The following is a 288,358-nucleotide window of genomic DNA, read 5'->3' as shown; positions in this document are numbered from 1 at the left end:
AACGAGAACAAGGGACCCCAGAGTTGTTCCTTTTCATCTATGCTGAGCACAGCCACAGTAGGATTTGCGCATCAGAGCACCCAATGCTGGCTAAGGACACAGGCTTCTCCCACAGCTAGTACATTTCTCCAAGCTTCCCACCACCCCTCTACTCACCTACAGGCTCCCTTGCCATGTATCTCCTTTCCACCTGCTCCCTTACACTCACCTGTTGCTTGGTAGGATGAAATCACTGGTGCATCAGTCAGTTGTTGCCATTATAAAGATACAGGATATCGGGGGTTTCCACCAAGGAACAGTCCATCATCACTCCTCTGCTAGGACAGAATTGCTCCTCTTGGGACTGGAGAGACTTTCTGCTTATGTACAGAGCACAGGAAAGAGTGGGGTCCACTACCACCTGCTGTGATGGGTGCTGCAGTAGACAAAGGGCACCAGAAGGATCCATCTGGATCATCAATCTAAGCTGACAGCCATCACCCACAGTCTCTGTAGGTTCCTTTCATCCATATATTTCTCAGGAGGGAAAGTGGCAAAGGAGAGACGATATCTCCAGGAGTGCTCCAACTTCCCTAGTACTACCACATCTCCAGAGAAGCCAGGAGCTTTAACCCAGAAGGTGTAGGAAGGAGAAGGAAGCACTGTGGTAAGATGAGGCAGTCTTGAATATACTGGAGAAGAAATTAAGGAGAGGGAAATTTTAAGTACATTCCCTTTCATTTGTTTAAAAACTAAAGTGGTATCTGAAATTGTAGCTCTTCAGCTGAAAGCCAAAAACATTGACATTCCCTTGTGTTTCAAGGAGCAAAGTAATGAAGCCCATTTCCAGCTTTGGGTACAGATGTTTCTGACTGAACACAAGAAAGGTGAAGCTCTGTAATCAGGAGGGATTTAGCTCCATAAACATCTTTATCTGGGAACCACCATGTCTCAGACGCTCAAAATGTGAAAGCACTAGGGCAGAGCAGGAAGGCACTGTACACATCTCTTACACTGGTGCCCTGTGCCCATCCTATCCTGTGCTGGCAGCAGCTCCTCTAGACTTCAGATCCCATTTGCACAGTGAAAACACCAGCAAAACCAGCTACCAATGTTGGCTATTCATGCTGCGCATAAGCACCATCTCCTCCTGCACTTCCCTGAGACATACAAACTCACAGCACTTGCAGTGCTGCAGGCGACACCTTCTGATTTTTAAGAAAAGCCAGTTGCTAAAATGAGGTGTGTCCAGGCAGCAGTGGGTGAAGGTCTACTTGTGCCAAGGCCTGCTGTTGTATGTCAAGACATTCCTACTCATATCCCAGCAGAGGGGCCCCACAAACCATGCAGCTCAATGCTACTGTCACAGCTAAACGAGGGGAGAAGAGACACTCTTGAACCAAGCAGAGGGATCAGCATAGACACAGCTGCATCCTATGTGTATATTGTACCCTCCTCCCACAGTGAGTGCCCTCTACTGCTGCCCTCGTTGGTTTTCCCATCTCTACCTACAGCATCCAGCCCCTGCAGAGCTCAAGGCAAGGAGGGCTGCCTCCCAAACAGAAGAGATTTCATCTGGCTTGGGGCCTGAAGGCAAAACTGCTCAGCCCTGGAGACAAGATGAAACAAGGCCCCACACTTCCCCTTCCACGTTCCTGAAGGCCTCTTCTCCACTGGTGACTCCTCTCTAGGCTGAGGGGAAAGCCCTGCAGCCCCCAGTTTCCTCACCAGCTGGGTCCTTGCCTCCAAGACAGGAGTACATGGCTCCCTACTCTCCTCCCCCCCATCTGCCTTTTAACAATGATGGAAGCTGCTGTCAGCGTGCAGCGACAGTAATAAACACTCTTCTTAATAACACAGGGTGTCCCTCTTATTAAAATGAATAGACTTCGGCAGTGAAGCCAGGCTGCCTGCCTTGCAGCGTGGTGTGGACAGCAACCCTCGAGCAGAGCAGTTTATCTATCTGCTGTACAGCAGCTTTGGCTGCAGGACATTGCTGTTTACAGCACTGTGTTGTACCCTGAGGCAGAGGCACAGGTACATGGACAGACTGAGGTGCCTACCGACACATGAGCACACACAGAAATACAGGACTGTGTGCCTGCAAACACATACAGGAATCTCCAAGATGTAATCTGCATGCAGAGACATAGCAGAGTTAAATGTATCCACAGCCAAGCTTTTGGCCATCCTAAATCCCACTGAAAACAGCAGCAGCAGCTGGTGTCACCCCGATTTTCTTATGCATAACAGGTATATTAATGCACACATGTGCATAAAGCCCACTGCACTGAAAGCAGGTAAAGGAAGGCAAATACTTGGCCTGTGGGTGAGAATCTCTTCCTCCACCAGCTCACAATGTATCTGCTCAATTTTCCTGCTCTCTGGTCGATGGGAGGTCACAGGATAAATGTATTTCAGGTTTTACATACCAGCAAAACATGTTGAAAAGAGCTGATGTGGCATTCCTTGTGTCCACCTTTTCTGGGTTTTGGATCTCAGTTAATGTATTGGTTTCTCCTCCATGGGAAAGCTGTCCATTTCCCAAGCACCAAATTCAGAGTATTTCTGTACCCCAACCACTGACTTTCATTCTGCATGCTGCAGCCAGACACCAAGTTTGGGGTGGAGAAGGAAACCAACTGGCATGATGCTTGCCAGTGGTTTTGGAGGTTTGTTTGGATTGGCTATTACACGGTAACCATTATGCATGCTTCCTGGCCCAGGAAGCCAAAACATCCCCACCTTTGCTGATCTAGTGTATTTTCTCAGCCTTTACTAAGCTGGCTGGTTCTGCAAATGCACCCAGCACTGACCTGAGGCTGGATGTATGTGAAAGAAAACTTTCCTCCTTTGGAGCTCCCTCAAACGGAGATTATCCAAGGGAAAAATCTATCAGAAAGACAAATGACAGTAGCACATCCCAACATCCCCTCTGCTGCTATGTCAAAGCTGCCCTCTGGGCTGCAGAGGCCCAGAAAGACCAAATCTAGTCCACTGCATCTCACCCTTCCAGGAGCAAGCACAGAGAAGCAGTTCTCAGCCATTGCATCATTCTCTGCACCTTCATTAAAGTGCATTAAGGCAGGTTTCTGCATCACTGTCATCAGGAAGCCCCAGACAGCTCACACCCTAACAGGACTCCAGCACTCAGGACCACCTAACTCCATCTCACCTTGCAGTGCTCCTTGCAGAAGAGCTCACAGCAGTCAGTAAAGCTAGCAGGAAGCTAGTTTTATTGACAAATTTAGCAAATTTAGCAATGGTGTAGAATAAACCAAATTTGAATGACGTGTAGCCAGGAAGAGCAGTTGACAGGACCTCACCATGAAGAGCCAGACTGAAGTACATCTGCCTTTATTATCTGTGGAGACTGGCACCTGTTAGCTATTCTTAGAAAATATTCCTGGCATGGGATATTATAACTTCATTGGTTTTGCTGGTGTTTAGTACAGCAAGAGAGACTTAGAGCAGTGGAGCAAATAGGAGAAAAGATGAAAGAATGGGTACATGAATCGCTCTTTTTCAGCCAGTGACTTCTTGGTCTCAGAAGTCAAATGCATCACAAGAAAGCTGCAGGCATGCTGTTTATTCATATTTTCCAGTCACTCATATGCCACATCCTGAATTGTTAGTCTTTCTGCTCAGGGAAAGGCTAGCAATGATATATCAGGGGAAGCAGTTGATGAATGCAAAAGTAGAAAAGGATCTAACCTGAAAGGCTTCCAAAAGGTCAGTATTACCCCACAATCAGTATCTCTAGCTATGTGCAAACTGACTACAACACCTCTGTCAACAGTACTTTTACCTTCTCAGGCCCTGGCAGGGAAGCTCCGAAGACCACTGCCCACCAATAAGACTAGATTTCCAGACACACACTGCTTACCTCGCTGAATCACTGCCACCAAGGGCTGCAGGTCAGGTTAGGGGTTGCCAGCAAGGCTGCTAGCCTGGGCTTTCAGAGTTGCAAGCCTGTGTCAGCAGAAAATACCTCAGCAACTGGGACAGCAATAACAGCTATCTGAAGGACAGCCTAGTTTTGCAGTCTACTTCATCCTATTAGTGCCCATCCTATCAGTGCCTTACTTAATAAGCACAAACATTTCACTCCTCACCTTAAAAAACAGAACCAAACCATTAGAAGACAAGAAAATAAAGGAGAACATTGCACAGGAAGCTGAGCATAGGAGTTGGGCAGAGCTAGGAGAAGTTGCAGCACAACCTTCACCCCTGCTACTGGTAATTTTATGCAGGGGATATGCAAGCTCAACATAGCAGCAGGGCTGAGATGGAAGCTGCATGAAGTCCGCTTACGCACTCCCAAGGCTGCTTCTGGCAGAATACAGAAGCTGGATAACTCCTGCCCTGGACAAAACCACCCTACAGGACCACTCCTGAGGCCAGAGGCTGCTGGAGAGGTCCTGACACTGACACACAGCCTGCACAGCAGTGATGGCTGCTGCACGCCACGACATATTGAGAAGAAAACACAGTATAGAAACAAACTTTCCTTCTCCTGTTGAGAAAGCAGTTGAAGCTTCATTCACTGCAGCACTAGGACCAGACACTCATGTCAAAGGGAAGTACTGGTGTCTGGAGTCACCAGGCTGTAGCTCAGTGCCTGTTACCAAACAGCACACAGACAATGCAACAGGGGAAGAAGCTGCAGTGTCCCGAGTGAAGAGTTTCTCATCAACGTGGATACCCCAGCTCCTGAGCAAGTGTTGTGGTTCAGTTAACCTGCAGAGGAAGATTTTGCTTGAGGATGTGGTTCATCATTATTACATTGAAGTGAGACATGGGAGTGTGGGTGACCAATCGTCAAAAAAAACTTAGCACCATTCTCCTCTTTCGGCTGGTGTCAGCTCCAAAGCAGCATCAAGATTTTGCTGGTGCTGCTCTTTGCTGGGATGCTGGAGGACTTTGAGCACCCATTAAGCACACAGGAGTTGCAGAGGCATGAGCACAGAAGGGCAAGCTGAGAACCATGGCAAACAGCCTGGCCAGAGGAAGAGGAGTCAGGAGAGGACCAGTTCCTAACCAACTCCTAGAAAGCTCAGACTATGGTTCTGGCAAATCACTTTCAGAACAGGTGCCTGCACGGGCTGAGTGAGGGCAAAGGGCTGTTGATGCCAACCCGCTGCAGAGCCCTGCAGTGCTGAGCAAGGTGTGGGGGGAGATGGGGGCTTGGGAGAGCTGAGCAGCGGAAGGTAGATCCCAGACAGAGACACTTTCAAGCAGTTGACATCCAGAGAAACTGAGCCAGGAGAATTCATCCCCATGACTTCGCTGGCTCTACAAGGCCGTGACATGTCAAGAAGGAGATGAAGAAATTATTCTGAGCAAGTGTATTTTTTTCCTATTGCTCTGCAGACAAGCACATACAGATAAAGAGAGACCTCTAGTGATGCTGGAGGGACTCTGCTTGTCCTCCCCCTCCAAGCATCCCTCACAGTGAGAAACAAATGTCTCGATTGCTCTGACTGGTGCGGTAATTGCCTTCCTCCTGAGCGAGAGAAAAACAAGAGATCACAAACCTATCTGCTTATCTGTGCAGGGGTGGTGCTCATAACGGAGGAATTAGTACACTAAACTGGGGGTGGGGGTAGGTGGTCAGAAAAACTAACAAAAATGGAATGGGCTCAGGTCTTTCCCACACCCTGCCCAAGCTCCAGCATCGTCCTGGGATCAGGCATACAATTCAGCAGGAAGGTGGGAAGTTGACAGTGCTGGGAAATGATACACAATTTGGCTCTAATTTGAAACGTGCTGAAGTTTGCATCCAGGCAGAGCAGGACTTCAGCAGCTGCCATCTCAGTGCGGTAATAGACAAGAGCAAGGAACAGCAGGTTCCTGGCTAGCCTTGGCCATGCCAGGAGACACCCTACCCCCTTGCACAACCCTGACAGTTGCAGCATCTTGTACTCAGGTGTGGGACAGAAGACTATTTTAACTTGTTGAATTCAGCTTCAAAGCCCCAATGGCCAGTTGTGGACAGAAAGGATGATGGGCTGTGCATAAGGGCATATTCATGCCACACATCCCATGTCCAGCACAGAGAAAAGGCAAGCAAACAACACTGTTCACCTTCCCAACTCTCTGCACTGCATAGCCAAGAGTTCAAGTCTACTCAGACACACAACTACTACATTAAACCTTCCAGGTATGAAAGGGGGTTGAGGGAAACCATGAGGAGAAACAAATGCTAGGGGCAGACTTGGCTGTGGCAGAGGCACAGTAATTGTGCTGTGCGATGTCAAAAAAGCAAACAAATACACCTGTCCTATTGCTCCCAAACCCAGGACAAGAAAAGGTAAGGGCTCCTGCCAGCCAAAAAGGCCTTTCTTGCCTGCTCCTGCCACCTTCTCTGCAGCTCTGAGATGCGATTACTCAATTAGCGGCTCCCATAGTACCTTCCTCCCACTCAGTGGTCTCCCCTGTTGCCCAGCCAGCACATAAATCGAAAGGGAGCAGCTCTTTCCCTGGTCTTCCTTTTTCTTATGCTAGCCCAAGCCTCTGTGACCTCCTATTAGGAGAGGGGGAAGTCATATTTTGCTGGAATGTTTTATTTTCTCTGCTGCATGAAGAATAATTGTAGAGGGGAGGGAGAGCACAACCACAAGAAAGCATGTGCACTGCCAGCCAGGCCGATGTCCTTGTCCTGCAAGGTTATGGATCCATTTTAGCTCAAATAATAATAAAAAAAAGCCTCATAGAGGCAAGGGATTCATAAAACAAAACATGAGCTGGGCATTCGACAGCAGCTGCCCATGGAGTGAGAAGCACATTCAAGTTTGGAGGTAAGCAAGCTCTCTGTACCCTGCCAGCAGCTTGGAGATTTCAGGGAGCTGGCGTGGTTTGTAGTAGTGTGTGTCTGCATGTGCACTCATGTATGCAGAGATAGCTGGCACAACCCCGCTTTCCCTTTCCCTGCACACTTCATTGATGTTACTTCAGTTACTCAGTGCAGCAGAACTCGGGCATTTAGATCATTGTCTGGCCCAAACTGGAGCAAGTGTGTAGTGAGTGGCCTGTGTAGTGATCTCCCCATCTGCCCTGCTGCATCCCAGCACATTTCCAGGCATAACAGAATTGCAGCTTTATAACAGCTGCATGGGATGCTTGCACTGAGCATTTCTCTTCCCTGTTTAGAGGACAAACATTATGAAGCACAGAACAACAAAACATCTTACACCTGAGACAGAAGAGCCTCCCCTGCAAGAATTCAGGAAACTTTGGGGATGTGCAAGTGTTGTTCTGATGAAATCCCAGCGAGCATATGAATATTTTCCAAGTGATAAATAAAGCCCTGAGGAACAAACTCAAGACTTTCTGGGGGGGGGGAAAAACCAACAATGGTACACCTCATTTTGCTTCATATATAGAGAGCATTAATAACAATTATTCCTTTCTTGTAACAGGCATACATGATGCTTTCCTGACTGCAGAGGACATCTCACTCATTTCTAGTGCATCAGGACAGGCAATTAGATCAAATGCAAAGGTTAAGACTACCTGGTACTTTAGAGGAATCAATTGTTTAACAAATCATGGGTTATCAAAACAAAACAAAAAAAAAAAAAGCAGCATTGAATATGCTGGAAATGCAGCCAGTGTTGTTGAAAGATAAGATCTGTTTCTTCCTGGTAGGTGTTCTTATATTAAAAGTCCTGCAGTCAACTAGGGAAGCTGAAGGGAGTATCTGAGCAGTCAGGGGGATTTCTGAGTTTTCTGCTCAAGTGCAAAAGATTAGACCACTGAGCAACATCCACATCAGCCTAGACTGTAAGTGGCTGTGCCCATCACCCCTCCAAGCTCAGCATCTCCAGGATAGAGGTAACAAACTGAAAAAGCAAAAAGGAATGGAAACTGAGGACAATTCAGAAATGCTTTTCCGAAAGAAAACCAGACATCCCAGTGGAGAAGATACCATCCCATACTAGTAAGTTCTGAGCAAACGTGTGAGAAAAGAAGACATCATTACCTGGAATTCCAGAAAAAAAATTCATCCTCTTGAAGAGGCTGCTGATGAAGCTGAGCCATGATGAGGCAGAGGTGTCAGTGAAGTCCTGGCATAGGATTAGAAGAGGAAGAATCTTGGCATAGCTGAGGAACAGCACTGGGAGACCAGGATGTGGCCTCTTCGAAATGCTGCTTGATGTGTTTGTCAGTGATAAAGGGTGAGCAGAGCAGTGGTAAGATTTGTGGGTAAACCAGTAAACCAGCTGTATTAGCAAATCCAGACCAGAGAAGCAGAGAGCTTCAGAGAGATGTCTGACAGCAGGCACACACAATGCCAGTGGATGCAAGGCAGCATACATTCTGTTGCTTATCTTCATCAGACCACTTGCAGTTGGAAGTTCGGGTCATGGAGCAGTGATGACAGACTGCTCCTTTGGGAGGGTGAACTAGGGGTTGAGGGTGATCCCACCCCAGGCAGTGCCCTCACTGACCAAGGCACAGTCCTGTAGCACCTGAGCAAAGCAAGCAGAGGAGAGTGCTGGTAACAGCCACAGCCACAGCCACAGACAAGGCAAAGTAACGAACCAGGGCTCATCCAGGGAATCCCATCAGGAGCAGCAAGAGATGGGGAGCTGCAACATCAGTCTGAGAACCACCCAGGAGATGAGACCACAGAGACAGGCAGATTTACAACACATTTTAGGCAGGGAATGAGTGGCCAAGGCTGAGCCTAAATGGAGGCCTAAGGAGAGGGTGTGAGCCCAGGTGAGACCTCTCAAGGGCAATTAAGGTCCATTGGGGTCATCAGGACCCTGATAATTGCTTAATGTACAGACTCCATTCACATGGGGTAGGATCAACCATATAAGCAATTGCCTTTCTGCACTAGTTGGCCCTTAGTGACAGCCTTCCGCATGCGCTCCTGTAACATCTGTCTGCCTTCCCTCATGATAGGGAACATGTGTTCACATGCCTCAGGAAAGGATTTAGCACCACCCAAGCAACAGCCCTGGGGGGGGGGGGAAGGCAACTGTACACACACCATAAAAATAAAAGTACAAACCAATTCCCTCAAACCGCATTAAAAATAACACAAATGCATTTCCACTTCTGAAGAATAAGACAAAGGGCATATAATAGGAATACCTCTTAATGTAGTGCATAACTGCCTGTGGGTGTTGCTGATGGTGTGTGGAGGATGTAAGCCCAGATGAGGCTCAGACACTTGGGTGCTTTAGGGGAATACCCAAAGTTACAGCAGGCAGGATTTTGAAGATAACATGTAATTTGGGAAACTTCTTGGCTGAGGGACAAAACCAGTACTTACTGGGTGTCTGAGTCCCTCATTGTCCATTACAGCATTTCTTGGCCTCTTTTTCCTAAAATTTCAATTCTGGCCACCCTGAGTACTGGGAAGGCAAGTCAATTCTCTCTGCCTGGGTAATTCCCATGTTAAGGGAGTGCTTTTTGTCTCCTCAGAGCTCCAAAAGGTGCCACAGGATCAAACAATAAAGTTTATTTTCTGCCCTGAGCTGTGCAAAAAAGAGAGAGCATGAAATCAGGCAGGAAGCCGGGAACAATGATCAGCAGAGAGGGAAAAGGCTGCACAGGGGCTCGTAAATGTAATGTTTTGCTGTTACTTTGGAATGGCAAAGACATGTCCTTGTAGGAGTAAAACTGTACAGATTGCTTTATTATTTTCAGTCCAATGAAATTAGCTGGAGTGGAGGGAGAAGTGGAGGAAACAGTAGGGAGAAGCAGCAGGTGTGGAGGGTAGGTATCATGAGGGTGCCCTGTGTGTGGAGCTGTACACACCCAGCCCCAAACCTTCCAAGCCTCCCCAGCCTTCCAAGATGATGCCTCAGAAGCATAGTGTGACTGGGTGAATTCAGGGTCTGTCCCTGCAGCCACGCAGGCCCAGCTGGCACATGGATAGTGAGCCAGCAGCAGGGTCCCTCCAGCTTACTGCAGGAGGCTGTGGGGAGCCTCCAACACCTGCTGCTGCTCTGTGAAGCACTGGGACCCCACAGAACCAAATGCCGCTCCCTGCCCCTTACCTGGTCTGTGGTGCACCCTGCTCCCCTTCTTGGCATGGAGAGCAATGAGAGCCTGTGCTCATCCCATCCATGCACCCCATGGGCTCTGAAGGAAGCAGCACAGCGACTGCAATGCCCATAGGCACATTGGTCACTTACTCCTCTTCTCCATTTAGTAATTTATTTATTTGATGTGGAAGCCTTTGCGTGCTCCCCCCACCCCTCGTCTCCTTTCACCATCTGTCCGTTCGTTGGGAAATCTGTTCCAGCTGACCTCAAGCCGACCAGTGCTTCCCTCTTCCCTCCATCCTGCCATGGGCTCCTCCAGACGTCCCCAGCTCAGCGCAGGGGCTTTTAGCTGACTATGCAAATGTCACCCAGCCAGCTGGTGTCTGCCTCCCAGAAACACATGTTCAAAAGCCCCCTGGACAGCCAGGGGGGAAAAGGGGGCAAGTCCCTATGCCCCAGCCCAGGGGCTGCTCAGAGAAAGTTACTTAGCCAGGAATTATTCAACGAACAGATGGGAGGAGGGAAGCAAGGCCGGGGAACAGAGAAAATAAGAGTGAAGTGCATCTGTGTGAGTGTGTGCAGGTGTGGGTCTATGGGCATCTCCGGTGAATGTGTGGGAAGTGTGAATGAAATCACTGTGCCCAGAAAAGCTGTGGATGCTCCATCCCTGGAAGTGTTCAAGGCCAGACTGGGTGGGGCTTTGAGTAACCTGGTCTAGTGAAAGGTGTTGGAAGGGAGGTTGGAACTAAATCTTTAAGGTCTCTTCCAAGTCAAACCATTCTGTGATTCTATGATTATATGATTCTGTGATGGGTAGAGGTGAAAGGGGTGTGTGAGAGAGATGTACAGATCAGGGGAAGATGTTGCTCATAGTTTCATGGCCTTCTCTTCCTAATGACATCTTCTGCAGCATGGAAAAGGAGCTCTAATAGCACAGCATAAAGGAGACACAGATATCAGAGGGCCAAACAGCAGGCCCATAGAAACAGCCCCCAGGAGAGCTACTAAAGCAAGGCAAGGCCAGGATGGCTCATTTCAATTCTTCTTCAACAGCGCTCTCTTCTCTCCATCACCTAACATCTGACTATCCACCTAAGAGCTCTAGGCCTCTATGGAGGAAGAGGGTGGAGATGCTGAAACTGGAGCTGAGGATTTGGGGAGAGATTCAGGACTCTCTGCAGAGAGCAGAGGAGCATTGCCACAGTACCTCACCAGGGCTGATAAACCACTGCATGATGTAAAGCCCAGCCAGAAAACCATGCATACACAGCAGCCCAGCTCACCTGGGTATCTTTGCAGGACACAAGCTGTGACACAGTCATACCCTGAACTGCTTGCAAGGAACAGGATTAATGTGATGATGCCTGCTAGGTCTTCGCCATGCATAAGGTGAGAGGAAAGCTTGGAGAGAAAGGGCAAAGCATCCACAGTGCCTTTTATGAACCTCCTGAGACAATTACAGACTTCCTCAACAGCTCTGCTGCTGCATCCAAAGGTTAATGCATCCTCAGTTTGTCAGGCAGAAAGGAAAGGTTGGATATCTGCATGTAATTATACAGGGCTTGGACACTCTCCATGAAGTTAAGATTAACTCCTTTTCTTTACCTCTTTCAGATGCTCTCCCTCATCTGACTTCAGGTGTGTGGGTTTTAAGTTCTGGGTATTTACTGATAACATTCGAGCAGGGGGATGCTAAATCACATATCAGTGCCTTCTCCAGGCTAAAGAGAAATCAGGATATTGGCTCTAAAAATTTAACCAGATTCTTCCTTGTAATAGCAATAAAACTGGAAGAAGCCAAGGTACCTCTCTCCTCAACCTACATTTCTCCTGTCACAACCGCAGCTCTGGCCCTCTGATAAGGACCCCTTGGGCTCCCTGGGAGAAGGCAGGATGGCAGCTCCAGATGTAGCTGACAGATGATGCTCTTCCTGGCCATAGGCAAGAACTGTGAAATGGTGAGCTGCCAGAAGCAGCTTAAGGAAGAAATGCAGAGCGTGTGTGCAAGGGAAACTGGGAGGTTACAGCATCAATACAGAGCATAGGGGAACTGCTGGACATTGGAGATGTCTCCTTTGTATCCTGACCACAGGTGACAATGAAGCCTGTCCCTGAGCCAAGCCTAATGGCAGAGAAAAAATACACTGTGTGAAAAAACCCGGTCAGTGACGGGCTCCTTTCCATAGAGATTAACAGGACACCAATGAAAGTAATCAGGGCTGAGTTTGCTCTCCAAAATGTACTTGAAGTCTGGAGTAAAGAGACACAGTATTCAAGGATGGAATGGACAGGTCGTGCTCGTATCTGCGTTCATCTTGTCTGGATTTGGAGTGGCTTCAAGGATGTCACTGGCTTTTAGAAAGACCAAAGTACAATATGTGAATGGATACTGCCATACCTTAGGTATGTGTTTGATGTGTCTGGGTTTGGCATAAGAGACAAAAGTGGTGGGTTTTTTACTGAAGAAGAAATCTGGGTTATTTTTGCACTAGGGCGAGGCTCAACAGAGGCAAAGCGAGAAGGAACCACACAAGGCATGTCAGCAGCCTACATGAGCACCGAACCAGATCTTCTTCTTTCACATACACTGGATGCTGTGTCATAGATCATGGTCATCCCTGAAATTACGGGGGAGGCACCTGACAAGCGTAGCTCCTTCAGGATCAGGGGCTTAGGCTAAGGGGAACAAGGCAGCGCTGTAGCAGCTGATGCAGCCTTTGGAGCAGAGACTTGTTAGTGCATGCTTTGGGCATTGTAAGACCAGCTGAATGTCCCTGCACAGTTTGAGGCTGAGAGAGCTCTTCATCACCAGCCATCACAAGGCAAGAAGGAAACCACAGGGCTGCATCTACATTAGTGAATTTACCAGGGCATGGGCACTAGCACTGGCACGCTTTGCACACCGGCAGGCTCCCGGCGGCGTGCTGATCTCCACCATTTAGAGGCCCCCAGGCACTGCCTCGGTTTGATTCGGAGGAGGGGAACCACAGGCAACACATTGTTCTCCATAAGCAGAACAGAGGAGGCCTCGTTGTGCTGTGGTGGAAGAGGTTTGGGACATTTCAGCATAAGCTATGCCCTACAGCTTGAGTTTAAATATACTTGCATAGGCATAACCACAGAAGCCTGTCAAAGGATACCAGAGGGAGCCCGTTTAAAAGAGCAACTCAGAAACTGTGAATCAGGAGAGTGCCCCCCACTGCTCATTGCTCAGCCAGACCCACTGAGCAAGAGCCAGCACCTGGGCCCATAAATCCTCAGCCTAACTGTAAACCCGGAACTTGAGCATCCAGTTTAAGGCGGACCCAGGGAGCCGTTCTCTCCTCCCGGCTGCCCGCGTGCGGTACTGGCCCGGCCTCACAAGCAGCCCCAGCCGCTGCGCAAGGCAGCCGGCAGCCCTCCCACCACCCACCACGCCACCGCCGAGCGGGTGCGGGGTCCCACCAGGCTCTTCGGGAAGGCTGCGAGGCAGCGCGCAAGGAGGGGGAGCGGGGCTGTGTCTCATGTCTCCTCTCCCTTTGTGTGTACCTCCTGGTACGATTATTAAACGCAAATTACAAAAGATGTGACCCAAATGATCTTTATTTCTTCTTTCGCCGAGCGGTGCCTGCAGGTCCTGATTCTGAATTCCGTTTCAATTACAGATGCCATTTTAACACAAAGTGGCTTCTGTCTGCAATTACCGGCACTGACGGCGGCACAGAGGCAGCTCTGGTGGCAGAACACAAAAAGCCTGGCATCTTCTGCCTGTTTAGAAACTTTCATTTGCTGTGATTAAAGGCAGAAGACACAGGAGTTGTCTGTCTGCACAAGTGCACTGTACGCACATGCTCCTTCCCGGTACAATCCCTGAGCAACCAGCCCTCAGCACTCACCTCCACAAATCACTCAGGAGGACTTTAACTGATGTTCCAGCTGATATTATGCAGACAGACTGACAAGAGTTAACCCCATCATGCCCTGGCTTAGCAAGGAAACTCTGCTGGTAAAGCTGAGCAGCCTGAATTGCAGAGCAGACACAGTCGTACAGGCTTGGGTGCAGGCTGATACAAAGATGAGCGTTTTCCTTTTACATTGGCAAGCTAAAGCACTACCCTCTCTTCACCCGCAGCTGAAATGCAGCCTCCTGCATACGAGCATGGAAGTGCTACATACAGTACTGCCACAAATTAACACAGGGAGAGGTTATGAGGAATCCCAGAGCCAAATGAAGCTGGTAACAGGAGATGCACACATCTGCTGGCATTGGCAATTACCTAAGACAAGTGGGGTTAAGACCTGAAATCCGTGGGGCATGGACCCAGCTTTGCATCTTGTTGCAAAACCAGCAGTTCCATGCGCACAGCATCCTCTGGTTCTCAAGAAAAATTCACAGTGACTGTGGTTTGACAGCTAAAGTCAAACAATAGAATTCAAAGAGTACATTTCCGTGCAGCGGCTGCATGTCGCTCCCTGTGGCTGTATCCAAGAGCCGCTGCTCTGCCTTGAGCTTGGGCACTGCCTGCGTGCTGCCCCACTGACAGCCACACACACCCCCAGGACAAGGGAGGCAGACACTGCCTCTCTTTCGCCCCATCATGAAGCTAGATTTTGCTGCTCCTTCTTAAGTATACACTGCTGTGCCTCTTTGTCCTTCAGCCTCCTCCACAAGTTTATCTTGCTTGTGCATAAGCTTCAAGATTATTCTCATCTTCCAGACCCTTTCCTTCCTTTCTGTCCAGCCTCCACCAATAACTCCTGCTCTCCCCCTCCCTCATTCCCTTTTCCCACACCATCCATAATGTACCAACCATTTTCCATGTGCTCTTTAATGTCACTGCTCTCAACAGTTTCCACAGAGCCAGGAAGAAGCTGATGGCAGGTGCTGCCAGCTGGTGAGGGCTGTTGTTCACATTTATTTTGTTGCCCAGTTTTCTTCTCCTTGTCTGTTCCCTGATGTGTGGTTTATTTTTCCAGTGTGGTGGATTATTTCTCACTCCTGCATGTTTGCTGGAATGCAAGTGCACAACATTGAGCGCATGTGAGCACTACAGCAACACATGCAGTGCAGTGTGCAGCCAGGGCAGCCCTGGCAGGGCCAAACCCCTACGGCAGGCAGATGCTGTGTCCCAGGGAAGACTGTGCTGCGGCTCAGCAGTAAGGGGTAGGTGGCTGACATGCCTTGGCTGGATTGGTGTGGGCACAGGGAACAATGGCCATGGAGGCCCCGGCTCTGTCCCTTGGGAACAGCCCTCAAGAAGACACTGTCCTCCTTCCCCTTTAAAGCCCTTCCAGAGCTTGCATGGATGGAACAAGTGCTGATACTCTTGACCACAAAATATGACTTAAATAGGTGGTTTGTAGGTCAGGAAGGCGGTTCGCACCCCCTTGCTGCACAATCCCCATTTTCCAACAAGTCCCTCAGGGCCCTTTGGGGCCTGAATCATAGAATTGTTTAGGCTGAAAAAGACCTTTAAGATCATCAAGTCCAACCGTTACCCTAGGACTGCCAAGTCCACCATTAAACAATGTCACTAAGAGCCTCATCTAAACATTTTTTGAACACTCCCAGGGATGGTGATTTCACCACTACCATGGGCAGCCTGTGCCGATGCCTGACAACCCTTTCGGTGAAGAAATTTTTCCCAATATCCAGTCTAAACCATCCCTGGCACAGCTTGAGGCCATTCTCTGTTGCCCTATTGCTTGTTACTTAGAAGAGAGCAGCCAGGTCTTCTCTCCATCCTCCTTTCAGGTAGCTGTAGAGAGCGATAAGGCCCCCTCTGAGCCTTCTCTTCTCCAGACTAAACAACCCCAGATACCCTCAGCTGCTCCTCACTGAACTTGTGCTCCTTCACCAGCTTTGTTGCCCTTCTCTGGACTGCATGGCCCTACCAGGGAGAGAACCAGGGACATTAAATCTCACAACCCAAAATGACAGCACTTGAAAGGTTTCTGCCCAACAGTGTCTGGTATCCAAACTCTGTGGGTTTTCCCCATCTCACCCTGTGGCAGGGCAGCAGGTTTCACATGGGCCCAGCCAGGACGCCGGTGCAGGATGAAGAGGGGGCAATTTACAGCAGTGGTTATTGAGCGGTGTGTGAGCCATTTGTCACGCTGAGCCCTGGCACCTTGTTCTACCTGTGTTGTGTGTGTTTTATTGGTGTTGAGCAGAGGGAGGCCAGAGCAGAGGGGAGTCTGGGAGGAGAGGCACTCAAGTGAAAAATGAACCGAGCCAAACAGGATTGAGAAAGAGAGAGAGAGACATTCAGGGGAAGGGGGTGAAGGGGCCAGATTATAAAACACAAGACAAATGTCCCCACTGGCAGCAGGGTTAGGGAGCGAGAGGGAAGAAATGGGAGGAGTGGGGGGGAACAGGGGAGGCAAAAGAAAGAGAGAATAAAGGCACTGCCTTGTGGCCAGCACTATCCTAATGGGATCAGGGATGCACATGTAGTCAGAAATATAATTCTCAGTTTAACAAAGCAAGGGGGGGGAGGGGAGCAGAGGAAAGCTACAGATCCAAATGGAAAGTGCCCCAGGGTGTCCAATCTGCTGGGTTTAAAAAAAACCACATCATTTTGCCTCACCCCCCTTTCTCCCCCACTGGGAGTTGGCTCCTTCCCCGTCCCCCCAGCCACCACCACCAAAAGCAGTGGGACTGGGAAGAGAGCAGAAGGTCTGTTTAGAATTTCACATCCCTTCCATCCTCCTCCCTCAGTGCTAAACTTTCAAGACAAAAATCATAAAACGAGGTGCTTTGTTGGTGAGGCAGATTCAGAGATCTTCCTGTTAGGAACAAGAAAGGGAAGAGAGTGACAGAGAGTGAGACAGAGAGATAGCTAGATGGAGGGCTGGCTTTGTGCTTGCAACAAGCCACTAAAGGTGCATTTTTAATTAAATTTATACAAAATGTGTCAGTTTTATCTCTATGTTTCAAACCTGACTCTTCTCTATCAAAGTAAAGTATTGATCTTCACTGCCCCGAAGCTACCTGACTGAATTAAACAGAATAAATAGAAGAAGGACTGAAAGGGCTTAGAAACAACTGCAGAGAGGGGAATGTTTAATGGCTCCACAGTCATTTGCTGCAATTAAAAAACAAAACCATTTAGAGGGGCTGTTAACACCTTGAAGTCTGAAAATCCTCACTTCAAAAAAGCCCCAACACAGCTTCCAGGCAAAACATTTTAATTGCCATAAATACTTCCAAATTCAGCCATGGATGGTGCATGTGCACATCATACAGACAGACAAACAGATACCTGGGCCCAACAGAGCAGAACTCACTCAGCTGGTGAGACACAGGTATAGTCTACATGGCACAGGGCACCTCCAGACAAGGCAAGGCATGTATCCATGTGACCCAGACACATATACACTTAAGCAAAATAAAAAAGTGAGAAGTGAAGGATGGATGTTTTAGGCCCACAGACATATTCCAGGTCTATCTTCCCAATGTGACGTTGCCTGTACTGAACATTATTCTCCAAACTGGGCATACTCAATTGTCATGAGTCTCTTAGGCATTTTACAAAGCTCTCTCTGTGCCTGTCTTATGTCACAAGAAGCATCACAGATCTGGTGCTGCAACCAGTCCCATTCAATTAAGAACTAGGTGTGTTGGGGCTGGGGTAGACAAAAGCACACAGACAGGGCCCCCAGTTTCCTTAAAGGCTCCTGACCACCACGTGACATAAAACAGAAAAAAAACCCCAGAGTTTCCTGGTTAATTTTAAGGGAATGTGGCACTGTGTGACCTACCAAAGCCTGTCTGAACGGCCTTAGCATCTTTCAGCATGGAAAGGATCTCCCATCCTTATTTTCTAGTCCTTTTCTGCTGAGCTCAGCAGAAGAGTTGATTCTGGGCACTCTAGAGAGAGACATCAGGAGGCTGAAGCGCCCTGCTGGCTTCTGACTTTCAGGGTTCACACTGGAAATAGTTTGGCACATTCACAACTCATCCCTTTCTCTGGGTAATTCTGGGATGAGTGGTGCAGCCTTATGGTAGGAAGCCATTTTTGCAGGAGATGATTACAGTTTCCTACCTCAGTGGGGGTACTACCAGGTGGGCATTGTGCTGTGCCAGTCCTAGGGAAGGTGTTTGTACAGAGACTATGAAGTTTTACTTTGTGGTTTTGAAAATACAGAAGGAGCTCTATAGCCTGAAAACAGCTTTTGGTTGAACTTCAAAATAAGCAAATATACTGCCCTTGTGCTTTATTTCAGTTAGTGAAGTAATGTGCCTGCAGCACTGGATGGATGCTTGGAGGTGCTGGACTCTGTTCCTAGCTGTGTCACAGTCTTACCATGGGACCCTACATAAGTTGCATTATCAGCCCATGACTCTGGTCTGTTTGTATGAAATGAAGAGCATCCAACCACCTTCCCACAGGGACATACAGAATCTTAAGTCTTGGGTACCATGGGTTTGAGAGCCATGGAAGTGAGTAAGAGTATCTCTATGGGGCATAGATCAGTACAGATGGACAATACCAGAGATGGCTTTAAAAGAGCTAGCTCAGATCCTTGAAGAAGAGGCACAGCACTCAGCTGGGCAAATCCAGGCTGCTTTTCATCCCTCTAAGTGAGCTCAGGTATAGCTACAATAGCCTGAACTATAATCACCCATTTATCTAGCAGGTTGATTCACCAAGCCATGCACCCATCTGTACACATAACCCCACAGCCCACAGGGAGCCACAAGCTTAACTTCAGTGTGGCTTTGGAGCTTGAAGTACTGAGAAGGTTGCTTGACTTGGACCAAATCCTTTGGAAATTTCCCAAGGCACTTTTCTGGCTTTGCGGGTAGTTCTGCTGACTGGGGTAATGATCAAAGCGAGACTTCAGGCTATCACATGGACTGAGAGTCCATCTTTTTTGGCTGATTCAAAATGTCCCACACCACCAAAAACAGTGTCCCTCATCATTTCAGGGCCAAAAGCCACCCTGAGAATCTTCCTTATTTGGATCTGAAGTGGGGATGATTTTTGCTGAAGGAGCAGGGTCAGATAATAAAAGCTCTGACCAGTTATTACTGTGTCAGTTTAAGCAAGTGAACCCTGCATTTTCTCATCTTTCAAACATTTTGTTCAACATTAAGTAATGATGAAAGATTCTCTGTGAACAGCAGGACATTTCAAATGGAAGCAATAGCATAAATGCCACCATGCACAATTCTTGCCTGTGATTGTTACAGGATCACATGCTTTTAGAGAATCTGCTATGCCATGTGCATGAGTTTGTATTGCGGCAACTTCCTCACCAACATCTGAACTGCAGGCTGACGTTCATCCCAGTCAGCTGAAATGCTCAAAAGCAACAGAAGTGCAGGGACAGAAGCCAGCATGGCTCTGCTTGACAGGATTTCAGAGCTACACTCTCACTTGAGCATCAGGAACTTCTGCCCTATACCCTTCCTGGGCTCACAGCCTCTCAGGGGTGAAACAACCCTACAAATCTGAGCCAGTTGCCATATTCTGTAGCAGAGGGTACATACGCATTCAGTCAACGCTGCAACTTGTGCATCTGAAATGAACCGTTTGGGAACCAAAGAATATGCATTTTTAGCGCTAAGGTTGAATACTCCTGCTGCTTATGGCCAAGCTCCTGCTGCTGCACTTCAGAGCATTTTGCTTTGTTACGGACCCCTGACTACTACTCTCTAAGCATTTCAGCCCACACTCCAGTCACTTCACAGATTGCAATGAATGCAGATTTGAGTTTATGGGTTCATAAAAGTGTGAATTAGCACAACAATTTTCCCCCAGCCTGTTTGCACAGCCCTTCGTCAAGTGACCTGTCCCTTCAGACAACACAAATATTTCAGCTCAAGCAAACAGCCCAGCAAGGCATTTTTAAGAGACTGGAATGAAATCTGTGGCCCCAGGAAGCAATGCCTCCGGGAGCACAAAGCAGAAGCATCACTGTGAAGCCCAGTACTTGCATCTACTGGCAACATTATAAAGCACTGAGAAGTAAAATCCTTTAGCCCTTGTAAGAACTACAGTGAGCCCAGCAGCCCAGACAGTGCCAGTTGTACAGGCTCTTAGCCTGGCATTGCTATTGCCACTCATGCTAAGCAGAGAGGAGTGAGCAGACCTCCCCTGCCTGGCTTGCATTGGTGCAGTGGTGCCTCTCACTTGCAGTACAGACATAGCAGCACTAAACCAGTCCACTCAATCAGACACAGACCCCAAAAATGAGCACCTCATAGTGCCCCGGTGCTGTGCTTGTCCGCACACATGTGCCTTGATCGCTTCCAGCCTCTATCTACTCTGACATCCCGTATCTTCAGGTTGTGGAAAACACTGTCACCCAGTAATCTGCCCCTTTTCCTGCTCTGTGCATATCACTGGCGTGATCAGGCCTATCTCTGCATGGAGGAGGGACTGGCTGACCAAATTTCTTTAATTAAAAGAAAAAGGATCAGGTTTATTCCAGATAAGCAGGCAGGATTAAAACAGACAGAAAGAATAGACAAGGGGCAGCTGTCAGCACTCCAGCTGATCCAGTGTGATTATTAATAATGATAAGCAGGAGAAGAGGGCTAATAAAAGGATAATGAAGTGGTCCTGAAAGTGACAGGAGATAGAGCCCGATAAGAGGGCCCATGGCCCAGAGCTACTCTGGCCCCAATGAGGTTGGTGGGGAGCAGCCTGCTGGGGCAGACTCAGATAGCAGGGAACTAAGAGGAAAGGTTTCATCTCCCCAGGGTCCATAGCAGAGAGATTAATGGGCTCAGAAGCTCTGGATGTCCATGTCACGCAGCATTCATGACTGACTCAATCAGGATTCAAGAAGGAGAAAATGGATGACCCAGGGAATTACAGGCCAGTCAGTCTCACCTCTGTGCCTGGCAAAATCTTGGAGCAGATTCTCCTGGAAGGCATGCTAAGGCACAAGAAAAACAACAAAGTGCTTGGTGACAGCCAGCATGGCTTCACTAAGGGGAAATCCTGCCTGACCAATTTGGTGGCCTTCTATGATGGGGCTACGGAACTGATGGACAGGGGTAGAGCAGCTGATGTCATCTACCTGGAATTGTGCAAAGCATTCAACACTGTCCCACACGACATCCTTGTCTCTAAATTGGAGAGACATCAATGTGATGGATGGCCCACTTGGTGGATAAAGAACTGGCTGGATGGCCGCACACAAAGAGTTGTGGTCAATGGCTCAATGTCCAGCTGGAGACCAGTAACGAGCGGTGTCCCTCAGGGATCAGTGTTGGGACCGGTCTTGTTTAACATCTTCGTCACTGACATGGACAGTGGGATTGAGTGCACCCTCAGCAAGTTTGCTGATGACACCAAGCTGTGTGGTTCGGTTGATACGCTGGAGGGAAGGAATGCCATCCAGAGGGACCTTGACATGCCTGTGAGGTGAGCTGATGCCAACCTCATGAAGTTTAACCATGCCAAGTGCAAGGCCCTACACCTGGGTCAGAGCAATCCCAGGCACAGCTACAGTTTGGGCAGAGAAGAGATTCAGAGCAGCCCTGCAGAGAAAGACTTGGGGCTGCTGGTCAATGACAAAATGAACATGAGCAGGCTTTAGTGTGCACTCGCAGCCCAGAAAGCCAACTGTATCCTGGGCTGCATCAAAAGGAGCACGACCAGCAGGTCAAAGGAGGTGATCCTGCCCCTCTACTCTGCTCTCGTGAGACCTCACTTGGAGTATTGTGTGCAGTTCTGGTGTCCCCAACATAAAAGGGACATGGAACTGTTGAAACAAGTCCAGAGAAGGGCCACGACAATGATCAGGGGACTGGGGCACCTCCTGTATGAAGATAGGCTGAGAAAGTTGGGGCTGTTCAGCCTGGAGAAGAGAAGGCTGCGTGGAGACCTCATAGCAGCCTTCCAGTATCTGAAGGGGGGGTACAGGGATGCTGGGGAGGGACTCTTCATTAGGGACTGTAGTGACAGGACAAGGGGTAACGGGCTAAAACTTAAACAGGGGAAGTTTAGATTGGATATAAGGAGGAAGTTATTTACTGTGAGGGCGGTGAGGCACTGGAATGGGTTGCCCAGGGAAGTTGTGAATGCTCCATCCCTGGCGGTGTTCAAGGCCAGGTTGGACGGAGCCTTGGGTGACATGGTTTAGTGTGAGGTGTCCCTGCCCACGGCAAGGGGGGTTGGAACTAGATGATCTTAACGTCCTTTCCAACCCTAACTATTCTACGATTCTAGGATGCTTCCCAGGCTGTGGCTGCAGGGAGTGCAGGTCTTCCCCCCAGGTAAAGCATGGCCATAGGAGTACTGGTCTCACCAGGGCAGCTGATCGTGCATCCATCATGGTGCCCCACAGCTGGGACCCTGTCTTGGCCCTCACTCAGCTCTGCGCAGTCCCAGCAAAGTCCAGGACTGGAATGACACATTTTAAAAGAAAGCACAAGAGAGAGAAGCTGCTGATGTGTGGGGACAGCTTCTGGGAGAGCACAGAAGCAGCATGAAGCATCTCTGCCCTATCTGGGAATCACCCACTGCTGTGGTTTCTCCTGGGTCTGTCAGCTCTTTAGGACATGAAAATATCCCATACCCTAGGCAGTTGTTCAAAAAGGTGGAAGGGTGCGGGTGAAGAAAGAGCAGCCAGTGAAGGACTGACTCTGGGTGCCCTTTCCCAAGGGAAAGCTCACATGCAGAATGTGAGGCACAGGCAAAGACAGCTTCAGCCTGGAAACAACACACTGCACCCACCTGTACTAGCTGGATACAGCTCCTAGCTGTGGTGCAGGTCAGTCAAGGGGAAATAAGGCGTGGAAAGTTATTTCCCGGGAGCCATTAAACAGAGAATTAAATCCCACCTAACAGCAAATTCAACCTCTCTCTTCTCTGTCAAGGAGAGGATCAAATCATCTGTAGAGATGCAGTGGAAAAGAAGGAAGGAGACTGAGGAGTCAGATCCTCACAGCAAGCCACAGAACAAGTCAGAGGGATGGAGGAGACTCTGTCAGGGAATGCTGTGGGAGGAATTAAGGCTGCCTGGGACAAACTGGATTAGTTTCTATTCAAATTTGTCTCTTTTCTATCCAAACATCCCCTTTTCCTTCTCAAGTCTAGAGCAATACTCCTTCAGGAGAAAGACCCTGGCCAGGCTGTGAGGTCCCACCGGGGTGGTAGGGGGGCAGCTGGGTGTATGCCCAGCCAGAGCAGCCACATTTTCCTCACTCTTGGCCATGGGCAGGCAGCAAGCAAGGCCTGACCAAAAGAGTAGTGGGGAATATAGGCTCTGGCAAACGCTGCCTGGAACCATGCTCCTGCCAACCTGGGTCACTGCAGCAGATGCTAGGAGCATATGCCATGAATTAATTCCACTTTCCCTGAAACACTCAGGCGAGAGGAATGGTGGTACCTTTCCAACTTATTTACATAGGAGCTCCTCCCCACCTCCGTCACTTTGTCACACTTAATAAAACAGCCAGCCAGGATCCCTCTAAGAGGCGCTTCAATGGAAAGTTGCTGGGTCTGGCCTTTTTTCAGCTTTCATTTTCTAAATTTTTTTTCCAGTGCTGCATATGCTGTCTCAGCCTCAATATTCCTCCTCCACCAACAAACTGCACTCTGGTAAGGCATCTCTACCAAGAAAGTCTATAAAGATTGTATCAATTATTATCAGCAAACCCAGAAAGTCCTAAAACTGATAGGACCTAGAACTAATTTTTCCTTTCTGCCCTTTTACTTCATCTATGATGAGGCTTGCCATTTGCCCAGTATACTGAGGCATTGAGCCTGCAAGAGGCTACCTGCAGGTTGATACTTACAGCCACCCAGAATGCCAGCAAATCCCTAGGCAGACACCCCAGATCAGCTCACTGAGCTAAACATGCTGTTGACAACACACATCTCGACAGGTTTGCAGCTCTCCCTCAGCACTGTATGAACAAAGCAGAACAAAGAGTAAGCAGGATGCAAGACTCTACACTGAACTGCTATCTTTAAATTGAAGATGGGAACTGCTCACCAGATATATGAAAGCCATGTTTGAATCAGGAACTTGAGGTTACTTGTTTCTAACGCTGATTTTGCCACAGATTCGTTGTGTGGCTCCAGGTGCACCACTACACCTTGCTTTATCACACTGTGATACAGGTCTGTGGAGATCAACAGGGAATTACTGCTATATTCCTTGGCTAGGCACAGCCCGGAGGGCTGATGTGAGCTCTTAGGAACCAGGCACACTGTTCTGAAAACTGTCTCACTTCCCACCTCGCTTGACAATCAACCAGAGCTACACCTTTTCAGGATACAAGAAAAAACGTATACCTGCCCTTTCTTCCTTTGCACGTTCTTTACATGAGACTTTTCAGAAATGCAGGTTCCTGAGGCAGCTTTGTCACAGTTAATACATACTGGTGTATCACCATGTGCCAAGAGCTGGATGGGGCACACAAAAGCACCTCATGGGCTTTTTTTAGCAAGAACAGTAACAGGAGCAGGCTCTTCTCTGCCAGCATCAGGACTTGAGAGAGGAAAAGCAACAGGTTTCAGCCACCTTCCCAGCACTGAAACCAAAACATGAGTGTGGAAGGAAGGTAGGCGGGAACAGCTTGCTGGATGAAGGCCACCTCCTCCAGCTGGGGAAGGAACTGAAAAGACATGGAAGCAAGTCTCAGTCTATTAAGTTTATTGAAGGAAATTAAAGGGACAACTTGATCACAGTGCACATAAATACTGAAGCAGGGAGAAAGTATCTGACAGCACTGCTTAACTGGGTAAAAGCATAAGCATGCTCAGGGAACAGAATATGAAACTGAAAAACTGTGTCTAGAAATAAAGCAGATTTTGAACCATAAGGGCAATTTGCTATTAGAAAAACTAACCAGGCAAGACTTTCAAATATACTATCTGCCTTTCTAAAAGAAAGGCAAAGCTCAGCCACATCTCACTGGACCTTGCCATGGCCTGTATTACAGCAGGCTGGGCTAAATGATCAAATCCTCCTCTTTCTGCCTTAAATTAAATGAGGCTGTGATTTTTTTCAAGCCCAACTCTTAAACTCTGCCAAGGTATCCACTGGGCTCCCAAGGTCCCAGTGTGAGCACAGGCCTGTCCCAGACACACCTGCCTCCCACCCCAGAGCATCTCTGCCCAGGGCCGCAAGCCAGATGAGGGGAGCCAATAGCATCCATTATTTTTTTCCTCCCAGACTGAGTCGTTGGATTTGTCTGATTTACTAAACTATTATAGTTTGATGCATTTATTGTTTTTCCTGCAATGTAGGAAGCATTTGAAATTCTCTTTGAACCACAGGTGTCACAGAAACATAGACTAGCTCAGCTGGGAAGTTTTCTCTTCATACCAAAACAGCTTTCTTTGCTCAGAGAAAGACTTCAGGATTATTCTCCATACACTGGCCTCCCAAGCCTCTGTCTCACCTAGTTTTCTAGTTATAGGGGAGTTTTCTTGGTTGTAAAAAACAGCTTGCCTCTCCTTGAGACAGATGAGCCCCCCCATATTTTGGTGGCCCCAGACTGGTACCCAACTGCTTCTCTCATTGATAGAATTGTTTGGCATATCAACTCTGGATCTGAAATTTTGCAGAGTACTGAATTCACAGTGAGTTATTTGACCTGTCCTGTTGTCAGTGCAAGAGTGGGAATGCAATGCCCTCTTACACCAAATGAGTTAAGAAAAGCAGTACAGCAAGCCTTCCTCCCAGCACCTGCACTGCCCCCTAGATGAATACAGCAAGATTCTCTAACAGGACAAGGCTTTGAAGGACACCGGCTTAGAAGTAATGTTCCTGTTTCCTTCGAATAATGACCAAGGTTCTTTGGGGGCAAGGTATTAACAGCTAAATGGGTTTTTCTTTAGATGACAATAAGAGTGGCTTACTTGGCTCTAAAGAGACACCCACCAGGGAGTTACCTTGTTTCAGAGCAGCAAGCTCCATTCTTTCACATGCACGGAATAAACAGTGTTTTCATTAGAAACTACCTATTGCCTGAAGCTATCTCCATTCAGGCTGTGATCTCATCTGACTGCAAAAGCTAAGTGGGGTTAGGCCTGGTCAGAATTTAGCTGGGAAACCTTAAGCGAAAAAAAGAGGTGCTGTAAAAAGTGGTGTTGCTGCTTCCTCTGAGTCAATACAGAGGTAATATTCCAGGAGAGAGGTTAAACTAGCAGGGGATGGCTGGAGGCTGCTGCATGAAATGTAAAATGGATAATCTGGCATTAACTTGTGGCATCTGTTGTGATGAAGATGGTAATCTTCATGTCCTAGGCAAACAAATCCTATTAGCCTAAACTTCTCTGATAGCCATCACTGAAAACCACACTCCATTGTAAGATGGTCCACCACAGAGAAGCTGCATTTTGGCAGAGGAAAGATTGCCCATTGCAGCTACCTGTAAAGGTGCTAGTGAGATAGAAGTAACTGTTCCAAAGTAAATGTTTTATTGTATTTAGAATTATTCATCTCTTTTGAGAACAAAGATTATTATTACAAAATACCCAAAACTTCTCCTAACCTTTCCTATAAAAAAGTCCTATTTATTTTCATGTCTCAAATCAATTCTCAAATACAAACAAATGAATAGAAAATTGAAATGCTAAACTATTTACAGGAGATACAAGTATGAGTTGTCTGGTGTGCCAGCGCTCTAGGGCAGACTGAGGTGGTCCTCTCTCTCAGACTGTCCCAGATCCCACTCTGTCACTAGTTCTGAGGACACCTCTGTGAAGAGATGGTCCCAATCCCAGCTGACATCCTACCAAAAAAAAAAAAGACAAGCATGCTGAAATGGGTGCACACACAGTTGCATTCAGGCTGTTCTGCTTTAAAACATCCCTCTGCCCACACTCCAAATGCTTTCTGACTTTGTCGCTCTGTAGAACCACATGGTGGCTACCCAAAGACAAAACACAACAGAGCACTGTTTCTTCATGGATCTGTGACAGTGCTAGGCCATTCACATTTTCCTTTACTAGTTCTTTCATCCTGATGAGGACCAATTACAGTAATACATTAATCTCACACAGAGAAAGCTCTACCTATCTTTAAAATAACATTCAGGGTAAATCAAACCTCCATCAGCTTGGACAAACTCCTCCTTGCCTCTCTCCTCTACTGACAAATGCTTACTTATCAAGTACAGTCTGAGACATATAAGAAGCTTTTGCCTTCTGGTGGTCCCACAAAAAACTCACCTCTCGCAGTTCATGCTCTGGAGCCAAAACTTTGGTGAGAAGCTTCAGGTCAACCTCTCCATCCTATGAACACACACACAGAGTCACAGTTTTACAGAGAGGAAGTGGACACCGCCATTTCATGAGGTAGGGCCTGCTACAGATAGGCACATATGCCTCATACCAGACATATGCTTTGTCCAGGACAATAGCAGGAGCCTCCAGATCTGTGTCTAAGCAGCAGATACCATAGCTACACTATTTACAGACATAAACAAGCATGAAAGCCACACTGTAGAGAGGAACAGACTTGCAGGCAGACTGCAACTTGTTTGGATGATAGAGCTGTGTATTTTGTGCTGCTGAGTAACATTGTGGAGGATGATGTGAGTCTGGAAGGAGAGGGAGTCACTCCGGTCACCCCACAGCAACATCCACTTACCAAAGTTTGAAAGGCAGCATACTTCATTAGATCTTTGTCCAGGTCATGGTAGGTCAGCACTCGGTTCACCTGCACACTGAAACCAGAAAGGGTCAAAGTACAAGCCTGGGTAAGTGTGGAAGCATGTTTGAGGAGAAGGGTGGCAAGGACAGTAGTCTGGTGACACCAATCACAACTGTCCACATCTCCCATGTGGACTCTTGAGAGGGATATCCCCAGACAGAAGCAAATCGCACTCAGCAAACAGTCACTGGAAAATCTGTATGCTAGGTTGTGCACATGCATGAAAACAGAATGTGGAGCAACCATGGTCTCCCTCAGAGAAGCCAGCATGCTGGAGAGAAGATCCACAGGGCCAGAAAGAATACAGGAATGTAATGAACATTCAAACAGCCCCAGCGCTGTACCAAAGCAGGCTACAGAATAGTAGGGACTTTGTGATTTCCATGTCTGAGCTGAGCCACAGCTATCAAATACAATTTCCTAAAATGCAGTCTTCAAAGAGAAACATGGTGTAGGGGGTAATATACTGTCATGACACACTTTACACGATGCAATTCTATAGAAAAGACCTATGTTAATTTACGTTTGTGTTTGTTTATGAAGTCTTTTCTACTGCAGGGAGACCGTGGATACAGGAGGAACAGATGGGATTATAAAAGAAGAGAGAAAACAAAGAAATGAACTCTGGTGAGACACAAAGTAATTTCAAATTTACTATATAAAGTGTCATTTACTTTTGTTAACAGGTATTGTATTACAACAGCTACTCCATACTGTGAGAGAGACACTTGTGGTCAGGAGTGAGGTATCCCACCCCTCCAAATAATGGTCAACAGAAACCCCAGTCTGTGATCTTGTCAATAGGCCCAAGGGAGAAGAGAGGACTTTCTTGGAATGTTTAAGATAAAACACCCAAATTTTTTATTTCAGTTATTTAAAACTTACTGGTCTCCCGTGAGCTAACCCCAGGACTACTCTGATAACACCTTCAAACAATAGGATTGTACTTTGCAAATTAACTAGGTACTTGAGTAAGAAGATATCCTGTGGAGGGCAGAGCAGCCTACAACAATGCATTATCAAAATGTATGTGACAATGCATGTGTACTGGAGGCATTCCAGATTATACAGGCAACCTTAAATCAAGAAGTGCCTAATTTTTGAGAATTTGACTTTGCACATCAAATATGTTACTCTAGTGTAGGGTTGTCTGGTTTTTTTTTATATAGAGACAGAAGATTCAGTAATTGCTTCCTCTATGTAATCAGAAACAAGAAGTTTGCCCTGTTGAGCTTGGAGCCCCACTGCCACAATACACAGCACCAAATCCTGCTGCATGGCACTGCTGCTGACATCCAGAGAGCATGAGATAAAAAGGAGTTTAATTTCACCAGCCATTTCGCATTGCTGATGAGAGGCTCAAGAGCACCTGACAGTGCTCTTACCTGGGGGGAGCTGCCACTTGCATGGCCAGATCTTCCTCCTGGACTTCCTCCAAGTCAGGGATCACAGGAATGTCTGCAACAAGAGAAAGCAGCAGCAGTAAGTGGGGAGTGTTGTGCTCTCCTCTCACTAGAGACAAAGTTTCCTTTGCTTCACAGATATGAAACAGCCTGTTTCTTATTTGAGGAAAACACAAGAGAGTTATTTAGCAATGACGGGAAATACATCGTTTAATATTAAACAAAGCAATAAAGCTTTGAAGCTTGGGGTCAAAAGAAATCTTGCAAGAGAAGCAGATTTGGGCTGGGTAGGACCCCACAGGCTACAGACCATGCATGTGAACACAACCTTGAAGCTGAAAGGAGCCAGCTGCGCTAAACCCTGCTACCTATTTGCCATCATCCTAACAATGGCAAGAATTTGCCTCTTGTAAGGTGTGTTACCATTTGCTCAGCTGCCAATCGCTTAGGCTGTGTTAGAAATAAAACGTGGGGCAGAAACTGAGACAAGCCATGTAAAACTATGAGCTGAGGGAGCCGCTAGCGGGGCCTCAGGCTGTGCAGAGGCCTGTGACCTCCCTGATAGCTGGAGAAGGAAATGCTGGTGGTCTAGTAGATACAAAGGCTAAGGGAGATGCATCTGGTTGTAATGTCATAAACCTTTTCATGATTTCTAGTGTGACCCTGGAAATGGCTGATGTCTGGGTCACTGAGTGTGACCCAGCACAAGGAACACAGCTGCTCCACCTAGGACAGACGCTAGAGACAAAGGCATGGAGACAAGGAAGAATTGGGTGCACACAGAATCCTGCTAAAGGAGCAAGGTTCTGACCACACATCATGCTTTTTGATTTGACAAAGTGTTAAAATAGAGATGGAGAGAGGAAGAGGAGGAAAAGTAACCAGAGGTGCAAAGCAAGGAGAGAGCAGCTTTAAACAGTCAAGGCCACAAGGGCTCTCCAGAGACCCTGAGCCCTCAGGCTGCGGAGAAGCTGGTGGCTCGGCTCTGGGAAGAGGTATCACTTGCACAGCGTGCAGGCAGAGCTGGCCTCTTTGGCGTTGGGGCGAGCAGGCTGCTCCCAGCAATGTCGGCAGCGTGGCCATGCTACTGCTGTCCAGCAGCAGGTGGTTGGGTCTGGCTTTGCCCTGCTTTACAGCCCAGGCTGAGATGAATATTCAGGAGCTGGAGACCCTTTCCCACCTATGGTGCTCAGAGCTCTGGGCAGGGTCTTCCTGAGAAGCCCCTTGTCCGGCCACCTGACAGAGCTCCACAGGCTCCTGGCTGCCCTCGCCTGCTGACCGTCTGCTGCGCACCTCCCTGGCTCACTGGCCGGCGGGCGGGAGGCAGCTCTGGCCCAGCTGCGGTGGGGCACGGGTCAGGCCGGGCCCTGGCGCAGTGGCTGTTTGAAGCTGGCCACACAGTGGGATTTCTCGCTAATTGGCTGCCTGGCGGAAGGCCGAGCAGGACAGGGGCTGTCGCGAGAGCCTGGCCGCAGCACAAGGCAGTGACAGCTTGGCCAGCCTCAGCAGAGCTGAGCCTTCTAGCCCCCCAGCCACCCAAGGAGCAGGCGCCTGCAGAGAAGCTCTCCAACTACAGCGAACTTCCCAAAGACATTTAAAGGGAAACTGCAGCAACAGGCCCCAGGCCCGAGGAAGTCTCTGCAAGAAATTCCTCAACAGTGCGCCACTGGGCATCCAGGGCAGATCTCTTCCTCTTTCTGCTTGTAGGGACAATACACACCAGAAACCGCTATCCCGCCGGCTCTACCCTGCAGGGCTCCCAGATCTTGCTAAAATCTGTAGCAAAGTGCAATTACTGGACAAAAGCATCTCCACGGACAGGCAGGCTGACCTGTGGAGGCACCCGGTAAAACCTGCTCAGTGATAATGTGGGAGAGAAACCCTGTGTATAAGCAACATAGACCAAGCAGGGAACAGAGTGGTGAGACTGGTCCAAGGGGAGGAATGAAGCGCTGTGCAGAGGTGCCCTGTTAAGTCCAGGCAAACAAGCATGGCAATGAGACACAGCTTAATCTCGCCTGAGCTAATTTATCCTTTTCAGCAGAACACTATGAATGGTGCTCATCAAACAACTGCCTGGGAACAGAGCTACCCTCGCCAATGCAGCAGCATACCCTGTAGCAGGAGAAGGTCAGATCCTTATCCCCTTTTGACAGCAGAAATGTGGAAGATGTTTGCAGCAAACTGACTTTCTTCAATCAGTGTTCGTTTTAGGAGCATTTCTGATGTCTGCTTTTCCCAGTTCCCTTTGGCTTTTGTTGATCTTTTATGCACAGGAAAAAATTGTAAACTCAGGGCCAGCATCAGTGATGGAATGTTCCATTAAGCAGATTCCTGAAGACCCCTGCATTCTCCAGTGCTGATTTTATCTCACTGTCACTGAATTCCACGGAGAGATTCCCAAACCCCTTGCAGAGCACTGCCTCTACTCTCTGTTAGCAAAATCCAGGCAATTGCGTAGAAATTCTTTCCAAAAGAAATTCAAGGCTCCAATATTTTATAGACACTTTGAAAATATTTAAGACAGAAGAGCTGGAAACACTCTGGGGGCTCCTGCCAGCCCCTCCAACAAAGGCCAGAGCATGCTTGTTCTTACTGCAAACTGTGGATGATTTGTCCATTTCCAGGCAGAAGCAATGCCCTTTAGGACTGGCAGAGACTGACAAGAAACAGAACAAAAATGTAGCAAATTATAAGAAAATATCAGCTCCCCAGGCTAACTGCTATCAGTGGCAAATCAGCCCTGAAATATTTGGGTCTTTATTTCACTTGTTACTCATAATTTCCTCTTCCCTCTGCCAATTCCCATGGTGTCACCTCTCCACAAAACCTCTCCCATCTCCCTCTATAGTTTGCAAGTGCCTCAGTTCTCACTTTATCACCAAGGACCCAACCTCTCCCCTCACTCAGTCTCCGGCCCCCTAATTGTTTTTGTTGCTCTTTTTGGGACTCACATATTTTTTTCCAGTAAGCTCTGGTAACACAGCCAAGTCACGGCACTATGTCAGTTGCAAGGAGAGGAAGCACACAAGCTATTGGGCTGCAGCAGTGTAGGCATATGCTCTACTTTTCATATTGCTGTTAGCTGCAGTGTGACTATTTACATATAGCATTAGTACATGCAGATATGTTCACAGGACCACGTCCTCCCAATCTCACACTGCAGCTTTTTCCACCAACAAGGTTATGTGACAAACCCCCACTCTGTGTGCTTTGCTCTGTGACCCACATTTTATTTTCTCCCTCCTGTTCAGCTTAGGGGCTTCAGATCATTTTCCAGAAGCCTGTTTTTTTGGTGCAGAATCATGACACATACTTTACTGTCCAGGCTTTCATGCCAAAATTCAGTGCCCATGTAAGTAAACCTTAGAAATGACTGCACAATGTACCTACATGCTAAGGAGCTGCCAGTGTGCAATAGGAAAACATACCAGGTTACTGCAATTAAGTGAACGAATGGCCTGTGCAGTACAAAGAGAAAATGTTTTGCAGCTGAGAAGATGTAGCTTCAAAACCTGGAAACAAAAAAATTATTCTCTGCAGTCTAGTTACAGGTTGGGGGTAGTGGTGTCATAACTCAGCTGCAATTTGGAGGAGAAAGGACCTTCCATATTGTCTCCAATATCAACAGATTTTAATCAAAACTGTAGACAAATCTCAGAAGCAACATGAAAATCTTACAGCTTCAGCTCTTCTACTTTCACATCCATTCCTGCAGACTTTGAAATCAGAACAAACTGGCATGATACTAATAGTAAGAAACATGAAAATAAAAGTTGACTTACTGGTAAAAAATATTTAAAAGGAGAACAAATTTGAGTACAAACCATCTTACCAAGCCTGGTCTTCCACCTGGCCTCTGAACACTGTACTGTTACCTATGCCACCTCCCTCAACCAATCTCCCCCAGACAGAACTCATCTGAATCTCCATTTCATATGGCAGGTAACATTCCCAGAGTGAGTGCTCCTAAAAATGACACTCACTTTCCCCCTAAGAGTGAGTATTCTGCTTCGACTTTCAGCTGAAGTGAGGGGAGAATATACAGAGACACATGGCAGGTAGTGTTTTACAAGCAGAAGATAGGAGTGTATGCAACAGAAGATGGAAAGGGGAACACAAAAACTCTGCATGCAGTGACCTTAAAGAAGAATGCATGAGGCTTCCCTTTATGGATCAAAATGATTGGGAACAGAGCAATACAAAGCCTTTCCCCATGGATATCTCAACCCATTAAGAAATAAGATATTTGCTCTAGAAAATGCTCATGGTAGAGATGTGAATGAAATTATGAGTGAGCACCGAAGGCCAGGTGACAAATGGGAGCTCCCCACCATCTCTGAAATGATGGTGAACAAGAGTGAACAAAGAACGAAACCAAAATGAGTATGTCCATGCAGAATGTGTACCCCATGCAGTGGGGTAAGAGACACTGGTACTAAATGTTGGCTAACAAGGGAGTTATAATAAACTGCACCAAACTGATTGCCTCAGAACATCTAAGTCTCATCGTATAACTCAGAATACAAATTTTAATACAATAGCTGGACTGAGCTAGGTCTTACACAAGATAAGTCATGGCAAAACACCAACAGCCTAAGGCAGAACTGTGTTGATGGTAGGAGGAAAAGGTGAAGGGAAAGACTGAGGATGACCCATCCTACACACAGGTAGCCAAACAATAAGCAAGGGACACTGGCTTTTTAAGTCACAGACAAAAGAGGGCTTTATGTGTTCATATTAGAGTACATGCAATAACCATCACCATTTTTACCTCTTAGCAAGTAACTTACTGACAGCTGAGGAAGACAACACAGAAAGCAATAAACAACAGGAGGTAGAAGAACCTGCACCACCTTAATACCCCAATGCTCCTGCAAGTTGGTGAGTTACACTTTCCCTTCCAGGCAGAGCTGATTTTTTCTTTAGTAGCAATATCTGCAGGCTGGGTCCCTTAAAATCCTGCAAGCTTCCCATAAGTTCTGGTCCTAGCCCCAAAGTCCTATGTTCTCCCTTAGATACAAGACAGCACATAAGTGGTGACAGACAGAATCTCTTCCAGGTCAGGCCTGCAGTTAGTCAGCAGTATGGCTGCTACTTTCTCCCTGAGCTGCTAATTTAAGTTTCCTGAGTCAACACCTTGCCATCCAAAAAAAGCCCCCATCTCACATAGTCTGATTTGCTTCCCTCAGCTGGGTGAGTATTTGAAAGGCCAGTTCAGTGGACACTCTTGCAGTGGGGAATGTGCTGCCCTTCCTGTCCATACACCATTCTATCCAAAGAACACAAAGAGGGTAGTGGCTTCTGGAGCTGACAGTCCCCTGCCACTAAGCAGGCACAGGAATGAAACTTTAGTTTAAGTTGCTTGCTCATAAAATGTAAAACTTGAATCATTACAATATTTCTGCTGCTGCAAAACTTTGTTTTACTGAATGCTGTTACCTTCTGCATCACATCTGGGGAATTTTAAACAGGCAAATGGAAGAAGATCTGATTGAAGATGAAGTTAAGTGAAAGAAATTGGTCTCATTTAGCACATGACAGGATTCATCTGTGTTCCCAAGTCCACTGAGGTAGTATCATGGGCGTTTCATATTCATGAGCTGCTGCGACACTGTGTCCCCTCATTTACAAAGCACCGTGTTCAGCAAATTCTGTCCCTGTGGACACTCCGTGCATTTCATGGTCTTGTCAGAGAGACATCAAACACTTCAGTAACCAAATACCAGAAAATGGCTTTAATTAGTGCATGTCAATGCAATAAATAATTTTTCTCTCTAAGTGGAAAAATGAAAAATTGAAAAAAAAAAAGAAAAGAAAAAAGTGGAAAGCAACAGGCCAAATAAATCTTCAAAAAATGTAAGGAACAAGGGACACAGATAGCTTCTGCTGAACACACAAACAAGCTTGAAGCATCTTGGAAGTTGTCTCAGGAGAGCAGCAGGCAAACGGAGAGGATAAAGAACACTCCTTTGGATGCTTGGATATTAATTTCATAGGAATGTCTCCCTGACTGAAATTGCCCAATATGGAACAACGTATTCAACGTATGAACTCCCTGATCAGTCAGCAGGGAGATGAAAACGAGTGAAAAGCAGGCAGTACCACAGCTACTAGAGCACTGCCTTGATAGCTGAGACAAGCAGATGACAACCCGAGTGTCCCGTGTACCAGAGCGCCCTTTTGAGAAGAGAATGGTAACAGTACAACCTGGCCAAGCTGATGGGAAAAGTCACGCAGTGAGCGCGTGCCAGAGGATTCACAGGATCTAGTGGAGGTCATGCAGCAGATTCAGTACTGACTCTCCAGTCTTGCATTAAAAGATTATGCATTTGCCTTGCTTCAGACAAAATACTTTTTTCCTTCAGCCACCAAGCTCTGATGATACTGTCAGCTAGACAGATGAGTGGCTGGGTGGTCCATCTGAGACTCTATTGCTTCAGTAGTGTTGTGCCTTCACAGACTGCATGGCATGGCATGGCATGGCATAGCTTCTTCCTCACCTGGGAGAATGCTGGGGACAGGCATCAGGCATATTTGCTGATTCCCAAGGCTGTTATTGGCACAAAGCCCCTGCTCAGTTTCAAGCCCTGGGAGGTGTGAAGAGAGAGACAGGGCATGGAATAGCCCTGATCAGATGAGTTGCTGGGCTCAGTGCTGGATTATATTATGCAAGAAGTAAGAGCAGACACTGATGGCTGAAAGTGGAATCCCTTAATGCCTAAGCATGTTCACCAGCAGCAGAAGACAGAAGAGACTGGAAGCCAGACTCAGGACCCACTACATTCCTGAGGCTATCAGCATTTAGAGTTGTAACATGCCTCCTAGCCTTACTAGCACTATGCCTGCCCTCCTTTCCAGTAACATCTGCTTTCCTCTTTTCAAAGGCTGTTGTTCCCTGTTCCTTTGCAGCATTCTCCTGCTGAAACATACTCAGGAGGTAGTGGGGCAGCAGATGAGAAGGCATGAAATGCCCAGGGAGGGTCTGGTGAACTCAGAAACACAAAAACCTCCTCAGCAATTCTGGAGATGAGTGATTTTGCATTAGAGCATTACTGTGGCAGGAAAAGCAGCTTCTCAGGATGCTCCTGCGGAAGTATGTTCAGGAGCAGGAGTGTCTGATTCTATTTCATCCTCTTCATGTTACGCTGGAAAAACAAGACAAACTACATTTCTTTAATGCTAAACCTTAGGTTTTTTTATTTTTCTTATATATATTTATTAAAAAATGCCTCTTTGATCAGCAGCACCCATGACACTTCCACATCCAGCGACTTCTCAGAACCCTCCCTCTCCGCACACAAGGCCACCACTGCTGACAGCCAGCTGGGTTTGATCAGAGCCACTCAGAATCAGATTTTCATAAGACAGATGAGGAATCTTACTGCTGCCCTCTCTCGTATCAGATGAGAAACTGAGGAGGAGGGGGGACAGGTCCTGAGGGAATGACACTACAATCAAGGGCTATGCAGTCCTCTCTCTGTCCCTCCACTGCTGCAATTTTCAAAGGACTTTGCCTCAGGCAGTTTTAAATGATGGTGTCTCAATTCTGTAATCATCTTTCAAGAGCTTTTTCTTAAAGGGTATTTTAGGTAAACCTAGTCCGTCAACTACACTTACAGACTCAGGAATCACAGCCCCAATAAGACTGTGTATCTATCACATCACACAATTTAGTGATGGAAGATGCTTACCCAGATCATCATTTTCAGCCCCCAAAAATCTGTGTGTGCCCTTTTGCAATTAAGCTACCCACTGCCCTGGCCACTGGTCTGCTGCTTCAAACAGGACTTCAGACGTATCTCTTGGGACACATTTCCTTCTCTCTTCCCACCCCCCACCCCCCCCCACCTCACCCCCCCCCCCCTTCCCCCATAGCTGTCAGGAGGAAGCTCTCCTTCAACATCAGAGGCTGTAGATCACAATGCCAGCAGTTACTGGAGGAGTTCAAACTGGCGAGGACCAACAGCTCAGTGGAAGCCATCCAGTTGGACTGAGTCTGCCCTTCACTGACCTTGCAGAGAGCTTTCAGGAGCCACCAAGGGGAGAACTGTAGTGTGCTGACAGACCCACACACAGTCACAGTGAAGAATCCCAGAAACTTAGCAGTCACTTTTACTCTCTGCCCCTTCAGCCCATTCACACCACTTCCAAAACACCGTATTTTTCACTCCATCTCTATTTCAGGGATGCTCAGAACTTTTCATCCATTTAGCTCAGCCAATGCAGCTGTCCACCCCTTCAAGTGCACCAGCACTTGGTGTGTTCTGTAAAAACAGCAGCTCACTAGATGAAGTAACTGGCATTCTGGCATCAGGAATGGTAGAGACACCAATAACCCACTCTGTGCTCTATTCTCAGCTCTGTTCAGAGCAATTTCATCACTGGTGTGTATTTGCATGCAGCTCAAGAGATATTTTATGACTGTGAATTCCAAGTGCCAGATATCCTGTACAGGCTGTCTTCCACCTGACAGACAGATGTAACTCCCCATAAAGATGTGGGGATCATGGCATACACCCACTTCCTCCTCTGTTGTGCACAGAGGCTGGACTCCCATGCTCTTCAAATGCAAAGGAGCTGCTGGCACCCACCAGAAGGGTAAGAAGTCCTTCTAGAGGTTTGACATTGTAAAGAGATGACCCTAATCATCAGCTCTGCCTCCTTGAGGAGGCTTCCCAGCAGGCAGGAAGGGGTTTTGCCTTGAGGGCACAGATCTAGTGACTGTCTCCTGGCAGCTTTCCTCACCTGCAGGTCAGGTGTGTATTGTCTGTGAAGCATAGTCAGGCTTTCATTTCAATCAGCTGTCTCATTCAAACCCACTATATACTTTAAAATAACAAGCCGTTGCTCCTGCAGACAGAGAATCACACATCACATTCCAGTCCTCCAAGAAAAGCCCGGTTCTAGGAGCTATGAATCCCAAGTGTAACAGAGAGAAGGGGGGAAGGGACTTCTGAAGATGGAGGAACAGTCTATGGGGGAACAATAGCTGGGAGAGAGATGACAACTTTAGCTAACAAACCCACATAGAGTGCTGAGGTAAAAAATCAAAGGGCAATGTAGTGAGAAGACAGGCATCTGGGGGAGTGCAATTCAGCAGTGCAGAACTGGTGGACAAGAAAGGAACAACAAAGAAACTTCTAGCCAAAACGACAAAGCAGTTCTCTGATTTGGGGGGAAAGAAAATGCCAGTATTTCTCACCCCAATAGGAAACAACCCTTTATAGCTGCATGCCAGAAAGTGACACACAAGCAGAATGAAGCCAAATAAAATACCCAAGCAAAGTCAAAGCAGACTCTACTGCCCTGCTGGAAAAAGGACCAAACGGAGAAGAAAGCCCTTCAACGTGAACTTGATTGTTCTGTCTTCCCTCCCACCTCATGGCAAAGAATAGTCTGCACCCAGGAGAAGCTCTTGGCTGCTACAGAAAAGGAAGCAGTACCCTGCAGATAACACTTTTTAAATGCCACTGATAGTCTCCCATCTCTCACCTCATGCAGTTTCCCTACCATACAGAGCTTAGTCACTACTGCCCATTTTTCCCTGTTGACATGGACAGAAAATTGAGCAATTACCATTGAACTCCTCTCTCTCAGATTGCCCAGATTGCTACATACACAGCATTAAGCCCCCAATTGCTTCTGGCCAAAAGTGACTCAACTAGGCCTGTCCTTTAGGAATTAAACACTTTTGTGTTGCTTGTGAAGGTTTATTATTCCTCAAGTTTGATGCATTAAATCCTGCTAAAGCAGGTTTTCCACCATGCAGAGGACGTGGGGCCCCCCATGACAAGCTTCAGCTGGACACACATCCACCTAGCAAAGGTGTGTTACCCATTTGCTGTGTCTGCATTACTAGCACATACTGTGTGCGTTCAGAAGAATGGGCACTGAGCTCACAACAGGTGCTGTAGGAAACCCCAATATCCATCAACTAGACATTACAGAGCTGTTTCTGGAGAGACACTGCACTTTTTCAAAACAGTCTTTCCAGCCTGGAGTTTTACAGGAGCAAATGGTTCTTTCAGTCAAATCCAAGTCTTTGCTTTCCTGTAACTCAAAACTGGCTCCTCTTTGAAATGGTTCTCTTGCCCTTGACCAGCCTTTATGAAAAAGAAATACGGATTAGAGAAAATGAATTCTGAGCATGATATGAGCCAACATACCTCACTGCTAGGATTTCAGTGGTTTGTATTGTGCAGGATGGATAACTTGCACCTTCTGGGTTTCCCTATGCAACTGCAAGGAATGGCTGAAACTGCAGAGAGCTCCATGTAAGTCCCCACTTACAATTTCCCATATTACTTCAGTCTTTCCACACAGCATGAGAAGTAACTGTCCTCTCCCAAACTCCCCAGAGTCAGATGCCATTTCATCCACAGGGTAAATGGCCAGGAGCACTGACAGAATTCTACTTTCATTTTTGAAAACTTAAGGCATATCAAGCCCCAAAATCTCATTTGGGTGTACAACCTTCCCTCCATTCTCCACATGCCCAACTGGGCTCTTTCTACACCCCCTGCTTTTGTAACACACTCTTTTCTGGACTGCCAATTCTGAGCATCTGGGTGCTGGGGACGTATAAATGATCACAGCTGAGCACATTTCAAATACACAAGAATAACTTTTTAAGGGCGTATAGTTTTGTCCTTCATTCTTCTAGTGAAAAGGTTGGATGGGGGACAAACAATGTTAATGGAATGGTACAGCTCAGCTTTCTAATAGGTTAAAGGAAGGCGATCCAAATGTATTGGTTGACAGCAGCAATCATTACGCAACTGTGCCCGTTCATATTAAGGTGTACAAGCTAACACATTATGCAGCACAAAATAACCGTGACCCATCCTTGGGGATCCATACACCAATGTCTTGATTTTTGTATGCTTAGAATCTCAGCTTTACTGTTACAGTTACGGACACAAGCTCAAGTGCAGTTCTGTGCGAAGGGGAGGCCGATACAGCTCAACATACTGCACAGCCACAGCATTCTACTCCCTTCCTTCTACACTGCACAGTTATTGTATCATAGAATCATAGAACAGTTAAAGTTGGAAAGGACCTTAAGATCATCTAGCTCCAACCCCCCCTGCCATGGGGGTATCTCTCTGCTTATTTTAAAAAGTAATTTTATTCAGGTTCTGGAGTATATTTATATGTCACTCTTCTTCACTGCAATTGCTGAACACACATGGAAAACTCCTCTCCCAGAACAGCTTGCTTGATGTCCCCACAGAAACAGGATGACAAGCATGCAGTGCACTGATCCATTTACAGATTTTCTGTATGAAAATTAGATCCACAACCCAGTGTATGTGACTGTACCAGAAACTGCCTGGGTAGGAATCATGATCAGATTAGTGCAATCTTTCTTCTAACACAGAGATTTAATCCAAAACTGAATTCTGGTTTGCAACAATCTGAATTCAACTGTTAACCTTAGGTTAGGCACAGATAAGTAAGTGAAGCTTACTAGGACTTGCCATGTCTTCATACCACATTCTGCATCAATTCTATTCTATAATTATTACCCAAGGTCTTGGAGCACTGAAAGTCACATGCTGCAAACACGTGGCAAGCATTTTTATGCTTGGTTAGCAAAGACAGTTATTATACTCTGAATACAAGACCAAGGTTCAACAAGAAGGACAGCACATATGAAAACAAAGAGCTGTTCAGAACAGACTATCAGGCTCAGTGACACACACTGAAATTTAAGAAGCCCAAGAAACTTCCCAAGGGAAAAATTAAGTCTATTCTGAAGATGCCAATGCTATAAAGGTGCCACTTCTGGCAGTCATTTGGTCATATGTTGCAATGCTTAATCTGTCTAGAAGACCCAAATAATGGGTCTTCATTTAACCTCATTAACCATACTGATGTCTAATCCTTTGTGACTCCTGTTAATTCTTCTAATGCTTGACGATATTTCACAGATGCAACTTTTTGTATTAGCCCTTGAAAGCTGAGGTAGTTCCTAGAGACGTTAATGAAATTCTATGCTCCCTACAGTTCTCTAGTGCTTGTCTTGAAATCCATACTGTGGATTTTTCCTAAGATTTCTCCTGGGTCATCCAGTTTGAGAAGAGCAGGTGATATACACTATGAGGAAAACTAGTGCTAAATCAGGAGCCCAGTAGATTTCACAGCAGCCTGTACGGGGATCTGATGGGATTACCCACCAGTGCCTATGTTTAGCTTATGATCTTAGATCTTAGATCTTAGGTTACAGCAAGAGGATTTTTTAAATTAAGAATTCCCTCACGACAGAGACCCCAGGAGAGTGGTGCAGGCACTTGTCCTGATGGGAACAAGACAAGGATGTTACCATAAAATCGTAAGAAAGACTTTAATTAGAGAGTAGTATTACCTAAACTAGGAGACAGCAGCGATTTCTTCCCTGTTCTTAACCTTTTCTTGCACTTTTAGTTCTCTTTTTGCCCCAGTCCACTATCCTCCATGTGGGGGTAATCACAGAGAAAAGTATGCCCTTGACACTTTCTTCCCAAAGGTGCTTTATCATTGTGTTAACGAAGAGCCAGAGTTAGACTACAGGTTCACTCCTCATCCTCCTCTCAATCCCCTTTGCTCTCTCCCTCATTCAGCAGCTGGGGAGACAAGCAGCTCCTGCATTTGTTTAGCCCCAGGGTGGTTCATTTCCTTGCAATTTCTTGCAAGATGCCTTTGCTCACTTACTGGAGAACCCCCAGATATGCATGCAGGAAGTTCTTGCAGTAGTTGATACCTCACCTCCTCCATCATCTGATGCCTCCAGGCTCTGCTGTCTGAGACGATGGCTGCAGCAAAACACAAGGAAGAATGAATTTCAATTGCAAGTGCAGAAAAACATCTTCTTGTGTCCCCTTTCTCCCCACAAGCTTCATGGCCTATTAAGAGGAGAGTCCCCAGATACATTTAGCCTGCAGACTGACCTTCCTCCATACCCCTCAGTTTAGAGTGCTTAAGCAAGATGCCTTGAACCTAGGACAAACTCCTAGGCTGCAGACAGTAGGGCCTGGGGTGCATCTGGGAGGGAAGTGGATGTTTTCTACTTTTCCTTCTTTCTGTCATATGGGAGTAACAGAGCTAACACCTACTCCCTGTCTACGGAACTATAGAATGACAAGCCCTGTCCCACTGCAGGACACATGACATAAGTTCATTTCAGGCTCTACACCCTTTCCAAGTTCCAGATCTTGGTGTCGCATGTCCCTTCTTCATGAGATCAGATTAAAAGATGTGGAAGAAGTATCAGCAATAATAGGAACTTACTCTTCTACTTCTTCTGCATGTTTTCTTCCTGACCTGCAAGATAAAGAAAGGCTTATGCTTATAAAAGGCTAGAGAGAATTTTAAAACTGCACCTTTCTCTGTATCACTGTTATTCTGCAGAACAGTTCCTACAGCAGGTCTGATATAACACATCACAATTTGAGTTCTGAGTGACCATTAAACCAGTGATTCAAAAGTCTCTGAGTGCATCAGGATGAAGTAGAACCATTTGGGTCCAAAAAAGACAGCCTTGCTCAGATATAGCAAGAGCCATATTCCCTGTTTTTTTAGTTTCTCAGATACTTTTTCATCCACTCTGTCATTAGCCACAGGTAAAAGTTGCCTTACCTGGGTAGACAGGTCGGCACATCAAGGAGTGAAGAGTATGCTATGCTTTGTCTACCTACCCCGAAGAGATCAACAGGTCCTTCCTCCCTCTGGTCACGCATGAAGATTATCTGGCTGCCTTTGTAGGTTAGGAGCCCCACCTGAGCTGGCCAAGTTCAGGTCAGATATTCGGTCACTGCAGTAAATCAGGGTTGATCTGGCTGAGTTAACACGAGTTCATAATAATAATGCAGGGGGGATGCACTGGCAAATAGCAGCTCCCTTGCTCTCCACCCCAGCAAACCCAGAAGTAATTCAGTCCCGATTAGGGATGCTTGTTCAATATTCAAAATGTAAAACATGGAGGTTGCTGAACCAGCACTTTGAAAAGTTAATTAAATGCCAGGTTTCTTTTTAGCAGCTACTCCATCACTCGCTGATTGCTTTGGCCATTTTGCAATGAAGTTTCATCTCTATGCACTGAGAATAAATATTCTCCCCTCCCTTTAAGTCAGAGTGCCATGACAAAGAATACATGGGGCTCTCCCCTACCAAATGCACTGTCCCAGGACACACCAAGATATAAGAGAAGTTGCTTCACTGCCTTGCACTGCTCCTTTCAAAGCACTTTCAAGAGATGGTACAGGCCTCTCCTCATCTGCTCTCTGTTCTAGTGTTATGGTCCTCATCTAGCTCTCCTGTGAATGATCTACTCTTCTAAGAGCAACAGGCCGAGCACAGAGGATGTCTAGCTATGAGAAGAAGCAAGCCTCTTGTCTCCACTGCTTTCCCTGGAGCTTGCAGTCTGTGAGAAGATAAAAACTACCTTGAAACAGTGATGTGAGCCCAATAATATCCCCTGCTATAATCAGAACTGCAGCTGTGTAGGTGACATCTGCATCTAGGCTTTCAGCTGTATCTGCTCCCTTCTGTTCACCAGAAGAAACAGAAGAGCAATGGAGCGGGGGAATTTAGGGAAGAGCTCTTCGAATGAGGAGCAACCGTCCAGCTCCATCCTTCTCCTCAATGTTAGTGCAAAGCACTTTTTGTGAACCCCGATACTATGGAGAAAGAAAAGGATCGTTTTAGAGAGCCTACCACAAGCTGTCACCAGAATTCAGAATCTGAGAAGACAGAGATGGAAAGATGATGCAAGATTTATCCTATTTTATTCCTCCCTTCTGCCTTCACAGAACTGCTTCACACACCTGTCTTCAGAGCCTTGCCCTCACTGAGCCCAAACATCCCAAACTTGCACAGTGAGATGATTTCCTGGAGGTTCCATCTAACCTTTTCTTAGCTTGTTTCCATTACTTTTGATAATTGTCTATCCCCAAATAACACTCTATTCCTCAGTACTCACACTCCTCACATCTCTGCTCATCTCCTGTCCCAAGGCATGAGTGAAACACTCCACATGTTTGAACTTCCCAGGAGAGGGAAGGTCACTCCTGCTATCCCTGTAAGCAATTTGTTTCTTTTTTCTGAGCTCCTTGTCATGACAGATATCCAGGTGGCCCACAGGGAAGGCAGTCATGCGTTAGTCCTAGAGGCAGAGACTACTTCTCTTGCGTTCTGAGACATGAGCTTTCCCAACTTCTCCTCATTAGGTTATTATGAAATAACTGCACTATATGGAAAAAAAGAGTAATTTGGGGAACAAATTCATAAACCAGGAGGGCAGAATAGTACTGACCCCTTTAAACCCATAGCCCCAGTGTTAGGATGCTCTCCTGTCAAACAAGAGAGTTCCCTCCTCTCTCTAGGGCAAGCTAAAGCTCCACGGTCAGCCTTGCCAGGAGAACACCCTATTCCCTATGCCACAGGATCCAAAGATGGCAGTGGGTGATGGAAGTCTCTCATGCTGACAGTGCTGTGGTTTATACAGAGCATTTAAATGCCAACAGCACTGGAGCAAGAGCAAGAAATTACTGTTCTGTTTTGGTGAGACATCTGCTTCCAGTCACCTGTACTAGATACGTTTGTTAATACACAGAATCATAGAATAGTTAGGGTGGAAAGGACCTTAAGATCATCTACTTAAGATCAACCCCTCTGCCATGGGCAGGGACACCTCACACTAAACCATGTCACCCAAGACTCTGTCCAACCTGGCCTTGAACACTGCCACAGATGGAGCATTCACAACTTCCCTGGGCAACCCATTCCAGTGCCTCACCACCCTAACAGGAAAGAATTTCTTCCTTATATCCAATCTAAACTTCCCCTGTTTAAGTTTTAATCTGTTACCCCTTGTCCTATCCCTACAGTCCCTAATGAAGAGTCCCTCCCCAGCATCCCTATAGGCCCCCTTCAGATACTGGAAGGCTGCTATGAGGTCTCCACGCAGCCTTCTCTTCTCCAGACTGAACAGCCCCAACTTTCTCAGCCTATCTTCATATGGGAGGTGCTTTCCAGTGCCCTGATCATCCTCATGGCCCCTCTGGACTTGTTCCAACAGTTCCATGTCCTTTTTATGTTGAGGACACCAGAACTGCACACAATACTCCATGTGAGGTCTCACAAGAGCAGAGTAGAGGGGCAGGATCACCTCCTTCGACCTGCTGGTCACGCTCCTTTTGATGCAGCACAGGTTACGGTTGGCTTTCTGGGCTGCGAGCGCACACTCAAGCCAGCTCACGTTAAGTTTGATTTGGAATAGCATTAGTTGATGAAACTGGTATTTCAAACCAGTTGATAAGCTCACAGGTAGAGAACTTTCCTGTAAATATAGCATGAGACTTCCAGAGTTCAGGAAGGGATTGCATGTTTTGCACTCTCTGTGACCTTAATGATTGAGCTGTTAGGTAAAGAAGATACCAATTGGCCTACTATTTCCTTTCTTTTTTTTTTATAAGGCTTCCTTTCATTTTGTTTGATGGCAAATTACTTTTTCATTCTTTGTTTCAGATTGGGAAAAAAAAAAATCACAAAATATTTTTGTTTGTTCCTGACTAATCTTTTGCCTTTTTGGCCCAATTGCATTACCTAAATTTACCTAACAAAGTGGCCTTGAGACAAAAGACAAGCTTTACCTTGTGTCCTAAGGTTAAGAATCTTCAAGGCACTAGGGAAGTCTGCAAAAGGTGTCCTACCTCCAACCCTGTCCATTCCATAATATTCTATCAATGTATCTATAAATCCTATACACAGAGATACTATTCCTGCAGAACCAGTCACCTGCTTGCCTCTGCTCTCCAGGTGCTATGGGAAGCCCTGCAGGCATTCCTCAGGAAGTTACAGCATTGCTTTAAGCATCCTGGAGACTGTTTCCCGAGAACCGTCTCGTCTCAGCTTACCAATGCCAATGGCAACATGTTGAGACCAACATTTCAACCTTCAGGAATATTAGACCTGGGTACACAGCACCCTTTTCACTCACCACTTGGGCACAGCTCTTTCTAGTGGTGAGTGAAGGCAGGCATGGAAAAAAACAGACCGTAAACTCAAGCCAGCATAAACAGATTTCCTTCTCTTTTCTTATGTTCTCAGCAACAAGAAGTGCACTGTCCTAGCTTGTCTGCTCCAGCAGGAGGGACAGCCCATGGAGGGCAGCAACAAGTGCCTATAAAATCAGCACTCCAGTAAGGGCAAACAAAACAACTCTGGGAGCAGAGCTCAGAAATGTATTCAATCTGATGTATTATATATCAGCCACCCCCAATTTTTGTGAAACAGTGATACCTCTGTTTCTTTTATTTCCTCTGATAAGCCCATTGCATCTGGAAGGCCAAAGAATATGGACTGGCCCCATCACCTGGACAGTTCCATTTGAATTCCGTTTCACTGCGAGGTTGTCCATGCTCTCAAACATAACCAAAATATTCCCTCCGGCTTTGGCCAGCTGCTGACCCCCTGTTTCAGGATGTTGAATAGCTGAGAAACTGGGCAGAAGACCATAACAGACCCCATGCAACCCCATGTTTTGTAACTCCTAGCACAGAATACCTATTTCTCTCCTACCTGTGTCCCCTGAGGCAGAGGATCTAGATCCGATCTCACTCAGTTCTGGACAGCAGGAATCCTCTCTTCACATTAATGAGAAGGGGTTAAATCTCAAACCCAAGGCTTTGCCCCCCCCCCCCCCCCCAATGCTCAGCTGAGCTGTCTTGGAGCTGCCTCCAACTTCTAAGCTGAAGGGTGAAAGGCAGTTCTAATGTAGACATCATTTCTGTTAAACTGTTTCTTTCTCATTTAATGGACTACCACGGAGATCTAAATGGAGATAAAGTAGCAGGGCTCAGAGAACAGCCAGGATGCTATCTTTATGCAGCATGACAATGTGAAGTGGTTAATTAGACACCGTTAACCTATTTTAGCAGGGGACATAACTGGGATGAATGGGGGGAAATGTCCTTGAAATCTTTTAATGTCCAGAGCTCATGAGAGCTCTACACACGCTTGAATCGTGCACGGAGCCACAGCCGGGTGCCAGAAGGCTAGCGCGCAAGAGGTTCTCTCCCGCACACCCAGGGAGGTGTAAGTGCGGCCAACGCAGCTAGGAGTAAAGAAGGCAGTTACGGGGGCTTAAGAGGAACACTGAGGCGGCTGGACAGGCGTGTCCGAGCTAGCGTGGCGGGGCGGCAGCCGAGGCCGAGAGTGGGCTGGGAGCTAGGGCAGCCTCTCGCCAGGCCCGGCTGCCCCTGCCCGGACGGGGAGCGCTGCGCTGGTGCCGCTTCGTTCTCGCCGGCCCTCCCGCCCCGCCACCGCGGGGGCCGCTGCTGCCGAGCCAGCGCTGCTCGGGGTCCCGAGACGGCCGCCCTCCCCGGCAGCCGCCCGCCGACGCCGCCGCATCGCCGGGCAGCGGCCGCCCTCTGCCGAGCCTTGGCGGCGTGGCGCCAGGCCCGGGCTCCCCGCGGAGGCTGCGGTCCTCCGTCCCCCGGAGGCTGGAAGAAGCCGAGCGCTGAAGCGGCTACGTGACTTCGTAAGCGGTCACACGTGCGAACGGCGGGGGGTGCGGCTGCCCCCGGGATGGTGGGACCCACAGCGGGAGCCGCGCGTCGAGATCCGCGGGAGTTCTCGGTACTTCACAGGGCCCTGGCAGCGGGGGGAAGGATTTCATCTGCCTGCGTGTTAGCGTATTTCCTGGCATGTCTCAACCGCTTCTCTTTATGAATCACGTGGAACCAGAAAGCTTCAAGCTGTCCCCCTGCTAAAAGAATTAAATGGAAAAAAGGGGAACGTCCTGATGCATAGAGATACATTTTGTTTTGAGGGAGCGGGGCAATCAAATGGAGATAGATCACTGGCCAGCATTCTGCCTCTGCACTTCCATCCAAAACCGTTCCCACCTCAGTGCCCAACAGCGGGCTCAGCCCACAGAGAGGCATGAAGCCTTTTGCCTCCAGGGCATAGACTGTGATTCAGGTCTAGGCCTGAAGGAGGATGGGGGAAAAAAAGATTAAAAAGGACACTGTAGTCTCTTGCTCAAGTATTTTTTTAGTGCCCATCACCACAGTGAGTGGGTGGTGAGCTACGAGTCACATCTTGTTCAACAGCGTAAGATACAACTAAGTTACACATCCAATGCGATGCACAAGTGCTAACTGATCAGTTCTCCCAGCTCTCCAAGTGCGGGTCATGGTCACTGCTTGTTTGCAGAGGCACAGGGAGAGAAAAACATTCCTCAAAGCTGTACGTAAAACAGAACTGTAGTCCATGCTGGAAAGCACTACCACAAGGTTTTCTTCTCAGCTATTCCACCACACCTTCCTTGGGGCTCCAATCAGTTGTTTCATTTTCCACCCCCTCTCCCTGCACTGTGGCAGCCTGGAAAAGCCAGATTTGCCTTGATTAAATCGGGATGTTCAATCTTCACATCTCCTAAAACAAGGGCAAGTTTTGCCATTGATTTCAGCAGAGCAAGGACTACTATAAACCTTTATTTCTGTCGCAGGATGTCACCTCACACTCACCCACTTCCCAAGCCCTGGGGCACACAGCCTTCTGTATCTCCACAACAGTTTTGGGCAGACATACATTTTTTTAAACTAATGGTCCCATCATATGCTTTCTGCCCCTCACAGAATCCCTGGGCTGCCTGGACCACATGTTGAACACACTGCCCTAGAACATGGCACTGGAGTGAGCAGGATGCAGTGATGAGCAAGCATGCTCTGGGGGAAGGGATCTGACAGACACCGTGCTAGCTGGCTCCAGCTAAAATGGGCTTGTGAGGCACCAATCAGTCTCTAGCAGAAGTGTTGTTTCTCCTCGTGTCCTAATACATGGGCTTGCTTAACAGGAACAACAAAGGAGGAGAGCTCTGGCAAGCAAGACTTCAGGAACTGGCACAAAAGAACAAGCTGACAGAGTTCACAGGGTCACTGAACCTCAGCCTACTCACTGCATCATCCTGTACCAGATGTTCCCAGGGTTCCCCCACTCGCTCACCAGTAGACAGCTGACCAGCAGAGCTGCTCAGAGCTCCCACTGAAAAAACACCACCACTCAATACAAATTCCTGCTGTGTGGGAAAACAGTGCTGCAGTTTCTAGAGGTATCCACCACACATCTTCGGTCCCTGAGAACAGGGGCTCCTAATCACGCAATCATGTCTTCAGTCTCCAGTAAGCACCAGGGCCAACTCTCACACCAAATGGCTCTTGAGATTACAGAAGCATTTCAGTTTCCATTTAAGGGGAAAGCACACTTCTCTGATCCTCATGGTTATGTGGAAGAACTGACTGCTGAAGGAGACAGACCTCGAGTGCACGGGAAAAGTATCTAAGGTTGGTTGTTTTTTTCCAATCCCACAATAGAGGCTGGGGGATGAAGGGACTGATAGTACCACTGAAGAGAAGGACTTGGGGGTGCTGGTGGATGAAAGATTGTGCATGAGTTGGCAGTGTGTGCTCATAGCCCAGAGGACCAGCCGTATCCTGGGCTGCATTCAAAGGAGTGTGGCCAGCAGGTTGAGAAAGGTGATTCTGCCCCCCTGCTCTGGTGAGGCCCCACCTGGAGTACAGCATCCAGATCTGGAGTCCTCAGAACAGGAAAGACATGGACCTTTTGGAGCAGCTCCAGAGGAGGGCCACAAAAATGATCAGAGGGATGGAGCACTTCTCCTTTGAGGAGAGGCTGAGAGAGTTGGGATTGTTCAGCCTGGGGAAGAGAAGACTCTGGGGAGACTTTATTGTGGCCTTTCAGTACTTAGAAGGGGCCTATAAGAAAGATAGGGAGAGACTTTTTAGCAGGGTTAAAAAGAGGGGAGATTCAGGCTGGACATGAGGAAGAAATTCTTTACAGTGAGGGTGGTAAAATACTGGAACAGGTTGCTTGTGAAGACGTTGAATGGAGACATTCATGGCCAGGCTGTGGTTCCGAGCAACCTGATCCAGTTGAAGAAGTCCCTACTCATTGCAGGGAGGTTGGACTAGATGACCTTTGAAGGTCCCTTCCAACCCAAACTATTCCATGATTCTATGATAACAGAGAACAAACTCATGATTCTGAAGTACCAGGCCAAAGACCTTTTACTTGTGGTTGGCTTCACTGAAAACATTTAAATGAAAAACACTAGAAAGAAGGAGGTGTTTATTACTGAACAGCACCTTGTGCTGCCATCTGAGAGCTTCTGAAAGAAGATATTTTAAGAACCTGGATTAAGGACTTCACAATAGTAGAGGGGTTATATGGGAAGGGGGACTGGGGGATGGGGAAATAGGGCCAAGCAAGTAGATCAGGTCATCTTAGGTCTCTTTCCACAGGTAAACTGCATTAAGCTAGACTTCACAGCCAATTTAGAGGTGACCTACAAAGGCCAGACAAGTTTTTAGCTGTGGCTTTGACAGATACAAAGGGGTTGCAAAGTTGCATGTGTTCTTCAAGAGACTTTTTCTTTTTTAAATAAGAAATATTTGGGACAGCAAGGATCATATCTCCCCCGAATTTGCTGATAAATTCCTTGGAAATGGGGAGAACTAAGGAACAAAGATGTTTTTTTTCTCCATCATAAAAATCAAAGAGACTTTACCCTGTGCACAATCTGCCACCTCAGCAGCTTACATAGATTATCAAAAATGTCACGCTACTGTTCCATTTTTGTCCTGCAGGCTTCATTTTCTAACGGAGCAAGAGGCTACAGCCCTACCAGTTCTTCCGTTGCCGAGTCTTTCAGGAAAAAGAAGTCAAAGAAAACTCCAGCAGCAGAGAATAAACAAACAAAAATTTAGCATGAAAAAAAAAAGGCAAGAAAAAAAGCAGAAACCCCAGCTCTTTTACCAGGCTCCTCTGGGCACTGCAAAGACACTGGAATGGACACAACTCTAGCATCTTCCCTTTGCAGGAAACCCTGCAAGTCACACTAAGGAGGATTAAAAGGAAAAAAAATCCCCCGTCACAGCCATGGTACTGTGGGATTCTCAGGTGACTCTTCTGTCTTTTAGGGACTTTCCTTCTCCTGCCAGTTATCTTTACTGAGTCTAAACAGAAACACCAAGGAGAGCTCACCCTAGCAATGACACAGAGGGACAAGAGCCTGTTAGCATTCCTGGAACATCCAGCCTATTAAATAAAAAAAAAAAAAAAAAAAAGGAAAAAAGAAAAGGTGGGGGGAGAGAGAGGAAAAATCCACCCTGGGCCTGCACATTGCAGCTCACCACCATCTTGATGTCCTTGATGCGTGCCGATGGCATGGAGGCGGCTGGCACCAGATCAGCCCAAGAGAAGGAATGAGAGGCCAACGGAGATTTATGTGAGGAGAGTGAGATGGACAAGGTAAAATTGTCAGGAGGAGTTGTTAGAAAGTAAAATATATTGTGACAATTCCACTCCTGCCGTTCATCAATAAACTGACAGATCATTTAGTGTCAATTAGGAGTGATAGATGGACAAGTCCCCATGATCCTGGGCCAAAATTAATGGCTGGGAGGGAGAGGGTGATTGAAAATGACGGCTGACATTGAGAGGAAAGTCCTGAAGGTCCCCAAGGGGCCATTACTTGCCTCATTCCCTTGCAGATCAATGCAGGGACAAACCCAAAAACAGACACTTCAAGACAAAACTTAATCAGACTTCCTTTTCTTTCTTCTCCATCTAAGTTGTGCCCCCTCACTTGGCAGCCTTGATCCTTTGTGCCTATGTTCTTCCCATCACTAAGGACATCCATAGATGTCCTCAGTGAGGCTGCTGTCTTCCCTACAGTGAAGAGCCTGGCTCTGCCCCTAACATGGCAGTGTCACAGGGAAGCCCAGCCTGAGATTTAACTCAACACCGCTGGACTGGGAGTAGAGGACAGAAACAATGACAAAAGCTTCCCCTACCATGTCAGACAGAGAAACTCGTGAGCACTTTACTACTCCCACTTGCAAAACAGGGATGGCTAGAGGTTCTATAAACCAGGCACTCTCAAGGGTCATTTCATATAGCTACAACAAAGGATAGTTTAAACCCATATTTTTGAAACAGGAGGTTTTTAACTTTACTTACCTCTAGAGACCTTGAATCATAAAACTGCTTAATCTCTTAAATAACTTTCCTCCATCTCGAGGGTGCAGTCTCACCATTGCCCACCCTCCAGAGCCCTAAATGATACCTACATGGAGACTGGGTTACCCTGCTCTGAAGGTCACCCCAACCACATTCACTTCCTTCCTACAGGCCCTTAATATTTGTCTTCTTGTTAAATGCATTCCTGAATACCATACCACCACTTCTGTCCCAAAATCTTCAGCATGGTCATTTTTCTAAATAAGTCTTGATCATAATTGATTCGGAGAAAACTCCAGGAACATGGAGTTTTGAACTCCCTTGTCTCATTACAACTCTGTATGACCTACCAGTCAGAAAGGAGAAATTTCAGTTGTAGCTGGAGCACTTGTTGCTAAACTGCCACAATCCCTGTAGAGAAAGGAGGTACACATGCAGGCAGTGGGACTTCCTACTGAAAGCAGCACTTGCATTTGCTTGTAGGGCCACCTGAAATAAGCTGTATTTATTCCACACCAATCCTAGCTGCTGCCTGCAGAACTGTATGAATTTTAAGGGGCTGACTGCAAGACCAAAGGGGTAAAGGACCCAAGTGAACTGGAAGTGTCCTGAGAAGGAAAGAAATAAAGACACTAATAGGGAAGAAAATGGCAGTAATGCTACAGAGAAAGTCAGATAGATAAGATCAGCAGAGGCTGGAATTAAATGGATCCTGGAAGTACCTCTCCTTTGTCAAATCCTTACCAGTAGGCAAAACTTTTTCCTTTCCTGGCAGGTGCTTTGTATTTCTTCTTTCTGACACGTGAGATAACCTGACAATAAACCTCTGCTTTGCTTGTCACAAGTGTCAAAACTGATGACATTAAGAACATCAGCACAGCGTCCAGAATGGCACTTGGGCTCCATCCAGTGGTTAGAGAACTGCTTCTGTAGCAAACCCAGCTGTAATTACTATTATTTCTATAATCTCATCAGGGTACCAGGCCCCAAGTGGCTGTCTAGGTTCTTGGCTGGTCCCCTTTCCTCTAATACTGGGGCTGGAATATTGCTGGGACTACCTCTTTTCATACAGACTGATTCTCCTCTTTGAATACAAATTTAAATAAATACAGTAGAGTCCGGTGCAGAGGGCCCCACCAGTAAGGGAAAACAACTTCTGTCACTATTCTGCACCATTTATTTGCTGATTGCAGAGGACCAGTCTGAGGGTTTGCTCAGACACTTCCTGCAGTCCTCTTCATTATCCAGATTTACAAAATGGGACTCCTAGCAATGACAGCTATTCTACAGAGGTACCAGAAGAGCAAAGTAATCTTTCCATGCTCAACTTCTGAAAACTTATCACTAAAGGCAGCATTTTATTAATTTTCTGGAATGTAAATACCTGACAGTTGCAAGTGCTATGGGAACTCATGATAAAATAGTGCATCTTACTTGCACACCATCTGTGCAATTTAATTTCAAAACTAACTGCAGGTTGGAAAACTTTAAGGGCACTTCTCCTCTTCCTGTCTTGCAACAGTCCGAGAAAGCAGTAGTCTGATGGAAGGAACCAGCAAGATGGTGAGAGTATTTGCAGGATTACCTAGGTATGACAAGAGCTGGGCAGGGAAGGGACTAAGAAGGAGCAGCAAAGATTGAAAAACAGAAAAACAGGTTGCAAATTAAATTTTACTCTAATATGTGCCAAATGGAAACAAAAAGAACATTTTCAAATGATGTCACATTGGTAAGACTCTGAAGTAGAAATATAGTATAAAATAGTTTAAGTATCTGTAGCCTCTCTGCACAGCGTAAGGAATAGAATTTACAATTTTTACATTGTCCATTTTGAAAAAAGAAATGACTTAAAGCAGTACAATTCCCAAGTGTAGGCTCAGTTACACTGGCATAAAACTTCTTATACCTACATCAGATACACCAATAGAAGCATGTTATTCTAACTACATCTACAATTAGTGAAATTGAAGCAAGTTAACTTGATGGGCTTCCAAGCTGAGTCAAACTGGTTGAAAAGCTGTGGGGAGACAGAGCCTGAGAAAACAGAAACAACAAAGCTACAGCAACATTGGTATGACATCAGCCGATGACTCAGACTTTTCACATGAAGGCTTTACTCCGGGATATGTCACAAAGACAGCCTTACAGGCCAGCATCTCACTTTTATAAAGGAGACAAGGAGAGAGATCACCCTGGGGAGAATACACAGCTGAAGGAAAGAAAAGACAGGGGAACTAGTTGTACAAAATCCTTGTACCTCACATGACCAAAGGAAGTCAGAACAAACCTCTCCTTCATAAAATCTATTCAATAAAAGTCCTTAACACAAATTAAAACTAGTACTGCCAGATACAACATGGGTATCATATGCATGACTGAGCAAGGGGCAAATCTTCAACTCATGTATCATTGTGCAGGGTCTCACAGATAGAAAGGTCTGCAGCCTTCTATTTCCTGTTCTGCTTCTTCAACTGAATTGAATCCAACCTCACAGGAGCATTTACTCCATACACCTGCTGTATCTGTAAACCATGCAACTGGGACAGTGGACAAGCACCACTGATAGCTACTGCTCTAAATATATCACATGAGGTTCATATCAAACAATGGAAAACATCTCAAAGTAGCACATGTCACACTGCTGTTGCATTAGGAACCTGCACACTGTCCTCCAGGGCACATCAGGCACTGCCCTCCAGGCCCTTAATAACCGTATTACCTCCAATCCAGACCTTCACCTAGCCAACAATTACAACAATTATTTTTCCTAAACAATGTCATTCACCCTTGTTCTCTGCTGTCACATTTCCATAAAGCTTCTGCTTGCTCCTGCAAAGAACCAGGATCACTGGTGGCATTTTTATTATAACCCTGAGGTGGGCGCATCTTTGCAATGGTAACTTCTAGCTTCAGCCAGCCTATGCAAAGTAATACCATTATCAGAGTTAAGCTAGAGAGGAGCAGAAGGAGTTCAGATCGAGACCTTAATTCCTTTACTCCAGTCTTCGCATTTTCAGCCGATTTATTCTTCAGAGACAGAATGATAATTTTCCCAGAAAGGTACTGTTTTCCAGAAAGGCTGCCCCAGAATATAGAACACCCTTCTCACCCCCTCTGGATGTCCTCTCCCATTCTCAGGGTTCCAGGAAAGAAAATACAAATTTTTTCCATAAATCAGTGCCTCCAAAGTATATGTCAGGCATATACACTCTTATTATAGGCCTTAATGTACACAAGCAATCTCACACCACTCTGTCACTGAGCCCTTCAGCTCTGCGAATAAGAAATACAACACCAGCACAACTTTATAGCTTGAAAAATAGCAAATAGTTTGAAACCAAGTCATCTCCCAGTCTGAACTGTCCTTCAGTTTTCACACCCATTCTATTACCACATACATATATTTCCTTTCCCTTAGGTGTCCTTCATAAGCACCAGGATTCTCAATCTACACTCTACAATTTGTACACTTTTTTCTTCCTATCTCTTATCGTTGACCATTTCCATCCATTTCCATTATACCATAACCCCATACACACACAAACATCGACAAATTTCACCTTTACTGTCAAGGCTGATCATTGAATCCTGAACTGTTCATTGCATTCTTGTCAGTGGGGCACTGTCATGTGTCACTCTCCTGGAAAGGGCACAACCAGTCAAATCCCCCCTCCCCGCTCCTACATTTAACATGCTTATTATGTTCTTGACTCCTTTCAGTTACTATACCGGGTAAGGAATACACTGCCTCTGGCAGACAGTGACATGTACACAGTGACCCAGCCAGGCCAATTTATAAAGAGCATTAGCCAGCAGAACCAAGAAAGAGCAGTACCTCAAACGGTCTGAAGGAGAGACACATGCCACCTACAACATCCAGAAAAACTGTTCCAATGCCTGTAACAGCAAATCCCAACTAGTGATGTTCACTTAATCCTTGCCTAAGCCCCTCTTAGTAAGGAAAAACATGAGGACTTACTTGGTAGTTGCCAGTACAGCATCATCTGCCCAGCCTCCTTGCCGGCGTGGGGGTTTAGGTGGTGGACCCTTTAAAAGAGAGAAGAGACACATCAGAGCCAGCTCCAGTGTAGGCAAAGTGAAGCCGACTGAGACACCAGGTCCACATATATTAATGTAAAACTTTACCAAATAATGGCTGGAGAGGTAGTGTTTAAAATGCTGTCTATTCATAAAATAAAAGGAAGACAAGTATTACAGAACAGGGGTGTAGGTGTCCAGGTAAACAGAAGATATACTACTCTAATCAGTATCTTGACAAGTTTCTCATCTATGTATCTTTAACTTGTCCAGAACACACAGTACAGCAGCAGACTGATCCACAGATGAGGTGTTCTACTGGCTAAATATGGCTACTAAGAACTGCTGCCCACATTTCAGTGGGAGGTATCACGTTACACCTTTCCTAGGGTCAGCACATTTTAGACATCTTTAATTTAGACTGGGAATTGTTCCTAAAAAGTGTCTGCTTTTGTCCACTGCCTAGAAGAAGAGGATAGCTGAAGTGCAGATACAGCCAGCCATACCAAATACCTCTAAGTTAGTTGAGAGGAAACCCAGCACTGCCACCACTGAAATGCTAAAGGGGAAGTTCATCTGGAGCTTAAAGGCACTCCCTGCTATTATCTTGCATTGTCTCGTGTGACACTCTGCCGTGTGGCAAGCCTGGGGGTTACGATGGGAATTTTCAAAGAACAGGGCTATGAATTCCCACCGTGTGGGAGCAGCCTATTCCTTCTGCAGTTCTGGGCTCTGTTCCTCCTGCCTGAAGCACCTCATCCAGCAGTGCCTTCAGTGCTTTGCACAACAGGCAGTGGTGAAAGGAGGCATGGTGAATCCAATGGATGAATTTCTGTTTATACAGCTCCCAGTTGTGGTGCCCATTGTGGCAAGATGGGTTGCAGGGGCGTGTGAAGGGAGCATCATGGGAAAGGATGATGCGTAAAAGATGTCCCGAAACAGAGAAAAAATGATAACTGAAAAGGAGTCTAAGTTGGAGCAATGATGGGGGGACAGTGGCTCCCACAGCTTTTATTAAGGGAATGAACTGGGTCACTCCTGAGGATTTTTGACTTGACAGACAGGACCTTGCATGTATGGTGGGGTCAACCCTGAGACAAAGCCAAATTACCCCTTGCCACAAATGAGGAAGGAGTTGAGCTAACCCCTGATGGTAGGGGTCTCCCGTGTTTATTTCTTGAAGCAGAAGCATTGTTTGCAAGTGTGGGAAATGAAGAGACCCTGCCAGGGGCAGCCACTGCCTGCTGCAGGGACGGGGCATGACCCTGCATAGCTCCCTGACAGGAGCAAAAATAGTCATCCTCCAAAAATAAACAGGGAGCAGGAATGAGGCAGGAGCTGCAGTCCCAAAATACCAGCTTTCTTCAGCAAAGGGAGCACAGGAGGGCAGAGGGACAGGCAGGGAGCGTGAAACACAGGAAACAGCCTCCTTATATGGGCTCATCCGCAGGGGACAGAGCTCAGTCGACTGGAATGACCATGTCACAGAATTTGAAGACTTCAGGGGCCCAATTGAATGGAGTTTTCTGATCTTTAAATGATTCCCCCAGATTCTTAAGATGCCAAACCAGAGAAGAGACTACAGTGCCAAAAAAGGAGTATTTTGAATTCAGTTCATCTGGACACACCCAGAGCCCAGGAAAAGGCGGAAAAACACACCACATATGGGCATGCATGCCCACATAAACATCCCTATTCCCATCACACACACCCCAACCTCAAAAAACACATTCCCTCACACATGGATCCTTCCCATGCATGCAAACAACCCCTTTCCCCTTACAGCATCCCTCTGATAGCCAGCCGGCCATGTTCCCAACCCAGCCTCATAACTCCTTACAAAGGTGCATGGAATTAACAAATGTCACCAAAGAACCTGGGCCGTAAGGCTGAGGGAAGACACATCTCCAGGGCGTTCCAATGCACCTGCAATTTAATTCCCTCATCACCAAAACTAGCCTTCAGATCAAAGATACAAGTGGGACACTCCACATAGAGGATGAGAATGACCGCCTCAGTCTTTGCACAGGGGATGACTTCATGCCATCTAGGGGTTCGATTACAAAGTCTTGCCAATGTTATGTATTTGCACTGATCTCTTGTGAGACCCCACCTGGAGCACTGTGTGCAGTTCTGGTGTCCTCAACATAAGAAGGACATGGACATGCTGAAGCAAGTCCAGAGGAGGACCACAAGGACGATCAGGGGCTGGAGCATCTCCTGTATGAAGACAGGCTGAGAAAGTCTGGGCTGTTCAGCCTGGAGAAGGCTGCATGAAGACCTCATAGCAGCCTTCCAGTATCTAAGGGAGCCCACAGGGATGCTGGAGAGGGACTCTGCATCAGGGACTGCAGCAATAGGACAAAGGGCAATGAGTTAAAACTTAAACAGGGGAAGTTTAGATTGGATATAGGGAAGTTTTTTACTGTGAGGGTGGTGAGGCACTGGAATGGGTTGCCCAGAGAGTGGTAAATGCTCTGTCCCTGGCAGTGTTTAAAGGCCAGGTTGGACAGAGCCTTGGGCGACATGGTCTAGTGTGAGGTGTCCCTGCCCATGACAGAGGGGTTGGAACTAGATGATCTTAAGGCCCTTTCCAACCCTAACTATTCTGTGGTTCTATGATCATACACACAAGGAAAGCCTGAATGTCTGTCAGACCCTGACAAACACCTCACATATACCTACAGGTCTCTTGCAATAAATCAGGTAATTCTTTTTGAACTGTCTACAGGAGCACAAGCAACAGGAAAGACAATGTTAACTGTCAAGGATAAATAGCTTTTCTTTGTTAGTTGCCTGGAAAGTGCCATAGTAAGGTCACATGCCACATGCACTTTTGTCAAGTAAATACACCTACCTTCATATACTTTTAACATTTCCAAAACCTCAGCATAATTTACAATTGAGAATGCAATGTCATACATTGTCATAACGTGGTGACAGTTAGGGACATTGAAGTTGCAAGCAAGAGCTTGAGGCAAAAAGTGGGAAGAATGTCAACCCCAGAGAGAGCAGAGCAGAAAGAGTACACTGTTCTTCCATAATGGAGCAAATGTGCTCCTGAACATACCTTTTTGGTGAAAAAGACTGGGGGCTTTAAATGATCAGAACTTGTTGGTACTTACATATTATTTGGGCAAGATTTTTATGTATGTTCCCAAATGCAAAAGCTGAACTGTCCACCAAAACATGTTGGTGTTCAAAACACAGATTCCACCACCTCCTGACAACAGTGTTCTCTCTCAGATCATGCTGCTCAGTCTGTTTCACATTAACTAACCACTTGCTGTGGTTTGCTTTCCCACTTAAGCTTTGTCAGTTATTCACCTCCAGAAGGTTTCTTCTACCTTAGTTTCTGCAGATAGTCTCCTTTTCAAGGAACATTGCCATGATCAGCTTTTTAGTTTGTTTTTTTTCTTTTTTTTTTTCCTCAGAAATCCAGTTCACCATTTTTGTGATGGCACTTTGCCAGTATTTCTCAGGCCACCTTCCTACCAACACTTTCATACTACCACTATAATCAGAATTTTATCTCTCCCTTTGAAGAATGACTGGCCTGAATTCCATCGCTCCTGCATTAAAGTAGAAACTCTATGTTCTTCTTTATCTGTAGTCAGGCCCTTTCTTATCAGACAGATGTAGAATTCTAATTTGGCTTCCCCATTAAGGCAGAAATTTCCAGGCTACTTGTCAGATCATGTCTGCAGTTTTGAAGGTGCTAGTTGGATGTTGCTTTCCTCATGGAAGCAACTACCCTGTGTGTCTTTGGATCCTCAAGATCCAGCAAAGTTTCTTTTAGGACCTACTACAACACAGATTACAGACATGTTGGGTCACTCAGATTCTCAGGTGGGTCTGGAAATATGGATTAATTTACCTTCATCAACATGACAACTCCTTTGAAACAGTGAGCTCTCTGTACAGGGAAGCAGGGACTCAAATGACATTGCAGCATGCAACAGAGGACACACAATTTTTCTGTCATGTAATACATCTTCTAAAATGTGTGGGATCTACGTTCTGCCCAATACACAAACACTGTGAGATTTTATACAGTATGTAGGTGCCTTGTGTTTATCCAATATTGACCATGGTGCAGAAAGAAAGAAGTATGGCGAGTCTCAAATTTCCTCTTCTCCAGACAGCTGCCTGAGACTCTCCTGACTGAGGAAACACAAATCTCCAAAACCAGGCCTGATGGACTAGTTCTGACTGCTGTCAATTAAGGAGCTGTAAGTCAAACAGCCCTACTGCTTCCAAGCAGCCACATAACACAGTCTATACTGATTTCAGAGAATATATGATGTCAAAAAGGGATCAATTAAAGATCTATGCAAGCCTTGGCTTTTTGCAAAGAACAACCTGTCTCTGCTAGCCCTGTTCATCATGTCCACAGACAGTTTAAAGTAGTATATCTCATTTTAATAAATACCCTCCGATGACTTCTGCATGTCTTAAATGCCTAGCAGAAAAAAATGGATTTCCATTTCATCCACAAACTGTCCTTCATGGTCACTGACCTGTCTTTACTAGGGAAAGTGCTATTGAGACAGAGAAAGTTCTTGGGGGGCTTCAAATATTCTCTATCATAGCATGTAAAGCTGCAGCTCATATTGTTAAGCAGCTATTAGGAATTTTTTCCCTAAAATAATGGTCAGCTAGCTAGTCAGCTTACATGGGCAGCTATGAAAGCTGTCATATTGCAGCATTTGGCTTAACCTGTCTCAGGAGTTACTGCATCAGAACAGTGAAGAAGCAGACAATAATCTGATTCTCTGAGCAAGGAGTTACCAAGGTAGAATGCCCTCACAACCCATAGTTAAGAGGGAGATGCCCCTCCAGTATTCCTAAGCATCTCTCAGTTTGCTGTTACCCTGTGCTACATACTGTCAGACATGTTCCCACATCCATCTCCATCACTCCTACAGTTCTTTTGTTGCCTTCAGGTGGATCCAGGAGCACTCAAAGCATGGCATAAATGTATGGAAAAGCTTTGAATAGTATTATTTTCAATGGGATTGTCTCTAATCCACATCAAAGTAGCCAAGCAGGAAGGATATGACTAGAAAGGCTGGGAAACATGGCTGACTAGAAGTGCTGTTTCAGTAGATGTCATCAAAAGGCTAGCAGATAAGCTCAGAAAGCTGAAAATAACTGCCCTGCTGGCCGGCCACTCAGGGTGCACAGGAGTAGAGGCAGTGCAAGACCTTGGGGATCTCCAGGCCATGCACTGCTGGGGCTCACACTAGGGAAGTTGGCCTAATTAGGGAACAAAAGTTCAGCTGCATTTTTGAGATTCCTCCTGGAGAATCTGGCCACCTTCCAGCTAAGCAGTCCCCAGGAACAGGCTGGGAGTCCAGCATTTCTACAAGCAACAGAAGACCACTGGGGAAAAAGAAACAATCCCTGTAAAATGGAAGCAGGTAAAAAAGCCGATGCTTTCTTGGATGCTGGTTCACTTTGGTGGTGGGTGTTTATTTGCAGAATGCAAGAATCCAAACAGCTGACAGAAACTCTGGGATATGGAGGGAGAAATTCAGCTCAGCCCAGGACAAGCATGCAAAAGGGAGGGCATTCACAATGTGCAACAGCTACAGGAAATTCTGCCTCACGAGAACCCTCCCAGGTTCTTGGAGATTCCAGTTGCTTCAAGAGCTATCTACTCCACTCCAAACTGTATGCCTAAGAAGGCAAAACCCTGGCAATGCGCAGTAAACAAAATGCCCCTGGTGAGGGCTCTTCTACAAATTGAAGATCACAGGGGAGAACAGGACACTAGAGAAAAACAACTCTGTCAGACCATAAGGTCTTCGGGAATAGGAAATTTTTTTCCTAATCATGCACCAACGCTCTCTAGATCTTACTGCGATGTAAGCTGTAAATACAAAAACGGCTATTTTACAATTCTTAATTACAATTACACATGACTTTTTCAGTCAAGAACTCTCTGAACTAGAGTGGCTGGACAGTGCCTAAATGACTGTGATTATTTTTACACAAATAAGGTCCCCCAGAAAGCACCCAGCTGAGTGTAGCCAGTGCTGGGCTCCTCAGTCTCATATTCCTAAGTTTCCAGGGATGTGGGGAAGAGTACTTGGAGGGTGGCTGCTCTGCAGATCCAAACCAGACCAGACAATGGAATGAGAGTGTGGAGCTGGGTGCCAACCACTGTGTGAGGGTAAGAACTGGGTCAGGAAAATACCAGTTTGATTAAAGGTGCTGATCATATCAAGCCCCAGGCCATGTCTACACCACAGGTGCAGACACACCTGCAAACAGGATCCATGTGAGTCAGCTTGAGTCTGGAAACAATCTAGCTTAAGGTACTTATGGTAACCAAACTGGTATCTCCCCAGGCAGAGTGCAGGTTGCTTCTCACCAGGGGGTCTCTGCATCCTTCTGTGCTATATTTTAGGATGCAAATACACTCACTCAAGCAACCCCAGTGAACTGGGCAACCCAGCAATTTAAGCCCACAGTTGGCTTCATACTTTAGGTTCTTACATTTTTTGTATAGTTCTTCCAACAAACATTCCATTGAAAACAATTGTTCCTGACATGTCTTAACCTAAAAAGCATCTTCCCATTTTCCCACCAAAATTGTTTTAAAAGTACTGGGAACTAGAACTACAGAAGGACTTGGGTGCTAGCTCTGAAAAGGTCAGACCATCAAATCCTCTTTCCAGCTGTTGCCTTAAAGCATGTTGTCACTCAATCTTTTGAGTGATACAGAGCCACAGAGGTCTGCATTCACCTATCAGTCACAAATCAGGTGCTCTCACTGCTTCAGTCCATGAAGGACCAAAGCACAACTACAGAACAAGGCACCGGCTAGATTCATCAGGACTGGAACAGATGTCTTCCCACTCAACTGTTGTTTTGCTTCAGTCAGAAAGTCCTTCCCTGCAGCCCCAAAGTTCTTTCAGTTCCATTTGCAAAGCAAAGCGGCTTCAGAAGAAAGGACTGAGAGCCTTCTCTGACCCAGAACAGCTCATAGCTTTGTCATTACATATAATATTCTCCAGGGATGTGGTATAAACATTAGTTGATACATCTCCCAGTAGGAGGAAAAGGACAACAAAATCGGTATCTTGCAGCTCGGAAAGGAGATGGACTGTTTAATCTTTATGTATAAAGCATGTGGCTTCAACATCCAAATGAACACCTCCATCCCTGGAAGTCCCTGAATGCAAAGAAAAACCTTGCTCCACTGCTGAAGGCAACCAAACACACAACAGGGATCAGGATCACTCACTGCTAGCAGAGGGACATGCGCTCCCAGAGCTCTCAGAATGGGGCAGATCTCCATGGAAGGCCAGGGTTTCAGACACACTCCAGTTCCCAGCCACTTTTTATCACCCTAATAGATCCCCAGACCCATCGTGAGATTGTCCACACACTACACAGGCACCTAATACAGACTCCGGATTTTGCTACGAGTGTAAGGGATCAAAAGCCCCCTGTGGATCTGTGTTTAGGGAATCCCCACAGTTCTTCTGCATAAAGCTCTAGTCCTCCTTTCAGACAGGGATTAAAGAAAAATAGAGGAGGGACTTCTCCAAGGCCCCAGAGCAAATCCGTGGCAAAGCCAGGAAGAGTATCCAGCAAAATTCTGGCTCACAGCCATGTTCATACTACTCCTGCCTATTCTGCCTCTGCAAATTAACTGAGATATTAGGATACACCCTTTATTATACCACTGATCAGCCTTAAAGCCTTTTGGCTACATGTCCCAGGCAGCCTTGGAAGGTGCAGCCAAATGAGTGATTCACCTGGCAAAAGTTCAGATCCAAAATGAGTGGGCTGCCAGTCTCCAAGCAGGCAATGGCTGGAGGGCAGGACTTAAGCAGGTACGTTCACATCAAAAGTCCAGATGGGGCTGTTTGCTGGTATTCAGGCAGCCACAGAATATCGTCAGCACAGCAAGAGGAAAGGGACCAAATCCATGAAGAGTTCAGACTGTAACACTCCGCGCAGCCCAAAGGGAGTTCAGAGAAGGGTTACATGAGCCGTCAGGGGGACAAAAGGGCCAACTTTGGACAAATGATTCAAGAAGCCAAGTATTTCGGCTTGGCCAGGCAATGACTAAAGGAGGGATATACTGCAGCAAGTTTTGGATCACACTTTATAATGTAAAGTTCCACTAATAACTGGTTTGGAAAAGACAATACAACTAACAGAAGTTTGTAAGCATATAGTATTTTAAATTATAAAAAGCTTACTGATCAGTAAGATTTCTGAACACTCAGTTAACCATTTTGTTACCCTTCACAGGCATTAAAAAATGCAAAAATACTATAAAGTGAGACCATGAGCATAAGCCTGAATACGGGTGCAGGAATTATCCAGACAAGAGGGGTTTCAAAGCAGGGATCACTTCATACCAAGGAAAAATCTCCTTGCCAGGCACCATTGTGTAACATCCCTGAAGCAACAATAATTGCTCATGTGGAAGAGTCACACTGGTTTAGTTGTTTTAATGAAATTTAGCAGCCAGGAGCAAGAAGATGCCTGTGGCATGTGACCAGCCACCATTTAGTACAGCAGACCTTGGGAATCAATGATTTAGGGCACTGTATGGAGGTGGAATTAGTTCCAGTGAAATGACTGTAAGGACTGGTTCAGGGGGGTGGGGGTGGGTTTAGATCAATTATCAGGAAAAATTTCTATTGGATAACCAGTCCCCAAAACTATACCCATCAGTGGAAGGCCTCTTTACCCGATAAATGGAAAAGTGCTCTGGGCATAGTCTTTAACTATCCATCACTGACAAATAAACCCAGTGGATCTCTCCTACAATATCATCTCTAGCACTACCAAGAGAAAACTGAGCTAATCTGAATAGTCTTAACTCCTTGTGATGAGCATACTCTTCTGAGGCCAGAATTAATGAGATGGGTGATACGTGTTTCTTTTCAGGGCTTTAAATTTCACAAATGAATCTACTATGCTACCAGTATTGGCTGGTGCTTCAACAAAAGGAATTAAGAGTAAGGGAGAGGATGCTTTAATCGTCTAATATACACAGACAGCAACTCTAGCCCAGAAAAACTGGACAACACCAATTCCATGGTCAGCAACAGTGCAAGACAACTGGTCCAAAGATTTTTAACAGAAACGCATGCTTGTTCTCAGGTTGTTCTGAATGGCACCACCCTGGCTTCTAATGCCAAATGAATGCCAAGATGTATTTTAACTTTGCTGCAGGGTAAGAAAGAGCATGTATCTTCCTTTTCTCTGTGTAACAGGAGCCTGGTAAGAAGCACTATGCCATCCTTTTAATCACAGATATTAGCATTCCAGTGGAAAAAAAAAAGGAAAGATTAAGAAGATACAAAGGCACACATCCTTGCTACTACTGGCTGGCCTCCTCCTCTGGGGAACCAGCAAGACTTCATAATCCCTGAAGACAAATTTTCATTTGTATGAGCAAGCTGACGCTACTGGACAGCAAATCTAGACTCAGTAAGGTTTTGTACTCTATTAGTTAATTGTTGCCCTGACTTTTAAATGAAAATAGTTATCATTACAATGGCCACGTATATATCTGTGACCTCAGAACAAGATGCAGTAGCTGGTAAGAACAGCTGTTCCAAAGATAACAGATGTCAGCAATTGGAACAAAGGGTGCAGGAAAGGCACTGTGTCTGACGCAGTGTCTTATTCTTTGTCTTATTCTCCAATACAAGAGTCCCCTCTTAAGGTAATCTCCAGACACATGAATAGATGAGTCCTACTAATCCCCTTCAGAGGAGCCAGGATCTACCTAGAAAACCTCTAGTCTTACATGGTCAACCTTTTCTTCAGAGTCTTCATCCTAAAAGGATCAGGAAGGGAAAAAGAGAGAAAGAAGTTAGAACTACAGAAGCCTGCACAAAATAGCTCGAAGATTGGTATGAATGGCTGTCATAGAATCATAAAATAGTTAGGGTTGGAAAGGACCTTAAGGTCATCTAGTTCCAACCCCCCTGCCATGGGCAGGGACAGCTCACACTAAACCATATTACCCAAGGCTTTGTCCAACCTGGCCTTGAACACCGGCCAGGGATGGAGCATTCACAACTTCCCTGGGCAACCCATTCCAGTGCCTCACCGCCCTAGCAGTAAAGGATTTCTTCCTTATATCCAATCTAAACTTGCCTTGTTTAAGTTTTAGCCCGTTACCCCTTGTCCTATCACTACAGTCCCTAATGAAGAGTCCCTCCCCAGCATCCCTGTAGCTCCCCTTCAGATACTGGAAGGCTGCTATGAGGTCTCCACACAGCCTTCTCTTCTCCAGGCTGAACAGCCCCAACTTCCTCAGCCTGTCTTCATACGGGAGGTGCTCCAGTCCCCTGATCATCCTCGTGGCCCTCCTCTGGACTTGTTCCAACAGTTCCATGTCCTTTTTATGTTGAGGACACCAGAACTGTACACAGTACTGTCCTGCAGTACATGCTTTGCAACCTAACCCACCTGAACAAAGTACAAAGTTGATCCCACCATTGTAAGGTTTTTATATCCACGGTCATTTATGCATATACTAATTTCAATACAAAACAAAGCAGGGCTGACTGCAGTGGCAGGGAAGTCTACCAGCAGTCAGACCTTGAAAAGCACACTACAACCAACCAAATGAGAGGGAGAACAGACTTAGTTACATCGCCCCATAGCATCAAAAACCCCAAATTATTCAGGTGCGTAGGACACTAGAAAAATTTCTATGGATAGGCTCTGCAATCATGACAGAGACCAGAAATTATGCTGGACTGGTCATAATAGGTGTTATATACTGTAGCAGGCTGCAGCCTGTTTTCCAGAAGCTACTGTTTCTCAAGGCAACCTTAGATCCTCCACTGGAAGCAGAAGCTGTGGCAGTCAGCATAAGACAGGCATAGCTGACAACAGTGTTAGCTTTAGTAGATGAACTTTAGCTAACCCTATAGTGTAAGGGAATAGCTTTGTTAATGGGGTAGATGAGTAATTCAAGGAAAGCAGCTTGTCTTTCTGAGGAGCAGACTGCCAACACCAGCAGTAGTGATAACCACTTGCTAGGCACCACATGCAAGGAAGCAATTAAGAACCTGGTAATCTCTATACTATCCTAGAAATGACAGTGTTCAGAATCACGCAGGGAGACAATCTAGGGTATCTCATGACCCTGCACCAGGAGTACACGCAGGATGGCTAGAAACACTACACTAACCCACCTGACTTCTCTTCTGGAGTGCATCATCTCTCCTGTGGAACAGGGAAACCATGTGATTAATAAATTACATATACCTGATTAAAGTGGTTTGGTATCTGAGTCCGCTTAATGTCTGTGCTGTCATCTGATCTCATGGTCATACCACGAGAGGAGCAGAGGGAGGCTACATGCACGTTGAGGCAGCTCGGGTACAGAGTGTCCGTATCAGCGAGCAGCATAAATGAAATCAGATTTGCCGAACTGGTAAAATCTGTTCGAAGGGTGTGTCTGTCAGCCAGAGACCCACTTGTTCCCACATGAGAGAAGAAAGGCTTCTGCAGGGCCCAACTTGACCCAAGCTTCTCTGGATGTAGGGAGCCCAAGTGGTACAGGACTGCACTAGCACGGAAAGAAATCCAGCTAGACAACACACTTTGGAAAAACATTTAAATAACCACTTTTTTGAGCTATTTTCCACATTAATTTCACCTGAGCAATTGATTTGTAGCTGTTCTCTTGGATTAGATAACTGAGTCCTATTTAAATGATGCCTGGATGTCAGTCTACAGAATCACTGCCAGAGTGTTTGTAAGCTGGATGGTGGAAGTCCGAATCACTGGTTTGCAAAATTCACCTGTGGGAACTTTCTTCCAATATGCAGTGGAGGTGGCCCCAGCTTTTGTCTACCTACATTAATCTATCGTAAGGTATTTTGTACAGCACAAAAATGCTTTTCAGTACCACCCAAGGACCACAAGTACATAGGCAAGCTTACAAATATTAAGTAGGACAACAAGAGAACATATTTTCAGAAGCGAAAGCACAGAGCCTTTCCCCAGGCTGTGGTGAAACACAGGGAAGATAACCAGCAGGGAACTTGGATGATTACGGAGTAAACCCCAATAAAAAGTGAAACTGATCCTGCCCTACCTGTGTGGAGATATTCTCAACATACCCTGGAAAACCCTCAACCTTTAGGCTGACATATTGCCTACTGAAGCAGTCTCCACTCAAAGGATCTACAAAGTGCTGCCAGACAGACACTGACAACTTCATATTGAGATTGCAAGAGGCAGAAAGCAGGGAAGTCTTGAACAAGATTGCAGGTGAGTCCTGTTTCTCTAGTCTAAAGAGAAAACAGTCTATGGAAGCAGGATAATATTACAATATTTTTGCATACTGACTTTTTATGGAACATCAAACAGTTCCCTCTTGCTGTGACACAGAAAAGGAAAAATTTGCTGAAACATCTTTACAAAAAAGGCTTTTCCACTCAGCTTTCCAAATCAATCTCCTCAAGAGCTCCAAACCTGGCCAGCTTTTTGGCAGATGTCATCAAGCCAGCATTCAGGATGTCATATGCAGTGATGTTAGAGCCAGGAAAGAGGTTTGACTTTTATTCTACAAAAGTGTCCAGGAGTCCTGGTAGGATGGGACAGCAAAGATCTTCAACAGATCTCATTATATGAATTGCCCCTCACATTATACAAACAACATGCCCAGCTTGAGTATGTCCCATTTTGTCAGAAACTTGATAGCATCAAGATGAGTAAAAAGTAACACATCAAGCCAGGGGATGGGAAAGGCCTCCCAGCGGAAAAATTACCCCTCTGAAAATGAATGTTTGAAATGCGGAGTTCTGGCATGTAGCAAGCAGATTTATCTCTAGGAATTCCCATTTACAGCATATTCCCTTGGGTGCCCAAGAAGTGCTGCTGATTTGCCAAGGAGCTCTAAAGGCCAGGAACATGTTCAGCATTTGCTGCAGGAGGACGATGACTGCACCAATTCCACCAAATAATCATGTTCCTGCTTGCCTCATGAAATAACACATAGCTGCAGTGTTGTTTGTCAGTACTTGTACTTCGGCAAAGGCAGGAATCCTCTGCATCTCAGATGGCAGACTCAGAGCGCTGCGACCCTTACTGAGCACCTTAAGGAGCTAGAGGTCTGAATCGGAAGAGGATTCAGATACTTCCACACAAGAACGGGAATTATCAAATAGAGATTTGATAATTACAGCTACACCGCTGTAGTTCAGGGACTTATTGTGGGAGATGTATACACACAACAGGCACTGAAAAGTTACTAAAATACTGTACTGTTTTCATGGACCTCGGAGGAAAGTGCGTTGGGCTACAAGGCACACGAGATCGCAGTTATGCTCTAGGAAAGGAGGTTTTAACAACACTTTCATGAGAAAAGACACACAGCTGAGAAGATGTACCATTGATTAGAATCTCTTTTGGGAATACAGAGTCCAGGTCAAGGAGAGATCAGCAGTAATCAGATAAGACCTATGCTCCAAGTCAGATGATTTGCCTATTCACTTCAAAACAAAGATCTTTTTAATTATGTTAAATGAGTTTTTCACCCCTCAAAGTAAATTCCCTTTTAATAAGTTCAAACGTTGAAACATGGATAGACAGGTACTTTCTGCTTCCTTCAAGGAAGCTGCTCTGACTGGAAAAACGCTTCCTGGACTGTTCAGTGTCATGAAAAAAAAACAGAACAATAGCACAAACAGTATGTTCATACCAGAAATTTGAGCTGGGTGGATTGACAAGGAATTAAAAAAAATAAAAAATGTCAAGGTAAATCTTACAATAGTTTTAACACTTTGGAACTATTGTGGGCAGAATCACCATCCTGACTGCGAAACTGCACGTGAAGGTATGAATGTAGCAAAGGTTTAAGACAAACCCCTTGGTCTTCAAAATCCGCAATAAGAATAAAACCTCCTGTGCTGAAATAAATTCCATGGGGCCTCTTCCACTACTGCCAGGTCCAGAAAAATTATTTTTTTTATTTATTTTGCATTTCTTTTGGGAAGGTTCCTTGAAAAGGTTTCAAGATGACCAGATGACTGAATGAGACATCCATTATCACAGCTGAACCCACCACTTGATGGCAAGCCAAGGCCAAGCTTCCAGGAAAGTAAAAGGTGATTGCCAATGTAAGGAGAAGGAAAAAACCAATATTAGTCCTATTAAATGCTCGCTTTGGTATCAAATCTGATCGTGTAGGAGAAGCCTCCAATTCTGGAGCAAAGGCTGAGGATTATTTATAGAGGATTTTGTCTCTTCTGCAGTAGCTCCAAGGTTTGCAGTTAACAAAAACATTTAGCAACAAAGAACTGTCTGAAGGGAGACTATTGACACAAACAGTTCTTCCTGTGGTTAAGATCTAGTAATAACATATTTGAATCTTGTAAGGCGTGGAAGGCCTCACCCTTCTGCTGCTGAAAAGCTCACTGCTTTTGAAGATTGTAACTATTTTTTAGTCCTCTCCGGGGGTGCCCAAGGACTGGAGCCTTTATGATCTCTTACAAGCTATTATAATGGCTATGAAGCAACAACTGCAGTAAGTTACAGTCAGCCCTGGGCTTTTTCTAACCAGGGAATCAGTCCTTGAATTAGGACAGCCAGTTCCAGTAAGAGAACAATCTGACAGTGAGCCACCCTAATCTGGAGGCTAACCAACGATTACACCCACTTAAACCAGCTGGTTTCTTTAAAACTTTCTTTACCCACAGGGCCTATGGCTATTTCCATTTCTTAAATTACACCTTCTACAAATTCCCTCATGGAATCCCTCCTGAACTCCTACAGCATACCCAAAGAGGGGAGAATAGATAGGTGGGAGATGATTCTCTATTACACCTATCAAAAGAAAACACCATACTTTCTCCAGAACAAAAACCAAATCCCACAACTGTTCTATGATGTATTATTGTAAGCTAAGCCTATGATGCATTATTGTAAGCTAAGCCATAACAGCGTGTTTTCAATAGCATCACAGGGGCTCCAAGAGATATTCCCCCACAAAACTGCTTTGGCACAGATGGCTGGGACACAACTGCTACTGAATAGTAGTCAGGAATTGGAGTTTTGCAATGGCACAGAGGACCAGGGAGTAGCCACTCCCAAGACAGAAGGTCCCAGGGTTCTGAGCACAGTAGCCTGAAGCACAGTTAGTGCCAGGGTGGCCAGCAGGGCAAAGTGGGTCTGTAATTTAAAGACAACTTCATTTAAACAAATACGACTGTCGATAAGGTACAAGTCTGATGACCCTTTTGTCCATCTAAAGGTATCAGGGAGCAAAATCCATTTCTCCACAGGTGCTGCTTCCAGTAGGAGATATCTCTGGAGAAGCTGTCCTAACATGAGAGCAAACTTTCACGTAGAACTTCACCATTCTGCAGCACAAAGCAAGAAAGTGAATGGAAAGGGTTCACATATCACGTTTCTAGGTATGAGGGGGAGCTGTCTCACTCTCCTGTGAAAGAGGGGCTCCAGACCACCTTCTACCTTTTGAAAAGGTACTGACAGAACAAAGTCTGAGCAAAACTTTTTCTCCAAAGCCAAGTGGGAACCGAGTTTGCATGTTATTACCCACAAGACAAAGTCTCAGATGTGGCAAAGCTGGCTTCTAGCATGGCCTTTGCAGCCTGTGCACAGAGGAACAATCTTGATACTGACCATCTCAGATATCGCACTTGGCTCTAGCAAAAGCAAATGGCAAAAATAAGGCATCTGCTTACCTCTGTTCTGTCTTGCTACCATAGACAGTGGTAAATGTCACAAAATCATATGCCTGCTCATATTTTAACACCCATGGAAGATACGCATGTACAGGAGGAAGAGGCCCTAAGTCCTGTTTGATACTACTCTCCACAGATCACACATGAGAAACTGTAGCCCCAGATATGACCCTCTGTGAAAACTACACTTCATGCAGAGGGCAACACCAATGGACAGGGCAGTCACATGGCTCCCAACTCTATAAAGATGAACTTCGGGGGACAGAGCACACCAAGTGGGAAAGAATCTCAGGAGAAATGAAGAACTGTCCGCTGGAGACACCAGCAGGATTACAGTCAGGCTCTCCTGACAGGCCACCCACCTCTCCAAGAGAAGCAGACTGGGAACTCTTCCTGATCGGATTTTCATCTGGAAAAAACTCCTGCCGGGCCCGACGGCCCATCTCTAGTACCTGTAGCACAGGAGGAAACGCAAAGGAGCAAAGGGCACACGGTTACTGACAAAAGCCCCTTCAGAGCAGGGAAAACCGCAAGCAGCAGCTCCTCCGTCACGCTGTGCGTGAAACCAGGCAATTTCCCTGGGTAGTGCTTAAAGCCCTGCAGCGGTATGGTTACCCCACAGCCAAGCCCAGCCCGCGGCCGGTGCGCGGGCTTCTCAGCCCTGCCTGCCGCATGGTCCCACCGCCCAGCCCCGCGGCGGTGCCCACGGGCAGCCCGGGCAGCTCTCCCCCCACGCTGCCGATGCCGTTTCCCCGCCTCCGCCGTTGCGCTGTGGGAGCCGCCGGCGCCGAGCCCGCCTCTGCCGCGCTCTCATGCGAGCGGGCCGCGGTTACGGGCCCCTTCTCAGAGAGACCGGGGCCCGGCCCTGGGGTGGCCGCTCGCGCCCCGCGACCAGTAACAGCCAGCTCACACCGCGGGCAGCAGAGCGGCCTCACCGCGGCCCGGGCCCGCTCACCCCGGCAACAAGCCCCCGCCGTGGCGCCTCCGCTCGCTCCGGCTCAACCTCCATCCGCCGCCGCCGCCGCAGCCGCCGCCGGTGCTTCCGGCAGACAGCCCGCCCCAGCAACCGCCACCCTCAGCGGCAGCGCCGCCGGCCCGCATCGCCCCGCGGGTTCGGCCTGCGCCGGGCCTGTCCCTTTAACCCCTGCGCCAGCCCCGGGTGCTGTACACATGGAACTCAGCCTGTGCCCGTCGGCGCTTCTCCCGGCCCCTCGGGGCAGCCCGGGGCCTGGCCCAGGACACCTGGTAAAGACTGGCTCATCACCGACGGGGTGTTCTGCCAAGCAGCCGGCGGTGTATTGCCACGCTCAGTGCTCCTGGTAACCAGATAGATATCCAGCCCCGTTAGCGGTCTTGAAACCTTGGCCTAACAGTGACAGCGGAGCTACAGTTTCTCAGCACAATGCATCATGTAAGTACTCTTTGATCAGTTCTTAGTTTCACATGCGGTAGGGGCAGGGTAAAAACTGCCTGACGCTCTTGTCTTCTCCAGCTCTTTACTGTATTAGTCAAGTTCCCACTAAGGCAGATAATCCCAGCCTTGTAGATCTGGCTCCTCACAGAGTGGTTTTTCCAAGTCTCCTGATTGCTTCTGATGCTCTTCCCAATCCTCTCTAGCTTTAACACTGCTTTCCAGACAGAGCAGCTGGTCCCCAGAGCACTCAGTGGAAGAATGAAATGTAAGCTCAGCGATCATTACACGTATGCCTCTCCAGCTAAGTTGTGCAGAGATTTCCACTGAGCTGCATAAAACAACTCCTGGTCCCTTTCTTGGCTGGACAGATGCATAGATTAATTTTAAGTAGATCTGGGTTTAGCTCCACATGTTAAATAAACATTTCTTTCTCCAGTGCTTTGTCCATTTGCCTGTACTATTTCTGGTATCTGACATTCCTTAGGATCTTCACCCATCCTCATTAGCCTAAATAAGTGTCACCCATTTATTCATCTGCTACACTCAACAGCTGTAGCACACCACAGACTACACTGTTAACACTGTGCCATGAGAAAAATTGACTGCATCGCCCTAAAGTTTTCAGCCATCCAGGAACACCTTCCACTAAAGACCCCCCCTCTTCACTCCATACCTGCTTAGCTTTAGTAGAAGTTCATGGACTGGGTGAAGAACTTTAAGATGTCTAAATAAATTGTGTCAAATAATTCTCCTTTTTTCCATTCCTTACTGACATTTTCAAGTAGTTGTGCTGTGACTGTGGTGATCTAAGGATTAAGTTAAATAAGACTTGTGGGCAGAGGTAATAGGTTTTTATTAGACCAACTGATACAGCTGGAAAAAAAAACATACAAGAGTGTTTCTGTGCCTGAAAGCTTATCTGTTTTTTCCAGCTACAACAATCGGTCTAATAAAAGATACTATCTCCCTTTACAAACCTTGACATGTTCAAGGAATTTGGTGAGATTTGATTTTCCTTTTTTGAAGCCAGGCTAGTTAGCCTCTATGAAGTTATGATCTTCCAGATGCTTTGTTCTTCTCTAAGATTCAAGTATTCATGAGGTACAGAGGGCAGTTTCCACCCCGCCCTGTGCTTTACCACCAGGGCCACGGGGATATGTCCCTGCATTTCCTAGTTCCCGTCTGCTCCTCAGAGAAGCTGCCGCAACGATGTGGCTCCATATATACTAAGAGGCAGAGGGGACTACAGCCCCCAGGTTGTAGTAGCTGCTGCAGGATGTCCAAATACAAATGTACACTTACAGCTGGCCTTCTTGATGGAAAAAAGAGCATCCTAAGAGCAGTGTGATAGCACCCAGGGCAGTGTATGCTGAAGCTGGAGGGCAGGAACTCTTGGTTTAGGAGTGCACTGCCAGCTGTGGCCACAGGCAGTTAGCTGTCCTGGTGTTCCTTCCAGAGGCAAGGTAGGAGCCAGTACCAGGTGCCACCCTGGACAGACAGACTACAAAGCAGCAGGACAAGTGGGTTCACTTGTTCGGAACTGACTCCCCAGGTCCCTCCTCACTGTTCCCCAGGGTTCCCATCCCAGACACCACCCCACTAACACATCCCAGCTTCCCCCAAGGCACACTGTGCTGCTTGCTGCCCATCTCTGTGACAGGAATCTCAGGCCAATTGAAGGAGTGTGAAGTCCACATGCAGGAAAGAAAATGTTTAGGCATTTGGGGAAATCAAGACTTGCCTCAGACCTTTGACTTCTGACTTCAGAGATACTTGATGAGAGAGAATAGCAGACATGCAGAAAGAATGGAACCTAAAATCTGTTTTGCCTTGAGTCCCTCTATACTCTTCCACTCATTGGAACCAGATGTGTCACCCACCCTGACACTTTTGCCTGCTTGGGGAGAGCAACAATGGAAAAAAAGTTTTCATCCATCATTTCATGAGGTAGCTAAAATGGATCTCACTTGCTTTATACATTGGGGTTACCTTTTTTGAACAGATTAATTCTCCTCTGACCTACTGGTGACACCACAGGCAGCACCTGATCCCGAGCTTTGAGCAGTTCCACTCAACTGAGGAGAAGACAGCCAGCAGGATGAACGTCTGGTGCTGCTGTGGCTGTCTAAAGCCATTTTCTGTGCCTGCTTCCTTTCTTGTCCGCATCCGTGGTGCCAGGGTTTCTCTTTCCCAGTTTCAGGTGTGTTCTCAGCTCTCAGCCTGCCTTACTTGTTCAGTTTTTCAACTTACTGTTTCAGTTTTCCAGTTCAGTGAGTTTGCCTCACTGTAAATCACAGCACTGCCACCCCCTCTCATCTAAACAGCAAGTGAGAACTACACAGGCATTTCTTTCACAGACAAGTTCTTACACCTAAGCATGGACTCTCTCCATCTGGTTTCAACCCAAACCCTGTCATGCAGAATAGGACTAACAGGGTTCACCACTAGTGGTGTTTGCTGTTGATTACTGGACTGGACCTATGAATAGAGCTTGTGTCTGATCCTTCTCCTATCTGAGAGAAAGCCGGGAGAGTCTGGGAAAGCAATCACACTTGAGCACTCTCACATGCTCCTGGTCCTAGACCACCTTTAGAGCAAGGGCATACATACATAGTTAAAGCTACAGCAGTGGTGGAAGGCCCACATGGTAGCACTACTGTGGGAGAAAACAAGGATCACCTTATTCAGAGCAGGTTTTGTTAAGCAGCAGTAGGATTTATGGGATGCAGGGCAATTCCGGTAGCAAGCAGTGACACAGCGCTACTTCTTTCTTCCTTACCTAGTTTTCGCATCAGGTGGACAGCCAGACTCCTGATTTCAACATGGGCCAGTTCATTGAAAACATTAAGCTTCCACTGGGAAGCAGAGCATTCAGCAAGGACTATTGCTGTAGCCTGCTCCACACTAGCAGCACACTGGCAGCACCAAGCATGTCAGTGCGATTTTTCTGCAACTTTTTTCTCCATACACCCCAAAGTATTTGGTCCATCTCTAAGGGTTTTTGGAGGAGGGAAACAACTGCAAATATTCTTTTATTTATGTGAGTTCCAGGACAAAATCTCCTAATAATTGCAAACCTTCAAACGGGAGGTTCCTCCCTCTTGAAGGTGGAAGGGGCTTTGATAGGCAGAAAAGGCCCGCACATTTGCATCTCTTGATCTCCACAAGAACAGATGCTGTTTGGGTTACATCAGCCCCAGTTCAGGCTGTCAAACCCCAGCCACTGTTGCCAAGTGTGAAATACTTCCTACAATACTCACACATTCAGTAGCCCTGCCGGGCTCTCCCTCAGCCCAGCTGGATTCCAGTGTGTCCAAGATGTGCAACCTGTTAAGAGGCTGCTGCTTGCAGCCACCAGTGGCGGTTCCAGCGCACATAAGACTCTGGAGCTTTCCCACCTCCTCAGCTGAGAGAGAGCAATGCCCAGAGCAGAAATTGAACAGCCTAATACTGGAACCTGCCTCACACTGACATCCTTCTCCACTGTTATTTCCAAGCAGTAAGTCCCTGCTGCCAACTTGCAACCCAAAAGTCTGCTCTCAGCTATCAACAACGTAACCTTACATTTTGTACTATTGCATTTCATCCCACTTCTAAGGTCTCAGCCATCAAAATTGCCTACCTGCTCCTATAGGATATCCCAGTCCTCCCCTGTATTTACAATGCTTGCCAAATTTGTATCAGCAGCCAATTTCATTAATACATCCATTTCAGTATGCCAAGATCATTAATGAAAACTAGGTCCAGGACCAGCCACTGGGGAACTCTATAATCTCTCATAATTCCTGTACTTATCTCCATCTTAACTAATAACTCACGATGCAGCACTGTAGCAAATGGATTACTGAAGTCCAAAGCAATCAGTTCTACTGCATTTAGTGTGACCTCCAACCTGATGCAGGATAGAGGCGGTCCCAGAGCAGAAAAGCATCCAGAATTCATTTTAAAAGTGCTTGGGGAGCTCTAGAAATATCCATCCCAATCTACATAAAAATATTCCATGGGTACCTAATAGCAGCCCTCAGACTTTGCACCTTACTCCAAGTCATGGTTCGTCTGACATCATCTTAGAGCCACTAGATCTTGTTACATCTCTGTCTGCTCCATCAAGGAACTATTATTCCTCTTCCCCAAGCAAAGCACACACAAACTGTGAGCAGCTCACCGTTTGGTCTCCTCAGAGCTGCAGGGAATGGGCTCACCAGGCATCAAGCACCCTGAGCTGCCCCATGATTTCCTCTGATCCTCTTGCACACTCCATGTCTTCAGTGAGGAGCTGGCCTCTGAGCTGGCTCTGCTCTCCCAACTCCACACCCCAAAGCAAGGCTCCCCGAAGCCCTGCTGCTGTTCCCAGCTCCTGGGGCGCACCTCTCCAGAGCAAGAAGGCCCCAAGGAGTTGCTTCTGCAGAGAGCTGTGCCCAGCTCCTGCCTCACCCGCAGCCCTGCAGCAGCTGTCCCTGCCGCACCTTCCCACAGCACAGTCGGCCTGAACTTCCTGGCTTCTTTTTCGGCAAAAACAGCCAGTGCTGGCCCCGGCTGTGCAGGGCTGTGAAGCCATAAAGCCACCATCCTGCCCCAGAACACTTGAATGTTCAGGTGCCCCTCTGCAGGCCTCAGGAGAAGGGCTGGGGGGTGGGTGGGGAGTCACTGCGTGCCTGGGACAGCGTCTAGGTCAAGGCAGAAGGGAGCTCACTCCAGGGACCAGGAGCCCCTGGGCTGCAGGGCAGTGGGCACAGGTGTGGCCTGGGACAGGGAGGAGGAAGGCTGGTATGGTGGGTGCCCATGATAAGGGCATGTCCCAGATAGGAGCCTGTACAGGCCCAGGTTATGGACCTGAACCCCAGTTGGGATGGTGCTTTGTCAGCCATAGAATCATAGAATCAACTAGGTTGAAAAAGACCTTGAAGATCATCAAGTCCCACCATTACCTCAGCACTGACAAGTCCACCATATCGCAGAGTGCCTCATCTACACATTGTCTGAACACTTCCAGGGATGTTGATTCCACCACTGCCCTGGGCAGCCTGTTCCAATGCCCGACTCCCCGCTCCATGAGGAAATTTTTCCCAATATAAAATCAAAACCTGCCCTGGTGCAACTTGAGGCTGCTACCTCTAGTCCTATCGCTTGTTATTTGGGAAAAAAGACCGACCCCCACCTCACTACAACCTGCTTTCAGGTAGTTGTAGAGTGCAGTAAGCTCCCCGTTGAGGGCAGCGGGTGCCTGAAGCAGCCCTTCCCCTCATAGTGGGCCATGGTGGGGACTCCTCGGCGCTGCAGCGGCCACCTGCCTCTACCCTGCCTGCCCGCTGCCTCGCCCTGGGGCCCGGCACTCACGCGGCCCCGCAGACCCTTGCCCGCCCGGTCCCTCCCTCGGGAAGCACCGCATCAGGAAACTATTCGGGCTATTTTTAGCGGCTTTTAACGCGATTTCGCAGCTGGAAACGGGCGGGGCCTCCTCGCGTCGCCCGCCAGCCCGCGCCGGACCACCGCGAAGGGCCCGGCCGCCGCCGCCGCCTCGCACCCGCCGCTGCGATTGCCAGCAGGGGGCGCTCGCACGCCGCCGCCGCGACCGTGAGGAGGCCACGTCGGAGGAGGCGAGAGGCCGCCCCGCAGCGGAGGGGCCCGACCACGGGGCGCGAGGGCCCGGCGCCGCCGGGGCCCTGCAGGGGGGAGCGGGAGGTAGCGGCGGAGGAGGAGGAGGAGGAGGAGGAGGGCGGGCGGCGGTGGGTGCGCTGCTGCCGAAGCCATCCGCGCGGTACTGCGGGCGAAGGGCGGGCTTCGAGCTCCCTCCCTCGTCCGAGCCCCGTCCCGGGGACGTCATGGGAGGGAGGTATAAAATTTAAGCGGCGAGGCCGCGGGAGACGCAGTGTGCACGGGAGGGGAGGGGCGGAGCGGAGCGGCGCGTTGCGTTTCGGTGCGGTGCGGTGCGCGGCCGGCGCACAGCGGGCGGCCCGGCGGAGCTGCTCCCGGCTGTGCGGGGAGCGCCGCGGTGCCGCTCTCCCAGCCGAGGGGTCAGACACCAGGCGATGTAGGACACGGGGCCCGGCGGGGGGATGAATGGTGCAGAGAGAGGGGCGGGCGCGGCGCTCCCCCCGCGGCGGCGGGGCGGTGCGGGCCGCTGACACGTGCGGCGGCGGGGCGCCCCCGGCTCCGCGGGACGCGGGGCGGTGCATGGGGAAGGAGCCCGGCGCGGCGAGGCACGGCGCCTGCCGCTTCTCCTTGCGGAGCGCTGCCAGCTCTTCTTGGAAGTCCTGAGTCGCGCACGGCGCAGTGAGTTCATGCACCTCCTCGCCAAACCTCAGCCTGCGGGATCTGGGGAGGCTGCTGCCAGCACACCGCCCGGTCCCCCGCGCCCGCTCGCCGCCGCCCGGGGGCCTCTCCCGGGGGCCCCCGCTGCCGCCCCCTCACACATGAAGATGTGCGTGCAAAGGGCTCTGGTGCTGCTCTGCCTGCTGAGCTTTGCCACTGTGAGCCTCTCGCTGTCCTCCTGCACCACCTTGGATCTGGACCACATCAAGAAAAAGAGGGTTGAAGCCATCCGGGGCCAGATCCTGAGCAAGCTGCGGCTCACCAGTCCCCCGGAGACCGTGGGGCCGGCCCATGTGCCCTACCAGATCTTGGCCCTCTATAACAGCACTCGGGAGCTGCTAGAAGAGATGGAGGAGGAGAAGGAGGAGAGCTGCTCGCAGGACAACACCGAATCCGAATACTATGCCAAAGAGATCCATAAATTTGACATGATCCAGGGCCTCCCCGAGCACAGTAAGTGCTGGGCTACCCCCGCGCTGGCCGGGGTGCCGCGCCCGCGAGGCAGCCTGCCCGGGATCCCGGCCGCGGAGGAGGGGGGGCCGAGGGGCGCCGGGCCCCCGCGGGAGGGGCCGCGTTCCCGGCGGGGCGGGAGTGCGAAGAAGGGAGAGGGCTGGGGGGGGGGGGACGACGACTTCTCCGCCTCCCCACGGGGGCAAGCGCGGACGGGGGGTGAGCGGCGCTGCCCGTGCCAGGTGGGGGACCCCCGGGGCGGCGGGCGCGGAGCACCGGCAGGACGGCGCGGGGCTGGGGGCGGGAGCTGCCCTTGCGCAGGTTGCGGGTCCGAGGGCAGCATCGGCCCAGGCCTCAGGCGGGAGCGGCGGGGCCAGCCAGTGTGTGGAGTCCGGATGTGTGCGGGGTGCGGCGGTGGGATGCAGCTTGAGTGTGGAGTGAACGCTGCGCACTGGGCTGGGAGAAGGTGCGGGTCTCATGTTTGGTGACGGGCAGGTAGACACGGACTCCTCCCTGCTGAAGCTTCAGCTCCTGCCGCAGAGATACCGGCAACTTGCTCCGTCTCTGCAGCACTTGCACTGTCCGTAGTGGTGGGGGGAGGGACACGACCAGCTGACGAGGCTGCTGACTAGAGTTACACTGTGAAGAGTGTTACTCGGGTAGTGTGAGGCTTCAGAGTGAGTAGAAGATAACGGGGATGCTGAGCAGGTGCAGAGCAGACAGTGATACCAAGGGGACCCCCAAGAGAACACAGGCACTAAGGAGACATGACAGATGTTGAGCAGGTGTGGAACAGATGATGAGCAGGCCCAGATGCGGACACTAAACAGATTCAGGTGCAAAAGCTGAGCAGATGCAGATGCAAAGACAGAGCAGACATGAACCCCAAGCAGACTGCAGATGCTGAGCACATGTAGGCAGAAGCAAACCTTTCAGTCTTTGCTTAGGGTTGGAAGATGTTGGCAGGCATGCAGTCATACCACTATCTGGGGTGTCCTCCCGTGATGTAGTGCAGTCTTGTGGACAAGATTTGAATGCTAGCAGTTCTGGGGAGGAGCTGTGACTTGATGCAGGCAGCCTCAGAATGCATTTACTCTGCCAGGTTTATGTTAATCTTGACATACGATGAACTGGAATAAGAGTTACAGTGTGGTAATGCAACAAATTTCACTTAATCTCTAGCAGACTGCACTCCATATGGTTATATGATTAGCTCTTAGCTCAGGAGACGCCAAGACCCAAGGAACAGAAGGTGCACAGAGTACAGCAGCTTACCCGTATTTCAGCATTTTTGACCTACTGAAGTGTCGTTTGGGAAATTCTAAAAATATATGGGGAAACCAAATGTCTGTGAAAAATTGCACAGCCTCACTATGAAACTCTGTGTTCTGGGGAAGGAAGCGGGGAAAGCACAGCAGCGGGAAATGAAGTCAGAGGAGTGGATTTGGATAAAGCAGAGGGGGAAGAGGAATGAAGATGTGGTGCATGACAAGGAACAGTGAGGACGGACTGTGGGCTGGGGAAGATTCCTATGGAAATGAATGAACCTGTCCCTGTAGGACACTGGGGCAAGGTGCTGAGCAGCGTGTTCAAAAGACCAAGTAGTGCTGAGGTTGAATTCCTGGGAGTGGGCAGCACAGATGCTACCACCAGAGAAAGAGGAAACTTTGAAGTTGGGTCACAGCGGGAGAGACGCGCTGCAGACAGTCTGTGGTGTCAGGAGACGCGCTCTTTTTGAAACCTGGGGAGTTTCATCGCTTGCACCACAGTTGAATCTGGCCCCGTGTCTTCAGAAGTGGCCAATGTTCAACTTTCCCATGGCTCTGTCCCTGTGCCAGATGGTGATCTCAGAGCATGCACTGAGCCAGGGGCAGCCTCCTCTGGGGGGAAGGGGAGGACTGCTCCATTGAGGGAACTGCGAGGACGAGACAGACAAGTCTGAAGCGTGTGTGCACGCACACTCACATACACACGAACTGTTCTAGCTCCAAACTATTAGTCAAGCAGCTCGCTGGCGCAGATAACTCATCCTTCTCAAAGACTTCAGTCCCAAATGTCAGGAGAGCTGAGGAACAAAAATAGCAGCATGGAGAGCCCCATCCTAGGAAGGAAGGATATTCAGGACCAGGTTCCCCATCCCTACTTTGAGCTGTTTGGTGACTTACAGAATGGGTTTCCTGCTGTGCCTATCAGGCTCATTTCCTGTATTACAGGGGACTTTCTTTCAGAGATAACTCTGTCTTGACCAGCCATTCAGTTCAAGGTCCTCCTAAAACTCATGGGGGTTCAGACCCCCTTAAGCACTGATTTGGTTAGGTTCAAATTCGGAGAGCATCTGCAGTGGTCCTTCAAATGGCTTTGCTGACCTTCCTGAGGAAAAACGGATGCCATTTTCCAAGCCAGCTTGAGCCCCAAGGCAATCAAAGCCTGGTCACTGGGGCCAAGCGTCTCTTCCCTCCAAACCTGCCACCTGCAAAGTTCCAGAAGAATCAATATTTTTTAATCCAAAGTTCCTCAGCTTTGGCATGGAACACCTTGAAGTAGCAGTGGTGTACTATAGAGTGAAGCAGTACCTGCTCACAGACAGCCTGCTCTTCCTTGACATCAAACTCTGATGGCACAGCCGTCAGCCTTCTTGGGGCTTGCCAGGAACAGCAGCTGTGTAGGATGGGCAGCACGTGGAGAAGGTGCACCTCACTGGAAGCAGTGGTAGGAAAAGGGAAGGTTCCAAACGAACCTGCTTTCTGTAATACGGTGTCCACACTAAGAGGCTACTGGTCTCATCGTTCATGCAGTCAAGAGCTCTGGGCTGTCTAGATTCCACACTAATAGCAGAGTCTGGTGGTGAGGATACATCCTGTTGTGTGAGACACAGCCTAGCATGGGTACACAGGGTCTCACAGATTCCCTGTCTCCAGGCTCGGTTACTGCTGCTGAGTGATGTTAACCGGAAGAGCCTGCAGGCTTTGCTCCATGCTGGTAGGTGGAAGGTGGGCACGTCCGGATTCCAGCGTGATTAACACACCGGAGTTGGGACTGGACCAAGTTCCCTGAAAAAAATCCCCTCGCCTTCTTTGTGTGTGCCCTCTTGCAGAAAGTACTCTGCCCCAAAGCAGTCAGCTTCCTGGGTGTGCAACCTGTATCCTGGACACTGCTGCGAGAAGCAGGCACCAACCGCACAGTGTTCACAGTGAAACACAGAATGAAACACATCTCCCCATCGCAAAGGGCTTGTTCCCAGGGTATGAAGGGAACATGAAACTTCTTAGGGAAGGCAGCTGTTACTGTTCCCACTAGGAAGGTCTACCAAGACACCGGCACCTTGCTGGTGAAGTAGGTAGGTAGAAGGCAATATGGGGACAGCAGGGAAAATACAGCAGATACAATAATCTCGTAACCACCATGGCTGCCTAACAGCCATAAATTGTAAGGATAAGCAAAAATTTATTTTGTCTCTCATCTGCACTGTGGTGTGGGACTGGATCTGCAGCCTCTGAACAGATTGTCAGATAAAGCACTACTGCTGCAAACAGATACTGGGCTAGGCTGACCACTGGTCTGATCTAGAAAGGCATTTCTGATTTAAGGCGTTACCGGCACATCCCTCATGGACAGGCAGCCAGGTATGAAATGGAAGGGCAGGCTATTAGCAGCACTATTAATAGGGTTAGGACTGCAAAACAGCTTAAGGGGGGTATTACAGCATCTACCTAAGTCTAGGATGCAGAACAGTTACCAGTGTTAGGCTTCAGCTAGGAAGCCTTTGGGCAATTAATGAGATCAGAGTTTGGGTTTTCTACTATGCTTTTCTGTGGCATAAAACTTAGAACTGGTCACAGCAGTGGAGTCCCCACGGTGGGCATCCTCACATGGCTCGGTGTACTCTTCGCACTGCAGGGTTGTTGAGCTGAGCGTGTCAGCTCATGGCTGCAGTGGGGTCTGGTCTCCTGGGACTGCTGAACATCCATCTCTTCAATAGCAGCCAGAGACTTTCCTGTATGGGAAGCTGTTCATTCAGCAGTACAGATGACAATCCCCATCCCCCAGCTCCAGTTAAAGCCCAGTGTGAGCTTTAGCTTACTGAGTAAAACTTTAGCTCCCAAAGAATATGTCTTTGTAAACTGTTAGCGTCTTGCTTGCTGCATCTGAGTTTAGCGCAAGAAAGCAACCTTCATCTTCATGGACATGACTCTGGAAGTGCATCAGTGTTGCTCGAGCCAGAACCTGGCGTGGGACATGAACCTTAGTGCTCAGGTGCTGTTTCCCCGGAGAGACAGTAGTGTTTGTGTAGAGAGGGGCCAGCTTCAGGAATCAGCTGGAAGGTTGCTTCAGTTGGGGTTTCTAGCCTATTTGTCACCAGCTGGAGCTGTGGCTGAGAACAGGGGATAGTTTTTCTTTTTTTTTTTGTTAAAAAACCAACTATCAGCTGACAGGAGCCTCATGTAGCACTGAACAACAGAGCTCATAAGAGAGGGCTGCAAACAAACCTGCATGTGGGCGTAGAGCAGGAACTGCTGTGTCTTGTCTGCAGGAAGTCTTAATGATGCTAGAGCCTTGGAAGACTAACGGAGGTCAAGAGGAGAGGAACAACAAAGATTTTTCCATGGGACCAAAATGGTCCCATTGAAGAGAAGCTTATTTTCTCTTGAAGACTCCGTTTTGGACCTCATAGCTTTTACCTGCTCTTTTCTGGGGCATCTGTGAAATGTATTTTTCTGTTCAGCGGGCATACATCGACACACAAAACATTTCCTGTTCATGTGTCCGATCTCCACAGGCCTCTCAGCACTGTTACTCTGTCCTTGAAGAACTCTGTATCTAGTACTATTCATGAATTCCTTCTCCCGGTTATGAGTTAGAACTGATTTTAAAACTCAGTTCTTTCAGGACACACTCAATAGTCACTGCCCTGAAATATCTTCCATACCTCATGCTTTGTGGACACTTGGCTGGCTTTCACTATAGGAGACAATGACAAGGTTTGTAAAACTAGAATTCAATGGCAATGGGATCACCCTGGCTTCATGTCTCCAGGATGATCAGTCATGCCATCATCCCTGATACAAATGGGCCCCACTAGCTGCAAATATTGTTTAAATGTTTGAGATCCTGCCCTATGACCTATGGTTCTCAGTCCTTCCATGTTTCTTTCTCCTAGATGAGTTGGGCATTTGTCCAAAAGGTGTCACCTCCAACGTGTTCCGTTTTAATGTGTCCTCGGCAGAGAAGAACAGCACCAACTTGTTCCGGGCCGAGTTTCGGGTGCTGCGTGTGCCCAACCTGAGTTCCAAACGCAGTGAGCAGCGCATTGAGCTGTTCCAGGTGAGTATTCTTCTCACCTTCCCTTGTGCCTGAGCCCATTGTAGGGGCTTCTTTATGCCTGCCTCAGTTGATACGTGCACGCCACAGAAGACAGGAGAGACTGCATGCCGTACCCCAGGCTGCTTCCAGCATATGCAGTGATACAGTCACCTTTCTTTCCTTTTACAGTGTGATGCTGTCCTTTCCCCACTCACATTGGCTGGCTGCTCTGGGCACTCTGGCATGGGACCCACTGCAGCTTTTGCTGCACTGAGATGGGGGTTGGAAGCGGAACCCCTCACCACTGGAGCAGTCCTGACCTTTGTGTCACATCTGCTGCGTAGGTCCCTTGGCAGTTTTGTTCCTTTGACTGTCGCAGTACAGTTGGTGCTAATCCAACGGGTGGAGCTCGCTGTCTTGTCACTGATTTACTGGAAAAATAATGCTTGTTTTCAAAGTTCCTTCAGCAGCAGCTCCTCAGGGGCACCATTCATGGCACCAGTACTTATCTGGAGATTGGTTTGAACCCATGGACTCCCCTGGCAGAATAAGGTCTGATTCAGGTTTCAAAGTGGCCTGGACCACCCAGCTAACTGGTACAGTCCCAACATCCAGGTGGTGCATTCCCTGGCACATTCCCACAGGCTAACGTCTGCCTGCTTTGCAGTAAAAGCACAGCTATAATTGCCCTATGGCTGGTAGCTTTTGAGGGCTTCCTGGAATTCAGCTTCAAAGGTCAGAGCAATTCTCCGCCAGATGACACAACTGACAAAGAGGCAATCCAGAGCTTCTCCATAGGTTCAGTGCTCTGTGCAGTGAACTTGGGGTCCTGCAGGAAGGAACACTTTGCACAGGCCGTGGCTGTTTGGAAGCAGGAAGAGATGTCAGAGGAGGGGGAGAGGCCTCCAAACCTGATCAACACGGGTGTGGTTTGATAGGAGTTGAAGAGCGTAGGACACATGAAAACACCACAGTGTAGGACTCAGTAGGCGTGCTGGGCCTGTGGCAAGATGCTGTATTGCCCACTGCTGGGCAACTCTGGAGTCCAGATTGGTTCTGAAGTATGGCCTCTCACCTGTGCCAGTGTATTCCTGGTGTCTCATTTGTCAGGACCAATCTTCTGAATTAGGTTTTAGCAAGCTGTGGAAAAACTAAAGACCCAAGGCTGTACCTTCCATATGCGCGACACTGGCTGATTACCACTCCTTTTCACGCAGATCCTTCGGCCGGATGAGCACATAGCAAAGCAGCGCTACCTCAGTGGCAGAAATGTACAGACACGGGGCTCCCCTGAGTGGCTGTCCTTCGATGTCACCGAGACTGTGCGTGAGTGGCTTCTGCACAGAGGTAGGGGTCTTAGCTGGACCGTTTGTTAAGACATCCATAGAAATGTGGATCAGCATTGACAGGAATATTGCTCTGCTCCCCCTTCTGCAGGAGCTTGGTTCACATAGAAAGCAGCTCCTTTCAGTCTGAGAATAAACCTTCCCCAGAGAGCCACCTCAGTGCGTGATGTTTGCTAGATTACCGACTCTGTCCTGGAGTCCCCACTGTGTGGCCCTGTGGGCTGAGTCAGAATGAGGATTCATCCTCTGGAGGAGGAAATTGTTTTCACCGAGACGTGCTGGAACTTCTTTTTGTTCTTCAGTTCTAAGCCCAGAGGGGACCCCTCTGCTTGTCTAAACTATGATCTGTAATACATAAAAAATTAGACTTGCTCTGGTTTAATTTTCATGTGGAATAAAGCAAATCTAATAGGGAAAAAAAGGGCAAGAATCCCAGTTTCTTTAGCTGTTTACAGCTAGTCACATATAAAGGTGAGGAAATACCAGAGCCCGACACACCTAGACAGATGGAGATTTTAGCACTGCAGAGAACATACCTCTAACACCACTGGGCAGCCCAACAGATACTTACAGGGTAGCTCCCCCCAAGAACACTGACCCCATTTACAGCTGGAGCTTAGGCACCATGACTCACAGCTGGACTGGCCTTGCAGATAGAAGCGAGGTGCCACTGCAAACTGGAATGCAGGTGCTGGCAAGCAGCTGCTCCCTGGAAGGGTAAGATGTGAGCTTGTAAGCTCCTCCTTTTTCAAGCAATCTAAGTTGTGTCCCAATGGCTAGAGTTCAGGGCTGGAACTGCAGTGAGCTCTGGGCAGGCACGCTAGCTGACAAGACATCACAGAGTGTACAGTGCTTGAGAAAAAAGGTGCTAGGCACCTCGTCAATGCCCTGGGGAGCCAGATGTTTTAATTCATGGCACAACATAAAAAAAGAAGCTTTCATAAGAGTCTTATGTTCCCTTAGTCAGGCCCACACAGCATGACTGATCCAGGAAGTTATTATGAAAATAGACTTGCCTCTGGAAAGTGTGTGTGACTTAGACCGCTAGCAGTTCAACAAAACAGGAGGCTGCAGCTGCTGAAAGAATGCTTCCAGTGAAATTACTTGTCCATATCCAACCCGCTCATTTTCACATCTCCTTCAGACACTAAGCAGAAGCCAGAGAGTACAGGTACTGAGGATGGCAAAACTGCTTTAACACAGACACTGCAAGCCAGCTCTTCAAAATACTTGTGTTCCAATGGAACTCCTTGAAGCTCACAAATGCTTTTGGATGCTAAATTGCCTAAAAAACATAACCAGGAGGACCCTTCTCACCTGTGCAGGAAACTCCCTTTAGCAAGTGCAAGGCTTTTTACACAGGTAAAGCCACAAGATTCTTCTTCCCTTTCCAAGGCAGCTTCTGTCCCCAACTCTTGATAGCATCCTTGAATTTGAGATTGATCTGCAGTCTAGGAGTTACCACAGTAAATGTCCTCAGTGAAACTTCCCTGTGCCAGGAGCTGTCACAGCGGTGGAAGACTGTTTCTCATGGAGTCGTCTTCTTTGCAGAGTCCAACCTTGGCCTGGAAATCAGCATACACTGTCCTTGCCACACTTTTCAGCCCAATGGGGACATCTTGGAGAATTTGCACGAAGTCTTGGAGATCAAGTTCAAAGGTGATAAAGAGCTGGGTTACGAGAGGCTTCTGGGGAAGGGAAAGCCTGGAGTATCTAAACTGAAAAACAATGTCTCGCTTCGCATATTTGAGCATTATACATTGCATAACTTTTGTCTTCAGGCATACACATCAGGGTTTGCATGTTGGGTATGTATGTATGGGTACACCTATTTTGTACATAGGCTAGAAATGGAAGAAAGTAAGTGCAGGCTGGGTAGGTTTGCAGGAGTGTCTGCAGAAAGGAGTAATTTTGTATTTCAACATCTCTCCAGGAAGTGCAGCTTGATGCCTTCTCAGATTTCTATGGAGGCTCTGCTTTCCAGTGAGGGTGACAGAAACACAAGGAAGTCAGGCATCCTTTGTGAGGTGGCCCAGAAAGTCAGTGGCTTGGATGGCCTAAGAACTAGCAGCCTCCTGGCTTGCAGCCCTGGGCTGCAGCCACTGGCCCCCACAGGCTCCATTTCTGAGGCTGTTCTGCAGTGCCAATGATCTGACATCTTCTTTAAACCATTCATCTTCCTGCCTGTCCTGGGACTGAAGCCAGGAGTGAGTGGGATGGATTAATGGCCCCACCATGAGTTTGCAAATGGTAAAACAGGTGGCCCATAAGTCTCTATTTAAGGCCTGCAGCAGTCAGATTCACCAGGACTAAAGGGGTCCCTGTGAGGGAAAAAGTTCCCAGAGTGAGTGGACGTGATGCCTGAATCCCTTTCAGTCTGGTTTAAGGGCAGGCATGAGAATGTTAAATGCACTGAAAAGTCTTGTTGCAGCCTCCACTTCCACACTGATTTCTTCTTTGTGGATCCTCTTTTCCTCTGAAGGCATTGACAGTGAGGACGACTATGGCCGTGGGGACTTGGGGCGCCTGAAGAAGCAGAAAGACTTGCATAATCCCCACCTCATCTTGATGATGCTACCCCCACATCGGCTGGAGAGCCCAGGACTGGGAGGCCAGAGAAAGAAACGGGCCTTGGATACCAACTACTGTTTCCAGTAAGTGAAAATCCTGCCTGGAGTGATGAGGTCCCTCCCATGCCTGAGGTGGGGAAGCCTGGCGAGACTTCATGCCACTGGGAAAGGCAGAGGACTGCAAAGGGGTTGTGGGTCACCATGGAGCCACAGGGGCCACATGAGGAGCACAGCTCAGCCAGCTGCTTCTTGTGGTATCCAAGAAGGGGATGCTGGCCAGCACAGCAGTTGCTTTGTGCTTCTGGCTGAGCCACTGGATTGAAGTAAACTTGCAAGTGGTTTCCTGGAGCACATCTTGGGCAGGGACCCATGGCAGCACCCTGCTAGCTCCAGGTGCCGGAGAGCAGCCAGGTGCTGCTGTGGGCAAGTGGGGTGCTGCTTCCCTGGGCCAGTGGTCAAGCTGCCTGCCAGCAGGCATGAACAGTGCCAGGCTGCTGAGCTGCCCGCCACTGCTTGCCTGTGCTGCTGCTCTGCAGGTGGTGGAGGCAAACACTACATCCCACTGGGCACTGCTGGTAGTTCTGCTCAAGAAGCCACATCATACAGTCGCATATAAAGCCTCTCTTTAGATTCACTATGTTTTAATACTGTGTTTCAGGAACCTGGAGGAGAACTGCTGTGTACGTTCTCTGTACATCGACTTCCGACAGGACCTTGGCTGGAAATGGGTCCACGAGCCTAAGGGCTACTTTGCTAACTTTTGTTCAGGCCCTTGTCCATACCTTCGCAGCGCAGACACCACTCACAGCACGGTACATCCTGTCAGGATTTGTGGCTCTAATTCCCCCTATCTCCCCAGGTGATCAACACCTGGTCTTTTCAAAGCAGCAAAAGCAGTTTGGATCAATACTTGTAAAAAACTGGCCAAGGAAACTGCAGAAGAGCCTAGGTGGTTCAGCAGGGAAAATGTGCTTCCTTTGGAATCAATACTGAGTCATTGGTTCCAGCCAAATGTTGAGGAGGAGGATGCTGTCTCTTGGATAAGATGTGAAATAGCGACTGATGGTTTTAGGGTACTTACTTGGTAATGGCCAGAGTATCAACTGAATTGTTCACAGCAAACATCAACTCTGGTAATTAACTTCTGCCTAAATTTCTCCTGGAGTTTGCACGGGAGAGAGGATTTTTCTACACTCTGTGACAGGTTGTCATGCAAAACTGTTGTGCCATGGCACACAGCTGCCATCTGCCACCACAGGGGCAGCTGTAGCCTGAAAGTGAAGGGAAATCTGTGTCCATGTCCAAAAGTGAACATATCTACGCCTTAAGCTCTCCTTTCTGCACAGGCAGCTGAAAAAAATCTCATCTGACCTATGGCAGGGTGAAACCTACTAGGCAGTGAGATTCAAGGGTAAAACCTGGCAGAAAGCAAATGTCCTTAGGTAACCTAGGCATAACTGTTTAACATGAGTACACTAGGCAGTCTTTGAGAAGAACACTACCTGAGCCTGGCTACTGTCTGCAGTGGAAGAAAATAAAAGCAATAGAAAAGCACAGACGTGGGAGAAGTACCATGGGGAGAAGACAGACTAAGGAGCAGACAGTCCATTGCTGAGGCAAGAAAAGCCAGAGGAAAAACCTGTGCTGTCCACAGAAGGGAAAAGGCAGCAATCCAGACAATGCAGCAGCTCACTAGCAACTTAGCTTCAGGATTCACTAAAAAAGGTACTAGAAAAAGTAGATTCAGCTGAAGAACAGATAACTGGATGATACTGCAGAAAGGATGCTGACATTTTCTTGAAAGTTTGCACAGCAGCAAGGCTCACTGGAACTCAAGGACTGTCTCAGCGGGAACAATATATGGGAATGAAGGAGTGAACAGATGCTGGGTATTAAAGCACAAGACCAAGCAGGGGAATGAACAGCTTAGAAAGGGTAATGGGCATGTAGCTTTACCATCTGGTTGTCCTGAGAAGCTCTCTACTAGATAATTGGACTGAATCGGTGTGAGAGAAAGGAGATTTTAGAATGTTCCTAATGTTCTTTCCTTTCTTGAGCAAGAAAGGAAACGATCAAGCGTTAAGGTCAGCTGAATGATCCAAGAAACCTTTAGAACAATATAGCTGCTGACAGCTTGCTGGCACCACTTAGGAAAAACATGGTGAAAAGATTTCTCACCACTCTTTAACCTACTGTCTGTTGGGTAGAGCGGCCCCAGAGCATGTGGTACCCCTGTAGTACAGCCAGGGGTGCTTTGCTCAGCATCCCAGATTGCTGCTCCCAGAATGACTGTGATTACATGGATCTGGATGATAGAACAGAATGTTTCCTTAACATTTCTTATCCCCAAAGATAAAGTAGTTAAAAAGACAGTGTACCAGACCCTGTCGTTTATACCAGATAGGCACTAATGAGACCACAGTAGTGCAGGTGAGATTATGTTTTGGCCCCACAACCCAAGAAATTGCCTACTGCTGAGAAGTAGCCACTTCTGGCAAGAAACATGGCAACTGTTCTGTAGTGGTTACATGGCTGAAGTGTACAATCATCTGTGGGTTAGGGCCAGCTGGGAGGAGGAATCCAGTGAGGTCCCATGGGACACTCTCCTGGCTCCAGCTTTATAGTGTAGTGACTCGGAGAATGGAGTGGAGGAATAAAGCATCAGACAGTTCAAAGCTGTGTAGGAACTGAAGATACACAAGAGGATTGGCATCCATGCAGTGATATCTAGAGATGTTGGTTGAAATAAGCAGTATTGATGTTCTTTCTTATGGTTTCTTTAACAGAGCCCAAGACAACATGGCTCCAGGCTGGTTACACCCAGCCTTGTTAAAAGCAAAAATTGTGACACTATTCACCATGCTAAGTTAGAGATGAAAGGAGACAATACTTACACTTCTTCAACCCTTAAGGATCAGCCACAGAACAAGGCTATTACAATTAAAAAATGTCTTAAGAGTCAGGCCAGGGCAAGTGAGACCCTTTAGAGGCAGACCATAATCAGGAAGTATTGAGGAGGGGAGTACTGGTTGTCTGAGGGAAATACCCTCTGATGAGTGTAGTCCAAACACCTAGAGACCTCTTGGCTTTGCTTCCTATCTTCAACCAGCTTAAATGTATTCCTAACTTTGTCTCACCGCATTTACTTTGTTTCTGCAGGTGCTGGGCTTATACAATACGCTGAACCCTGAGGCATCAGCTTCTCCTTGCTGTGTTCCCCAGGACCTGGAGCCACTCACCATCTTGTACTACGTTGGGAGGACCCCCAAGGTGGAGCAGCTCTCCAACATGGTGGTGAAATCCTGCAAGTGCAGCTGAAAGGCACTCTGGCCCCCCCAAAGCCAAGAGAGAAACTGTCAGCACCCACTCTCCTGCACCCAGGCTAACACAAAAGGAACTGTGTGGGTCAGAGACTACACATGCTGAGGGTTGAGTGCCAAACCCTGTGGCTTAGGGTCTGGCAGCCCTTAGGGATCTCTTCTGGAACATTTCTTGATCTTGTTGGCGATGTCATGTTCCTTCTGGGAATTACTTTGGTGATACAAAGGCCACACTCTCCAAAGTGGCTGGACAGTTTGTGCAGAAGAGGAGGATTTGGGTGCTGGGTGGTTGAGCAGGGAAAGCGTGGGAATGAGAAAGAGCAGGTGCATGGGGAAATGGAAACGGGGATATGTTTTCTGTTCTAGCTTTAGCGACAGTAGGGCCTCAGCCCTCCCCAATGGCCTGAAGATTTGAGGGTTTCCTTTGTAGGAGGAAACCCTGAAAGTTTCTTCAGGGAAAGAAAATGCACCAAGAAGGGAAGCTGCTGAGAGAAAAAATGCTCAGAAATAACACTTAGACTTTTCTTCCTCAGAGCTGTGATCCAGGAGTCCTGCAACTGAAACTCTCTGCCTGTCAGACTTGTAAGTTCAGTTTCAGATCCTGGCTATTGGTCTTTAAAAGCAAACTGTAGCTCCCAGCCAGCCTGCTGAGGGTGGGCAAATACAAAGAAAGAGGGTGCTGAGACCATTTTCAGAGGGACTGATGCCTCCATTCAGCTCTTTTCCCCTTCCTGGAGTTTCTGCGAAATGGTTTCTGGGTCAGGGCAGGAGCAATGTCTGTGGGTACCTGAATACTGGGCCTGAGGACTGTTACACCCCTTGTCTGTTGTGGTTTGTGAGCTGCTTTGGAGCATTCTGCATGATGACCTGAACATGGCCCAGGCCCCACCTGCCAAGACTTTAAAAATAGTAATCTCAAAAACATTGTAAAAAACAAATACTGGGGGTGGGGGTGGGGAAGATGCTCTTTTTTTCACAAGCAAGTTGTTTGTTGGAGGGTTAGATGGTTTGCTGTATTTAAACTGCTACTGCTGTGGCATACTCACTCGGTCTAAAAATCTTTCCCCTGTCCAAAATGTCTCTTCAAAGGAACAGACAGAATTTAGGTCAGCCAGAAAGACCCAGAATGGCAATTCCTTGGTACCCTCAAACTGTGCCTGGTGTCTTTGTGCCCTGTGTCGCCCTAGTCCTTCAGACATGTACACATCACCTCTGGCATCTCATTTTGAGAGATTCATATAAAGCTCCCTTCAAACATAAAACACTTCCAACAATACTGTTTAAAAACCAGGGCAGTGTAGCCGCCACAGCTGACAAATGTCTTATGTCCATTTGCATATATATGTGGTCTGCCAGTACAGACTTGTACACACAGGTAAAAACCTCCTGATTTACCATGAACGTTGGAGATGCTCATAAAAAGCTCAGAGTTGCCCAGGCAAGAAATCAATTCACTGTTCTAAAAAGTATGGGCTTTTTCAGCCATAGATACTCTCAAAGGTAAAAGTACCAGTGCTTGAATGCCACATGAGACTCAGAAGGTTGCCTCTTAAGACTGTCCAAACCATGACTACTTAAAGTCATGTTGTAGAGACCACAGAGGTTCCTCCTGGTCCCCTCCCAATTCCTGGTCCTAATCATCGCCTGTGCCTAGGGCCCTCCATAGTCAGATCAGAATTCAGCTTTTCCATCAAGCCCTTCACAACAGTGGCCGCTTCCATATACCTCACATCAGGCTGCCATAACATGTAATCTCAAACATCTCAATAAACTGTAAACAACCCTTCCTGTACCATCACCAGTTGGCTAGAGGTTAGCAAGGGTGGGTCTGTGGAGGGAGCCCACCAACCTGTGTGATGTTTTGGCTGGGGCACACATGCTCTGATAGAGGCACTCCTTAATGCTTAGCTTTATCCCTTTCATTTCTCTGGGCTTCCTTGATCTGTCATCAGTGTGATCACGAAGGCACAGCTCTGATTGGTTCTTCAGCACTACTGTGCCCTGTACAGTTCTCTATGCCCATGCTTCCCTGCGGTCTGCCCAAGGAGAGAGTAAATATATATGGTACGACTACACTACCATGCAGACAGGCCAGAAATTTAGTGGCTGCAATGCAGAGTGAGGGGGAAATCCAGATACCAACTGGTGTAGGAATTCTCTAATCTCCTTTTAGCAGCAGCCCTTGAGAAGGTTTTGGTTTACAAGCTGCAATCTGTTCTTTGGTCATTGTTCCTCCTGGGCTGCCTTTGCTGCCCTCTGAAGGGCAAGTAAAGGGGGAAAAAAAATCCAAAACCAAGGAGAGGGAGCTGCAAAGGGCTGAGCTAGAACACTTGCACAGCTCACGGTCCTATGTGGCACTTGGAGCATGTCAGAACCACCCACGGATTAACCCTGGCAAGCCCCTTGAGATGGGTCTGTCTTACAGCCCATGTTCACTGCTGCTCCTCAATGACAGGGAGGGGTGGCAGAAGGACCAAGCCGTTCATCTCCTTGGAAAGGAAGCAAAATGGCAATGGATAATCAGGAAAGAAGAGTCTTGGGGTGTCCAACCCGGAAGGACACAGGTAATGTCATGGGTACAGTAATCCTTCAAGTTAAACATTTCAGTTTCTGCTTTTCTGTCCAGCCTTCCATTTCCCTAGCAACCTTTGAGAATTACATTTGTGAGGCAGGATCTGAGTTAATTTTCATACAGTTAAAATAGCTTTTCACAAGGTGGTGTAGCTGTAACTCAGCAACATACTATGCTATCTACACGGTGTTAGTAACAGATTGAATACACTTCTGGGCACAGGCTTACCAAAAGGGTTCAGGGCACTTGTGTGAGAAGGCAGATGGGAGTTCTCTATATGCTGTTACTAGCTGGCAAATTGAGGAAGACAGTGGGAAAAAGTGAGATCTTCACTGCCAACACTGAATACAGCTCCCAACAGTTCCCTTTTGTTGTTTGCAGGGACAAACAAAAGCTGATTAAAACAATCCCGGCACACTTTCTGTCTCTAACAAAGATCAATGGTTAGAAAGAGTGAAAAAAGCCCTATTCTGCACTGCCACAAGGCACATCCTAAACAGATATCAACGGACCATCTGTGTAGTCCCTGCTTCTCTGAGGCATCCTCTGTTACAGCATGCAAGAGGCCTAGACCAGAATACTGTTTTTCAGACTCTAGTGCACTGTAGAGCTCTGCAAGAAACATTGCTTCAGTAGTAGAGGAATGTACACTGATATTTTGGCAAAGAATAGTCTTCACGGACTAAGTGAGTCTTTGTTCCCTGGTCTTTGGGTTGGACAGTCTCTAGCTATCTCACTGCACTTAACAAAAAGCAGTGGCTCACCCCCATGAGCACTGCAGTGAACTGGGATATACTGCATTGTGTTTCATCTTTCTATAACCAATAGACATCAATACACACAGTAAACAGGATGGACCATGTCCAAAAGTAATAAAAGGTACAAAAGACAAACATACCTGTCCACTCCCCTGGCAACATCATAGCTGTTCTGCTCTGTCCTACAATGTCTCACATCTCCTTGTTGTAGCAACCAAGTTTCCATTCTTAGTTCACAGATCCTTATCTTTCTATCCTGCTCTGAAGCTTTGCTGCTCTGAAGATGAAGGCAGAAATACTGGAGGTCTCCAGGCTCAGACTGCTTTGTACATGAAATCACTATAGCCATCCCATAAGAGGATACATTGCAATGTCTTATGAGACAGATGTCTTCAATATGGTCAGAGGTCCAATGCAGGGCATGATCAGTACCACAGGGTGAGCAGGATGCAGTTCTAGGGCCAGCTCCGTTGTGAAGAAAAGGTTTCTTACACAGAAGTGTTTCTAGTAGAAGGCAAACATGAACTCTATAGTACTGGGTTGTCTTCTCTTAATACATACATTCCTCTACTACTGAGTTGATTTGAAGGCAATGAAATCAATCAAGTAAATAGTTTTCAACACATATGGAGCCAACAGTGTGATATCTACACACTTGCAAAACTATACTGATTTGTGGCAGTGCAAAATAGTATGTATATATTGCAAAATGTATGTATAATATGGGCTGCCTAAAACCTATATTAAATGCAGTTTAGAGTAACAGCAGCAATTTGGATATAGTGCAAATTTTCTATGCTTTCTCATTCTTTAACATCTCTTAATTTTTTTTTACATAAAAAGTCACTAGAATATATTGGTCAAAAGGTGTATAAAATTAGTAACTAACATGCATACTAACATGGTGTTTAGTAAAATAACATCAGGACTTTAGGTCTGCTTTACCAATATTATCTTTTTCTATGTAGTGAAGTAATTTAAGCCCTGATTCATTTTTGATGCAGCTCTAGAAGTGACAGATGGAAGCAACTACGCTCAGTGTCTTTTATCCTCTCTTTAAGAGAGACTTCAGATGCCCTGTACAAATGCAAGATCCTTTATCATGCAACAAGTCAACACAGAAGAGATGAGACAGTTTCTCATAGATTGTCTTAGAAATGCATTCAGATACATCAACAAGAAATACAGCAAATGAAAATGCCTGATTAATAGTTGCCATTCTCTTACTTCTCTAAATGACAGTAATGCATTTGAGAAGCCATTTATGCCCATAAAAACCAATATGGTACTGTACTTTTGTTGTCACAGTGTGCTTCCAGGGAAGACTCATTTCAAAAATTACAGACCTCAGTTACCCAGCTTCTTTAGAACATCCTTACATAGGGCTAGGTTGCATAGGGAAGATGGCAGAGATAGTCTGAAGGCATTCAACTAAGTAGCTGTGCCTTTTCAAGTACTGGGCTGTGATTTGATGGAAAATACACTTAGGGATAAGGACTTTTACATCTAGTACAGAATAGAGGTTTCTTTACAGCTGTGGTTTGCAGCACACCCTCTCTCCCCCATTATTGGTTTCCCACATCCTGCAAACTTAGTGAACAGCTTTCAGACAGAAACTGTCCCCTGTGGTATATGCTGGCACTGTTAAATTATACCAAAGAATGCCAGTCTTTCAGGCGGCATCTTCTGAACACCAAGATTTATTTCTCCCTCTTTCAGGGAAATACTGGTCTTTGTGCAGGGTGATATTCTTCAGCTCTCATTTCACTTAGTTGGCTAGGCAGGATGATACCTCATTGCTGTCCAGAGACCAATGCAAGAAATAATTACATGTAGGGGTTATGCATGTTGCAGAAAGCAAAGGTGGCTTCATTTTCTGGTCTGCCAACACATTTCTCACTAGCTGTTTACAGATATTGATTCACCACATACAGAAATCAGCATGAGACATTGTAATAATATATCGTGGTCAGTGCACGTACATCACTTGATGAAAGAGCCAACTGGGTTATATCAAACCAGAGATTTCCTGACATTCTTCAGAAGGATTTCTTTTTTCTCCTGAAATTATCCTCCTCTTCAGGAAGCAGACAAAACAAAGATTTGCTGTGCAGCCAGGGGCAAATCTTATAGGATATGTGCAATGCACGAAGTGTAATGACTGGGGAATGTCTTGTTAACCATGTTCTGGTCCTTTCTCAGAACAAAAATTTATGGTCAAGTGCTGAAACCCTCTTGCAGGTAGACCAGATGCCTGGGAGATCTCCACTGTTTTCAAGGATTTGTATGAAATTCCACTTGTGGGGGAAAGCAGTAGCAGATAGCCTGACTTGCAACAAGAGTCTCTGGAAGACATCCAGCCTGCAACAAGCTGCTTTGCATGACACAATTTGACATCTGCCCCCTCTAAGGACACTTGCTACAGAAATCTCTAAAATGGTAACTGCTCTGTAGTGCTAATATGAAGAAGCAAAATCAAGAGGATGATGGCAAAAAACCTCAGGGAGATTTGGTGTGGCAGCAGTTACAGTGTGCTGACTACACATTTTAAATTGTCTTTAATCCTTAGCAATTTCACCTGGTCTCAGCCAAGCCATCATTCAAAAGACCTACGAAACTTGCAAAGCCACAGTTTGGCAGGAAGAGCCACCAACTTTATTCTTCGATATTTTTCCTAAGAAAGTTTCAGTAGACATATGGAGACAAGTTTTGTGGGTCTGTGGATAAGAAAAAAAAAGTATTCCCAGATGATATTATAGACAAAATGTATTCCATGATGAATTTCTAGAATTAGAAATAGTGGCAAAAACACACTTTCAGGAGCTAAGACAATCCTGATTTGAATGGAGGGAAGCATCAGGCAACTGGAAGTGTGAGTACTGTAAATAGTGACACTAATGGGATATTTACAATTTTATTTGCCCTCCCAGAAGATTCACAGCTGTCCATCTGCATACCTTGAAGAATAACACAGACATCCTATGTATATTACATATATCTAACACAGCATGACCTTTTAAGAAGGTCGTACAAATAAAGTAAAACCACTTGAAAAACGTGAGATGAATTCTATATAACAATCACTGAAAACACAGAAAAATCCCTTGTTGTTTTTCTTCCCCAGTCTCAGAAAAATGCCCAAATTTTATAGTAGAATGAGGGAGTGATGACAGTCAAACACTTGGACTTGGCAGTAGAGGAACTTTTCAAAGATCCATTCCTGACTTTTGACATGGTAGTACTTAAGACATAGATCAGATCAATAACCACAGAAGAGTTGTTTTTTTGAGATTGTATGCCTTTTGAACCTAACCACACTGACTACAGTAACGTGTCTCCTCTTAGTCTGGGGAAAGGAGACTAGACTTTAACAATGCTATAAATATGGTGAAATGAGATTTTCTAAAATTCTCTTGCAGGGACACCAAACTGAACTAATGTTCTGGGGTTATCTTCTATTGCACATCCTGGAACACCACCAGGCAAAAGTACAATGCTTTTAGAGATAACAGCACCTCTTCCACCTGCCCCAAACAAATAATAAAAATTCTGGCAATAAAAGATAGATTTTTAATAGCCTCCAAATTCTTAACAATTACATCAATTTTTTTAAGGCCAATTCTATCTTTTTTTGTCTGATAGGTCAGATAAAGAAGCCACTCCTTTGAAAATAATAGCTCATTTTGTGCACTGCAGGCATGGACTTGTAGAGAAGAGGCCCTGTTAAGTCTACTCTTCTCGCCAGGGAATACTATGATTCACTAAATACCACTGGCAAAGGCTTCACACCAGGGTCTCCACAGTGATCAGGGATTCTTTCCTTTAAATTGGAAACGCTTTTTCAACAAGAGCCAGTAAAATCCTTTTTTGGTAAGGTAACAGACAGAGCAGACTCCTCAGGACAGACTTGGTGTCTTGTTTGTCACCTTTAATTCAGTGGAGTTTGTCCTCTGTCTTAAAACTGCACAGGGAGGGTTATTTCAAAAACTCAGAATTCAATAATTTTGGAGATCAGCTTGTGTTTCCAACTACTCATGTCTAAGGCAAAAAGGAAACTTAATCTTATTCTTTGGAAGAGGACAGTAGCTTTCTAAAGTGGGAAAAAGCAGTTACCAGGTATCATAGTTCTTTTAAATGTGCTGTGGTTGTGCACACTCACCAGGAAGGTTCTCTGCACTTAAACACTTCAGAAGACAAAGATGACGAGAAGTGAATAAGATAAGAGTTTCAGTTAGTAGCATTTTTCATAATTAAGTGATTAACCATTTACAAACATCATATTACGGATTACTTCCATACAGCAACCGACTTTCCCTCCAAATCCCCCCTATCTAGAGGTGAATTATGGTGTCCCTTATGCTCTTGTAAGAGCTTCACCATTCTGAAAGCCTCTGCAATACATAGTGCCCACTCAGGTGGAAGTGTAGATAAATTGCATGTGACAACTTGACAGACGTTAGCAATGAAGACTTTTCTTAGAGAACCAAACACCACAGAGTGAATTCTGGGGGAACATGCCGCTGCCATGGAAGGCAGCTTTGCCTTGGCTGTTCTATCAGGCTGTACTGCAAGTGTCAAAATAAAACATTCAGACTACAACATCATCTAGCTCACCTCTCTGACAGTGGTCAACAGCATGTCTGACAGACAACCTAAAATTTGGAAAAGTCCATTGTGCCACTTCCCCAGAATAGCCACTTGAAAAGTCTTAGAAATTCCCTGCTTGTTTTTTAATTTTAATATGCCCTAGTAATTAACTTTTCATGGATTTGTCTACTTCTCTTTTCAAAACACTTTTACACTTTTTTGTATCCACAATAAATTGACACCGAGTTCCAAAGGTCACACTGTGGGAAAAAAGAAAAAATCACACACTCCTTTTCCCTTTTTAATTTGAATCTGATCTCTGTTAGTTTCATTTGATGCTACTACTTCTAGTGGGCAAGACTGTGAACATTTACTTTTTCACCTTCTCACTTAGAGTCCTCCTTGCTCACCTCTTTTCCAATTAACCACTTTCTGCATGAAGAGAACTATGAATGTTTTGTGCTCTATCCACCTATCTCAAGGACTGTTTGACTGACCCAATTCTGTAAAGATAAAATAAGGTCCTCCTGGTGTTTGGCATAAACAAGGACGCCCTTGCTCTAGAAACATGAGGCTCTAGAAAAAAGGACATCAAGTCTCAGGTTTAAATAAAGTTCAGAAGTTTCTTTTGAAAGAAACTTAAGACAGATCCACAGAATAATGTGTCTAGAAAGGAAACAGTAGGAAGAGGATCAACCAGCCAGTTACTGCAACTAAAAAAATCCAACTATTTAAACACCAGCAAATAACCCATCCAGATTCAAACAGTGAGTCCAGGATTATCATAAGCAGCAAATGTAGGACTGACTAAGGAAAAAGTCTTTGGCAGTTTGATCAAGTAAACCTTAACAACAATAAGTCAGGGGCCAGACTACTTTTGTTTCCTGCAAATAATCCAGAATGATTGGAACTGTTGTATTAGTAAAAGATACAGGCCCAAAAGAATGCAAACTGAGAATCCAGTCTGTTCTGTAAACTCATCTGTAAGTAAATGATCTCCTTCAGAGGTAAAGAAGAGGAATGATCCAGCACTGCCAGCCATTCAACTCCATGCACATGGAGATTACCCATATTCCAGTATGAGGAAGAGGCACAGCATTAAAGATTCCTACTAGTAAACAAAGGTCTTGATACCAAAGCCTCTTGCCATAGTGTGGAACCAGTGTCAGAGATGTGTGTTGACCTTCCAGGCATCATAATGAGGAGCATTTCCACAAACAATGATCGTCCAAAAGCATATCTTGTCTTGAGAATAGAAGTTTCAGTATTTCTTGCTGGCATCCAAGACTAAGTAGTTTACCCAGTGTCATAATATGATGTCCCACTGCTGGCACTCACACGACTTGTGAAGCTGTTTTAAAGGCCAAGCAAAACCATGTGAAAGTGAACTTGATACTTCATGTACTGAGCACAAGTCAGCTACTTCTGGAAAGGATAAAAACAATATCCTCCCTTAATTTTTATGCTCTGGTACACCCATCACTTGAACACAACACAAAAAGCTTGTATGAATTCTGCATTACCTCAGCCTCCAGGACTCTGATGTGGACCTTACTCCTTTCAAGACTGACAAGACTGATTTTCCATCATCGGAACAGACTCCTTAACGTAGAAGTGATGCAAACATCACTGAGCAGGAGAGAAGAGGGGGACTCTGTGCTTACACTGTCCAGTCTCACCACTAAAGTAGATGATGAGAGATGTTGGAACTTTCTTTTGGTAATTTTCTCACAGTGAACAAAGGCACTTTCAAGGAAACTCATTGATAAATACAGGGAAGTAAATCTCATAAAAGCAGAGATAAACTAATCCCCACTTGAGAAGCACATATGTAATTGTACTCCCCTCATGTGCATCTATTATAAATCCAAAATGATTTGCTAATCTCCTTTCCTCCCTTGTACTAGAAAACATTTTACATTCCTGTAAAATGCCTTCTCTCTAAGACATCCAGGAAACAGTTTTATGCCTCCCCATTAAATCTCTTAACTGAACCAGTCTCTTTTGAAAAGGGACAGACGTGGAGGTAGCAGCTGCAACGAGACAAAATATGTATGTTATCCTTCAGTACATCATACCCACCATGCACAAAGACATACATGGAGTCCAGGCTGAGATGGAAAAAATATGAGGCTGAATCACAGGATTTTTCCTGATTCTCTATTGCACGTGCTCCCAAGGTAACAGCATTTGTGTGCAGAGCTGGGATCAGCTGATACACAAGGCAAAGGAATATTGCTATTTCCTCTGATGCTCTGGCTGCCCTAAAACATCCTGAAGCTGAACAGTTCAGCGTCTAGGTGTTTGGCTTGAGGTAAAGGACCCATCCTGAGATCCCTGTTTTGGTTTGGTTTTTCTGGGGGGGGAAGGGGAGGCTCGGGGGTTTTTTGGTTGTTTTTTTATTTATTTGTTGGAAGCAGAAGAAAATTTTTCCAGGGACAAAGGGTGCAAGACTTCACTGCTCCTGGAGCTGACAAAATTCATCCCTTAAACATGAGGGTCTTAGACCACAATGTGCATTTCTCCAAATATTTCAAAAATCTTAGAGACAAGATGTCTGATACACTGGTACACAGTCATCGCAGTTATAGACATGGTGCTGGCTACGTCCAACATGCAATGCAAAGTTCACAAAACATGCTGGCTACAGCTGAGTACTAATCTATCCCAAAATGAGTGGGTGGGAGACTGGCAAAGCCGACAAAACAAGTAACCTGTGTTCATAATGAGCCAGCACTAACCAGTAATTTGCCAAACAAAGATGTAAGAATACTGTTTCTAACAGTTATCCTATGAAGACAATCACCTTTCCTGGGCTGTGAATTTAAATCTCTATCCTCCAAATCTCTCTTTAGTTTTTAGTGGTGGCTGTGACAACCTGAATGAAGAAACTAGAGAACAAAAGCAGAGATGAGAGTTCCACAAGGATGTATATTCTACAGCTACTTAATCCTGCACATAAAACCCAGTAGAATAAGGATAACCTAGATCCCCCTAGGAGGAAGAAAGGAATAGAATCTGTTACTCACTGAAGCTAAATCTTAGAGGGAAATGGCCCCATCGACAGCTCTGGAACAGAGCTGGATGCTGTAGCAAATACCACATGTAGCAGTAGGCTGTGAGAAGTCAGACCCAAGGTCTTGAAACCCACAGCTGCTCAGGATGTGCAGAAATCTGAAGTAACAACTTCTGCAACTAACTTTTCACTAATCATGAGCCAACAACTCGATGCACAAGTAGAACCACCTATCTCAGAGAATTCCATGAATGGAATTCAATGATTACAGACAGAAGGGACATGATCTGAAAGTAACTTCACAAGATTTTACAGATCTGTTGGTCACTGATGATATGTGATGGTCACACAGGCAGCAAACAAATGCTGTGGAGATTCTTGAAGAACACAGCTGAAAAACACAGAGAAAGTGAAAAGGAACGTGATTGTCTAGGAAATTAAAGATAAACCAATGGAGTAAGAAAGGGAGCAGCTACATCAGAGAACTGTATTTTGGACAAATGAAGTATTCAATGTCTGTCATATGCATGACTGGAGCAGAAACAGAAAAATGTTCTGCCCTATGAATTTATGCCTGGAGCAAGCAATAGTGAAACTAATGGAGTATGAACATAATTATTTAATCTTCTCCCAATTTATCTGGTCTTGGATGACAGAAAATATGCACAATCCAGGAGTGAACATGAACACAATCATTTTAAGAGAAAACACTTTTCTCCTGTAACACTGTTTCTTCTGTCAGCCACATTATCTACTTGCCAACCCACTCTAAGTACACTGACTATGCAGGCTAAAAATGACAGGGAAGGTGTGGAGTAAGAAAACAGATCAAACTGTTAGAATCCCATATCTGAGGGCCCTGATACAAACAACAGGAGATTCTACACCCTTTGAAAAGTAGTCATACCACTTGCTGTTTGACAAGGCAGAAGCTGCAAAATACTGACTTTTCCTGTAACCTGGCACCAGCAAAGAGCCACAGCTGAAGCTGCTTCCTGTTCATGTTAAGGATGGGTGGAACTTCTCTCCAATACATTTTCCAGCCGCTGCTGTTTTCTAATGCAAGCAAATTTTAACTGGAGTCCTTCACCAAGCCACTACTGCAAGTGATAGGAACCACCTGGGCCTTAGGGTTCAATCTTGGGTCTGAAAACATCAGGCAATTAAAAAAGTTTATAAAGCCTAAACAAACAGAAATCAAACCACAAAAATAAGCCACACAGAACATAAGCATCCACCAATGAAGCATAAAGACAGATTTAAAATCCTGTCTAATATAATAACAGCAAATATTTTGGGGGTGTGAATTAATAACCAAAATTATAACCAATACAAACAAATGAAATGACTTGACTCAAACCAATCATTTCTATGGCTCTGTGCCAAAATTTAAGATGGCAACCAACACGGATGTCTCCAGTCATATGTTCTAATATTTTTCTCTGCTGTTGCCATGTGATGACAACAGAGAATCTTGGCTGTTACCAAACTAGAACAGACGGAAATGGCTGAGCAAATGAGATTTTATGCTCAAACTTGGATCTTAGGAAGAACAATACAGACAGCTGGAGGATCTCCATCTCATCAGGAAGAAGTGGGAGGAAGGGAACCCCACGACTCGGCAGCGGAAGCTCTCAGAGGCAGTCATTCACCTCAGCTTGCAGATGTATCATCATCTTCTACAGATGTTCAGATGCTCTCCTCTGTGGGTTGTCCTCTCACCAGGGCCTCCTCTTCACTCTTTCCTGGGTGTTTGGAAGGGTGGTGGTATGAAGTCACTGCCGCTTCTTCCTTTGCCCCAACCCCCTGGATTCCTCAGCTGGTGTTCAGTGTTAATCCTCCTCTTTGAGCAGAGGCTGGAAAAAAACACAAAGCAAAGATTTTGAGTAATCCTGGGGGGCTGTTTTGTGCACTGCTCTGGAAATCTCAGCCATCAACAGAAATCTGTATCTCCCTATGACACAACCTTCCTCTACGGTAATAGATGAGATTACAGATCAGTATGATAAAACCTAACTGAATCAGCTACTGTGTGAAAAGTACTCTTGGCATTCCTTTCAAGCCCTAGAATGCCTTCTTCACTCTTTGCCTCTGACTCATGTGACTCATCTCTTCACAAGCTCTTCCTGTAGCACTAAATCCTTCTGCAGTAGGCAGAAAATCCTTCTATCAGTAGGCTTTGTCTCTGTGCCTTTTACTTCTTTGCTTACATGGGAATCTATTTTTCCACTCCAAAACATGCTTAGGACCTTGGTGCAGGAGAGATTGGGGTGTGAAAAGGCTGATCTTTAAAATAAACAAAATGGGGGCAAGGAAAATATAATTTCTTCCCATTATTATAGATATTTTAATTCTACATACTGCAACATTTTCCTGCTTAAACAGGTTATGGGGAAAAGTCAATGTCATCTTCACTTCTTTACTTAAAAAACCTTAGACAGTCCCTTAAAAAGAAAAATCTAAACAACTTTGAAATGTGGCATGTTTATTTTGGACAGTTTGCATTTTACAGCTAATGTAGTAGGTAAAGCTTGTCTTGTGTATCTAGCACATCAGCTTGCTTCTAAATGACAGTGTCATTTGTTGAGAGGTGTTTATTAAATGTATTGCTATATTTTAAAAAATACATTCTCCTTGAAAGCCCAGCATAGAGCCAAACATCACATAGCACAGAGGATCTGGAAAGATGTTTAGAAAGCATGATTGCCAGCTATGTCACTGCACAGAAAGTCTGGAACCTGAACTGGGAACCAAACTGTCAGGCATCTGTACTAAGATAGGATATACTAGTCCAGAAATCTATCCCTTGGCAAGATGCTAAAATTAAGGAAACAAAGGCACATGAGAAAGAAGGCCAACTTCAACCTCATCTTCCTGTTTTGAAGAGACTTTTGAGCCCTCCTTTTGCTACAGAAATGCACAGTTCAGTGTTTGTCTTTTCTCACAAACTGAATTAAAATCACTTTGTGTGAGTTCCTCTTGTATGACTACTTTGATGTCTCAACACAAAGAGGGGCATTCCTATGTCTACACGTAAATATGTAGGTTCCTACCATGAGTACAACTCATGGCCAATTCAATCATTTCATAAATATTCATGTATATAATTCTATGAAGTTTTGTCACTTCAAAACTACCGGTGAGCATTCCACCTCCTTCTGGTTGAGTAGGCTGAAGTTCTGGTTGAGTAGAGGGGACAGAAAAAACCCTCACTGCCTATAGCAGCCAGCTTTAAGGGTTGATTTGCCCTTGTGATATGAGGCATTGTAGTGAACCACCACATACAACAGAAGGAATCTCCTTTATTCTCTGCCTGACAGGAGATGTTAAAGTATCTGCCTGTATATCCGTCCACGTTTACATACTATTATGTCATCCATGACTGCACCTCAAAAACTTCACTTTCATACTTAGAACAGTTACATAGGGGGAAGAAAATTATAACCTCCATTTTACAGATACGATTCCCAGTCACAGGGAAATCACTGGAGTTGCATAAAGTCTTCTACGGGATACCTGCACACTAAAATTCAGCGCCATATAGACTTTCCCAGCACAGATATACACAGCCTTGGTCAGACAGCAGCACCTAATCTACCCTGCTTCCAAGCTGCAGGAATGAGAGCAGTACTAGGTCAGGAACCCATGCTAACACTTTTTTTAGAGCTAGTTCGGGCTAGCTAGTTTCATCATACCCACAGCAAGTGTGTGATGGAACTGAGAAGCATATCAAAGACTCCTGAATTTAGTGTTGAAAACAGGAACTTCCCTTCTCCCTCAAAAGCTCTGATAATCCTAGAAATTCAGATTTTTTATCCCAGAGTAGAAGGAATTTCTAATCTTAGACTGATGCCCAACATTCTCTGGATAACATATAGTGCAACTAAGAAAGGCAATAAATAGATGACGTTTATTTATATCCATGGTGACTGACACTAGCAAGCCAGGACAGCTGACAACTCAAGGCCAGCCTTCCCTCCCCCATCTTTTGGGAACAATTTCAAGTTGGCTTGCTGGACTGGGAAAAAGTGGCAGGGGAAAGCAGCAGTTCCAAGTCACAAAAATTTACTTGGGAGTATGGAGGGTGGCACAAACAGTACACAAAACTGCATTCAAGTGCAGTCTCCCTGCATGAAAAGAGCAGTAAGCAGCCTCATTAACAAGTGGAGGAATAGCAGTTAAAGCCAGCATGAGCCTTTCTGCTCCCCATGTTACAGACAAGACACTGGATGGGCTCCTCACCCCAGCCCTTCTGTACTTGACAACCTTCATTCTGATTTCCCTTATTCAGCTCCCTATTCCCTGTTTTGCTCTGGCTCTCTCTTCTCTGGCTCTTCCCTGCATTTCATTTCATAACTTCAGACACTCCTTTTACCCTATTCACACACATTTTGGCGTCTATTTTTAGCATCAATAAAATAATGCCAGATTAAAACAAAATCCGATTTGGATGGGCAAAGTTATCCTGCCTATCAGTAGCTTAATGCCAAAGGGCCAGATGTGAGACAGAAGTAGCCAAGATATTATATAACCTCTCTCTAGTCTTTGCACACCTGATCTGAAATGGTATTTCCAACACAGCAAGGAAATACAGGCAGTTCGCCATCACCTAACTACTGAGAACAAGCAATGCTCAGCCTCCAGGCAAGCAAAAATGCCAACTGCCTGAAGTCATTACTTATCCTGCTTCAGAGTTTTCTTTGAGCCTGTCAGAAGTGAAGGCTCCTAAAGTTCAAGCTGGGTTCTAGCTCTTCAACAAGGGAAGCCAATTTCTGGAGACTGTCCTTTTCTCTTTCTCCTGCTTTCCCAGTGGTCCTGAGACTCAGAATATCCTTTCAGTGGCACAAAACCAGTATCAACAGGAAAAAGTTCATTCCTTTCGTAAAAGAAAAGCAAAAGGTTGACTAAAAGTGTGAGAGGTAGGCTGCTCTCACAAGTTAAGGAATAAATGTCATTTCTGATCATTACAGATGAACACTGACCCTCAGCTCTAGCTGAGAGGTGAAAGCTGAATTGGATATCATCTTCTTAACATCATCTGAGAAGGTCCTGAAATGCTGCTTCTGGCAGAGTTTTACACTCTGCTGGGATTTAATGAGACTTACCCATAGCTTTCTGATAACTGGATAAACTTGAACAGTTATGTCCTGTTGATGATTTATATCTATTTTAAAGGTACTGGTTAGAGACCAATGTTTACTCATTGCAAACATAATGGTTTACATAACATAATGGATAATGATTCCTTGCTCCTTCAAAGAGTACCAAGAATGGGGGTAAAGAGAGGTCTTTCTTTACCCTTCTCATTTCCCTTCTGGCCCATCTGGTACTACAGCTTGTCTGTCATTATCTGATGTGGGACAGAAGCAACAAATATAGCAAGGAAAGAAATTATCTTTCCCTCCCCACTTCCTGTTTGCCCTCTTTGTGAAGCTGTTGGAAGTCAGCAGGGGAGAGAAGATCCAGGATGTTTTCATGATGCATGAAAGAACAATGGCTTTAGTAGGATAATTCTAAGAACAAACGTGAAACCAAATATCCTCTACTGTAATGGATTCCTTGCGCTCTCAAATAGGGAGGCACAGTAGTAGGATTCACCTCAAGTTTCACTGCTTTCCAAAATACAATAAAGTGGACAGATTCTGTTTCTCATTAACACTTTCTCTGCATGGAAACAGTACTACAGAGAAAGATGCTGACAGAATGTCATTGCTGCTGTTGACAATATTGCAGTGTGAGAAGCTGCACTGGAAAAGTTTGATTCAAGGTGCTGGATATCACACAGCTGTTCCCTTTCGGTGACCCATCCAGAGCTTCTCAGCCAGACAGGGGCTTCTAGAAGGATTCATGTGGAAGATGTTATCGTTATTCCATTCCTGGAAAAGGATAAGCAATCAGATGACATCAAAAGTTGTTCTTTTGTGTCATAAGGTATCTTGCGCCTGAGTAGCCAAAGTAGTCTGAGGTAGAGGTTACTCATTTGAAGGTCACCATTTGAAGGTCACCTTTCAAAGTCAAGACCACTTGTGCAGTCAGTCACAGCAACAACAGAAAACCAGGAGGATGGCAAATGAAGATTGGAATTAAAAGGATTAGTGGGAGGGAGGAGGCATACCAGCAATGTGCTGTGCAAAAACCTGAGTGATTTCTTTCCCCAGCTGCTCCTGATGAAGGATTTGGATAGTGTGGTAAGACCAACTGAAATCATAGCCAAGCTTCCTCTTGGGAATGTGGTAACAACATAAAAATAAATACATTGGTGTTCAACAACCTACTGCCTTCTGAGGCTGCAGGGGAGCCTGGCAGAAGCTCAGGGAGCCTGGACAAGGCTGGGCAGCTGGGAATTCCACACTACTGTAGCAAATGGCTGGGAGTCTGACACAGGCCATGTACAGTGGCAACAGTACTTATCCCATCCCACCCACCCCCTTTACACTCCAAGAGAATTGAGAGACACCGGCTTATAAAAGAATCCCCAAATCCCAGGCATTTTCTTTGTTTAGCTCTGGCAAACAATACAAATTGATTGTATGTGTCTTGCTTGAATGCCTGTTGTGTTTACTTGTCTTTTGTTTTGTTGTTTTGTTTTTTGTCTTGCTAGTGCAGCACAAATTTGAAGCTTGTACTTTCACATATGTACTAAAAGAATCTGTTCTTTCTTTAAGCTTATCTAAAAGCAGCTGCATTTCAGGGATAATAGTAATTGAAGCAATGGGCAGACAACAGCCAGACACATATTAGCACCTCCAATATTAAATCTTATTGCAGGTCTCTGATAACAAGACATACCTGACCTTCTTAGGAAGGACCATACAACAACCTTGGATATAAAAACCTTTAGAAATACACAGCCTACCTGTAGATTTTCTGTAAAATGAAAAAAAAAAAAACACCACCACAAAAACCAACCCTGGAGTGTGCTACATGCAGAGAAGAACAAGTGCAAAAGTGTTCCTTACTACCACTAGTTTGCAAGCAGACTCCATTCATTGCACTATACCAGATCACACTGCTTGCACATTCATCTTATTTGGATGGCGTTCAGACAATGCTCTCCACCTTAGCCTAAAGAAGGAAATCACTAGAAAACTAAGAACAGCAGCCTGCTTTCTATGTGGATCAGATCCAAACCAGCTTATTAATCCCCATATTCTTTAGCTGGTCTCTTTGCAGTTCAGGACCTAGTTTTAAGCCCTTACAGATGATGACACACTATTACAAAGAGTTGCATAACTTCAGGACATGGCATTCATGCAGATACGGGGGCCAGGTGAATGTCAGAATAAACAGACAACTGTGCATCATTCTGAAACTAAGCTGAGATACAGACCTGGGAATCACAGGGAATAAAATTAAGTCTATTCCACCTAGCTCAAGAAGTTTCCTCTCTAGCTTCAGACTAAGTTTTGACATTTACCTTCTGTATGAAGTATTCTTAAGAGAACTAGAATACAAATAAATTAGTTATGCTTTAAATAAGAATAGGTAGAGATCCAAGACTTTGACCGAATTATTGGTTTTCGCTGCTGTCAAACTCAGACAGCATATTACTAACTTTTACTTCCCTTAATCAGTAACTCTAATGCTATTTTCTTCTCTCAGCACATTTAGCAGAAAAGCCATATGGACATTAGTAATGTAAACATTAGCACAATAAAACTACATCACTGTTCAGTCTGAGTATGAAAAGGTGAAGTTCTGTCAAGTCTGGAGCCAGGCATCAGTCTTGCCCAGTTTTAATCATGATTCCTATTTGTTTGTAATTATACAGGTTATTAGCACATTATATTTTTGCAATAGCAAAACAAAATCCCAGAGTCATACTGTCTTCTGAAGCCTTTAAAATAAAAATTTCACAAACTCTCTAGAAGTTGGCAGCAAATAAAAGAAAAAAAGCATGAAGACAGAAGACATATTTCACTCGGAGCTGCTGTTACCTTTACAAACCAAACCAAATAAAATCAGCTGGGGTTGTCATCTTGCGCATCCACTCCACAACTGCACTGAGGGGTTAACTATATTTTCAGATTGTTCCTCTCTCCAGGCTCCTGCAGACAAGAGTCCAGCTCAGGAACAGAGAATCTGCCTGGGACTATGCTGTTGTATTTTCATAAAGTTCCCTCCATCCTCTACTTTCCCTAAAATCTGCTGCTTTATCTTTACGTATTCAAAAAGGAAGAATAATAAACACAACAAATTTTAACTATGAGGTCTCCCATGTAGGTACGTAGCATCCTTGATGTTTCTTGCCTGTTGTTCAAAAGCTAAAAACATGTAATGCTTTTTAATCTAGAACTTCACTTCCTTGAGAAAAAGGATTCATGCACTATTCACCTAATGCCACTAGAGAGGAACAAATATGGCAAAATGTCTCCATACACCTTACGCTATTAATATATACAGCACAAAAATGACCAGCCTGTAGGTTCCTTCCTTCATCATCTGAATTCACCATATCAAACACAGCCTCATAAAGACAACCTGGAAATGGATAATCCACCATGATACTTAGCTTAGCAAGATATTTAGCAAGCTATATTCTGAAGCAGACTTGGAAAAGCGAATTGATTTCTTAGTTCACAGTCACCCTATTTCACTAACACTAATTGAACTGCTAACTTCTGTGAAGCAGGAAACAATCAGTGTAATGTGGAAGGACCCTCAAAGTAACACAGAATAAAAAAAGCAATGTGATAATGGTTGTATGTTCAGAATGACTGACAACCCCACTAGTAGCTAGGTGTTGAATTTCAGCGAAAAATCAAGTCAGAATGTTCCCTAGAGGTAGATATTCTCAGTATTTCTTTAATAGAATAAACCCTGTTAAACTTTCAGGAACTTTGATAGGAATCTGACTGTTTAGACACTGCAAATAACCCCAGATGATAGCTGTCAGATTTATGTCTATAGATACTCATGAGAATCTCTGCCTTCTTTCTCATTATACCAGTGGCACGCAGCTCACACACAACTTCTGCCTCTCCATGAAATGAGGATGAGGCCATCAGGATAAGAGACAGTCACACTTTCATTGTAGTCATGGCTTGTTTCAGAATCCTGAGCTGCTTTCCAGGTATGCTGATTTTTATTCTCCCTTTTACTTCATCTCAAAGAGATTTGTCCTTAAGAGCTTCAGCCCAGTGTACAACACTATCTACAACTGGTGCTCTTTTACAGCTGTAGTACTAACCACCAGTGAACTGTTTTCTGGACAATCTGGTTAAAATTCTGCATACTGGCTGACTCTTCCTTTGATTATCATCCTTACTTTTGGTTAGATCATTCATGACACCTCTATGTGGTTTCTCTGCAGAGTTCAATGGCTATCCTCAAATAGGTTGCTAGAGTCCTATTCAAGCTCCTGACATTTTTTAACTTTCATATGTTGTTTATACAAAGGTTCTTCCTGGTTCCTCTTTTACCTCTGCATCTTTTCACAGCCTTCTATCTTTAAATGTTTACAGTTTATTCTGTAATCTGCTTGCTGACTTGTGCCTCCAGCCCCTCTAGTTGGTATCTAAGATGCTAACTACATGTCAAACAGCAACCCCAAATAAGTTGCTGATGAGGGGAATCAGGGCCCTAGTATAAGTAATCAATGGAGAGAGTGAAGAAGAAAAACAGCTGTTCCTACAGGAAGGACCAGAGTAGTTTCTGAGACGCACAGAGTGGGCACAGCAGCCTCTGACGCATACCAGTGGCTTGGTGCAAAGCTGAAGAAAGTATTATTCCCCAGTTTCCAAGAACAAACGTTTTCCTCAAGTTAGTTAAATCACTGCAATATTTAGCACTGTTCTGGGAGCGATACACCTCTTCTAGCAACAAGGAAGCTTTGAGTGACCCACCCACCATGGTTCTGCTAGCCTGTTCCTAGCCAAACTAGGTTTCTACATCCTCACATCCTTTGTTTCAGCTTCAGAGTGTAATTTCAGTACAGCGCCGCTAGCCTAGTCCTACACAAGGAAACATGAGCGGATATTCTGAGTTCTCACTGGATTACAAGTATTCCCAGAGAGGATGACTACACTGAACTAGGGTTATCTAGCCTATATTCTTCCTGCTGCTCTGGCTGTTGTTTTTGTCATTAATGTTATGAACAATCGACATGCATGCTGTGCATAAATATTCACAGAAACAGGGAAGGATAGAAAAATGCTACCTACATATATCACAGAGATACATTACAACAACACCCAGAGGAGATGGAGGGACTCTCACTGAGGTTAAAATTACAGGGGCAACTGTGAAAGTGGTCTTAAAACTGAAAAAGAGACAGAATTCAGAGCACATGTAAGTCTACTCAGCAAACCAGTTTTGTCAATATATTCAGAACTCCATTTTTACATTTACTTCTAAATTTATGTGTAAACTTGCTTCATTTACTGTACTAAAATCTCAGCTTGATTTTAGTCTACACATGAGACCAGAACTTTTGTGTCAACTATACATACACTACACTGTTGATGATTTTATTTATTTTTATAATCCCATTATATTCCATTCCTATACCGTCATATTCCTATGTGCTGTAGGGTCTTTTACTGACTATGGCCATTCACCCTCTACAGTTTTTGGTAGGATAACTGGAGCTCTTGGCAGCTGGTAAAGTGTGGGAGGCAGTTTGGATCTGTATGATAAGTGCATTAACTGAATGTTTGCGCTAGAGGATCAGCAATAAAATCACTGACATTAATAATGGAAATGTCATCTCTAAGTTTCAGAGCTAAACATTCAAGAGAGAAATTGGGTAGTTTACTCCTATGCAAACTCTTCTTTCAGCCTGTGAAAACACAGAGATCACTGCATTTTAGTAATGCTCAAATCACGTTTTCAGGGTTTTCACAGCAAAACAGAAAGTAAGAAACATTTTTTAAAGCATTCTAGGCCATAATTTGTCCATATATTCTATTGCAGCACTATCATAAATTACTGTGGGCCATGGGTAATGCAGGTTCCTCAAGACTACACTTTACCTGCAAATAGGTCTGCATCAATGAAAAATGGATTAGGTACTCATTTACAGCAGATAAACCTGTTTGAATTAATTAGCTACTATGGAATGATGAAGATTTGGTTCTATAAGTCTCAGTGGTTTTCCTTTGGAAACTTTCACCTCTACTGATTGACTTCACTATGCAGCTGATTTACAAGGGTCAACTATGTCTTTGTGAAATGAGGGGCTTTTCTGCAAGACAGAAGGAAAATGTAAAGAATGTCCTGGCCCTTTATTACAGGCCAGGCTTAAACAACAGAGCATCTTGAGCCAAAGCCTAAAGCAAAGCAGAGCCATGTTAGCCAAGTATTTTTTCCCAGCCACATTTTTAGGGATCTTACTCTTCCAACTCTATGAAACTCAGCCTTCACTCCCTTCTATTTAGTCTTTTTAATCCCAGGGGAATAAATTCCCTGCACAGTTGAACCCAGGCTGTTACCTAGGAACCACTACTTGCAGGGTAGGCAGCTGTGTTTCTTCTTCTTGCTGAGAAAGTTTTTTCCCTGCCAGTTCTTGAGAAAGTTGAAAGCATCCCAGCATACCCACCCCTACTTTATTGGTCTTTGGCACTGGAACTCACCTGTGGAATTTGTCCCTGGCTCACAGGATGCATCACTGTTCTGGAATCGGTTCAGCTGCCTTTCAATGGAAGACACCCTAACAGATAAAAGCATCAAATTAGAGATAATAAGGGACATACCAAGGAAGAATGAAAGTCTCAACCAAAAAAAAAGAAGAGAGAATTCTCCCAATTTGCATAACCTTACTGGGATTGTAGCTACAAAGCTGTGCCTCAACATGGTATGAAAACAGCGGTGACAGCAACTGACTCCAGAACGGCAGAGCAAGACAGATGAACACTCAAGCCACGAGTTTAAAACACTTAATTATCCCACATGCCTTGGAAGCTGATTCTGGAGGATAAAAGAGATAATAAATGGCACTGGACCACCGAAGTACAACTCTGCTAGTAATGCTGTGGTTACCTTATTCCAGTGATATGAAGTAAAATGATTAAGCAATCTTAGAACAAAAATGCACATGCTGGCAAAATACGCCACATTCAAAAGTCTTTGCATCTTGTCTCAGCAGAGACAGCTCATTTAGGAAAGATTTCTCACTTGTCTTGGAAACTGAGACATTGCATTTAGTCTCCAGTAGTCTAGTGCCAGTCCTCAAACAGATGCTTTATGCAAAATCTCAGCGTTTGAGTTACAGTAAAACTATATTCTGTGGAGTACAACTGCACTACTTTTAACTCTTATAAAGATTCATTACCAAACTGAGACCATGCTCTCCTACATAGAAAACGGTTCAAGGAAAGGCCAAGTTATATAACTACAATGACCTGTTATGTCCTTAAAATCTAGATAATTGATCCATCTATTCCGGTTTGTTCTCTCCTCCACATCCCTCCTGCCTTTCTTCCTCCCTGCCCAACTCTACAGTGATCAATCCAGACTTCTGTGTGCACACTTCTGCCTCTCTGCCAGAGTCCTTCTTCACTCATGCAGCTCTACAGCATTACAGTTACTGTGAGCTTTTCTCCAGAAGAGCACTGTACTCTCCAACCCCCACGGGATGCCCTGATGACTAACAGACCCAGGCACACATGCAGTTTCTATAGCTTTGTCTGAAACCTTTTGCTTTCAGATTTCAAAGTCAGCAAGCTGCCAGCAATCCAGGTGCTCCTGGCAGCTAAAAGGCCAGTGAAGGACTCCTGTATTTTATATGTCAGTTGGATTTTAATGAAATAAATTGGAGTCCATACCGGAAGGAAGGGGGATGCAGATACAACATTTGCAAAACAAAACTCCTTACTTCAGTCAGTCATAAGTTGAAATGCTGTTGTCAAATGAGGTGCCTGTTTCTATATTTGTTGTCTCTCAGGGAGAATTTTTGATCTGTACTTATGGTTTCTTTTGCTGCTGACACCATATGGTCCTTCTGGGAACTGAGAATCCAGATGGATCTTAATGCTTCATACATGGGTATTCTATGCTCATAATTAGCTTGTCCACTTTGTTAACACAACTGTCAAATTAAGCCCACCCTTTTGTAGGCAGAATATAAGACTAGTGGTTGAAGATGTCATCAAGAATGCCAGCAAGTACAACAACAACAACAAAAAAACCCAAACAGGGAACAGTCACACTTCTACTTTGGAAGCATAATTTATGTTTAGAAAATAAACTTTCTATGAACTTGCCTTTCTTTTCTCCTGCCTACACAGAGTGCACCTTGATTCTTGCAGTTTCAACCTGCACCTCCACACAGCTCATTCTCAGATCTGGTTTCCAGTCACTGATCTCCCACCACACTAAGATTACCTCTCTTCCATCTCTGCTGTCCAGATGGAAGCTCCAGTGCCAGAACATACTCACTGCTTAAACTGAGTTAATCCCTTTCCACTGTCTTCCTCCTTGGATTGGCTGAAACCCTACTGCCTTTCTCAGTTTCCTGCTTGTAATGTCTGTGCTATTTTTGCTTCCACTTCTCTAATGCAATCCACTGTTATGTTCTCCATTTCTTCTTCAATACCAACAAAAACAGCCCTCACTGTCCCCTCCACTTAAATATCTGTCATTTTGTCCTTTTCTCTCTATACAGTTATCCCCTCCTTGAAACTGATACTGACTTCCTTAATTCATGCACTAAACCAGCCTTAAGCTGCCCAGCCTACTATAAATTTGGAAGATGCTCTTGTTCCACAGGTGACAAAGAAATACTTGCCTAACTAAAGTTTGAACACCTTTGTTTTAACAACCTATTGCTATAGGATGCTACCAACACATCTAATGGTTCAGCGGGGGACAGAACTGACACTAACAAATTCACATCACAAAACCCCCAGGTTTGACAAGAGGACAGCAACAGATGTGAACACCCAGAGCCAGGGAGGCTTGTTCCTCTTTGTTGCTCTTGGACAGGATATGTGTGCACGTGTATCTGTGTGTATGATCTGAGGCTAGCCAAGGGCTAAGAGCTACAGGCCCAGTGAGCCCAGCTGTGTCAGGGTGTTAAATCAAGGCATGTCTCTCAGATGCACTGCTTTTGCTGCCAAAATAGTCTAAGGGGCAGGCAGCCTGATTAACCCAGATGCTCAGGAGCTAAAAAAACCAATTGTGTCACAGTAGAGCAGTAGCAAAAAAGTGAAAGGGGTTCCAGTAACAGTTACATGCTTGCTCTCTTGATGCCTAGTCTCTTTTCAGTGGGTACCCGGCTCACTTAAGACACTTCATGCATGCCCATGAATAAGTACACATAGGCAAGATGGGATACAAAGCAGAACCACAGTATTTTATAGGGCTCACTCTATGGCCATCATTCTACTTTTGGCACAATTGCCAGGCTTAGACAGCCTGTCCTAGAACAGCTGGATATTGCCGCATCCAATTGCAGTCGGGACTCCACCCTGCCATGGGACTGATTTCCTGAACCCTGGAGAAATGCATCACCTCTACCCTATTTCTGTACTAGTTACAATAGAGCAGAACTTCTGCTCTTCTGCTGATGCCACCATGCAAACAAAATACACAAAGGAAGGACAAGGTAGAAAGATTTTGTGCTGTGATGTTGGGACTTGAAGGAAATGTTTCTTTTGAAAGGCTTCCTCAATAGAGTCATTGGGAATGACATTTACAGAGGAGTTCAGTACATGATCAACATCCCCAGTAGTTTGTGACGTTCCAGTCTATTGCTGGCAAAATCTGTGATCTTAGGCTCTCTGTCTCCCTCATAACATCTTGAACTATGGTGATTTTTGATACCTAGCATTTCTCCTCTTTATATGCAGTGGTCTAATGTTGATAGCTGAATTTTCCTGACATCTTTCCTTTGACTGTTAATTCTGTTCACAGGCTGTTCAACTTTGCTCTCCTTGATGCTGCTGTAGTTTCTTAAAAGTTACTTTAGGAATGATAGCACAGAAATGTGTATTTATTACGACTTAGTCATTCCTAAAAGCAGAGAGATTTTCTGTCTCCCACCTGTACCAGTTCACTCTGGGTTCTGACCCAGTTGAGCTAATGTATTTTTCTACTTTGCATGCTGTCATCTGTAACGTGAAGTTTCAATACAGCAAATGCTACTTCCAGGGACATCTGCTTCATTCCACAGCTTACGAATAACGTATCTGTGATCTCTGTCCCAAAATGTTGCTCTCAGCAGGTCGCATCATGGTTCACAGACCTGCCAATAGTAGTGACAATATGAGCAGTTGAAAGAACCTAGTCTGACTCTTGGAAAGAAAGACGAGCTTGTTGTGTTAGCTGTTCAAAAAACTTTCTTTCTGCTTGTGATATGAGCACATTTAATCAAAACTATGGAGCCCCATGAGACCATTTTGTGGGGCTACATTTCAATGTAGAGCAAACTATTAAACCATTTCTCCCAGTTTGTCTTTTTCCACACCTTAACACAGGCCTCAGTTTTCCACTCTATTAGCTTAAGCAAGGAGCCTGCTTTGGACACAATCCATTATAAAGTCAACCTACTACCTTTTACAAGTTGAGAGACCGAGAAAACAAGAGAGGCCAGGAACTGGAAAGACAAGACTGAATTGTCTGGCTGTTCCATTACATTTTGCTTTATGTTTTAACCAGGGAAAAGTCCAAGTTAGTAGATAGTTTTTGAATTAGTCAGTAATGTTCATCTTCAGCATCCCATTTCTGTTTGTAGTTGAGTTTTCTACTTATTCTTTTCTTCCTCCTCTGGAAGCCACGTGTGCTAGCTAGGGGAGAGGTGACAACACATGCAAGAAAGGGATAGGTCAAAGAGACAAACTTGATCTTAGCTTGTTTTCACAGTCCAGTCTCTGGAGAAGTTCTACAAACAACTTTAAAAAGATGATCTTTATTAAGATGTTAAATAAAAGCCAGGCAGTACAACAGCAGACAGAGAAATAAGGTCTGGCTTACTGAAATAAAGTTGGGGGGGGGGGGGGAGGAGGGGATGGGGAGAGGGAAGAGAGGCACAAAAGCTTTAACAACAGAATGGGATTAGTTTCAGTGAGTCTTGTGGAAATAATAGATAGTACTGAGATCTTCTTTGAGGAAAGAGATCAGGAAAACAGCCAACAAATATTAGGGGGTGAGAGTGGGCAGCAAATCAAAAATGACCTGACAGAGAAATGAAGCAGCCAAACAGCCAAAATTAGATATTATGGAGAGGGATATTTGCCATTGTCATAACATAAGGATATAGTAGTCTCACACTGAAAAGGACAATTCCGGGTGCCACAATGCAAGAACCCTGGCAAACTGAATAAAATATAGTAAATTCAAGACAATTAAGGACTTATCAGGGGGAACTACTATCTGAGGTTAACAAAACCTCAATAAATCTAAGTAATGTTAAGATATTCCAAGAAGTAGAAGGATATTAAAAAGACAGAAAGTATTTGCAATGGAAAGTGTTTAGGGTGGTTCAGAAAGGAGGAACAAGGTACAACAGGATGAAACAAAGAAAAAAATCAGATCACACATCAGGATAGACTTTCTGATAAGGCAGCTGCCTGGATTCTTAAATAGTCTTCCATAGTACATGGTGTGGTTTGTGCCACTGGAGGTTTTTGACAGGAGGCTACACACAATGCCTGAGAATACTTCAGACAGAGTAACAAGGAACTGTAAAGAACAGGCTGGCACATGCAAGACATCTTTTTCTTAAATCTGTATTCCTTTGACACAGAGGCTTCTCTCCATTCACTCTCCTTTGTCAATGCATCTCTGGTCTTTTCCTGACAACAATGAATGGATTAAATTAGGCTGAGACATAGCAGTTTTTAAACGATATGATCAGCTCTCAGTATGCTGGAAATATAGCTGGGCACTGCTGTTTTCTATGTAAGTGAAAAAATGTTACTGTAAGATCCCATGAATGGCAAGAATGGGTTTGGAGTCTTGTGCTGGAGACTGAAAGGCAACTTGGAAAGTATTTCCGGAGTGGCTCCTTGCAGCCTTCAATACTTGGATTAGTTTTCTGAAATTCTAAAGGAATCTTTTGCTTTTTTTCCCCCTTCTGTGCATTTTTGGTGCTGAACTTTTTCCGGTTTTCCCACACTCCTGCCTGTCACAGAGCAGAAACCACAAAAATGCAGCAAAGTAAAGTCTGTCCAAGGAGCTGCAATTCCATCTCACAAGGATAAACATTTCCTCTGCCAAGAAGTGAGCACAGCACACCGGCATCTTCAAATACACATCTCAGCTGCCCGGCAGAGAAACGCACTGACACAGCCTGTCACCTGTACTAACATGAGCTGCCCAACATAAAAGAGATCAGATAGCAAACCCACCAGCATATACCTGGCCAGACCTGATGCTCACACCTGCATTTGCTGAGTTGACAAAGTCTACTAACATCTTCTTTTCTTTTTAAATAGTTTTTTTTGGGTCAATCCAGTGTGCTATCTCTTAAGATAGCAAGAGAACAGGCAGGAAACACACAAGCTTCCCCAATGTAGTTCTGTCCAAGCTCCTTAAATACACTTGCAGTTCCAGATTTGATCCACACATGCTGACAGTGCCCTAGCATCTTCATAAAGTGTCTTTTATCAGCAATCTGTTATGAAAACTTCTCTTTTTAGACAGGAAGGGAGCACAGAATCAGGAAATCTCACAAGAACCTGCTCTGAAAGCTTTATAACTCTTCCGGCTGTAGATGAAGTACAAGGAAGGAAGTTATGAATGCAGTTTTTACTCTTCAGTATTCAGGGATGAAACAAGTCTGAGGATATATGAGGAAAGACCTGATAAAGGATTTAGTCTAAAGCAGTTCTGTTATTTAAGAGGAGGTAATTGTTGATGACGAAGCTACCAAGAAAAGTAACGGATAAGAACAAAACACAGAAGTCTTGTTCACATTCTCTCATAATGCACAAAAGAGAAGACACATCAAGAAATGGAAAGGGAGGAAACTTACAATCAGTAAGCAACATTTCATAGTGGGTTGGGTTTTTTTAAATATAACATATGCCAAATCCATCTACCTTAGAATGGCAAGCCCTATATAACTAAAAGCTGAGTAAAAGTTAAAAGCAGAACTTCTACAGATAATGAGGAAAGCTGTCAGTACATTAGGCACAATATAAACACCTCAAATGAAATTCAACACTTGTGCTTGAAGGCATAAGTCAATCCTTGTGTGTTGTTTTATTTTTGCAGCCTCTTCTGAGCCATCAGATTCTAGCCTGCATCAAAGATTAAACATGGAGGGAGTGACTCAAGTGCCTAAACACAGATGTCTAGTACCATATTGGGTACTCTCAAATTATGTGAGACATCTGCATGGGACTGGCAGATACAACACAAGATCTACAGAAGACTTGTGCTCATCTGGAACAGCACCTGGAAGGTCAGGTGGAATAGTCCTGGGCATCTAAAATGTCACTAACAACATGTATTTAGGTAACTGAATCCCACCTTGGATCAGATACTTCTCTGATTCAGTCTGGTAGTTCCTATGTCCTTATGTTTGTATGATGTTACAGTCTTACCTACCTTACCATTGTGAAACATGAAACTGCAATATAGTGCATACCTATTTCAATGCACACAGCTCAGGTTATTCTGAGATTTATCTTGAACAGCTCAGCCCAAAAGATCTATGTCAGCCACACGTAGACAGGTTCTTCTCTGATATTCCTTCTTGAGGGAACCAGTGCCAGCTTGCTGCTGCAAATGGGAAGAGATAAAACTTACCTGGAAATCCTCTGGGCTGCAGCCTTTCCGACCACTGCCTGCCTGTGGTTTGCTGGAGGCTTTGGAATCAGCTGAGAAGGCGTACTCTGGGATGGCATCACTTTGTGCAAACTGGGTATTTTCTGGATACTAGAAGTGGCACTTGATGTCTTGTGGGCATCAGAGCCAGCTGGCATAGGTATATGGCTGGTGCTGAATTGTGAGTAGTTGGCAAAGAGAGTCTGGTAATAAAAAAAAAGAGAAAAAAAAAGGGAAAATACCAGAGTGAAATCGATGATTACCTCTCTCAATATTGCTGAGAGCTGACAGAGGGGGTGACATTTTTATGAAGACAACCCAGGGCTCCAAGGACAGTCCTATACATAGAAAGAAGAGTTAAGAGGTCAAATCAGTGAAGCAAGTTTTAGAGCTGAATTTTATTCCCTTAGAAGCTGGGACTAGCTTCTAGGAAAGCAGACAAGCTCACTGTTGCCACAGAATACTATTCTGGATTAAAAAAAAACAAGAGATCCTATCCTCAACTTGTAGTGGGCTCCATCCTCAAAGAAGTAAAGCTTTTCTTGCTTTGACAAACTTTCTGCATTTATCTTGCTAAATAATTCTTTGCGTGGGAAGTGGGATTGAGACACAGTTCAAGGAAGGAAAAGAAGAAGGTTATAGGGAAGATGTTACAGTGCCAGTTGTTCAGTTTAACCCTGTAAGTACTTGGAATAATGGAAAGGCTCTCAGGTACCTTCTCCAAAAAAGGGATGTTAGGTCAGCAGCTGACACAAAGGAAATCCCCAGTAATACCAGGGAACAGAAAATATTTCTGTTCCTATAGCAGATGGGAGAGTAAATATCTTGGAGACTTATCACCAGGAACAAGAGAATCCACATGTTGAAAAACTGGAGAACTGAGCAGTGGACTGGCAAAGCAGTGAGTGAAGAATGGTTCCCACAGGAGTTCTGCAAACTGCTCAACTCTTTTCAGAAGGAAGCAACCTGCTGGGAGTTCTGCCTTGTCTTTCCTCGAAGTCAGTCAGATTCCCAAGGCAAAGAGGCAATAATACCACAACCATGCAGTCTGGCAGCTAGAGGTCAGTGATGGGAGATAAAGGGAGATGGGAGATGAGGGGAACAGCTGAGTGCTCACCAGTCACCTCAGCATGACCCTGGGAGCCTTGCCCTTTACTGCATTTGTCCTCAGTTTCTTCTCTGGTGAAAAATATACAAAGCCACAGTGAGTAGGCTCCAGGCTCCAGAGAAAACCACAGTCTGAGGGCTGACTGAGTCTCAACACACAGACAGGAAAAGCCCCTCTCCCCCGCAATTCTCTGGCAAATGGCAGGGCAGCGGTGTGTGGGAAGGCGTTTCTGACAGGCAGAGCTCTAGGGAGAAAAGGAAGTGCAGAAGCCAAAACAGGCCTGTTTCCTACCTAGAGTTCACTGACAAGACGCCCTTGGGCACCCAATCCTTCTTAACCTCTCCCTTCCCTGGAGCTCTACCTTGATCAGAGCTTTCAGATTTGGAGTAAGTAGCTCGTACGAGCGCATAAATCTGGAAAACAGCGATCACGCCCCACCTCCCCCCATCAAAACAAACCAAAATGGAACTTGGCTTAGTCTCTTGCATCTCAGAGTCCGACACACGGGGTTGGGACAGAGATCCTCAAGTCACTGTAGCCCTTTCTTTTTCAGGGGTGACATTTCATTGTGCTCTGTTTGACATTATGATATTTCCTGTAAGTTCTTTTTCTTGTTATTAAAATCACTAAGATCCAAGGGTCCACAAAGCATACAACCTTAACCCCTTCCCTGTGCTACCATGCGATGGCAAGGAGGTCCATGACTAAACAAGCAAGCATAGATGCTCTGACAAAGTCTGATCAGCAAAAGCTGGGCTGAGACCTACCTAAAGGAAGGTCATGGATGTTTTCCTTCGGGGCAACGGACTTCCAAAAAGGCCTTTTGTCTCTATGCTGTGCTGAGATTCTGGCTGCCTTCCAGGCAAGGATGAGGAGGCTGAAAGCTGACACAGACCATAGCTTCTGGATTCAGCTACAAAGTATACTGCCCTGCTGTGAACTCCATGGGGACAGGACAGGAAACCAGGAGAAGCTACTGTGCAAATAAAGAGGGCAGCTGGAGAAAGCAGAGCCTGACCGCACAAAGAAAGGGCTGGGAAGATATTTCAGCATATTCAAAAAGTAGGAGATAGACCTCATCACTCAGGATTCTGAAGGGTCTAGGGAGAGCAGAAGCCTAAACAAACCCTGAGACAGTCCTGAAGCAGGTAGGACACTACATCTATTGCTGCTGCAAGTGCATTTGGAACCACACTTCCCAGACTGGCAGATCTAACTTGATGTTGAAGAGACATTTGCTTTCCCAACAAGTTCGTGGGGCTACAAATCTGAAAAATAATTAGAACACCATGAGGCTTTTTAGTTAAAAAATCATGTACTGCACTAGTGAACTAATTATCCTGCACAACTTTCTGGGGAGACAGGACAGCATTAATGCTGCCTTGAACATGATTAATGTTAGCACTGACAGAGAAAGTGATTTCCCCTAAGCCACAGCAATATGAAAAGCTAGGTTTAGACTCAGAGAAGATCCTGACTCCCAGTCTCATATTTGCCCCATTAGCCAGCAGCAGCTAAGCTCGGGCTGCTCATGATTAAAAGCAGGGTAGTACTTTGAAGAACAGCTGATATATTAATGATCTTCAAAACCAGAAAGAATGTTCCTGGCACTTACCATCCCTGTATCTAACACCCATCCCCAGCACAGTAATGGAACAAACGTTGCAAGCAAAAACATGTTCATTCTGTGACCAGAGGAGGTAATGAAGCTCATTTCCTGTGAATCCGTCTCGGGGCTGAATCTTACGTATCTAATATAAAGCATGCCCCAAATTATGCCTCCTTTCATGGGTTTGGGGCATTCTTGTGTTGATTTTCTGCTGTCTAATTAGGAGTGGCCTCAAGCTGCAGCCTTTGCCTTAATTGGAGCAGTAGCTGAAGCCCCTTTCCAGATACTTAGCTTGTTATTTTCATAAAATTTACATGAAACATAGCCTTGAGATTTCCATCTCAGTCATTCAGTTTAAATTGGATCACCAAATCTGAAAACAATGAGAGACTCACCAGTGTATGAGAACTGACAGAGAGATGCACACATGTGTATTGCATAAAGATCTGTGCAGCTAGTTCCAAATCACAAGCACTGGGAACTGAAATGTTTATAAGCAATAAACAATTATGAGGATTTAAGTTTTTAAAAAAGCAAAGAAAAAGCAAACCAAACAAAACAAACCCCACAGCTTTTAGAAAAGCAACTGTATCTCAGATGACACTGCAAAAATACAGAGAATTAAAAGGCTTGGAAGACCTTGGGAGTCATGCAAATTGTTTAGTGATTATTTTGAACACACACTAATGCATTCAGTTACATTAGTCTGGATGCAATAATCAGTTGAGCTGAAAATTCACAAAGCGGCAATAAAGAACAGGCTCAAAATGTACTATTAACTGCAATAGTGCTAAACTGCAGTAAGAGGAACATCTTGGGTCATCAAGAAATTTAAAGAAGAGGAAAAAATTGACGATATGCACAGGCTGTTCTGAAGCATGTCTTCCTCAGTAAATTCTTTAAAATGAGACTAAAATAGACTATAATGAGTTGACATGGTGCCTTCTCCTTTGTCTCTCTTGCTGCTGGGACCTCTCTAGGGCAAGGATTGGACCGTATAATTGTATTGGAAAGATACTTAACACATGGGCGTTACCATAATTCTAATAATAGTGACGGGATCAGAAACTTGGTGACAAAATTTCACCTGGTATAAATCAGCACAGACTACTGCTTTCAGAACAGTTGTTCTGCTTTACTTAGACTGAGACTTTGACTCACCAGTATCACAAGACTCAAACAGGAAAAATGGCAGTTAGTACATTTAGTGGGAAAACAATCTGACGGAGAAAGCTGCAAAACAAGAATGAACAAGAGACTGAAGGGAAAGAGACACTGCAGATCTGACAGCAGTCCAATATATAATAGTTTAGAAAACAGTTTAATGATGCTTAAGGCTACATTCAAAGAGGCCCTGTGTCTTCAGGCAGGAATAATGCAGTTCTAGGAATACTAGGAATATTACCCTGAATACTCAACATTCCCAGTCAGATCTAAATAAACTGCAGGGAATTCAGAAAAGAGTCACATACATTAAAAGAACACAATTTTGCTGAACTTCATAAAATGAGGAATATTTCAGATAACATACCATTTTTAAATGCTTGAGAGAATTATTTAACATTAATTTAGCCCTATGTTTTCTAGCATGAAATCTACTTAAGCCTCTGATTGAAAATGTGATTGTAGCTGACCACACAACTCATTAACACGATGCATGTATGGTTTAACATAAACTTTTTTGATATAAGCAGGACTGATGGGGATCATTCCACTATATGACTGTACTTTCCTTCTTTTAATTTAGCTTTTTTCCCATGTGAAATGTTTTGCATAAAATTCTAAACCCAGTACATGTTAGGCTAAGTAGACAGAACATAGCCACACAGAGAAGGAGGGACCTCCCTAACAGCTAGTGGCATCTTTCCAGTACAGGAAACAATTAGAGAATAAACAATGATGGTATATTAGCTGCCTTGCCAACTGCAGCACTGATACTAACATCTAGCTCATAATGTGTCACATGAAGTCTCTTTTAAACATTAAAATACTGCTATGAGCCTGTTTTTTCTTGTCTTTTGGTTTGATTTTGTAATTCTTGTTCATTTTGTTGACAGCAGATCAACAGAAGTTTCTTGTCTCCACTTTCAAACTCTGCCCCTTTCTATTTTTGTCTCTTTTCTCAGGTTCTGTATTTTCTCTGTTCTTGAGCCTTATCAGTGCATCCATCTGTCTGTTAGGTTCTCATCCAGGCAGTTTGGTATTTCTCCTTTTGTCCAGGGAATAAAGTACCTATCCTGGCATCTGAGATCTATTTCCACCACACTACACTGCATGAACTAACTTGCACATACAATGAATGAAAATTGTTGGTTATTATTCCTCTTCCTCCACCTACACAGTATTTGCTACTCTGCAACGTATTGAACTGGTTAATGTACAGGCAGAAGCATTTGCCTATGTTATTAATCATGGTGCTTCTGTAATCTGTTCACATGCTATGCATATGCATATGACTCATACATTTGTTACAGATAGAAGACTGGCATGTAGTCATGTTGTATGGTCATGTCATATTTGAGGTGTGTCCTCAGATATATTAATAAATGCACTTCAGCTACTGACAAATAGCTAGCCTGCCTTCCAACCATAACAAGAACTTGAAAAGTCACATGGAAGAGGCTTGGAGATACCCTGCATGCATTCCCCAAAGTAGAGAGATCATGACACTCTTTCAAGTGATAGGCTTTCTGTTTTGGGGGATAGGTTTCTTCCGTTGAGAGCAGGCTGAGGAACTTCAATATAGCAAGCAAGACAACAAAGGATGGAGTAGATCTCAATACATGGCAAGGAACAGAAGGGAAAAAGCAGCCAACAGGAGATAGGTGGCTTAGGTGACACTGGCTAGGAAATGTAGTAAAACCATGCAGGTCAGAATAAACTACATTAGCTTTGGCTAAAAAGAAAAAAGGACAAATGATGGCCAGCAGGAAAAGGTGGGGCAGAAGTCAAAGCAGTTAGTGGGAAGGAGACAAATGTAGGGCAGAAAGTGTGTAAGCAGCAGCAACAGAAAAGCAGTTCTTGGGAAAGGCCAAGTCAAAGAACCGACATCTGAGAAGCTAACTAGCAGGAGGAAGAAGTCAATGACAGAAAACTAGAGGGAGCAGGGAATAGACAGATAAAGATGAGGGCGGTGAAGTGACTGGGAGAGGCATCAGAGGATCAGTGCAACTGTGACTGGAAGGGGAGATCTGGCTGAGAGAAGTGTCCAAGAGACAACCATTTTATTTAGAAGTTTTTCACTTCAGAAAGTCTGAAACTCCCCATGTTCAGAAAATATCTTTCTTCATTAATGGCAACTTCAGTGCAGCCTGAGCCCTGCGGCAATGGCCTCAACACTGCAACTCCAAACTGCTTGGCTCAGAAGGAGAAGGGAGGGAGAGAAAGAAGAGGGATGTTGTGGGGGTGAGAGGAGGTTTAACAAAGAATCATTTTAACAGAAACTCCTGAGTAATGGCTCTGCCCCAGGCCAAGAATAACATCAGCTCAATGTCAGCAATCAGAAGAGGGCTCAGCCAGGCCCCGTGGCCAGCTCCAGCCTCCTCACAGGCACAAGCTAGCTTACAGCCTGAACTCGTGAGCAGCCACAGCTGCCCACCCAGAGCCCCCTGGACGGAGATGAAAGGAAGACCTTCTGCTCAGAGGGGGGGAAAGATGCCTGTAGGTGAGGGAATTTGGGGATGGAAACTGCATGGCTAAGTGAGGGCTTGAAAGAAGCAGTGCAAAGAGTAAAGGCAGAAGGGCCTCTTCCAAGACGCTCCCAGAAAAGTATGAGGGCAATCTGCCTATAACCTATTCTCAAGGACCCTGACTAGTGACTCATTTTCTTCACAGGAGGGAGAGTGGGTGTTCAGACCTCCACATGTTAGCTGTGTTCTGGTTTTGTTGGAGTCCAGTCTGCCAGACTGCCCAGCAAATAGCTCCTTCCTAATGGAGACCAATCTTTTTTGAGTGAAGGTTTGTTCACTCAAAGACTTCCTTGCCTTTAGCAGGGAAGCTTTTTGGACATCACTCAGAAGAAAGAACACACATCTCTCTCCATAACAGCAAAGAAAGGTAACAACTGCATCAATGATCTCATTGTAACCTTGGAAACTTCCCCGCACAGGATAGAAATGCTGTTCCAAACACAGTGGTCCACTCTTTGAATCTAGGTGTCATTCAGAACATGAATAATACAAACTCTTTTTCATATTTCCTCCAGTTCTTAGACATTTAGCCCATCTTTTATCCTTGCAATTATAACAAAGGAGTCACATATCCTTCAGACAGTTCCATGCAAAGAAGTGAAAGGAGATGTTAAATTTAGTAATAACAAAATGTGTAGGAGGTCTGAAGAAGAGTTTCAGGGTTGCAGAGAAAACCTACATCTGGCATGAGGATCAGTGGCTGTCTTCTGCACAGTGAAGGTTCTTAAAAGAAATTAACACAATTCTTAAATAAATGAAGATTCTTCTAAATAATTTTTGAGTCCCCTTAGCATACTCCTCTTCGATAACTGCTCTTTTGATAACCGAATCAAATCGTATGAAAAGACACTAAGGAGGAGGAGAATTTAACCAAGATGAAGCCTTGATGGGGTCTGTTTGACACAGGACACAGTTGTCAACACAATTTCAAGTCCTTATATTTAGAAACACGGAAATACAACAGTGACCCAGTCTTAAGCACTTCTCAAAAAGAGCTCGGGTCAAAGCAGGAACACATCATCAGTGATGAGATTAAGTGACAAAGAACTATGGAGACTGTAGACAGTTCTAAAATTGAGGGACTATAAGAGGATGCCCCAAACTGGTGCATTAAAGTAAGCAGCATGTCAGTAGCCAAATGAAGGCGAATGCCAGTGCAGTGCAAGAAGCCATTGGGAATTAAAGCATAAAAACATCAAAATCAGCGCAGATAATACCAGTGCAACCCACTCTAAGAGCTAATTCTTCACAAAAGCTGAGCCATATGTACTGGCTCTGGGTTGATTCTGCACATCTAAGGCTGCGGCTGTGCACATCTAAGTCAGCACTGCTACATCCCAGTCAGGATTTTTTTCTTAATTACCTGGTGCCGGGCCTGGCTTTGCTCCAACAGCTGTTGTGACTGAAGTTTAAGCTCCTGAAGTTGTTGCAGAGCAAAATTGAGATGGTAAGTTCGATGTGCCAGTGGACTCCATGTCACCTTGTTGTAGACACTGTCCTCCATCTCTCCTTCCCAGGCAAAACGATGATTCTCTGGAGCCCTGAGAAAAGAAGAGCTATCACTATCACCACTCTGCATAGAAGGACTCCTGCTTACAATGCAATGCTGCTTCCTGAAAATCCCTTAATACTTCGCCAGCTAGGAATTTGTATTAAATGGCTTCAGCAAGCATATCACCTGCTAGAGGTGCCATACGCCAACTGCCATCTTGCTAAGGATTTTCTTGAATTCCAGGCTGGTACTATATTACTACCCATAACAACATGCTTGAGGAGAACAAAGGAAAAGAGAAGAAAAACTCTGAACTGGAGCATGTCTGTGGCTGATTAGCATTGAAGAGAGACAGAGCTGCAGCAGGAAAAGATCTAAAGATTCCAACCACTAATGAGATATTTATTTGGATTTGTAAAGGTTTTATTAATACACTAACATAAAGCTTGCACCAAGCACATACATGCTGCAGTGAGAGTGGAATAGAAGACACATGCAGTACAATATTTACAGAGAGGAGAAAGGACTGGTAGGGTGAGGTTGCAACTAGGGCACATATTGACTTCATACAGTTACAACCCAAAAGACTCGAGGGGTCTGAAGACAGGCTCATTTCTTTCATCATCAGAGTAATGCAAGTCTTTCCCAGAGGAGAAAAAGGCTCCTGCAAAGAGGAAGGAGCTCTTACAACCCAGGCTTATACAGTGGGAGTTCAGCTGTGGCCTGCAATGTGATAAGTACCAACAGGAGCTCACTGGCTTGCTTTGAAGTTTGTAAGCCTTGTCAAGAAGGCAGCACCAGCACACTTCTCCACAAGGCTGAGAGGCTTTGCAGAGAGCAGGTGGCAGACTGACAGGACCACAAGGTGTCCTAAGAAGGCTACAATGGCCCAGCAGCTCACACATCCTGTGCTCACAAGACAGGATGCCACAGACCCACTGAATCCGGACACCCTGGCTAATAAAACCTCCAACCTTCAATGTCTGAGCTTCCCAAGTTTCTGTTGATCTTTGTCATATTTCTTTCTCTCTCTCAGCTACTCTTTCCAAATGTTACTTTTGGATTCCCATATTAGACTTCCCCTTTATTTCCTATGCATGTTATAAGTAACTGGGATGTAAAAGACATTTGGTGTCTTTCATGCCACGACTCGGAATGTAAGCCATGGTTTTGGCAAGGGAGTTACTACAAGCTACTTCCTTCAGGACCCTATCAAAACTCACAACCTAGATCCTTGGAACATGTCACAGCTTCCCTCTAATATGTTGCACCTTCCCCCACAAGCTTCATCATCACAGCAAACCCCTAAAATTTTTGGAAGGATGTTTTAAACAAGATCAGAAGCAACTACCAGCCTTATGTACTCTCCCTCAAAAATAACCTAACGCATCCCTTTCAAAGCAAATTGAGGACAGGGACTTTAAATACTAAAAGGTCGCTCTCCATGATCGGCTGCTCAGCAACAGAGCAGTAAGACAGTCTAGTGCGAAAGGAGTTCAGCTGCCAGCATCTCCACTCTGCATCCTCTAGGCCTCCTTCTGCTTGAAGCACCGCTCTCTTACTGGCCACTGGCTGTAGGTAGCCTTCTCTAGACTACTCTAGAGAGTAGAAATCCCACCCATGCTTCCTCAGTCCTCTGCTTTCCCATTGTATCCCAGTACAACACCAGATAAATGACTCACTCCCTGCTCCCTTTTGCTACAAGATTCTCAGTCTCAGTTCTTTTCCTCTCACCAGTGGTTAGAAAAGTGACAATGTAATGTTGCAGACAGTACACAGGCCCTGAAACCCAAATTGTATAGGTCCAAATGTGGCTCTTGGTTAATCTTGGGAGATCTGCTTCCTGCTTCTGCGTCTGCTTTCCCCCTTCTGACCCAGTAATAGAGTTACAATCCTCTACTACTGTGGTTTTACCTGCAGTTTCTCAGCTCTGGATCCATGAATATGTGTGTGTGCTGCTGGCCTCCCAGCATTGTTCCCTGTGCATAGGATGCCACAAAAAGCATAATTCAAAAGGAGGACCGAGGCACAAGGAATCTTTGAAATGAAGCTGTCTCATCTCCAACCCCACCAGTTCACCACATGGATTATCCAGCAGGTTCCTGTTACCTGGACTAAACTCCCATGCCATATCTAGTCCTTCCACTGCATAAATACAGACTCCACCATTCATTCTGATGTTAAAGCTTACTGGACTTTTCCTCTGTGTGAAGCAGATGGAGTCTCTGTTATGTTCATTCCCCCCATTCCCATAAAGTCAGCTAATGCTGCAGACCAGCCCTTGAAACAAACACCAGATACAAAGGCGAAAAGCATTCAGGAGCTCCATCAAAGTCATATTAGTGTTCAGTAAATGGCCTGATTAATTCCCCATCAATACTATTGAAAGATCATGATCTCGAATACATCTGTTTTGAACTAAACAACAATCGTATTTGTCTATTTGCCTGGGCTAACTTTTTCACACTATCAATGTCTCAGTTGATAAAATTTGGTATGTTCATTAAAAATGCTTCTAAATAAAGTAAGCCGTAGTAGGATAAAGGGGTTACCTCTCATGGATTTCTTAACTAGTTAAAACACATGAAACCAGAGCTAGAATAAATGGGCATTTCCAAAATGGAAGGAGATTACCACTGGGGTCCCACAAGAATCTGAGCTATGGCCTCTGCTGTTCAAAACATTTATAAGTGGTCTGGGAGAGGAGAGGAGGGGGAGAAAGAGAGTGAAATAAAAAAAGTTGCTGCTGAAAAGCTGAAAGGCACTGTGAAGTGTGAAAAAAAATGCCATTAATGAATGATCAGAGATTAAACTGGTAGATGACATTCCATTTAATAACTGCAAAGTCATGTACCCAGGGAAACACAATCCTGGTTCTACGTAGTGATGGACTTTGAACTACTTATTTCTGTTCAGGAAGGAGACCTTCTAACTACAGCTATAGGTTTTTCTGTGAAAACATCACTAAAATACTCTCAAAAAGCAAAATCAATGTTAGGAATTATTAGGAAAGACACAGGAAACAAAGCCAAGAACACTTCTATGCTACCATATAAGCCAAAACTGCATCACCCCTTGCATACTGAGGACAGTTCTAACCCCTGTGCCTCCTCCCTTCTCAAAAAGCATACAGTAGAACTGGAAGAAGTCCAAAGAAATACTGTAGAGATGATCAAAGGTATGGAACAGCTTATATATTGAGCAATGACTAAATAAATAAGGACTCTTTAGCTTGGAAAAAGGACAACTGAAGGGAAATACATAAAATATCTATAAAATTGTGAGCTTCAGGAAGAAGGAGAACAGGGAACAATTACTCACTTCTCATGATACCAGACATAGGAAAACCCAAAACTAGTCATCAGGTGGGCAGGTTAAAACAAACAAAAAGATGTAGTTTTTCCTCATAACACATAATTAAACTGTGAATGTCTTCTTATTACAGGAAGTTAAGGACAGCAAAAATTTACAGGGGTTCAGAAATTATTAGACAAGCTCATAGAAGCAAGAGCCACTGACACTGTTCATATACAAAGATACCATCTCCTGGCCAGAAAATCACTGATTACAGAGTCAAAGAAAGTATTTGCAAAGTATCACCATTCCATAACATCAGCTAATGATCTTCCCACAAAATCTTCCATGGGCTGCTGTCTGAGCAGGACATTAAACCAGACAGTCCATCTGGCCTGTGAAAATGCAACCAGTCACGTGTACGTATCAGGGGTCTGCAACTAAACCTATTTCAGGACTCGGTCAGAAGTTAGAGAATTCAATTAAGTGTTCTTTAAGGTATTCAAGTTATATGCTTGATCTAGAAAATAATGTCTGTTCCAACTTCTGTCGTATCTACCTCCAGGTCAGAACCTGCAATACGTAAAATTTATCCTTTGATCCAAAAGAATGCTTGGGAAGCTAAAGATTGAGTGAATTGTTCTAAAACACAAAAGTCAAGATGAAATGGAGCAGGTACAACTCTGCTAAAGTTGGATCTGCTGACAGCCAAACTGGCTTTGTGCAACAGAGATGATGTGCATTGACTGCAGACTGTAGTACTGTGAGGGCCACTAACTGAAGGGCAAAACTTCAGTATTATTTCCCTGATCCTCATTTCTTTTGTTTGTCATATCTAGCAAAGGACTTATTATGGAAATACATATACTGAAGAATGATGGTCTAATTTTTAAAATTCACTGGGATTGCTGCCTTCAACCTTTGTCTACCTCAGTGAACTCTCAAATGCTTTCAATGGGTTTCTAACCAGTTTCAATCAATATATGATCTATAGGCCAAAATAAATTCTTTAGGCCCATATAAGGTTGGTTTAAACTACCCAGGAAACCACTGCTGAAACTATGCTTCTAAATCTTTAGGAAGAACTAAATAAAACAAACAAAAAAGCCTCATAAAAAAAAAAAAAACACACCCCAGAACACCACACACAAAACAACAAAACACCAAAAAAAACCCTCAAACCAAAAACAGAACAAAAAACCCCAACCAAACAAACAAACCCACAAAATCTTTGGCTAACATTTTCTTGCAGCATAGACAGTCTTGTATACAACTCCCTGCAGTTCCGATACCTTCTTCTCGACACGATGCAGCACAACAGGACTTAGTTTTTTCTAGATATGATACTCAAAACAGTGTTGCTTGCCTGAGTAGATTTTACTCTCATGACCTGCAGAATTCTTTTGGATTAAATATGCTTCTGTGGCTTGCTTCTTTATAGTTGGAAATCAATAGGAATCCATTATACATAACTTCAACCTTTTATAATATAAGCATTATATAAGGTCTTCAGATCACCTTCATGGAAGGATGTTCAGCTGCAGTTTTGGGAAGTCCTCATGTAACATGTTGTCAGGTTGCTGATACTGTATCTAAGGCAAAGCTTGCTGTGATACAGGAAAACAGGGCTTAGGACCTCAGACTCAATATGCTGCTGCCAGAGGCATGCTCCAACTCTCAGTCTATTTGCCATGCTCACAGGCAAAGCATCATGGTGCAGCTCCTAGTTTGTCTCTGACTGTCAGATGATTTATCAAAGTATGACAGCACATTCACACCCTTCCTGAAATTAGCTTTTTTGATTAAGGAATTCTACAACAGGCTCAGCACAGTACTGAAGGCTGGAAAAAAAGCTGTAGAGGACCTCACACCTTAATAGATACTATGGAGTTCATATGGTAGACAGAATATATAAATACCCCAAACTGAAAGCTTTTTCACAACTCACACTGCTTTTGGCAAAGCAAAAAATAACCAGAAAAAGCCCCACACCCTCCGTGGAAATGAGGATCGCTGAGTCAGTCTGCTTGTTTTCAATTCAGTATTATTGCTTGAACATTAACAACTGACAATATTCATTTGCTCACATGTACAGACAACAGATACAGCCATAGATGCATGACAGATATAGGCACAGATGCACATGCATGCAAATGGGAAATAGAAATTCCTGCCTGTGCCACCAGAAGAGATTGGGTTTCATTCTGCCAGCCAGGCTGGTTGTGAGCAATCTTCTCACAGTTTCCTCAGGATTATTTATGAGTTGCTTAGTTTAGAGACCTGGCCAGGATTCAAGCCTTCACTACGTACAGGAAATCTCAGCCTTGGCATTACGGCCCATCCTTTGTAAGCAAGATTCTGTCCTCCCAGCAGCTCTTAGGGCTACTCAGCATTTTTGGCAAGAAACCCGCTGTGTTCCTTTTTTTCAACTGTAGCTTTCATAAAGCCTGGGCCAAAATTCCCTCTTTCTTTTCACTGACAGTGTAAAAACTCTCTGCTGCAGCTTTTGCACCACAAAAGATACTGGTTTGCCTGGAACACCACTTACAAAGGATCTCCATGCTATTATGATTACAACTCAGCCTAAAAGTGCTAGAAAACCATGCACTCATCTCCAGATTTTCTGGTTCCAAATTCCCTTCTGCTCTAATTCTCTTTTCCAATGTAAGCAACCCCTATGCAATCAACTACCTACACCTGTCCTGGGACCTAATGATAATGTACTAAAATACTCATAAAATGCTAATACATTTCTTTGTTGATTACAGATAAAAAAGTCTCAATGAAATCCAGCCTTCATACAGAAAGGATATTATCAGCTCTTAAAAGAAAGCAGAGAGATGGCTTCTATTCCCACACCAAACAGATTTGAAGCGAAAACCAAGGATTGAAGCTGCAGACAAGACCAGACCACAGAACACCACTCACTGAGAAGATCATAGTTACAAAGAATTATGTGCAAGTCTATACTAAAAGAATGACACCAGCAACTGCTACTGATAGCCCATGCTTCTCCTACATCATTCCTAATGAACTCATTCAAACATCTGACAAAGCAGGGTCTACTACACCACCACCACTGCTGGGATGGGTAACACTGCACTGTAAAAGACAAAAGCAGAGAACACCACAAAGAAAATCTTTACTAAAGTGAAACTACAAGGAAATAATCAGTGGAGGGGAAGATAATGCCAGAGTAGCAGAGATTTGGAATATAAGTTTTTAGTGCATAGCCTGGATAGAAATTAGTTTGAAAGCTTACCATGTCCAAAAAAAACCAACAAAACCCACAAAACCCCCAACAAACCCCCGCTGCAAATTTAAGGATTTTAAAGTATCATAATATTACAAATGGGGCTTTCATTTATATTTCAGCTGAAGCCTTCTTCCAGTGGAACACCTGGGGCACTTGTTTGATACCAGCTCCTGTGTGGCAAGCAACAATATCAATTCATGAAGTATACTTGTGCTTTCTACATATCACTGACTGAGTAGGCACTTTTGAAACATTTGAGAAGTGTCTACAACTCATTGAAAGGCAATGCAAACCAAGTTCACATTACTTGTGAAAAGGAAGCTTAGCATTCTTGAAGAATATTCCTCTATATTTAACCTTGGTGAGAACTGATAGGATGATGGCAGGAGTCAGTATAACTGGAGGCCTAGTAAACTGAGAAAAGAATTATCCTCTTTTATACAAGGCAACAAGCTGACAATGAAAGTATTTTACATCCTTTCCTGTAAAGGCTGGAGCTAAGGATGAACGAGAGCCATTGCTGGCAACAAGGGAATAGAGTACATTTATAAATTGGTGCTCCCATCTTCCCACAGAATGCAACACAATCTTGGACAGCAGTTCCTTTCCCACAGGGCATTCAGGTGGTATGACAAATCCAGGAAGCTTCTAGTACAACACCTTGGTGGACACCAGCTGCTAGAAAGTAGTTGGCATAGTAACTGATGATTCTGACTAGTGTGGCAGCTCCCAGCATCCTGCTGACTTATGTTCAGGCACTCAGAAAAACACAGAACATTTTGTTTGGCACACTAGACAGTTCTTCCATCCCTAACAATAGGCCCTAGATTGGCTATGGAGCAATGATAAACACAGTGGGACAAAGCCCAGGACGCTGGGGGCCTGGCTGGGATGCAGGACTGTTGGGCCTCTCACAGTGCCACTTGCCTCAAGGCATTTCTTTGTGTTTTCTCCCTCTTTCCCTCCCCTGAGCTTCAAAAGCAATAAATTAAAAATTGAAAAACAGAGCAACAAGTCCTTGAGAATGGTTTGCTCCTGGGCTATGCTGTTACCAGGAGTGTCTGTGAAAGAGTGACTTTGGTGCAGTTTAGTTAGCAAGAGTCTACATCTTAGCATGGTCTGTAGCTCTGACTGCTGGACCATACATGCCCCCAAAATAGGCAGCAGCAGCAATGTTACAGAGGTATCAAAAGGGAGCTTTCCAAACACCCACAGGTGAACAAAGCATTTTTAATATTTCTCAAATGGCTCAGCCTGTGACTTGAGATCTGAGGCACAGGGAGCTGTCCAGAACTCACCCCAGTGCAGGTACTTGAAGACAGGGAAGAGGGAGGAAGCAGCTGGCCTGTGTAAAACAAGGATGCCATCACCTGGCCTGCAATCTGGTTTTGAACCTTGCAAGAGAAGCCAAGGAAAAGCTTTTAAAGTTAATAAGCAGCCTGTCAAGGCACAATAAACATGCAGAACTGCATTTTGGATTCACATCCAGTTCAAAGTGACAAATACAATCTCTCATGGTGAGGGTGCTGTGGAGATGTGGGAGAGTTACTGTCTCAGACCATCAATCAGACTTTCCCTTCTTAGCGATGAGGCACAGATACAGGCATCCTGTAATAGTTTCAGCCTTAGGTTTTCAGCTCCCCACTTTGCCAGCAGCTGAAGCTACTTCTACCTACACAAGAGGCTCTTACCATCAGTTATCTTTGTGCCATAAAACAACAAAAGGTATACAAGGTACATGTGAAAAGCCTTAGGACTGAGATGGCTTAAGCAAAGAATGTGAAAAGTTCTGTGGATTTAACTACAATTTCCAGATCCATTCACAGGTTAACTGTAATAGCTACCAGAGGCACAGTTCAAGCATCCCAGGACATTTTAATGTGCATAATTACTAGCAAATGTCAGGAGTCCCCCTCTGCTGTTCTCACAATTCCTCCTTTCAACTGAGAGTTGATGTTGTTACAAGAAATTTATTCAAAAACAAAGATATGAGCAAAAGCATCCAACTCATCTCCTTGTGGTACAGGATTAATGCATGTTCCAGTGGCTGGAGCAGACCATGTGTCACGCTTCCAGCTGCACTACTCCTCAGGTAGGTACACATTCAGCATCAAAAATTTTCCCCTGAGATTCCCAATTAAACTTCTATTTTCTCTGTTTTACTGCATGAGCTTCACTACTAGAGCTATGCCTCTTTTGAGCTTAGCCAGCCTTGGCACACTTAACTCCCTTCATCTTTTTCCTCTACTTAGTCCCTTCTGGCCTTTGATTGTATTTTGCTTTTCACTGAACTTTTTCCACTTTATCGGTATGTGGGGCTAGGCAAGTGCTCAAAACTGAGCACATTATTCCAGACATGCATGCACAATAGCTGTAAAGGGAAAGCCCCCTGCTTTCTTGCTCCTTTACTTTATTCTACAAGTAATATCAAAGTTCACAGGCTTCCTTCTTTTCTGGCATATGCTGCTGTATAATTTATTTCCTGCTTCTGAAGATTATTCCTGACATTTAGAAACCTGGGATTTAGAGCAAAAATATTTTCTTACAGCAAAGGCAATGTAGTGCCCACTCAGTTCCACTGCAGATCAGGAATGAAATGCATTTTCGATCCTGGGTCCCCACATAAAGGCAAGGTCATGAGTGTAGCAGGCTAGAAATGAGGTGCATCAGAATGGCCTCTAGCAGGGGAAGGCCAGGGTGAAATTCTGGAGCACTGGAAAACCTCTGCAGGCAAGGCCTGATCTACCTCAATTATACCTGGATTTAGCAGGCATTATCAACTTCTTACTTTCAGGAGCACTAAACATGCCAGTCTTAGCAAATGAAATATTTACCCTTTGGGGGAGCCAATTTTTATTGGGCCTCTGGTAGCATCCTTGACTCCATGCCAGTTAGAAAATACTGTCAGTCTTTCTGAACTGGGGAATACTTGGCAGGTAAACAACACTGTATTTTTTACTTCTATTTACACATGGCAGCTTTGAAATTCACTAGTAGAAAGGCTAAAACAAGAAGAAGAAAACTAACAGCCAGCTGGCTGCAGAGCTCAATGCTTTCATCCTATTGTGGTTCATGAGGTCACTGGAGAAGCAATGAAAGCAACTGAGCGTATCTTCTCCATGTGATCTAGATTAACAAAATCACATAGCTTTCTACCCTCAATTAGTGCAAACATAGGGGTGAACTTTACTGAGTAGAAGATGGTTCCACACCTGCAAACACAGTCAGGCCCTGCAAAAACATTTTAACAGCGAGACATACATACAATAGGACTAACATACAAACCTAGTATCATTTTGCTCTCATAAGGAAGTCTCGGGGAAGATTATCTGCTTAAATCTGGCACGCGATTGCCTGAACTGTGTCATGTCATACCTGTCTCCCCCCAGTTTTAAAGTATTAATTAATGAAGTACAGACAAGGCAGGTAGACTCTTGAGCAAAGTTACCTCACTGTACTACTGTCTAGCTCCACTTTAAATCATTCATACTTAGATGTGTTATGTGCCGCCTTAAATTTGATCACTTGTCCTAATCCAGACAGAATTTCTGAGATGAATATATACACTCAACAGGATTCAAAGTAACAGAAACTTAGATGCAATACTTCACCACTTACAAAGATGGGAAAGGTATTCCTTGTTACAGAGGTTCCACTATAAAATCCTAGCACAGATCAAGTGGATCAAAACAAAACATGACTTGGACATAAATTCTTTCACTTTTCCTTTATCAATGTAGGCAAGTCTATTGAAAACCAAACTGGAAAAGGCTGATGGACTTTATTTATTCCTAACTATATATTTGTGTATGTGCTTTATGCAAGCAGATTTTGCATTTTATGGGTGGATAACAGCAGCAGCAGCATATGAGGATGAAAACAGTAAATGAGCACCGCTGTCTAGACTGCTTATGACTGGGTCTGTAATTAAAGTCACTAATCTCCTCTGGAAACACATATTCCCTATCTTTCTCCAGAGAGGCAAGGGTTAAGTCAGGACCAGTAAGTAGCTCTGCACCCTGTAATGCCTCTTTTGAAAAGCCGCTCACAGAGCTTACAGGGAAAGAGTGAGAGTGTAGCTGCTGTCCCAGCCAACATTTGGTTCCTATTACAGTGAATAAATCTCCCCCTCCCCCTTTTCTTTTATTTTTCCCCTTTTTATATTAAAAGTCCATCAAACACATTTTTTTCCTCAATATTTTCCATTAAGTTTCTTCCTGCGTAGCCTTTCCCAGAGTGTGGTTCTCTTGCTATATATGCTCAACAAGCAGCTGCAAGATCCCAACTGAATAAGAGAATGGGGAATGAAGCAAGCAGCTCAGGCCCCTTGTTCAAGTCTCAAGAAGCAAGTGAAAAGTTAAATCTGGGCTAAACTGGTGAAATCTGGAACACTTAAGAATACGCAAACAAACAAACAAAAAACAGGCTGTTGAGTTTTGTAGGGTTAGGGCTTCTAACATGGGAGATAACAGTCAGAGCGTCCTGCCCTGCCCCTGCCACCATCAGCCTCCCAAAAGATACAGCACAGCATGATGTTACAATACAGGGCCTTAAGTATTCCTCCAGGATTGTGCTGTTCAGGTCTCATATCACTTGAGGCCCATATGACTTTTTTTAGTTGTGCTGTATGATTCACGCTCCTAAGTTCTGGTATTTTGTTGTCTAAATATTAAATATCAAGTACACAAAGAAACCTATAAAGAACATAACAAGCCACAAAATTCTCAATTCTACAAAGTTTGCACTGAAGTTCATGAAAGCAATTGACTTTGCTGGATATCCAGTATGCCAATTATCTTGTTACGTTGTAGATGAAGATAACTCTGATGGAGTGTCTCTTAGAGGAGACTTAATAAATCTGACAATTTAGATGGTCTGTCTATAGGGATGAAGTATACTGAAGGATACAGTTCCCTGATATCATGCCTATAATTTTCAAGTTCAAGAATTATAGCCAGATAATAGAACTTCACAGAAGTAGCAACACTTCTACATTTATAAGCTAGAGGGAAGGCCAGAATCTGTTCTCCACTTCCAGAACTAAGATGTACAAGTTCACCTATTCAGGGACTGTGGAACGTGTCACCTGAAAACTAGCTGGGCCACAGTCATATTAGGAGAAATGCTCCAGGTTAGAGAGGTAGAGTAGCAGCATGGCACCAGCAAGATGCATCTGCTGCTACCATTCAGTAGCAGAGCTAAACCTGTATACCATCTAGCTGATGAAATACAGTAAAACGAGAAAAAAAAAAAACAAAACAAGAACTAAAGGTCACTTCTCCGAGTCCTTGCTGTGAGGCTGTATGCTTGTGGTTAACAGCCTCTTCGATTTGGATAATTTTTCAAGCACTGATACAGTGGCAGAGTAAAGGTCCTCAAAGAGACCTTTTCCCTTAAACAACTGAAATTTATCAACCTAGCTTCAGTGTAATGAAGCTAAAGGAGTTTCCCAGTAAAAAGAAAATAGACAGTCCCCTAAGCACAATGGCACTTGTGTGCTGGCCAAAGCAGCATCTCTAGCATTCTTCTCTTCCCCATGTTCTAAACTTGATTCTGCTTTCCTTGTCCCTCAAGTGAAATTAGATAAGGTAAAAAAGTATTACAAGAAATAAATTGGGGATTTGAGAGTGATCTCCCACCTGTCAAATAGAATATTCTCCTTCCTCAGGCTCTTTATGCAGTTCTGTTATGCTGTGGTTGAGAGGAAATTTCTTACCTCCACCTCCTGTACAAATCAACTTTCCTGCTGTGGGTCCCTGAACATTTAACAATGCTTGGAGAAAACAGGAAGTGACTGTGTCCGTGTCACCATACACTTTCTAAAATTTATAACAAAGCAATTACATAAAATATAATGGGGGGGGGGAGAAGTGTGGAATATGCTCAAATCCACAGAGAGAATACTAGCATGATCCATTATCTATTGCAGAAGCTGACCCCGTAACCATATATATTGGATAGACGAGAGCACCCTATCACACACATTGCAGGGATACAAAAAACCTACTTATACAGAGACCACAGATAGATACTACACACAAACCATGAGATACAGACTTTCAGCCATCCTAAGAACAGCTTGGCACCAAAGCAATCCCAGGGTTTTGGTGGTAGCTGTTTACAGCTAGCTTTTTTGGAATTCCTGCAAGCCTCCCAGTGGCCATGCAGCGCTGTATTAGTACTATAAAAGGTAAGTGCTATTTTTCCCTTGCTCCACTGGTTACCCAACTTTCTTAAACATAATGGAAGATACTTTCTGGAAGTGCTTATTTCAACCAAGGCAGCACAAATTCCTAGCAATGTTCTTCTCAAGCTAAAGCTGACAGAAGTTTTCCAAGTCTGTAGTGTTCCTTCTAAGAAGCCTCCAGAGATACCCTACTTGCAAAAACTACTTTTCAGAAAAGAATTCTGCCCTAAAAATGCACAAGGTATTCTGCAAACAAATTCGTAGTGTATTTAATTGAAAGCTAAAATGCAGCCAAAAAAAACCTCAACTTCAAAACAGAATGGCAGGGTCAGCTTTGGATTACGTTATCAGTATTTAATATAGAAAGAGAAAAGATTCTAGAATAATCTATAGCCAGCACTGAAAAAAAAAAAAAAAGCAACAAAAAAAACCCCAAATCTCCCCCTAGAAAAAAAACAAAACCCCAAACCAAAGCAAACAAGAAAACACAACAAAACCAGTGCACCTCCTTCCCAAACCTTCTTATGCATCTATTCCCCTCTATTGCCTCCAGAAACTGGTGAGGACATACTAGGACTGGATTATAAAGAACTGCAGGAAAAGAGTGGAAAGATTTATTTTTACAAGGCCTCACCTGAAAAAGCAAAGCTTTTCAAGTACTGCAGAGCAAGAATCTCCCCATTTTTTGATTTTTTGGCACTTTTTCCCCCAAGGATTAATATTACAGAAGCATACTGCCTTGCCAGAAGAGACTCTTCCAGTTTACAACAATTTTTACCTCCTTGCTGGTCTTTTGTTTTAAGCTACTCAGAATACAGTCACCATTCCACTCCTATTATTGTTCCACCTCCTATTGGGATCTATCTGCCTCTTTGCCTGAAAACAGAGCTCAGCCTGAAGCATTTCCAGTTACCCAATGTTTCAACATGAAATATCACAGAGGAGGTCACATTATCATAAAAAAGTTCAAGATTCAGTGGAATAAACTGAGTTAAAGCATCTTGGTTTTGGCAGGGAGCTTTAAGTGAATCAAGTAGAAGCTCCCAGTTAACTGCCTCCAGCAGATACAGCAGTGAGTGGTATCTGTTCTGGCGTCTGTTTAACAGAGACCTTACATGAAGCTTTAGTTTAGCTACCGCATTTGTGTGTCTCTTTCCTTATTGGAAAGATCATCTGGTCCCTTTAGTCTCAGGAAGGAGTTCTGGGGAATCACGAATGTAAATCTTTACCTATTTTATGTGCCCATTATAGAAGATTAAAATTACTATGATTATTCTGGGAAAGGACTTAAAGCAGAAGAGAGGTGAGGAAGCAGTAATTAGAAAGGCAAAGAAAACTGAAGTGAAATAAATTTATTACTCTAATTGGCCTGAACAAGTGTGAGGTGCTTCACAAGGCACAAAGGGTAAAAATATAATAAAGTAACACTATTGCTACTGCCCACACTCTTGGTTTAATTAATTTTATTTCCCTCCATCCTGGCACTGTAAAGAAGAATGCAACACGTGAAGGCTGAGGCAGAAGTGCTGCACAGGGCTAAGGCAGCATACCTGGCAGCTGCTAAAACAGAACTTCAAAGTCTCAGCTCCCTTTGAAAACCCATCAGGCAAGAACCATTCCTCCCCTCGAGCTTCTTTAGGAGCTGGTACACTTAACCACTTCAGCATGTTTGGCAGTTCTACAGCCACTTCCAAAGCAGGTGGTGGAGTGGAAAGTTGTGGGAGAGCCCCAGATCACTCAATAGTCTCCTTTCCCCAGCAGGCAGCAACTCACGTGCTGACCAAAGCAGGTCAGCTGACAGGCAATTAAGCATGGGGAACAGGGAATTTGTGGTTACACCTCTGAAACTACAGAAAAGGCCCCAGCTTACTTCAGTCAAGTGGGCCAACAATCTCTTTCTCCAGGGAACTGCTAACTCGATGACTGACAAAGTCTGTCATTAGAGGAAGATCAGTAAAAGGATACTCAGATAATTATATTGTACATTACAAGGAGCAGTAACACTCTTAAAGTCAGTTCCCAGATTTGTCTAGGATTTGTTGAAAGATCCCTCTCTGTCATCTTGTCTGCAAAAGATGGTCAAGTTGCAGAAAATTTATTTGGATCACCTAGAGCTTGAAGTCTTTCACATGAGATTTCTGCCTCTGCCTACAACTACAAGCTAGAAGGTAGAGACTATAAGCACTGTTTTTATCTGCAGCATCTAAAAAAAGAGATTTCAGATTCTGATTATTTGAACAGGCACCATATTTGTGATGTTTCTTCCTCCAGCGTGGACAGAAGAGTCTACGATGCATAGGAATTTCATAGGAATTTGTGGTTTAAAGATGAAAAAAAGTTATGCAATCCTATATTCCAGTCCAACCCAATCCCTTTTTCTAGAGCCAAAATGGAATTGTTTCCTACAGTGTACAGAGAAAATTGTATAATTAGTCTGAAGCTCCCAGACTCAGGAACACAGATGGGAACCATGGAACCACTACCTCAGGAATTTCACCAAGTGATTGCATATAATGCTAAGCATGAACACATCAAAGATGCAGCTGCAGATGCTAACCCCTTGTAAGGGCAGACTAAAATATCCCAGCCACTTAGAAGAATAATGCCCTTTCAAGAGTCCCCTCCTAGTATAGATAAGGCACACCAAGAGAGAACAGTACGAACAGTGTCCAGTATCTGATCAAGAAACCTCCATTCTAAGCCACTTCTTTGTACTTGATGCTTTTTGTGATGTTTCAGCAAATGTTCTACGTAGCGTCGACTTTTCTTAAAAAAGCCAAAACCGGTGCATTTAACAGAAAATGAGTCTGTAATAGAGACAAATAAGAGCCCAAACATGGCCTCCAAATGGCTTGCTCAGTGAGATTCATGTTGTGTACTGTGTTTACGGCTCTAGAGACTAGTTGGAGTATAAGACAGTAATCAAGCTCTCCCATAAAGGCAAATAACAGACATCAGAAAAAATCTGAAAGTAAATGACAAGAGTACTTGTTACCTATTTTTGCTATCTAACAATATACACCATAAACATCAGTGACATATTGATAAACAAGATGCAAACAACCATACATTCTGTAGCAACAAGCAGAACAATTCCCAGGCTATGAAGTTACAAGGTATCAGGAATTTAGTTAATTTCATAATTTTAAATATCCAGCACCACAATTCTACTTCCTTTCGCTGAACTGCTCTTCAGTAATACAGGCCTAATGCCTACAGCCAGGTTCTGCAATGCTTTAGAGGTCATAATATGTTAAAAATCTGTTCTGCTTAGAAAATACCAATGCAGCAAACAACTGCACTATATGAATCATATTCTGTCCCCATGCTTCATAACAGCCTAGAAATTCATGCATAACTTCCATTCTCTTTGCACAGATAGTAGAGGATACTTTCATATTTAAATAATTTGGGTTAGCATCAGCAGCAGGAAAGTGGAATTTCAGAAACAAATGAAAACATGATTCTCACCTTTGAAAAAGAAAAACCAGTTACACAAATTATGTCCTGAATGGGACAAAATATTTAAAACACTAAAAAATGGATTGGATCCAAGTTTCTTAAAATATGCCAGAATAATCCAACTATTAAAACTGGGCTTTCAAAAACTATACCAGTGCCTATTATTTTATTGAATATATAATATGTGTATTTATTTATACAAATTAAAACAAAAAATTAAAATATTTGTGAACTTCGATAGCAGAGAAAGTTATTGTTCTTTTGTTTAATTACATTAATTTCACTTAAAACACAGCTCCTTCTTGAGGGTTTTCAAATTAGAAGAAAGATTATCAAGTTCTCAATATTCAAAACCAAACTCTGAAAGGCAGCTGTTTCAAAAATATTACTAGGCAGCCTTTGTTGGGACTGTTCATATAGGATATGCTCTGAATTTTCTTTATTTTTTTTTTTTTTTTTAATTTTGAAACCAGAACGCTATGGGAGTGCTGTCAGCAGTCACCAAGATCTCACTCCTTTGGGGAATATTCTGGAGATACATGCAGTTCTTTATCAGAAAGAGATGTGTTATCTATGCACCTCATATTAGAACTGCAAAGTCTCTGAAGAAACACTTCTGGGGCTGATTTTCAAAAGCCTGTGCTTAGAATTTACACATGTACTGTTTTTCTTGTTGATTTCTTCACAACAGATGAGGTTGTGTTCCCTTTGCCATGTTGACTGCCTGAGCTGAAAAGCCTTTAACCACTGTTCAAGTTATCATCCACTAGATATTTACAGAGAAGCTAAAATTTTTAGCATCATGAGACTGCCAAAGAATCTTAAACTCAAGCACCTTCTAGTGAAGCTGAGATTAGAAATATACTGAACATTCTAACAAGTTATTTCAGGTTTTCTCTAACACCACAGTTTAAGATCTTCTGGGAAACAGCCATTAGAAGTAGAAATCACTACATTCTAAGCAGTATATTGTCTTTAATGAGCACTAAAATGTTTTCGTTTGAAATTCAGAATTATTGTTTATAAGTGATAGAAGCCATAAATCCTAGATACTTAATCATCAGTACCATAGAAGACCAACATAGGTGTCAAATCTAAACTTCTGACTAATATAAAGAATATTATTCTATTTATGCTGTTCTGTAGCTAAAATCTCATAGAAGAAAAATCCCTGAAAATGCTGTATTAGTTGTAAAAACAGATATGGATCTGGAAGTTCAAACAGTTTCTAGGAATGCCAAGCCTTCAAAGATCCACTTCTTTGTGGATCTATACTTGGTCACCACCAGCAAGAAACAAAAGTCTTAACTTACTCAAATTCAAGTCTCAGCATCTGCAGCTTTTCAAAATGCTAAGTGAAGAGAAGCTGACACCTCTTTACTCATCAGCATCTTTATCCCAGTATCAAAAAAAGAAACAGATGGTCCAGACTTAAGGTTTCCTCCTCCTCTTCACATAGTCTACCAAACTGAAAGTTTTCTGAGCCAAGTTTCAAAGTAAACTCAGTTTTGAACACTGAAGACATTCACGGCTCAACCTGACTACATTCTTCACAGGGAATACTTTTTTTTTTCCACAGCAACAAGCAAATAAAGAATTCTCTGTGCATACAAAAGGTTAAGAGCACGTGATCTACAGCCCTTTTGCTCCAAAGTGTGACTCTTGCCCAGGCTAAGCATCCCTGACAGACAGCTGCCAAGCAGCATGTGCAGCACTGCCAGACAACAATCACTTTACACTAACTTTTCATTTAATCCCTTGTGCCAGATAGGAGAAGGATAGAAAGAGCAGTGGAAGACATTTAGTGAGCCAGATGCAATCTGAAATTTGAGCAAAGAAGCCATGCACCATCATGGATACCAGCAGCTGGGACTTAAACAGTGCCTGTGATAAAGCTCTCTCATCTTGAAATTCCTTTTATTAAAGCTTGTTGTCTCAGGGTCAGTTTTCAGTAGACTTGGATCAGTCAGGCTGCCTTGGCCTCTCCCCACCTGGTTTGCTGTGCACAGTAATTGGATGAGAAATCTTAGTAAAAGTTCAGTGAGTGCAACAGGACAGTGTCTGGAAACTGCAGTATCTTTAAGCACTTCCTAGCTTCCCCCCCCCTCCCCCCCCCACCTTTTTTTTTTTATTTAAGGAGGATATCCATCTTTCAACTATTGTTACAGAATGAAACCCTAGAAATAACTGCTCATGATAAAGGATGTGACACTGCAGAGCCTACCTTTAACAGTGCACTTAAAAATCTTTGTAATTAGCACTGACTCTGGACAATCCAATAACCATGTTTCTTGGGTCACCAAAATGCTTTCTTGCTCATTACCAACCACGTCCTCTTACCCAGCGCATTTTGATCAAACTAGTAAACTGGCTGACAGTATACAGTGTTAGGTGAAGACTGAGAAAGTACTGCTAACTACAAATGCTACTCATTATTGTAATTCACACAATTCCCTAAACAAAAAACTGGCGTTCCACTGTGTTGTGGCTGCCCCATCTTCACACTACATAATATACATACACTTCAAAAACCTATGAGCTAATGAAGAGGATCGCCACGTGCACAGGGACAGGGAAGTGCACAGGGAAGCTGAAAAACTTCCTGACTTCTTTTTTTTTTTAACACTCCCTTCTCCCCTTTTTTAAAGAGATTTTTCTTAAACATTGAAGCCCTGCATGGCTCAAACTGCTGCTGCTTGATACCTGCAGCCCAGAGAAGCCTGGGACAACAACAGGCTGTCATGGAGCCAACAGCATACAATTCACAAACTCTTGTGTCAGCTGCAAAACTTCCCTATCTGAAAGGTGGGGAAAATTACGTGACAAAGCAGGATCTTCAGAGGAACAGCTGACTAACACTTTCAGGGATAGAAAAGGGGTTTGTGCTTTTGGCAGGAAATTCCCATTATATCACAGGATAAAACACCAAAGCGTGGCATGCTTATCCTGAGCAAGCCAAGCTAAAGCATGACCTCAGCCTGGGCAGAAAACGTGAACGTGCATTGGTGGTGGAGAGCTCACTGTACAAAATGGAAGGTAGCCCCAAACCAAAGCCTATCAGGAAGGAAACCCCTTTGGCCCCTTTTGCTACCTCCTGCTCTGGCATTTGTACTTGGTCACTGAAACCCTTAGCTCATCTGAGCTTGACTCCAGGCCTTTTGGCTGTTGACTTCAAAGAGCTGCCCAGAGACTACCCCACATGAGGGGTGCCTTCTGGAAAGGCTTTCCACATGGGTCTCAGATCATACTGTGCTCCCAACATCTGAGAGGTTTACTAAGTAATCCAATTTAACTCTTTCTCAGCTGTACAGCACCAATGTCTTCAACACAGCTGTTTAAAACCTTTGCTTTCACAAGTAGCCAAACTTCCTTTCTAACACTACCCTGTAGATACATTTCTTGAAGTGAAAAGGTAGATAACAGACCTGGAAATCTCCAAAATATGAGTTCAACATCAGGACAGCACTGGAGAGCATAAGGCAAATGAAGGAGAAGTTGCTAACCTGTCCTGTGCTTCATAATCCTGGCTTACAAAGGGGATTTCCATTTTCACACAAAGCAGCATGCCGTTGTGCGTCTGGTAGGGAGGATATACAACATGCAGCTCTGAGATTTCAAAGTGCCTCGCTGTGACCCACAGGAATAGCACAGTTCAAAGATGGGCCCATTCAATCCCTCTGTTCTTAGGCCAGATGGACCTGCCCTAAGATCAATGTCAGAAAGGATGCTCTTCTGGGAAACTTCCCAATACCCTCTCAGCTGCGCAACTGTAATTCCAACAGCTATGGCATGGTATTACAGCTTTCATTTCTACCTCACTACCTGCAAGATCAGTCAATGGACAAAACTTGAGGTCTTTCTGTAGGGAAGAGTCAGGGATGGATAAAAATATTGCCAAAAAAAAAAAAAAAATAGGAAAGGGGAGAAACCAGACATTCGTGGGATTCCCTGACAGCTCTGTGCAGAAGGAAGGGCTGGGCTGGAAAAAACAGGGCCCCAGGTTCCTGCCAAGCTGTCTGAGGCCCGTCCTTTCCAAATAGCTCAAAGAAACAGCCAAGGCTCCCTGGTAACCCTTTCAGAACTCCTCTAGAGAGAAAGGCTGCTGTGATCAGAGCTTCTCTCACAAAGCTCCAGACTACTTGGGTCCCCTCATTCCTAGAAGGCTGTAAGCATCAGAGTCTATTTCCCCCATGAGAGTTACTGAAGTAAGATCTAGGACCACATTAACCCTCTGAAAACCACTCTGGAAAGCAACTATTTTAATGGAGATTGAGAGGTTTAAATAAATGCAGAGAAAAGCAAGATCTGGTGGTCACTTTGCTAATGAAATATCTAGAACCTATATAGGATATTTCAAAGAGATCTAAGATCAGGGATGGGTGTAGGGAGGTTATAAGTCTCGCAAGACACTAAACTCAACTTGTTCTATATTGAATGAGATACTTATTAGAACAGACACCAGCATGTGACTTCTGTCACAGCCAACAAAATCCTCTGGTGACAGCTGAAAGCAGGAAGAAAGGGGAGGAAGGAAGTTAAAAAAAAGAAATATATCAGCATGAACTGCCTATACCTGTTGCTCAGGTTTACATTTACTGCAATAATCAAAGAAAAACAACTGCATATTAACAAAAAACTGAGTGTTTAGCAAGGTCAGAAGCCAGCAAGATACTAGTATATGTAAGTTATGAATTAGAAAATAAAGATACTACAGTGTTACTTACATAAAACCAGTGTCTTACTCCTACTTGATGTACTTTCTTGTCATTTCTATAAAGACAGCCAGACAATCATTAGAGGGCTGGAAAAATTTCCATTTAGAACTTGAAAAGAATGGGACTGCTTAGCTTAGGAGAGACAAGTTAGAAGGGAGATGACAGAAACGTAGAGAGTAAAGAATGCAGAAAACAGATCAAGCATTTCTGTTTGCCTTCACGTAATAAGGGTGCAGAGACTTATGGCAAATTTGAGAAAGAAGCTAAAAAAGAAAACTTATGCATAACATATGATCCAGCTGTGGAACCTCACTGCTACAGCTCAATGAGACTACAGTTTTTCCAGAAAGTAAAACTAGATGATTCACAACAACATCCACTCTAGGCTATGGTACAACAGAAACTATTGTGAGAACTACAAGCCAGCTGTTAGCAGTTGAGGGTAAAAAGCAGAGTAAAAACAAGCTCCCCCCCACCCCAGACAGGGGATTTCACTGCTGCCCACCAGAATTTCCGCTCTCTGTGCTTCCACTGAAGATGGTGGTGGTAGCTGCTCTGAAGCACATGACGGGAGAAATAGGCATATTTGTAGCCCAGTCCTGGATGGCAAATCCTATGTTTGTGTTAGGGAAAGGTCAGTTTGTGGAGGCAGTTAAAATGAAAAAACGCAAAACCGTTACATAGTATTGACTTGGGGGAAGATATGAAACCCCTGTCACTCCCTCCCACCTACCAATATGGGCTATTTGATAAGAATAATGGGAAAGATCCTCATATCTTCTCTGAAAGGAAGTCATGCAGCCAAAGAGAAAAATGCCCCCTCAAATTTTGAGAGCTATTTGCAAAAGCCATAATTACTCAAGGCCAGCAGGCACAGGTAATGCAGACAGTGCGATCCCTTGCTCAGCTAAAGCCAGTCCAAGGCAGGCCCCAGGATGCAGCTCCAGCCAAGTCTCCCAGAAGTAGCTGAGCGGAGAGGCCACACTCGCACAAGTCCACTGGTACCCACTCTGCCCTGCTGCGAGGCCCCAGCTCTCGCCTCCAGCAAACAGACCCAGCACTGGCTCCTATGGTCTCCCTGCACACAGCCCAAACCCCCTTCGCCTCTGGAAAGGGTCCTGCAATTAATCTCACTTATTACCTCGGAAAAGCAACAGCACGGCGGCTGCCAGCCAAGACCGACTCAACAGCGCCTGGGGAGCCGAGGCTGCAGGGCCAGGCCTCAGACTGTCTGGGCAAGTCACGAGTTTTCCGCCTTTCCTCTCCTGGAGGCTCCAAGCAGACAGAGCCAAGACCTAGCTGTGGGAAGCAGGGATCCTACAGGACTGTGCCAACACATGGTGCTGAGGCTCAGGGTGATTTCCGAGCAGGATGGAGAGTAATTGGACCTGCCATCACAAGTTTCTTCAGTGTGACCAAAATATATATGTATAGAAAAATAAAATAAAATACAAAGGCAAGCCATGTATTTCTGAAGTTTAAGTCAGCAAATTCACTCTCAGAGTTAACAAGTTGTCACCAGTGACCCTGGGAGATGTGTAAAAAAGGTTGCCAGGGAAGGGCAGGGGGAGGCTGCTACAGGCACAAATATGCACTGAGAGAGGAAGAATATGCACAAACGAGAGACAGGATGAGTTGCAAGAATGCACAGTTGCCCAGGCAGTACTTCTGTTTTTTGCCTGTCATCAAACTTCTCTGAACAGAAGGTAGTAATAGACCAAACCCCAAATTCAGGGCTGTCAGAAATGCTGCTTCTCATGGACCACAGGCAGAATCATCAGAGCTGCTGAGGAGATAGAGACAGGAGATCAGTCACGGAAAAATCACTGTACCTACTCTCCATTGCTCCTCCACCTCAAAGAAATTTACCATAATGCCTAAATTAATTCAACAGCTAAAGAGAAAAGGACAGCAGTATGAGAGGCAAGGAACAGACACGTGGCTATGCTGGCACAGGGCTGGACTCAGTGCTGCTGGTCTGCTGCTGCTCTGGCACTTCCATGATGCTTAGCTAAGGAGGTGTTAAGGTCAATGCAATTTGCTCAAACCAAACTGAAGGCCTATTGTACAGCCCCCAGTGCCTGTTGCCTTCTTCCTTAATTTCCTCCAGAAGCATCAGTCACCGAGTTAGCTTGCACCTAGATACTGCGCAAACAAATAGGCTCTTACCACTTGGCAAGTGCTGCACAGGACAGCAGTTGGGCAGCTTCTAACTTGCAAAAGACTGCATGGAGCTTGAAACAAATGATTTGGAAGAGAATTAAGTCACTATCAACCCTTAAGATGCAGAACTACAAGGCAACACATATGTAACTAAGAGAAATAGATTTATTCTTATTAAAATTTGGTGTTACCTGTGAAGATCCCTGGGACAACATCTGAATTCTAGCTGCAAGCTTGTATGTAGCTAGCTCTTTCCCAGGACCCCTACTTTAACATCCATGCTGCTTCTGCAATAATAAGCCCATCCTCGCCTAGCTCCCGAGTCTTGCAAAAAATGACTGTCCCATCAGCTGCTCACCTTTCTATCACTCTGAGAATCACCTCGCATATTAGCACATCTCTTGGCTATTCTAGTATCGCTTTTCTAATGGCTCTTATAGCTCTTCAGATCCTGTCTAGTCAGGTTCCAAGCCTAATTTCTTATTTTACATCCCACACCTCCAAAATTTAAAATATAAACTGGGCAAAGAATGAAGCCATTTTCAGCTTCCCTTTATATCAGTAAATCACAATTACCCTGTGATGTTTGTCTGGGGTCTTTCTGGCAAAACTCAGTTTTAGTGGAAACAGAGAAGTTACTTATACCAGCACAGAACAAAGTCTCAAAAGAGATCAGAGACTCTTCCATATCCTCACAAGTCCAAAGGATATATACTTAGCAATATCAGAGCAGAACATCTGAAACCTAGAACACACAGTACATGTACCCCTAACAGTAAATGAAACTGGCATGAAGCAGTGACACAGCAGTTGCAGATTCCAGTGCCAGAAGCTTTCAAGAATGTCTTCTGTCCCCATCACTAGGGTTTATGCAACTATTTGCCAACAGGTACTCAAAAGTTAATTTAGGTTCCAAATCAACAAGCTTCATTCTCAAACACCCAATTTTTTTACCTTTATTTTGCAACTGAGAATGCTTTCAAGAGAATGTTCTTCCAAGAGGAGTTCTGGTAAGGTCTTGGCTTCAGTGACAAAAAATTAGTTGCACTGAATAATGAGGAATCACTTCCATATTTGTTGCCTTATATTACATTAGCAAAATAGATAAAAATTATATATGGGATTTTACATACTTCTATTACAAAAAATATATACACACACGTTTACATACAGCAGAATGTGAAAGGGTGACAATCCTGCCTGATGGATAGAGTGAGAAGTTGAGATTGAACTGAAAATAGGATTGAACTGAGATAGGACTAGTGTTAAAGTAGGAGAGAGCAGATACAGAATAGCCTCAAAGAGCTACAGAGGGCAACAAAGACAGGGCTCCAGCAAACACGGCAGAGATTGTCAGCCACGTTATGGTAGTCAGAAGAAAGCCCATATACAGCTCGGAACACCTCATCTCTTGTGTAGTCCTGCAGGCTTCTGTGTCTGAGGCACAGTGAAAGCCTAAGCCATCACTGGAGTGGGAAGCGCACCAATGCTTATAGAAAGCGACAAAAACCTCAAAAGGCACAGCAATGCAGATTTATAAAATAACATTTTAATGTATCCAGAACTGTTCTTTATCTCTATATTGCAAACTCGAGATCTCCTTTGCCTTTTGGCAAGCAGACTACTGATTTGGCACCTCATCTCATACAGCCAAAAAAAATTCAACAGAGATACTTTGAGAAGCATTTAAGTAAGGCAGTTCTGGGAGGCTGAGAATTAGAGGAAGAAGATTTGTCAGTAAGACTATGCTGAATCCTACAGATTGCAAGCATCAAAACAAAATTTTCAAAGAAATCTCAACAGTAGTAAAATGGCTTGGTTTTACCACAGAGCCATACAAAAATTGTAAGGACTGTGTTTCAGAGGCAGATGTTTGAACTGGAGCCGAGTGCAAGCCAGATAAGAGACCCATTTACAAAACATTTCCATCCTCGCTGAATTCTACAACTGGTAGACCAGAACCTTAATGGAACAAAACAGGAAGCTTTTTTCTTCAAACAGCCACTCAGCACTGCGCACAGGCTGACACCCATCAGATGACCCTCTATGAACAGCTTGCTCCAGTGTGACAGAGCAAGTAGCAAAAAAGGCATTTAGAATAGAAGATAGCCATCTCCATAGATCGTGACCTTGGCATTCCTTCTGGAGTTCTCCCATTAAATGAAAGTTCACAGCCCAAGTAATTCAGCACTGAAAAGAATCTTTTTTTCTTTTATTCCCAGGTTTACGTAAAGCTTTTACCTCCTGGTATTCTCGCCAGGAGAGAATTCTTTTCAGCCACAAAGATAAAGTAATTCAGTAAAGTCTTAAGACGTCTTTCCATCTCTTGTTCTGAGGATTAGAGCAGAACAACTGAAGTACTGAAAAACTAAATGGTTCATAAAAGGTTTGAAGATGGGATCTTGTACCAGTTGTGACCAGACAATTCTGAAGTACTTTTGGATTACTGTACAAAATAAAAGAGAATTTCTAAAGGCATTAAACTATGCATACAATGCTAGATGAGGCAGAGACCTCAAAGTCATTCAGAGTGGAGCTCTGGGCATCAAATGATGGGTTCTTAGACCTACAGGAAATTGTTTCAGGCAACATGGTAATTACAGTGACTCCTGCAGAGTTCTGCAACAGAAGATTTTGAGCACGCATAATCTTTCTCCACCTATGTGTGTGAGTCCATGCAGAGGTGAGAGCAGAGCTGAGAATGGAATGGAAGCTCTAGGACAGCCTGCACTCTGCTGCTCTCTCAAGCTATGTAGGAAGGGAAGGTAGTTTACACCTGTTGGATAGGTTCTTTATTTGGATTAGGTCATAGCTTGCCTGGCTGAGCTCCAAGAGCAGAATCACCACCACCTCTCTCAATAACTCTAAACCCCAGAGGCAAACATAATACTGGAACAGAAACAGGCCAGGAATTCATTTCTCACATTCCTCTTCTTTAGGCAGGATGAAAAGCAGTGCTGATGAAATAAGAATAATTTTACTTCAGCTTGCCAGGCCTCATTCCAATCCTTCTATTGAAGGACCCATTTGGGAAAGGATGACCACTCAGGTCACATGCCTCCTTCTGCACTGTGTCTGACTCTCTCACCTCACTCCATTTTCTGGTAGTATTCAAGCAGCAGTGACAAGAATCAGTATTTTCATGTATACAGTGCTTTCCAGTCCTAAACCCATGTGCTGGAGAAGCTGTGTCTCCTTATTCTAATTTAAAAAACAAAAATGAAGGCTTAGGTGAAAGAATAACAGTATTTACTGAAGTGGCAAGGAAAGAACTCAAAACTCCAGCAGTTCTGGGCCGGTATTCAGCATAGCTCACCCTGCCCGTAGCTTCCAAAGTCCAGAATCCCTGGGGCAAACCTTGCCGCTCTTTCAATCCCAGCAAGAATGGTTTTAATGCAGAATCACAGTCTTTGCCCTGAGTCCCATGATATTGGCAATAAATATAAATTCTAACATCCAAAATTAATAAAGACCATAATGAAGCCATCTGAAAAAGAAACTTTATAACATAAACACTGAAAGATACTGCTCTATCTTTGAACAATCTAAGCTTGACATTCAAGGAAGAAGCATAAAGATGCAGCCTTGATGGAGATTTTTCGCAGTATCGGGTATAAGTTTGCATTCTGCATGTATGTCTCAACATCAGCAAACCTAAACTTAAAAGATGCAGGGATGAGAAATGGTCAAACAGACATTTCCCTTTCATTATAGACGTTCATCCATCTCCTTATTTCACCATGAACCTGAGAGCTCTGGGAACGTAGCTCTATTTTCATAGGCCTAGTTTCTGGGATAGTCCTAAGAAGATAGGCCCTTACACAGAATCATAGAAGTATTTAGGTTAGAAAAGACCTTTAAGATAATGTATTTTAAATACCTCCAGGTATGCTAACTCAACCACTTCCCTGGGCAGCCTGTTCCAATGCTTGACAACACTTTCTGTGAAGAAAGTTTTTCTAATATCCAGTCTAAACCTCTCCTCGAGCAACTTGAGACCATCTCCTCTTGTCTTATTGCTTGTCAGTTGGGAAAGAAGAGACTGACACCCCTTCACTACAATGTCCTTTCAGGTAGTTGTTGAGAGCAATAAGGTCCCCCCTGAGCCTTCTCTTCTCCAGACTAAACAACCCCAGTTCCCTCAGCCATTCCTCATCAGACTCGTGCTCCAGGCCCTTCACCAGCATTTCTGCCCTTTGGACATGCTCCAGCATCTGAGCAAGAAGCCACATACAAACTACAAGTGAGCTCCTGAGCGCATTGCATTTTTCTTCAAAAAGCTGGAGCAGGAATTTTAACTTACCTGACAGCTGAAGAGACAGGCCTTTTGTCAGCTCTATGGGCATCTGACTGCACAGCCAACAATGACCCTCTTTTGTTGAGTGATGACTGGTAGCTCTGTGGGGTGGCTGCATTCCCCTTGCTTATAGCTCCACTTGCCAAGTTCAGGTTTGTTAACTAAAGGGGGTGGGAGGAAGAGGAAAAAAACAAACAAAAACCAAACATCAGAAACAATTAAAAGCCAAGAAAAGAGCAAAAGGTGTCACCAAGTAAACTGGATAGACTATGTACTAAGAGAAATAAGACTACTAGAGAAAGCAAACATTCAGATGCAGGACTGTGCCAGTTGCATAAAGCAGTGGGAGAGATGACACCAACCTCCACCATGCTTGAGATGAATTTAAGTACCAGCATTAAAAGTACAACCCTTCCATTCATAGAAGAACAAAGGAGGAAAGACAAAGATGGATCAAAAATCCCAGAGTAAGAAAGCAACATCACATTCCTGTCATGTGAAAACTTAACTCTACATGCACTAATCAAAACCTAGAAACTCACATTACACTGAGCAGAGACCAGTGTGCCCAGTCAACATAAGCTGTTTCACTAAGCCAGCCATATACACTTGTCCTCTCTACCCCTCTCTATGCACCCATACAGGCACAATCCAACAGCATATGTACCTTGTATATATAATTCAAAACCAAACTCTACCACAAATGAAAGAAACTTCTCACATAACCACTTCCAATCTGTTTATACAAGTAAATATGCTGGCTAATGATACGCTAAAATTGTGTTAGGTGTGTGTTTGTTATACCAAGCTCTAAAGAAATTATCCATGTGGATTTAAGAATACGAAGTGTATGAACTCAGTATGAACTGAGCATTCTTTTTTCACTGGTTATCTTCTTGTCAGATCAAACTCTGCGAACAGACACTATCTGTTGGTTTATTGAAGAGAGCCTAAAAAAATGTAACAAAGTGGTATCTACTACAGCAGGATAAGTATTAGTTTATATTTGGGAAAAGAATTATGAAGCTTACAAGACACTACAAAGGTTGCAAAACAGGGATTCTCAGTCAGACATTGCAAGAATTAAGTTTATTACTGCCTTTAATTACATGATCACATGTTGCTTTTTAGGAGCACAGAACAGAGCTAGGTCTGCACCAAGACTAAGGCCATATGGTAAGCAAAACTTATCTATATGGCCTCTGCTTGCTTCTGTGGCAACTGGAAGACATATAGCCAGAGAGACACAGGACACAGAAGGAAGAGTATAACACCTAATCCTGCATCTGCTCCAGACCTCAAAGGTGATGCTTGTTAAGCCACTTAAGTATGACTTAAGCATAGCTCAAGCATTCCCAGCTTTGAGACCTTAACAATGCTCTTTTACCAGAATTTGTGTGCAATACTCAAGCACATACCAGCTTCATTGCAATACACTGCACTCATACCTACAATAGACTTGTGCAGGACTGCAGATTTCATATCCTCTGACTGAACTCTGGCATGAACTACTATTGCAACTGGCAGCACAGTAGATTCCCAATTCTCCTGTGGTTTAGTACTATGAGGCACCTAAGCATATTGTAAATTCAGAAATCTTGACTCCCACTTCAAGTTATGGACAGGATTAAATTATAGCAGTTACGCAGTGGGCTTCTGCTCACTGCTCCAAAAGCAACCTTTTTTGCCTCATCCCTTCTGAGCCTTATCCTTTCCTGTTCTTACTCCTTGTCTGTGTCTTGTTATTCTCACTTAGTCAGTCACAGCTTCCATGTTTCAGGTGTCATTCTCCATATTCTGCTCAGTTTCATTCCTACAGACTTCCAGCACTGGCTTCTCCACTACTTCTGGCCCCTGAGCCACACAGTTTCAAGCCTGGAACTCTCCATGGGAGTAGTTAGTTGATCTGTCTTCCCACACGTTTGTTCTTTGTTACTCTTCCAGCTGCTCTTATGCCCTAAAAGCAAGCTTAGCCACAGGCAGTGCTACCCATCTTACATGGAAAATTACTAAAGGTGTCATTTTGGTGCCTCTACCTCACCCTTAAATGCTGTTGTCTTCTGCAGAATTTAATTAAAATTTAAAGCATTTCATTGCAAGAACAGAAAGCTTCAAATTAGGTTTAGTTCCAGTTGTGCCAGGCACTATACAAATACCTAAACAATGACAGTTTCTGGCCACAAAGAGTTTATTGTCTGAAAAGAAGCAAGAATGGCAAATGAGACAAACACAAAGGAAATAGGATATATACAATTCTTAGCTTGTCAGCAACAGTGATCACAACTTTGCTAACACATTCAATATGTGAAATGAAGATGACTTTATCCATTTTTTCCATCATCTTGATACTAAGAACCATTTAGCCTGATGAATTACCACCTCACCCCTGCTCTACTAATGCAATCTGCTTTCCTCTCTAATACTGTATCATTGTTTATTTGAAAACTGTCTTTCTAAGCAAAGCACGTGAGCAAATAGCTTAGTATGGTAGTAGGGACATTTCACACATTCCACATAGACAGGTGTTTAAACTACAGCAGGATTAAATACAGACAAGGGATTCAGAATGAGGGAGAGAACACCAGTAAGAGCGTAAAGTTTAGCTGCAGCCAGCCCACCCAGATGGGTGTTACTGCTTGTTACTGTGCCGTGCGCTGAGACATTTCAGCTGCTATAATTAGCTTGCCAGGATGTTGCCTTGGTGGATTGCTGGGACACCCCCAACATATTTGTGCTGCACAGAGTAGCTTCATTTTCTAGTCACTAGTCTTCCTGCACATTTGATGAAACCATATTCTTCCCTTTATGCAGGCAAATACTTGGCAGCAAATCAGTTGTTACTTTGGCTTAAGATAATGGATAGCACTTGGACCAAAGGACATATCAAAATCTCCATAAATAAAATGTGGTATTGGGAATCAAAACAAAACAAACCACCTCACCATTCCCCCAAAACCAAGAAAGGCAGGTTAGTGGGGCTCAACAAGGAAAGTGATTATTGGTATGCAACTACAAGAACAAAGTTAGTTTTCACGATGAGTTGTATCAAGATGATTTCAGACTCTCCTGCTTGGTAAGATTCCTGTTTTTCACTAGAAGTAAGGGACTTCATAATATTTTTTCTGACACTATGACAGGAGACCTGTGTGTGCTGCACTGCGCTCTTCAGCATCCCTATATTCAAACATCTCTGCTCACATTAAAACATTTTCTGTGGAGTCTGTAAAAGGCAAGATAATACACAGCTAATACTCCCCATAACAGAATGATTCATAAGGTTTTACTACAAGTTTTAAACTGTTGGGACAGCTGAAAGGAACATGCTGAGTGAACAACACAATGGGACAGTAAATCCCAAAGAGCTCTCATGGAAAGAGGAGAGCCCACTTTATGTAATTCTAGTTGTTATCTAACATCAAGAAATAGGGGAGGAAAGAACACGTGGGTTGTCACAGCCATACTGATAAACAGAGCCTATTGTCAGAAAGCCTAACGGCATATATATATACTGTTACAATTAGTTTAATACTAATAAGCCAAAAAGCAAATTATTGCATAATGCCAAATTACTTTTACTAGGGTTTTTTTAATTATTTTTAAGCATTACAAGGTAAGTTTATGACAATACACTTGCCTTCCTGAGAGCAGGCCCACATAAGCTTAAGAGAATTTGTCTCTATGTTTTTGCTTTATTCAGAAAAATCTATTTCTCAATAAATTTAAGATTGAAAGCAAGGCCACAACGCAGAATAGTACTGGAAAGTGCCAGATATAAGAGTTGAGATTTTTGGTTTTGTTAATCAGATTTATAATTAAAATAGGAAAAATGAAATCTCCAAACACAAATAGGAAGAAAGAAAACTCCAGGATAGAATTTTGAATTTGTTTATAATGAATAGCATTCTACAGACCAAGACCCATTGCATAAGTACCTTTAAGAAATCACAAGTAAGAGTCAGAAGAGGAGCTTAATCTCTTTCACATTTCTGATCTACATTATAATATTCTTTCAATGTTTCTCATTATCACATCCAAGAATCTTTTTTTCTATAATATTTTCATTTTGAACTTGTCTAATATTTCAAATAAGCTAAAGCAGAAAATGTCAACAATGGCCAAAAATTAAAAATTATATATATACATATATATATTTATATGTGCTGTAGATCAGCCTCAACAAATTCAGTAAAAGCCTCTAAAAAAGGCTCCTAAAAGCCTAAGTGTTTCTCTTGCTGGCTTGCAGGAGTCAACCAGGGTGAACAAGGACACATCATCTCTTGAAGTTGCCCTCTTGGCACAGAGTGGAACAGTGACCCAAATTTTCATTACCAATACCTTGAACAGCAGATCCCGAATTTCACTGGTCAGTGTGTTACAACTCTGAGCAAGCAATGCAATACAAAACCCCTAAAACTCCCCAGTTGGCAGTATTTTTCTGCCAGAGGCCAGTCATATCCTCTTGCCTGTAAAGTGCTGGGGACTGGAGAACTACACAGTCTAAAGATGACCACTTCTCTTACTTGGAGCCACACTTGAATCCTTTCCAGTTCACACATCTCATTTCCATTTGGATTTGACTGGTGAGGAGGAGAAGGAATCCAAGCCGTATTTTGAAGATCAAGACATGCCAAAGGAACACGGCGATCATAGGCCTACTTCATTGTCTCTCCCCAAAAAAAACTTCAATATGATAAAAAGTTCACAGTCTGAAACAGGAGGAGACTTAATGCCACAAATGTACCCTCTCAAGAAGTTTCAAAGGTATATATGAACACCAACAGCTCACTGAGAAACTTTTGTCTTTAAAGAAAGATTGGACATGGATCATTTTAAGGATGCAAGATCATTTTACTGGTAAGATCACTCCTCCTCTACCTTTGACCAGACCAGAATCTTTAGGTTTTGATACTTCAGATAGGACAAAATGACACTGTATCATAAGCTCAAAGGAACAAAGCATTCCACTAGAAAACTGAGAGCATACAAAATGTCCATCATTTGCAATATATTCTCCTTTACCTTTTCATCTGTTTTTCCCTGTGTGCTCCGTTTGAGTCCTTCAAGACCCTTCCGTCAATCCCTAATTTTCCATTGTAATACTGTTCATCCAGCAATGTCATCTTTATCCAACAGCCATAAAAGAAATGTTTCTTTTCTTCCATTACCTTGCTTTCATAGTTGCTGTATTTTCACCTGCCAAGCCTTCCTCAGACACACATACCCCTGCGGCTTTTGACATCAGTAAGATATTTATATTCCCAGGAACACAGGGGAAGAGCTAACAACTTGTCATAAAAAAAAATAAATAAAAATCTATAAATAACTAAAAAATTGCAGATTATTTCAGTTATATTTTTCTTCTTTCAGCTTTCAGAGATGACTGTGACTAGGTGCTAGACCAATAAAAATATTCAGTGTTAACTTGTCGTCTCCCCAGTCTGTGGGCTGCATGTTTTTGACTTCACTGCAGAGCTGCCATGTACATCTGAGATCTAGTGAAAGCTAACATGACTTGGTCTAACAAAACAGAGCTCCCAGGTCTTCCAGTTCTACTGGAGACAGTCCACCTGCCTTGCCTTACTTAATTCATCGAGATACTGGAATCCAACAGGCCATATCCGTATGGGAAACATCACAGGATCTTAACCTGCCTCTTTCCTTAAAAAGCAAAGGAAAACCCAAACCATAAATCTCTAACACACATACACACACACACACAAACACTTTCACTGCCTGAATAGCAGCACAAAATACACCTACTACAAATTCCTTGAAGAAACCACGTAATACAAGCAGATTTTCCTAGGACCACCTTTTTGTTACCCAGGCCAGCTTCCTGACCACACCCCATACTAAACCACCTTCATTTTATGTACAGATTTGAATTTTCAGGAGCAACCAGCCAGAAGGGAAGAACTGGGGCTAACAGGCTGGGAAGTGTGAAATCTGTGTGTGTACCAAGGCTGATCTGGCCAAAGGCCTCTGACATTCCTCCTCTGCTCATGTATATCCAGCTTACAGGATATACATATGCATACAGAGCACAAATGTTCCCGTCTCCAGAAAATGTTCCAGACAAAGACCTGCCAGAGACATTCCTGGGAAACCTGACAAACTTAAAAATTCCTTTGTAGTGTCTCCAGTGTATGCGTCCATTTAACAATGAAAAAAAGGAGAAAAATAACAAAACCAAAGTTAGTGCTGCTGCTGTGGATGGCTGTACTCCCTTCTTCCTTCTCCTGAAAAAGTCAAGCTTTCATTTAGATGCTCTCTGATTCAAAAGTTCCTAGTGGGAGTGATTTTGATAAGGCACAGTCATGCCAAACATTTGATGATCAGGGTGTAATCTTTCCTATAACATGCATTCTATCTGCTCAGCGTGGCCCACATCTACAGATGTTACTGCATCCTAAGAAAAACTTCTGCTCCTATTCCCTTTGGAGCCTCAGAGCAGAAGGGGTTCCGTTTGAGCACTGTCAAAACTGCATTGACATTTTCACTTCCTACAGCTTCTTCTGAGACATTACTGCTGATGCTACAAATCAGTAGTATTAAAAGTAATTCCAGCTTCTGTGTGAACAGCTTGGAGCTGAGGAGATGGGACCCTGCAGCAATGCAGAGCTGTGTGAGAGGAAAGAAAACTATCCCTTAGACTTCATCTCCCATCTTCTTGCTCCTCTTCCTAGTCACAGTGAGATGCCCTCTTCCCTTTACACTTCCTTTCCTCTCCATCAGTAAAAAGGTAAAAGCCAACCAAATGCTTAAATAAGGAAAATAAATCTGATTAAGATTCAGATAAAGTTGTTTGAGTCAAAGCAAGGGACTAACTGAAAAAAAAACCTTTGTTAGGGAAAACATCCTCACCAAATTTCTGCAAATGCTGCACCCTAAGTTTCATGGTCTTTTTGCAGTCACCATGTTGCACTGCTCAGCTCTAGAACTAAAAGAGCTGATACTCACTGGGACCAGTAGAGTACATTTTGGCATGTTGGCCATTTGCTTTGTGGCACTTTTCCTCTGCTGAGGACAAAAGAAGCCAGGGTACCACACTGCATAATTGAGACAGGTAACTGAGGATTAGTGTGGGTTCAAATATTGTTGTAACTGATATTAAGTTGAAACTTGCTATTTTGGGATTGCTGTGGCAAATTATTCCCACAAGGTCATTCTGGCCCATTCCAATTGCTCCTCACTCCTTCTCCCCTGTCCTAAGGTTTAGTAAACCAATCTGCTTCTTTTTAATTTGTACCTTCTGTCCAAATGAAAAATGCAGAGTAAGAAAAGTACCCCGCCCTCCCACAGATCTATCAGCATGTTTGCAGGAACCCTGGCTGCTGGATCTTGGGCACTGATGGCCTACACAGCAGAGACAGAGGCAGCTCGGTATAGCCTTTGTCTGGGTGGTCTGATGTTATCCCTGTGATTAAACTGGCTGGCTAGAAGAACTGGAGCTATTCCTAATGATAACCAAGTCCTGAAATCTCACACTCTCCCTCACAGAGAGGGTCAGAGCTCCCACCAGGCTTCCCCTCCTCCTTCTCTTCCTCCTCCTCCTGGTGAAGCTGGCCAATTCAACACATTCTTCAGTTCACTAGCAGTAATAACTACAAAGTACTAGAGCCTGGTAGGTATCAGCTGCAGCCCCCCATGCCAGTCAGTGATAGGGACCTCACACAGATCCATTGCAGAAGAAAACCTTCTTTTTACCTTAGAGCATATTTCAAAAATAAGTAGCATGCTACCCACAAAGAAAAAATACATATCCAGGATCCAGCCCCCTGGCTCTGGATCTACACACATGCTGTGCATTTTTATATCCTCCCGATGGCAAGTCCTGCAATACAAGCACAAAGAAATATTTTAAGCTAAGCCCATGTTAAGTAAGACTTAAGGATTAATGCCGGGTAAACAATACAGAGGGAGAATAAATCTGGATTATTTTGTTCACCGCCTTCATGTATCTATCCATCAGGAAAGACCAGTGACTAACAGTAGGTACAGACATAAATATCTCTTCATTTAGCTGTCCAGAAATAATGCTGTAGCCAGTAAGGTCCCTATATGATAAATCAAGGCAAGAAAGGCAAGCATGTCCCTATACAATGAAAGGGGTTTACCAATCTGTATTTTCAGGCTTTATTCCCCAACACACCACCAATGTATATACCATGATTCTTCAATAGTACCATTACTATCTTATACTCATGCCAGGCAATGGGCTAACTGAACAAGAAAATTTCACGACAACTGAAAAACTGAGTATCATTAACACATTGACAACACTGCAGCTGAAGCACCACAAATATCAAGAAAGACATCCCTCTAAAAATAATTAGCAGTCATTTGCATGCTGTAACTAGGAAAATCACTATTTTCAGATATCAACTTCCCCACAAGTGTCTCAGTAAATCTCTTATCATAAAGGAAATATTTAGCTTGACTACAGTAATGTAATGTAGCAGAGAAAAGGTCATAAGTATGGAAGAAGCAGCATGGCACACATTTCTCAGTATTAAAGACAACACATCAGCTCAGAGCAATAGGTCAGCAAACTTGCTATCCTGCCTGACATAGTTCAGAAAATGAAAGGAATCTTGGTTTCCATGCATCTAACTGAAACATCTTATTGATAAGAAAAATTAATTTGATATTTCTATATATTAAAAGCTAAGGGTCTATCATTTGCAAAATGCTCATTGTTCAACTATGTCCTGTTTTCTGTCTTAATGCTATCTTACTGCATGAAGTTTCAGAAGTCAAGTGATTATTCTTGGCAAGGCAAGTCAATATTCTGTGACAATAACTATTCACTTTTATGAACAGTTTTTGCTCTGATGTCTTCCTACCAAGATGAATATCCCCTTCTTATGAGAAGCATTAATAAGTCTTTATTTACCTGGTCACCCACTGCTCTATATAATTCCTTCATACCTATCTCCTCCCTAAACAAACAAGCCTTATATTTTCACTGCCTTATTAAAAATGTATTTTGCAGTTAATTGTTGTAGTCACTCAACTGTGAATCCCAGTTATTTTTCCTGAATTTGCTTTAGAAATGACCACCAGAACTGAAAACAGTTTTTCAGTGGAGGGCCTGTAACCGATGCTTACATGACTACATACCATTTCCTACCCTGTTCCTTAAACATGCTACTTATTTTTCTTTGTTGCCTTTACTACTTGACTTAGAACAGGTATCTCCACTGAGCTTTCTAGAACAAAACTGATGTTTTCTTCCCTGGATGATTAAAGGATATTACTTCAAGTGGTTAAAATTATTGCTTGTCACGTAATTAGTTATTTAAAAACACTGAACTTCATCTGCCATTGCATTTCCCAGTTAATGCAGTTGTTACATTTCTCTTAGCTTTCCTCATGATGATCAACAATTGTACTGACAAATTATCAGGAGGCATGCTCAAGTTTTAAGTTTATAGCTTAAACACAACTTCACAGTAATGGAACATCTGGACACTTGTAGCCTACATTACACTGAAGGTAACAAGAAGTTACCGCATGTAGTGAACATGAGCTGCACAAGTATGTATTCACATGGGTGAACGCTATAAAGGAGTTAATCTACTGTAAATTCACACCCCGTGTTATCTTGCAATAACTTGCTTTCATAGTCATTCTTTAGGGAATAACATGCCAACCATTATGAACTTCCTCCTTTAAAATCTTTACAGTCCATCATGTTCATTCTGCATTCTGTGTCTTCAGTTACCCACTTGATATATAGCAAACTGGCTAGTTACTCTTTTGTTTGCTTTTTGTCTGCTTTCAATCTGTAACAAAACTTCACCTCTTACCCTAGAGATACCTGTCTTGCCTAACAATAATTGCTGAAAGCTTGTAAAAAACCTTTTTGTAAATTTGAAGAACAAGAACCAGTTCCAGTAGATGCTATTTTTCTCAGTTCAAAGAATTCTAATAGATCAAGATATGGGATGGGGGTTTTGGGTTTTAGGATTTGGTGGGGTTTGTGTTTGTGGGTTTTTTTGTCTGAATTATGTTTACCTGAGTGAATTAAAATTCCATTTTTATTTCAATTTAATATATATCTGCTAACAGAGCAAGACCCTCTGCTTTAATTTACAGAAAACTTTAGGGTCCTTATTACAGCCAGTGCATTTAGAATCATAGAATAGTTAGGGCTGTAAAGGACCTTAAGATCATCTGCTTCCAACCCCCCCACCATGGGCAGGGACACCTCACATTAAACCATCTCACCCAAGACTGTGTCCAACCTGGCCTTGAACACTGCCACGGATGGAGCATTCACAGCTTCCCTGGGCAACCCATTCCAGTGCCTCACCACCCTCACAGTAAAGAATTTCCTCCTTATATCCAACCTAAACTTCCCCTGTTTAAGTTTGAACTCGTTACCCCTTGTCCTGTCACTACAGTCCCTAATGAAGAGTCTCTCCCCAGCATCCCTATAGGCCCCCTTCAGATACTGGAAGGCTGCTATGAGGTCTCCACGCAGCCTTCTCTTCTCCAGGCTGAACAGCCCCAACTTTCTCAGCCTATCTTCATATGGGAGGTGCTCCAGTCCCCTGATCATCCTCGTGGCCCTCCTCTGGACTTGTTCCAACAGTTCAATGTCCTTTTTATGTTGAGGATACCAGAACTGCACACAATACTCCAGGTGAGGTCTCACAAGAGCAGAGTAGAGGGGCAGGATCACCTCCTTCGACCTGCTGGTCACGCTCCTTTTGATGCAGCCCAGGATACAGTTGGCTTTCTGGGCTGTGAGTGCACACTGAAGCCTACTCATGTTCATTGTCTCATTGACCAGCAGCCCCAAGTCCTTCTCTGCAGGGCTGCTCTGAATCTCTTCTTTGCCCAACCTGTAGCTGTGCCTGGGATTGCTTCGACTCAGATGTAGGACCTTGCACTTGGCATGGTTAAACTTCATGAGGCTGGCATCAGCCCACCTCACAAGCGTGTCAAGGTCCCTCTGGATGGCATTCCTTCCCTCGAGCATATCAACTGAACCACACAGCTTGGTGTCATCAGCAAACTTGATGAGGGCACACTCAATCCCACTGTCCATGTCAGCGACAAAGATGGTGAACAAGACCGGTCCCAACACCGATCCCTGAGGGACACCACTCGTTACCGGTTTCCAGCTGGACATTGAGCCACTGACCACAGCTTTTTGCGTGCGGCCATCCAGCCAGTTCTTCATGCATCGAGTGGTCCATCCATCACATTGATGTCTCTCCAATTTAGAGACAAGGATGTCGTGTGGGACAGTGTCGAACACTTTAAACAAGTCCAGGTAGATGACATCAACTGCTCTACCCCTGTCCATCAGTTCCGTAGCCCCATCATAGAAGGCCACCAAATTGGTCAGGCAGGATTTCCCCTTAGTGAAGCCATGCTGGCTGTCACCAAGCACCTTGTTGTTTTTCATGTGCTTTAGCATGCCTTCCAGGAGAATCTGCTCCAAGATTTTGCCAGGCACAGAGGTGAGACTGACTGGTCTGTAATTCCCTGGGTCATCCATTTTCCCCTTCTTGAAATTGGGGGTTATATTTCCCTTTTTCCAGTCATCGGGAACTTCATCTGACTGCCATGATTTTTCAAATATAACGGACAGTATCTTAGCAACTTCATTCACCAGCTCCTTCAGGACCCGTGGATGGAGTCCATCAGGTCCCACGGACTTGTATGTTCAGGTTCTTAAGATGGTCTCGAACCAGATCCTCTCCTACAGTGGGACCAAGGTCTTCATTCTCACAGTCCCTGTGTCTGCCTTCCAAGACTTGGGTGGTGTGGTCAGAGCATTTGCCAGGGAAGACCGACAGAAAGAAGTCATTCAGAACCTCAGCTTTCTCCAAATCCTGTGTAGCCAGTTCTCCTGATAGCTTCCGGAGGGGGCCATGTTGTCCCTAGTCTGTCTTTTATTTGCAATGTACCTATAGAATCCCTTCCTGTTATGTTTCACATCCCTAGCCAAGTTTAATTCTAACTGGGCCTTAGCCTTCCTAACCTGGTCCCTAGCTTCCCGGCCAACATCCCTGCATTCTTCCCAGGCCACCTGTCCTTGCTTCCACTTTTTATTTGTTGCCTATCTGTCCTCTATACCAGCTTTACCACAGACTCCACCTTTCAGCAGAAACTTTGTCACTTCACTCTTGCATTTCTGAACTCCTGAAGGTATACCATCCAGCCACAGAAGTCTCACAGAACATTTTTTGCTTTTCTTCTACAAGTTTAACTTCATTACCTGGGAAGAAAAATGTATCTCCTCTATACCTAGTATAGTGAAAAATGCAAATTACACGGTCTCCAAAAATTGTTTCTACAGACCTAGAATATATCCCCATTGAATTAACAAATTAATCTATCAATAGCACATTGAAGGAAATCTAATTTCATGTGGCATCCCCACGTGTCTCCCTGGTTAATAACCACATCATTCACAAGTCTGCTACCTATGATATAGTCAAAATCTTCCCTCCCTGCATTCCCTTAAATAACAAGCAAAAACAAGCACATACTGCAGCCAGTTCCAAATTAGCAGTAAACAGGCTAATTTATATATGTACTCTGACTGGATAGGCAGCAGTCCAAAGAGAACAGAATATTTTGAACTCCACTTGATTTTCACCCTTGACTGAAACACTCACGGGCCTTGTACTTCTCTGCCTCTAACATTTTTCATGAAAAAGGTAAGAACATATCTTTAAGACTAATTTAGTTGAAACTTGGAGAATTTGGACAGAAGCTTTCTCTTTCTTATTTGTTCTCTTATGACCTTTTGATCTCAGATACCTCCCTTATTACCCTACTTAGCCATGAACTTCCCAGGTTAATGCTGGATCCTGAAAAGCACACATGTTCCATTACAGATCTCTCTCGCTTTCTCCCAAAGGTATTGGGGTAGTTCAGTTAGAGGAATATCTTCTTGTTTTTGAATACTGTGGGTACTACAGCTCTTACACACAGAAGCACATAACTCTACTGTTTGTCATAACCTCAAAATCAGTTTTACTATTAAATTTTATGTAGTCACAAAAACATTGTAAATATGTGATTTTAAGTAAATAAAATGGAATAAAATTCCTCAGAAGTAAAAACCAACATTCATTGTTACAGGTATGTTAAACAACAAAGACTCTCCCTAGCAGCTTCATTGTATTAATTTGTAAAGCTGATTATTTATCTTTCATAACCTGAGATTGTCCTACTCAAGTGTGTCCTTAAGATAAGTGCAGGAAAGACATTGCCATTAAAGACAGTTACAGAAGTAACTGCTGCTCCTTTTCTAGTCTAATATACAATAATACTGTGTCTCTTTATACATCTCTTATTCATGCAACTAGGCAGTAAGACATCATACAGTGATGCAGGGGATTAAGTAATGATTTTCATGGTTCTAGATCAGTATTTCTATTGTATACCACTGTGAAGGCACCCTTGTTTTCCCAATGTTGCAAGTATAAAGATACACTGATGAAATTTTTATACCATATAATGAAAAATATTTTTCAAAAATACAAATTAGTGCAAGGCAAAATGTTCTCACACACTTTGTGAAGCGACTCAAAAGTAACCGTACAAGGGAATGAAACCACACATCAGCAATGCTTTACCTTTCTACCATCTCCATCTTTCATATCACAAGAACTGTTCATTTCATGAACATTTCATGAGTATCACCATGAAATTGCCATCTGGTGTTTCAGAAGAGAATGGAGAGAACTGATAAGACAGAAAGCTGATGTAATCACAAAAATCTTGTTTTCTTAAGATGACAGATTTGAAATACCTTGTTCCATGCTCTTAAAATACTTACATTTAAAATTTTCCATTTGAATATTGTAATTTTAGCAGAAAATTGCTTAATAAATTAAACTGATTGAATATTCAATTAAATTTAATTGAATTAAACTGATTGAATAAATTAAACTGATTGAAATGAGTGTAAGAGAGAAAAACATGAAACAGGTGCTTTGGGCATAGGTAGGAAACAGCAGGGATTGACAAAGAACAGAGGTGGACTCCCAGCCAGAGTGGCAACATCATTCCAAGCACAGCTGTTGAGCCTACATTCCTGGGTACCCCAGAGACCCCAGCTAGCACACAGATACCAGAAGCAATTCTCACAAGAACGGGAACAGAAAACAAGCTTCCCAGCTGCTCTTGGAAGGAGGTAATGTATTCAGAGAACCCCTACCCCCGAGACACAGCTGGGCACAACACAGGGAACCAAAATACAAAGGCATTCAGCTCTCACATTATAGTTCTTGCCCTTGGAAAAGAAACAGTCCACAGCAATAATAGTCTTTTCAAAAGTCTCTTGCTTACACCCTCCCTAAATGAATAGTATAATCTTGCCATTAAACATGATTAAATTCAACTATCAGGTCCCTTTAATACCAGCCAGGTACTTTACAACAAGGTAGACTAACTCCAAGTTTCTGAAATAGTTTTAAACAATTGTATTATTTTTATTATTTAGGTAACTGATCTTCTCTACCAGGGGTCACCTTATCATAAAGGAAATATTTATCTGTACAAACACTGTGTTGCTCAATACAAAATCTCACTTGGAAATAACCTACATTGTTTGCTAGGAGCTGAGGTGTCTACTGTTTTCTGGTCACAAAGAATGGAATTAGCGCTTTCATTCTATACATTTCCCACTCTTCTGTGGGGAAAGTATCTTCAGAGAGCACAGAAACAAAAAGCAACGTAGACATATTTAGCATGACCAACATATTTCCAGAGCTTCCACTGCACTTCATAGCCACTTCCAGACTTGAATATATCTGCACTGATAGGTGACTAAACAGACTTCAGCCTCCACCATCTGCAATTACCAAAGGATGCTCCTCTGTAAACCAACACAGCTCAGCTCAGGAAGCTACACAGCCCTTCCCTCACAGAGCTCTGTGAATTACTCTCCAGATTCCCCCTTCTATACTTCCTAATTTAACCAGCAGTAACTAGCTGTGGTAGGAATACAGAAGTTTATATAGCTGATTTTTAAATGGCAGCAAGAAGATAACTTGGTTCTCTAGATGGACCTATGAAACCACAGCAGTTGGAGCCAAGCGGGAAATGAGTGGGCTTAGGGAGAAAATCTATTAATTTATTTTTAAAGTTCTTTTCAGAAAAAGACTTAGATGAAATAGATACATTTCCTTTTTCCTGAGATGTTTTTTTAGATACTGTTTTTTATCCAAGGAGGCAGCTTCCATCATATATTTAGCTTTCAAGAAGTCAGCATTTCCTGAATGAATGTTCATTTCTCTACTGGATTTTTTTTTAATAGTTTTACTGACAAAGTCTAGCTTTAAAATGCTGAATTCTGATTTCACTAAGAGAACCATACTGACAGCTCTGAATATTACTGGACAAGCAAACAAGCTTCTCCCGGTGTTCCTCATACCACTTCGGGCTTTGAAAGATCAGATTCTCTAAGTAGGGTCTGGCCGGATGCAACATCAGGCCTCAGCATCACTGGTATGTTCAGTGTTCACGTTCTCTGCTGCATCATCAGCAAGAAGGTGCTTTGGTTTTGTGACTTATCCTTTAAAGTTCAAGAACTATCTATAAAGGCTAAAGTGCCTGTATTAGTTTTGGAACAGCCCAGGCTGAATCAAAACCTTGAACCAGATGCAGAAGAGTCCAAAACAATCAGTTCAGCTTCCTAGACTTATAAATGCACTCCACCTTTTAAAAAGAGATACTGCCAATCATCTAAACAGATATTCAAAATCCAAACAGAACAATAAAATTGAAAGAAACAAATAGCACCAGCTCCTGCAACTATTAAAGATGCTTCAGAAAATTTAGCAAAAGACCACTGTTAAAAACTGTATCTCCAAAATCCAAGTATCAGATCAAAGATGACAAGTGCAGAGACTGTGAGAATGAAGCCTGTGTTAGCCTTTTCTATTGTGACAGGGACTCTAGCTTTACTGCTTACACACCTGCTGTATAAGGAGACTGATGTGGTGTGGTGGGGAATGCTGACAGCCTACCTGCTTTTCTGCCACCTGCTGCAGTTCTGCTGCTACCATACCGGGGTTATTACTACTGTCCTGGGAAGAAGTCTCTTCTGCATCTTTGTGCGTCCTGGCTGAGCCCACATGCTGTCCACTTGAACTGCAATGGCACAAACCTTCCAAACAAACATTGGATATGCTTAGTAAGTGGTATGTCAGACTCTCTCAGCCTGTTGATCACAATACAAAAGCAAGTATGATACATTCTGCATATTCAAGGGAGAATACAGCCTTCTATTCTGCATCATGGCAGGGGGGTTGGAACTAGATGATCTTAAAGTCCTTTCCAACTCTAACTATTGTATGATTCTATGATTCTATGGGTATTGCCTACATGAGCTTTTGTCAATTCAAAACCCATATTCTCTTCATCATAATGTATCTAATGACAACCAATTCCAGACAATATTAGTTGCTGTTACCCAAGTTAAATCTATAGTTCTTTCCCTTAAAAACAAATGGATTAATTTAAACAACCTATTCAATTAGGAAGTCAAATTTATTTTAATGCCAGAAAGTTGGTCAATATATATACATATCTACACAGCAACCCAAATGAACATGTGCTGACCCTGATGTACAGTCTAAAGCAAATGTATATCATTAAAAAAAAAAAAAAAATCAGGACCACAGTCCTTAGCCTATGTGTGGTTCCCAAAACTCTGTAAATAAAGTACAACATGTATCTAAAAATTCCTATAGTTTCTTCTACTCTTCAGATTTGTTACACTCTAAAGTTGCATTGCTTAACTATGTTCTACCCCAGCATGGTAAATGAGAAGTCTCTAGATCTTGGTTTTAAGATACACTTGTAGAAGTATGTGCTGAAAGGTCCTGAAGAAAGAGATACAGTAATGATCCATTCAGATCTTTTGGTTTTCAAGGTCCTTACACACCTTTATCAACAATTCTGAGGTTTTGTTAAAGGATTCCTCTGCATGATAGAGAAACAGAGAACTAAGAAAACATGGACTGAAACAGGACTTCCACTAACCAAAACTAGATTAATATTACTAAAGATAAAAGAGCTCAGTAATACAATCAGGTAAATATATACAACACTGTATTTCCCAGCTCTTTTCAAACAAGTTCAATGGCTGAGTTCAAGGCCGCTACCTGAAAGGAGGCTGTAGCAAGATAGGTGTGGTCTCCCATGTGATAGGAAAACGGCATAAAATTGCTCCAGTGGAAGTTTAGACTGGATATTGGGAAAAATTTCTTCATCTAAAAGGATGTTAAGCACTGGAACAGGCTGCCCAGGGAAGCGGTTGAGTCACCATTCCTGGAGGTATTTAAATGATGTGTAGACATGGCACTTAGAGACCTGGTTTAGTGGTGAATTTGGCAATGTCAGGTTAATGGTCGGACTCAGTGATCTTAAGGGGCTTTTTCAACATAAGTGATTCTATGATTCACTGTTCATCTGTTTAATGAAAAGGCATCTTTAGCAAACAAGGGCTGCTTCCCACACTCCATGAGAAATTTAGCACCATTCAACAAGTCTCATCATTCTGGAAATGTAAAATTTCTACCTACTCCTGAACAGAAATTACATGATCTAGCAGGTTACTATGCACCCCAGAACACTCACCTATTTTTGCAGAGTACGGTCGGGACAATCTTTGGCTGTAGATCTGAGCAGCAGTCTGAAAAGATGAGAATGAGCCAACAGTGTAGCTACCAGAATGACAACAATGTGATCCTGCAAGGCTAGATAGAAGCCTCACTGGACACTGGGTTTATGAAGACAGAGGAGCTGTCAGGAGCTGTGCTCTGCAAGGATGGTAGTGAGGAAGGGGCCTGAATCAACCTGGGACCAGCTGGAGGAGTTGGCAATGGTGACCAGGTACCTGGGATTTTTCAGAGGCTGAAGGCTGAGATGGTGTCCAGGAACTGGTACTTCTCTGGAATGTGGCACCATAAGTAGAGGAAGAAGCACTAGAAGGGCCACACCGAGGTAATTTCACTTCAGGGTTTAAGGAGAAGATGGGTTCTTCTGAAACTACACAAAGATAATGAGCACACTAGATGAGAAAAAGCTCCTTTTCAGGTCCTTTGGATAACATCAACACCCAAAGATGCCTCTACCCAGACACACTGAAGCCAGTATGACCTCATCTACTGGCAAAGACAAGAGGCTCTACATGATGAATATCCTCTTCCAAAGCTTGTTACATATCTTGATCTTCCCCCACAGTAGAGCAGCTAACACTTTCAAACTGATGGCTCTGCAGTACCTTCTCTTGGGTTTATTAAAAAAAAAAAAACAACAAAAAACAACAAAAAAAAAAACAAACAAACAAAAAAACACAAAACAAAAAAAAACACAACCCTGCAGAATCCCCCCCAAAATTGGGCACTTGAATCTCTCAGTATGAACCCAAAGGTTCCAACCTTTGTTTAAAACAGTAGATGCATTCATTATTTTTTTTATTGATGATGATTTAAGCCAGTTCACTCTACAGGTTGATTTACCTTCTTTGGGTTTACAGCCTTTTAATGCTCTTTCTGCAGGCAGTTCTGCAACTGAAATTTTGGACTGATCACCTTTTATTTTTTTCACCAGCTCAGGATGCTCTAGAAAAAAAAACGGAGAAGTTCGGAAGGAGAACAATGCAAACTGATATCATTAAAACAGGACTGCAGAATTTTAAACCTTGTTACAATGGATTTTCTTGCTAATATTTACTGTAGACCATGCGACTCTATTGATCACAATTGCGCTGCCATGTACAGTAGCATGGACTACTGAACATTTATGGCTGGTACTGCATATCCTTCCATGAACACCCTATTAGGCTCAAATAGACAGACTCTGCCCTCCGATGGGTATGCTCACTGCAGGCAGCACAATTTTGCAGGTCTTGATTTCTCTCATCCCTTACTTTGATTTTGGGATTCTGTGCTCATTTCAGTGCCTTCAGTTTGCACATTATCGTTTCAGTCATGACCCACCCTAGTTAGCTCCCTATAAATGCTAGCCCAGATTCATCTCACTTCACTTCTTTCCACAGACTTCAGTTAAACTGGATTTATCTGGCCAATGCCATCTCAGAACTGCCTGCAAAACTTACGCTCCGGAGGCTGTTTCTCTGACTCATTACTGGTGTTGCTGCATTTTCTGCTTGTGGAGTTTTTTCTTAGGGAGACATTTGTTGACCTGTTTTTCTGTGTGTAAAACGTCAGCACTTCCGCCAAGTCACTTTCACTACAATAGGGAGACAATGGGTATAAGTGAGGATTCTAAGCTTTTATGCGCTCACATAACAATGAAAGACAAGGAGCAACAAGGAGACTGAAAAGGGGAGTGGGGAAAAAAGGTTAGGCCAGACAAGTTAATAATTTGCTCAGTTCTGCAGGGTAAGAGCAGAAAGACAGGAACACGGCTTAGTTAAACCCAAGATTCCCACTGAAATGCCAGTTTTCTTACACAGCAGAAAAAATGAGGCATCCAGGAGCCTTCCCAGGACAAATAAAGAGCAAGTGAAAATTGCAAACACATGTTTGGGGAGATTCAGTTCACAGCTGAATTTGTCAGTCTTCTCCAGGTGCTCTCTAGAACAAGCAGTTATATTTTTCACAACAGAACTCAGCTCAGCCTCTGTTTTATAGTCATCTTTAGTAGTTTTAATTCAGCAGTGGGGGGAAAAGAGGAAAGAAGAGGAAAAAGCCTGTTAATTAGCCAAAACTGCAGGACAAACAAATAGAACAGTCAATATTTTCATTAAGCTCACACAACCACCATGCATTTCTCACTTTCTTTACAACAAAAGAGTTTAACTGCTCCAATGTCCTAAGTATCTATTGGTCCCAAACCAGTATCAGTTACTTGGCATTCATATTAGAGCTTGTGCAAGCTGTAATTCTGATTGTTTTGGTATCTAATATGCTTTCCTTTTGCTTTATAGTGCTGCTCAGACTTAGTGACTGGGTATAAAGCAGAGCAAACACCAAAAGCAGGAAGTATAGTGAAAGTAACAATACAAGAAAACATAACACAGGAATATAAGTTAGCATAGCAGCAGTTATAATCCTTCAAAATGTCTTCTGCACATCACACTTGTACTAGTCTTAGCTAGCCTGAGCTTTGGTAAAAGCAAAGTCTAAAGCTGGAACATGCTACACATCCCAGTAGAGTTTAGACCTTGAGGGTATGCTGCAAAGTTCACCTTTTCTCCCAGACCAATGACAACAAAGGTGAAGAGGAAATATAAGAAGAAGAGTTGTTGGTAGAAAGGTGCTTTAAGCTTTTAAATGAATTTATCAGTGTAAGTATATTCTTCTACATTGCACTGAGGATGTTTAGGTGTAATTATCGTAGCATATGTATAACTAAATACAATGATATCCATGGGATATCAAAGATAGAAAGTCAACAAGACAACCCCAGTTATTAAGTGGCAACATTTATTATCCCTTTTCTCTAGTGTCGCATTCACTGTACAGCAGAACAACTACTCAAAGTGAAAATCTATACCCTTTGCTGGGCTCCAAATGACTAGTTCACTGATTTAAGCTTTAAGCATAGTGCAAAGTGCCATCACCTTAATCAGAATTTTCAGACATACCTGACACCTCATGAGAAGCATAAAGATCATCACTAGAAATTGTCTGATCATTGGCAAACTGGCTTTTACTGCTCTTTATCACACAGATGATCAGATGGTCCAGCAAAAATCTCCAGCTCCAGCCTGAAGTGTGCATCAGGCCATGATGGCATGGCAGCCAGTAACAAAGAAACAGAAGAGTTCTGACCCTAACAGGCATATCTTAACATTTCTTGCAAAAATCAAAATGACCTGATCTAGGACGCAACAGCCATTTTAGTGGACAAAGATATCAGAGAACCAAAAGCATGCTGTGGGCCCATGTAACCTGCATTTCTAGTGACAGGAGAAGACGCTATGGTATAGGGCAGTGAGACACCTTGAGCATCACTCTTTTACAGAACTATGTGAAAAACAGTGAGATTTTTCTTCGAGCCTGTAAGTCTGTTGCAGTAATAACTCTATCAATTATACTAAAATGTAAAATTAATTGTTTTCATGAGAATGTAGTTCAAAAAATACTATAAAGCCTCCTGAACTTAGTTAAAAAGCCTCAGCTATAACTCACTTTTAGTCACTAAGAGTGCTATCCAAACAGAGAAAAAGAGAAAACAGTTTCATAACTGATCATGAAAAAGAAGCAGTGACTGTCAACCTCCCCAGAGAAGATAGAAGGGTGTTAAAAAGGCAGGTTAACACTACCTGTCCACATACTGACAGGGGTCATTGCCCATACATGCATGTCATACATACATCAAATAAAGCAGTCAAAATTAATCAGGTTTTGTGCTCAAGAATCAGAAACTTTGAGGGCATAATTCCAGTTCACTGAATAATTTCAGACCTCTCCATAGTTAGATAGCTATAATACCATTACTTTTTCATAAAATGCTTTAAGGCCATGAAGAATATTTATGTGTTTCCAGAATACATTTCCTGTTAGACCCTTGTAAGTTTAAGACACACAAAGTTCAAAGCACGCACAGCTAGAAAATGCTAGTGTTTCATTGTGAAAGTAACTGCTTGCTCTGAACTGCCTTAGCAGGCCAAATAAGACACTAGGATGAAGACAGAGAGTATAACTCCCTTCTTTCCTCATCTAAGAAAGTCTAAACCTGCAGAGTTCCTGAAGATGGGCAGCAAGCATGAGATTTGTTTCTGAGAGCAGAAACTTGAGAGCCAGAACCACAACAACTGTTCAACCACAGCAGTTCAAGGCCATCTGAGCAGCAGCTCTAGTTTCATTCTCCTTCCAAAATAACTCCACATTTACTCCAGCATCACAGAAAGGACACCATTAGCTCACCAGCATCACTTTGAAATTTACAGAGAGCAGGGCAACCATTGCTGCCCTTTGGTAATCTATTTAATGGTCAAAACATCTCTTAGATGTCCTCTAAGCACCAGATGCTGATGCTACAAGTGTTTGGTTGCTGGAAGAAAAGATGGAAGACAAGTTTTTGTCCCCAGCAAGAGCAGGAGGAGGCGCTATGGTCAATAAATGTATTTAGAACCCTTTAGATCGATCAGATCATCTTTAGAACAACCCCATCACTTTCAGGGCTGCAAGACCCTTTATCAAAAAGAGTAAAATCCATTCCTACCTTGCCTTGCTAATGAAGTTCTGAAAAAGTTCAGGATTCATTCCCTGCTCCTCTTCCTGTTTCTTTTTTGATTGCTTCTGAACCATCTGCTCTGTTTCCTGTTAGTAAGTAGTATCAGTAAGTGTCTCTATGTAGTTACTTTATGTTCCATGCACAGCTACAGCTCAAAGAAAAAAAAACAATTCTATGGCATCTAAGACAAAAGAACATAACTCCAAAGAGCCAAATTTTAAATATTTCACTGTGGGCAACAGAATGGATAAATATAGATAGCCCGAGAGACAGCATTCTAAGTATACACTGAACCTGATATAACTTATTAGAATTGATTTGCTGAGAAAAGAGTAGTCTTCACAAATACACGCTCTTCTCCAAATATAGACTTTGCTGGGACATAAGGAAATACAGAAAGAAAAAGAAAAAATCTTTCTAGTTTTGTTGTTTTCTGTCATAAATACAGAGTTCATCAGAATAGCTTTTATTTGAGCATCTATCCCAGAAGGAGTTTTTCAGAAAGGACAAAACCCACAAAATTATACTAGAAGAAACTCAATCAAGGAGGCCTGCTGAGGGCATCCACACTTCCTACTGTAAACTAGGAGCTCTCCTCTAGAGTTAATTTTTTTGTCACGCACTAAATAGCCAAGGTCTTACCTACACATCAAAAACATACTGCTTCAGCAGAAGCGAAGAAAGTAAAACAGTTCAGCCTGTGGCAAATATGCATTATACACTAAAATATACTGGCGTAAAAGATGGTGAACCTTTGTGTGTAAGAATGGGAGCAAGTTCTCAGATATAAATAATCTTTCTATTTCACACCAGTGGAACTTGTTGACACTAGCAACTGTATTAATACAAACATTTTTGTTAATTAAAATAAAAAAAAAACTACAAGCCTGTCTGAAATACCAATACTACCACACAAGCTTTATCTGACCAGACTTCACCTCCACTTCATTACTTCCTTCGGCTATGCTGAGCATTCCCAGGACAAAAGGGTCAGACACTTTGAAAGATAATTCAAGAGGGAGAAGAAAAAGCCACTCTGGGACATGGTTCCACCCTTCATTACTTAAGTAGAAGTCTGGACAATATGTGATCTCTTACTTAGCTTGCTGGAGGTAGTTTTTTTGATTCTGTGTCATTACAGAAGATACATAATGATTAGTAGGAGTCCCTACTAAAGCTGAAGTTACAAGTCAGTGAAAGAAGTCTATATGATTCTAGTTGGAATCAGACATCAAAAAAAACCGCATAACCAAAGAGTCTCTCAACGGCTTAAACATGTACGTCATAAAACCTCAAGTGATCTGTTCTCACTTGTTTTAACCTAGAAAATATGTTTATGCACTGTTCTATTACCAGTTACACAGTTTTATTTTGTGAATTTACTTAAGAGTTAGCAGAAAATCCTCATGTTTTAACATAATTTGAGTGGAAATTATATCCAAAGCAGCTGCATTCTTCACTCACCACAGAGCCACCCGAGTGTTTTGTGGTTACTCCTAACACAGTATTTCAGCGAGCATTAGGCATAGGAGACACTCCCTGGAACAGATTTATTTCAATACCAACCTTGCTTTGACAGACCAAGTTACTAGATGTCAGTTCTTACAAGGTAATGTAAGTGAACAACCTCTGCTAATGAGAAGGAGCTCAGAGGCCTATTTACAGAGCAGTGTCTGAAAGCAAAATTTAAACTACCCTTGTTCCAACGCTAAAGAAATGTTAGGAGCAAAGGAAAGGGGAAGCTGTTCTTGCAAAACAAGGATTACCATGATACCACTATGTTAAGAACAGCATATTCTATATCTAAAGAGGTGAAAATTACTTAAATTAGGACCTACTTCTTACTGAGCACGCAGAGTCCCATACTGCAGATAAGTAGCAGTTCCTCAGTATATCAAACACGTGGTAAAATACATATTTCATATTGTTCTACATAAGAAATATTATCTCTAAAGAAGCACCATAAAAACAGGGAGAAATGGGAAGAGGCATTACAAAACACTGGAACTGAAGACTAGCCAAAGAGAAAAAGCAAACTGCCAATTAAATTCCACTTTGACATTTCTTTTGATTTTTATGCACATGATGACCAGACTGCACATATAATTCAGTATTACTGTAGTCTCTCTGACAATTTGAACAGACAGACTACCATTACCAGATGCACAACTGCAAACAAGCCATGTAAATTACACAACAGAGCCTTTAAACAGACTGCTGTCTTGACTATGACAGCAGCCAGCAGAAGATACTTCAGAGCAGAAACCAAAAGAGCTATTAAAAGAAGAAACAAGAAAGAATTAGTCACCTTGTTATAACAGGTTATGAACTTGCCCAGCTGGTAAGCCAGGATACGACGACGATCATTTATTCCTAAATGACGTCTGGGGAGCAGCATCTTCAAGGACTGCTGAAGATTGCTGGCAGCTCGCCTTAGGAAGTGTACCACAAGCTCCTGCAAGCAAGAAAGATGGCATTAAGAATGGAGCACCTGCGAGATGTGGTGAGAACAGAGGTACTACAGCAGCTACTGACTGGCAAGAACTAAACACACGGTCCTGAGAAAATGAGAACACTTGAGGAGGATTTGTCTAAAAAGCATGGCAGATGAAAACAAAAAACAAGCAGCAAAATGCAGCAACAAAGAATCTCCTGTAAAGTCTAATGAGAACATTTCCAAAAAACAATCTGCAATCTTATATAGATAATCTGCAATGTGTTAAAGAAAGCCTGTGATGAAGCACACTGATATAAAACCCGCAGTGCTATCACAGGGAAGGGGATCTCGGTCAGATATCTCCACTACAGTGATCTAAGCCTTATTTCATCACTTTTCATGTATGCATATTATTACCACAGTCTCTCCACAGAAATAGATGACTACGTCTATAGCCATGTAATTCCAATCCCCCACCATGTCTATCGGATGCATCCTGTGGGTGTTTTGAACCCTTTCTGTCTCCCCTTGGAATTTGCTTTTGGTTAGGAGCAATGCTAACACATAAATGAGCAGCCTCACAGCCAAACTATTGGATTTCACAGCTCGCCTCTCACTGCCATTACTCCAGGCTGGTTTAATCTGTTATTTTAAACATTATTTTTCACAGTACAGCAGACAAAGTGACTCTCAATTTCCACTTGGAAAGGGCAGGGGTAACATTTTCCACTGAGTCGACTGATTATCCTTGACACACAATTTTATCTCTGAACTGCACTGGCTCTTTCCCTGGAACATGTATTCAGCAAGAAAGCTCAAGAGCCTACTGTACAAAGCTGTTTTAGGAAGGTTTGTGAGGGGATCTGGGCTTGCTGCTTGAAAATGTATATACATCAAATATAGGGCCTTAAAATACAGCCCAGAAAAATTAATCACACGGTTTTAAAATAAAAAATAAATACACAAATAAAAACATCTGTGCTAGAAAGTAACTTTCTATCCTCAGCGGTTTTCACTTTCTTCTTTTTCTTTTTCTCTATCTCAAATACAAAGAAGATTCCTAAATGCAGATGCTGGCAAAGGGTAAGACAGGACACAAGTGAAAAAGCTTAACTGGCTACCTGTTCTAGTTGAGTAGATGTATACTTTAATGCAACAGAAACTAGACACTGCCAAGCTATCTTAAAGAATCTTAGAGAGAAGAATTCAAAAGCAAGTAAGCTCAGAGATCAGTGAACAAGAATCAGTGAAAAATCTGAGCAACTTGAATATGAACCACATTCCAGTCATTAAGAGCTGACTACTCTTATTGCTGCTTAGATGTCAAATCAGCAGCCCTACCTTGTCTGAATATTAAGAATACAGCACTGGCAGCTGGACTACAATAGACAACTATAATGTCAGTCGGACTTCAGCTCTTCCAAGGATGGGAACTGACTTCAAAACTCTCAAGGGAGATTATAGCTTGGCTTCTCAGTCTGGCCAACACAAAGCTTCTTACCATTTGCTCATCTTCTTTGGCAGTCCAGGCAGAATTCTGGATCTGGTCACCAGCCTCCTTCATCAGTCGCAACTGAACATGCTGTAGATAGGCAGAGAAAGCCCTGCGAGCTTGCACTTTGCTGCGAACCAAAAGAATCAGTCAGCTATCTTCAGGGTAGTAATGGAGTTATAGCAGTTAAGAACAGTTTATGGACGAAAGTACAGTCGGCAAGGACCTCCTAGATGCACCAATGTTGAAGCTCAAGGGAAGGAGGACCCTTTCACCCTGCCAGTGTTTTCAAGTCCTTCAGCTCACCAAGATGGGGTAGATATTGCAGGATACACAAAAGACCACAGACACCCTCCAAGATCACCTCTAAAAACTGAATGGTCTCCTTGCTTTCCACAGCCTTAGCCACTCTCCTCCAAAATCCAACAATGTGAACATCAGCAAACTGTGTATTTTTAAATCAAATTCGAGACTCTCTTGGGCCTCTGTCTTAGCAAGCATCTTGAACACCGCAACAAGAGACCATAAAACAAATAAATGGCTTGGTACTGGGTGCCAGAGTTATAACAAAGATCCTGCAATTCCCATTGGAAATGAAGGAATTAAATCTGTGAAAGTGAGCTCTTCCCTGCTGGCCCAAGGAAACAAGCCAAATTTCACTGAGCAAAGCACCACTGAAGAATGAAAGAACATCAGCAAAATCTGCTGTGCAGCTGGCTGAACATGTTAGGAAGCTGTGAGTGTGAACTGAGGAGAGTTCACTGGGGTAGGACTGGGAGGGACACATTGCTTCTCAGTCCCTCACAGCGGTAGTCACTTTAGTGTACACATCAACTTCTCCAACTGCCAAACGCTTTGCCCAATTCTGTTCATTCTTATCTTGGCCTAAACCTCCTCTTCCAACATTCTGCTCTCCCAATCTCCACTCTTCCTCATAGTTTTCTCCATAGTCACTACCAGCTGTCCCTTGAATTGCAAACATAATTTCTCCTTCCCTTTTCATAAGAAAGTAGAAGTAAATGAGCTTTAGTGTCAGCTACTCTTCCATCACAGGCAATGTCCTAATCTTTTCTGTAAAATTATCAAGTTTCATCTTAATACAGTTTTCAACCCATTACTTTCCTAGAATATTATTCCAGACCTTACTGTTTTAATTATTAGAAACCTTCCTTTACTACCCAGCCTAACTTCCCTCATGAGCAGTTTGTATTTGCTTTTTCTTTCTCCAGCGTTGTCCTGTATCTTAAATAATTTCATTCCTAATGGGTCTCCCACCTTGAATATATTTATTAGCAATTACAGCCTTCCTTAGTTTTCATTTTACTAGTGTGAACTATCCACATCTTTCAGTATCTTCTAACAAAGCACCCACACTGGTGACATGATGAGACTAGCAGCTCTCTACCTGGCCAGTCACAACCTTCCCTGAACACAGGCGATAGCCACTGTATACGATATTACACATGAAATCTCAGAAGCATCTCAAGTGATAAACCCTAGACCACATTTGCATGCATACATGAGCTAGAGCTTCGCAAACCTCCTGCGATTAGAAAGCTTATATTTTTCCTTATAATTAATTTCCCGTTGATGAACACCCAGTTGATACAATTTCTGCTGTAAATTATTAGTTCTTACAGGCATGTCCTTGGACTTTGTGCTACTGAATTTTATCCTAGCTATATTATTCCTATTCTCAAATTCATCCAGCTCTTTCCATGTTTATTCCACTATGTTTCCCTCATGGTAATAACTTCCAAATCTTTTCCATCAGCAAATGAAATTTGCACATCTCTACATTTTGTGTCATTCTTGAATCACTTATTAAAATCAGCCTCAGACCAATTCCTGAGGAACCTCACCATTTTTTCATCTATTTCCTCTCTGCACCTTAGGAATATTCTCAGATACTTTTATGGTCCTAATGACTCCAGGTACACAAGTGCCTGAAATTTTATTAAAAACTCAGTTCACAAATTGTCTTCCTGTTTTATATGTCCGTAAATTTAATGGACACTTTGTTACATGTTACATAGTAACATACGACATAGTAACGCTTATCGAGACCTTATCAATCTAGATAAGAATTGAAATTAAAACCAAAATAAAATACATTAAAAGTATCCATGCATCTACTTAATCATTAGCTTTTGATGCTTCTTAAAGACCATGCAGGCACAAAGGGGGAGAGGGGTGAATGAGCTGCTGCATGAGACTTAAGTTACTGGGTTGGTTTAAACCACAACAACCTGTAACTCAAACATCTCATGACCAAGAGATCAAGATTTGTGCTGGTAAGAATTACGGACCCCATTATCAATATTGGCACAGTAATAGTTCTTTGCCTGCACCTAATACATCTGTGGTTACAAAACAGGAAACAGGGGAAGTTCAGGTTAGATATAAGAAGTTCTTTACTGTAAGGGTGGTGAGGCATGGGAATGGGTTGCCCAAGGGAGTTGTGAATGCTCCATCCCTGGCAGTGTTCAAGGCCAGGCTGGACAGGGCAACATGGTCTAGTGTGACATGTCCCTGTCCATGGCAGGGGGATTGGAACTAGATGATCTTAAGGTCCTTTTCCAAACCTAACTGTTCTATAATTTGATGAAGAAGGTGCGTGTATAACACTGCCTCTCCTTTGGTGTGTGGAATATTGAAACCTGAGTAACTCCCTTTTAATTTTACTTCCCTGGGAATGGCAGTTAGGGGAACATGTTTCATTCAACTGTCACCTCTTCACCAGTATCACCCAGCGTGAGGAAGGTAGAGAAACTGCTTCATCAGGCTGACTAATGGAGAGAGGGGTGTCCTATCACTTACAAAACCTGACTGGAACAAGCCTGGTTTCTTTTTGATGAAAATTTCATTACTTCAGCTCCTCTAACTCTTGACTCCACAAGCAAAGCTTTCATCAATGACAGATCAGATGGACCAAGCCAAGCACAATCCTGGAGCATGAGGTCACCAGAAGCCTTACTTCTGTGGGGAATCCCAACAGTACTGGGTCCTGTGCAAGATTCTGCCACAAACACCAGAGAGAGGTTACGTTCTTGTCAGAAGTCAGTTCTGTATATAGGTATATGACAGCACCGATATGTTCATCCTCAAAACAGGTTTCAGAATCTTCCCTGTCACAACAGCAAACATCCTTGCTACAAGAAGACATCACAACAATTCTAAAATCCATTTGAAAAATCATAAATCTTCTCAGAAACTAAACTAAGAAAGAACAAGCAACAATCATTTTCCCTACCTTTGGACATTTTTCACAAAAAACAACGCTGCTTCTCATCTAGAAGATGTAAAATCTCCTATGCAGATTATATATTATTACTCTTTCCTTTTGCCCTTCCTGTCCACTTGCAGATAGTTTTACTATCCATATTTAGTGGGAAGATCATGCTTCCAAACATCTAGTAAGACCCTGGTTGGTGTCATCCTATAGAATCTCCTCCAGCACTTCTCTTCTTCTCAAGTACCAGAACCGTGCATCAGAACATAATCTGTTCCACACTGTCATACTCAACAGCAGGCAATTAGATGTTTCAGTAACTTGTCACTCTCAGATGACCTCCTACCTTGCTCTCAGGAGGTGATTGAGCAAAGATTATTATCAGAGGTAAAAATGCCAACACCATAAATAAGACCACAAAAAGGAGACAACTAATGTTATGGAGAGGCAGCCAACATTTCTTGGATAGTTGAATTTATGTTTATACTCAGTTCTTTGTAAATGCAAAGAAATAAAGATGAATTTTAGAACTCAATAGCAGGCATCTTGCATTAAGAAAGAGAAGCATTTAAGAAGCCAGATTTGACCAAAGAACAGCTTGCAACACCAAATTAAAGACTAGCAATGGCAACTATGGCTTATCCATTATACTGATCCAACATGTAAACAGTCAGTCTTTGCAACTAATCTCCCTCCCATGCCAACTAGTTAAGGCAGCCCACAGTTAAGACAAAAATTCAGACCCCTTTCTCTAGGGTCCATTTATCTCTTAACACTTGATCATAATGTGCCACTAACTGCACATCCCCCATATTTTAACCAATATTAGCTGCAAGTCAAAATTCAAGACAACATGCAGAAATCTCTCACCTCAGGTTTCCATGCTTTTGAAGAGTTTGCAGCAAGTTGATCTGAATGTTTGTTTTCTGAGGAAACAGATCTCCTCCATCTCCAGGTTTCTTGTCAAGCTTTTTCGGCAACCTCTCCTTACTAGCAGTTCTCACCAAGTCAGAGAGCTTTGGCTTACTTTTCACCTCACTGTCCAAAACAGAGCCAACAGTTCTATCTAGCTCATCTTCATCTGTATCTACCTCCTCTTCTTCCTCACCTTCTGCATCTGACTTGAGGGACAACTTTATTGGTTCTGATGTCCCTGTAGTAGAAGAGAAATTACCTATGCTCATTAAGAAAAAAGTAAAAAGTTGGAAAGATTGTCCTGCTATTTATGCCCTTTGGTTTACCTCTAAACTCTTTCCTGCTAGGACAGAACACCACTATTTTAGAATAGTATCTTAACTATCGCTGCCCTTTATTATTCTATCTTTCTGCTTGTGTATCAAAGAGTTGAGAAACCCCTTTTCACAATATCAGAGAAGACACACCACAAGTCTTGTCTTAAATTTACAAATGAAAAAAATAATTAAAGAAACAGAGGCATTTTCCTATATTTTATACTGATTCTTACATATGTATGGAAATATATATAGACTCATACTTGATGCATATACTAATTCTTTGTAATTCTGTGTATCAAAAATACCAAAGCTATGACATCTAAAACTTCCACATGTGTCAATAAAGATCACATACATTAACACAGCACCAAAATAATTTTATAACATACAATCTCTCCCATTGCAGTCAGTATCACATAGCTATTAGAAAGAGTTTAGATAACAGCTTCAGGAAGAGCCACTTTTGATGATCATTTGCCTCTGTACCATTTAAATTTTTCCCATGTCAGACTGGATAAGAAGGATTTCTCTCTTTCCGACAGCTTAGAGACACTGCTGTGTAGGAGAACCAGCCTGGAAGGTTTCAAGTCTTCATCTTTGTTTGAAAAGGTGGAGGACTGTAAAGTCACACATACTGTTGAATTCTTGTAACCAAAAACGCAACTGCAAGATCATCTTCAAGAAAATATTATCTTTGGTCATTTACGCAGGCATGTGGAATGGTGGGAATGAAATTCCAGGCACTAAGAAGGCATGAAACTTGTAAGAAGAATGAAGTGAAAACTATTAACACTTGACATGAGAACTACTAACTTCAACCTCTGAAACCCTTCAGGAACTACAAAGGCCACAACAAACCCATTCACACACATTTCAAATGAAAAAGTCCTTGCTTATTTGGTTTTGACTGGCTGCTCATCTAAGATGTAGCCATGCATACCTGGTGATCCTGTCTGTGCTGCTTTAGACTTGCCATTGCATCGCTGGCGCTTTCGTAACTCCAGTGAAACAAGCTTTCTCTCGTAAAAGAGAGCATGAGAGTCTATAGCTTCAAGCCTCATATCCAGCTTTTCATTGAGACCTGCTCTGGGAAGTATAATACAGAGACATCCTCAATCTCCCTTTATACTTCTCTTCCTGATGCCAAGAGAGACTTAATAGATTAATTTTCTTCAAGAAACAGTTTTCCTGACAGGGGGAAGAAGTAATTATGATCGGTCTAACTTTGCTCTATTTAAAACCTGCAAATGTTTGAAGCGAGTCTTGGAAGTACTTTATAGAACATCACCTCAAAAGCCTCAAAATGTACTTATCTATAGTCATGCTTTCATGATTGAGCAGCTTCTGTCCACTGTGCAGCTCAAGCACAGTTAATAAGGAAAACTGAATTTGAAGAGTACAAAACCATGGAGGGGAGTGAGAAGACAGCACATGGATCCTAGTCCAGCCTTCCAAACCTTTTATGTAGACAGCTTGTTCTTCATTGTTTGCTCAGAGTTAAGAATTTTAAAACAATCTAAATGAAAAATTACAACCTTTCTACAAGTTCTGCCTAAACCAAGGGAGAAAGAGCCCCAACAGATTGCTTAAGGAGAACAAACATAACCTTCTACCAATGCACAAAGATCCAGCAAAGTGCTCTTTATGATGTAAGTGGGAACATCCCCGGAAAACCCTGTTGCTCCATTTATCTTTCAGATCTAGCAAAGTGAATACATGGGTATATGAAAACCAAACCCCTCATGCATTACAGGATCTTTAGAGAGAATTCAGTGATGAGGTTTATCAATACAGTAGGAATGACAAAGTAGGAAGCCTAAAAGGAGCAATTTTATGATCCAATACAACAAAACTTAAGCTCTCCACATGCTGGGATCCCCTATGCTCACTGTATTTACTTTTCTAAAATCAGTTTGATAGATAACAGATAGAAAAAGTGTTGACCAAAGACTTGGAAAATGAAGCTGCAAAATCTAAATTTAGAATAAATCCTATGAAGTACAAATTATTTAAGAAGCTATTTACCGGCATCTCCCAGTGGGGAAGTTTCTTTTCATCTTGCCCCTACAAAGGGAAAAATGGCAAAAATTACCTTCTGACTGGATTAAAATGCTTCCAAAGTCTTTCATAAGCACAGTGAAAAAGTCACATTTACAGAATTCCTCGTGAGTGCCATCTTAAAGAAGAAAAAAAAAAAAAAAAAGCTCTGAAAGAGGAAATCTGAACAGCTCTTCTACAACTGATGCTTTCATCTGTCTTAAATTGGAGAAGGTGTCATTTGGAGCTACCCTCCAGACACCTCTCTGAAAGTACATAGCGGGAAAAAAAAAAAGTAAATTTCAGTGCTTACTTTACATGAGGACAAGCTCTAATGTGACTTTAAATTTGAAACAAAAGGTAAGCAAGGACCACCTATAATCCCTTCATAAAGGAGCTTAGGTGCTTGAAGGTTTTTCATGTCTATAGTAATATTTTTTGTATTTTTCTTTTTGCCCTTGGATTCAGAAGGGCAACATATAAAACCTCCAGAGTCACTGGCACACAAGAGAAGAGATGTGCAACTATGACCACTCCTGTAAATCAGAAGCTGCTGTTTATAACATCGGCTAAGCGAGAAATCAATCCTTTTCATGCTGTTTGTGCCTTCTGCTTCCTTCTCAAACAGAAAAACTTTCTACCTGTCCTTAAACAGATGTGTAGCCAGCATGTAGTTCATTGATGTCTTGTACTGTAAAAAGGATCTAGAAAAACAAAACACAGGAGGTATCAAAATAGAACTCAACACAATGAAAGGCAGCATAATACAGAAATAATAATCTACTACAAATATCCCAGAAGTGGATTGAGACAATATGCTGTACCATAACAGAAAAGAGGAAAGGAGAAGACCTATCACTTCTCAGCTGAAGATCCTGGTGAGGTAAGAGACACAGAGAAATATTACAGACTGGATAAAATCAGAAAAGCATAATATAGCATCACTCACATGACGAGTCCTACATTGAGCTTATGGCCTAAGGACAATACACAGTATGTGCAGCTCTAGGATGTAAAAGAAGATAGCAGGAATGGATTATCTGAAGTGAAGACATTTTTATTCTGACAGAAAAGCAACATCAGAAGCAATGCTTGACATGCACTTAGGCAAAGCGGCAGCAGTTAAAAACAAGGGATCAGGAAAAAAGTAGAAAAAAGCATCTTCAACACTGAAATAAACTCTATCAGAACCCTCAATATGTGTCTTTCCAACTGCCAAGTCAGTTGACCTATATACATCTAACACAGAATTTCCCTCAACACAGAGTTTTGGTGCAACGCTAAGCCATCCTATTGGATTCTTACTCTTACCCATAAAGTCCCCATGTTAATGGGGTAGGGAATATCCGGATGAAGCCTCCTCTCCGTTCATTCTCTTCTCTCACTCGACAAAGAACTTTTATCTTCAAATAAAAAGAGACAAAAAAAAAGTAATCCAGCAAAATAGATACAATGAAAAATGAACCCTAAAAAAATCTCTGAGTTTCAGAGGACAAGACTATTACTGCAGTCCTGGGAGTGGGCTGGGTACACATGAAATCCTTAAGCAATTTTAATTCTGAAAGAATCTCTCACTACTTGGAGCACATATGGCATGACTGAGGGTAAGGGAAGTACCAGCAGTGAAATCCAGCAGTTCTATTTCAAGAATTTTACTTCTGTCGTATTTTTCATATACATGCACTTGCTCTTTGCTGAGCAAATAACCACACACATTGCTTGAAAGCCAAGGTAAATAAGAGAGGTTTAATACCCTACTTACCTCTTCCATTGAGAGACCTAGCACAGAGGTGCCTTGCCTTCCTGTTACTTTTTCCCTGCCTGAGGGCATTGAGTTTTTCACTTCAGCATCACCGGCAGACAGAGGACGGGTACGCTGTAGAGACAGTATGAACCCAGATTTTTCCCTTTTCCTCTCTCAACTTACTTTAAAAAAACAAAAGTTATATTCAAATTCCAGGACCCCATTCCCAGCAGAACCTACACTCCAGAGTACTACAGCCAGAATTCACAATTCCATACTGCAGTGTTGAAAAGTCCACACCCCAGTGTGTACTAAGTGTGACTATTCACATTCCTAGTTCTTAGCACAACAGGACTCATGATTCAGGCAGCAGTGCCAATATTTACACCCCTGGTCCCTTTCAAAAAACATGAAACATACCCAAAACCACCAAAGTCAGGATTTCGTACAGAAAAATCCTCACCCAAAGGACATTAGAGCCAGTGTTCACACTCACAGGCCCCAAATACACTTGGATTAACACCTCAGTGGTACCAGCACCATGATTCTCTGTTCCAGTTGTGTTGCTACACTAGAACAACAGAACTATAAATCAGTGATGAGATAAAGTTGTAGGGAAAAAGTGAAAAATTCAGTTCACCCCGTTATTCTCCTGTTACTATTGCACTTAATGGACATATCTGCAAGTAAGATCATGCAAATTTAAGAAATAAGAAAATACTTTGCAGACAGTCTCTCCAAGGACATTCTTAACCTGATGAGCAGTCCTATTCAATTCTAACAAAAGACAGGAATACAAACTGTCTTCAAACTAGCAGGATTATAGAATCATAGAATAGTTAGGGTTGGAAAGGACCTTAAGATCATCTAGTTCCAACCCCCCTGCCGTGGGTAGGGACACCTTACGCTAAATCATATCACCCAAGGCCTCGTCCAACCTGATCTTGAACACTGCCAGGGATGGAGCATTCACAACCTCCCTGGGCAACCCATTCCAGTGCCTCACCACCCTAACAGGAAAGAATTTCCTTCTTATATCCAACCTTAACTTCCCCTGTTTAAGTTTTAACCTGTTACCCCTTGTCCTGTCACTACAGTCTCTAATGAAAAGTCCCTCTCCAGCATCCCTATAGGCCCCATTCAGATACTGGAAGGCTGCTATGAGGTCTCCACGCAGCCTTCTCTTCTCCAGGCTGAACAGCCCCAACTCTCTCAGCCTGTCTTCATACGGGAGGTGCTCCAGTCCCCTGATCATCCTCATGGCCCTCCTCTGGACTTGTTCCAACAGTTCCATGTCCTTTTTATGTTGAGGACACCAGAACTGCACACAATACTCCAAGTGAGGTCTCACGAGAGCAGAGTAGAGGGGCAGGATCACCTCCTTCGACCTGCTGGTCACGCTCCTTTTGATGCAGCCCAGGATGCGGTTGGCTTTCTGGGCTGCAAGCGCACACTGCCAGCTCATGTTCATTTTCTCATCAACCACCAACCCCAAGTCCTTCTCCGCAGGGCTGCTTTATCTTATTATCTTAAAATCCTAGCAAGACTGAAATCTTTGAGCAAGTTCTTAAGCACATTTTAGCTGGTCTTAGGACCAGTTCAGATAAACTGCCTGTTAATGTTATAGAAGAGCCTAGCTAGGAAGGTCTTGTGACTTCATACAAAATTTAAGTCTTCTTTTAGTGCTATCCTGAGCAAAGAAGGCAGAAAGAGCCTTCTTAATCCAGAAAGAAAAGAAAAGCATGACAGAAACCTTGAACTGGATAAATCCAGGGGAATATCCCATGCTGCTCAGATATGACTAAAATTCATGGCAAGATCCGGCAGTACCTGTACTTGTAAGAGCTGTTTCATTAGAAATTGCACATGGCTACTCAAAATCTTCAGACGAAGCAATTGCAAAAGCAGAAGCATTGCACTAGAATGGGTTACACTGCAATGACCAACACAGAAAGATCCAAGGAGAAAACAGATATAGCACGTGCCAGTTGAAACATTGTTAAGCATTAAATTTTAAGCTTTTTAATCTCCTCCTGCTCAGTAAACTCCTGCTTGGTAAACTCCTCTTAAAAACCATTTCCTGACACTATGATAATAATCATCATGTGAGAACTGCTGCTCAAAGATAATATTACACTAAAGTTTCCATCTTATCAGATGATCTCTTTTACTAAGAAAACACCCCAATGAAATCATCTCCAGAATCTCAATACAATGGAGATAAGTGCATTGATTACAAACAGAAAATTTATGCCTATGTATTGGCAGCTGTGGTTCCTACATCTGGCAAAGCTCTGACTCCTACCTGAGAGCAAACTACACTACTGTCAAAACACTAGAGAAAAACTAACTTTACTGAACTTTCTGCACAAACAGTTTTTTCAGTGTTTTACTACAGAATCCTCTCTGGCTGTAGCACAGAAATGTCTCCAACTTCATAAAGATTTTGTTCCCTCTTTGACCCAGCTTATCTTTAGAAGTACAGATAAATCCAAGCATTTTGTTTTATCTCCAAATTCTGCAAACATCTCTGGTTCCCACATCAGCATTCTAATTATACTAAGCAATGACAGCAGTTGGCACAAAGACCCTTCCTATTCTCTATGAGACCTCATTATTCAATGAGACTCTCTTCTCGGCTGAACTGTCCTCAGCTACACTTCCACAGAATGACAAATGGCAGTGCGTAGAATTAATTAGGTTCTCAAGATGATTCCATCTGTCCTACCTTCATTCCTGCTGAGAAATCTCAAAAAAAGTCAGAATCATCACTATTACATTTATACAGAAAGCCTAGCAGCAAAACAATGCCTACTGTGTCCCCACACAGCTGGGTGCTTAAAAAAGTAAACTAACATTGATTTGTCCATATGGCTTGAAAGGAGGGTGCAAAATATAACATTCAGAAATGTGGATCAGTTTGAATTATTCTAACAGTAGTTCTACATTTTCCATTACCTTCAATAAATCATTCTTACCTTTATCCATTTTGACCCAGCTCACCCTCAAATTTCTGCAGTTTCCTGCAGATGACTGTCTCACAGAAAATAATTACTTCTCTTATGGGGCCTCCTAAATTCTGTCAATACACATTCACCTGTGCCGTCCATATCATTCAGTCTCATTTCATCCCCTGTAGCACACAAGACAAAAATTCCTCCTCCCATTTGATGTGACACTTCTACTTGCTGCTGTTTTCACCAGTTTTTGCACTTTCCCTTTCAGTGACCTACCAAATCCCGAACACTGTGCTACCACTGTCTTCATCATTTGATGACCAAAATGACAACTTTATCTTTAAGCATTTATATTCAAATTCTTTAAAATGCAGTTCAGAAATACTTGTAGGCTTAAAAACTTTAAGGGATTTAACCCAGCTGATCTTGTCTCTCAGCGCACATCACCCACTCTTTTTTTAAGCTGCTGGAACAGATGTAAATGTTTTTCCAACCTTTGCTCTTGCCACATGGAAACATATGTCAGCACCCAGCCCTCTCCTCTCTTCTTCCTCCCCACTCAGGCCACTTAGCTGAAAAATATATTTTGGGACCAACTGCACCAAAAGTATTGTACAAGGTAATATTTGAAACTGCATCCCTTATGCTGGTGAAGGGAGCTGACGGGCACTTATCAATTTAGCATTTGCTGTTTGCGATTGCATAGACACAGGATGCTGCAAGAGACACACAAAGAGAAATAAGAACCCTGTGTTCTCCAAGACACTATCATCACCACTCAAGCTGCAGAGGAATGGTGAGTACCCTAAAGTAAAAGGATATAAATGAAATCCAGAGATACAGCTAATAGTCTCTATCATCTCAGTGCAGATCATTTTCATATGCTCCACAAATGTATTCTGTCCCCATTAAAATACAGCACTAATCCTAGCCTCAGATGCGCTCAACTGTACAGAATGCATCTGGGCATTTACATCATTTTTGAACACGCAAAAAAGAGCTCTGCAGAATGGATGAATTAACTCAATTCTAATGACCAAAATTCATATTTTTCTAAGATAAGAGTTAGAGGAAAATATTTAATAGCTATGTATTAAGGAGAAACAGGTGTAGAAATATCAGCAGAATGTCAAAAAGTACCCTGTATTATTTACCTGGCATCAGGTCTACAAGCAATAACAGTGTAATGATAGTAGGTTCAAAAGAAAACTATTATGATTGGTGCTTAGATTTTTCTTGTGTTTGGTGGTATTCAGGCTGTCTTCCTCCTCTCCAATGCCCAAGAGGAGCAAACGATGACTCTCAGGAGACCTTTCTATCATTTCTAACTGGAGAACTGCCAATTTCTTGTCTACAGTTGGTCTATACAAAAGAGGTCGAGGTCTCTGTATTGCTTATGATTAATTGAAAGAGCTCCTACCTAAATTAACAATAAGAAACAGCCGAATTGTTAATTTCCCCAGAGAGAGAAATGTTCAGAGGGTCAAACCGAAGAAACTGCACAAAGAACTTGCAGTCCAGTCTTGTGAAACTCAGAAAACAGAATAACTATCTCATGACCAGGAACACTGGGCATGCATTCAGCAAAGAACATGCCAAAAACATGCTATAAAATTTTATCACTGGATTAGCAGTCTGTGACTGGTAAACATAGGTAAGGATGACACCTGTCCCAAAAGATAAGTTCATAGAATCATAGAATAGTTAGGTTTGGAAAGGACCTTAGGATCGTCTAGTTCCAATCCCCCTGCCACGGGCAGGGACGCCTCGCATTAAACCATATCACTAAGGCTCTGTACAACCTGGCCTTGAAGTTAATCCCATCTCATAACCACTGTTCTGTCATATGAATCTTTGCATATTTCAACCGGCCAGGCCTTACACCTATTTGTGGGGTTTTTTTTAAGCAAAGTAAAAGTTTAAAGCCACATTAAAATTCAATGCTTCTCAATGGCTTCATTTTATGAGACTAATTTTTTATTTTTTTTTTCCAGATAAAACATTCAATCAGACCCCAAAGATTCGTCATTACTCTAAAAGAGAAGATCACTTTTTCTATATGGTTCCCAATTTATCTAACATACATTTTGTCTGCCACAAAGAAGACCTTTAAGGTCATAGGGATCTGTATGAAACCGTATCTATTAAAATGGCCTTAGAAGCTTTGGACTCGGCCATGCATCCTGTACTCAAATCTCAACTTGCAAACTATTCACCTCTCTCACTGTGAGCCAAGACTCCAAGTTTTAAAAGAAGCAAAATGTTGCCATTTCTGTGAGCTTTCCCTATAAAAAAATGGACAATATATTGGTACTCTGTCACTGAAAAAAATACTTTTCATTTCCTAATTGAACTTGAACTACACAGCCATTATGCATGTCCCTCACAGGAACATATTTGTCAGCTGCAGAGTGTGCCAAGATACTCTGTTTGCCTATTTACCTCAGAAGAAATGCATTTTAAAGTCCAACATAGGAATTTCCCTACTTTTTCATGTAATCTCAGATTGGTTTGGGTTGGAAGGGACCTTACATATCATCTAGTTCCAAACCCCCTGCCATGGGCAGGGACAGCTTCCACCAGACCAAGTTGCTCAGAGCCTCATCCCACCTGGCCTTGGACACTTCCAGGGATGGAGCAGCCACAACTTCACTGGGCAACCTGTTTCTTATATCTAATCCAAATCTAACCTCTTTCAGTTTAAAGACTTGCCCTGTAACTCCTTGCTCTTATAAAAAGTCCCTCTCCAGCTTTCACAAAACAGAAGTGGCTGAACAGCCCATAGCCCAGGTGGATCTGCCGAGTCTCTTCTGTAGTTACGCTAGAAACCCAGATAACCTTACTCACTGACTTTTTCTCCCACCTGTGAGCCAGATTCAATGAGAATAACTTCCCTGCTATTCTCCTCAGCTCTAGCTGAATTAATTTACCTGCAGCTTCTGATACAGATTTCTCCTGACAGATTCAGATGAACAATTGTCCCGGCTTGAGCGTTGGCTTGGATCCTGGCAGACGAAGCCTGGGGGCATCAGAGGAGCCACATAAGAACTTCAAGTCAGGCAAATCCTGAAATATAAACCTAGCATTCCTTTTAATTTATATACATGACTGTCCTGTCCAAGGACCAAAAATAATACTATTCCTTTTTACACCATGCTTTAATCCTAAACTTTACACTGCATCACACTTTTTTGATTAACACTGAAACTTTCTCTCAAAACCAAGTTACTGAATAGCAGCATAGAGATGGGGTCTGTTTCTTAAACTGCGGAGCAGGCTACCTTATGACAATTCTGCTTCTTTCAGTATCAGGGCAAGTTGCATCAAATAACTGAACCAAAACGGACTAGGGATGCCTAAAAGGTGCTATGCACTAGACAGTCATGCAGCTTTCACAACCATGACTCCTCTTCTAACATATGCTAACCAGAATCCACACAACCTACCTAAAAAAGAAAAATAAACCCAAAAAACAAATGACACCCCCCCCCAAAAAAAAAAACCAAACCAAACCAAAACCCAAATGAAACCAAAACAAAAAACAACAAAAAAAGAACCACAACTGAAACCCACCACATTAATTAAAGAGAAACAGTAGTATCTTCAAATACTGAATTAGGGACTCTACATACCACATAAACATCACAGATTATTCTGAAGCAGAAATGTCCACATACGACACCCCAGTGCTAAATACAGTACTCCTTAACTGGAGTTCTCCTCTATTATACACTAATAACATTCAGCTCATAAACCTATCTTTTATTGGTTCTAATGATGGGAAGATTGAAGGAGCTTTTTGTTACACTCACCTACAAGGGTAAACATATCTGAGAGCATGCTAGCTTTGATCTTCAGATCCAAAGGAGCATCACTACCCCCACATGCAACAAAGGACAACAGGCATTACTTATCTGGCATTAAATGAGAGGAATGCATCTCAAGACGTCTTCCAATACAGTTTTTTTGTATTGGTCCTTAACACAGACATAATCAACATGGGAAGAAAACTATATGATTTTCACACCAATAGGTAAAGATTAATCTGTTTCCATTTATCCTTTTTCACTACTTTAGTATTCTAATGCAGCAACATGCCATCTTGTCTTAGCTCTGCTTGGCTAGACGCATTTGCTTTGAATGCATCTATACGACATTTCAGGAAGCAGGTAGAAGCTGCTGTCACAGAATTATTAAAAAACACAATTACCTATGGCTCTTCCACATAAAATCATAAAATCAGACAGGTTAGTTCTAATGGATGACAAAAAATGATTAGGGAAGGTGATAAATATGAAAAGGTCAGACAGTGGGCACAGACGGGATGCAATTATAATTTTATCCAGTGGAAAAATCAATGGATACAGTTCAGATCAGACAGACAAAGTTTGATTCCTTGGAAGCAGAGAAATCAACCATGTTCTGCAGCACAGTGAGAGATGCCAACAAAGAAAAATGCCAAGCTTGGACAAAGAGAATGGCAATCATAAAGCAGAACAAAGGATGCAGATGTGACTTACAGTTTTAAATAGTAAAGGATGCAAATAATTTGGTGTGTATGCATATAAGCACAACCAACCAAACCAGGAAAATAAATATTGTGGAAACATTTTAGATGCACTTGAAACCAAAAACAGGTACTGTGGAAGGTAGGGGAAGGTAGGGTTATGAATGGGAAGGGGGGGAAGGGATGCCTAGAGGAAGGTCAGATATGGCTATTCCAGGAACATTTAACTTAAAGCTTATTTATACCATCCTAACTGAAGTATGACTCACACTACTACAGAAGTGCATTGTGCATCTGTGTTCCTGTAAAGCTAAATAGTAGTCCAGGAAACACACATAGTTAGAGATCTACAAAAAAAGAATAAATCCTGAAGTTTCATTAGAGTATGAGTGTCAGCATAAGGGCCAAGACAACACTCATTCTTCAGATTTTAGCTAAAGAGAGTACTAGACCAAAAATCTGTGCCCAAACATCTATTTACATACTCAAGTCAAGCATAATGCCTGAACTCTGCTTAGACTCCAAAATCTTAGTTTCTACTCAGCAAAGGAGATTGAAATCCCACATTATAGCCTAGAGAGTTTCAAAATTCATCTATGATGGGAGATTATGAAGTGTTAACAATGACGATGGATGGTGGAGGAGAAAGAATTAAAAAGAAAATGGAATCCCAACTGGGTTCTTTCAAAACTGATTGCTGCAATAAGTTTGTTTACGCACAGGGAAAAGCAAAGGACTATCCCTGTTAATCAGCAGTGGAACAAATACTCTGCAGGCATTATGAAATCCTAGGCCCTCCTAGGACCACAAGTTCCAAGGACAACCATCATTAGCAACAGTCCCAGCCTCATATTAAACTGTGAATCACTTACCAGGCCAACGATGGGGATAGGTTTACTTCCAACAGCCAGGGCTTGAGAGTGTCATCAATAAGGACATCAAAACCATACAGCTCTGAAAACACAGTGGATATTTAAGTTTACCTTACTGCACCTTTAAACATTCAGGTAAGGTCCAACATTAGTATCTATCATGGCATTTCCATCTATATAATTTTATGTTCAATCCAAAGAACTCCCTTGGGCTGAACAAATAATAACATTCCACAAGCGGGAAATTTCATTTCCTTAGAGTCAAGATTAAATATATTCTGTTTGTGGGGGAAAAGAGGGAAGCAAAAATTGGGTCTTAGGAAAGTGTTGATGTCCACAAAGTGCAGTCCATGCAGAACTCTACTGCTTGTTTTGTGAAAAGAGCAGGTCCAATTCACTTCTTCCACTGGATCCCGGAAACAACAGAGCTTCATCCTTTGCACTTTTTAATGCCTATATTCATTGTGCCAGTCAGCTATAGAAAACTTTGCTTCTTTCAAGCATCAGCTCCTTTTCAATTAGTCCTGTACATGTTTCCCTAATATCCCCACAGAAGCACAAGGGTCTTCTCCTTAGCAGCTTCATCTACATGGACAACCCTCTAACTTTTTATCTTACTGATAGCTTGCCACTTTTCAGCCAACCACTGTAGAAATATTTTTTCCTTAGTTTCTAAAACATTCATAACATATTACATCTGCTAGATGTGTTCTGCTCTACACAGGTCAGATTGAAGCCAACTTCCCATTCCAATACTGTTTTTAGCATTTCACTCTATACACATGTTCTCCCTAGTCTGGAAAGAGTTGCAAGAAGGATGCTACACGACAACTGTAAATCAGAAGTTGGCACTAATGCAATTCCCTCTTTCAGCATTAAGAAATAAAGTTAATTATCATCAGAGCAACTTATGCATGTTTTTTCAAAATGCAGCATAACAGAGAATGTTGGCAGAGAAGAAGGATTTCCGTGGAATTAACCAGTTCTCTAGTGCTTGGAGTGAAAGCAAGAAAATTTATTTGCCACGCTGCTTTCCTTGAATTCTGGTCTTGGCCTTTTGTCACCTGCCTGACACTAATGCTGGCTCTGGGGAGCTGGACTGCTTGACAAGATCTTCCTATGCAAACAGCTGTGCAAAAACTCATGCAGCTTATAATGGGAAGTTAATGAGCTGGGGGGGGACTTGGAAGGGGAGGAAATGGCAGCACAGCAAGTATTGCCTGCTCACTTTTCTAGACTGTGTTGCCAGGCATTGAGTGGGAAGCAAAAGAGCAGAAAGTTAAGGGGTTGGTTCACTCCAAAGAAATGAGGCTGAATTTACGTTTGGCTCTCTTGCTCCCCAGACAGGAAAGGCTGCAGTAGAGGGGAAAGGATGAGGTGGGGATTATAAGTGTAAACAACAGCAAAGCATTTTGACCATAAACAACTTTTGATTATTTCAATGCATTGTTCCAAAATACAGTCACAGGTTTGGTAAAGACCTATGACTCTTAAGAGCATAACCAGTGACAGGCAGCTCATCCCTGAGGCAGAGAAGCAATGACCAGGCCTGTGGCAGCTGCTGGTCTGTGACCTTCCAACCCCAGTAAGGAAGCAGAGCATTTTGTTTTGACTAGCTGCTGCTTCTTTTGCTGTTGGAAATTCCCTCCCTCTGCCCCTCAGAGGACCTTTGCTAGTATTTTGGCTCCTTTGACTTTGTTCTCCTCTCCTACACTTTTCTCCCTTCCAAACCACTTGCTCTTTAAACCTCCTTCTTTCCTACTCAGTTACTCACTCTGTCCACTTTTACAAATACATACGGGAAACCTCTTGCCCTCAGCTAGCTCTGACCATGCTCCTGGTGCTTTACACTCTTTTCCCTTATTTCTGCCTTGTTTATTAGCACAGTAAGCTCTTTGGAGTATTGCTGTTGACTCAATTCCATTATTAAACACAGATATCTCATGCCAACTGTAATGCCTTAGATTCTCCTGGAAACACTCCACTGCTGCTCCATAACGCCCCAAGTCTCAAATTTTAGGTCATACCTACAACCCCTAGACAGAAGTCTCTCCTAATATCAGGACATCAGAAGCTATGCAATATCCATGTTCTAGCAACAGAATCAAGCCTCACAGATTCCCAAATGGGCTTAGTACAAAGGGTTTCTCAAGTCTGCCTGGGATACTAGGGCACAAACAGAAGACAAATTACCTGCAGTTTCAGCTATCCTAGAAATGTCTCCTTGGCCCTCTTCCACATTTGGAAAACGCACTACCGAGATTAAACATAGAAGTACCCTTTCTACTGTGAAACTCCACTATAATTTGTGAAAATAAAAACATAGGCAGCACAGAGATGTAGAGTCATGTGAGCATAGCAAGATCAGAAGTATATCCTCTGCAATTACCAACTTAAGCAAGACGGCTATTTCCCTCTGTGGGGACAATAAAGAAAGAACAACTGAAAGACAAAAGGAGTGTGACCAGCAGGTCAAAGGAGGTGATCCTGCCCCTCTGCTCTGCTCTTGTGAGGCCTCACCTGGAGTATTGTGTGCAGTTCTGGTGTCCTCAACATAAAAAAGCATAGAACTGTTGGAACAAGTCCAGAGGAGGGCCACGAGGATGATCAGGGGACTGGAGCAACTCCCGTATGAAGACAGGCTGAGAAAGTTGGGGCTGCTCAGCCTGGAGAAGAGAAGGCTGTGTGGAGACCTCACAGCAGCCTTCCAGTATCTGAAGGGGGCCTATAGGGATGCTGGGAAGGGACTCTTCATTAGGGACTGTAGTGATAGGACAAGGGGTAATGGGCTAAAACTTAAACAGGGGAAGTTTAGACTGGATACAAGGAAGAAGTTCTTTCCTGTGAAAGTGTTGATGAACTGGAATGGGCTACCCAGGGAGGTTGTGAATGCTCCATCCCTGGCGGTGTTCAAGGCCAGGCTGGACAGAGCCTTGGGTGAGATGGTTTAGGTGAGGTGTCCCTGCCCATGGGTTGGAACTTGATGATCCTAAGGTCCTTTCAAACCCTAACTATTCTATGATTCTAAGATGAACAAGTGCTTCAGGTTGTGGCAATGGCAGGTTTATGACAACCCACCTTGCACCATTACTGTTATTAAGGGAAGAATACAAGAAACTAAGATATCAAGTTTCTGCAGTGCTTTCCCTTGCTCCGCTCCTCTTGCTACTACAGTCCACAAAAACATGTTTTACCCTCGCAGTTTGCTAAAGAGACTGGAATTATCTCAGGAGCTGTTGCCAACACTAAGCAGAAAAAGCCTGCCTCTCCCCTCCGACCCCCATAGAGAAGTGACTGCTGACCAAGCTTCCCATCCTCCCAGAAGAAGGGCCACCTTCAGACTGAAGTCTAAAAGCAACAGCTCAGCCAAAGATTTTTTTGCCGATGTCATTGAGACTAAGAGAAAGGCTAGAGATATGGCTTCAAGCTTTCTAGGTCTGGTTAACTACCACGTATTCTACCTCATGAAGTTTGTCTTACAATCCTGTCAAAGACTGCACTGTCCCTCCCCAAAGAATTTATTAGAGTCTGTAAGTCAAGAAATTTAGTATCTGGTAGCACAAACAATGTTTTCATGATTTTGTGTAGAATGAACAAGCTCAGCTCCTAGATGGTGGCTAGAATTCTGGTCTTTATTGCCAGCTTGTTCACTAAGGAAAAAGAAGCAGCTTTACTGCAAAGCACATATTCTGCAATTGAATGGAGGTGACCTGAGGTTATGAAGGGATACATACACGTATACACTGAAAAAAAGATGCATAGTATGCAACTCTTGATTTGGCAATAAAAACAAACCAATTGCCTCACTTTAAGCAGAAGTATATTTACAGACAATCCCCTAATGTGAATAACAATATCTGTGCCACTGAAATGCAAGTCTTCCCTTGTTTCTCCTTACTTTCTCTGTGCTTTAAATACAGGTATCATGCAGACCATGCCTGTAGACAACATGTATCAAGGAGCTCGAGTTAGAAAAGTTAACTGTGGCACAGTTTCATCCAAAGCAGCTATCAGTCAGTACAATGGAGGAAGACTTCTAAGAGTATAGTGATGGACGCCCTGCTCTGTGGAACATATTGCCAAACTTGATGCTTTAGAGACTACGTTATATTTTGTAAATGAACTCCACCACTTTATCAATCACTGAACTCCATCACTTTATTTAGTGATGATACTGTACCGGCTTCAACTCTGGTAGCTATGGGGACATGAACAAATCTACATCTTGGAGGCTATCAATCACAGTCAGGTCCCAGATAATTCCTGTTAAACTAGAAAAGGACAGCATAACAATGTAGGCTTTAAAATAAACAAAAGACCACACCGTCATATCAAATAGCAGAATAGAAACCTCTACTCTGGACACCAAAGGCTTTGGGGAAAGTAGTGGTGATGTTGGCTTGTGTAAGAATTTGCCTTGCACTCCAAGTAATACAGCTTAACTCCCTTTCTGAGAACACTTTATTTTAACAGAGGAAAGCTTTATCTCTCAGTGTTGTTATAGGAAAGGGCCCAACAACAGGGGACAGAATTATTTCACATGTTGGTGTTCTTGCCTGCTCCACAAGATGCAGCCTATGCCTGCCAAAGTCTGTCATACTAGTTTGGCCAAACGCATAATTACCTCACTTAGAGGCACTTTCTCCACAATAGGTAATCAGAGAAAATACATCACTTATGACTTCTCAGTTGCCAGAACCTATAATAAATGCTCGGAGCACTGTAGAGATATCCCAGCTGCTCCAGCCAATGAGCTGGCTTCAGCTGGAGCTCGGCTCAGATGCCTCTATACAAATGCCCGTAGCATGGGGAACAAACAAGAAGAATTAGAGATGTGTGCACGTCTACAGGGGTATGATATAATAGGCATCACAGAAACATGGTGTGATGGCTCCTATGACTGGAGTGTTGGAATGGAAGGTTACAGGCTCTTTAGGAAAGACAGGCCTGGCAGGCGGGGAGGTGGAGTTGCCCTTTATGTTAGGGATAGGCTGGAGAGTATGGAACTCTGTCTGGGGACAGGTGAGGAGTCCACAGAGAGTTTGTGGGTCAGGGTTAAAGGGAATATAGCTATGGGAGACATTACTGTGGGGATCTGTTACAGACCGCCTGATCAAGGAGAACCTATGGATGAAGCACCCTATAGACAGGCAGGAAAAGCCTCACGCTCGCAGGCCCTTGTTCTCATGGGTGACTTCAACCACCCTGACATCTGTTGGAAGGACGGTACGGCCCGGCACAAGCAATCCAGGAGGTTCCTCGATTGTGTGGAAGACAACTTACTTCTGCAAGTAATAGAGGAACCGACAAGGAGAGGTGCCATGCTTGACCTCGTGCTCACCAACAGGGAAGGGCTCGTTGGAAATGTGACTCTCCTGAGGCACCCTGAGATGCTCGAATTTGAGATCCTCAGGACAGTGAGAAGAGCGTGCAGCAAGCTCACTGCCCTGGACTTCAAAAGAGCAGATTTCGGCCTCTTCAGGAACCTGCTTAGTAAGGTTCCATGGGATACAGCCCTAGCGGGCAGAGGGGCCCAAGACTCTTGGTTGATATTCAAGGATCACCTGCTACAAGCTCAGGAGTGCTGAATCCCAACCAGAAGGAAGTGCAGCAGGAGGGCCAGGAGACCTCCTTGGATGGATAAGGAGCTCCTGAGGAAAATTCAAATGAAAAAAGAGGCTTATAAAAAGTGCAAGCAAGGACAGGTGGCATGGGAAGAGTACAGGGATGTTGTCCAGGAAGCTAGGGACCAGGTTAGGAAAGCTAAGGCCCAGTTAGAATTAAACTTAGCTAGAGGTATTAAAGATAACAGGAAGGGATTCTACAAGTACATAGGAAATGAAAAACAGACTAGGGAGAATGCAGGCCCCCTCAGGAAGCTCTCAGGAGAACTGGCTACACAGGATTTGGAGAAGGCTGAGGTTCTTAATGACTTCTTTCTGTCGGTCTTCCCTGGCAAATGCTCTGACCACATCACCCAAGTCTCGGAAGGCAGACACGGGGACTGTGAGAATGAAGACCTTGCGCCCACTGTAGGAGAGGAACTGCAATGAGGTCACCCCTCAGGCTTCTCTTCTCCAAGCTCAGCAAGCCAAGTGACCTCAGATGCTCCTCCTAATTCTTCCCCTTGAGACTTTTCACCATCTTGGTTGCCCTCCTTCTACATAAACCACTACTTTCTTTCGTGAAGATTACAGTTGGGCTTATCACCTATGCTAAAATCAGACTCAGAATCATCCTTCTACTCTTAAGTCAAAAAAAGCTAATTAGGCTATCTTCCAGGCTAACATCAAAAAACAGGTGTCTTAAAGCAAATTGGGCTGCCTTTATAATCCTAGTCTTACAAGGTAAATAAATTAACACCCATGAAGGAGAAAGTTCTTCAACCCAGCATGCAAGATCATAGTGAGTGAAGACGCTACCATCTCATTAAGCACCTCTAGACATCATTTAATGTCACTTATGCCACTGAGGAACAGACAAGCAGATATGTTGCTGTTCATTCTTCAACAAACTTAGGTGGCCAAATTTAAGAAAACGTAGTAGCAGGTAGATCAAAATGAAAGCAAGCTGACTCCATAGATACATGAGGTGAAGAAGAAAGAGAGCATGTTTCCTGAATTCATTAGCCCAAGCTCTTCTGATTTCAAGCTCCTAAACTCCAACAATCTTAGCCTCAAGCAAAGGTTAGGGCTAGGAGACAAGAATAACCTGGTGTTCCTCACTTCCATGTTCTATCTGCTAAAGACCCTAATGTCACCACACGAACCAAATAGCCCACAGAAGACGGAATGAGAAGCCAGGGATATTCCAACTTTGGTAATACAAGTCTACTGTTAATAAGTTGACAACGCTTGTCATTTCTTTATGGATGTTTTGGAGGAGTTAATTCTTCCTAAGTCTGCAATTCTTTCTAAGTCCAATCACCTTGAGAAAAAAAAAAACATGGTGCTACCAAGAACCCTACTCCTAACAGGAGCTATCACTAGAAGACCTATCCCTTGAACTTGTTTTACCTTTCAGGCTTAGCTGACAGTTTTGTTAAATTCTGAAGATATAGTAATATTACAAAATCTACCTTGGCATCATCAAAAGGCTGAAAGGTAAAGGGCTCCTGAACCTGAAGAAGCAAGAGAACTCTAAGAACAACCTTTTTCAGATTCAAAATGGCATCTTTACATACTGGCTTTAAAGCAAAGACTGAGTGTAGGGACTACCTGTTCTGCTTTTCCTTGACATGACATCCATGACAGCAAAAAAAGATAAAGGAGATGTGTGTGGTATATGCATGGGTGATGTAAGTCTTTAAGCAGATATTTACCTACACTCATGTCAAGCAAGTCTGCATAGAAATTCCTTAAGTATGTCAAATTCTAGTGCCCTGCAAAATTCATTATGGAACAGGCCATTCCCCCAAACAGGCCAATTGCTACTACTAAGAAAATTCAATGCTGATGAACAGCAGAAGCAGATGGTTGAGAACTGGTGATTACATACAAATGAAGACTTTATTTAAGCTTTAGGTCCAGGTCAGCACTCTAGTAGTACAATAATTTATGGTTTGCTCTACACCATCTTAATGTAGATGTGATTAGAAGCATAAGTCCAGAGTAGCTAAGCAAAAAACTCATTGCTTCTGTGGGATCAGCATGACTATTATCCTATCCTGTCCTGCTGTCTTGATTTCAGAAGAGTTCAAGAGTGTTATGGCTGGGTTGACTAGAGCTGGGAATGAAACTGGGGACTTAGATCTACAGCTTCTTCAGGCTCATGCTTCAGTGATTACAGAAAACAGTGCTATACTGGACACTAGCAATAGGCCACACAATCAGGAAAACAGTGTGGATAGCACCCTCTATAAGCAAATGGGAGCAGCTTCATGCTTGCAGGTCCTGGTCCTCATGGAGGACTTAAACCACGCTGGTATCTGTTGGAGAGACAGCACAGTAGCGCTCGAGCAATCCAGGAGGTTCTCTTGAATGGGCTGATGACAACTTCCTCATGCAAGAGAAAGAAAAGCCAACAAGGAGAGGTGCCATGTTAGACCTTGTGCTTACGAACAGGGTAGGGCTCATGGGGAATGTGATGCTCCAGGGCGACCTTGGCTGCAGTGATCACAATATGGTGGAATTCAAGATCCCCAGGGCAGTGAAAAGGGCAAGCAGCAAGAGAACAGACATTGACCTCCTCAGGGACCTGCTCAGTAGGGTCCCGTGGGATAGAGCCTGGAGGGCAGGGGTGCCTAAAAATGCTGGCTGATATTTAAGGATCACTTACTCCAAGCTCAGGAGCAATGCATCCTGACAAGAAGGAAATGAGGCAGAAATGCCAGGAGGCCTCCATGGGTGGAGAACGAGCTTCTGAGCAAATTCGGAAGAAAAAAGGAAGCTTACAAAAGGTGGAAGTGAGGGCAGGCAGCCTGGGAGAAATATAGGGATATTGCCCAGGACGCTAGCAATCAGATCAGGAAAGCTAAAGCCCAGATAGAATTGAGTCTGGCCAGGGATGTCAAAGATAACAGGAAGGGCTTCTATAGGTATGTTGCTGCCAAAAGAAAGACTAGGGATATTGTGAGCCCTCTCCGGAAGGAGCCATGGCTACCCTGGATTTGGAGAAGGCTGAGGCTCTCAATGACTTCTTTGCCTCAGTCTTCATTGGTAAGTGCTCTAGCCACACTGCTCAAGCCACAAACGCCATGTAGGGGCTGGGAGAGTGAAGGCCTTAAGTCCACCACAGGAGAGGATCGGGTTAGAGATCAACTTCAGAAACTGAATGTGCACAAACCCATGGGACCCAAGGAAATACATCCATAGGTCCCAAGGGAGCTGGCAGATGAAGCTCCTAAACCACTTTCCATCATATTTGAAAAATTATGGCAGTCAGGTTCTTGACTACTGGAAAAAGGGAAATGTAACCCCCACTTCAAGATGGGGAAAATGGATGACCCAGGGAACTACAAGACCAGTCAGTCTCACCTCTGTGCCTGGCAAAATCTTGGAGCACATTCTCCTGGAAAGCATGCCAAGGCACATGAAAAACAGTGAGATGGTTGGTGACAGCCAACATGGCTTCACTAAGGGGAAATCATGCCTGACCAATTTGGTGGCCTTCTATGATGGGGCTACAGAAATGACAGACAGGGCAGAGAAACCGATACTGTCTACCCGGACTTGTGCAAAGCATGTGACACTGTCCCACACAACATCACAGAATCATCCTTGTCTCCAAATTGGAGAGTCATCGATTTGATGGATAGACCACCCGGTGGATAAGGAATTAGCTGGATGGCTGCATGCAGAGAATTGCAGTCAACGGCTCAATGTCCAGGTGGAGACCAGTAATGAGTAGAGTCACTCAGGGGTCAGTGTTAGGACCAATCTCATTCAACATCTTTCTTGGCAACATGACCATTGGGATTGAAGTGCCCTCAGCAGCCTTCCAGAATCTGAAGGGAGCCTACAAGGATGCTGGAGAGGGACTCTAGTGATAAGGGGTAATGAGTTCAAACTTAAATAGAGGAAGCTTAGGTTAGATATAAGAAAGAAGTTGTTTACTGTGAGGGTGATGAGGCACTGGAACAGGTTGTCCAGAGTAGTAAATGCTCCATCCTTGGCAGTCTTCAAGGCCAGGGTGGACAGGGCCTTGAGCAACCTGGTCTAGTTGGAGGTGTTCCTGTCCATGGCAGGGGGGTTGGAACTAGATGATCTTGAGATCCTTTTTAACCAAAACCATTCTGTGATTCTAAGACAGTTTTTACTTGGGGCTTAATTTAACATGAGGAATTATTAGCTAATCATAAAGCACAAAGCAGAGGCTTGAGACCACAACATTAATAACAAGGCTGCAACAAAACGTAGTACTTATACTGCTTTGTGTAAATACACCACTTCAGAGGAACAAAACTACTGAGCATTCCAAGTCCTCCGAGGAGTGCTTATTACTAGATTGCAGTAAGTGGCTCACATGACATGGCCAAAAGGGGACTCACTACAATCTTATCACAAATTATCAGCAGCACTCTGCTTTGACATGAGAAAAAGCAGCATCCTCTCGCTTCCTAGGCAAGCATGAGTATTTGGAACTATACAGACTGTCTCACCAGTCTTATTTTGGAGCATGAAGCAGCCATGAATTGAGTCTCTTCCCTTAAATCTAGAAAGCAAGTATATTACATTAAAACAAAATATACTTGGGAAAGGAATGAAGAACCAGAGGATTGCTAAACAGTTACAGAGATAAAGTGGGAAACCTAGGAAATAAGTATTTGTGATTTAATTTTTTGCAAGAATGGTGGCAATTGTGCTGGGGTCCTATTCCCAGAACAGCATTAAAAAGAGTAGAGCAGAATGCACATTCAGTTAGTCACATTTTTCTAGAAGCTTCCCAAACAACGTCTACCTCTATATCTGAATCTCAGATCCATGTTTCTGAAGTCTCAGATACTTTTCAAATGATCAGTCTCTCTCAGCACACACATGTGGTTTCATTGTTCACAGCCCAGAAAAAAAAAAAAAAAAAAAGCCAAAACCAAAAAGCACTCTTGGGAGCCTCTACATGCTGTCTTGCAATCTTCATTCCTAGTTTTCTCCCTCATGTTAACAGCTATAAACTCAGCCATTCTGAAGACTTCCAGCTAGAAGAACTGTCTTTTTTTTACAACAAGGTTAAAAGTGGCACAAGCAAAGAGTGTCAGAACAAGACACAGGATGAAGAATGACCCATACAGCATGACAAAGGCTGTTCAAATCCTTGGGACAAGGACCACCACTTAATTGTGGGGGAAGGTGACAGAAAGTACTGAGCTCTGGAAATGCCTCAGGCTCTCTAGGGAAGCAGTATGGCTCTTACTTAAGCTCTCTTTCCTGGGAAGCTCTTAATTTGTGTTTACACTGAAATAAATGGAACAAAACAGTTTATTTGTGGGGGAGCATCTGAGAGGGTGGTTAGTGCAGCCCTGGGGAGGCAGCAGGAAGTGGGATAACCTCAGAGCCAGGCACAGCAGAAAGTACATGAGGAACATTAGTTTCCACATACATAGCTCAGAGGAATCTAGAAACACATCTGAGGGAAGAAAAGGAAGAATAAAAAATAAAGGGGGGGGCAGTTACAGTTTTTTGATGTGCCTTTTTTTTTTTAACCCAGTAGTTGATATTTCTGGAGTAGCTGATAAATTTCACTAAAGCTAACTCATAAATCTCCATGTACACCAAAGTTCTCCACCTAGAACAAAGGCATCAGAGTCAGTCAAGAGAATCTAAGGCCAGAGAGGTAGCTAGTTTGGCAGGTAACTAAGAAACATATTAGCCCTGGCTCCTCCTTTATTACTGTCTCATCACCCTAAATATCCAAAGATGACAGCATTTATGTTAAGCATGTTGAAAGCTGCAGAATTGTTAATACCCAAGTGCAATGCAGGGACCACACAAATGAATTTACCCATCACAGCAGCTTTAAATGCAAGTCCCAGTACCTAAACACAGCATACCTTAAGCCAAGCTTGGTCTTTGGTTTAAGCACTGACCGAGACTAATCCTAGACTCATTTTCCCTGCCCCAAGACTGAGTGTATCCACACGAGCAAAGGGCAGTTTGAGCAGGAGGAGGCCTCTTTAGGAAAGGCTGGGAAGGAGCCACGGGAAAGCGGGAGAAGGCACACTGTGGTACCAGCCACTGATTTCTGGACCTTGTCCCAGCATCTGCTGCCAGTGAGTTCTCAAATCCGCTTGCCAGCACGTAGTTCTGCGCCCAGCTTCTGCCAGAAATAGGCTTTGACGCCACCATGCGGTACTCTCACACAAACACAAGCCCAGAAATACCACCACCACCACTCATTCCAGGGACTGCTTCACACATTCCTCCCTAGTCCTCAGATGCATGTAGGACAACAGTTCAGAACTACATTGGGCTAGATCGCTCAACAGACAATATTAAATGGTCTAAAGAGATATTTAATAACGGACAGCCATCCTTTTAAAGGCCATTAGGGTGTCACAAACTTCAACTTTCCAGCATTTCCCCAGCTCCCTTTCAAGTCCTTTACCATCACACTTTCTAGCAGGAGATTCTGATGAATGACACTGGCACCGGGGCAACAGAGACTCTATGTCCCCTGCCCTAACAGAGGCCCATACTGAGGGGGAAGGGGGGGGGAACCCACAAAAAAAAACCAACCAAAACAAAACTAACTGGCTTCCTTGCAATAGGGAATATATGTTTCCTTGCAGCATCAGAAAGCTGGAAGTTTCAAACAGTACTTAAGAGCCAATCAACAAAGATGCCCCCAGTACCTTACCAAAGCAGGTGTCACGATGTGAAACAAAATGTTTACAAGCTGTGGCAATGGCCAGCTCAGCAGAAATCACAGTCTTGATAATCAGGTCCTCCACACTAGCCATCAGTGCTGCAAGAAGGGAAGGAGAAAAAAAAACAAACAACAAAATAAAAAAAATAAAAACAAATAATTAAAAAAATTGTGAAGTAACACACAATATCTAAAAAGTATGAGAATATGCGTATGGACAGATACCTTTGTGAATCAAAGCATGTGAGAGCTTATGGAAGCAAAAGATAACATGCTTGGAAATCCATGCAAGCATAAGTATATAGATACATGCATAAGTATCCTAGTGCAAAAATACAAATGAGAATGACAGAAATGAGTATACGTACAGTACAAGTAAGCAGAAACATGTGGCAAGCACATAAGCACAAGTCAGCTGGAGTCTGATCATCGCCCACTCAGAGTATTAGGAAGGATTAAACAAGAGCGAGGCAGTGAGATAAGCCCTTAAATTACAGAAGCCAAGTCACAGGCACTGAAATACAGATATTTTTCTTGTGGACTTTGAGGAGATAACTGTTCTGTGATTGCACCTTCCTCTAAAGCAGCTGTTCCCATACCACGATTCACAAATAATTTCAAAATTATATGCCTGGTGACAGCTCCCAGTCCTGCCGACCCATAGATAATCTGCAGTTGCAGTAAAGGAGCTCTCTTCACGTCCTTTATGAGTCTAAACACAGCTCAGGAACAAGAATCTGACCTGACAGAGGGAGCAAAAGGCAAGAAAGGATGCATGCTAGATGTAGACCTCGATTCTAGACTCGGTTTGGACTTGAGACACTTACTTTCTGTTTTCAAGGACAAGCAATAGAGGAAGAGGGGATGAAAGAACACTGGAGCCCTGGTCTGAAAAGTTAATAGAGAGCATAGGACATGTCTCAAAGGGAGGTTCAAGCAAAGACCTCCAGCAAAACCACACAGACATTTGGTAATCCCTGTTCCAAAGAACATCCAGCACAAACCACTTGACTAGAGAGTTCAATTAAGGCCTACGATTACTTTTTCTCATGTTCAGATGATGACAAGCAGGGACCTGAAAATTACAGCAGACCTTGCAAGCAAATTCAGATGTGAGCTTCTGTGCCAGAAGACAACTAAATGGAAGCAATACAGCATGGGAATGTCTAAGTGCACATACACATCCCAGAGCACAAAAATCTTGCCAGCCCAGACAAGGCCAGCATTTCCCAGCCAGCATTCTGCCTCCTTAGGACCAGAACCAGATGCATCAGAGAAAGGTGCAAGATGCCTTGTAACAGATAGAGAAACCTGCTTGCATTGCTCAGTAGTTTACTTAATTTTTAAGAATGCATATCTATACTTTAGGTTGGGGTCTGGAAATGTATCAATATAAATAACTATGCATACATAGCTTAACAAAAACATACGGTGCAAGTGATCAGACAGCCATGCACACACAGGATGGGGAAAAAAAAAAAAAACCTATTCCCATCCAAAAGCCAGATTAAAACCCCCTTCATCCAACATCTAATTGTCCCCTGGCAACATCTGCAACATGGGCATAGTTGCTGTCAGTAGCATTACTGATGCCTTGGTATCACAGGTAATTTATCCCTTAAAGGATATACCTGGATTCTGCTCTGCAGATGTACTTACTCCCAGCAGACCTGGCAAAGGTGTGGAAGAGGGAGCTGTTTTATATGAAACACAGACTGAAATGAAAACACCCAGCAAAAACCTGAGCCATGGAAAGATGACACCACATCCAAGAGTCATTCAAACTGGCACAGTTCTCCAGAGGTTGGTCACTCATCAGACTGAACAGGCCATGGGAGCAGTAGTGGGAGGGAAGCTTTTAGAAGGAATGGAATGACCTTAAGAAACGGGAAATGTAGGTAAAATATTAAGAAACACACCCTGAGAAAGTCTCAGAATATTATTTGCTAAAGGGAAGGGAAAGGCCTCATCTCTGGGGATAGAGAATAAATGCACAGCTCTAGTAAGTAAGCTGCAAAGGACAATGCTTCCCTCCACCCTGCTCTGGTGCTAAATGGGACCCACTTTGCTCTTCCCTGACTTAGGATTCACACTAGTGAGATGATTAAGATCCAACAAAGGAATAAAAGAACAAGATCTGTACTGACCTGCAGTGTCTTTCCCCTCTTGTTTTAAGTACCTCAGCATTGCACTCATGCTCCACTTGCTTCCATAATCCTCTACCTCAGGATCATCACAGCTAAAAGTAAGTGAAAGAAGCAGGTTGACACCACTGACCTTCCTTTAGAGACTTGCATCAGCCTTAGACCAACCTACGTAAATTGACCCAACCTCTAAAGATCAAGTTCCATTTTCCAGCCAAGTACCTGACATAATCTCCACTCTTCTTGTTGACACTGTAATTGGTCAGGTGCATGAACTGGTTTTTAATGTTCTTGGATGCCTGGTCATACCTCACTGTTGCAAACCTGCAGAGGGATAAAGATTCTCAGTATTTCTTGAACAAGTGACAGCCTTGCTAAATACAGCCTATTACACGGACAACTCAACAGCAGCAGCTAGGGAGAGAATGTGTGGAATGAGACTTCATCAAATGCAACCTTCCCTCACAAAGAAACCCCACAGTTTATTCTTAAGGGCCACATCCAGGTGCATTTAATCTTTTTTCCAGAGTCTTAGAGCAGGTAGCTCTATTCGTTGTCCTTAGAGTTTTTACAGCCTAACTGTGTACACGATAGGCACATTTTTTTCTCAACTGCTTAGATTTATGGTCCTCAGCCATTCTGGCCAAACATGCCACTTCACTTTAGACAGTCAGTGTCACAGTTCCTTCAATTTCACAATAGGACCTACCATGAATATGTAAGATCCACTGGTCCTGGGAAATGTATACATTCAGAGCAATCCTACTACATATGCAGTCAATATTTCCTGAAGTCTCATACAAGCATGGCTCAGTTCTTGTGTACTCCAAAGATACCTTAAGAAAGGCTGAGGCTGGGAACATATTTCTATCACCAACAACTACACACCAGCCTACAACAGCCAATCCTCTTTCTCAAAAGGCACCCAGGAAACTAGGTAGAACTTGAAGGCCAAACCAATTTGTCCAACAAGGCAGCATCTACTCCAAGGTGCTGTCATTCTCAGGGACTACGCAGCCTTTCCATATCTCAAAAATGTCACCTAGCTGTGTACAAGGAAATGGACTGTAGGGAAGATTGGAATCAGTAACAAGACACTGCTACAAGCTTATTTAGTGTCCATATGAACCCTGTTACAGCCAACAATACCACAGTTAAGTCAGCCTATTTATTATGGAAACAGTGGTGATCTCCTGATTGAAAGGTATTACCTGTACTGTAACCAAGTACCCCATCACCACTCCCTTAGCCATACACTAACATCATGGATGTTTGTGTTAAAATGAGTCAATAAATTGATCCAACTGAAAAACAGCCCAGGATTTTGATATGTAAGGTAGTTGACGGATTTTTTTGTTTCGGGGCTTTTTTTTTGGTTGGGGTTTGTTTGGGTTTTTTCTTTGGTTTGTTTCTTTTTGTTTGTTTGTTGTTGATTTTGTTGGTGGTGGTTTTGGGGGCTTTTTTGTTGGTTTTATGGTTTTTGTTGTTTGATTTGGTTGGGTTTTGGTTGTTTATTTTTGGGAGGGCTAGAGGTAGAGGTTTTGCATGAGTGTGTTGAGGGATGGCAGTGTTCAGGGCCAGGTTGGACAATGCCTTGGGTGACATGGTTTAGTGTGAGGTAGCAGGGGGGGCTGGAACTAGATGATCTTAAGGTCCTTTCCAACCCTAACCATTCTGTGATTCTATGGTGCAAGAAGGGTATGAAAGGACAAAGGTAGATCAACTCCCTGATCCAGCTACAAAGCTGTAACTTGATAAGCTTCACCCCCCACAGTGGCTACACAGACTTAAGCTATCTCTACTCTCTTTCCTCAACTATCCCCTTCATTTTACCTGCAAAATACGAGCACAAGAGTATCTGTCCTGCACAGAAGCCATCTAAAACCAGCCTTTTGTGCCGAGCTATTTATCAGACTAGCTCACTGCATGAGTACAGAAATGCTTGTGGTAACACAATACAATGGACATCACAAGCCCCTAAATGACCACAGGAATATAGCTCAAAATTGCACTGAAGCAATTTAAATAGTAATCTTATCAATAGCACACCTCTAAGAGGAGATTGAATGAATGCTGAAAAAATGTAAGCTTCTGGGGGAAGCGAAAAAACTTCCTATAATCACCTGCTAGTACAGTTGCCCATGCTACCCATCCATTCCAGTTTGCACTGTGCAGTGATAAGAACTTATTATATGTACCTGTGACAAGAAATGAAAGGGTCAACATGAGAATGGAAACAACAGCCAGGAAGAGTGCAGGACTTATTCTTGATAGCTGTACCAATTTAAAATGTTTACAATTACATCTTGTGCAAAAGTTGTTTTCTAAAACGTGTAGTTGCACCATCAGCCTTTGTCAATCTAAGGATGCACTGCAGGTGAAAGCTCATCACCCACTCAGCTGCACACTCCAGCTACTCAATCTGCTCCATAAATTACATAGCCACAGGCAAGTCAGGTCACTTCACAGATCTGACTGAACAGCCACTTAAGCAAATACAGAAAGATACCAATTAACTTTCAATCAGATGCAGGTACACCCTTTTTCAGACGTAAGAGTGTTAGGATGCAGTCAGGACAGAAAGAGGGTAGTGACTCCATTTTAGGAGCAGGCCACAAAAAATCTTAAAAGAAAAAAAAAAAAATGAATCAAGCATTAAGCAGAGTATAATACTACTTGTGGTGACATCAAGCCATGGGCATGCCAAAAAGTTGTATTAATGTCACAGAACAGTTATAGTTGGAAAGGACCTAAAAGGATTGTCTAGTTCAACTGCAATATTTCTCTTACTCTGCATGTAAACAATTCCTGTTTCAATGTATATTTTAGGCCTCAGACTTTGGAGAAAAATATATAAATCAAAAGATTGAGGGAAGAATCCAGGCCATCTAGTTGGGAGAATGACCAGCATAAGCCACTGTTAATCACTACAACCCATAACAGCGAGCATGTTCTAGCTCAAAAAAAAAAAAAAAACAAAACCAAAAAACACCCAAAACACACAAAACAAACTAACAAGGAAAAAAACACAAACCCAAACAAAAACCCGAACCTTTTTCATTCTGACCATCCTCCTATACCACAAGATGCCAATGTCTTAAAGAGAGAAAAGGGGTAAAGAAAGTGTAAAAGGGAAGTCAGACATACAATATAATAAGAAGCCCTGGCAAGAAGGAAAGAAAGTACAGAGAAGAGCAGGGTTAGTTGCAAGAAAAGAAGAGTAGATTTGGAGAAAGACCCAAAGCAGGAAAGGGAAGGTAGTGCTCAGGAAAAAATGGAGGAGGGAAGGAGGGAGGGGAATTTGGAGCATCTGGCTGTGCAATTAAGTTAATGTCCAGAAAAGAATACACCCCCAGTTAGCTTTATTGTCATATCTCTTCATCCGTTCCCTATTACTTTCTGTAGTTCAGAAGCTGAACTATACCAGGATATCTAACAAGTTACAAACAAAAATTCCTTCCTTTAGAAAGGACTGAAAAAAAAATATTAAAATTCTAATTTCTCAGTGAAAATGAAGACACTACTGCCCTCACTTGGTAGCCACTGTAGAACTAGCACTCTGAAGAACTAGACTAGCAAACCCATGAAGATACTCATCAGATTAAATCTATCCCTAAATATGCAGGTAGGAGAAACAAAGGAGAAAAAAAAAAGAAACGTATTTCCAGAGCTTAAAGTATTTGAATTTCTTTTCAGTTTAACTGTAACTTTCCAGGATTTAGCACTGAAATAGCACTTGTTGATAATGTGGTTTCAGCCAGATCTTGGAAGATCCTGAGCACAAGCAGCAAGCTATTGCAGAAAGTCATGGGTATTTCATGAAGCGGAAGGCAATTAGGTTCACCATGCTCATCTGCTTCTTATTTTTTTAGGTATGCACATCATCAGAAATATGAGGATATGAACCCCTGACAGACATAGACAATACTTCTAAACAACAGAATTTCCTTACCTTGTAAATGTTTGCACTAGCTTCCTACTACAGAGACCATCCTTAATTTTTAGGTGGTCTGAGCTCCACGCCCATAGAATTTACTTTTCCATAGGAACTAATTATTCAAAAGGGATTTCAATGGCTTCTAGAGTGCTCAGTATATAAACTTTCTCTTCTACTAGGATGCTGTTATCTCAAGGGATATCATGGGTTAATTCAGCAATGCATTAAAAAAAAAAAAAACAAAAAACAAAACACAAAAAAACAAACAAACATTTCATGACTCAAAGCAACTCAAAACTAACACTGGCTTAATACATTCTCCCAGAGCTGGTTTGACAGCCTTACTAGCCTTAAGCACGAGTCTGCAAATGGAAATGTAAGTCATTTCTAGAGCCTCTATCAAAAGCCTCCGAGTGTCAGAGGAGTGATACATCACACCACTGGCAGTAGTGCACACCCTTCGCACTGTCTTCCACACTTGCCTGGGGTGGAAGACTGTTAAAACTACTGAAAGAGTAGCGAGTGACCTTCACTCTCTAGTTCTACAGCTTTACATACTACACTGTATCTTTCTTCCGCTGTAGTAACAAAGCTACTCAGCCACCACACTTGCTCTCGGCAGGAAAGCCGGGAGACATGCATTCTACAGAATGTCTTGCTTCAACAGAAATTTACAGGTTATTTCTAGAGACATTAAAGTCAGAGGAAAGGGCTTACAGTAAGAGTGAAAAGTAGGATAACCTCAAACCCTCTAAATTCTTCTAGGTGTTAACCGAGATCAGTATAAATTCTTGAGATACCTTACAATCTTTCAGAGGATGATTTTGTTCCGGGGGCACCACTCTTTGGGCAATTTCATTCCAGCGACCCTGCTCTTTTGACAATTTGGCTTGAGGGGGCAGGGAGGGAGCATTCTTTCAGCTATTTGCCTCGGGGGGTCCCCACTCTTTTGGCAATTTCATTCTATGCTCCTCTCTTTTCCAATTCCTGGCCAGTTCCAAGAATAGAATGTTTGTCACCTAAAAGGGCCAAGATCCTAAAAGCAATTTACAGAGACTATATGGTAAGGTGGCACAGAAAATAAAGGGCAAGCCTGATGTTTTCCCAGTAACACAATTTAGCACAAGCACATGCTGCGACATTCTGCACAAGCTATTTTCCTAAGCACTAAAGGCTTCATGCCCAGGTATCTCGTATTCCTGTAACCCAGCCAAAGAGTGATGAAGGCACAAATAACTGCGGCCAGTTCATCATCTGCCAGGACAGGACTGTTTCCTAGCCAAAGCATTACTCGAGGGCACTGCTATGTGGGAGCATGTAACCAGCCAGGAATCCAAGAGTATTCCCAAACTGGAGGATGGACTGTCCATATGTGGAAGCACACCTTCAGCCAACAGAGACTATTTCATCACGTGAAACTCCTCAAAACGCTATCTTCTGCTCACTAATACAACCTCTTACTGCTCTGCTTCAAGCAGCTCTTATTTCCCCCCATTGTGATCCAATCTTCTCCAAGTTCTGGACTATTCCATAGACCTTGTAGAGGACAAACAACATGGCTGTGTATTACTGGTAGCTAAGTGTTTGTGGTCTGAATGGGTCAACAACTGGACTCACATTGCTCTTTCTACAAAGAATTTTCCTGTAAGGCTTGTCAATTGGAAAAAAATAAAAAATAAAAAATATAGGATCAGGTGAAATTTTCCACTATTAGACAGGAAAACTTCCTGCCACTTCAGTGCATTCTGCTGACCCCGCTTCATCTAAACCAGCAGTTCTTCTTGTTAACAATGTGAAACATTACAGAGGTAACCAAGAAAAAAGTGGATCTCTGTTCTGTAGCCACCATCCAAAGGATATCAACTCTGTTTTGGCCTCAATTCAGATTTGATTTCTCATAATGCAACTTCTAACTACAAGTTTCCAAAGTTGGATTTCCCCTGTATTGACTGAGCTCTCTTTCACCAGGCAATGGACTTGATGCAGGCTGGGGAAACAGCCAGAAGATGCAGGAGGAATGGTCCCCTATCACAGCATTAAACTTGGGTCATCTCTATGATAGGTAACGCATAGAGATAATAGAGCTCACTGCAGCAAGAACACAGGAAATGCTTCCTCCATCTTTATGTTACGTACTGCTTCTATTCACTTTCTAAACTGAGTAACAAGTGACAAAGATATTCACTTTCGTTAATTTGTTTCCCTGGCCTTACTACATTTCCCTTCTCCCAAAGATCCTCCCCATTTAATGAATACTGTCTTTTTAAGACCTGAGGAAAGGGATTAGTTAAAAAAAATTAAGGACACCTACTAAGATGATACACAAGAGATTAGATTCCAAAAGCCTCTAAATAGAAATACTGGGGGACATCTTCTACCCCAAAACTGGAGCTGGAAATTGGAAAGGTTAAACTGAGGTTGGCTGTACACAGTTCAGTTTCCACGCAAACTGCTGCCAACACTACAGCCTCCCTGGCAGCAACAATAGTAGAAGTAGCAGCAGTACTGTGAACAGCCCTGGCAACCTCCCTCCCTTTCCCTGGAGCTTCTCTTTCCATAGCAGGAGAGAGGACATGCCCTTCACTTCCAAACTTAGACTAGGGAAGGGACACAGGTCTATTCAATTGTTCTGACACACCTGCCCATGTCTCAGCTAGTCATAGCCAAACCACACAGGTGTACACCAGCTTGGATGAAGACAACAACCAGTTCCTTTTACCAGCAACTACACAGTGCTACAGAGCTTACTCTCTGTACAACAGCACATTTGCCTTTCCTCTGGCTGCACTTTCTCTTGGATCAGAGAGAGGGAAAGAGCAATCAAAAGCAAGCACTAAGGTGACAGCAGTGGCAGCAGGAACAGCAAAATCAAGGGAGAATTCCTTATTAACCTCCAGACTTAACAGTACATCACCAAGAGGCGTCCCAGCTCTCTGCCTCCCTGTCACACCTCTGACTTCCCCTGTAAAAAGTCACCTAAAGTCACCTATGGCATTCAGATCCTGACAGATTACCACCTTCCCTCCCCAAGTTTTAAAAGTTCACTATAAGTCTGACAAGCAAGCTTGACCTCCACCTTCAGTAGGCCACTTACTACACAAGTGAGATGCAGCATTTTTCCCTGTTGACCTAGCAATCTGCAAAACGTGTTACAGAGCCCACACTTACCTCCAGAAATTCCCAAATCCACCACACCAATCAAACTTGGATCGGACCCTAACCCACACCACTACACCTTCTTAACCCAAACAACCTACCTTTTCACTACCATGCATTCAGGAAGAACACTACCCAAGGAGTTATACACAGCTCTTTGCCTTATCCCCACATCACTTCAGGAAATTATCTGACCACAAGGTAAAGTTTATCATATGCAAGTCATTTTGGAAATATATAACTGGATCACTAAATATTTACATAAGATGTTACATGGTTTTGCATGAAACTCGGCAGCTCTGGAATGCTTATTTGAGACATCTCACTGGGGCCTGGAAAAGGAAGTGGAGAATTAGAAAGACCCTCAAGTGAAAAGAAGGAAAGGAGAGTTAATCCCTTTTCTCTCAAAAAGGGGTTATTGAAAAAGCACACATTACGATAGCCTTTTCCACGGCTGCACACAGAGCTCCTACCTAAACACTCTGGAAATAACCAGTGTAGTGTTTCTATAAGCACGTTCTACACATCTTATGCTTGAAGTCACATTCTCAGACCCCCTTCTCTCCCCTTCCCATGTATTAGACTTTGGGTTCCCTGTTAGTCTATTAACCACCACTTTGTTTAGGGAACTAATGTCACATAAAAAGTTGTTTGCACCATCCAATTATCTTCTTGGCTCCCATTAACTGCTGTTAAAATCAGGATGAAAAGAAACAAGACACCCTAAGGGAATTGTTCAATGGATTAGAACTGGTAGAGGAAATATACAGATATTTCCATTTTTAACACTATTAAGTTCTGGACTCCAAAAAGCCACCTGCGACACAGTTCCCTTGCAGTACAGGACAGAAGTCTAGACACCATCACAACCCCTTTCTCTAACATGAGTATTTTCACAGCATCCACCTGATACATCAGTTAGCAACTGAGTATGAATAGGAGTCAAAGCTTGTAAGGCAATAACTAAATATAGAAAGAACTTTACGTAATATCTCTATGATTGCAGAGTTTCTTTAACCAGAGATGGAAAAAATTATTCAAATAGTTCACAGGAACAACACAGAATAGTTTGGGTTGGGAGGAATCTTAAAGACAACATAGTTCCAACCCCCCTGCTATGGGCAGGGACACCTTCCACGAGACCAGGTTGCTCAAAGCCTCATCCCACCTGGCCTTGAACACTGCCAGGGATGGGACCACAACTGAGTGTGGCCCTCCAGTCAACTCCTTATCCAGTAAGCTGTCCATCCATCAAATCCACGCCTTTCCAGTGCAGAGACAAGGATGTCATGCAGGACAGTATCAAATGCTTCCCTCAAGTCCAGGTGAATGATGTCAGTCACTCTTCCCTTATCCACCCATGCTGTCATCCTGTTGTAGACGGCCACCAAGTTTGCCAGGCACAATTTGCACCTACTGAAGCTATGCTGACTCTCACCAACCACCTTCTCATTTTCCATGTCCCTTAGCATAGTTTCCAGGAGGATCTGTTCCACAGTCTTGCTGGGCACCAAGGTAAGACTGACTGGCCTGCAGCTTCTCAGGTTTCCCTTTTTTAAAAATGGGAGTTATATTAACCCTCTTCCAGTCAGTAGGAACTTCACCAGACTGCTGTGCCTTCTCAAATACAATGGATAATGGCTTGGAAACTTCATCTGCCAGTTCCCTCAGGACTGATTGTTCTCATTGTGAAAAACTTTCCTCCTCTTGTCCAGTCAGAATCTCCCCAGGAGTAAATTGTGCCCATTACACCCTTGTCTTTCCCATGTGACTTCTTTTAAAAAGGGAGTCTCCATCTCCTTTGTAGCCACCCTTTAAATACTGGAACACGGTGATAAGGTCTCCCCCGAGCCTTCTTTTCTCAAGACTGAACAAACCCAGCTCTCTCAGCCTTTCTGCACATGGCAGGCTTCCCAGTCCTTTGGTCACCTCTGTGGCTCTTCTCTGGACCACCTCCAGCCTGGCCACATCTTTTTTGTGTGGCAGGGACAAAAACTCAACACAGTATCCCAGATGTAGCCTGACAAGTACTGAGCGAGATAATGTCATCTTTATCTCCACTGGTGATGCCCTTGTTGATGTACCCCAGCATCCTGTTGTTTGTCTTTGCCACAGCTGCACACTGTTCACTCATATTGAGCTTGCTGTCTACCATGACGCCCAGGTCCCTCTCCACAGAGCTGCTCTCCAGCCAAGCAGATCCTAGCGTATGCTGTACTCTTGGATTGCAACTACCCTGGACCAAGCTTTCCAAGACCTTCTCATTCTCCCAACCCATACCTTTGATGCAAAGGTCCCAGCTGCATTTCTCCAGGATGTGAATCACAGATAGCCAATCTATACAATAATTGCCCTTTCCAGCTCCAGATTATGAAATATCTGCCAATTTAACAGATGTACAGCAGCACACTGTCTACTTTTTAAGTATGTACTATAAAACTGTTCAACACCACATTTTTTAATCCAACAGACAAGGATCTTAAGTCACCTAGTGCTGCTTTATGCCTTAAGTACAGCTTCAGTGTTATTTCAAGTTTCAAGAAGGAAAAAACAAAAACCAAAACCAACCACCCCACTCTCTCCAAACAGATCACTGAATATCCACAAATTAATCTATTAGCAGCATTACTTCTAGAGGTGGACCAGGTCCAAAATATGCAAGAGGAAGTTTGACAGAGTTTGAGGGAGGCAATACCAGAGAAGTAGTACTGTAATGAAAGATGATAATACAGAGCACATTCACTGATACTATACTTAGTAACTCTACAGAAGCCCGATACCTGACTCTGCTGACCTAAGGCTCCATCTCTACTAAATACAGCTTATTCCAGGTGGAAATGGCTACAAAAGCAGCCTACTCAACATCAGCACTACCTAACTTCTACCCAATATTCTTTTAGGGGATGCTTCAAAGGAAACATTTTCTAGTCTTCCGTGTAGAAAGTGAGACACAAGTTACACATACTGGATCCATAACCCCTTTCTTCTCCTCAGCACTGAAGCCTCCAATTCCACTCTAGATTATATCACAAACAGTCTAGTTGTGCCAAGAGAAACCAGACCTAAGGAAGTATCTAATCAAACATCACAAATGCGTGTTAAAGTCTGTTCCTTTTAAAGATCATTACATCCAGTGGTTTCCCCACAGCACTCCTCTTGTGGCAAAGGTCATCAACTTCAGTGAAATAGTCAGGTTCCTCTTCTACTTGGAATATGCAAAGCATAACACAAGAGAGGAACATAACCTTTCAGCCAGGCTAAGAAAAAGGGGAAAAGAAACTTAAAAGAACAACTGTCACCCTGACTATACTTCAGAAACTACCTACCTTCAAAAGGCAAATTCAAAACATGGAAATCACCACAGTGCACCACAGCACTACTGAAGGTCCCGAAAAAAAGATTCTTCTTTTCTGCTGGTGGGTTTCCCCTTAGATTGCTTCAATACAACCACTAATTACAGGCCCTGATCTTACCTCCCAGTTCTCTGCTTCAAATTGCTTCCACTTTTAAGCAGTGTCTTGTTTGTTTTTTTTTGCTTAAGAATAAAAAACAGCTTCACTCACAGTCATTAAAACATTTCCCCCTCCCTGCAATGCTAAAATTTTGCCCTAGCTTTAAACCATAGCATCACACTGTGTGAGGCCATAAAAGGGTCTCTCACAGCACTTAGCCTAAATTGTTACAAGGAAAGCAGAAAAGCAGCATAGGAAGCCAGAATCCAGTAGCTCCAGGTTCCTTACCTCTCCACCATCCGAATTTGAAAACGGTATGGGGAAAATCCAAAACGCTAAAACTAAGGACTACTAGTGCCATCTGGAGGCCATACAGAACAGCCCACCTAAAGTTTTCTGCCAACCTCTAGAGAGCAACACTCAGGCATGAGCAATGAGAGCTTGCCAGCACATGCTGCACAAACATACCAACTTTACAACCATAGAAGAAGGGAAAAGCTTTAGAATAATTAAAGATATTGGTTGGAATAAGTTTATACCTTTCATCTGAAAGCATTCAACTATAAGTTTTGCTACAAGCCTTTAGCCATAGCTGACACTACAGCTGAAATTATCTAGTGAGCAGCTGAAGTTCAGTAACAGAACTACAGCTACCCTCCAGAGTCAGGACTGTCCTTCGACCAGAGATAACACCTCATTATTCCCTCTACACCAGTCCCACAGTCATACTGGTAGAGCCCACCATATCACAGAGCAGCATTAAGATACCAAATGCCATTTAGTCTCCATATACTACCTACCTCTCACAGAGAGCTGTAAGATGGGATGCAATTTGAAGGGAAGACTAAGTACCATTAGTAATACTGTGGTGTCCTGAACATGTTTCACTTGCCATGTATGTGGACAACATGTGCTCTAGCTTTGATTATAGTTTACACAAATGGAATCTAAACACATTTAAGACTTAAGGATTTTGGAACACTGAAAAGGAATTTACAAGTACTACTGCCACCAGATGAAGAGTCCAGAAATATTAAGAACAATGCTTTTGGATGGATACCCAGAAAGAAAACTTACTTGGTTGCAGTAAGTTTCTACCTATCACTCAAAAGGATTCAACTGAAAAGTGATTTTACAGGGGCCATTTGAGTGCTCAGGTCTTAAGCCATTCCATCCACTGCTCTCCCTTTGTCCCCTCTACATCATGTCATGACAAGCCTAATGGTGCAAAGAGAAACCAGACTTAAGGAAGTATCTAATCAAACATCATGTCTATGTTTTATACAAAGTCTGTTCCTTTTAAAGATCATTACATCTTACAGTTTCCCAACAGCACTCCTTTTCTGGTTGAGACCACCAACTTTAGAAATCGGTCCTCTTCTACATGGAACACGCAAATTCAGTTGGTGAGAGGTAAGGAACGTGGAGCCACTGGATTCTCAAGCAAAACATGTTACTCTACTGTCAGAGACAAAAATGCTGTTTATCATAGACCTTGCACACTTGCCCCAGAGTAGAACATTTGCTTCTTACACGGATTGATTTTTCCAGAAGTAAACTCAGTTATAATAAGATCAGTAGAACTATCTTTAAGACATCAAGAATGGTGCAAATCGTATTTGGGAGGCCTGGTATGCACTCCCCATTTTCAGAGCATCCTAGCAAGCTACTCATATCAACGATATTGTTTCCCTGCTCACTTGCCGCTAATATTCAATATAAGCAACTAATAATTTAACTGCTGATTCCCAAGAGTGAAGTCTTACATGCCAGGCACATTTAAGGCTCCTTTTCTAAAGTGAATATAGTTGTCAAGTTTTCCACTAATCAAGATGAGCTACCCCTTCCTGTCCCTCTTTAGGGGAACAATCTGTTCACATTGTCCTTGCAGGCAGGGGCACAGCACAACACAGCTGAAGAGGATACGCTTGTCATTTTAAAGGAGGATATTTCTTCTAGGATCATTATTAATATACCCTTTCGGATCCAATATCCACTTTGGATAAAGGGAAGTTGGATTTAGTATCTGCCTAAGTTAGAGCCATGCAGGCTTGAAACGCAGAGATATTCTTTCCGGTATGCCAGATACGCGTGTAAGATTCAGCGTTGCTTAAAACTGTTGCAGGCAGTTCTATGATGATCTCTTCTCACTACTACAGTTAAATTTCTGATCTGCTGGAAATTCAGAGAGGTGATTATTTCAAATGTACTAGTTACTATAGACAGGTATTAAGTTAAACTTCTTTATTTTTGGTAGGTAAGTGTTCCTCCTGGGAATCTTAAGTATCTTTCACAACTTGCATGCAAAAGGAAATTGACATCTTGCCAGATAAGAACAGTGAACTAGTCTAAACCCACTTACTCTACACTGTAGAAAACACAAACACTGACCTAAAATTTAGAAGAACAATTGGAAGTAGTAAAACAAAAGCAAATATAAACAACAGGTCTCCAACAGCTTTTGTCTTTAGGATTAAGCAGGAATTGAGAATGTTTAGATTCCCTGCACCAGGGAGGATGGATAATTGGCACAAAACCACCAAGAGTCCAAAGACGTTTCAGACAGAACCCGACCTTGAAAGTGAAAACACCAATCCTAGTGTGTGTGGCTGTTTAACATTTAAGAGTTGAAAGCTTGCTTCATTTATTATATATGTAATAAAGTCCCTCACTTAAAGATTCTATAGTCTATATAAAGTTATGGACACAGCATGATGAGGTATCATATTTAATCTTCGCAGAACTCACCAACTGGCATTTCCCTCATTTGCTATTGTGCCTAGATTACAGAGGCAAGCCAAAACATCTCTGGATCACAGAGAAAGAAGTTTTCCCTACCTGGCCAATCCTTCCTCATAGAGATAGATGACAAGTGGATCATAGGATGTAACCAGAACATAGAGGCGCACATCAAACTTGAAATCTGAAATACAGTTGTTAAGAGGCAGTGACTGTTAAGTATCTTTCAGACATCGTATCCAGATAAGGAATTTCAACAGACCCCGAGAGCAATACGCCATTATCTGCTATTGGCATAGGTGCCTGAAGCTTTCCCAGCTGAAAACCTTCTAGATTTTAAGAAATTTTCTAGTTACATTTTTCCAGTACCAGAGACAGACCAGCCAATTATTCAACTAAGTTCCCGCAAAGGTTTCAATGATTCTCATGTGTGGGGTTGGGGGAAGAGAGAAAAGCAATTCCTAAACATACCATCTATGAGTAAGGGGTTGCTGATATAACGAGAAACCAGGATGTTGTCTTCCAGGACAATCTGGCTTGGCTGCAGAAGAACAAAGAATACAAGAGTGAAAAAACGGGAGACTTAAGGAATAAGTCAACTAGATCAAAACCACTATTTTTTCCAGCCTTTCCCTCCTAAAACCATTCTGTGTCAACAACTACATCTGAAGGGGGAGGAACCAAAACCAAATGAACACACACCATTGTCAGTCACAACATACTTAAGGTAATTAGATCCAAACCAGAAGTCCAGGAATGATTACATTGCTGGAGAAAACAAAAACAAAACAAAACAAAAAAATGCCATTGAGTCTTCCAGTTCAGTGCTCCTTAGGGTAGGATACAGATTTAACAGCCATAAGGCACTGACTATGAAATAGGCAGGAAAACACGCACATCTAAGAAGTAACTGTCACTCAGTTTGCTTCTCAAGTGTTTAACAAAAAAAAATAGCAGAGGGGTTAAAAAGACACTGGAAGGATACAGCTGGTGAGCAATCACATGGAAAAAATTAAAAAAAAAGGTCTCCTCAACTTGTGATCTTTACAGCTAGATCCTGCGCTGGTACCCAACCTTTTTGTCTACATGAGTAAATACCTTCTTATGGGGTTAATGATACCAGGAAGATGCTACCCTTGTAGCTCAAAACAGAAAGCTTTATCTATGACATACATTGCAAAGTCATGAGATCTGTTGAAAAAAGCTTTTACTTTTTGCTATTTATAAGACTTTCTCTTGTAACCAGTTTCAACTACTCATGCAAGCAGTTTCTTGCAAAACATGTGGCTCTTTCACAAGCTGAAGAGAGCCCCATCATCCTGCCTTTATCCGATTTTGCATGTGTTCACCCCATCACCAGCAGAAGCTGGTGCTCACCTCATCGTAAGAAGGAAGCCTAGACATACAGAGTGCACATATACAACATGAGGGAAAAAAAGTCAACTTCCCTCAGCACATCACACAACAGTGACAGACTGATTTATTATGGATCAGAGAAATCCAAAGCTTTGCTATTTTTTTTGAGGTTTCTATTGTTGTTTTTAAACACTTTTGTGATGAGACTCTAGAAGACACTTACTTAATGGCATCACACTTGAAGGAGATTTAAATTACTGGGCCAAACCAGCTGAAGTGTTTCTGGAACAGATATACACAAAGGGAGATTGGTCCCAGAAGTGTCTTTTCCCCAGTTCATGGCCAACTGCCATATAAGCCTGAGCTCATTCCTCTCTTTCAAGCAAAGAAAAAGCTGAGCACAGCTCTGGAAATACTTACCTCATACACTTGGCAAATTTTATGGGAAATGATCCAAGTAGGGAACAGATGAGGCAGCATGACCCCTTCAGTACAGAGAAGGCTAAAGGGGTTCAAGTGAGTGAAACCAAAATGACTCACCAGTCAGTTTTGCTGCTGAGAATATTTATTGGAAACCCCTCCTCCCCAGATGTACGTGGTACCTATGACAACTTAACTTCCTGGAATGCCCAAGAAGGGCAAAAGACACTATAACCAGCACATTGAATTCAAAGAACCACTCCCATTACACCTCAGTAAGGGCACACAGCTCTAAGATTGATACACTAATATTTCATTTTAAGGTTTCACTTTTATCTGGTCTTTGCCAGGGGGAAGAGGGAGACAAGGGGACTGTTTATGTCACACAGGGAAACAACTAAGGAGAGTTCTGGGAATCTTCTCAAGGCCAACCTATACTGTCAGCCACAAGGAAAACACGAAGAAGCACAGCTTCCCAAAAAACTGTCCCAGGATGCATGAACTTGCTCTTAATAAGCTAAGACTTGAAAGTGGGTTGCATGGTAACAGCAGAATATAAAGAAATAGACTGCATTTGGTTACACAACATCAGAGGAGGAATTTGCCAGCTGCTGCTCACCAATGTATGTGGTGAAATCCAGGGCAGGGCCAGTGTCTGGTTAGATGTTTCTGTACCCCTTGCCTGGAAGCTGGTATAGTTCCACAGACAGTTTTACTAAAGAACAGTCCTTTTGCTGAACACTTACATTGTTTATGAGGTAGACACCTCGACCCCTGGAAGAGGCCACAGGCTTCACTATCCACGGACCTCTGTCCTTAGAATAGGTACCTGGTTAAAAGAAAACAGCACTAGTCTGAAACATTTTCCATTTTGCTTATTTACAGAAGAGCAAGAACCAAGAATGCTGTCTATAGCAAAAGCTTCAGAAAACTCCACAAGGAAATTAAAGTCTACTTTTTTTGCTGTTCTATTTTACCTCCTGGGATTCACTGCAATTATTACTGTCCATCCCTAAAGTCCCTCCTGCTGCATCAATAGATTAATTTTCTTGCTATATACCTCCCCTTTTGGCATTTCTCTCTTCAGAAATCCCACATATTAGGGTTATTGTGAAGTTGATCACCAACAATAATGTGCACATAAAGGCTCAATTCTGGACCCTTAAGCCCACATCAGCTTCTTGAGGACTTATGCAGACACAAAGAAAGCAGTAGAGTAGAAATTATACAAAGAAATTGTGGGCCTTTTCCACTGTTTTTCTAGCTTCCTCTAATTTTGTTGCCTTAACCACTGGCATGCTCAACAGGCTAGGGTATTAAAAATAATTCCCTTTATCCTACCCATTTATCTTGCTTTAGGTCAACCATTCACTTACTGCAGAAGTTCTGGTACTCTGTTGGAAGGATAAAGGTCCGAGGTAAGATATGGAATGTTTTGAATCCATGGGCCAGCTGCATACGACTGACATTCTTGTACAGTCTGTCCTTCCGTGTCAGTTCATATGACCTGAAGTCCCAAAACAAGAGACTGTATTTCCCTGATACACAAAAAAAAAACAACCCCACACACATTACAGCAACCTTTTGTCCTAGTTACTAAAGCATTTGTAGCCCTGTCAGATGTCTAAACCCTAACCTGCAACTACTCTTCAGTTTTATTGTCTCTATCCTGTGGCCATATTAATATGCACTCCCAAGACAGACTGAAGCACAGCAAACTGTTATAATAGTGTTTGTAAACTTCTGCAGCTGACATATGACTATTTCTATAGCTAAGAACCCAAAGCCCAAAATACTTATACCACCAAATACAGAAAAAGGAAAAACAAACAAACATAAAAACCAAACAAATAAAAACCCCAAATCCTGTATTTGGGCTACAGACAGGCACTTCAACTCTCATACTATCTCCCCAAAAAGTCCATTTAGAATGAAGATAGCATGTGGCAGAGGCCCAGTGCATTGGGACTTTCTGGTAATAGGCATTCTCTATTTTTTTATTTTTTTTTTAGATCTATCCATGTCCAGATTTTTGCAGGCCATCACAAAGGTGTTCAGCAAAACAAGATATCAAGGCCTTACCTAGGGAAGTGATTGACTTTCTGAATATCTGTCAGAGAACGCAGCAAGTAGGTCTTCAAGTGTGATCCTGTCCACATGAGATTGTAATCGCTGCTACCAGGTTGCGCCTAAAAAGCGACACAAAACCACCACAGACGTAAGAACACAGAACTGATGAAGAGCACCAACACTTGTTCTATATACTGTGACCTTATGTCTACAACCAAGGCAATTCTTGTTTCAGACAAAACTCCTTTATCCATCTCCAGTATTAGGGCAACTCTAGCCAGACCCTTGTCCAGCAATCCTGGGAAATAACCATGTCATATTTTTCTAAACAAACATGTGGGTTTGCTCTTTTTACAGACTGTTTAAACACAAACCCTAAAGCACTTTAGATTTCTTCAGGAAACTTGTGAGACCAACACCTTAACTTGGTTTTATTCAGAAGAAAATCCACCACACATACACATCTTTCACTGTCATTAGCTGCACATGGGACATTCTTTAAAGCAAGACATGTGCTAGAAGAGAAACGTAAAACACTACACCAATGCTTATGTGAGCTTGCAAAAGCTGAGATTAGATCCTTCGGATCTTCCCAAGTGTGTGAGATGATGCTTTAAAAGCAAGGAGAAAAGACACATGGCCAAACTTCAGCATCTCTTTTTTTTCCTAATTTTGCAGGCTTAAGGCTAAAGGGTACTTCTTTAGGAGACCAAATCACAATATATTGCCTGTCTGACTGGTAGAGTAACACAGCAACTTCTAATACCCTAATCAGAGCTGACATTTGCTGCACTTACCTCATGGAATCCATGGGCAGTCAGAATGCTTCGAACCAGACGGCCATCTGCTTGCACAATCTTATAGGACAAGTGGTAGCGTTCTGTTAAGAGGGCAAGAGACACAATATTAGAGTCTGCACCTGTGCCTATACTACCTGATCAGTATTAAAAATAAAATACAGGACATCCTAACAAATGCCTAGTTTGGGTTTGTTTTAAACAGCTCTTTATAGGCTGCTCTATAACACTCCAAACATAATTTCAGCATTTTCTCTATTCGAGTTTTGCATTCCTACCTGAAAGCAATCATCCCACATGCCCCTCACTGACATGGTTAGCTATATGTTCACTTTTTAGATCTTGAAAACTCAATATAAACCACTGAATTCTTGTTCATATCTCATTCACCTGTACTGATCTACCAATAAATAAGCTACAAAAAGAAAAAAAGAAAAGCAGGAAATAAGGAAAGGACAAGGAAAGAAAAAGAGAAAAATTACTATCCAAGTAGAAGGTCATAAAAGCAAAAGCAGTAAGCAGCATTGGAGGTGGAAAATTAACAGAAAGCAAGCAGCAAGACCATAGGCCAGCTGCCATACAAAAGGATGTGGCAACACATAAAAGTTCAAAGAAAACAGAGGAAGAAATTGCAGTGGTAGAATCACATGGAGAAGGCACTTTAAATTGGTTCAAACTGAGAATAGAAAAATGAAGATTAAATTAAACCTCAGGAAATATAATCCACCTATTAAAGTAAGACTAAAGAAGAGAGTAAAAAGTATCATAATCTGGGATTGGACTAAGCTCAAGGGAATTTAACAAGTTGCACTATTCAGCAGTAGACTTAAGCCATGAAAAGCCTCTATCTCCTGAGAAAAATCAGACACACTGCACTCCAGTCAAGATACCAGTTACAATTACCATCAGCTTTTCTGTCACCATTCAAGTATGTATTTAATTCACATCAAAAGGATCAGGAGTTTCCACACACAAACCACCTTTCTCCACCCCTTACCCCAATAAGCCAGAAGCATTTCTGCTTGAATAAGATATTAGAAATGAGGGCACCAATTACCTAAGAAAGGGAGAAGCAAGAGAAGAAAAGCAGTGTCATCATCTTCACAAAAATAAGCTGAGTAGACTTAAGCTTTCCTCCAACTCAGCACATCCAGAATGAGCTCCCAGCTGTACACACCCGCAAAGTACTAACTCTTACAATCCAGTGACTGTTTATAACAACTCTCTCTTAGAGACTCTCCCTTTTTTGACACTAGATGGGTTTGGTCTCCTCACCTAAATGCTGCCAGAGCAGCAATCATTTTTCTTATAGCCTTACCCACAGTTGTGAGGCTGTAGGTGCAGAGATTTGTTACCAAAGCTCACTACTGTTATTATCACCATGGGACCGGCTGCTTCATATACCAGTGAAAACCACTCAGAACTCATTGCAATGAGTAAGTTCTTTGCTACAGAGTAGCAAATTTCATCAGTTCTACCATGGCCTCCAAGTTCAAACTGCAAGCAAGCAGTTTCAACTCAAAACACATCAGGACCCAGTGGAGGGGCAAATATAGACACACCTTTACCAGGCGGTCAAGTATTTCTGACCACCTCAGTGCTCAAAGACAAGAAAGGACTGTCATTTCCTTCCTACCATGTCCTCTTCCCCACCATAAAGAGAAGCAAATATCAAGGTAAGACTTCCACCTCATGCCTTCAAGCCAACAGCGGGTACATAGTGGCACCTACCTCCAATTAGGCGGAGGTAGCTGTCATTGGTCAGAATGGCTTCTGCATGAAACACCAAGATGGGGATCCGCCTGCAGCCACCACCAGTCCACTTGATACACGGATGATCTCTGAAACAGCAAGACAGTCAGTATAAGCAATTGCTGAATCTCACACACAGTAGTTACTTACAATGAGGACACAGCAGTTCTCCACTCTTGCCCATGCTTGCTCCCCTAGCCTGTGGGCAGGACACAGGCAAACACACTGTATGAAAATAGCGGAAGATTGGTGAGGAAGATTGTAAACATGCTTAAGTGACTTGCAGCTGGGGTGCAGAAAAACACATGCCACCCTAATTCTTGTCTATCCTTGTGCGTTTGACAAGTAGAACATCTGTGTTCAGATAACATAGGCCTGTGATAGACTTAGAGGCACCCTATCAAACGTGGCTAGGATTCCTGCCCTGCTGTGGGAAAGATCAAAGCACAGTGCCAAAAACTACATCTGCGTGAATCCGTGGAAAACAGGCACAAACAGCAGGTTCAGCAATCCTCTAGCAAGGACTGAGTTCTGTGGTGCCTGTGTTCCCACTTGTATGCTTCTGCCTGGGTGCTGCTTCAAGGATCCCCCAGTTGGTGAGGTAATGAAAATAAACTTACTCTTTGCATTTCAGCTGTGGCTTTGTGGTTGTTCCTGTGCCCTGCCTGGGCTGACTCACACACACAAGCTAGGCACCCTTGATACTCAACTATAAAGGGAATCTTCCTTCTTTTGGGTTAGTCTTGCCAGTCTAAGCCAGAGCGCTGTTTAATTTGTATTTATTTTACTGAGTATAACTCGTAAGAAAACCCATGAGTTTTCACAGCTACAGTTCTTTGGATCTGTAGCCTGAAAACAGGATCTATAATTCTGGGTAAAACATAATTGATGGTATTCACAACCAGATCTTACAACGCAGGTTCCAGTCTCCAATTTAAGAGCTGCAAATCAGTGTATGCTCCCTGGTTGTAATCCTGGACTCTAAAGCACACAAAAAGGCACTCATGCAGAGTTTGAGAGACTAGAACAATAAGTAAACTTCTGTGTTCTTCCTTTTTAATTTCTGCCAGATGCAGTAGAATGCAAGCTCAGAGTTCAACAATGACACCCCCAGCTAGTCGCTACAGGTTCTGAGATACAGTGATCAGTTCCATCCAAAATAACAAGACTATATTGGGAATTATAATCTCCTCAGAGAAATTAAGGACACACACACAAAAAAAAAAAAAAAAAACAACACAAAACACCAACACAATCTGTTACATAAAATCCTAAAGTCACAGAAAGAAAAACTGTCAACCTCCCTAAGCAATTAAAACCCTGAATGCTTATTATTCACATAATATCTACAACAGACAAGAAGAAATAAAAAGACCGGCAGTGATATATAGAAGCCTTTATCTATAGAAAGTGCAAAATCACTACCAAAGGTTTGGAGAAACTACAAAAGACAAAATACTTCCCACACTTAGAACACAGGAACATATGTAAAAGGGCAACTTTCTGATGCTAGGGCAATTAAGTACTCTTATGTGTAACCTTGGTCATCCTAACCAAGTTATTACCATTATCACCCAGACAGATTAATTTCACAGCACTGCTTTCACCACCCCTACAGAAAAAATAAAATTAAAAAAATTCACTACAGGGATTTAAGTGGCTGCTCAGGCTGGAAGGGACCCAAGAAGCTTCCAGAATTTACAGTACAGGCCAGAGCCTTATATAAGTTGGAAATGAGCTGAAGCGACAAGATGGGAGTTTATGTTAAGCCCGTCCTGAGGATTTGCAGTAAGGCTCAATCCTCCAGGTGACAGTCATTCATCCCTAGCATGACCCTTTGTCACTTGATGCAGATACACTTTTGCAGCTACAGTCTAGATGAATGTCAGTTCTGGACTTTTCCATCCACGAGGGTCTGGCAGGTCTGAACCAACTACTTGGTATGAAACAACATTCCTCTAACTGCCTTAAGTCACTGCAGTTTGCAACTGAGCACTCAGTAATGATATGCACCCAAAAGAAAGCAAACAGGACATTTGAAAGTATGTCCAGCTGAAAGAGAAAAGAAATTCCACCCCGGAAAAGAATAAGTAAAGATAAAAGAAGTTACTAAACTAAAGAACAAACACACACTAGTAAGTAATAAGAACTCTAGGAGTTGATTTTTTAACAAGACAGTTTTTGAAAAAGGACACAAAACATTGCATATCAGTCTACTGTAGAAAGTAAAAACTAAAAGAAAAAAAAAGAAAAAAAAAAGAAGGCGGCATTTATTTCCTTCATGCTCTTAAACATCATCAAGAAAGATTCCAGCTTCTGAACACAAGATGACATCAATGAAACTACAAGACTTTAGAGTAGCCAAGGAAGAGCCGCTCCTCTAACCCTGATGAATAGATATTGGTCCTTTAGGTTACAAACGTAGGTAGCCTGCCCACAGACTTCAGACCCAAACTACCTATCTTTTGCTTTATAGATAGGAGGAGGGTAAGGAATGTAACTGTCTTTTCAGATTAGTACAAATCAGGAAGCACAGGGAGATAGAAACAATTAAGCAGTTTTTTTCCTACTTACTCCAACTCATCAATGACATCTTCTTCCTCCTCCTCCTGCTGTAAGGATAAGCCAGTTTCCTCCAGACCTCGAGCAATCCCAGCTGGCATTTCCTCTGCGAGTTTTCATACAGCCCAGTCCCGGTAGCCTCTGAGACTCCTTCCTACAGATTCAAGGGATCTTGCAGGAGCAGTTGCCTGCAGGAAGGATTAAAAGCATGAATGCACAGCTGAACAGGACAGCAAGACAAATAAGGTAACTTAACTCCCACCTCCTGTCAATACATATTTCTCACAGAACTATCACCAAGCTTGTTACAGGCAGTAAATCACCTGCTAGCCAGACGAGTGTAGGAAGAAGCATCACCTTCCACCAGATTTTTCCCCACCTGCCAGTGAGAGTCATTCAGGCGCTTACCGCTGAAGCGCTTCCCTGCTCTGCCCGCGGCCAGGGTCGCACCAGGCTGCCCAAGCCCGCCCAGCCCAGCCTAGCGGGAGACGCCCGCTCCTCCCTGGCGCCGAGAAAACGCCCAAGGCCAGCGCCTCTACCAGCACGGGAACAGCTCTGCGGCCCGGCCGCTTCCGGAGGGGAGACTGAGGCCCGGCCTACACCGCGGCGGGCAGGCCCGGTGACCTCCGGCGGCCCCACGAGAAACATGAACCACGGGGAGCGCCGAAGGGGCCACAACTCCTGCTCCGGTACCAATGGCCCCTCGCCCTAAGGCGGCAATTGCCTCAGCTCACCCGTACCTGTTCCCCCATTACCAGGGGCAGGGGGGCGCCGGGCCGGGTAACCGGGCACAGCGGCCCAACGGCAACAGCCCCTCCCTCCGCTTCCCCGTTACTACAACAACCTACTGGCTGACCCCGCCTCTTCCCACTGCGCATGCGCCGATCACCGGCAGCCAGTGCGCAGACGCAACAGTCCTGCCACCCCCCCCCGCCTACCGCCGCAGTACCGCCTCCTTTCTCACGTGGTGGGCGGGGCCAATGGGGCGGGCCCGCCTCCCGGGCGCTGAGCGATTTGATTGGCGGTGGAAGCCCCCTCGTCAGCGTAGTGCGCGGGTGGAGTGGCGCGCCCGAGGCCAATGGGAGTGCTGGATGGTGGCGTGCGCTACTGGAGGGGGCGGGGCTGCGGTAGTGGGTGGTGTGGTCCTTGCGGGTTGGGGTCGTGTCGGCGGGGAGGATGAGTCGGTTTTTGAATGTGCTGCGCAGTTGGCTCGTGATGGTGTCGGTCATCGCCGCCGGGAACACGCTGCAGAGCTTCCGCGACCACGGCTTCCTCTCGGAGAAGCTGTACACCGCCAGCCCCGGGCTCGGTAAGAGCCGCGCCGGCGGCTGCTGTCGGGCCCGGGAGCGTTCTGCTCCCCGGCGGGGGTGGGGACGGCGGGCGGGGCTGTGCGTGGTTTCCATGTGCTCTCCCCTCTTCGCGCAGTGAACGGGCTCCAGGCTCGGACTTTCGGCGTCTGGACCCTGCTGTCGTCGGTGATCCGCTGTCTCTGCGCCATCGACATCCGCAATAGGACGTACGTAATGGAGTAAAGGAGCACCGGGAAATCCTTGTGTTTGTTTGCTAGTCACAGCCTCAGCAGTAGCTCACAGGGCGGCGCGGAGGATATTGGGATCAGAAGCTGCGCCTCATCTTCCTGTAGGGTTGAAAGCGTTCTCCCAAAAAAGCCTAAATAGCAGTGTGGGATTTGTATGTTAACTCGTGTTCCCTCCTGACTCTGAGGGGAGAGCCTGCCCATTTAAGTTCTGTTTCTTAGCTCAGGCAGAAATTGATAGATCTGAGAACTTAGGTCAAACATTTCTGAGCTCCAGCTTGGAAAGCATCTTCTGATGGCATTGCTGCCTTGATGACATAAAGCAATTGCTAATGCTGTGGTCTGACTGATAGTGCTTCTTCTGTGACAGCCCAGCTAAAGACTGTGGCAGGTTGAGATGCCCCTTGAAGAAGTCTTAACCCGCCACCTTCTTCCACATGCTCTTACTGGGGTCTAAGGACAAGGCCTGAGGCACACCCTGATGCTGTGGTGGGAGGAAGGCCATTTCTCCCTGTGTTAACAGAGGTATTTCTGAGAGGAGTTTCCAAGCAGGCTGACTGTAGGTCTGTGCTAGACAAAGCCTGAGCTGGAAGGTGCTTAGACTCACTGTCTAAGACTTCTAGACTCACTGTCTAGACTTCTGTCACTGCCTCCTCCAACCCCGCAGCAGAAGTAACTGTTAACATGGCAGCATGTCCTTGGGTTGTCTAGGTTTGTCTGTGGTAGGGAGGTGGAGGGACTCAATTATCTGTTTTTAGGGGGTGATGACAATGCCAATTCCCAGTGAGCCAGTTGTTTCTTAAGATTCTTTACCTTGTCTCTTTTGGACCTGCTCCTTTTAACAGCTGTGGCCCCTAGAGGGTAGCAGAACATAAGTGGGAAATCGTGTTGGGTGATGCAGCCTGGAGTCAGCCCAGTCCCGCCACCCTGGTTCTCAGTTCATCCAATTCTCACCTTTTTGTGTGCACACATGCTTCTCACTTCACCAGTACCATATCCTTGCCCTCCCCTCTTCACCTGCCTTCAAGGCAGATAACGCCTGTGATTTTTCAATGCACCACACTGATTTCAATGAACACTGCCTTGTTCTCTCAGTTGTTGCCCAAGCAGCTTTTGCACCTCACTAGGCAAGGGACCCTAAGCGCCCTGTGTGCTTCCCCAGTGGGGACAGATGGGGAGGCATGCAGGTATGCCTTTTTTCTACTCAGCCATGCTCATGTTCATACTATGGGCTACATGATAACTTACTTCTTTCTGCTCTCCAACAGCCTCTATTACATCACACTCTTCACCTTCTTTTTGGCCCTTGTTCACTTCCTTTCTGAGGTCTTCATTTACCATACTGCAGCCTTGACAATTGGAATTATGGCACCCCTCATGGTAGCAAGTAAGTAGAGCTCTGCATCCTCTCCCCACAAACTCTCCTTGGAGCTGTGACACGACACACCCCACCCCACACCCCCACCCCGAAAAAAAGTCTCTATGGGGCTATAACATAAGATCAGGGAGGCAGTGGTGGGAGAAAATACCTCATCCCCTGGACAAACTCATGCAAACTCATCCTGTATCTCTGTCACAGGTTTCTCTGTTTTGGGGATGTTGATTGGACTGCAGTACCTGGAGGTAGAAGCACTGTCACAGAACAAGAAGAAAAACTGAAGCTGAGGGCTGGGTGTAGGTCAGCGTTGTCTCCTATCTTCACTGCCAAACTTCCACTAAAACTCTAGGACACCAGGCCCACTAGTGGATCAATGTTGGACTGTCAATGTCTCACCATTACTAAGTTTTTTTTCTTGTCCAAGGAACATTTCAACTGACTGATGTCAAAAGAGCAAGTCCCAGAGGAGTTTGTGTTAAAGCTTGCAGGGGCCACTTAGTGACTGCCTCCCTGGAGAGCAGGCAATGTCTCAGGCACGCCCAGTGCATTAAGGACTTCTCTCCCAGTGTGCGGAGGAGGTGTACAGCAACCCAGGATCAACTGAACTCTTCAGACCACAGAGAGAACACGTACTGCCCCTGGCACTGCTATGTAACTTGCATGTGTGTGTTCTTCAGGGGACTTTCTAATAAACGGCAGAAAACTACAAAATGCTATGTCTGTCTTTCTGCTACACAGCAGCAGGTAGAGGATGTACAACCTCAGAGCAAACAGCAAGTTCTTTGAAGTAAACCCTTTCCCTGACTCCTTCCCACAGAGTTGCAGGTCTGACTGTTCACATCACACACAGGCACACACTTCTGCAGCATACTGGTGACAGCAAACTGCATGTACCTGAGCTACCTTTGCTGTGAGTTAGAACTACATAAGACAGAGAAAACAGGATCAGGTTGCTTAGATCTGGACGAAATAATGCCCAAAGCAGATGGGCAGTGCACAGAAGGCAGGAAGGAAGCAACAGGATCTCCTAGCTGGGAGGACAGTGCATGTGCAGAAGAAAAACACAGAAGGGAGGTAAAGCACAACGGTAGCATTGGGCAGAAAAATTCCTTTTCCATTCTGTGGAACATTTCATGCTATTAAAAGAGCCAGATGTAGACTGTTTCAACTATTTAATATGTGTCAGATTTCATTGTACACTTCAAATGTTTATATATAAACACTTCTATTAAAAAGCAATTTTAGACCCTCACCCTCAATCCCAAACTATGAAATAGGAACTGAATCTTTTCACATGTCAAAGACTGCAGTTTCACACCCACACACAAAATAGAAGTTTTGTCAAAAATGGTATGTCAGAGAGGACTATTTTGATCTGTTCCACCTGGTTGTGGCTTTTGATTTAAGGAGTATAAGGACACTTGATGTCTCCACCAGTGGAGGAATGCTAGAAAAGAAGGAGGATCTGTATTTGTGTTAAGAGAAACAGCAGCATACAAAGTGGCAGTGTTTTATGAGACACAAATGCTGGTAAGAGGGCTTCTCCTGTTCTCTTATTACAAAGTGGGAAGCTTCCACACTGGAGCAGATCTGGATTTCAATCATACTCACCCTTGGCTGGTTATCTCAATATAACACTTTACAAAAGTTTGTAGCACTGAAACATGCAAAAGGCACTTTATCATTAAGGACAAAGTCCTCAGCCCAGGGAGCTTGTGGTTTGACTCATTCCTGTGGCTAGTGTAGTGATGAACTAGGCTTAGGCTACAGCTTCAACATAAGCTGCAGAACTAGTCCTTGCCTCGAGGTAGGAGGATTGGTGTCTCTTAATTATTCCTAACATATAGGAACATCAGGGCAACCTCAGTGAATTCCAGGCAGAGGTTTATCCACGAGAGTATTTCATCTGGGACAGCCACGTAATAAAACCAGAGCCAGCACTTGCTGATGATGTGCTGAGGCCTCTACCATCACCTGTGCAACACAGAGCATCACAGGTACCAAAGCAGAGCAATCCCTCATCCTGAGAGACAGTTGAAAGCTTTTCTAGGGCTGCTCACAGAGCAAGCATGGTCCCGCTTCCACACTTCATCACAGCTTGCCTGTGAGAGGAAAGACAGACACATCCAGGGTGCCACCCTCATGTTCTCAGGGATAGCCTGGACCTATTCTCAGCTCTGCTTTTTCAAGCATACACGTTGGAGTAGGGGGGAAAACAGTGGGTTTTCCCAACTTTTCTTCCCAAGCAGGGAAGTCTCTAGAAGAGCAGCATGCAGACATGTAACTGAAGAGAGCAACTACCTTCTTGTTTTGCTCTTTCACACTCTTCACTGGGCTCCTATCCTGAGGCTTCCCCCCCCACTCCCCAACAGCTCCTTCCATGGTCTGCATGTAACAGGAGGATGGGTTTGGTAGCAAAGATGGGAATGAGGGGGACTGCATTCCCCTGAATGGAGCCACCCCTCCATTCACAGCTTTGATTCCTCAAGGACTATGGCATCAGTGCAGGCTTCTGGCATCACTTTCTGCAAGTCAAACAGAAACAACATGGTTAGGATCCTGGCTGGCCAGGCCCAGGCTTCAGAGAGACCAGCTGGCCAGAAGCTGGCTAATTCACAACTCCCTGCTCACGTGCAGAAATCCCCAACCAAAAATCACCATCCTGAGAATGCACCTGGTTCCCTTCTCCAGACCCTTCTATTGCCCAGACATGGGGCACTGGGGCAGCAGGGCAGAGCAAGGGTCCCACTTCCCTTAAGCTACTTGGTGTAGTCCTCAGACCACAGTTAATTCACAGAAGCAGTACAGGCCCAGGGGTCAGCCCTACAGCCAGCTCACTGAACGTATTTCACTGTGGCACAAGATCAGCCTCGAAGCTTCAGGGCCAGTTCACTGGGCAAGGAAAGGAACTGGGAACTCCTTCATGTCATGGGGCAACACAGTGTCTATGCAAGCACCACAGAGAACCTGTATGCCATGCTCCCTCAGGAGGCTCAGCACAGCAACTAGCTCCACTCTGTCCTTACTCTGGCTTGCCTGAAGGTCTCTACCTCCCAGATTGCTGGCTCTGCTCATTTTCAGGTCTTCTTGTCCCCACCCCTCATTCAGGGCTGCCACCCTCTGCCCCACATCTTCCCTGTCCCCAGCTTGGATTTATGGCTGAAATAATTCCAGAGTGGTGCAGATAAGGCCTTCAAAGTTCACTACTTGTATCTTAAAGAGCCATAAGAAGTAAGAGCCAAACATACACAAGTTTGGGGTTTTTCCTGCATAAATACTAGAGAAGAATTAGCCTGATTACTTGAACCCTCCTAAAATTTCTTCCCTTAAGATAGAGTGAGCTGTAATTTCCCAGAGGAGGAGCAAGGACAACTGAAACTGCTGCCCAACTACCACCCTATCCTGGGCTGCATGAAACAGCCGAACTTTTACAACTCCAGTTCAGCCTTCCTGGCTGTAGCTTGATGAGCTCTTCTACTGAGCCATTCTGGGGTGTGTCAGGATTAAACCCGAGACTTCTTCCTCCAGAGGATTTCTGCTTACAGTGAGACACCCCACTTGTCACTGATTCAGAAGACAGCATGCAGACTTGCAAGGGCAAATATGGCATATCCCATGACCTGGATTCTAAGTTAACTCACTGTGGGGCAAGACTGACATCTGAGGCAGGAATCAGGGGTGTATAGGAAAGAGGTTCACATCCCCAGTGCAGTTCAAGAGAAGTCCAGGGAGCATGGAAGCAAGAGATAGTAAACAGTTTAATTTTGAGTAGCCTTTTACACAACTGCAGGTAAAAAGGTTTTATAGACGTCAGCAGCAGTATCCCAAAGCAGAGGAGTGAGATCATGAAAGCTTCAAAGAGGTGCTGGAAGCAAAAGCCAGGAAGCACACAGAGGGAACTCATACCGGCAGGAGGGGTAGTGAGGTGCATGAAGTAGTGCCAGAGGTAGGAGTAAGGGGAAAGCTGCATTTAGGCTTGGGAAAGTGCAACAGAATGCATTATGGAAGAACTCTGAACAGGGTCTCCAAACACCTCTGGAGTCTGAACACTACTCACCTGCTGAGGAGCTACAGGAAGAGAGGTTTTAGGAGAACAGCCTGCCTCAGGGCTCCACCACCTCCGGAAAGGCAGGCTGCCCTCACAGCTGGGAGTCACAGCGCTGGAAAAGTGTATGCGAACAGCCTGATCATGGCTTTGTGACAGGAGGAGAAGGCTGCTTGCTACACAGTAAGCACAGAAAGGGAGAAGTTAAGTATGGGGAGCAGAGGATGCAGTACACATTGTGCCTACTACGCAAAACTCTTGGCAGTTTTTCACTAGAGTAAGCATGCTACAACTTGCAAGGAACTCCAGTAAGCTACTGAGGGTGGATGCTCGACCTAAAGCCCTAAGCTGGTCTAAATCACACTGGCCTTGGGAGAAAAAAGCAACATGTTTTTTGGTACTACACTGAGATTCAGCAGATGCGTCTTTGCATCCAGGCAAAACACACAACCAGCAAATAAGGTACTTGTGCCTGATTGAGTCGTGACTTATCCAGGACATGGTTTGAAGACACAACAGAAATTCAGTCCTGTTTTAAACAAATCCCTTGCTGTGGCTGTACACCTAGAGCAGGTCACTGGTCATCCAAAATCATCCACTCATCAGTACTCAGCTCTGCTGGTAGCATTAACACTCCAGACAAAAGATTTTAATTTCATTACAATTAAGAAACCAGGACAAAGTCTGAAACCATTTACTGCATATGCATACTCTCTGCTATCAAGAATAGGATCTTCATACATGCACACGCGTGTGCACACCAAAAACTCCATTTATCTACCACTAAGATAAACAGTGTAAGTCCAGCACAAAGTAGTCTCAAGTGCTTTGAACACACATAAATCAAATTTGAAAGTTTCAAAGAGGCCTAGCAATGCCTGGTTTGAACTTAAAAGCAGTCCTGCCATTTTGGAATCCTGCACTCTGTAGGATAGCTGCCTTCTTAAAAGCCCACACAAGCTTAAAAGTATTTCAAACAAATGTTGCCTAAGGCTTTTCTTGAACAATTCACTCCCGAGTCAAAACAATCCATGGAAACTCGGCAAAGATACTTATTTCCTAATGCAAAGCACAGGAAGGTTTGCATGGATGCTGGAAACCAGGAGCAGGTGAGTGAAAGCCATATGCAGCTGAATCAACTGCCCCTACTATGAAACCTTGAGGCACAATGTTGGAATGGCTTCAGATGCACTTACAATAAAGGCAGCCCACAAAGAGACTCATTATAATGTAAAACAGGCATTTGTTCCAAGTGTGCTGAGACACAGAAAGCTAACCCTGCTGGCACTCTCTGAACTGAGGCAGACTGAAGTGGGAGGATTGCTGGAACCACACTCCAGCTTTATTACTAGAGGACAAGATGCCCACAATATCATTTGGCTAATTTAGTTTCCACTACAAGTTCTACTAATTGCAATATCTGTTTAATTATAACTGTAAGCAGATAAGGGCACTGATAGAAGACAAACTGCTTGTGAACACAAGGCAGGTCCTGCAGAAAGGGAAACATCATACAGCATGGACAGAGCAGCCAAAACCTCTGACAGGTGGCTGCTAAGAGGCTGATTCCTGGACAGAGTCTCAGACAAATCAATACCAAAGATCTACCCTGCTAAAACTGCCTCAGACTGCAGCACAGGCACGGCTTCAGAAGCATTCATCCTGGACTCAAATATTTCCCTGTCCATGGGACTCTTCCTTACGCTTGCATTAAAGTGTGGCAGCTACCCACTTCCTGTAGCACACACTGTAATCTTAGCAGGATTAAGGCTGTTCTTCCCAACAGACTCACTCTGCTTTTGCCTGTTAGTCCTGTTGATTGTGCCAGTGATACACATACTCAGTGAACACCTTGAAAAGCAAAGGGTAGCATGGTTAATTTGGCAGATCAGCCAGTCAGTGCAAAGCAGAAGACAGTGAGTAATAAAGCATTATACCCTGAGCAACAGCTGAGAAAATGCCAAGTGCTACTGAGATTCACACATCAGCAAGCATAGAGTTTTACAATTTTCATTCTTAAACCAAAAGGCACCAACCCAATGACTGTTATTGCTAGATGTTTTTAAACTTCTTTCTTGAAGTTGGCCATGCACCCTGGCTGTGATCAAGCCAACTCTTCTACAGGGCTCCTGGTATCACTTCCAGCCAAGAATCTGGACTGTAAAAGTAATGTCAAAAAAGATTCTCCAAATGCCTGTACCTCCTCTCCCCAGTAACCTACTGACAATTCAGATCTCCATCAGTTCCAGCACCAGGCTTTGCCTTGCTACACTTAGCTGAATCTCTATGCCCCAACCTGACATGAGTCTGGTGGGATCTCCACTCTGCTGGTGAAAGCTGTCTTGTCTTTCCTCTCAGATGGGTACCTGAGAAGGCCAGAAAGATTCTCAGTACTCTATGGCCATTGCTGTCACCCCAGAAGTGCCATTGGCTTGGTGCCTGTACCAGCTGTAAGTGTTCAGAGAAGCAGGTTAGTGTGATTCTCCTACCTTTGTGTATGAGCTAGTGAGCAGGAATGGGAATTGATGGAGTTAGGGTTACAGGCTACAGTCCCATAATCCATGATCTGATTGCTGCCTTGGAGTCTCTGTAACAACACCCACAAGTCACCATACCAGAAAAGCTGGAAGCAAGTAGGGAGGGAAATGAAGGGGGGAAGGGGGAGGGGAGAGGAGAGATAAAAAAAGAGGAACAGGCAAAGGAAGAAACTAGTAAAATTATGTGTAAGTAAAAGCATGTGTAAGACAGCTATCTCATGTAGAAAAGTTCCAGTACCTGACTCCACAAAGGCAGCACAAAATCCCCAAGCCCCACTGGCTGCTCCCCTGACTGAGGCATCCATGTTAGTGCAGAAAACCAGGTTCAGCCTGCCTTCAGTTGGTTGATCACATGGGGTTGTTAAGCTTGAGAAGTACCCAGGCGAGTTCAGCCTTGTGGAGGACACATTTGGGGGTGTGGTGGGGTGTGTGTCATGACTCCCTCAAAGCACGAGTCCTCAGGGGGAAGGAGCTGCCAGTGAAGTTTTTGCCTGACTGAGACCTGTTACCTCTCACGCACCCCTCCAGTTCTTACTGCTGTCAGTTCTGGGGGCTTTTAGTATTATAGAAATGATACCTGTACCACATTTTCTCTGGTCTCAATGCCCTCTACTCTCCAGCAGCAAGCTTTTACAATTGTATTCGTAAGAAAAGATTTAGACTAAAAATGGCTTAGTGTACAGTTCATCTGGCGAGAGAAGTGATTGACAAAGGGAAAAGGCCTTACTACTACTAAGCATCATGCCAGAGAACCTTGCTATTTCCTGAGCCTTTCACATACATGGTACGAATTAACTCACGGTGCCACCAGCACCTCTCATTACAACCCTGCTGCCTCAGAGCTTGCAGAGGATGGTTTGGTCTTACAACTCATCTTTCGTCTTTGACTTCAGCAGTATTAATTGCAGGATACAACAGTTTTGCATATATTAAAAGAGACTGGTCTTTACCCAGGCTCAGCTTAGCTAAGTGTGTTCCAGTTAGTCCCATTCACACCAGAATTCTGGCATAGCTGTTGTCTTCTAGTTGTCCCATAGACTGTGATACTCACCACTGCTAAAATCAGTCAAACTTGCAAGCCTCAGAGCAGGAAAAAAAAAAAGCAGGAATTCTTCTTAAATTATGACAGTGGGGCGGGGGGGGAGCTGCTTTATCCAAACCAGATAAATTGTACAGTATTACCCCAACCCCACTTAGTCTAGAATTATATTTGCAAGAATTACTCAAGGTGACATTAATTCCCTTCACTTATTTTACTGTCTTTGTGCTCAGATAGTTCAGTAAAAATAAATGAAAAAATAGAAACCAAAATAAAAATAAAAAGCATATATTTTGTAATTGAAAATCCACCTCCTTGAGCAGCCAGTTGGAGCAGAGCAAGACGTTCTGGTCTCTCTCCAGATCAGACTGGTTAGATTAGCTGGAGGAAGGCAGCACTGTTTTCAGAAAAGAGCTGACTCAGGCCACCACAGAACTGAGTTTATGCACTTTGCTAGACATGGTTGCTGATGGCTTCATGAATGTTGAGTGGATGTGTCTCCTAATGTCCTAGAAGAGGAGCCCAGAGCAATAAGAAAGAGAACCTCAACCACCAGTCCCCTCCCTTTTCATGCAGGGAGAGCTTCTAAGAGAGTTGGCAGCTGAGGACAGGGAATAAGGGGAATAACCTGCCTTCCCAGGGGCCTGGAATGACAGTTACCTAGCTCTAAACAAGGGCAAAGCACTGGTAGGCTCAGTGCTTTGTCAGGGGAGAAAAGCAAACAAGCACTGCCCTATATCCGATCCTAGCTGATACAAAGATGTGTGAAGCCCTGCACACTGTCTGAGGACCAGAGCCTCCAGATTCTGTAGTAAACAGAGGCCCCAGCAGCTGGCAGAGCTGGGATTACACCACCTGTCTTAAAATGCCAACAAGAAGCTTCCCCAAGGGCTAGGCAAAAAGTGATGGGATAAAAGAATCACAATTGCAGTCATAATTTGGAAAGGGCCAGCCTCATTCCTAGAAAGGAGAGAGGTTGGGTGTTGTCCTGAGCAACTAGCAGGGGTGCAGCAGGGATTGAAGGAGGATTTACTCACTGTCTGTTCGTTATCCAAATTGGCCTGCTGTCTTTGGAGATCAGCCTTAATGAATGCTGGAAAAGATGGAGGAAGTGAGACGTGAAGGCAGTTAAGTCACCATGCAAAGCCCGTATCAATTTCTCCAGGACTCAAAAGGACACCACAGGCCAAAGAGTAGACAGGAACATATTACGGTGAGCAAGGGAAGCCATTCTCCTGAATGAGGCAAAGAGCTTTTCTGAAACAGGCAGGATAGAGACTCCTTACTGCACCATGTAGAAGATGCATCTTTGAGACTCCAGCCAGCAGTCAGGGCAAGAAGCCTTGGATCTCCTTTGTAGCACAGACCAGATGCTTAAAGGAGCACAGCAGCTACAGGACTGCTCTGTGGGTCCTGCCCTTTTCTGCAGGCACCACTACACCCAAAAGCCCTTCAATTCATATGCCAAGCCCAAGGGGAAGAGTCACAGAAGAGGAACACTGAAAACTTTAATTACCTGTCATAATGGTTCCCAGTAACAGGAAGGCACAAAGAAATAGGTTTCCTGCCTTTGTCCCAATGTGATCCATGATTTGCCCTTGGCCAATGGTGAAGGCAATACCAAAAATCTATAAATAAACAGAGGCAGTGTCAAGCTGTACTGTTATTGTAAAGCAGCCCAAACAGCTTCCCAGCTTTACTGACATATCAGAGCAGACAGGCCAGCCAAGCTGCAGGCCTAGTGGGGATAAAGTTTGGCTATAAACACATATCCAGAGGCAGCTCCTTACAGCTGATGGAAAGACAAATGACCCTTAAGGCTAGAATGCCATCTCTCACTAGACAAGAGACTGTTAGGGGCAGTGCTGGAAAAGGCAAGGATGACTAGCATTCTGACATATTTTCCTAAGCTGAAACAGAATGGGTGCCAATAGAGAAATGCCATGAGGAACATAATTCAAAAAGCCAGGGTGCTTAGATCTGCAGTGCATTACAATAATCATGGACAAGAAATAGGAGTCAAGGCTGGGAACTACAACTTAACCTCTCTGCCTGTGAAGAGGCAAGCAAAAAAGAAAACAGCACACCTACCTGTGCCGAGACATTAAGGAGCCCTGATGATGTTCCTTCTGATTCTGGGTATGTCAACTCTGCAGCAAACTCAAAGCCCAGGGGAAGGTATCCCGTCATAAAAAACCTGTAAAGAAACACGTGGACAGGAAGACTTGGCAACTGCGAGAAGGAAGCCTGAAGAGACACAGTGTAGCCCATATCCCTTTTGGGGGGCTTCACTGACTGCACAAGGTGTTTTCCCTAGCATTGTCACAGCCCAGGCAGCTGTCTCACTCCCTCACCATGGCACAGGTCTTCCTCCTACCAAGAAATACCTTTGCCCACATTCTCAAGGCACAGAGGCAGGCCAGCAGGGAGCTGCCAGTTGTTACAACAAGGAATTAAAAGCAGCATCTCCCACAAGTAACTCTACGGGGCAGCATCCCCAGCACAGTCAACATCCACCCAGGCCCACATGCTTTTCATTCCTACCCATGGGTATCGTGGTTTAAGCCCAGCCAGCAACCCAGAACCACGCAGCTGCTCACTCACTCCCCCCGCCTTCCTCTCCCCACTGCAAACATGGGGCACGAAGCCAATGAACTCAATTGTATATGCTGTTGCCTGCTATGTAGCACTTTTATAGCCCACCAACTTGATGTCTTCAGGTCACCAGCGACTGGCCCTGACTTCCCTCTGACCATCATTCCAACAAAGAATGAACTTTGATGAAACCAGACAAGCTCAGCACTGATGAGTTCTGCGGTGTCATCAGCAGGCAACAATCCAACACTGCACACTGTTTCTCCTGCTCTGAAAGACTGTTAAGAGATAGAACCCGACATCATGGACTGGATGAACTCAGCAGCTTTATAGGGATTGGTCCATGCACTAAGGAATGATCTCTCTCTCTCTTTGTGTGTGTGTGGATGTGTGTATATATATATATATGTGTATATATATATATATATATATATGTGTATATATATATATATATATATATATATATACACACACAAGACAAGAGTGATGGTATATTGAAAAATGTGGGATCTGAGCATGATGTGAATGGCACAGAATAAGGGGTGGTTACTGTCCTGGGTTCAGCAGTAGCAGACATTTTTCTCCTTCTTAGTAGCTGGTGCAGTGCTGTGGTTTTGACTTTCAGCCTGGGAACAGCGCTGATAACACCAATGTTTTTAGTTGTTGCTCAATAATTTTTAGTCTGACCAAGGACTTTCTGAGTCTCATGCTCTGCCAGGGAGGAGGGGAAGCCGGGAGGAAGCAGAGACAGGACACCTGACCCAAACTAACCAAAGAGGTATTCCATACCACAACATGTCATGCCCAGTATATAAACTGGGGGCAGTTACCTGGAAGGGCTAGGGCATTGCTTGGGTCAGGCTGGGTATCAGTTGGCGGGTGGTGAACGGTTGTATTCTCTTCCCTTGTTATTTCCCTTATCATTATTATTATTGGTGGTAGCAGCAGTGATTTGTGTTATACCTTAGTTACTGGACTGCTCTTATCTCAACCCGTGGGAGTTACATTCTTTCAGTTCTCCTCCCCATCCCTCTGGGAGCAGGGGGAGGGCTGAGTGAGCGGCTGCATGGTTCTGGGTTCCTGGCTGGGCTTAAACTACGACAATGGGTCATTTAGGAGGTACCTCTCACTTCCCAAATGCTTTCACTTGATTAACTGGAACATTTAAGGCATGCTGATGTCCCTGACTAATGAAACACATACAAGAGAGAGATGGGAAGAGCAGATAATTTTGTCCTTAAACCACACAGGAGCCGCACACAGACTATGACTATCTCAAATCCCACCATGATCTTTGCTTCTCTAGCAGCTCACATGTAGAGGAAAGCAGATCACTCGTGAACTTACCCCAGCATGCCTGCAGTCACAAAGACCACCCAGAGGTGGCCTAAGCTCAGAGTGAAGGTGTAGGCTATCATTCCCACAAGAGACATGATATAGACGACAAGTGTTGTCTGTCTGCAAAGAAAAGCAGAGTCAGGGCTTTATTTAATCCAGTCCTCCTTTTTGTTCACAGATCATTGTACAGTTTGCATAATGTGGTTAATAAATAAACATTATAGGGGGCTTTGTTCTCTGTGGAGTTGGGTTACATCATATCTGTAAGGAGCCACCTATGAAGCAGCCACAAAACTCAGATCCTACCATGGTCTAACAGGTCCTTAGTCATATACTGTACATATAATGTACATCCCACTCTTGAGAGGGAGAAGAAGAGGCAAATAAAGAGATCATTAACCTTTTTTAGGCACCCTCTGTACTATAACCAGTTGGACATGTTTATTTATAAGTAGGAGTTGAGGGTGATTGAGTACGCCCAAGCAGAAAAGCAAAGGGAAGCGGTGACAACACTGCTCCACTGTTATAGGCCTGTATTTTTCATCGCTGTTCAAAACACCTTTCATTGCTGCTCCTTTCTGTGTTTAAACTGCCTACAGCACTTGGAGAGGTGACGGGCAAGCCGAGCTGCCCTCACAGTCTCACCCTCAAGCCAGGAAAGTGTTTAGCAGGGATAGTGCTAGTTCCACAGCCAGTGGCAACTGAGACACGAGCTCTCATCTCTGGGCAGAGGGGACAAAAAGACCCTGTGCCCAGGAAGCATGCCAGGCAGGTCCTGGGAAAAGCCAGATCCTGGGAACTGCCAGATCTGCAGCCTGCCCATGCTGAGGAATGTCAGTAGGCTTGGTATTGCAAGACACATGCAGCAGCCCAGGCCAGCTTTACCAGAACTGAAACATTAGCAATTGTCATTCCTGATTAGACACCAAGAAAACTCTTCCTATATCCTCAAAACAAAGCTCTTTCTAGTACAGGAGGTAGCAAGCAGCCCTTCACAGTATATAGGTTTGGAAAGAAAGGAAAAGTAAATCCTTTACCTGAATTAAATTCCACCAGGATCTTGAAAGCAGAACAGTTACCAGAGTTGACAAAACTTTTGGCCATTGTCTTTTAGGAAGAAGTTAAATGCACAACCACAAGCTACTTGTGTACCCTCCACCAAATTTTCGTCTTAATCCATTAAAGAATGTGTTTGGTATCAGGCCCTAGAATTCTACTAAAGAAACTAAACCTCAATCTATTTTCACTTTTTTTTTCTTTTTTAATGCAAATGACTACTGTCAAAATACAAACCCAAACAAACAGCCCAGATCATATTGTGTAAGAAAATATTTCAGTACACTGTGTTGCTACAGATAAAACCAGAATGTTCCAGCTAAAATTCTGTCCTCCCTCACTGCTGCAATGACTGAAGTCAGCGGAGCTCATGCTCATGTGTCAATTCTTATCCAAATACAGGCTTGAGAAGCAAATTTCAGACTTCCAACTATCAACTCATACTTACAAAGGTTCACCAGACACATTTAATGTATTGAAAAGCTAAACGCATTTTGCTGTGACAAGTAATTGTGTTTTGTATCAAAGGGGTAGGCAAATTCCTTAACCACCAATGCTGTATCATTTCTAGAATATGTTCTTTCCAGGGCTTTCATGGAGGAAAAAGTCACCAGTGAAGGCAGCATACGGGGGCCACTTACTTCTGCTATAACCCATTATAGAGAGCTTCTACATGGCTGGCAAACAGTCTAGAGGCTGCAGAAGAACAGCTGAAAGACTAACAGAGGAGTTAGAAAGCAGCCCCAGAAAGTGAAACAGAAGCAGGTAAAAGCCTTTTAAGCCTTTTTCTGACCAATACAGGTTCCTCAGGTATCTCCCATGAAGTGTTACTCCTCCCATCCCTTGACAAGCAGCCACAGAGTAACAGTAATGACTAGGAAAGGGGCTCAAGGCTGGAACTGCAGTTCCCTGGATTGCATGGACCAAGTTTGAACTGGGTGCTCCTCCCATAAACAGGAGTCTCCAAATACATGGCAGTCAGTGCTGTAATACAGCACAAGCCTTCAAGAGGTGGCTGTGGCCCTAAGAAGCTTAGCCTCTGCCAGCAGGGACACCTGAAAAACGTTTGGTTTTTTTTTTATCCCCACAGCCAGTTTTGGTCTCAGTGCAGAGCTCTTAGGATAGCCCCACAAAATCTCACACAGGTTTCCTAGGCTTATAGTTCAAATATTCCAACTCGTTTGTATCTGATTCAGTCTGTCCTGACAGCTGCTAACAGTTGCACTTTGCCCCTCATCTCCAGGCAAACGTGATAAATGAGTTAGTGACCAGATGTGGTCAGGACTTTGTTTCACATTGATGCTATGTCATTAGTCAAGCTGCAAGAAAGAAGTTCCCAGAACATGCAGCCCCCCAGATGAGAACTAGAGCAGGCAGGCTCACAGAAGCAGGCAGCTGCTGAAGGTGTTCTCCATTGGGACTGTAGAACTAAGTGGGAAACAAAATGGAGATAACTGTTTGACCTTGGCATGGTACTTTATCTACCACACGTTAGCTAGCTCTAAGAGACTACAACCTTTCCTCACTCACCTCCATGAATCATTAGGGTCCAGCATGACAAGATGAATCAACAGACCCTTACGAAAGAGCAAGGCCATGTGCTTGAGTTGTGTGAAAATCATGCACTAGGAAGCATCCTGAAACCATGCACTGAGTGGCTGCCTGCTGACCACAGTCCCTAACTGGGACTTGAGCAGACAGCCCTGAATTCAACTCCTGCTGCAGGAAACAGTCTCAAGCACACAAGCAGACTTCTGCTAAACCAGACTTTAGCAAGACCCAGCTCCCCTGTGCTTAACACTGATGACAAAAAAGATTTAGTGTCCAGTACTCCAAGCAAGGCTCAGATGTTTTGAAAAGGGTTTAATTGAGGCACAGGTAAACACTGGTGTGTAGGGAAACAAAGAAAATCCTGGGAAAAGACACCAGCAAGTGACCTTTATCACCATGTTCACTACAGGACAAGAATGCTCTGTGGACCCTAGGGGCATGGAATAATGCCCTGTTCTCCTTGATCAGCCTCTTATCATAGCCATATATCTTATGGCAGAGATAAAAACACCAATGAGGAGAAGCAGATTCATGGCATTCTGGCTTTGGCAACCTGTTCCCATGATGGCCCTACAGGGACTGATAATTATAACATTTTCGTCGCTGACATGGACAGTGGGATTGAGTGTGCCCTCAGCAAGTTTGCCGATGACACCAAGCTGTGTGGTTCAGTTGATACGCTGGAGGGAAGGAATGCCATCCAGAGGGACCCTGACACGCTTGTGAGGTGGGCTGATGCCAACCTTATGAAGTATAACTGTGTCAAGTGCAAGGTCCTACACCTGGGTCAGAGCAATCCCAGGCACAGCTACAGGTTGGGCAGAGAAGAGATTCAGAGCAGCCCTGCAGAGAAAGACTTGGGGGTGTTGGTTGATGAGAAAATGAACATGAGCCGGCTTCAGTGTGCACTCACAGCCCAGAAAGCCAACCATATCCTGGGCTGCATCAAAAGGAGCGTGACCAGCAGGTCAAAGGAGGTGATCCTGCCCCTCTACTCTGCTCTTGTGAGACCTCACTTGGAGTACTGTGTGCAGTTCTGGTGTCCTCAACATAAAAAGGACATGGAACTGTTGGAACAAGTCCAGAGAAGGGCCATGAGGATGATCAGGGGACTGGAGCACCTCCCGTATGAAGACAGGCTGAGAAAGTTGGGGCTGCTCAGCCTGGAGAAGAGAAGGCTGCGTGGAGACCTCATAGCAGCCTTCCAGTATCTGAAGGGGGCCTATAGGGATGCTGGGGAGAGACTCTTCATTAGAGACTGTAGTAATAGGACAAGGGGTAACAGGTTAAAACTTAAACAGGGGAAGTTTAGATTGGATATAAGGAGGAAATTCTTTCCTGTAAGGGTAGTGAGGCACTGGAATGGGTTGCCCAGGGACGTTGTGAATGCTCCATCCCTGGCAATGTTCAAGACCAGGTTGTACGAGGCCTTGGGTGATATGGTTTAGTGTGAGGTGTCCCTGCTCATGGCAGGGGGGTTGGAACTTGATCTTAAGGTCCTTTCCAACCCTAACTATTCTATGATTCTATGGTAATTGTCTGGAACAGGTACCACCAGTCTCCCTACAGCCTGAGTAGTGCAGTGAGTGCAGACTGGATGTTACTGCTAGATCATCTTAAATTGAGGTTAACCTACCTCTGTGCCCTGGGATTTGCAAAAAAAGCCCAGTGCACTGATGTGGAAGACGTGGAAGCAGTGCTACAAAAGCACCAGCTGCCAAGTCTCTGCAGGAGAGGCGGAGGGTCATCCAAAAAGGAGCCGATATCCTTGTCACTTTGGTGAACCTTAAAGCTGTCCTGACATTTATCTGCCCTTCCAACCACATTCTCTTCCCTTTGTATAGACAGAGTGCTCACACAGTGAGAGAAGAGAGACCTTAGGGAAAAAAGCCAGCCAGAGCCAGCACCAGCTGGGACTGAAATGGAGAGCCCAACTCCTGCCGTTCAGCCAGCTTCAGAGGAAGTCTAAACTCTGTGTGTATATTGGTGTTTTGCACACCAGGTAATAATCCTGCTTTTGGGACAAGACTAGAGTAAGGAATGGGCATGGCCCAGCCCAGCAGCATCTCACAAGGTCACTTGGATCAGAAAAGACAAAGGGACAGGACCAGACTCACAGGGGACTGAAGATGCAAAAACACTAAAGTCAAGCAACATCTGAAGCAACAAATGAACAAGGGGTGGGAGGCAGGCCACAGCCACAGCTTTAACTGCTTACTGGGATGTTGTGTGCAGCTCCAGAGTGCTCTGCTGTACAGACTGAGATGACAGACAGCCTCCACAGGCTTTGCCATGAGCACATTACAGCTTGCACAAGGCTCTAAACAAAGGCCTTGTCCCTGTACTTCCAGGAAGATCTCACTGCTGAAGACACTGAAGTTAAATGCTGGAGAAGGGACAAATTAGAGAGGGCTGTTTGGGTTTTCACCACCCCCTCATCCTTCAGTATTCAGTTTTTGTGCTTTCTTCTTGTATGAAGGTCACAAAAACAGGATAGCCTTGTAAGTCCTCTTTTGGGAGGAAGGCATATGTGCTACACAAGGACTAACCTGGAAAAGGGCTCCAACAAGATGATCCAAATTGCAAGCCAGGCTAGGCTGAGAAAGCACCTTTCAGTGGAAGAGACCCAAGTGCACCTGTTCTCTAATATCCAAGACTTTCCTCCCACCCCAAATTTTGACACACTTTGGGCCTGTACAGACCTAAATTTAAAAAACCACTTGGGGTCCTTTGCCTAGTCAATACAGAGAGATAAATATTTCTGACATCCTGACTTACACAGATGCAGTGATGACAGCAGAGTGTGCTGTCTGGAACCAGCTGGACCCAAGGCCATGTGAGCACTGCCCCTGAAAGCAAAGCATGGCCAAAGAGATGTGGTGCTTAATCTAGTCCCCAAAGCCCTGATTCTGAGCCAGACTCCCCTACAAATATCAACAAACCAGCAGTCTCTTAAGTGTCACAACTCCCTCTCTCCTCTAGGACATGAACCTGAAGGATGTACATGAAGCCTCATTTAACTGGATGTCAAAACACATTCTTTTGAAGAGGTGGTTGTTTCCAAGAAGTCATCCCACCAGAGGCAGCCCCATTTCCAGGACTGCTTGCTCACCACAGCATAACTCACGTTTCTGTATGGGCCAAATCTATGCCTCCTAATTCCAAAAATAAGAATAGCACAGGGACTTGCCTGGCAAATAAAAGCAAGAATGAAAGGCCATTTGGTACCTGAGCATGACAGATGGGGAAAGCCTGACTTAGCATAGCCTTACCCTTTCAAGGAACTGCTGACAGGACAGTAAAGATCAAATACGCATGTAGAGCACTGTAATTCTTTCTCTCACTAACCTCCCCCTGCTTCCCTCAATCACAGCTGGATCCCATTCATTTGCTTCCCCCTCTCTCCACGCTGACTAAAAAAAGGACTTGGTATCTTTCCTTCCTGATTTTCATGTGCTTACCGTTTAGTTCCTGACACTATCTGAGCAGCAGAGGGAAGGGGGAGGGTATCTACCTAAAACATCTGGCATCTTGACAGTTTAATTTTTAAATAGACTTTTAAATGGGGCTAAATAAAGACTCTGTAGCACTCAAAAATTTTGCTAGTTCCACATAAATCCACTTTGTGGGCTGAAATGGAGAAAAAATTCTTAGCTGTGTTTTTCCTCACCTAAGGCTAAATCTATCCCCAGATAGTCCCTGGAGTCTGCAGAGTAATTTCCATAACCCTATTTTTCTGCACTCTGAGTCAGCTGTGCCTACCTATGTGGTCCCTTCCAAGCAAGCAAACATGGTCTTGTTTTCCTAGCCCAAGATACCAGGTAGGATAACGGCAGTGGGACTCCCCCAGGAGAAAAGCTGCTGCAAGGAAAAGAACTCCAAAATTGCCTTCAGATCATTGCCAGTACACCACCAGTAAAGCCCAGATAAAAGATTATAGCACAAAGAGAGCAGAGAAACTGTAAAACTATTTACATGGACCCCAACACAAGACAGGAGAGGCACTGTCCATCCCCTGGGAGACCCTACAGAGGTCTGTCAGTGAGATCTCAGTTCCTCAGGACTGGGAGCTCCAAGGCACCCAAAGATTATTAATTGTCCCTTCACAAATGGCAGGGTATGCTGGCCAGATCTGCCTTCCCAAAGCACCAAGCAGCAAACCCAGAATCATCCACCTGCTACCCCAATATTCCTTATGCCTGCCCTAAATTCAGCAACGCGCCCTCACACAATGCCTCTGGGCACTGGATTCAATGTGCCTTTCACTAAGCCGGACAAAGATTCACAGAAGCTGGATTGTAAGGGCTGAGAAATGGTCTGGTACAGTCTTGATTCTGCTTGTGCCAAGAACTCTCTCATCCTTGACAAAGAGGCTACTGGGCCATCTCATCCTCTCCCTATGCCTCCTTAGGGACCACTACTGCAGACTAACACACAGCTTTAAACTTCACTTTAAACTAACTGGATTTTGAAACCAACATTTTTTTCCTACAAACCCTCCCTGGACTGCTGATTTGCAGCTGCACAGGGTTGCTCCTTGCACAGTATGGGGGAACAGTACAGTCATTAGGCAAACAAAGAACTTACTTGTAGGTTTTGGTTCTGTCCAACCAGATGCCAGAGATCAGAGCCCCAGCCATACCCGACAGTATAATGGTGAGTCCAATCCTGCCAGCATTCACCTCCTCCCTCTGTGGCAAGACATACAACACACTCACACAAAGGCAGGAGCAAAGTCATAGCCAACAAGGAGCAAAATACAGAGAACTCAGGAAGAGACACCAAAGTTGGTGGCCATCCATGACTTCTTCTGGTAACACACTAATCAGAACTAGCCTTTGCAACAACACTTTGGGGCCCACTGTGAGCCAATGCAATGGCCCATGAAGAAAAGCGGTTTGTCACTTTCTCTGAGCCAGCCCAGAAAAACAGGTGAGCACTGGCCAGTGTGAACAGATACTCTTAGAGGAGTCAGCATAAACCCTATGAAGCTTGCTGTGTAGTGTTAGGACTTGTTGCCAAATCAGCCAGGAAATACTGGGAACCACTATGACAGTACAGAAAGGAGCTCTCTGCCATGCAGCCCCAGCAGTAAACTTTATTTAGCTACTGAGGCACCCCACCCTTCTGCCACCAGAGCACAAGTGCAAGCAGCCCTCCGTATGGATGTCCCAGTAGAAATCACTGTAGGAACAGGGTGGAGGCAATTGCTGGAAGGCTGTCATTTAGAGTGTAAAGGAGCTGTCTTTCATAGGGCTCGCCAGCTTTTGCACAGGGTGGTGTCAAGAACTAAAGGAACTAATGCTCTCTTACCAGCCAGCCAACTTGTGCCAGAGCCAGTCAGAAGCGCTGTGGCATTGCATTTCTCACAGACTATCATTCAACAGCCAGTGCAAGCATCAGAGGGTCATGAGGGTTGGATACACTTACTGGGTAGTGAAGGATCACCATGCGGTTCAGCAGAGTGGACAGGGCGTAGAAGCAACCTGTATTCAGACCTGAGAGGGGGATAAAAATGCAGCACATTCAGAACCTGCCACTCTCCTGCTGGGTAGCAAAAGGGTAGAAATTCAGGGAGAGACATGTCTGGGAGCAGTGATCTATAATAAGGCTGCTGACTCTCAGGAGTGCCAGCCAGACTGGCCAGACACAGGTTACTGAAAGAAAAACGAATAGACCAAAGACAACCATGTCTCAGCATGCACGAGGAAGCACCCTGCAGTTTCAGGATGGTTCTTACCTTGGCAGCTAGAGGAAGAGCTGCGCATATTTCTGGTACTGAGAGGGTCTTGCAAGTCCTTCATAGGGTCTCAACCCTCCCTCACACCCAGATCCATCTTTAGCATTGGAGTTTTCTCCTCCCCCCAGTCAAGGTAAAATACTAGAAAAGCACCTGCCTCAGCATTACACCTTTAGTAAGGACCTGGGATTTGATTAACACCAGTGCCATTGACCTGTGCAGTTTCCTCCCAGGTAAGAGCCTGATAGCACTCTCCCTGCTGAGAGCCAGTAAAAACCCTCTCCAAGCTGAGGAACACCAGAAGGCAAATAAGAGCAGAGCCAATGGGGAAGCACAGACAGCATTTCCCCCAGGCACCTGGTGGGAGTGTCTGCATGAGAAAAGTCTTGCATTTTAAAAGGTATCACTGAAGCCTGAAAAAAAAACCCAGCTGTGAAAGTAATTGTCTTTCTGAAAGGGAAGTCATATTAACTGTTACAGGCATCAGCCACCTGGTGAAGATTTCTCAGTATCACCCAAGGTGAGAATGGAAACCGTTGGGTTGATACTGGTCAAGCCACACTTAGACACTCTGCTCCCGCTTACATGCAACTCTGGTTAAGTTAAATGTCTTCCCAAAGAGCACAGAACCCAAGGGTTTTGCTTACAGTACAAGAGCATGCACAGGGGCGCCAGACCAGCAGTACTGCAATGGCCACACTCTCACCTTGGGTGATACTGAGAAACCTTCCCCAGGTGGATGAGGTCTGTAACAGTCAACACAACTTTCTTCTCAGAAAGTCATTTACATTTGCAGTTAGTTTCTCTTCAAGGCTTCAGTGATCCCGATGGGGGAGGGATGGGAACACAGATTTCACTACTGCAGGTCGCACATCTATAGGCTCCATAAGGAGGCATGGGTTTAAAAACTCTGGCACAGATGCCCAAAATCCTGACAGAGCACATACATGTCAAGTTCCCACTTCCTACTTTTCCTTTTTCAGCCTCAGCTAAAATGAAAAGGACCACAATATATAATACAGAAGTGCAGTCTAGCAGGCAGAGCTTTGAAAAAGGGAACAATATCCTGAGCTTCCCAGGTCCCTGAAGACCTCCAGCTTCCCTGACCCTAAAGTACTTGGTAATCTGTGCCTAGCCCATCTTCCACTGGGACACTGGATACCCATTGCCCTACACAGCTCATGAAGTACTGTGAGGAGCCACAAGATTGGCAGCTAGAAGGGACATCACACTTCCTTCACACGCCCTCACTGACAAGTTTAAGCAGAACTCACTCCACAGCTTTATGGCACAGAGAACAGATGATGAATCTTATGCACGGGATCCCAAATAAGCCAATTTCCTGTGACAACACTCCCTGCTCTAAAAGCACGTATCAGGAGATTACAGGAGAGGCTAGTAAACGGAGTGACAGGCTCTTTAGGTGAGAGGAATCCACCCAATCCTTTCCCAGAGTTACTCAGGAGGGCTGGAAACTTCAGCAGGGCCAGCAGTCAGAGAAAGGGAGATCTTGCAGCAAGGAGGCCCCTTCAGCCTCAAAAGCTGACTCTTTGCAATACTAGGCTATGGCAAAACAGCCCACAAGAGCTTAATTCGACTTCATCCTTCCTCTACCTCTGAAGCACACTGCTCACTGGGAGACACCACAAACTGCAATGCCAGGACACAGAAGTGTGGCAAATCAGCACCATCCCTACTACTACCCACTACTCCTTCACTTCAAAGCTGGACATAAACAGTTCATTTACCAGTCATTTGCGTTACCTCTACTTCTCATCCAGCCAAGAGAACAGTAGGCTTGTGGGGACAGCCAGATGCTGCTCTGGTAGCTGATGCTGTCAGTACCCCATCTTCACAGCAGCTCTGTGAGGCATGTAATACCCAAGAGAAATAAGGGACCCTGCTCACAGGCTGGGTAGAAAAGTAATGCAGAGTTGGCACCAACACTTGGCATCAGAGTCAGGCAAAATATTTTAAGAATCAAGACAATGTACTGAATTTGCATTCTGGGGGCTGGCAAAAGGTGTAGGTATTCCACATGTCACAGTTGCTCAGTTAAGTTTCTCCATAAATTACATCTGTTTGAATGCCCATAAAACAAGCAACAGTTGTTTCCCCAGTGGGGTAGTGCCATTTGACCAGTCTTTCCCACCCTTTTCCTGCCTACCGCCTCCCAGCAGCAACATGTTTTCCAATGCAGAGCCCAACCCAATAAACTCACAGTTTGTTAATACCCATTCCGGTTTATGTCTCAGCTTTATGGAAGCAACGTCTGCAGCCTTTGGGAAAAGCCTGTCTGAGGGCTTTCCTAAAAAACAGCTTACTAGGACTAACATAGCCACAGTGCCACCAATCCTTTTAGTGCTGCAAGTCCTATCCCGGGAAAGGGGTTGGCAGCTGCTGGTAACATCCAGACCTTAGAGATCTGCAGACCTGTTCTGAACTGGTATCGTGTAAGGGCTCCCATTCTTTCTACAGCCAGGGAAGACGAACAAGAAGCAGGTTTCCCCCTCTTCCCCCAACACACACTATGCGAATACAAAAGGCTGTAGCTATCTTTGTGTTACCTAAGAAGGATGACTCTTGCACTCCTGTGGCTGCAGATGTCTTACATCTTGGCCAGCATAACTTTTGACTTGAGTAGGAAAAACTGTCTCCACTTTCAAGTCACACTAATTAAAAAAAGTTTCACTGCACAGTTCCCTCTCTGCGTAACAGTCACCATCTCAAGTCAAGCTAGAGATCGACGTGAGGCTGATACAGAGGAACAGAATAAAGGCACAGACCAGCAGAGACTGAATTAGAAGCCACTGAACTGCCTTTCCATATCTTTTTGACAGCCAGAAGGGAATTATATCAGGGAGGTCAGATTCTAAACATACTCTTCACACCAGAAGTCTTCCTCTCTCCTCTAGAACTCATTTACATCTACTAGAACAAGTGCTTTCCCCCTTTCTTTTATCTAAAGGGTGTGAACTGAGCAGACAACACAATCCAATTTTCAGATAGTCTGCCTGTTTTTCTTACCTCTGCTTTCCGAGAGGAAATCATGTACTACAAAACAAAATAAACAAAAAGCCAAACCAGCAACTGCAATGCAAACCAGTAGAGCTTAAGGGCGATTCAAGAGGGGCACTGAAAAGGGAGCAGAGAATTCAACAACTCTGAAGACCATTAGCACCCTCAGCAGGTATGAGGCCACAGTCTCATTCACTCCAACCTGGCTACTCATCCACCAGGTTCTTTAGGCACAAATGCTGGCAGAGCAGCAGAACTTCCAGCACTAATTAACTTTCCCCCTGAGGAGCTTCCACAGCAAGCTGGTAGTAAGTGAAGACAGAACTCCCTGCAGACTAGTTGGCTACAGTATATCCTATTATGCAGCCAGGCATAGACCACAATGACCTTTTCCGCTAAAGAGAAAAACACTTTTCCGTATGACAATTCAGCATCTGGAACAGATTCAACACATCACACTGCCCTCAAAGAAACAGACCAAGACTGCTGAAGAGAAGCAACCAGCAAAGCCAGTATGCAAGGACAGATGGCAAAAGATGACATTCTCCAAAATCCTTCCTTCCATTTGCTTCACATGAGGAATGCCAAGGAAGCTGACACAGTCTGCACTTGTGCATACTCCATGTGACCTCCTCGGGGATGCCTGGCAGCCATAACCTTGCCTTGGGAAATTACCTTCACTCAGTGCTGCGACTTGCACTTGCTTACACATAAGCTCTATACATTTCTTAGGTAAGCAATTAAGATTAGTTCATTGCAAGTAACTAACAACAATAGGATAGAGAAATCCCCTGAACAGAAAACAGTCAAAGACCAGGAGAACAGTAAGGGGAGTATATTGTCATGTGTGTGGTTGCCTTGCTTTTCTTATTCTCTACGCATTTGCTTGTAATCACTACTGGAGATTACTGGGCTAGAAGGACTCCTGGCCCTTACGCGTCCCTAAAACAACCCAGGCCGTGTACTGCCCCAGCAGACCATGGAGAGAGAGGGAGAAGCTAAGCATGCCTAGAAGCGACAACTGCACATAACAAACGCCAGACCTTACCGTAGGTGACCATAAGTAGCACGAAGTTGGCATTGCGGAACAGACGGAGGATTGATTGCATGTAGGAATACTCCTCTGTCAGTCTTGACTGGACCAAGGCCTGAGCTTGGCTTGGAGGGTGCAGAGGCTTCTCCTTGAAGACTGAAACCAGACACAAAGCACACATGTTTATAGCAGCGCAATCAGGGAGCCTGTAGCCATTTGAGGTATGGCAGAGGAGCTAGTAAAACCAAGTGTACAAAACACACCATTATCATTAAGCTTTGATCTCCATACACAAATTTATCCAGCAGTAGCAGAGAACAGGGTCTTTCAAATAGTAACCCCTGCCACTGGGAAAATACCCTGCCTTCAAGTAGCTTTCTGTGTAGGCAATGCCTGGCAGCAACAAAAGAGCTCAGGACTAATGATGCCTTTGTCTCTAGGAGGATGGCCAGCCAGCAGCTAGTGTTGCGTGGAGTTACAAAAGCGTAAGTGAAATGGGAAAAGCAGCTGGCAAAGGTGGCCTGGTGCCCTGCAGTGCCCAGGGCCTGCAGAGCAATGACCTATGCCAGGTTTTATTTCAGGCCTGGCACTTCTTAGGCTGCCCTAGCTATCTGCTGTCTGTAACTAGCAATAAAGTAGCATCCAGAAATCCCAGCCACAGGTCATACTGCTGTACCAGGCACTAGACAGCCGTTTTTGTACCTTGCCTATTCCTTGCCCCAGATTCTTTAAAGCCTACATCTGATTCACCCACCAGGCAAGAGGAACAAGCTGGCAGGAAAAGCCTAAAACAACCCAAAACATGGATTTTATCAGACAAGTTCTGCTCTCCAGTGAGTGTGCCAGTCTTTCACGCCACAGTTTTGGCTTCCATGTCACATGCTAACCAGGGAAGTTGCACCTCTGGTGTCCTGATACTGCTCTTAAAGCCTCCTTCTCTCCACTCACAACTGGTTACCTTTTTTTCTCCTGGGAACAGCTTGCTCCAGTGATAACATATAACCTGACTCTTCCTCCCTTCCCTTTAGAGGTAGTTAGGTCCAAGACACAAACCCAAGTCCCAGCACCCTGTTTTGCAGGCAAGATGATCTGTGAACCTCAGAAGATTTCTGTTATCTTTCGACGGACTTAACACGTGCCAGGGTTTTATTATGCAGGCAAAGGATAAATTTAACAATTTGGCAGGTGCTCCCAGAACTTCTTGTACTCCCTTCTACATGTGCTGTTCATCAAGGGCTTCAAGCTGCATGATATGCTATTGTATGACCCTGTCAGCTGTTTGCTAGGACACATCCCAAGATAACCTCCTCAGCCCACTTCCTAGCACACAGGTCCCTCACACACAGGCTGATCTTCTCAGTCCCACCTAGTTTTATTATGCCACCTCCTCACCTATGACGACCAAGATGAATAGGGCTGTTGCTACACCTGCAGTCATGAAGAACATGATGCTGATGTGGTAGGCCAGCTTCTCTGCATCATCCACATTGGGAACCAGAACTGGAGGGACCAGAAAGCCCACAGCGATGCCAAGCTGAGCAGGAGAGGAGACAAAGAGAGGTGTGACATGGAACAACAACACTGCCACCATCCCACAGCTCAGCCCCCTGATGCCCACTAAGGACTCGACTGAGCCTAATCCAATTTCACAAACAAGGTGAAAATCTTTAGCATCCAACAGTTAAGAGATAAAAGCCAGCTACCCATTGCAATTAGGCCATGAGAGGTCCCCCCACTGCACTCACAGCTGTCTGGATATTCAAGGCAAGGTTTTACAATAGAATTGAGCAGAATAACTACCCACTCCTATCGAAGTAGAGGTCTTGCTTCCCCTGTCCTCCCATCCACACATGTTCCTGTTCACACACACATCCCACCCCTTATTTTGCACCTGTTCTGGTGCTGGCCTGATGACCTGGGAATCCAGCTTTGCTCATTAAAAATGGCAGAAAACAAGACCATCAAGGCACACCACAATTATTTGCTGTGTTAATGAGTTGAACCAAATTATTTTCCAGTGAGAGAAGCGCAGGGGCCTAGAACAGAAACCTGCCTACTCCTAATGAGTGAGATACTCATCTGGCACAAACACTTTATGACAGTTTCCTAATGAGTCCCCTCCTTAGACAAGGCTCAGGCTATGACCACTAGAAGAACCCAGAAAAACAAGGTTGAGAGCAAAGGAAGTGTTGATGGCACGTATCCTAAACGTCAAGGTTGCGTGACAGGGCTTGGCAACTGTCCCTGGATAAAATGCTTGGCTCTGAAGGGCTCCAAGAAGACACCCTGCAGCTCTAGCCTCTCCTGTACAGAGCCACACAGGTGCAGCTGAGGGGCTCCTGCAGTGACTGCACACACTTCAGTGAGGACATTAGAGTTTTTTAACTCCATAACTATTTCTCCAGGACAGTGAAAAGGAGCTGTAGCAGCACAGACTGCCACACCAGTAACTGCAACTGATAGTGGCACCCTCAAATAGGAGAGGGAGGAAATAGTCACTTTGGTGCTTAGGAGCACACCTCACAAAGGGGGAGCCAAAGTGCACTCAGTACACTCCTGAGTACTCTAAACACAAGAGGTGCCTATAAATGCCACTTTCTCCCCTTCGTGTTGCAGCGGTTTTGGCTGAGCTCCAATCACTGTTTGGTTCTCAAGCATATTTACCTGTTCTGGCCCTTCCCAGCACCTGCAGCCCTCTCGAACATCAGAGAAAGAGCCACACTCGAGCTCAGCTCTTGCTTGCTCTCAAGGCTCTGCACGCATTTGGGGCAAAAGCAGTTTTTTGTTTTGGCAGCACCCTCATTTTTGCTATTTCCCAATTTAAGCCTATATTGGCTGTTGCGGATATTGACAAGGCACACACAGGATCCTCCAATAGATGAAAGGACTGAGAAAGCACCCAAGAGAGAGATGCCAAGTGGCCATGCAGCTGTTCTCATACTTGCTTGAAAGAGATTTCCAATCTCTTTTGCAGGTTGTACCATTTGCCTGGAGACAGGAAAGCACCAACAGTACCAGAACAGTGCTAACTTAACCAATACAGACCAACAGCATAAAAAAAATCCCACCCACAGTGGTTATTCAGCTACACCAATACAGCCTTTATAGAGCCACTCCCCTCATCACAGTAAGAGTGGAGGTAGAAGGTACGCAAAACATAGACATGAGGATATAGTCAAATTAAGCCCACTGAACTTACTGTTTCTTTATAGGAAACATTAGATCAATAGGAATCAATTAGCACCACCACGACCTATTGTCCCTGTATAATGGACTGTTTATGCCTCACTAACAACTGAACGTCAGCAAGATAGTACCACTAGCCAACTGCTGCCCTGCAGGATTCTGCAGTGCTCCCTGTATTAACAGTCCCTGGAAAGGGTCTATTACTCCACAGGTACGGAAAGCAAGGACTAAAAAAGGCAAGGACTATCCCACCCATAAACTACATCCAAACATGTCAGCATACAGAGCAGAATGACCCAGGAGCCCCTTAACCCAAGCAAGAGCCCAGACATACTGCTGCATTCTAGCAAAAACTCCTTGTGCTTTCTTCATGCTTTCTCTGACATATTTCCATGTTTCTGGGATGCCGATGGAATCATTTTAGAAGACCCACTCACTGTCCAGGATCAAGACCACAGAACAAATATATTTCAGGTGCCATATCTGGTAGCAGTGATAAAAATCAGCCTGTGCTGTTCAGCCCCAGAAAACTCCACAAACTCCCTCTTCCTCTACCTAGCTGGTGGATTTCTGAGACAGGAAGAACACTTGGTTCAGTCAGAGCTATCTGCTAGATGCAGGCACCCTATTTAAGCTTACAAACAAGTAACTTTCAACCACATTTGGCCAAGTTTGTCTTGTGTCAAGCTGCCCTGCAGCTGGACCTGGCATAGCCTGGGTCAGGATCAGCAACAGGCATCTGTGCCAAGTTCATTTTTGGTGCTGGGTCATCACAGGCAGCCAGTTGGAAGTCACCAGTCGATTATAGATGTGCCCCATAGGTTCAGGGCATTGTCAGGAATGAAAACATTCAGGGTTGGCCCCAGCAACCATACTAACAGAAGTTACATTTTATATTTCAGAACAACCGGCATCATTAATTCTATGACGATGAGGCCCCTTGACTTGACTAAAACTTAAGATTTCCTGCAGGGTACTCATAGACCCTGGATTAGTCATACTGTTTTTAGCAATAAAGATAACCTCTCAAAACCACGATGAATATTATACAGCCTTACCTTTCACAAGGAAATTTTTAGCCTGGTTCACCATCAGCCCAACAGCCAACACTGTAACTGGTTAACCAGAAAATTTAAGCATGCCTTTATAAAGGACAAGTAACTTTTCTCCCTTCTCCACACCTCTCATGTCCAGGCTGGGAAAATAAAGCAATGTAAAAATAAGGATGGCTCTGCAACAATCTGTGCTACCCTCCTTACAGAGATCATAGGTCATTAGGGCTCACAGTGCAGTCCCTCTCACCAGCATACAAATTAGCATCTCCAACCTTTGTACAGGCAGAAAGTCTCCAAGACCTATACAGATAGGCTCCAGTTACCCAAACCTGACATAGCATATAGCATCCCCACTCCCAAAGCACAGACCATTGCCCTGATCTCTGTGAATCTCTTCTCAGGAACCAGACTGGTACTTTATTTTAAGGTAATTCTTAAACTGAATACCAGGGAAATCAACAACTACAGAAGAGCACACTGGTCAGATGACTTATTATTTAAAGACTGATAAAGCATAGAAGGAATGTATTTCCTACCTGAATTTTTGTCAGGAACCAGTCCCAACAATATCATATGCAAGATTCAAGCGTATACAAGAACAGGCAACAAAACCAAGAGCAAGTGGCTAATAAGATGGTATAAATGTACCAAAAGTCTTGAAATGGAAAATGGGATGTGTCATTTAAATTTAGCTGTTTGTATACTAAGAGTCTGCTGAAGGAAGATAATCAGTGCAGTATCAGCATAAAAACTGTAAATGCATGATCAATGGAGGAGTGGGTCTTCACCTTAAAGAAAACTAAGAGTCAGCAACAAGAATACAAAAGCCTTGTCAAATTCCCTAAGTAAGCACAAATACTGACAGAGAAGGCCACCAAACCCAGAAGATCAATTAAAGTGTTAAAAAATAGAAAGAGAGAGATGCTGCAAGGGCAGAAAAAATACAACAGTGAGAAATTCTGAGAATGCCCTTGCAGGCTAAATAAGCGTCATGACAGGGATAATGCAGAGACTGCAGTTTTGGATTCCATAAATACTCTTTTCTGATAAGAACCTTTAAGAGGCAGCACAACTTGTGATTTAGACCTAAAACAGCACAGTGTGACCATGCTCAGTATTACAGAATGGTTCTGCATGGCACTCAAATTCAGCTTCCTTGCAGCAGCAGCAAAGAAAATCCTCAGTCTCCAGAGAACTATGGCAAAATTCAACTCAAGAGGGAGCTGCCTAAAAGGAAAGGAGCTTTGTTGAAGGGTAATTAAAAAGAAAAAAAAAAAGTAAAATTAAATGCTTGCAAGTGGCATTACGACTGTGTAAAGACACTACATCAGAGGTGCAATGTAAGCCTACAGAATATAGCAAAAGGTCTTAGAACACCTTTACAAACTAAGTCAAACCTCTTCAAAAAGCAAAATCAGGAAGCCTGTCAGGAAGGCTGTAAGGCCAAAAGATGATCACTATGAGAAGTTTCCACATAAACTGAACCTCTTCACACTGCGAAAATCTGAAGCACTATAAATGGAAGATCTTAATTTATTTCAACTAATTTCTTCTATGAGGCATCAGGACCAGATGGTCAAGATCAAGTCAACAGAAAGCCCCCACTGCTTGCACTCAAACACACCAAACTGCTATCTCCACTGATATCAAATATTCAAATCAGAAATGGAGGAAAAGAGATCTGAATTTTTAAGAGGCTGAGCACAGGCAGGCATCCGAGGAAACCCTCAGAGCCAGAAGGCCTGGGGTTGGCCAAATGGGCAGAAACTGTAGAAAACAAAAAGCTGACATTTACACATTGTTACCAATACAAAAGGCTTTTCAGACACTATGATTTCAACAATCTCAGCAAGTTCCCAAGCCAAGACTTCGGAGAGTTAAGAGGACACACTCTTTTTAGTGTTTTTCCCTTAGCAGTTATCACTGATTGGCATGGAGCTGCTTGACAAATTGGGCCTGACCTAAGACAGATGCTTCTCTGGTGGGATGCATTTGCAAAGGCTTTTGGGGGAAAACAAAAAAATAAAATTAAATTCAATAAAATCAAGGGCTTCACCTGCTCTCAGCAAAGGGAGTTCATTGCAGTTGTCAACACAGCACTGGAGCTACTCTACTTGTCCACTCCCATAAAAACGACCTTTAACAGGGCCCACACTCCTTCTGAACTGGGTATCAATCAAACAGACATCACTCACACCCCCACCCCAGGATCAGCCCAGAGAACAGAAACAGGAGAATCTAGCTACCTACCACAGACCTCTCTTCGAGGGACATTTGTGCAACTCTAAATCAATGTTTTAAAGCATGAACAAAACCAACACTTGACCTGTGCCAAAGACTTCCCTCCTGGCAGCCCTACACGGAGACACCCACACAGGGCCACTGGCAGAAGCCTAATGAAGGTCACACTGACACAACCCCTTCATTTCTAGTGGAGCCTCTCCTCCACTGTCTCCAAAAGCAGGGGAGGAGAAAGATTTGGGTAAGCTGCTGGGGACATGCAGTACCAGTCTTGCACCATTTACTTACAATGCACAGCACTATCTCTAATCCTCAACATTCACACCAACCAAGGAGATGAGTAATCCTCTAGAAAACCAGAGGGACTATCACACTCTGGAAGAAAATGACTGATATTTTAATTGTTTTAACAAGTCAGTCCTGCTATACATACCGATTTACTGTTTTTCTGACAGACATGTTTAGGCCTGCAGGGCTTCACACTTTCCAAGATGTTCTTCTCCAGACAAAATAGCAGAAATGGTTTTGGGGTTTTGTTTTAGCTTTGTTTTGTTGTTGGTGGTTTTTTTTTTTTTAATTATACTTGATTTTAATACAAATGGCTTTAGATAACAAGAACTTAAAAACAATATTCCCCAAATGAGTGATGAGAACTGGCCCGACAATTTTATCATCAGAGAAGCCAGGGTTCCCAGTGAAAAGTCAACAAAGCCAGCCTGCACACTTCAACTATTTTTCTTCTAGAAACCTCTATCTCAGATAGCCACCACAACAATACGTTGTCTCTCTAAAAATCTTATAGACAAAACACACAAACCAAGTACAGCAACATCCATGCTGTTCAGTAACAGATCAGGATGCCATGTAGCCCACACTAGCTACCATGTAGGGAAGACCAGTGTAGAGATGCAGAACATAACTGGCAGTGGCAAAAGGACACATCTGACATGTGGGAAGAGGGTGAAGTTGCACATTTTGCTGGATCTGAACACCACTCCTCTTGTTGCAGTAGGAAAGCTCTTATGATGGGAACAGAAGGTCTCTCTTCACTACATTGCTTTTACGGCGGGGGGGGGGGGGGGGGGGGGGAACTGTGAACCAAGCTCAATACATTCAGAACCTATGCCAGATGCCTCTCCAACAGTTCTGCCAACATAATTAAATACATCAGACCTGGATCTCCATTCACCCAGGGAACCCCTTTGAGGACGTACCTATTGCAAAGCCCTGAGCTACACAGCCTTTTCCTCAGCTCTTGTCTATGTCAAACCTCTGCCCTGCAGTGCTCCCTTCTTTTCTAACCACAGGTTCCTCCCACACTAACCACAACATTTCATAGGAGCTAAAATTTCTGACCCTATAATGCATGTATTGCAATCTGCAGAGAGCAGACAGCCACCCCCTTCTCACACCCTATGACTCCTACTGCATATCAGCTTCCCAATCTTCTGCTATCAGCACGGGTCCCAGCTGCCTTTCTATACAGAAGGCTACAGTAGAATTGAAAATACCCAACCGAAGAGCTGTGTAAAGCAGAAACTGCCAGTTACTATGGACTGCTGTCCAGAATATCATATAATCATAGATGGTTTGGCCTGGAAGGGACCTTAAAGATCATCTATTTCCAACCACCCTGCCACAGGCAGGGGACACCTTCCACTAGATCAGAGTTCTCAAAGCCCTGTCCAACCTATCCTTGAACACTGCCAGGGATGGGGCAGCCACAGCTTCTCTGGGAAACCTGTGCCACCATCACTGGCAGAAAAACTGAAAAAGAGTCTGTTGACATCTAGATAGTCAAGAAGTTAACATATGTAAATGTTTGCAAACCACAGCTTAGACACCTTTCTTGCAATGTTTTAAAAAGCCAAAAGGACACAAGTTGTGAGAGGAAACATTATAATCCAGGCCTTGTGGCAAGATAAGATAGGGCTATGGCTCTTTTTTCTCTCCCACTAATGTGGGAGATAACGTATTTTTTTCAAACTGCACTTGCACAACCAAAGCTTTTCTGGAAGCAAAGCAAACTCCCTTCCTCATCACATTTCTGCTTCTGTGGCACCATCTCATGCTGCTTAATATGATGCAATGCCGTATGATGAAGACTGCTTCTCTATGCAAGTCACTCAGGGCCTCTCAGCCTTGAATGCACCTTCCCCCAGTTTACTGCGAAAGAAATGGAACACTGCAAAACAACAGCATTAGATAAACATGAGTAAAGCAGAAGAGAGGTTTCAGCTCTGACAGCTATCTCAGCTGCTGCTGGAATCCTCAGTTGGGTTATAATACTTTGGACCTAGCACAGTCACTTCACATAGCCAGCCCCAGGGGATACTGCAGGGAAAGTGCTAAAGGTGCCACAGGACAGCCCTCCCAGCAAAAACACTAGTCATTCATTTAACTCCCATGCAACTTCCACAGAACATAACCTGAAAGCCAACAGCTTCTATGAGGAAGAAAGGGGAGCTGCTTTTAGTCTATGGCTGGATCAGATGAAATGGGCAGAAAAAGTTCATTTCAGGCTCCAGTGTCCATTTACAGAAACTTAGGCATTCCTGAGAAAGCCACGTTGCTATTTGCTCAGCACACCCTCCCACATTGAGCCACATCCAGGATCTTGGAGACATAGCCACAGAGCATTCCTTGTGATTCAAGTGCTCTGATCCACCCTGCCCTTCTTTACAGGGGCAGAAAAATGCGAGGGCTAGAGAATGTCACAACCTCTTGGCTCCTTGCTAAAATCTTCTCTATTCTAATAGCTAAAACCAGGGCCATGCTACAGAGGGATGTGAGGCAGATGGCCACTTGCCCCTATTTCTAACAGGGATCAAATCTCGCTTGAAGAGCTGGGGGGCTCCCAGCAGGGACAGAAAGGCCAAAGAGATCTAGAAGTCCACTCGAAGACAGAAATTCCACAGGACATGCTCCATCTCCACGCTACTTTTTAGACTTCCCTGAAGGGTGAAAGGTACAGAACACAGTTTGTAGTGAGGCATCAAACAGCAGCATGTGCTCAGCACAAAACAGCACTGCAGGCTCATCAGCACAAAAACAGCGGCCATTCAAATGTTCAGATTATTTGGCAAAACCCTCCCCACCCACTACCCAAGCAGATTCTTTCCCCAAATTCAGAATAAAAGAAAAGGACCCACCAGGATTCTTTTGAATTTCATTCATTCCTTCTGCTAAATTCATTCACAGCTTATCATCCAGTTCCTCCACTTCAAAAAGCCATCACCTAATCACTGCCAGACTGGCGCTCCCAGCAATCTCCAGATAGAACCTATAAACCTTGCCTAAGGCTGTTTCTGTTACGGAAGCCTTAAATCTCTAAAGTCACATGCCAGCTGCATCAGAACAAGGACAGAACTCCCCCTTAAGATCAGTAAGGTGCAGCACCATTTTTCCCCAGAGGCAAAGATTAATATGGAGCCAAGCTTTCTTTCCTCCCAAACCACATCAACACCTTTTACCGATCCCTGCTAAAAAAGGGGAGGCAAAATTACAGCAGAAAGATCATTTAACACACCTGCATCTTCCCTCCCAATACTATCAGCTGTATGCTTGTCTTTGTCAGAATAGGAAGAGCCACGAAAAAGGTCTCTTTCAACCAAAAAAAGTAACAGCCAGTCTCACCTCTGTGCCTGGCAAAATCTTGGAGCAGATTCTCCTGGAAGGCATGCTAAGGCACATGAAAATCAACAAGGTGCTTGGTGACAGCCAGCATGGCTTCACTGAGGGGAAATCCTGCCTGACCAATTTGGTGGCCTTCTATGATGGGGCTACAGAACTGATGGACAGGGGTAGAGCAGCTGATGTCATCTACCTGGAATTGTGCAAAGCATTCGACACTGTCCCATGCGACATCCTTGTCTCTAAATTGGAGAGACATCAATTTGATGGATGGACCACTCGGTGGATAAAGAACTGGCTGGATGGCTGCATGCAAAGAGTTGTGGTCAATGGCTCAATGTCCAGCTGGAGACCAGTAACGAGTGGCGTCCCTCAGGGATCCGTGTTGGGACCGGTCTTGTTGAACATCTTCATCGCTGACATGGACAGTGGGATTGAGTGTGCCCTCAGCAAGTTTGCTGATGACACCAAGCTGTGTGGTTCGGTTGATACGCTCGAGGGAAGGAATGCCATCCAGAGGGACCTTGACACGCTTGTGAGGTGGGCTGATGCCAACCTTATGAAGTATAACTGTGCCAAGTGCAAGGTCCTACACCTGGGTCAGAGCAATCCCAGGCACAGCTACAGGTTGGGCAGAGAAGAGATTCAGAACAGCCCTGCAGAGAAGGACTTGGGGGTGTTGGTCAATGAAAAACTGAACATGAGTAGGCTTCAGTGTGCACTCACAGCCCAGAAAGCCAACCCTATCCTGGGCTGCATCAAGAGGAGTGTGACCAGCAGGTCAAAGGAGGTGATCCTGCCCCTCTACTCTGCTCTCGTGAGACCTCACTTGGAGTACTGTGTGCAGTTCTGGTGTCCTCAAAGGACATGGAACTGTTGGAACAAGTCCAGAGGAGGGCCACGAGGATGATCAGGGGACTGGAGCACCTCCCGTATGGAGACAGGCTGAGAAAGTTGGGGCTGTTCAACCTGGAGAAGAGAAGGCTGCGTGGAGACCTCATAGCAGCCTTCCAGAATCTGGGGGGGGGGGGGGGGCTATAAAGATGCTGGGGCAGGACTCTTCGCTAGGGACTGTAGTGATAGGACAAGGGGTAATGGGTTAAAACTTAAACAGGGGAAGTTTAGATTGGATATAAGGAAGAAGTTTGTTACTGTAAGGGTGGTGAGGCACTGGAATGGGCTGCCCAGGGAAGTTGTGAATGCTTCATCTGTGGCAGTGCTCAAGGCCAAGTTGGACAAAGCCCTGGGTGATATGGTTTAGTGTGAGGTGTCCCTGCAGCAGGGGGCAGCATGGTTGGAACTAGATGATCTTAAGGTCCTTTCCAACCCTAACTATTCTATGATTCTAACAATATTGGTAGCAAAGCAACACAAAGTCACAAACATACACAAATGTTCCTTCACTGCCCCTGAGCAAATTATACACTTCTGTGGATGTTACCCATGTCTCATTCCCATCAAGTGATAACAGGGAGACACTGCAGTAAGAGAGGCCTAAAACCAACATGCCTGAAGAAGCGTGGCCCAGGACAAGAATACAATACTCTGTTGTGGTTTGTGTAGGGTTTTTTAGAAGATATTTAACATCCAGCCTGACTGATTCAATGATTTACTGTTCAGGGCTAACTTTCAACCTGAAGGTTACCATCACTCAGCAAGCAGCAGCAGTGTCTTGAGCAGACACCACCCCAGCAGAACCTAGATGAACCAGCAGGCAGGACTCTCCTCAGGGCAGCGCTGCCTAGCTGAGAGGGCAGGAGCAGACAGCAGGCGGGTGTATCAAACAAAAGAACAGTGAGAATGTCCCACTCCTCTGTGCCGCTGGTTGCAGTTCTTGATGAAGCAGAACATCAGAGCTTGGCATTCAATAAAGATAATCGTGATAACTCATGACAGAGTTTTCTGCCTTGAGGAGATGAAACTGAGTGATGTGGCAAGGAAAGGAAGACCATACAGTTTGAGTGGAATGAGCACAGGGAATAATTTGCCATACTGCCACACTGCAATTACAAACCCACTGTACTATAACCTTTGCTAACACTCCCTAAAGGACAGTCTTTAACTGCAGTTCAGGAAGAAAGAATGCCTCTATTTCTTTCCCCTGCCCAACACCATCAGTAAACAAAATAACGACTTTTCATTCACTCTGATTACAGACCTCAAGACCACTGACTAAAGGAATTAATAAGTTCTTCCTATGAAGTATGCCCTGCCTTTGCTCATTGACATTTCTGACTTCTTTGATGCTCTAAAAGGAAAGCCTGGGCTTACAAAGTAAAGACTGTACTGAACTGAGGTCCTGTTGACATGTCAGTTCAACCCCAGAGCAGTGTTCAGCACCAAAAGTGCATCAGAAATTTGCTTTTCGTAACTGTTACACTAACCCACTCTTTTTAGGACAATGGGGATACCACACAGGCATAGATCACAGGCTGAAAACGTCATTGTTTGGATTTCTTCTGCACACTGTTGAGTAACTCCACCTGAAGAATTGAAAAAACAGTCTGACTGCAAAATGCTCAGTTACTTATTTACTCCTAAATCAGCAGAGTGCTCAGGCCAAGTTAAATGCCTTCCACTCTAAAGATTCATTTAAAATACATAAAAACCAGCCCACTAGCCTGGCTGATAAGAGCAAAGAGGAAAGCTTAGATTCACTCAGAGCTAAGATAAGCATGTTTTTCCAAAAGACACAATCAAGAGACTCCTTAAATTCCCAGCAGTGTTCCAAAAACTTCAGTTCCTCAAATACCATTTCTGAGCATCCACCTCCTTTTTGCCTCAGCAGTATCTAAACATAGAAACCTAGGAATGTGGGGAAAGGAGACCTTAAACCCACTGCACATAAAGTTATCTGTGAGGAAGAACCTGCATTAGAAAATACCCTAATTGCAAACCATTCAAATTTGAATAGCAGCCATCCACAGGCTGAATCGAAGATGGTCCAGGGTGGGGCAAGTCATGTGTCGGTGAACACATTATGTGCTAATGCAAGGGGCACAGATCCAGCCTAGCAGCTAATGCCAGGTTCTGCTTCCCTCTTCGTCATGGCAGCATTGCACAGCCATACTCACTTCACTGATGCCATATTGCATCAGTATTGGCCTGTCTGCTTCATTCAGGAGGGATGAGTGGGTGTTCCGGTGCAAGTATCAAGAAGCTATTTCCCCAATCCTTTCAAAGGTGTGGAAAGACGTAGCTCCTCTGAGCGACAGCTAGCTATAAGAGGAGACCATCGCAGCTTGAGCAAGCGTGGATTGCTGGCCTTCCTCACCGACCTTGATAAAAGAGTGCTCAGGGAGTTTACCTCGCCCTAGCCTGATGGAAGGTTTTGCTTCTTTGCAAAGCAACTGCTTGTGAAAGCCCTGTACCTACTTTTAAGGGGTAGGAAAGTCCTCCAGGTCTCAGTGTCAAGTAGAGCTTTCAAGTAGACCGCTAATCTTCTTAGTCTCATTTAGTTGTTAGCAGGAGGAGGACATTGCAGCTTCAGGTCCAGATGCAGCCACAAATCTGAGGTCTGCAGGACACTCTGCCTAAAGTGCGTTTCTCAGCAATGTGCATTCACCTCCAGTCCACCCAATGGTCCAACTGAATTGTACCCCTGAACTGGAGATTCGCAGGCATGGGAGTAGGAGGGCAATGGAAAAGACCCTGAGCTCAAACACCTCTCAAAGCCAAGATCATACACAGCCCCCACGCTGCCCCCAACTTTTGTGGATGTAGATCCCACTTAGATCTCCCATGCAGATCTGCCACCACCATCAGCCCAAAGCCTAAGCCCACAGCCTAACCCCAGCTGCATCCCTCCACATACTAGTTGCATTTCCCAGAGGGAATTTCACGCCTCTTATCACTACTGCTGCCCTCCAGGCTCTACACATATCTTCCCCCTCCTTGGTTCACCCCCTTAGCACCCCAGTCTCTGGCCAAGCAGATAACAGCCCATGCCTGTGCCGGCCAGCCACCCATTACCTGGTTCCCAAAGACAGCAATGGAGCAGGCAGTGGAGACCTCGCGGGAGCCAAACCAGACGGAGGCGATGCGCGAGGGCATGCCCAGGATGAAGACCTGGGACAGGGAGCAGATGACCTGCCCCAGGACGGTGATGGGGAAGAGGTGAGGCTTCAGGCTGCCCAGCTTCACCCAGGCACCCAGGGCATTGAGGGCCGAGCCTGCCAGGGCGATGAGGCGCAGGCCCCTCTTGTCCAGCAGCCAGGCGACAGGGAAGAGCAGGGGGATGTAGGTGAGCATGTAGCTCATGGACAGCCAGTCGATGGCGAAGGCACTCACTCCATAGAAGCGCGCAAAGATGTTGTTGATGCTGCCGTACTGGATCCACTGGAAAGCGTTGCACAGGGAGTAGCTGCTGAACAGCAGCAACACGATCCAGCGACGCCGGGACAGCCTCACCCCGGCAGTGGCGGCAGTGGCAGCAGCGGCCTGCCCCCCCGCCGCCAGCGCCGACGCCCCAGCAGGCTCCTGCTTCACCATGCCGGCAGCACAAGCCGCCAGTCGGCTCGGCTCGGCTCGGCTCGGCCCGGCCCGGCCCGGCCCAGCCCGGCCCGGCTCGGCACCCGCCGGCACCCACCTGGCCGGGAAGCCCCGCCCGCCAGCGCCGCCGGGCTTACTGGCTGCCGCGCCGCGGGGCGGTGCTACTGGCCCGGCCCGGCCCGGCCCCCCTGTCCGCCCTGCCGCGCCGCCTGGCTGCCCGAGGGGGCACGGCCACGCGCGGATCGCTGTGCAGCGATAGGGTCGGCGCGGGCCCGGCGGAGGGGGCGCAGCTGGTCCCCGCGGCCGCCAGCACCCCGCCATTAAAGAGAGGCCCCGGCGTAAGAGCGGCGCGGTGCAGGAGAGACTTTCAGGGTGTAAACTTTGGGTGATGAACAGGTCGTGGACTGACCCGGAACAGTGTCGGCGGGACTTGTGTGCATGTGGGCAGCGCCTGACCCAGCCAGAGACGCCAGTGTGGGCGCCTGGACGATGCCGGTTTCATTTGAGTTGGCTTCCAATGTTTTTTTTCATGAGATGGCACACTACGAAGTGGAAACATCCAGTGAAGTCAAAATCAAAACACCTCAGTAAGACTGAAGCACAAGAGCCAAAAGTGATGTTTGTTTTCCTCCTCCTGGGAAGCATGCAGTTAATGAGTCAGTTCTTGTTTTCCCATAACTTCAGCAACACACAAGTCTGACACGTATCTGCCTGGAGATCACTTATGATCTCCAGTTCATTTAATTAGCAATCTGTTATCTGAACTGTACAAACATTACTCAGCGCCAGCTTAAAACGTGGACTTGGTTGCATGGTGGTGGTGTTCAGCTCTCTTCCAGCCTTAAACACAGCTCAAAGTTCACTTGGAAAAATGGCAGCGATGAGCTGTCTTTAGGATATTGCATTCCCGAAACAAAGACACCTGGATTAGGAAATGAAAAAGTGAAGTTTCTCTGGCTTGTATTTACTTTGTGGAATGCTGTCAGAGGTTACTGATGCTGATGCTTCTCTCAGTTATTCACCTGACTACTGCCAGGACCAAAGGCAGACAATCAGTTTTGGTGCCTTTATGTTCTTATTTTCCATGCGAGGAGAAAAAAGAATGCTTTGGACAAATTATTCCAAGGACAGCAAATGTCACCTTAAGTGCTTCTTGCTGTGTATCCTCACAGCTCACTGCTTGTCACTCACTTGGGTGTCCTACTCCCAACAGAATGGCCAAGGAGCACAGCTGGAGACAAGGAAAGCCATCACAGCCTTCCCTATGTGCTCTTCTGAAAGCATCACAGGGCCGAGCTGCAAACCTTCCTGTTCTCCCCCTTGGCAGCCCACAGCTTTGCGAGTCAATATCCAGCCTCACTGGAATGTTCATTAGGATGGTACAATGTAACCATAGTGTCCTTTTGTAGAATGAACAAGAAAGGCAAATTCAGAAGCAAGAGCCAGAAAAGAGGTTTTCAGGCCCATTTATTATTAGCTTAGGCACCCAAAGTTACTCCGAGCACTGTATTGAGACAATAGAAAGAACAGAAGAATTTGTTCTCATGCATTTGTAATTTAAATGTGTCAGAAATGCAGTAAGTTATAGCAGTGCAGAAAGTGCAGAGGTGAAACGGAGCAGGAAAAGGACTGTCATGGTCCAACAGTTGCATAGTCTGAGAACTTTGAGCATATAACAGTAAAATAGTACAGAAAATTAACTTTTAGGTTCATCAGGTTTGAAAAGGTCTTTATAAATTCTCCACAAGATTATGAGGAAATCAAAATTAAGAGGTAATCACTATAATTGATAAAGAGTATGTGACAAGCAAGGATCAAGAAAAGAAATACACAGGCAATTTTTAGCTGGGACTGTTCAGAGTACCATCAGCTATTCATAATCGCAAAAGCAGAGCAAGGAGCAAAATTTGCAGATGGTAAGACATTATTTAAGTTACTCAAGACTAACTGAAATATGTCACCTACATGTTATATTTAGGTCTGTATGACTTTAGTCAGAGTTCTCATGCCAAATAAAATGCTTTACACTAAAGATTCATTTACAGACTTCAGGACTGTATCTTCAGCTGTCTGTAACTGAAAGTGCTGCCACAGTCCATGGCACCTTTAATTTGTAAACTTGGATAAATGAAGGATAACAAAGTTAGTTACTGTATAGCAGTCTGCTGTAGTCAAAGGTCTCTGGGCAGCAGAGAGGAAGATACCAGTGACTAACAGGGACTGAGTGTGGTTCTCAGGCTTAAGTTACGGAAAAGGAAAGGTGGAAAGAGTATAAATAATAAGGATTTGCGGAGACACTGTCATACATTAAAACACTGAGAACAGTTAAATATCTTTACATGTGACCAAAAAAAAGAGCACACACCTAGAAAAATCTTTTGATATATATGGGAGAATAAGAAACACAAGTTCTTGGCCTCCTGCCAGCCCTGCTCCAAAGTGGAGTCAGAAATGGTCTGTCATCTTGAGTTTTGTTTCAGTTGCATCTTCAGCTCCTAAATTGTCCTCAAAAATCCTCAGTTTTAGCCATTATCAACAAAAGATCCATAGCAAGCCAGAGCCTGCCAAGCAAGAAGCTATTTGCTCACACTAAACCAGTGTCTTAGTCAAATCAGAAAAGCCAAACAGTAAATCAAGAATGACTAAAACACAGACCCTGCTGAAAAGGACAGCTAAAAGCAGACAAATGAAAGTAGCGCCCAGCCTCTGGTGACTGCAGCCAGAACACGAACCAGCCAGGGAAGCAACTTTGACTCCGCCAAAGCTGATCTAGTCAAGTATGTTTCATAGCTACAGGCCCACACTTCCCAGAATTCTTGTCCTCAGATCTCAGGGCTGTTTTGTTTTGTTTCTGCCTCTGTGAAGTGTTCAATCACCCCTTTATATCATTTGCCAATTTCTGGACCAAAATAAAATCCCTGTGCTCTGCATTTCTTCCTCTCTCCATTGCCGCATCTGTTTCTACTCAGATGAACGTTTTCCCTCTTGAAGCAACACAGCAGCTGCTTTTGGATTTCCCTCATCAGAGAATCTTTATATAAAAAATTCTTAGGCATGAAAAATTATTTATATTTCAGGACAACCCCTTGAAGTGGATTTAAAAGCTAGAGGGAAACCTCTTTTACATGGAGATTGACACAAGTGCTAAGGTTATAGGATCCTGTGGTCGAAAGTATCTAGGAAGTCTGGAAGGCACTAAACCAGGGGCAGAAGCAGGGTCCAAATTAAAGGTAATGGTACAGGCCATCAGATAGAGAGTAACGTCTCTGGTTTCCCTACTGATCTCAAGAAATACAACTTCTGAATATACTCAGCCTTTACGACAGATTTCCTTTTGTTCTGTAAGGACTGAAGAATATGCCTTGGAACAAGTTTGGTTTTCTCAAAGCCCACCCAGTAAATGTAAATGCTAGGGATGATGCTGGCAATGATAATCCACCTTTCTGATTTCTAGTGGATGGCAACAAGCCTTGATGACAAGCAAGGCAGTAATGAATGGGTGGCAAAAGTCAGCTTGGAAGGTGTACAGAAGGCATATTAGAAAATTTTTGTGAAAGTAATAATTCCTTGATGCATTTTTTCTCCCACACTGGATCGGAGGTTCAAGGAAGTACTCAAGGACCTACTGGATCTTCCAGCCATGCAGTTCCTTGCAGAGACTTCAGAGCATGCTTAGGCTCCCTTTAAATGGGAAGTATTTAAGCTCAAAGGATCAATCACAGGATGTCCCTTGCTCTCAAACTCACATTATTGTGATTTGTGCCTTTATATCTCATTTCACTCAGAAAACCCAGCAAGTGCAGTTCTTAGGTGGCTCTAGCACATTTTAACTGATAGGATTAAGGTCTAGAAGAGATGTCAGAAGATCTCCCGGTCTATCCCACACAGCCTTTCACAACAGATATTGCAGGGAAGATCAGAAGATCTTTGTTGGTGAAGGGAGAATGTTTTATAATGGCTTCAACACACAAACTGCTTTAGTGGAGGATTTCAGAAGTCACGTAGTTTTATCATTAGACCAAATGGCAAGACTCGAATAGCTGGCAGAACCACTCCCTCCTGTTCACACCTGGATGCAATACACACCTGGGGACACGGAGCTGAGCGGCTGGCAAGGGCTGCCCCGTTGGACAAAGGCAGCGTTGCTACCTGGAGCAGGAAGGCTGCGAGCCCTCTGCTGGCACCTATAGCTGTCTGTATCCCAGGAGCCATCAGAAAGCAAGATCCAGCGTACAGCTTGTTTATGCAGTGAATTAGATTATGAGAGTAGGTTAGATACACAATGGATATCCTAAACCCTTAAGAATCTTTCCTGTTACATTTCCTGTGTGAAAATTTGTACAGTGATGGACAACTACCTTTATAAAAGTGCAGCATACAGCCTCTGCAGCATTCCAAATCTTGCAAAATTTACCTTCCTCTCCAGAAAACATGATGGCTTAGTTTCCCAATTTAAAATCCCATCTAAAGAAGCCTGCAGACCTCCAAATCACCAAAACTGTGCAGGGAATAACTTTGAGCACCAAACCTATCATCTTCAAAGTATAAGGCCTTTTTTCAAAAGCATAAATCAAGGAAGGGAAAGAACAATTTTCTCCCCTTCAGCACATCTCATATGTAGCTCTCGGAGAACTTCACTGGGGATGCATCACCTACATCTATTTTACAGGGGAAACAGGGGCTCAAAGAGTTAAGGAGATTTGCCTGTGCCCCTGCCAGGGGCAGAACTGTTGCTCCTGACTGCCAACACTGACTGCCAACACTGGCTGCCAATAGCATCTGCCACCTCTTTACAGATCTAATCTGTGCTGCCACCTCTTTACAGATCTAATCTTCCTGTTCAAAGCCTGGCTTTAACACAGCAGTGACTTTAATTTAACCCTGTCCAGTTCAGGTGCAATATTTCTATGAATGAATTATATAGGTCTGAACTGCAAAGAGTACATGGGAGGGCACAGCTGAAATGCTAATATTCGCAGCTGCCTTCTTCCAGCAAGAAAAGGATGTAAAAAGGAGTGTGTAGCATGGAAGACCACTTGCACCCATCCTACTTCAGATATGCTGGTTGTTGGTTAGAGGCACAGGGTGGTTACACTACCTCTGCATGGTCTTCTGCAAACACATGTCAGCTTGCTCTGTCCTATGCTCTGATCTGACCGGATGAGAATCAGCTGTAATACAAAAGCTGTGTAAAACTGTGGTTAGCCTGCTGTGCTGCTCAAGCATCTAAGCCTGACTCTCAACCTTTGCTTGTGAAAAGCTGTGAAGATACATAGTTGTAAGGAGAGCCATGCTTAGGCTCTGTTTGCTCTGTCATTGGAGCAAACCTACTTCCCTCTCCTGCCTTGCACATGCATGCACTTGGGACATGAATATCTCTTCACTCAGCTCAGAATAAAAGAAGTGAAAAAAGAGCCATCTAGACTCAAAACTCAGCCACAGTCTAGATTTACATCCCCAGTCCATATCAGGGTCACAGATTAACCCCAAATACCAAAAGCTCGAAGTATATAAGCCTTTCTTACTCAGCATCCTCCAGCCTCCATCTCAGTGAGTCATATCAGTTCATGCCAATGACACAAAAAAGGTTTTCATCTCCTACTGCTTGCAGCTGGCATTAATAATTAAAGAGCACTGGAAATGTGCATGGCTCACTGCTGAACTCAGGCACATTCCTCTTCTGCCTCTCACTTACACTGCAGCAAAAAAAAGACAAACCTGGGACAAGTCCTGGGGACCAGGACACCATACCATGGCTGCCACAAGGGGAGAAAAGTTGAATGCATCTTAGGAAAGAGTACAGAATTTGTGCAGGAGTTGGGATGAACACACACTCACTCTGCACGGATGTCTCCGAAGTAGTAGGGCTCTCAGCAGTTGGCATCTGCAACTTCAGTTGCAAGAAAAAATATAGTCTTATGTAGTAAACTTAATGCACTGGCAAGAAATGAATATACATTTCCTACTGTTTAGTTGGGTAGATTTCTGATTAACCTAAAAAACTTCATGTATACACAGACCGCCGCATCACTGCTCAAATCCTCTCCAGATCACCCATCAATAAGGTGATGGCAGAACAAGAACCCAGAAAAGTGAGCACAGTTCTGATGCTAGGAAAATCTCACCATTTCATGCCACGCTTTGATTTTTCTCTTCTCACCAGCATTTGATTCATAAAAATACTTTGTCTCTTAGCAGCGATTTCTGATCTTCTTTGATCTGTGTGCTGAAATATTAGCATCCAGACAGCATTCTTGTATGACAGGCATTGCTTTAGACACTGATCATTGTAAGAGGCAGAAAGAAGGTCTCTTTTATGGGCTGCTGCTTTGCTTCAGTATGCAGAAGATTATCTTCTTGCTGATGCAGGCTGGCAGCACTAATAGAAGTGACTTCCGAGATGGGATTTGTGAAGCAAGTGCATAAATACTTTGGGGCCACAACAAAGTGGGCAACAGAGCTGCTTATTCTGACCTTTGCCAAACTGAAGACATACCTCTAATTCTCTTCTGACTCCACACATACTGTGCTTGGGTATTACCCCTTCTTCTGTCCCTCAAGGGAGAAAATTCACATGTGAATCAATTTAGGGGGAGTGTATCATAGTGATGACAGCTGGGATCATAACAGCCTCATACAGCAGGACAAATGCACATTCCCCTGGACTGGCTGGCTCTGTCTCTCTTCACCTTGGCACTTGGCACACTGGGAGCCTTCAGCTGAGCTGAGGAAGATGAAGCAGGAAAGGAATACCAGGCATAAAATATTGCCCTGGGCTTCCCATCTGGGGAGATATGTCAAGCTTAAGTCAGCACTGAATCTTGTATCTTTATTTATCTTACCATAGAAGCAATCCTGAAATGCTGATACTGAGTGCTTGTAAAGTGCTGAGCCTGTGCTTTTAGATGGATGGAAAAGGAGAAAATTACTGCACCTGCCACATTGTGTGACTTATTTGCTCTGCTTCTACACAGAGTTACCAGGATGCCTTGTGAGACCAAGCCATTAGGCCATTGCTGAAATAACTTTACTTTTTATCACGAGTATGACTTAGCACTTAAACATGAATCCTCGCTCAACAGGGGGCCCCTCGGAGGGTGGGAACCTGCCCTTCTGGTGAGGCATGGTAAACAATGCATTAGAATTCGGGCCTGTAGATGTGCTCCCAGCGCCAATAAAGGTCTGTGCTTTACTTTGCAGTGCATACTGTGATTTCTTTGAATCACTTGACCTGTAGGAGGTGCTGAGATTCAGTGAAAGCCCTAAAGGAAAATGTTATTCTCATGACCCCTGCTTCCCATCTCCACCCTCAGATTGAATCAACAGATGTTTGCCAGCCACCTCTGTTCTGTCTGCAGAGGAGATACCAGCCAGCATGTAATGTAGAGGCAGCGGTCACGAAGCCTTGAAAATCACCTGCAGCAGCTGCCTCCCAGTGCCACATTCCACCCGCTTTCACTGCTCTCCCAGCCTCAAACCACTGGGGTTTGGATGGCTTTGTATGGATCCACAGCAGAGTCCCTGAGACAAGGCTGCTGGGCAGAAATCCAGCGCAAGTGCTTCTACAAAAGCTTTCCTGGGTATCAAAACACTGAAATCCACAGCTCTCATCTCAGGTGTCTGTGAGGATGATTATAGTTCATCAGGGCTCCAGCCAGACCTATGTTTATTTAAGCTAGTAGCTGTTACCCCTCCACCTGTGATGCTTCCCAGTGCTCAGTTCCCACTTCCAGCCCAGCACTGGCTGCACGTAGCTTTGCAAGCTCCACACGAGCTGGTGATGGAGAAGCATGATTGCAGCCTGGGAGAGCTCAGCCTTTGCCCAGCAGAGGCCAGCACAAACACACGGTAGGCTGTGCTGGCAGGGAAGGGTTGTCTCTGCCTGGACTTCCTTTGCTCGAAAAGGTCTCTCAGCTTCCTGTAAGCCCTCATATCTTTTCTGCTTTAAAAGAGCTTTTCAGTGTGGGTCAGTAAGGCACTGACAGCCTGCTTGGGAAGGGACAAGTTGCCACGGGCCCAGCCATCACCCAGTTTCTCCACTTGTGTGCCCAGAAGCATCCCTTGAAGCAGCAAGCAGCATGGTGCTCTTGGAAGCCCGGCATGGCCAGATAATACTTACACAACACTTTAGAAATGCCACATGCCATGGAAAGGAAGTTCGGAAGAAACTGCATTGCAGGTAGGAGCAGACAATCAAAAGCAAACAGGATGGTTGCCCTGGCCACCACCCTGCCCTTTGCTCCTCTTTTGAGCTCATGAACAGTTCATTTGCTAACAACAGCGAGGGCCACACCAGAGGACAGGCACTTGACTACATAGAAATAAAATAGGAGGAGAAGACTTGAGTAGAGGCTAGGAGCCTGGGAAAGAGAAGCAAGAGACAGCACTGGTACAGAAATGAAGCAATCTCCTCACACAGCCTGATCAGGCTGCTTGTGCAGCTCTGAAAATAGCCTCAGGAAAAGATCTTTTTTTCTGGTCAAAATGGCTGACGGCCCTGAAAGCACATATTGTCCCTTGTTGCTCAGGTGATAAGCACAGTCTTCCAGGGGAACCATTCTTCATAACAAAGAGAAACTATATTGAGACACCCAACAAGCACCATGCAGATCATCTTCTGTTATCAGGGTTTTGAGGGCAAGACTGGGGCAAAGACAAGTCAGATTGGAAGATGCATCCTTTAGCACCAACATGCACTCAGTGCTTGGCCAAAACGGTGGAGGACAGAGTTGCTTGGAGGCCTTCCAACACACGGCCAGCCATGCAGAGGAAGGGCACCTTAACTGATGATGCCAAGAATGCTGTTTAGGTTCTGGAGAGGATGTTGTTGCAAACCCGTCTCCCAGTCTCACCGCTTACCACTTAATTTCGTTCTGAGTTGCAGTAGTAAGTCTGAGATGTTACCAGTGAGTAGTCTAGCAATTCTGTGGGCATCCCACAGAACCCCACCCAGCCTGCAGGATCACAGATTTCAGCAGCTCTGCAACAAAAATACTGGTTTTGAGGCTCTATGGGCATAAGTGATATACATACATGACCTTCTCCATCTGCAGCTAAAACCAAGCTTCACATTTTATAGCCATGGGGATGGAGGTTTCTCATTACTGTAGGCAATACTACACTTTAAGACAATGCAAGCTTTGCTGGAGCTCTGCTGCATCTACCAGTGAGGAGCATGAGCCTGCAGTGTCCTGCACAGCAAATCCCAAGAGGGATAGCAGTAGCTTTCTTCTCTGATTCTATGTAACCCAGGAAAAATGGGAGCATCAGTCCCATAAGGAACAGCAAGTGAAAAATCTGGGAGCAAACCTACAAGAAGCTGAAGGAGCAGAAGCAGAGCCTGTAAAAGCAAACTACACTAGAGCTGCAGCCAACTGTTTCTACCAGGCTTAAAGGGCCAAATCCCAAAGAACCAGTTTGGAAAGGGCCTTTGTAGACTGGGTGGCTCGAACCATCTCATGTACGGGGAATCAGCAGCTCTGGTTCTTATGGTTTGGTTATCCCCTCCCTAGTGTAAACCAGACAGAGAAAATGGGCACAGCCCAGGACATGACAGACTTTTCCTGACCACTCTTGAGGGCTATGGAATGGGCCAAAATCCATCTGGAGGTACACTGCTTCTCTGTGCATGAAAGAAGAGCATCTAGAAATTGAATCAATTAAAAGCCTATGTCAGCAGCAGTGCTTGTGGTACCCTGTGATGAAAAAGTACAGCTGATGCTCCTTGGAGATGGCAGCAGTCCTAAGCCAGCATTAGCAACAGGACCTCCACTGGCAGGTGGGCTTCAGCCTTGTGTTTAGAGTGGGACTGATAGGCAGACTGCTGGCTGGTGGAGTGTTTGGTACAGAGACCCCCACCTTATGGACCAGCTTGTGTTTCCAGTAGATAAGATGCAGCAGAACTAATGTACTATTCACTGACCTTTTTCATCTGCTTCAATGCATGAGATAACACAGCAGTCTTTGGTGGAGCTGTGACTACTGGGGAAGGGAAAACAGTGTAGGCTGCAGCTACGTGCTTTAGAGCAGGGTGCCTTGGAGCAAGGTTGCTGCTTCCCCTGTGAGCTCCAGCACAGCACCCTTCTCCACACT

General features: G+C 44.2%; 5 protein-coding genes across 10 annotated transcripts; 2 read left to right on the top strand and 3 right to left on the bottom strand.

Moving 5' to 3' along the window:
* Positions 1 to 26,341: 26,341 nt before the first annotated feature.
* IFT43 (intraflagellar transport 43) lies at positions 26,342 to 72,941 on the bottom strand. 2 transcript variants are annotated; one of them, XM_061463631.1, is made up of 10 exons: positions 72,734 to 72,941; positions 72,141 to 72,230; positions 65,856 to 65,885; positions 56,010 to 56,077; positions 42,275 to 42,307; positions 41,753 to 41,799; positions 28,985 to 29,057; positions 27,537 to 27,612; positions 27,116 to 27,178; positions 26,342 to 26,676 (listed from the first exon to the last, which is right to left on the bottom strand). In XM_061463631.1, the coding sequence occupies exons 1-10, from the start codon at positions 72,785 to 72,787 to the stop codon at positions 26,569 to 26,571; spliced, it is 642 nt and encodes a 213-aa protein (XP_061319615.1). In that variant the 5' UTR covers positions 72,788 to 72,941; the 3' UTR covers positions 26,342 to 26,568. The 2 variants fall into 2 exon arrangements, with proteins under 2 accessions (XP_061319615.1, XP_061319616.1); XM_061463632.1 differs by lacking the exon at positions 65,856 to 65,885 and having other exon boundaries at positions 72,734 to 72,931.
* A 6,296-nt stretch (positions 72,942 to 79,237) lies between these two features.
* On the top strand, positions 79,238 to 94,274 carry TGFB3 (transforming growth factor beta 3). Its single transcript, XM_061463630.1, is given in 8 exon segments — positions 79,238 to 79,328; positions 79,331 to 79,957; positions 85,113 to 85,276; positions 86,473 to 86,602; positions 88,153 to 88,260; positions 89,084 to 89,255; positions 89,830 to 89,983; positions 92,331 to 94,274. Coding segments are annotated over 8 exon segments (1,590 nt in total). The 5' UTR covers positions 79,238 to 79,252; the 3' UTR covers positions 92,490 to 94,274.
* Positions 94,275 to 105,013: 10,739 nt separating this feature from the next.
* TTLL5 (tubulin tyrosine ligase like 5) lies at positions 105,014 to 237,557 on the bottom strand. The gene is given in 37 exon segments (XM_061463629.1): positions 105,014 to 105,280; positions 110,214 to 110,291; positions 114,998 to 115,074; positions 122,118 to 122,338; positions 129,905 to 130,082; positions 157,414 to 157,568; positions 173,361 to 173,551; positions 175,027 to 175,153; positions 175,155 to 175,273; positions 175,276 to 175,437; positions 175,899 to 176,012; positions 176,510 to 176,643; positions 179,587 to 179,684; positions 181,907 to 182,053; positions 183,537 to 183,657; positions 187,630 to 187,912; positions 188,935 to 189,080; positions 190,020 to 190,058; positions 190,673 to 190,735; positions 191,343 to 191,434; positions 191,794 to 191,907; positions 192,239 to 192,346; positions 197,663 to 197,751; positions 198,545 to 198,606; positions 200,112 to 200,193; positions 212,403 to 212,510; positions 214,559 to 214,650; positions 214,778 to 214,879; positions 227,939 to 228,023; positions 228,311 to 228,380; positions 230,362 to 230,444; positions 230,992 to 231,122; positions 231,698 to 231,804; positions 232,483 to 232,565; positions 234,214 to 234,323; positions 236,809 to 236,984; positions 237,531 to 237,557. Coding segments are annotated over 36 exon segments (4,101 nt in total). The 5' UTR covers positions 236,898 to 236,984; positions 237,531 to 237,557; the 3' UTR covers positions 105,014 to 105,239.
* Positions 237,558 to 237,935: 378 nt separating this feature from the next.
* ERG28 (ergosterol biosynthesis 28 homolog) lies at positions 237,936 to 240,419 on the top strand. 2 transcript variants are annotated; one of them, XM_061463627.1, is made up of 4 exons: positions 237,941 to 238,105; positions 238,222 to 238,312; positions 239,599 to 239,717; positions 239,910 to 240,419. In XM_061463627.1, the coding sequence occupies exons 1-4, from the start codon at positions 237,973 to 237,975 to the stop codon at positions 239,987 to 239,989; spliced, it is 423 nt and encodes a 140-aa protein (XP_061319611.1). In that variant the 5' UTR covers positions 237,941 to 237,972; the 3' UTR covers positions 239,990 to 240,419. The 2 variants fall into 2 exon arrangements, with proteins under 2 accessions (XP_061319612.1, XP_061319611.1); XM_061463628.1 differs by lacking the exon at positions 239,599 to 239,717 and having other exon boundaries at positions 237,936 to 238,105.
* Positions 240,420 to 242,095: 1,676 nt separating this feature from the next.
* FLVCR2 (FLVCR choline and putative heme transporter 2) lies at positions 242,096 to 278,278 on the bottom strand. Of its 4 annotated transcripts, XM_061463642.1 has the most exons (12): positions 277,748 to 278,278; positions 265,053 to 265,194; positions 263,676 to 263,816; positions 259,300 to 259,367; positions 258,457 to 258,560; positions 251,272 to 251,382; positions 249,421 to 249,526; positions 248,846 to 248,957; positions 248,367 to 248,422; positions 246,243 to 246,340; positions 243,347 to 243,368; positions 242,096 to 242,235 (listed from the first exon to the last, which is right to left on the bottom strand). In XM_061463642.1, the coding sequence occupies exons 1-12, from the start codon at positions 278,264 to 278,266 to the stop codon at positions 242,227 to 242,229; spliced, it is 1,488 nt and encodes a 495-aa protein (XP_061319626.1). In that variant the 5' UTR covers positions 278,267 to 278,278; the 3' UTR covers positions 242,096 to 242,226. The 4 variants fall into 4 exon arrangements, with proteins under 4 accessions (XP_061319626.1, XP_061319628.1, XP_061319629.1 ...); XM_061463644.1 differs by lacking the exon at positions 243,347 to 243,368 and having other exon boundaries at positions 242,096 to 242,233; XM_061463646.1 differs by lacking the exon at positions 242,096 to 242,235 and having other exon boundaries at positions 243,346 to 243,413; positions 246,244 to 246,340.
* Between the last annotated feature and the right edge of the window lie 10,080 nt (positions 278,279 to 288,358).

The sequence above is a fragment of the Pezoporus flaviventris genome, unplaced genomic scaffold (assembly GCF_033815535.1).
Source record: "Pezoporus flaviventris isolate CSIRO_AGI_PZ_B2104156 unplaced genomic scaffold, CSIRO_AGI_Pfla_v1 ptg000036l, whole genome shotgun sequence".
NCBI classification, from domain to species: domain Eukaryota; kingdom Metazoa; phylum Chordata; class Aves; order Psittaciformes; family Psittacidae; genus Pezoporus; species Pezoporus flaviventris.
Note: the sequence above shows the minus strand (reverse complement) of the source record. Positions and strands in the feature narration are given on the sequence as shown.

What these genes read in the sequence shown, in the direction of transcription:
- IFT43 (XM_061463631.1), bottom strand. Translation starts at nt 72,787, where the DNA reads ATGGAGGTTGAGCCGGAGCGAGCGGAGGCGCCACGGCGGGGGCTTGTT. An exon ending in CAAGTGGCAGCTCCCCCCAG is followed by an intron (nt 27,613 to 28,984) that starts GTAAGAGCACTG and finishes TTCTGGTTTCAG; the next exon opens with TGTGCAGGTGAACCGAGTGC. An exon ending in ATGCTGCCTTTCAAACTTTG is followed by an intron (nt 27,179 to 27,536) that starts GTAAGTGGATGT and finishes GTGTGTTCATAG; the next exon opens with GATGGAGAGGTTGACCTGAA.
- ERG28 (XM_061463627.1), top strand. Translation starts at nt 237,973, where the DNA reads ATGAGTCGGTTTTTGAATGTGCTGCGCAGTTGGCTCGTGATGGTGTCG. An exon ending in CACCGCCAGCCCCGGGCTCG is followed by an intron (nt 238,106 to 238,221) that starts GTAAGAGCCGCG and finishes CTCTTCGCGCAG; the next exon opens with TGAACGGGCTCCAGGCTCGG. An exon ending in ATCGACATCCGCAATAGGAC is followed by an intron (nt 238,313 to 239,598) that starts GTACGTAATGGA and finishes GCTCTCCAACAG; the next exon opens with CCTCTATTACATCACACTCT.
- FLVCR2 (XM_061463646.1), bottom strand. Translation starts at nt 278,266, where the DNA reads ATGGTGAAGCAGGAGCCTGCTGGGGCGTCGGCGCTGGCGGCGGGGGGG. An exon ending in TTGCTGTCTTTGGGAACCAG is followed by an intron (nt 265,195 to 277,747) that starts GTAATGGGTGGC and finishes TCTCCTGCTCAG; the next exon opens with CTTGGCATCGCTGTGGGCTT. An exon ending in ATTTGGATAACGAACAGACA is followed by an intron (nt 246,341 to 248,366) that starts GTGAGTAAATCC and finishes GTGTTGTTACAG; the next exon opens with AGACTCCAAGGCAGCAATCA.